This window comes from Uloborus diversus, chromosome 6 (genome assembly GCF_026930045.1).
Source record: "Uloborus diversus isolate 005 chromosome 6, Udiv.v.3.1, whole genome shotgun sequence".
NCBI lineage: Eukaryota > Metazoa > Arthropoda > Arachnida > Araneae > Uloboridae > Uloborus > Uloborus diversus.
The window spans coordinates 157,678,139-157,966,496 of record NC_072736.1 but is presented as its reverse complement, the minus strand read 5'-3'; the positions used below and the strand labels follow the sequence as shown (position 1 = coordinate 157,966,496).

The window sequence follows — 288,358 nt, the reverse complement described above, 5'->3', positions numbered from 1 at the left end:
CAATGAAATGAATTATCGTGGCTGCCTTTAGTGAAGTTGATAAGATGAATGTTTAACTTGGTATACAGTAGAGTCTCAAAAATTTGAGCCTCGAAAGTTCGAAGATCCGCTTAATCCGAGGTGCTTCATTCATATTTTAAATTTAATTTCTTAGTCGCTCAAAAAATATTTTCATTAAAATCTGAAAATAGAAATTTTGCTTCTCTGAAACAAATTAACTTTCAACAGGAAATAAGGAAAAGACATTGAGAAGTTTGTTTCAACAACTTCCAAAGAGACACGAAATATTCGACTAAAAGATATGCATTACGACTACAAGATATGTATTCAAAGCTGCCTTGGAGACTAACTAGATACGCAAAATTGACATTGATTTTCTACAAAGAACGTTTTACCATCCCTTTTGGAGTATCTAATTGCAATGAAAAAGTAGGTGCACAACTCGTGGCCACATGAGTTTCAAAAAGGAAATTTAAACCTTTCACAACTAACCGTTCTCGTGTTAAGCAAGATACATCTCGTACATACGCACTCTGATAGATACAGAAAACTCGTCAAAATGGTATCGGTTGCAGTCAAAATGTATGGTTTGGTTGCATAAAACTGCGCACATAAATACACACCGATATCGAGAAAAACAAAAATCATAATTCGTTTAGACGCAATTGAAACGTAAATTTATGTTGAAATTTAAGTAATAAATTTTGCCGCGAAGAAAATACTTTTTTTTTTCTTTGCACAAGAATTAAAAACAGTGTCCCTCCTATGTCGCCTGAATAGTGTCAATTTTCAATCTGGAAGAATTTTCCGGATAATCCGAGGTGACATGAACCCCAATTTACTCGGATTTTCGAGACTGCACTGTAGTTACAAAAATTGAGAAGGGAAATAAATCTTTTACCTGTCTTACACAAACATATTCAGGAAATAATCAGAACCTCCTATTGCTATAAAGGGGAAGAATGTAATTGATAAAATATCGTAAAAATTGGCTTACTGATGACGTAAGTGGTGTGTTTGACTTTCAAGTTTACTCGAGTCAAGTTTGCACTGTCGATGTCGTAACGACACGAGTGGACTGTACACAGAGTTAGACACACACACGCGCGCATTACGTGCAGATAATGCTCAAACCATTTGTTTACCGTCTATATTTGCTTACGTAAGATGTGTTTTATTATAAATTTATCGACGATAAGTTTTAAATGAATACTTTAATTACTTTATTCTATCCATCTCTAAGGCAGTGGGAAACAACTTTCCACAAATGTTATTGTTGATCATAGAGTAAAGAAATTACATAGAGAGGCCCTGCTATACTAAGAAATTGAAGCCCGAAGTTGCACCACTGTATCCCAAGATCCTTAGCTTCTTGCTAAATATCTTAAGATACATTTTGATTCAAAATGCATGCCCGAAAATGCATTTTGATTGCATGCCCGACCGAAGCTCGACTAATGTTCAAAAACTTGTGAGAATATTTGCTAGGGAACGTAACGCATGCGTAAACGTGCCCGATCTACCCTACCTAAGTTCAAATTTTACATACATCTTAAGCGGGGCACATTCGAAGTACATTTCAGTACACTTTCTTTCAACGAAGATTATTCGGAACTCACTTTAGTGCACATTGAGTCAACTGAAACCCTTTTCTGCACTTAAGTGATCCGAAAATGCTTGTAATATATACTGGAAATTTGTGGCATAATGTAACAAATTTAATTGCTTATAAATTTTCCTTTCTTTGAAATAATTACTTCCATCAAAAATCCCCACTATTGAGACAATAGAGTAAAGAAATTACACAGAGAGGCTCCGTTATACTAAGAAATTGAAGCCCAAAGTTGCACCACTGTATCCCAAGATCCTTAGCTTCTTGCTAAATATCTTAGATACATTTTGTTTCAAAACATTCCATTACTAAATCTCAATTGGTTGTTAATTTAAATTTAGATATTGTTGCATAGTTATGAAGCACGTTTTTGAAATTGCATTAAAACACGAATTAAAATGCAAACCAATCCGCCAGCTACTTTATTCGGTGTCTTTGCGGGATTGGTGGAGTCGGTCGGCTTTCCTCCAACTGCGCAAAGTTCGAGTCGAAATTGGACTGATTTTACCGTATCATAGTCGGAGTTGGTGTTGGAGGCCAGGAGTTAGTCATTATTTTTCTTCCAACTTCGCAACTCTGCCTGGGCTTTGAAGTCAGAGTCGGAAACGGACTGATTTTGAGTTGGCGCGGTCGATGATGGAGGCTTTAAAACTCCAGGAGTTTGAGTCATTATTTTACTTCCAACTCCACAACGAGATGCCAGGGCTTTGAAGTCAAAGTCGGAAACGGACCGATTTTGGGTTATCGTAGTCGGAGTTGGAGGCATTAAAACTCCAGGAGTTTAAGTCATTATTTTTCCTCCATCTTCGCAACCTTAGCAGGACTGTGATGTTTGAGTCGGACGCGGTCTGATTTTAAGGTATCGCAGTCGGAGTTGGAGGCATTAGAACTTCAGAAGTTCAACTTTGCAATTTTTCCTCCAACTCCGCAACACTACCAGAACTTCCAAAATTCAGAATCTGACTGATTTTGGGCTGTCGGAGTCGGGAGTGTCCTAGAGGTTTCAAACCTCCAGCAGTCGTCATTTACCCCCCATCTTCTAAGCTTCGGTTTCCATGACAAACTGTAACACCATCTTTGATTAGATTTGTTCCGGTATTATTCACACCTACCGACAGCAGACTACATCAAAGTTAAATACGTAAAAAGTACTCACCTTCCCCTCTCCTCCTAAAAAAAAGGTATGGCCCTAAGCCCTTCACACTGCAGTTAGTATTAATTGAAAGAAACTACTTTTACTTATTGCCGTGTAACCAGGTCTAATTTAAAGAAATGAAACTCCTACTCTCCTAAAGCTAGGATTTTTTTTAAACTGCTAGGATTTATTTAAAGAAACTTGGGTAACGGCACCAGTAACAAGCATGCTTAAGACATTTAGTCCAGTCAATAGGTAGAAAAAAAACGGGCTTGCCTTACAAAAAATGGGGTCAAAGATTTTATTTTTTAAATTTGTGCATAATAGTGCCAATAAAAAAAACAAAGTTATCCAACACGAAAGACCTCGGGAGAAGTTTTGGGGGCCGAAAACCCCCAAAAATTTGTGCCTTTTTGTAGTATTTTCAAAATATCTCAAAAATGGTTAAAATTACCAAAAAACTTAAAATACAAATGTTAAAGAGAATTAAATTTCCTTCAACTTTTGTCATTACAACATTTTTGTAGCATGAAAAGCAAGCGAGTTACAACTTCTTGAAAGTCACACTTTTTCTGAACCCCTCAGCAAAGTGCGTGAAAAGGCATCGGATAACGGAGGAAAAAAGGAGAAACGCCAGCAGTCTGACCTTGTAAATGATTTGTCTTTCGCAGCAGAGGGTAAATGCCTCTGTTCCCTTTAACTTAAACAAAACACCCCCATTCTATCCCCCCTCCTTTTTTTCTCTCTCCAAATGAGATGAATCGACTCAATAGCTACTCACGTTGGTCACTTCAGAGTTCGAGCGAGAGTATGTTTCTCAATCTGTGTGTTCTGTATTAAAATATTTTTTCTAGAAATGATTACGCGTGATCAAGGTGTTTATTATTATTATTATTTGCGAAATCAGTTTGAATGAATGCGAAATAAAGATTGTGAAGGAGAAGGGAATAGAAAATCTTCAAACATGCAGCGCAAAACGTCAAAATGAAGACCATCAGCGTTTATTGATGCACTTAAAAGAAGTGACAATTCACACTGCTTGTCACAAATGCTATATCAACGAGCAATCAATCTCTTCCTTTGAAGTAATGGTTGAACCTAACATGTTAACTAAATTCCTCAAGAAAGATTTCTAACAAATTATAACAATAAGAATCGTCTTATTCAACTTCTTGAGACATATTTCGAAGAATGTGGCATTGAAGTAAGGCAGACTCAAGAAGATGCCGACTTACTTACTGTTCTTTTCAAAGGCGAAGGAAATTGAAAAGTTGAAGGAAAAGTTGAAGGAATTGAAAAAGAAAATTGTTCTAGTGGGCGAGAGGATATAGATCTATTGGTACTGATGACAGCTTTAGGACAGCCTTTCAGCAACTTGTTCTTTTTAAAACCTGAAACAGGGAACGTTTATGATTTGTTTTTTTCCCCACTAAATCTTTTAAGTTTGACCCCAGCAATATTCTTTTCATCCATGCGTTTAGTGGGTGTGATATGAATTCGGCAATCGTTGGCCATGGCAAAATTAAGTTGTACAAAATAGTCAAAAAAAAAAAAAAAACTTCGTGAAATTAAGGAAGCTATTGAAGTATTTATGGACCCTATCAGTCATCATGATGCCGTAGCTGCAGCTGGAGAAAACACTTTGAAAATATTATACACAGGTGACGTAAAGTATTTGAACCTATCTTTGGATACTTCGCGATTTAATCTTTTTATAAAACTAGTATACAGGGCTAAAATAAATCTTGCAGGGCTACCTCCAACGTGGGGGGGGGGGTGATGCTGGACGTTATCACTCATATCGGTGCTATCACCAAATTCAAAGTTGGTTGGGCAACATAATTGATTCAGAGAAATAGGGTTGGGAACGCAGAACGCAAGGTCTGTTGCCTGTTGACGCGAAAGGAGATTCAGTTACTCAGAATCTTTTTAAGATTGTACCTTGTACCTGCAAGAAAAACTGTACTGGAGCCTGTTCTTGTCACAAGGCAGGTTTAAAATGCTCCAGCACGTGCAAACACTGCAGTGGCACAAATTGTGAAAATGTTGCAGAAATTTCATCTTTGGATGAGACTGCTGAAGAAGATAATTTGTTCCAGGAGCTTTTGGAATTACCGCAACAAGGAGATGAACAATTAAAGGACCACAACTTCTTTTCCCTACAGATTCTGAACTGGGAGAACCTGGGCCTTCAAAACGGCTTCGAAGAAGATAAACAGCATATTTTGTTGTCCTTTCTCTATTTGCTTTAAGGTCGAATGAATCTCCCTGTAATTTAGATGTATGTATTAAGCTTCTACAGTTCGATTTTCATTTTGAAAGGTAATTCTTTTGGGCTTTTCATGCCTCAAAAAGTCAGTTTCTGCAGAATTTTTTCAAAGTGTTCATTACGTATTACTATTGTACCTTCATTTATGCATTATTATGTCTATTGTTTGCTTATTATCACCCTAATACTATTTATTCATTCACATTTATATTCAAATATAGCATTTTCGCTTGTAATAGAATAGATGGTAAGAATTATATGCTTTACATGAATGAGAAGAATATGTAATTCAATTACAAACTGCAATATAAATCATATGTTATTGGAGTATGATGAAGACTACTTCTGTCAGACCAGAAACATTACTTCGTGAGCGGTGGGGGAGGGTTTATTATTATTATTGTATCAGAACAAAGGATGCATGATTGTGTTGATTGTTTGCTTATTAGCTGCCTAATATTCATTCCTTCACATTAATATTTAAAAATCGCATCTTTGTTTGCAATAATTAGACTAGAATGTACGAATTATATGCCTCAAATGAATGTATAAATTGTGTAATTCAGTTACAAACTGCAATATATCATCTGTTATTGGAGTCTGATGAAGACTACCTCTGTCAGATCAGAAATGTTAGTTCGTGAGCAGTGGGGAAGGTTTTTTTTATTATTGCATCGTCATATGTGCTTTAAATGAATGTATATATGCATTTCAGTTTCATAATACATCGTCTGTTTTTGGAGTCTAGTGGGAATAAACTCTCTGAAACTAAAGTTTCTATTCAAGTTCTAATAATTATGACGCCTTGCTTTCGGTGTGAAAGCTTTCTTTTCGGAGTGGAGGAAAACTGCTTCTTTTCAAAGAGCTATAGCAAGCTTGCTATTTGTGCTACAAAAAAGTTGTAAGCACAAAAGTTGTAGGAAATGTTATGTTTTTTAAACTTTGCATTTAATATTTTTTTCAAAGTTGAACCATTTTGGAGATATTTTGGAAAAAAAACAAAAAAAGTCATAAATTTTCGTGGTTTTTCGGCCCCCAAAAGTTCTCTCGGGGTCTTTCGTGTTGGATAACTTGGTTTTTTCATGTCGGCACCAATATGTACAAATTTTAAAAAAAAAATCTTTGACCCCATTTTTTGCAAGGCAAAGTGTATCTATTGACTGGACTAATTGCCCTCAGGTTAACTCAATTTTCTGAGCCTTTTAATGCATTTAGACTTTTCAAACTATTTTTCTCTTTAGCAACTACACCTCATCTAACGTTTGGCTGCTTCTGGATCCTCTGCATTAGTTAACTCTATTTATTTTTATTTGCTCAATTTCGAACAAAGGTCCGCCCCCCCCCCCCCCCAGTAACAGACACTGAAAAATCAGATGGATATCAGACACCGACCAGATGATATCCAGTAACTGATAGGACTAGGAAAGAATGGTTAACGGACGAAATTCCCTTTTTCTCTTCAAAATGTGCAAAAGTTCTTTATTTTTAGAACTAAAGCCTCATTAAATTCAAATGAACATGAAACACCAGCTGACCTAGTGGTAGCCGTTCATAACCTTCCACCACTGCCTTGTAAAACTCAACTGGCTCATAAAATTCACTCTGATAACTCTTAATGGGTGTACCGTCGTATCCATGGGCCACAGAAGCATCAGTTTCACCCGCCTAAAATTCGTATTATTTGAATCCAAACTTATGACTGTCTGTTACTGGGCCTTTGTCTGTTACTGGTGCCGTTATCATACTTTAACTTTTAGCCTTATAGCTAGCATTCCTTTAAAGGAATTTTAACTGTATCAATGGATTACTTTACCTCGAATCCCAAGGTAACGGCGTTCCCGTTGGGGACTCCTCGGCTCTGAGATAGAAGCTTAGGTTTATATCCTGGAGGTCGTGGGTTCGATTCCCACCGGTGCCCTGGGTGTTATTCAGTCTATCGGTGATGCAAGCCTTTCTTGTGTTGTCTTATCTGTAAATAGATAAAGAAGTTCAACCTGTTGAGCGGAAAAAAATGGAAGGGATAAAAGTTTTAAGAATATGTATATGTATTTCAAGCGCTGAAAGATCCAAAAAAGAAGTTGTTTTCTTCTACAAATCGTAAAGCAAAAAAAAAAAAAAAGAAAAGAAAACTAATGCATCATTAATAGATAAAAAGAATGCCTTTCAAAAGCATAAAAGGAACATCTTCGTTATTTATTTATTATTATTATTGCACTTTTAAACCATCCCAATCGAATTAAGTGTACACCCAAACCTGTTTTTATGCGGTGGATAGGGACCGCATTAAAAAAAAATCGCATTAAAATTTTTTTTTCGAAACTGTACTAGTAGCTACAAATAGTTGTTTTCGCAACAGTTAAAAAAAATATATGCAGCGGATAGGGACCGCATAAAAAAAGTCTCACGTAAAAAAACCCCCAAAATGTTATATTATTTAAACGGAATCAAAATAAACCAAGTGATGATAATTTTGCCGACTCCCGAAAAATTTCCCGAATAAGGAAATTTGTGGGAGGTCACAGTGACTTCCCATCGGGATGCCCCTGTTGTCACTTGAAGATACTACCCCGCACTCATATTAAAAATAATTTCCGCTCGTTTTATAAATAACTAGCGGTCCCCGCACGGCTTTGCCCGTAGTAGAAAATCAAAAGGTCTTTTGGTTTTCCTGTATATTTATAAATAATGGATAATGAATTTCTCGCCAATTTGCAATGTTAATTTGCTCGCCCATGGTCGCATATGGTAGTTTGCACGTCCACATTATGTTGATTTGCTAGTCCACGTTATGGTAATTGTTCGTCTGCGTTATGATAATTTTGGTCGGTAAAATGTTCTTAAAATTGGAATAGAAAAAAAAGAAAATCAAATTTTTGAAAAATCGCTTCGAAGTGCACACCCCCATGCTACAAACTAATTCTGTCCTAAATTTCATGAAAATGGACCGAACGGTCTAGGCGCTATGCGCGGCACAGAGATCCAGATAGAGAGACTTCCAGCTTTATTATTAGTAGAGATTATCATGTGCAGAACAAAAAAAAAAAAAAAAAAAAAAAAAAAAAAAAAAACGCACAAAAAAGACCGCAAAAAACAGGTTTGGGTGTATTTAATTAAAACGAATTGCAGTTGTAATGGCTTAGGCCTCCTTCACACGACGCATCTTATTTGAATCAACTCTTAAACGGGCGGGGCGGTTAATAGGAAGTATAACTAGAAAAAATGAAGAAATCGTCAGTCATCCTTCACACGACAGTCAACTGTGCCTGGTGCGCCTAAGGCCCCTATAGTGGAGGAGCCGACGCATATGCCATTTTGGAGCAAACTTGATCCAGTGCTTCAAAGAGATAGCATTGCTGCCGATGTTTACATTTCTTTAGCAAGTGTTAAATTGAGTCAAATGGGTGGTTGTTCGGCTGTTCATTGTGCAAACAGCCAAAAGATAGGATTTCAGCTCTTCAGATTTCCAGCAGATGCAGAAAGAAAAAAAAAAAGACCTGTGACCCCCACTTCCCCCAATCAACTCTAATTTGAATTCTTGAAACTTTGAATTCAAATTATGTTTTTCGCAATCACGAGTTGCGACAAGACCCCACTCATTGGAGTTTTTTTTTTTTTTTTTTCTAGAAACGGCTCCCCCCCCCCCCCCAAGCATATCCATCCTCTTGGTTGGTTACGTGTGTAAAGTTGAATGTGTGTGTGTAGGCTTAAGTGTGTCTACATAGGTGTGTATGTGTGTAAAGTTGCCCACCGTCAAAATTGACCGGAAAATTGTTCAAATCAAAAAGATATTTTATATACAAGTTTTTCATCAAAAGCTTTTTCCTACAAAGTTTGTTTGAAGCAAATTCGCCTCACAATGGTAATGTGTGTAAAGGCGCGCGTGTGTGAGTGTGAATATGTATGATGATGCGTGTGGATTCCGGGGGACAGTGCTCAGGACCAGAGGAGCCGTGCCGGTGGGCGGTGGTGCTGCAGAGGCCCCTGGTCCAAGCTGAAAAAGGAACCACAACATCAAGGACGGTCAAGTGAGAGCAATAAGCAATCGTGATTGCTCAAAAAAGAAACGGGTAATTAATAGCCGACGAAGTGACTGGCAGCCTGGAAATGGAGGTCGCTTGTGTCAGGTTAATATCGATTTATTTTTCATGATTTTACTATCATTACGCAAGGAGGGAGACAGGGAAGGTGCGATGGGGGCGATCCCCCTCCTTGAGCCGAGATGCAGGAACTCTCCCTCGCCATATTTTTGATACTGAAGTTCCAAAAACATATATTTTGACGATCTTCAATAATGTTGCGAAAAAAAATAACGCTTCAGTGATAGGAATTTTGTAGAGGAAATTTTTTGCAGTTCCAAGAACTTTGGATAGGAAATTTTTCGCAGTTCCAAGATTTTAGACAACCTTTGATGGGGCTCGGCTCTCCCCTGAAAAGTTTTTAAAATTGAAGTTCAAAATAAAAGAAAAGAAAAGCAATCAACCTTTGATGACGTTAAGACAAGGGATGGGGAGTACACTCCTCCGAAATTTTTCAAAAAGAAAAGTTCCAAACAGAAAAAAAAAAAAAAACTTAATTTGTGAGACGATCTTTTATGCTGTTAGGGGGCAGAGGCTTGGGAATTTATAAAAGGGTAAGTAATCAATCGCTCCCTGCGTGAATACTTTCTGGATCCGTCCTTGTCATTACGTTATTAATACTCTGTAATCTTTGCTAACATGTTGCAGCGTTCTACGGAATGTCTTTTATTCTGTATTTCCCTGTTGTGCGATAAGTATGCTTACTCCCGCTTGCTCCAACATGGCGGATGCGTCGGCCTCTCCTGTTATAGGGGTTCTCGGTGTGTCGGCACACAAGACCTGGGTTGCCAGACGTCCCGGATTTCAAGGGACAGTCCCGTCTTTCGAAAAATTGTCCCGCGTCCCGGGGAACTTCCATACGGGACGGCTAAAGTCCCGTATTCTAGCTAATAACAATATTGTACGAAACGAGTAAAAATAAAGTAAAAGAAAAAATGTGAAATAAAGAGCAATAAGAAAATCACGAGGCAGCAAACGCAAAAATTGTTTTCGTTTTGATTTGGTTTGTATGTTTTTGTTTTGTCGGCAGACCATGAAGCTTATTCATTCAGGTTTTCCCATTGGCTGGTGTGGCATTAAAAAACAAGTTTTGTTCCACGATTCCTTTCATTACTATTTCAGATAACGTAGTTATATTTAACAAGAAAATTTTTCGATTGCACCGTTTCTCTTTAGCAAACGCAAATCAAAAACTAATTAGTACCTGTTCCTATCAACGTTGATCTGTATGCTGAACATCGTTATATTGCTTGCTTTATTCTCAGAGATAAGATTTCCTCCAAAATTGTGCTCACCCATAAACATACAGAGGAATCTTCCGAAAGCTATTAAAACATGGTTGTTTATCACCCCTTAAAAATTCAGCATAACCAGTAATTGCACTCAATCTGAAAAAGATCCCCCCCTCATTTTTTTTATTTCTAGAAGCCTGTCCCGTATTTACTGTTCTTAAATCTGACAACCCTGCACAAGACACATCCGCTAACCAACTTTTGACGAGAATGGTAACGGCACGGGTGCCTGGTTCGCCGGCACACCAGGCACAGTGAACTGTCGTGTGAAGGATGACTGGCGATTCATTCCCTTTTTTACCTGGTTACAATTAATAATGTATACCCCGCCCGTTCGAAAGTTGATTCGACTAAGATGCGTCATGTGAAGGAGGCCTAAAGCTAAGTTGAAATGAGCTGATGTGTGTATCACATGACTTCCTTTTACGCCAATTTAATGGTAATAGTGCCTTGGAGTAAGCAAAGAAACACTTTAAATATTTTTACCCCAAGTTTGTTGCGAACTGAAGCAAAAAAAAAAAAAGATTTATACAGATTAATTTTCCTAATGTTTGACATTTTAATGTGACTCAATGGTTAACTCTCTAAATCTCGCCAATAGTGCCCAAAATGAAACCAGATTTAAAATTTAAAACAAGAAGTTCCGTATAGAACTAAACGAGCCTACTTTCCCGTATTTAAATACTACTTTCTAGTACCTAATCAATATTTTCAAAAATAGCTAAAATCTCAAATTGTTTCAAACATGTTTTTTTTAATATCTTAAGCTGATTTCTAGGAATAAAATATTCCTCGTTCATCTAAAAAAAAAACATAAAATAGCAGCACCTTTTAAACAAAGCAGTTAATACACTTTTTTCCATTAAAAAAAATCTTTAACAGCTTTCAAAACGAAAAAATAATAATTTAAATTAATAAGCTCATTAAAATAAGCACATCATATCAACAAAAAGAACACTAGTATGTTGTGGCCATCACGAAACTTTCTTCTATATATATATTTTTTTTTTCTGATCCCTCCCCATGCTTGATGAGGAAGCAATATTCCCAACAAAAACAAAATTACACATGCAAAAACTTGACGACCATCCCAATGTCTGAATTATTGCAAAAGCAAAGCAAAGAGCGAAAATTGAAAGTTATTTTAAAAGCCTTGCTTGAATTAATTACAAATATTTTATTTGTTAACAAACATAAGATGGCAACAGTTAAAAATTTTAAATCATTAAGATAATATTTCCGATCATTTCCATACAATTAAAATCACGAGAAATACGCAGACGACAATCTATTACGATTTATCTTTCTTATTGTTGCATTAATAAAGCTATTTTTATTCGCAAAAAAAAAAAAAAAAAAAAAATCAACACCTCTTGGAGCGATTGGCGTCAAAATTGAACCGAAGCCTGTTTACATATGGATTCACATATATTCCAAATTTCAACCAGAACGTAGCATTACTTCTTGAGATAGGTCACTCACAATGGAAAAAAAAGAACGGGTGATTTCGCTACCCCCTTTTTAGCTGTTGACACCAAAATAAAATCAGCTCTTATACCCACTAAGGGCTACTTGCCGATAAATTTTTCTTTGATTCCGTTCATTATTTCTTGAGATACAGCAGTCACAATTGACGACAAAAAACGTTCTATAGCTCAACCCCCGTTTGAGTTATTGACACCAAAATTGAATCAGCACCTGTTCCTGTTAATGGCAACATATGGACCAAATTTTGTTTGATTCCGCCAGTTACTTCCTGAAGAATAGCAAGCACGCGCAACTCAAAAAACGTCCCATTTCTCCACCCCCCCCCCCTTGGAGGAATTCGCGCCAAAAACCAATGGGCACAAGTTCACATAGCGGCACATATGTGTACCAAATTTCGTTCGATTCCATGCGGTAATTTTTGCTGTAGAGCGGCCACAAAAAACTGGTCACACACAGACGTGACACACATAAAAACATACACACAGACAGACAGACAATTTCCAAAAATAGTCGAAATGGACTCGGTACACCTCAAAACGTTCGAATCCGTCAAAATTCGAAAATTTGCACGAATCCAATACTTTCTTCTATATATTAGATATAGAAGAAACTAAAAAGATCGTTACTTTTTCCCCTGTTGCCAAAAATAATTTTTTAAATGAAATTATGCACTTACCAAAATAAATAAAAACAATAAAATGTCAACTTAAAGAAATAAATTTCATTGTCAAAAAAAAAAAAAAAATCGCCTGCGCATATCTTTATGTAGGAACATAAATGACTTCGAGTTTATATTTGCCGAAAACTGAACACCTAAATTAAAACTTTAACTTGAAAATAAATACAAGTCATATCAACGATAAGTATTTCACAGTTAAAACTATAGCTGCGGAGTCGGAGTCAATCTCATTTTGAGACAAAGGAGTCAGAGTCGAATATCCAAGAATCGGAGTCAGTCATTTGTCCTCCGTGTATAAATTTTCGCCAAATCTACGAAGTCAGAGTCGAAGTTGGGGAGTCGGAGTCCGATTAATTGTCGGGCACGGGAGTCGGAGTCAGGTGCCCCTAAATTTTCGGTGTCGGGGTCTGGCGTCAAGAGCTATTTCCAACAAAACTTGTTTGAAGTAAATCCGCCTTCATGTACGGAATCTACATTGACTTTCAGTTTCCCCGTAGGCGCTAATGTTAAGGTATTTGAACTGTTCAAAATTGAACGGAAAATTGTTCAAATCAAAAAGATATTTTATATACAAGTTTTTCATCAAAAGCTTTTTCCTACAAAGTTTGTTTGAAGCAAATTTGCCTCACAGTTCGGAATTGCCTTGAATTTCCCCGTAGGCGCTAATGTTAAGTTTTTTTAAACTGTTCAAAATTGAACAAAAAATAGTTCAAATCAAAAAGTGAAATATGGGAATGGGGTGTCCTTGCCGAGATCTTTCGAACGAAAAAACGTTTGTTCGAATCGTACTATACATTCAAAAGTTATAAGGGGGAGGGGGGGACAGACAGACATACCGACAGACATTTTCCCCCATCTCAATACCCTACTTTCCAATTTTTAATTTTTAGATATTTACTTAATTATTTTATTTATTTTTGACATTTTTTTTTTGTTTTTCTCGATATTTTTAAGATGCATTAAGCCTTCTTTCATGCTTTTTTCTGACTTTTACTGGGAAAGTAGGCTAAAAAAAACGATAAATTTGTCGCCAAGTGAAATTTACTCCAATTGAATGATAATAGTGCCTCGGAGAAAGCAAAAAAAAAAAAACACTTTAAATATTTTCACCCCAATTTTTTTGCGAACCGAAGGATAAAAAAAAACTTTTTATACAGATAATTTTTTTTAATTTAGGCAGTTTTAATGTGATTCAATGGTTAACTCACTAAATATGGACAAATTGATCCCAGATTTGAAAGAAACAAATGCCAAATTTGTCGCCAAGTTGGCGACCAAATGCTTGGCGATATATCGTCAAGTGCTTGCCAAATTATAGCACCACTTGAGTTTGCATTGAAATTAACAATGATTTCTCTACAAAAAGGTGTAAAAGAACCCGTTTGGAACATCCGAATGCAACCAAAAGGGAAGGTGCACAACTCGACCCCATTAGGAGTCTACGTACCAAATTTCAACTTTCTAGGACATACCGTTTTTAAGTTTGCTTGATGCATACGCACATACATACATACGCACATACGGACGTCACGAGAAAACTCGTTGTAATTAATTCGGGGATCGTCAAAATGGATATTTGTGGTGTTTATACGTTCTTAGGCATATATCCATGTGTAGTCGGGTTGAAAAAAAAAAACTCAATATTCATTCGGAGGCAAGCAAAATGGAAAGTAAGGCTGATTTTTGGGTGAAAATGCTTTTGCGAATACAATACTTTCTTTACTTCGTAAAAGGAAGTAAAAAATTCTACTTTTAGAAATATTCAGGTGTTCCTTTTGCGAATTGCATCGTTATTAGAAGTTTAAAATTCAGTATTTAGGAATATAAGAATCTTTTTCTTTTTTACAGGAAATGGTTCAAACCTTAAGAATATATATAAGTAATATATATTCATATATTATATGAATATATATTACTTATATATCTTATGAATGTATATAAGTGTATACACAAGTTACTCAGAACTTGGACGCACACAGGTACTGGATTCGTGTTGCCAAAACATAAATAAATAAATAAATGCATAAATAAATAAAATAAAATAAACGACGCGTGTGAGGTTTGTACGTTTTTACTTTTCCTCTCCAAAAATCAGAAAGGCTAAAAACATTTTTAGGCCTCAATATCTAAACGAAGTTCAATGCAATGATTGAAATTACCTAACAAAACAAAATTAATTATTAATGTAATGTCACTATATAATTAGTTTTAAATTCTTTCTACTTTACACTGCTTTAATTTTTATTCACTTCAAATTTTTAACGAAAAGATCCGAAATTAATCAAATGTTACTCAGATTTATTGAACTAAACAAAATGGTAGCAAAATGTATAGAGCAAAAGCGAATATAGTAAAATATCTAATTTCTCTTTTAAACAGCATTCACTTGGAAAAATGTAATATTCTGATGCTTATTCATTTAAACAACTCAAATTTTCTTCGAATGATTGGAACTTAATTATGTAGCTCATTTAAAAATTCTTAGTTATGTCATAAGCAAAAGTTAATTACACGAAATAATTCGTTCTTACGAACTTATTGAAGCTCGATCATCAAATTAAAAAGAGAAAGTTTGTAATTAAACGCCGGAACAGCAACAAAACCTGGAATAGAACCGACATAGAACTGTGTTTTCTAAAAGCAGCGAAAATTCCAATATCAGTTTAAGGGTGTGATTCTTTTTTTCCTCGACATTGTTAATCCCTAACAATTTCACATTTTTTTTCCCTTCTTATACAATCGTATTCATATAAAGTAACTTTTAATTATACAGGGGTTTCAAAAGGAATGACCCGGTTTCAAAAAATCATAACTATTCAGATTTTAATCCGTTTCATTAAATAAAAGTATCGTCAGAATGGGGAAATTCTCGAATTTCACGGAGTTGTCGACAGGTAGCGTTAACTCTCTTTCTTCGCTGGCCATTCCAGTGTTTGTGAAAATGGCGACTGCACGACAGAAATCGTATGCTGTGCAGTTTTGGTCGCCTTATCTGAGGAAAGATATTTGTGTATCGGAAAGGGTTTCAAGAAAGGTAACTAGACTAGTAAGGGGACTTTCAGATTTAGACTATGATACTAGACTTAATAGGCTTAATATGTATAGCCTGGAGCAAAGGAGGATCAGAGGGGACATGATTCAGTTGTTTCAATTTATCAAAATGAATGATGTTAATGGATTAAATTTTTGCACCGAAAGCAGAACGAGGGGTCATTGTTTCAAGCTATTTAAATCTCTGGCTAACCTGGAAATGAGGGAAAACTACTACTTTAGTAGGGTTGTGGACACTTGGAACAGCTTACCGGAAGAGGTGGTAATGAGCAAGGGGGTGGATAGCTTTAAGAGGTCCATTGATATTCATTGGGGACTAATAAATTGACTAGGACCAGCCTAGCTGAGCCAAGAGCCTGTTGCTGGTCGTCACACTTGTATTTATATTGTATTTGTATTGTACGAGCTTTGACCGGAAAATGCGTATAAATAAGTCGTGGTGACGTATCACGGCGTAGCTGAGGAGCTGCCATGTGGCACTGCCGCTGTACACAATCACCTCCACTTTTCACCTGCCATATGCATGGAGCTCTCTCTGATTGAGGAACAGAGCATAAACATCAAGTTTCTTGAAAAGTTAGGGAAGAATGGCCGTGAGATTTTTAAGTGTTTGAAATAAGTTTACGGATACAATTCTCTGCAGGAACAAACCGTGAACAAGTTGTTGAAAAGGCTACGGAAAGCCCGAGAAGACGTGAAAGGAAACCTTCGCCCAGGAGACCCCTTGACATCGAGTTCCGATGAAAATGTTGAACGAATTCGGGCTTGTGCTCTTAAAAACCGTAGATTAACAGTCAGAATGACAGCTGACGAGCTGTCAATCCCCAAAACAATCTATCGCTCAGGAAATTCTGACACAAAAACTTGAAATGAACAAATGCGCCCGCTTACTCGTCGCTCGTTATGCGTGAGTTTTTATTCCGAAGCTCAACCACCGTGCCAGACTACCCGCTTTATTCACCCGATTTGGCGCCTTGTGACTTCTTCCTGTTCCCGAAATGCAAAATGGTGCTTCGGGAGTGGTACTCGGGAGATGTGGAAGCCATCAAGACAGAAACGACACGGCTACTGAACAGCATCTCAACTGAAGACTTTCAGAAGTGTTATCAACAATGGAAACGGCGTTAGTAAAAGTCCATCCTGTCTCAGGGAGAGCACTCTGAAGTAGTCTCCCTGAGTATACAGTACAGTAAGAGTACTCTGAAGGAGACCATCTTGTAATACCTGAATAATTGTAAAATAAGGTCATTATTCAACTTTTATACGTATTTTCCGGACAAACCTCGTATTCTACTTTTCACGAAGTGCGAGTCAATAACAACTGTTCAGCGTGATTTTCGTCGAAAATACTCTGGTGTTGAACCTCCTGCACCGAAGAGCATTAGAAGATGGTGTAAACAATTCAAAGACACGGGTTCTTTGTGTAAACAGCGGAAGCAATTGATGCAGACATGCTTGCAAAAGTTAGAGACGAATTTGACTATTGTGTAGACATACGCCGTGCATCCAAAGGTTATATTGAGCACCCTTAATTTTTTATGTAAAAAAACTTCATAGTTATCCACGTAATATAAAATTCATTTGAAGTGTCTATTGGCAAAAGTTTTCATAATATACACATTTCAAATCGGGTCATTCTTTTTGAAACACCCTGTTACATTCTTTAAAAAAAAACATACGAGTTGAATACATGCTTAATTGCACATGAGCTTACACATCAGACTATATTTCTCTGAATTTGTTGAGAAAAGGTTATTAAATTTAAATACCTTGCTGTTTGTTGACATTTTCTAAGAATGGAAAAGCAAATTTTGTTTACAATGGAGAGTTTTGTCAGCTATTTATATATTCAGTATTGCTAAAAATAGCTTTTGCACAAAGGAGATTTTTATTGGAATGTTTGTATCATGAATTTCATTTCAATTTTAGCTCGATAACGATCAAAATGAAAAGATTTACTTTTACTTTTTTTTTTTTTTACTGTTAGGCAAAAATGCCTGTTAGCAACAACAGTAAATAAATCCTATCTCATCACCTCACAACAACGATAGTAAAATAGTATGTTTTTCGTTACTTACAATGTATTATGTATTACCAATCATTCTGCATGACTGGGGTAAAAACGCTTATCAGCACTAGAGGTGCGACATCGATGGCAAAACATCGATGTTAGAAATTAAAACATCGATGGTATTGATACATCGATCAAAAAACATCGATCTTTTTATCAATGTATAACATACATTTTTGAATATACTACACTAATTTAAGCAATTCAAAAGGATACGTAGGAGAGACCGGGGCAAGATGACTATGCTAACAGTTTTTGTGGTTTATTTATTTATTTTTAAGGATAGTAAAATTAATTTTACATGAGCTGTTAGAGTAGTCCTTTGTAGTATTAAATATAATACCATTTAATTTTTCAAATAAAAATAACGAAGGATATTTTTATTTTTTCACAACCCTGACAAATCGTCATCTTGCCCCAGTACTGGGGCAAGATGACTTTGGACTTGGGGCAAGATTACGACATTGAAAAAGGTTGAACATATTTCATGTTTTAAATATGTTACCTAGTTTTACAAATGATAATTGTGTTTTTACATCTTACTAAATATCAAATTAAGCGTAATACATTGTAGCGTATTGTTCAAGTGTTAAGTTGTGCAGCTAACAATAGACAGAAATAAAAATACCATTTTCTTGATTGAAACATTCCTCATGCCACCACTCTTGGCTTTTACAGCTCTGTATCCATTCTTCTACTTGGCATGAATACGGGCCCACAGTAATAGACTTGGGCCTACAGGAACTTGGTCTGAGTTTTTTTTACTCCCTTTTTAGCCTCACGAGCTTATTTTCCCTGTTTTTTTTTTTTTTTTTAAATAATTCTTTATTTTTTCTTCCGCTTTTCTCCTTGTTCTGACATTTCTTTGATGGGTGCGCTTGTAAAAATGTTTGAGCTTCAGTTTTGTTTTCTCGCATTGTGTTGCTTTAGGCAATGCATTGAAATCAAAAACACTAGCATGCTTCTTTGGTGTATCGGAATCAGCATTTGCAATAACTTCTGCTTCGTCTGAAGGGTTTATAGGTTGGTTTTCTACTCCCAAGATCTGAGGAATAGCACTATTATTCTCAGTTTCAGAGCCAACACAACGTCATAATCCGCTAAAAACAAGAAAATTATGAGACTCGATACCTCATTCTTTAAACCCTTTATCGGCATTTCCAGCGGTAGCTGCTTTGAAGTAAGCGGTGCTCAAAAGCTCACCAATAATTTTTTTTTCTGTGATAGTTTGTCCTTGATGAATGAACATAAAGTTGTCACATGCTTGGCTATAGTAGGTTTCTAATGGGAAGAAAAATGACGCATCAGGAGCTGGAGACGATGTGATGTGTGGGGTGGCAACCCAGCCATGATAGTGTTTTTTCACTGCAATATAAGATAGCCTGCAAAGCTATGTGAGATTTATGATTGTCAATAATCAGCAGAGCAGGAGATTCTTTGCTTGGTTTAATTCATTCAACTAGTCATTCTGGTCAACTAGTTTATAAATAGCCCCTGGTCACCTGCTTTCGAACGATACCTCTCTTGATTCAATGCGTCCTTTAGCCCCAGAGGAGAAGCGCAAGGTCGCGTGGACAAACACACAGCGTTTACAGGAATTTAATAAAGTGGACAACATAGTTAGTTTAATAAATTCCGAAAGACGGGCAATAGGCAAGTTCGTCATCTTGCCCCGTGTTGCTGCCCGTCATCTTGCCCCAGATTGCCTGTTTGAACGAATTCTTCTCCACTGCCATAAAAAAGGCGATAATTTAACATTTATTCATGGTAATAGGTAGTATTTAAACTAAGTTACTCATAAATACTCAAGAGACACGATATATCCTATATGTATATGCAGCAGAGCTTATTTATACATGCACAAAAGTTATTCCATGGCAACGGTAAACAATCAGAGCTTCAGAACTAACACAAATATGACGATTTCAGCGTCTCTATACTATTGCTGAACGAACAGCGGATAGGAGAGCCAGTAGCATTCAGTTGAGGCAGTTACCTAGTTTAAAACAGAAAAATTAAGACATTCGTCATCTTGCCCGGCTCGTCATCTTGCTCCGGTCTCCCCTACCCGTCGAATATATTGAAAATACTGAACCTCAAATCATGAATATAATTTACTACGAATAATTTCGCAACATCTTGGTATTATAGTACGACAAAAATTGATAATAAGACAAGCACCGATTAATACAAACTAGTTATAGCAGTAAGGAAATATTTTCAAGCTGAATAAAACTAAAAGTAAATTTACATCAAAAAAAGAATCTAAGAAAAAATGTATCATAGCACTTACCGTCAGTTGAATGATGAGGAAAAATTGTGCTAATTATTTTAAAAATACAAAATTAATTCTAACAATTATTTTTAAGAGCAAGAAAAAGTCAATAAGTAACCCCGAATATTGGTGTTGACACTTGGTAGAAAGAGAAGTTTGTTTACTTTGTCCCCCAGAAGCACATTTCTCTTTTCACAGACTATCCCACCAGCCAGAGAAACATCTCATTCCGATGGAACAGAAGTTGCCATCACTATCAAATACTTTAAAGAAACGTTTACCAGCTCTGAATTTTTAAAGTTATAATTTTCACCGTAGTAACGTATAGGATATCCCTTTAGTTTAAGAACTGAGCCCTTGAAATAGACTGCAAGTTCTGGCACCAGACAACCAGTGCCAGGTTCTTCCAATAGCTTTGACCTCTTCCTCACTCTCTAGTTAATCTTCTACTATCTTGTAGTGATCTTCCCAAAAATCATCCTCTACACAGAAAAATTTAATTTATGAAATGGGTGCAATACACACACACACACATATATATATATATATATATATATATATATATATATATATTGGCAACTCCATAAGTAAACTTAATTACCCAGCGAGAAAATTGGACCACATTTTATGATAATTTTCAATTAAAATGCAAAAACATCAACATAGATGTTTAAAACATCGATGTTTTAACAAAAACATAGATGTTTAAAACATCGACATCGATGTCGCACCCCTAATCAGCACTCAATTCGCGTTGGTCGAATCGACCGAATGTTTGATTTCACTTTCGTCCATCCTTTGCGGAACTCCGTAGTAGATGACGTCACATCGAAGCTTCTAGAAGGAATCTGATGGCACATGTGCTCAAAGACAGCAGTGACTAAGGCCCCTATAGTAAAGGAGTCGACGCACCAGCCATTTTGGAGCAATCTTGATCCAGTGTTTCGTAGTGATAGCATTGCTGCTGATGTTTACATTTCTTAACATGTGTTAAATTGAGTCAAATGGGTGGTTGTTCGGCTGTAAATTGCGCAAACAGCTCCAGAAAAGGATTTCAGCTCTTCAGATTTCCAGCAGATGCAGAAATAAAAAGGAAATGGATAATTAATAGCCCACGAAGTGACTAGCAGCCTGGAAAAAACGCCAACTGTTTCCAAAATTTCGCCAATGTTCACCTTCGCTCTCAGACTCTCTCGTTCCCTGTTTGGCGAATAATTGCCAATAAAGGTAGCTTTCCATGTTGTACTCTTGCTCTAATATGGCGGATGCGTCGGCCTGTCCGGTTATAGGGGTTCTAGCAGTGACGAGTGTCCGTTCACGTGACTAATGGCACTTGGGATATTTAAACCGCTCGCGGCTTATGTTCTTCGCTCTTTGATTATCTCTCATCGTCGTAGGCGGTTTGCTTCGTCTGCATTCGAACTAGCTGGTTCGTGCCACTCATCCCTCTTCAAAATCATGAGTTTGTATTAGCTTATTTTCTAATGGGTTTAAAGTTTTACATCGAAGCTTTAGTCGATAGTTATGCAGTTTAGATTTCATCATTTCTGTATTAGTCATCTCGTACATTAGTAGCACATAGCATGTGGTGTGCCATAGTTTGTAGCTAAATGTGAGATGGAATTAATTATTACGTTTTTAGCATATTTTATCATTTACAGAATGTTTTAGCTATATACCTTGTTGTTTAATAAACAACGTAGTTCAAGTTTGAAATAGTATATTAGTCTCCTTTCAGAACTCACTCTGCAAATATTAAAGGAAATATTAAAGAGATATTATTAGATTAGAAATTCTCCTCAACATTTACTTTGACTGAATGAACGATAAAGAAATTCAACATTTTATTTTACTGCAGTACTGCCATCGTTATTGATCCGCCGTTATTGATGAGAAATATATTTCCCCCGTTTCCCCATTGATTTTTAATTTTGTCAAAATGAAATTCATGTATTTTATTTTCTACTCATTTATGATGTAGCTAACATAAATAAAAGGTATTTAGCTTTTAGTCGCAATATTATAACAAAATGGAGGAAAAAAAAACTTCAGTCGTTCCTGTTCGTGTCCAAAAAAATTGCTAAAAAGGTAACAAATAAATTGTTTTATGTACACTCAATTTTTGAAAAAAAAACAGTTGCTTTAAAATATTATAAATAAAACAAGATGTTCCGTTCAGAGCTAAACGAGCCTACTTTCCATGTACCAACATCAACTTTCTAGTATCTAATTAAAATTATCTTAAATAGATTGAAACTTATGTCAAACATACTTTTATTAACATTTTAAAACGAGATATGGCATTTCGATTTTTACAAATGACTTTTTTTTACATTTATTGAAACCGAAAATTGAGAATGCATTCAGAATCTATGCAGTTCTTTAAACTCTTTGACGCCAAAAAATAATTTTTCGTCGTGTACTTAATCTTTAAAAAAATTGATCTGTTCAAAGAATATCCTTAAAAATTAAATTAAAAAGAAGAAAAAACTATTTCTATACACTTTTTTGTTTTTTCATTTAGAGTTTTCCCCAACAAAGTTTGTTTACAGCAAATCCACCTTTAAGTGCGGGATCTATACTTGGTCTAAGTTCAACTTTTTTCTTGTTAAGCCTAACTACTGTGTCTGATCAAGTAGCCAGTGGAGTTGCACAAGTACTGTTATGATAGTATGAGGTAGGTGCAGGTAATGAGGTCTACCTAACGGAGATTTGAAATTAAATAACAATTATGCGTCCGAATCAGCAAATTGTAAGATTATTTAAACATACAGATCAACTTCTACTATAGGAAACTAACACAAAATGACCACTGTTGCCGAAAACAACACACAAAATTGCTTTTGTCACAGACACACAGTGTTTCGATTAGCACAAGCTAGGTGGACAAAAGTCATGTTCAAAGTTCTAAACTTTGGTGTTGGGATAATGCAAACAATAAACCAAAACATGGTACTTAGTTATTTGTTTATGTCTATAACTCCCTTCCGTCAAATGAGTAATAAAATTCAAAGGTACGTATCCGTTTGTAATAGAATAAATCAGTTCTGTTCCAGACATCACTTCATCACAAAAAATTGAAATGTTCCTAATTTCATATGATTTTATTGTTCAAGATGGATGTTTTTTATACTAGTAAGTGCTTTTTTCCCCTAATTTAATTAACCTATCTGATAGTCAAACAATATTAATTTTTTTTTAAAGATGAACGAAGGATTTTTCTCCTGTTTCAAAACTTTCAAGTGATGGGAATGACTTGTACCCATTTTTACCCGGGCTAAATTTTATGTATATAGTAGCTACAGCTTTCCCATTAATAATGAGACGTATTATAGTCAGCACACTCGAGTATAACATTTTTTTTTTTTTTATCCAAGGCTTTGGGTGCTTCAATCATTCTTCAAAGGAATCTAAACTCGAAAGAAAGTATTTTAGAGAAAAAAATATGTTGTACTAGTGTGTGCTGACTATAATACGGCTTATTAATAACGGATAAGTGCAGCTATTATATACATAAAATTTGGCCCGGGTACAAACGGGTAAAATCATTACCATCACTTGAAAGTTTTTAAACGAGCAAAAACTCCATCGTTTATCTTCAAAAAATTTTTTATTTTTGTTTAATTATCAGACAGAGTAATTAAATTAGGAAAAAAAAAGCACTTACCAGTGTAAATAATATCCATCTTGAACAATTAAATCATGTGACTTTAGGAACACTTTAATTTTGTGTGATGAAATTATGAATTCTGAACTTGACTGTTGTCCAGCTAGCTTGTATTAAACGAAACACTGTGAGACAGTCAAATTGGCGCCTTCCTTGTAATATCACTTGCTGCATTTTAGACACGCTTTCATGTCATCATTCACCTTATCCACCTCACAAGTGTGACAGTACCAACTAGCATCGTTTTCTTAAGAATCATTTCATTCCTTAAGGGTTTACGTTTTTTTAATTTTCTTCTCTTATTTTTGTCAAACAGGTTTTTGGTGACTGGAGTTCCCTCATAATTTCTTCTAGCAAGTGGCGTTTTTTCATAATGTTCCCTGGTGTAGACATAAGCCTCTGAAATCTGTACTTTTTAATTAAGCGAGTGGCACATTGTCTTCTTCATCGAACGAAATAGAACCGTAAACCTTGTGGCAAAACCTTCCAGAAGGTCTGCTTGGAGTACTATTATAACACTGAACCAATAAGTAAACATTCGTAAACACTTGTAAACATCCATGCCATGTTGAGAAATATTTAAAATAAGATGCAGAGCTGAAAAACATTGTTTCAAAAACAAAGGAGAATAACATGCCCTACGGTCAAATTTGGTTGGTCCTTAATAACCGCTGACACCATGTATCAAGAAATACACAGAAGTAGTTTAATTGAGGAAGTGAGAAGCAAAGGGATTGCAAGTGGATATTTTCAAGTTTTGAGTAAAACGCGTTTAGAGAGAAAATCCTAGGTAGGCTTTCATTGATTTTTTTTTCTAAAATCATGCTGTATAGCACCACCTACCAGGGCTACTAGTACCATCTCTAGCCCCAAGACCAGAGGAGAGATTCACCTACCATGTTATCTCCAAATTTTTTATTTTGCCACTTGCATCCCTTTGCTTCTCACTACCTCAATAGGTTCATATAATTATTTTAAACATGAATAGAATCAATCGATAGAATTAGATCGATTGAAGCATTAAAAACAGAAAACCAGAGCAAAACTACATAAAAGTGTAATATTACAAAAAATTATTTACGATTCATTCTGACGATTTTTAATAATTCGTCTTGCATAATCGCTCCGCTCAAACGAATCACGTGACACTAGTCGAAACAAGCGAGTAACGCGTCGCTACCAGTATGAAGTGCCATCTATCAGGGGTGTCCACCTGGGGAGGGGTCATGGCGCAGACTGCACCAATGAAATTTTTAGGGAGTGTTTTGAGGGGTATTTTTCTCATTTTTGGGGGGCTCTTGCTTTTCAGGGGGAATTCTTCGATATTTTTTTTGGGGGGGGGGGGGCAACCCTGCATCAATGAGCGTTAGCTAGCTACCTACGAGTGCGTCCTTGAGCGGCTACGAACATTTTAAATTGTATTTTTGTTGCTTCGGCCGAGTTAGCCAACAGGCCTTAATGCCCGCACCTACTTACTTCAGTTTTGAATATTTAGTAATTCTCACGCAAAGTCTTTCATTAGCTGACCATAAAGGACACGACCAAACAGGCAGCTTGCTGAAAATGGGTGAAAAGGAGTCGAATTCGATACACTATAACTATTTTTGATAAACAAGACTTGGTCAGGTGCGCATGATTGTACAGGAAAACATTTTTCAAAATATACTGTTTTTGGTGTCTTAGTAATCCAAACTGTCAGTTTAAGAAATTGAATCACTAGTTTTTACATTTAAACGTAATCTATCAGTGTCAAAAATGATCAATATTTTCTTCTTTTTTTATACCCTACATATTTTTTCAGATAAGACATTGTACTCAAATTGCGGTTTACTTTGTGAAACAAAGTATTATGCATATTCAATAAAAACTTCATGAATTAATATTTCTAAGTTCATGATTTATCTCATGTGCATAATATCAAAAAAAAAAAAAAAAAAACTTTTTGAGATAAACACCTTTTGAGTTTTTTTTTTACGATAAAATACATAAAACAGCCGATATGTTTTCTCTCATAACTTTCTTAATCACAGGAATTTTTCAAAGTGACTTGTTTTAAATTTTCCAGAACAAAACTATCAAAACAATTTCGTTTTTTTTTTTTTTTCAAACAATCGAAAAATTTCGCGATTTATTGTCGCATGTCCCATTAAATCAGCATTCAAGTTGCAAACTTTTTTTTTTGCTACTTTTATAAAATGTTTTAATAAATCTAATTACACTTAAAACATCCGAATTTCAGTAAAAACATTATAAAACTTTAGTCTACTTATTATAAACTTTTTTATTAACTTGTGTCCACTTTTAACGAATCTCATTGAGTTATGTACAAAGAAATTCGATTTTGACATTTATTTTCTTAATTTTCCTTTTCAAGTTTCGTCATTTTTAAAAAACAAGCGGTTTTGTCATTTTCATACTCAACTCTACAAGAACACTTTTTTTAAGTTGGAAACTTCAGATCTTAAGGAATCATTTTTCACCTAGGCAATTTAACATTTTAATTTTTATTTTCGAACCTTAATTAGCATTACCCTGTAATTAATTTAGCAATATGAGTTAACTTTAACAGCTGAAAGCGCGGCTTTGCTTTGAAGAACATCAGATTAGTTTGATGCATTCTTTTAAATAAAAACGAAAAAACATCGTTGTTTATTAGACATGACATTTTTGTACCATTTTTACAACAAATTGATACTCCTCGAAATGACACGTGCATCTAAAACGAAGTCAATTAATTAAATTAACAAAATATAAAAAATTAAAAAAAACATGCAATGACAGAATTTTTGTTACTCATTCAAAATAATGAAGGTTTTAAAAAGTAAACTCTCTTGATAGCTTTATGTTACAATTTATGCATTTACTTCGCATTTTGAATTCGGGGAGAAACATTAAGTTTATTTTTCTTGATTTTTAACCCCTGACGCACAAAGGAAGGGGGTTATGAGTTTGACGTGTCTGTGTATAAGTGTATCTGTGTGTGTGTGTGTGTTTGTGGCACTCAAGTGCCTAAACGGATGGACCGATTTTGAAAAAAAAAGAAAAGGAGAGAGTTGATCGAGAATGTTCTTAGCTGGGTTGCGTCTTTGGATGACATTAATTAACAAAGATATTAATTTAAAACCTCTAAAAGGTTTTTCGCAATTTTTGCAGCGAAAACGTATTTAAAAAATTTTAAAATTTAATACTAAAATAAAGATAATTTTTTCCCGCGTCTGCCTGTGTTTGGAACTTCCATGTTACATAGAACTCGAATTATAACGTTTTTTTAAAGCAGATTTTAATAACGGCTGAGCCTTTATTCACGCGATTAATAACCGAATGCATTGTTGGCCGACAAGGAAATTAAACAGGATGATGTAAAATTTTTGTCTGTGCCAGTTTCTATTTGTTAGCAAATAAAATACTTGACATTGATTTTTAATAATAAGGCTTTTAAAAGGATTTTCAATTTTCCCTCTTGATTCGACAGCTGCGACTCAGTAAGGGATTTTTGAAATTTTTAATTTTAGTTACTTGTATACTTAATGAAATGTAGTCAATTATATTTCAATGGATACATTTTTTTAAATTCTCGTAGCTGTAAAAACTGTTGCAATATTTCAGTACAGCAAAGATGAAAATTGTTGTCATTTTCTTCCGAATGCTAAAATAAATGTTTTGAGCAAAATTGCTTATTGTTTTCACTTGATCATTGAATGACATACGTCTTTTGATTTTATTTTTCTTTGCTTATAGTACAGATATCCATGTGCCTTGGAATCAAATTATTTATAAATGACTTTCTCGACTTTACCTAATCCTTTTTACGCGAAAAACAGTATTCAGCACAAAACATCCAGCATCCAGCCACTGGCAAGTATTTGAATTTTGACGTATAGAATTCAAATTATGGTTGCGGTAAAAGCCATTCGTAGAAACAAAAAACCCAAGGAGTAGGATCCTATCGCAGTTCGTGATTGCGAAAAGCATGATTCGAATTTAAAATCTCAAACTTTAAACCAATTTTTTCCTCATTTGTCATCCTCATATATATAATAGCTAATGATCGAGTGACGCTGACGTCACCGACAATGAAACTCGTTCCACGGCATGATACTTAGATAATATTTTTTGGAAATGTTTGACATGAAGGGAAATACTTGATTTCGACAAGGCTGAACTGGATCCAGTAACTTAACTGTTTTAGTGGTAAGACTGATATTTTGGGAGAATGAAGAAACAAAAAATAGGTCAACAATGACCGCTATCTACTGGAGTTTAGTTTTAATCCACTGGAGTTAAAACTATCGAAGTATCACCAAACATGCAATGGGGTTATTTCCAAAATTTTAACAGTATTTTTTTCTGAAAGAGCATGCTTAAAAAAATAGGATCTGACCATTTTTTAAATAATTTGCCCAAGTTTAATATTCTTCAAAAACTACTTAAATCGGTGCGTTTTCATTGTTTACATTTCTGTCGTGTGGCATCACAAATGACGAAATGCCAATCACTGTTGCCATTCGTAGAACGTAATATTTAATTCGCTGCTTTACTCACGCATACTAGCAACGATAAAGTTGATAGCAAGCGTAGAGCGCAATATTTAATTTGCTTCTTTATTATCATAACGTGGAAACGCGGTAGAAAGATGCGTCAAAGTGCATCATTCGAAGCGTCATAAAGCCCACGCCTTGTTTAAAAAATCGGACAAGTTAAAAAAATTAATTAAAAATAACTGTTGGGAAAATAAAAGTATTTTCTCGGTCCATGTTATTTATTTATTTATTTTTTCCTCGCTCATTCTATCAACTTCAGTGACTAAAGGTAGTACTTTTGACCGAAGGAAACAACCCAATGCTTTAAGATAAATAAATACCTTTGTGCTGAACATTAAAGTAAGAAAAGCAACGTTAAAAAAAGCACAAATTTGCCAATAATCTCTTTTGTCGGATGTCTTTTCATCCATAAGCTCATTACTTTTTGCATTGAAAAAGGCGTTCCCTGTAACCCCGAAACACGTGTCTGCTGTTTTGGGAAATTTGTGCTTCTTTTAACGTTGTTTTTCTTACTTTAACCCAATGCTTTGTTCAAATGTAGAAGCAATATTGAATTCACCCGTCATACCTCGACGGGAGATTTTCTAGTTATTTTAATAACCATCATAACATTCAAAAATATCTTGCTTTAAATATTAAAAAAAAAATGTTTTCCAAGCTGTAGAAATTCATAAGGGCTCTTCCATGCTACGAAACAGGATGTCCGGAATAGATTTGTCAGCAGGCTTTGTTTCATAAATACAACTCGTTTTGGTGTCAATAGTAAAGGTTTGTCGCAGGTTTAACATCCTCATATAAATAATAGTCGATGATCGAGTAACCCGCGTGTTTCAACACTGACACTCGCGCCACGGCATTAAAATTTGATAACCTTATATAATTAAAAACTGAGTGTATGTACCTATGTACATAACTATCTATGTCGAAGTTTCTTCTCCCGAACGACAGTGAACTGACCATCGAACCAGGTATCGATGGATTCGTAATCTTCCCATCTTCATGTTTGGCTATTTAACATAATCCTCCGATAATATTTATAGATATCCATTAAAAACTATTAATTATGACGCTTAGATTTCGACATAAAATCCCTATTTTTCGAAGGCTTAACCCCATTCAAATTCTTATTCAGCGCTTCATCTCAACTTTCCGCTACAATGCATGCTTTTATAAAAATTAGTAGCGTGAAGAAAATCACTGAAAAGAAAGATCTGTTGTCATTTATTTATCAAAAATGAACAAGTAAAATTATTGCTTTTGTTTCAAAGGCTTTTTCTGTAATCGGAGGATTACTTTTTGGTTATTTTAGTTTTTACAATCTGCCGTAAAAATTGTACTTTTTTTTGTTGTTGTTCAAGCCTGAGTGTTGAACACGCGTCACTTGACATAACTTTTATTTTCGAGGTGGACCGTGCAAAGCCGGGCGACGCAGCTAGTATGTTTTGTTAATATTTAACATGCAGGGAAAGACTTTATTGTGACAAGGCTTAACTCGATCCGGTAACTTAACTGTTTTACTGGTAAGACTGTGTCATTTCAGGGGAATGAAGAAACGAAAACAATGAACGCTATCTACTGGATTTTAGGGTTAATCCACTGGTACTAGGGTTAAAATTTCATCTATGAAAATATCACCAAACAGGCAATGGCTTCGTTCAAATGTAGAATCAGTTTGTGGTGTCATTTTCTTGGAATAATTGAAAACTACAGGAATACTGAAACTGTCCTTTCTGACTGAGAAAAGTTATTTTAACCTTTTGAGTGCATTATGAAAAGTGCTTAGTATTTTTAAAAAAATTCTGTTATTTTACTCTTTTTAGTTTAAATGCATTTCAGAAGTAGAATAATGTTACCATCACGAAACGTTACCCTAAGTTTTCATATAAATACTCCATACTAAAAGAAAACGAATCCTACATACGTATCTAAAACTTTTAACAATTAGGCCTAAAAATATACCCCTGTTCCTCTCTAAGATATAGTTCTGTGCTAAATTATTAGAAACATTTATGTATGAAAAGGTTTCCCAAACTATTTTATGTTTCACAGCATACAAGTTACTCGCAGATAAAGATCTTAATATGTCTCTTTCTTAGCCTCGTCATCGTTATCGATTATGGGCAAAGATGAGGATAAAAATCCTTAGAAAGCAATGATATTGAATACATTTCATGCTTGCTTCAGAGAAGCCTTGATTCAAAATTTTCATTATGATTGCAATTAACATTACTGTTGCAAGGCAACAAAATTTGTAACAATGGGTTTTATATTTAAACATTTAATGGGGAAATTACATGAAATTTGCTGTTTTGCATCCTAAACGAAATAATAATTTTGTTTTAGAATTTTAATTTTTCAGCTTTAAGTTGTACCTCAGGAATAAGCAAATCATTTAGTGAAATCCCAAAATCTTTAAGTGATCTAGATGTTGAGATAAAAGCAAAATCAGGCCTCAGATTACTCCGTGACAGTCAGGTCAAGTATACTAAAAGTGCTTAATAATGTAAATTTTAAAAACTGATTTGAACTTGTCCTTGAGAAAGCTTTCTAAAATGTAAGTATCTTAGTAATTCTTTCAACAACTATTTTTACCATTTTTTAACATCTCATTCACCAGTAAAAATGCATCTGTCGCCAACTTTTAATAGAATTTCCAACGCTTTGCACATTTTTCTTGAAGATCTATAAGTAAAAATTTCAATTTGATGACAAAGAAAGTTTCCCATTGTGGTTTAAGTTTTCAAGGAATGATTCATAATTGTTTCTATGGTTGATCTTTCGGAAGTGAGCTTATTGTATTAATTCTTCCCGTTTTTTCAGCTTTATCTTTACTAAAGATAAAACCGAAAGTCTTGTATGTCTGGATAACTAGATCTCTAGATGTCTGTTACACGCATAGCGCCTAGACCGTTCGGCCGATTTTCATGAAATTTGGCACAAAATTAGTTCGTAGCATTGGGGGGAACACCTTGGAGCAATTTTTCGAAAACATGATTTTGTTCTTTCTCTATTCCAATTGTAAGAACATTTTTCCGAGCAAATTATCATAACACGGACGAGTCATTATCACAACGTGGTCGAATAAATTATCATAACGTGTACGAGCAGATTATTATAACGTGGGTGAGCAAATGAACATATCAAATTGGCGAGAAATTCATCATCCATTATTTGTAAATATGCAGGCGAACCAAATGACCTTTCAGTTTTAAACTACGGGCAAAGCCGTGTGGGTACCGCTAGTATAAAATATTTTTCTTTGTACTTTGAAGCATTTTTTTATTAATTATTTTTCAATGTTAAGTGATTTTTAATTTCAGCTTACCTTCCAGAACTTATAAACTCATATGCTTCTTATTGCACAGAAAACTAATAACTTTTAAATGATAATTTTATGTTGAAATATGTAAAATCTAACCAATATTCTAACAAAAAACGAATGCTAGCAAATTGTTTAATGCGACATAAACGTAACTATTTTAATACCCTTAATGTCTGTTAAAATGCATTTCGGAATAAAAATATTTCTTTTTCTGAACTTTAATCTTTTGAAAAGGAAAACTAAGAGGAAAATAGTTACTTTTATTTTGTAAGTCAGTAGTCGACATTCCATTTTAAATGATGAAAATGCTTTCTCCTCGTGAAATAAAAGCTAATTTTTTTCGTTCTTATTTCTGTTATGCTAAAAACATTCTCTTGCATAATTTTTCCCTTCGTATTATTCCAATAATGTTCGAAAAGAAATTAATAATTCGAGAGTGTGCGCTTTCTTTTGGGTTTTTCTTTTTTTTTTTTTTTTTTTTTTTTTTTTTTGAAGGTTCTTTTCCCCCTTTATAAGACGTTGTGCGGCATGAGTGAAATGGCAAAAAAAAACAAAAAAAAAAAAACAAAAAAAAAAACGTTCCATTTGTTGCGTTCGATGTGCATTGCTACACAATTCATCTGTAACGAAGATTTCGTGCCGTAATCGGCTAGCGGTTCAGTTCCGGCATAGAGATATGTTTTTTAGCCTACTCTCCTGTAAACGTAAATGGGAAAAAAAGAAAACGTGAAAGAAAGCTTAAAGCACCTTTAAAAAGTCGCTAAAAAGAAAAACAAACAAAAAAGTCAAAAATAAATAAATAATGTCAGGGGATTTTTTTTTTTTTTTTAAGCCATTTGGCTTCGAATTATCCGATACCTAAATTTTATTGAGACATTCGAACTGTTCTATGGATTTTTAATCGACGCAAAGTCGCAACTTTTTCCAAAAATAAAATCAAATAGTAAAATTAATTTATTATTGAAAGTTTTGAACTCTTTTTTTTTTTTGAAACGCATTATCATCAGTGTACATGGAATAAAAAAAATAATTTGAATTCTGAAATTTTAAATTCAAATTATGTTTTTCGCAATCACGAGTTGCGACAGGACCTTACTCATTGGAGTTATTGTTTCTAGAAACGGCTCCCCTGTCCCCCCAAGCCTGCCCCTCCTCATGGGCGGTTACGTGTGTATGTGTATGCGTAGGCCTGTGTGTGTGCGTAGACCTGTGTGTAGGCATGTTGGCGTGTGTGTAGTGTATGTGTGTAAATGCGCGTGTATGTGTGTGTGTATGTGTGTGTGTGTATGTGTGTGAATGTGTACGAGCGTGCGTATGTGTAGGGCATGGACGCCATTGACCAGGAGAAGCGGATTCTGGGGGACAGTCGCGCCTGCAGAAGACGTTGGGGTCGAAAAAAGAACCGAACGTCAAGAGCGGTCAAGTAAAAACAATTAGCAATCGTGATTGCTCAAAAAAAAAAATGAATAAATAAATGCATATTGAAAAATAAATCGGGAATTAGGATTTTAAGATGGGGATAGTGTGTGTCTGTCAGTCTGCAACCCCTCCCCTTTCTAATAATTTCTGAGTGAACAGTCTAATTTAAACATTTTTTTTTCTATGCAATAAATTAATTCCTTAGTGCCGAGGAATAACAGGAAACATCCAACGTTGATATCAAGCTTAAATAAACAGAGTACATATTTGCACTGTTTATTTGTGCTAGACAACGTTGGACGTTTTTTTTTTTTTTTGTACTAAAGATCTTGGGTAGGACACCTCACTCTCACATTACACTTTTTGGTTTAAAAAATGTTTATTTCAATTTTGAACAGTTCAAAAAAACTTAAATTTCACCGTAGATCCAGTGGTGAAATTTAAGCCAAATAATTATCCCAAACTTAAAGGGGAATTTGGTTGAAAAAAACTTGGTTAGAAAAAGCTCTTGATGAAGAATGTATAGAAAATATTTTTCGATTTGAAAATTTTTTCGGAAATACGGAAAGGAAATATTTTTCTTTTTTCGTTAGACATAAGGGATAGCTAAATCAGTCGGAGTTCACTTCGCTGGCTAAAAGTTGGGTAACGGTAGCGTGGTCGCATGACGACTTTTGTGATAAACAATAGAGTTTGTGAATTATTTTACATTTAAAATATACTATTCGATGTCTTTTTTGTTTATTTGGAAAAACATTTTAAATTGCAAAAAAAAAAAAAAAAAAAAACGCTTCACTCGTTGAAGGGCTGCGTTACGGTCGCGATAGCTTGGCGCGTTAAGCAATGAACTATACAATTAGAGGCTTATTTTAAACTAGTGGTACCCGCACAGTTTTGCCCGTAGTTGAAAAATTAAAAGGTATTTTGGTTCGCCTGTATGTTTACAAATAATGGATGACGAACTTCTCGCCAATTTGCTATGTTCATTTGCTCGCCAATGTTACGGTTCCACGTTATGATAATTTCGTAATTTACTCTTCCACGTTGTGATAATTTGTTCGGTAAAATTTTCTTAAAATTGGAATAGAAAAAGAAAACAATCGAATTTCCGAAAAATCGCTTCGAGGTGCACACCCCCATGCTACAAACTAACTCTGCTAACTTTCATGAAAATCGGCCGTACGGTCTAGGCGCTATGCGCGTCACAGAGATCCAGATATCCAGACAGACTTTCAGCTTTATTATTAGTAAAGAAAGATAAAGATTTTAAAGCAATTGTAAATCTAATGTTTTGGCGAACAGTTTTATCTTTCAAACAAGCTTTAAAAGTTTTTTTTTTTTTTTTTGAAAGAGTGTGTTCGCGTTTTAGTTAAATAAAAATGATTGTTTTACATCAGAAGGTGGGGGGGAGGGTACATTTGTATTTATTCAAGGTACTTCCTTTAAATTCTTGCACGGGCATCGTCGTGTGGGTACTGCTAATACTTAATTAAAGAGGATATTAATTAGATACTGAAAAGTCGATATTTGCATGGGGGAAAATGGGTTCGTTTAGTTCTGTACGGAACTTTTTGTTAATTTTCGTATTTCTTGAATTTTTAAATACTTCTAGGTGTTATTACTCTTAAATGTTTGCATACAATCAGCATATTTTTTACAGCGTAGAAAAATATTTCCCAATCAAGCTTTACTTAAATATTTCAACTTCGTATTTTTTCAGTTAAAAAATGGCAGTCGCGGGACTGGCCGACAGGAGCCATGCTTTTATCTTTACTAATAACCAGAAAGTCGCCCGTCGAGATATGACAGGTGAAAATTGCTTACGTTCTGTTGTTGTTTTTAATCTCCCTTTGGACTGACGGAGTCAGACCAAATCGATGAAGCCGTTGACCCTTATGCAATCTGACACTAGCAGTGGACTGTCGAATATGTCGTTCCAGTCCAATCCCAGGCAGCTCAAGATATGCTGTGGTGATGCCTGGTCTTGTTGGCATTTAGGGCAGATGGGGAACCTCTTGGCGCTTCCAGAGAAAGTGAGACTTTTCAGATGTCCACTGGCGAGGCGAGACAGAAGGGTGTTAGTCTGCCTGTCACAGGGAAGGGCAAGAGATTGTCCTGGCCTTTTGCCTTTGTACCAATTGTGAGATGGAGGTATTAACCATTTTTCTTTATTATTGGCTTTTTGCTTGGAGAACAGTTCTAGATAGGTGAGCACCGAGGTGAAAGATGTTGGATGGGCAAGACTCTCTTTGGCAAGAGTATCGGCCAGCTCGTTACCGTAGATATCGACATGGGAAGGGATCCATTGAAGGTGGACCTTATGCTGAAGGGCTATGAGCTTTACTTTACGTAGGATTGATAGGCTAGTTTTGTCTTCTATGATTGACCAGTTTCTTACCAGCTTATGTTCTTCTACATTTTAACGAAGCAATTGCCTGTTTGGTGATACAGTAAAACCTGTAAAGTTGACCACCTTTGTAAGTTGACCACCTGTCTAAGTTGACCCCTTTTGTCGGGAACGGAATTAGTCTTTATCTTATATAATGAAGGAAAACCTCTGTAACTTGACCAAATCTCTATCTTGAACACCTGTCTATCTTGACCACTAATATACACCAGTTTTGGTTTGGAGTATTGTAAAAAACCCTTTGTAAGTTGACCACTTGGCAAAAGCATTAGATTGTATTAAAAGTTTAATCAGTTATGCATCAAATAAGCATCCAGACATTTTTAAAAACCCAAGGAATATTTATGTTTCTATCGAAAAACATTGGGCTTAAGTTAAGTCCCAGAAAATATGCCAAACTTCATTAAGGATTTATTTTGTTGAAAAGTAGATTTCCATTGTTACAAATATACAAGAAAAAAATCAAATGAAGAATTTAAGTCACTTTTGACTTATTATGAATTTTTAGGAATTGTTAATGTCAAGTAAGTAGTTTTTCATAAGCAATGAGGCCTTTTTTTTATTCGATCGATTTACAGGCATTTTAAATTTGTATGATAGTTTACGCGTCATTCTGGTAACTAATATCTAAAAATATTTAAAAACATTTTACCTATTGTTTTGAAATAATGTTAAACAATGAAAGTGAGTTTAAAGTATTTCAATTAGTTAAAAAATGAATGCATGGGGCAAGAAATGACAAAAAAAAAATGTTTTCGTTACTACTCTCTATAAGTTTACCACCTGTCTAAGTTGACCACCAAAGTACTGCACCGCAAGTGGTAAACTTACACAGGTTTCACTGTATACTGATAGTTGAATTCGCAATTCTCACTCCAGTGGATTTACCCTAAACTCCAGTAGATAGTCCTAGTTGACGGCTTTTTCGTTTCTTGATTCCCCTGAAATGACACAGTCTTACCAGTAAAACAGTTACGCTACCGGATCGAGTTCAGCCTTTCCCTGCATGTTAAACCAAAGCTTCACTCGATGCGCGTCTTATCAGGCTCAGTCATTTCTCAAAAGATCAAAGGCGGCGACTTGCCCGTAAGAGAGCGCTGTAGTATAAACCGGAAAATCCTTTGTTTATATTATTTGAGGCCCCTAGTTTCAAAACCGGATACTTGTAGGAGCGGACAAACGCTCAACGTGTAAAAAGTCCGGTTTTGAAACTGAGGCAGACCTTCCCGCCCCATTTCAAGGGGGAAAGAAGCGGTTTTTGAACCTAATATTGAGCAGGCAAATAGGCCTTATGATTCTCTACAAGATTAACAAAAAAAAAAAAAATCGAATTTTTTGCAAGTATCCGGTTTTGAAACTAGGGGCCTCATTTAACGTATTGTTTCTGCTGCAAAGATTAACAAAAAAAAAAAAAAAAAAAAAAAAAAAAAAAAATCCAATTTTTTGCAAGTATCCGGTTTTGAAACTAGGGGCCTCATTTAACGTATTGTTTCTGCTGCAAAATGTGATGCTTTTTCAATCTTTTACGAAAAGCTTCATTGATATTCTTAACCGATAGCAGATCGGTTTTTCAGGGAAAATAAATTTCCTTTTCAGGTAAAGCTGGTCCCAACTCGTGATTCAACTATTTTTTATTGGCGTTCACTTCTGGCCAAAAATTGCATTTACATCATCGTCGGCGAAAATTGAAAAATAAAGCATACAGCGTCCTTATGTTTGCTTCTTTTTCTAATTTTACAAATGTACACACTTTATTTCTTATTTGGTTAAGTTATTCAGCTGATTACTTACATAATAATAAAGATTTTAAATTGATTTGGCGAAATATTTTAACGAGATTTCTCATACCATTTTAATAGTTCGTTTTTATTTAGCGCATTATGTTACTTTGTTCTGATTAAAAATACACAAAAAAGACAAAATAAGATATAACGAAGAAAAATGCTCATGTATTCATAAATTAAAATCATGGTTTTTTAGCGTAAAAGATTGCGCTTTTGAATAGCATGTTTGGACACAACAAGGCAATTTTTTCCTTTTAGAAAGACAGCGAGGAGGATTGCTTGTTTTAATGAGCAGTATAATTTCACCATCACTATTAGATTTATTGAAAAGTTCAATTTTATTATTTTGGTTGGAGATTTTTTCCACTCATTTGGAGCATTTTTGATTGATAAAACTCGGCACCTTTTTGACTCCGGCGCCGTCGTGCGCCGCACGACCTTGCACATAGGTACGGCGCGGCCCTGAGTACAACTTTCGTTGAAATGACTGAGCCTGATAAGACGCGTATATAGTGAAGCCTTGGTTAAACATTACCAAAAAACATTATCAAATTATCATGCCGTGGCGCGAATTTCATTGTTGAAACACGCGGGTTACTCGATCATCGGCTATTATTTATATGAGGATAAAGCTCAAAGTTTGTCTATAAAAACTGGATCTCCGTCGAGACATCTGTCCGGATCTCTGTCAGGATGTCTCTCTGTGACGCGCATAGCGCCTAAACCGTTCGGCCGATTTTCACTAAATTTGGCACAGAATTAGTTTGTAGCATGGGGATGTGCACCTAGAATCGATTTTTCAAAAATTCGATTTTGTTCTTTTTCTATTCCAATTTTAAGAACATTTTACCAAGCAAATTATCATAACGTGGGCGAGCTAATTACCAAATGATCATAATGTTGATCCGTAAGATAGGCGAGCAAATGAACATAGCAAATTGGCGAGAAAACCATCATCAATTATTTGTAAATATACGGACTAACCAAAAGACCTATTAATTTTGTACTACGGGCGAAGCCGTACGGCCACCTCTAGTTGAATAATATTATCTTATTATGTTGAACATATATTGAAGCAACAAAGTCAGTTAAGTCAGTCGGCCACTATTGGAAGAAAATAAATATTGTCATTAAAAATAATTTTTAGCCATGTTAGTTATCTTTGCAAATCTTCACAAAGGTTAAGTGGCTAGTTATGGGCACTCAAGCAGTGATACACAGGTTTGTTTGGCATATTCAATATCAAGTTTGTAATCAATATTTCAGAAACATCAGTGAATACTCAAAATAGCATATTTCAAAAAAAAAAAAAAAAAAAAACTCCCACTACATTTTTTCCAAACATAAGTTTTATCTATGTTTGAAAAATAGGTCCAAAAGGGGGGGGGGAATGCAATTTTCTTTGTATTTAAGTTTTTAAAGGGCTTCTTTAAGAGCGTCCTTAAGAGCTTTGTGACGTACCTAGCACGGGTGCCAACCGGGGCGGTAATTTGTGATGTCACCTCGACACGGCATAAAAGAAAAAAAAAAAGCTTCAAATATTTTATGTAAACGTAAACCTTATACCATTTTTAGACATAATTTTCATTTATGTAGTAGACAAAAGTCTTCATTTAAATACAAGTAGAAATTCTGAAAGCTTTTTATGTTTTTTTTTTTTTTTTTAAGTTTTCCCTTAATAGTCCAGTCAATGAACACATTGTAGCGTGCATGGAATATGCGATAATTTTTGACTTCAGAATATTGTTAGGGGTAGTTAGTAAGTAAACATACTAAAAGTCCCCGACCCTGGGGGGTGAGCTAAAAGTTGGAGGGGGGGGGAGAAAATTTTAGGTTTTTCGAGAAAATGTCAGAAACGTTGGAAGAATGCGTTTAAAATAAAAATTCAAGCTAAATAAACTTTCTGTGAAACAGTTTTTACACATATTTGTCGAATTTCCAATAATTTTGTGGGTATATGTTATAAAAAACCGATGATTTTCGGAAACATGCTCTCTTTTTGCCAAACATTTGCTCCTACACTGTAAAAAAAATCCGGAATCGTTTCTGAGTATATCGTGCAACTGCGGTTCATGAAATTTTAAAAAACGTTTCTGAGTATTTCGGAATTCTTTTTCTGTAATGTCCAGAAACGTGTCTGAGTATTTCGGAATCCTCTTTCAATGTTTCTGAGTATTTTGGAATACTCTTTCTATAATTTTCAGAAACGTTTCTGAGTATTTCGAAATCCTCTTTCCGTAATTTCCAGAAATGTTTCTGAGTATTCTGTGCAGCTGTGGTTCATGAAAGTTTCGAAAACGTTACCGAGTATTTCGGAACTCTCCAAACAATTTTCAAAAACATTTCCAAGAATTTCGGAATCCTTTTTCCGTGATTTTTTCTAAAATATAATTCTTTACTATAGTATTGCATACCATATCAGTTTCAGTTCTTTCATATCTAACAGCAATGAAACAAGCAATTTTAGAATCATTCGTGGATTTTTTTTTTCTGAATTTCTAATGACAAATAGCATGGTTAACAGCATAACATATAGCGCCTCCCAGGATTAGTATTCATGAAAATTGTCAATAACAAAGTTGTAGAGCTTTAAATTTTCTTCAATTTGCTATGCTGTTTTGTTATATTATATTCAACTAGTCAAAAGTTACAGAACTTCAAACACGCACTTTCATGGCAAAAAATGGATCACTTGCCATTCACAGCTTTTCTAGTTGAGGTGGTTGCTTGGTGAGTAAAAAGCTTCCCGCCAAACTAGATAAACAATTTAAAGGATCTATCCATATTTCTGAGGAGTTGAAGGTGGGAGGAGGATCTAACTGAAGTAGGTGTGATGAAAGAGGAGAACAGGGAGGATGATAGTTTGGCAGATACTTGGCGGGCAAACTAGATATCATGATTTTTTAAGGCTGAGTTTTTTTTTTTTTTTTTGGTTTAGGATGAAGGCTTTCTTTTTTATGCAGAAGAGCTAAAGGTTTTCTTGGCGGGGAAATTTTTACAACAGAGTTGTTTTTGCTGAGATATCACATATTTTTGCATTGATATTATTACTTTGTCTGTATTTTAGAACTGAGAATTTCAAGTCATAAATATTCAATTGAAACAACGTTGTTTTGTGTTTTTAAGGATCAATAATGGCAAGCTTAATTTTACGTCATGTTATTTTCTGACCAGTAAGATTCTATGTTCGTTTGGTGAGAATTCGGCCGTTTAAAATTTATTGCAATCATTGTATCCTTTCTGCTGCAAAGAAAACTGCTTGGATAATAAAATACTATATATTTAATTATATTGCTTCCAAGTATTTTACAAGTTCGCCATAAATTCTATTACAGTTTTTTATTTGGTGAATTATTCAACATTTTCATGAAGGTTTTTTTTTTTTTTTTTAATGTTTTACAACTTGCGGTTTATATCAATCTAGCTTTTATTTAATGACTTCTTTTCTTAAATCGCGGATTATTTTACGTTTTATGGGATAATTTTAATTGTTGGGTAATTTATCTTTCTTTTGATGGAACTCTTTGTTTTGTTTAATACCTAGTTTTGTTTAAAAGTTCACTAAAACGACAAAATACCGTATGTTATGACGAAGCAAAAAAAAAAGTTTTTAAATATTTTAAATTTGAATGAGTCAGAAGATGTATGCAACTGTACTCTACGTCAAATCGCGGATATCACAAATTTGCCACAGCAAGTGCGTATGCGCGTGGACTTAGCTCATTTCAAAAGTCTTGCTTAAATTAATTGCAAAAATTTTGTCTGTTAACAAATTACTGCTAAACACGGATATCCACACACATATATCATATATTTCAATTCATAATGAGTTATGTTTGTGAAAAATGCATTAATTTAGAAAATAAGCAAACCAATAAATAAGTGCTATTCTTCGATCTCAATTATAATTCAAAAACTCAAAACTCAAAAAGTTAGATGTATCTTATACATATGCTTAGAGTTACATATAATATGTCACGCAAAATATTTTCATGGTTTAACCCCACTTTCGCCGACATTTAAAATTTTTTCCCCATTAAATATATCAAAACTGAAAAACAGGAAGAAAAGAAATTTCGTATCGGCGAAATTGGGGTTTGGGGGGGGGGGGACTGTATTTTAATCTTATTCTTTAATGTTTCTCTACTTAAATATAAACAAACTACATAGAATCTTAAAACCGAAAGCCCAATGAGCTAAGTCTGCGCGCATGCGCAGTCGCTGTGGCAAATTTGTGATATCCGCGATTTAACGTCTAGGATGGACTGTTGGATCTGTTTTAATAGTCTTGATTAAATTTCATTTAGATAGAACACTTTAGAATAATCGTTAGATCTTAGATCTGTCCTAGCCTTGCAAATGCAGTCAGAGATTAACAAACCCTATAAGCTGAGAGTAAGTACGTATGAATTGAGGGGAAATTAGTGATTTTCAAACTTTAATTACTCCGGCCCATGATGTCCCTGGGGTTCGAATTTTTGTATATGTCCTCAATGCCCCCCAAAGAATATGTATACAAAAAATCATTGCCATAGCCCCCCGGGGGGGCTGGTGCAGAACCCCGGGAAGGTACAATTTGTGGGGTAAAAACGAGGGGGGAGGGAGTCAAATGACACAAAAGGCACATCAGTAGGGCACAAGGAATGTGTGTGCGAAATTTCAGCTTGATTCCTTTTTTCGTCTGGGCTGTAGCCCTGTCAAAGAAAGCGGAAAATTTTTTGAGCAGCGATTTTATAACTTTAATATCTCCTCCCCCTGATGGTCCAGAGGATTGTATTTAGGTTTACGGCGTCAGGGGCCACTAGAGATTGAGTGTACCAAAAGTAAACTCCGGGGGTCTTCATGAGGCTGAGATACAGAGGGGTGAAAATCCCAAAAACCCCCAACTTGTTCTGTCGTGTAAACTTATTCTTGGTCGCTTTTATTTTCTTTCGTCTTTGGCGATGGATTTGCTTCTGTTGGCTGCTGACGTTTGGTTTCCTTGGCGGGGCGGGACGCTCCCGCGTCCCGTGATAAGATGCTTGGAACTTCAAATATACGTAGCCACGGTGGCTCGGCCTGAATTTGCGGGCTCCGCGATCCAGTGGGCGTAGGTTCGAGTCAGCCATGAGGTGAATCTCGAGGGTATTTTTCAGAGAAAATCCTAAACGATGCCAAAAATGATTTGTAAAAAAGAAACAAATATGTAGTATCATTGTTTTATTGTATTCGCGAAAAAATTTTGACTCAAAAATCGGCCGTAATTTCCATTTTTCTCACCCTTGAATGAATGTTGAGTTTTTTTTCGACTCGACCACACGTGGATATATGCCTAGGAACCTACAGACACTCGAAATATCCATTTTGACAACCCCCGAGTTAATTACAACGAATTTTCTCGTGACGTCTGTATGTACGTATGTAAATGCGAATGTGCGTATGTGTGTATGTTTCTCGCATAACTCAAAAACGGTATGTCCTAGAATGTTGAAATTTGGTACGTAGACTCCTAATGAGACCTACTTGTGCACCTTCAATTTTGGTTGCATTCGGATGTTTCTAAGGGGGTCTTTTGTCCCTTTTTTGGTGTTTTCGATGTTAACTCAAGTGGTGTTATAATTTGTCGGACACTTGGCGACATATCGCCAGTCTTTAAGTCGCCAAGTTCTGTCGCCAACTTGGCGACAAATTTGGCGATTTTTTTAAATTTTAAATTTGATTTTAATTTGGTGACTGTTGGTGATATTTATAGAGTAAACAACTGAATCACATTAAAATTGCCAATGATGGGAAAATAACACTAAATTGGAGTAAAAGGAAGTCATGTGATGCGCACATCAGGTCGTTGTTATTAATTAACTAATAATATAAAGCCGAAGATTTTGTTTGTTTTAACGCGCTAATCTCATGAACTACTGGTTCGAATTGAAAAATTATTTTTGTGTTGAGTGGTTTATTTGTTGAGGAAGGCTATAGGCTATTTTTAAATAGGCGAATAGTTTTAAATTCCAAAGAAACTTGAATAGGTCTTTTGAAAAGGTGTGTATACCTTTCAGCTGAAGAAAATGATTATTTTACATCAGAAGGGGGGGGGGGAGGCGTGAATTTTTTTGTTTAACGGACTTCCTTTAACTTCTTAGCGCGGGCATTGCCGTGCGGGTACTGCTAGTATATTATACTCATGACGTTACGTATAAAGGCCGCACTCACTGATTGATTAAGATAGAACAACTGTATATCTAAGTGAATGACTAGTATTCATTTTATACTATACCGAGGATGATAAAATTAACTATAATGTGTCCTTAGAAAGTACTACATTTTCTAGCACTAAGAATAACAAACAAATCTTTGATTGCAAAGTATGCGCTTAGACTTTTGGCCATTTTTTTTTCTGCTATATAGTATTAGTTTTATTTATTGTAAGAATGCAGCTATGAAAAAAATAAATGTATAACGCATTCCATCCAAAGCCAAAATAACATGTATTTGGAATATTAAGTCAGAACCCGTTGGGATTGTCTAGCCAGAGATGAATTCATGAATACACATTGATCTCGTATTTCCAACAATGTTCTTGCGTATGAAGCCCATAGAAATCGAAATAAAAAGTTATTTTCAAATTATTTGAATTTTTATAGTAGAGAAGGTCTGTTTTAAGAAGTGCATTTTATCGCGAGACTGCATTAATATTTGCAAGATATACGTACTATATTGCTTACATTATTAACAAAAAAAAAAAAAACATAGTAGTTAAATAGCCTGCTTTACATACTTCTTTTCTAATGCTGGAAGTCATTTTATCTAAGTTGGTTGTGCAGAAAAATAGATTTGGCCTTCGCAATTATTTTATTAATAGCTTCAGTTAGCTGAAATAAAAATAGATAAAAGTTTATACAAAATTAAGTATTGGATACATTATTTCAGTTTATTTCTAAAGTTTGTTTAACGCGGTTTGTGTTTAAATTTAACACTGGTGAATATTAAACACAAATGATTTTTTTTTCAACTACGCTCACATGGCTTAATGCAGAATAAAATAATACAAAAAATGCACTAATAAACGGAAAATCGCAATTTTTGGACTTGCGTCCGTCTGGCTCTGAGGAACAGAATTTCTTAACTGGTTATAATCTAGTTGTAAAGAAGTTGCAATTCCTCATCACAAAATTTCAATTAGTACGCCATGAGTTTAAATATTTTTCTTATAACAATAATAAAATTTTCCTACATATTCATGTATGTATACAAATGAGGGTGCTCAAAACGCAGTGCAACAATTGACTTAGATGCAATAAATGACAATTTTTCAACTAGGGAAAAAATAAAGCGTGTCCCAAACCTGCAAGACTTTTATTTTCGCAATCGTTAGTCGTATATGCATACTTATATTTTTTTTCAAAAGAGTCAAAATAAGGTTCCGATTTAAGATGTTGAAAATATGAAGCAAAAATGAAAATTAGTGAAAAAATACGAAGTCTAACTATTTATATGGTCCCCAAGTCCTCCATGTAGCATTTAAGGGGAAAATCTCCTCTAAAAAATAAAAAATAACACAAAAAGTTAAAGATACTTGCGATCGAAACTCAAAGAGATATTTAAGTTAAAAGTTATAAAGGGCTGTTTATGCAAATTATCATATAATGCTGTAACCGCCGCTACGCGGCCCAAGTTTATAACTGAAAGCCAATTCAGTCAGTCAAAGTTCTGTTTTTTGAGAGTGTAATGTGTTTGCTTTGCAGCGCCAGAGTGTCGCTAATAAAGGTGTTTTTTGCACAATGTGTTTAAGTGCTTTTTGTGCCTTAGAGCTATCGAAGTTGGTAACTTTGGCCAACAGGGGCCTTGCAGAAGATGAGATTTGAACCTATCGCTCTTTCAGAAAAAAAATAAAAGCTGTCACCGTAAAAAAAATAATATATTTAAATTTTTAATTGCTATTGAAAATAAAGGCATGCTATGATACGCAAAGACACAAAAAAAAATAGTTAATAATCCTAGTTAGTCACTATCCCCCCCCCCCCAAAAAAATGGTTTAACTAAATGCATGCGTAAAGTGGTGGTACAAACGCTGTGTTTCATGTCTTGGTGAATATTGGTTGTACTAATGTCAATTTTTTTGTTCTAATTGTTTCTTCTATGTTTCACGCTTAAGGACTAAAAAAAAAAAGTTAAATTTTGTATTTTTTTCACTATTTTTTATTTTTGCTTCAAACTTTCAATACCTCAACTATATCTTATTTTGGCTATTTTTCCAATTGGAATTATGCATCCATGACTAACGGTTGCGAAAATAGAGAGGTCTTACAAGTAAAACGGGAACACGCTGTATGTTGCTTTTAAGCTTCATACAGGGTATGATAACGCATTTTGAAATGATTTAAATTTCAGTTATTAATTTAATGAAAATATTTTGTGTCTTTTTATTTCCAGTAAATATACTGCAACAATAAATTGTTGACGAACTGTTTTTTTTTAAATTAACGGGCACATTTTATATAATTAAATAAATATATATATGATAATTATAACAATAACTAACAATTAATTTACAAACTGATGATAAAAAAATTAATAATTTTAACTTTGTACACATTTCTTTAACACTTATAATATCCTGCACTAATATTAATATTACGGAGAGGATATGGGAACTGTTCACTTATGCTCCTAAATGTTGTGTTCACAAGTGCAAGATCAACTAGCTTGCAAAACGAATTCTGAATTTAATTTAAAAAAAAAAAAAAAAACATTCTTATAAATTTACTTGAATGTTCGCATAAGGGTTTGCAATAATTTAATAAGTTTAGCTTACTAGTTTTAAATGTGTTTTCCCGTGAAGAAACAGCGATAATTACTAATAATAAAGCTGAAAGTCTCTCTGGATGTCTGGAAGATGTCTGGATGTCTGTGACGCGTATAGCGCCTAGGCCGTTCGGCCGATTTTCATGAAATTCGGCACAAAGTTAGTTTGTAGCATGTGGGTGTGCACCTCGAAGCGATTTTTCAAAAATTCGATTTTGTTCTTTTTCTATTCCAATTTTAAGAACATTTTCCTGAGCATAAGATGAACGAGTAAATTACTAAGTTATCATAACGTGGAACCGAGCCAATTGGCGAGAAATTCACCATGAAATATTTGTAAATACACAGGCGAACCAAAAGACCTTTGAATTTCTCTACTACGGGCAAAGCCGTGCGGGTATCACTAGTATTACATATAAAGCATTGGTTTCCTAGGAGCGAATTGCCGACCTTCGGCGTCGCTTATCGCCGAGAGGAAAACTTGATTCTTCTGCGCATGCGCGCCCGAGCTAAATCTCGGCGTCGTGAGTGGCTGCGTCGGAATCACTTGACTTTGATTTCAGCGTCACGCCGAGTAGGGATGTCAAAGCTCGGTGATTTCGCTTCTAGGAAACCAGGGCTTAACAGCTGAAAAAACAAAGAAGTTGTCACCGCGAAAACATAAAATGACTTACTGCTATAAAAGTTTGGCCAAGAGCTAAGACCGATACTGCCATCAATTGAGATTTTTTTAAGATTTTTCTTTGAAGTTACCTTAGTATATCACACCATGATCACATGTGCCCTCTTTTCCCCCACCTTTCTGCTACTATATCCCTATATAAGGGAGAAGGGATGTTCAATATTGATGGGTAGGGTGGGTCAAAGCGGGTAGGTCGCCCAAAGAGGGAAGACATTCGTATGCCGTCGCATGGTATGAAGCTGCGATGTCTGTGCATGTTGTGTTTACCGAAACACCCCCGAGTTTCAATCAGTCACAGCGAAGCAGCAGTGAAGCGGCATGGCGGAACCAGACTTAAAATAAGAAAAATTATATATATCTAAAAAAACTGGAGGTATGTACACTGTATGACTAAAAGTATTGGGATACATTCAAGAATTCACATTTTTAAGGATTTCTCGAGAAATAAAAGACCAATTGCTTTGTAACTTTTGTCACATAACAGGTATGCTTCAACTGTTATTTTCCAGTAAAAATGATATCACCCTTGCGTTTCGGGGGTGAGTAACAAATTAAAGAAAACAAAAATGGTTTTTGGTCTTCTTTCATAGCAAATAGCTGAGAATAAGCTGTAAATTTGAGAAATTAGTTAGCTTACTTTGTACATCAATCATTTTTCATACTTTTGAGAATGTATCATTGATATTCATGAAAATATAAACATTTCTCTCAAAACTACAAATTTTGTTTGAAAAATTTTGGCGCATAACACGCACAGGTTTTCATCAAAGCTTATGAAACTTTCTGAAAACTTGACAAGCATAATACTACAATTTGAAATTAAACTATTAAATTTGTTTTTTAAATATGGACATTTAAAGTAATTAATTTATCACTACGCATGCGCGAATGATAGCAATTTATAACATCATCCAATACCCTACTAGATTCTACAACTCATAAAAAAATTCCACTTCAATATCTCAAAAATTTAAGAAGTTATCAGCAAACTAGAATGAGCTGAATTTGAATAACTCTTGGATAGGCTACGAATCGCGCGAGGGATCGTTCGCAAGTAAGCTGTTTTTATCACGAATTACACAGTTCGATTGAAAGCAAATGTTACAAACTAGCGAACGACCCCTCACGGTTCGTCGCCTATCCAAGAGTTATTGCAATTCGGCTCATTAGATCGCAGATAACTTTCTGAATTTTTAAGATATTGAACTGGAATTTCATTATGAGTTGAAGAATTTAGTTGGGTTTTAGATTATGAAAGCTATAAATTGCTATCTTTCGTGCATGCGCAGTGAAAAAGTAATTGCTTTAAATGTCCATATTTTATCCAATTTTAGGCATTTCAATTTCAAATTTTAGTATTATATTTCTCTTGCATGCTGTCAAATGTTCTGAAAGTTTCTTAAGCTTTGATGGAAAACTTTGTGTGTTATGAGTAAAAAAAAAAAAATAAATAAAATTCATAGTTTTGGGGAAAAATGCTTATATTTTCGTGATTATCAGTGATAACTTCTCCAAAGTATGAAAACTGATTGTACGTAGTAAGCGAACTAATTTCTGAAACTTACAGCTTATTCTCAGCTATTTACGATAAATGATGACCAAAAAACATTTTGTTTTCTTCAATTTGTTACTGACCCCTGAAACGCAAAGGTAATATCATTTTTACTGGAAAATGACAGCTGAAGCATACCTGATATATGACAAAAGTTACAAAGCAATTGGTCTTTTATTTCTCGAGAAATCCTTAAAAATGTAAATTTTTGAAAGTGTCCCAATACTTTTGTTCATATAGTGTAACTTGTGATCAGTCGAGGACGAGTTTATTTTTTTAAATATCTATAGTATTACCTTATTCTGACACCATACACCTACAAACTACGATGATCATTTCGTTTGCTTCTTTTTACTTCCTTTTACAAAAAAGGAAGTATTTAAATTTAAGGTTGTAAATATTGAAATAAAAAATGTGCCTTCGGGCAAAGCGAGTAGGGCAAAACTGGTATAAGATTCAATCAAATATTTATTTATAATTTCTTGACACATGTGCTGACTTAAGATTTTCTATTCAAAAAGGATAAGTATAACTTTCAAAAGTTATTTTTTTATGATGGCCATTAATTAGTCCATTAATTTAATCAGTTATTTCTTTATGTTTAAAAAAAAAATGTGCGGACTTTAAATTGGATAAGTATAACTTTTTTATGATGGCAGGTAGCTAGTCAATTAATATAATCATTTATAACTTCATATTCGATTGGAAAATGTACCAAATCACAATTAGTTAGGCTTACTCGTTTGGGCTCCTTGGTAGGGCAAAGCGGGTTTTTCAAGTGTTTGTAATGCTTGATAATTAATAAATATCGGGTTTGAAATAATACAAAAATCACTTTTTATTTTAAAGTTCAAGAACCCTGCTAGGAAATAAAACCGAAGTTGTTGCGATAAAAATCCAAAAACTACAATTTTTGAGCTTTTTTTGTTAACCTACCTGCTTTGGGCCACCCTCCCCTACTATGTTTTGATTCTAATGATTTTTTTTTAAATTTTAGGAATATATTTATCTTACTAAAATTGTTGCGTTATTTTTAAGAAAAAACTAACTTTAATGTCATGTCAAGTTTTTTACAACTTAAATGATTTTTGGGCACTCCTAAGAATCATTAGGGCCGTTTCCATGGACACTTTCGACCCCGGAAAAAACCTGCTTTTCACCGCATCGTACGGCTTGTTTTTATGTTTTTATTTATTTATTTTTTGTCAATTGGAAGGAATTTGGGCTTGGAAGCATGTAAGGAAAATACCATTGAGTTAAGGGCCACCCAAAAGAAGATACGCCTCTAGCTGCTCAGCAAGAAAATAGAGGTTTAGGGGTCTTCCCCTAGAGACCTCGGTCTTTGCTATATTTAACATATTATATAACATACTAGCTGCGTCGCCCGGCTTTGCACGGTCTACCTCAAAAATAAAAGTTATTTCAAGTGACGCGTGTTCAACACTCAGGCTTAACCAAAAAAAAATAATCAGTAAAATTTTGCGGCAGATTGGGGAAAAATAACCAAAAAGTAAACGTTTTAAATCCCCCGATTACAGGAAAAGCCTTTAAAACAAAAGCAAGAATTTTACTTGTGCATATTCGAAAAACAAAAATGGCAACGGATCTTTCGTCTCATTGATTTTCTTTACTCTATAAATTTTAATAAAAGCATTGTTGCGGAAAGTTGAGATGACGCACTGAATAATAATTTGAATGGAGGAAAGCCTTCGAAAAATAGGGATATTATGTCGAAGTCTAAGTGTAATAATTAATAGTTTTTAATGGATATCTCTGCTAATTATTATCGGAGGATTATGTTAAATAACGAAACATAAAGACGGGAAGATTACAAATCCATCAATACCTGGTTTGATGGTCAGTTTACTGTCGTTCGGGGAAGTAACTCGAACATAGATGACAACATACATAGATGACTACATAGGTACATACGCTCAGTTTTTAATTATATAAGATTACATAAACTAACGTGAAAGTAAGGTCTGTTGTGATCAAAATCCTCTCCACCCCCCTTGTTTGGTTGCCTCGCACGATTCCTGTGTTGTGCGCATATGTGCTCTAAAGAAAGAAGTACCCATCCTTATGCACGGGGGGGGGGGATACATTATCAACATACTTCCAACAAGATCAATCAATTCAATCTTAATATCAATGCTCCATAATTTATTTTTTCTTTCAATCGCAATTTTTAACAGTAGTCTCAAATTGTTTGAAAAGTTTATTTTATTGTTTATATAGATTAATTTTTACTTAAGAAAACAATATTTTCAGATTACAGGGTTAGCCTAACTACAAGTACTATGAGGTACCTATATGCATAAACAGATCTAACATAGATATATTTTCAGCAAAATCTATAGATTCAATCTTTTTATCAATACCCCATATTTTTTTTTCTTTCCATGTAATTGTTAGTTCTTAACAAGTATTAGTAATTTTTAGAAAAAATTATTTTCCTTTTAATTTATTTTACTGCCAAATCAATACTTTCTTTCACGGATTATACAGTTAGACTAAATACAAGTGTTTCCTTAGCTAATTAGTAGTAACAGAATGCTATGACGCAATTTATAATTGGGGAATTTGCAGAAGAATATAAAATATTCTTTCGAAAGAAAGGTAAAGTTGACAGAAAGAAGGAAGAATTTGCTTGGGAAGCACAAATAGAAAACACAGAAGTGTGTTAAATACAATTTTGAGTAAGATTTAATTGTATTAGTAAATAAAAACTATCATGCAGAATTTTCTTCCTACGCTAAAATTTACACGTAATGAAACTAGAAAAAAATTATTTTTTTACAACATATAATTTTCAATGAACATAAAAATTGAAATAAAATAACCTAATAAAATTAACATTTTTATCTATGAAATTTCGACTCGGAAAGATTACAAAATAAGTCATGCTTGTAAAAAAAAATAAAATAAAATAAAAAAAACTGCAGGTGATAAGTCTGATAAATAAAATCATACTATACACAAATTGTATCAACAGATCACATATAAAAGAATTAAAAATTCATTTCACATTATTTGCTAAGAAACTGAAAAAGTATAACTTTCGACAATTTATTAGAATTCAAAAGAAAGACGTGGGTGCATCGTCAGAGTAGAGTTAATCGTTAAGAGCATATGTGTACGAAATTCAATTCAGATGCTGCCGAGGCACAGTGCTTTTTACTATACAAAATATTTTCCACCTATTTTTAAAAAACGTGCGTCGCATTTCAACAATAATCTATACTAATAACATAAAGCAGTAGAGTTTGTTTGTTTGTTTGAACGCGCTAATCTCAGGAACTACTGGCTCGAATTGAAAACTTCTTTTTGTGTTGAATATTCCATTCATTGAGAAAAGCTGTAGGCTATATAACATCACGCTATGACTAATGGGAGTGGAGTAGCAACAAAAAATGTTATGAAAACGGGAAAACTTATATCTTAATATATAAAAATCAATGTCCTGAAATAACATATATATATATATATATATATATATATATATATATATATCAACGCACAGCCGAAACCGCTGAAGCTTCAGACTTGAAATTTGGCAGGCATGTCCGCATGATTACAAAAGTAACCACTAAGAAAGGATTTTACGAAATCTCAATTAGTTCGGGAAAAATTAATTAAAACCCCTTAATTTCTGCGAAATTAAAAACCTGTCATTGAAATTCAAATCCTTTATTTTCGAAGGCTTTCCTCCATTCAAATCATTATTCAGTACTTCATCTCAACTTTTGGTCGATGGCGAACTATAAATTTGATATTGTTTTTCTCACGTGATTCTTCGAGGCTTTTCTCAAGTCAAATCATAATGTTTCTGTCTTTTGCTTTTATTTTTTCAAAACTAGAAACGAAGTTTTTAAGAACATCATCACAGGCGGACTATCCTTTTGAATTTAGAAGAGTGCAGTTTCCTGTTAAAGTTTGCTTTGCAATAAAAATTAATAAGTCACAAGGACAGACATTAAAAGTAGCAGGGATCGATTCAAGAGAATACTTTTTTTCCCACGACCAATGTTATGTAGCTTGCTCCAAAGCCAGTTCAACAAGCAGTTTAATAATTTTAGCATCAGAAAAAAAACTAAAAATGTTGTATACAAAGAAGTTCTAGCTTAAACATAGGTATAACAATAGAATGTGGATGACCTGTGTTTGCAAAGATAATCAATACTTTAAAAGGATCGTTAATAACAGTTAAAGATCGGTTAAGGACAAGGGCATATATATAAGGAGTCCAGGGGCCCCGGGATCCTCGCAAAATTAGAAAAAGATATAGGTAATAAGTAATTATTATGGGGGATTTTCGAAACCAGGTGCACCAAGCATTGTTAACCCCTGCTAATTCCATTACCCGAGCAATGCCGGGTACGGGAATGCTAGTCATAATATAAAATGCTCGGAAAGCAGAATATGCGTAGCCACAGTGGCTCGATCTGAAAACGCGGGCTTCGTGATCCAGTGGGCGTAGGTTCGAGCATAATCGAGAATATTTTCCAGAGAAAATCTTAAAAGTTATTATTTATCTCTTTATAGTAAACTGGTGGTACCGGCACGGCTTTGCCCGTAATAGAAAAATTAAAAGAGTTTTTGGTTCGCCTGTATATTTACAAATAATGTATGGTGAATTTTCTCGCCAATTTTCTTGTACCCATGTTACAGTTCCACGTTATGATAATTTCGTATATCGCCAATTGGATTGTGCCCATGTAACGGTTCCACGTTATGATAATTTCGTAAATTACTCGTTGACCTTATGATAATTTTGTTCTTAAAATTGGAATATAAAAAGAACAAAATCAAATTTTCGAAAAATCGCTTCGAGGTGCACACTCCCATGCTACAAACTAACTTTGTGCCAAATTTCATGAAAATCGGCCGAACGGTCTAGGCGCTATGCGCGTCACAGACATCCTACAGACATCCAGACATCCAGACATCCTCCGGACAGAGAGACTTTCAGCTTTATTATTAGTAAAGATAAAGAAATTTAAAAGTAAGGTTTCAAAGAAATTCTGGAAGGAAGTCTGTGGCGGACCTGCGTCCAGGAGACCTCACAGCATCTACAGGCTTGAAATTTTGTGCAAAATTACTTCGAGCCCCAGGGGTGTGCAGTGCACCTGGGGTTTTATTTTTTTTTAAATTCGAATAAGTTTTTTTTTTTTTTTGTAATTAATTTTTTAAGTTCAAATTTCGCGTAAATTGCCTATTATTGCCTATTAAAGAGGTGAACAATTACTTGCACATATTAATATTATATATCATTGAAAAGGGTAAAATTTTTCGTGATCTATACAATTTATTTCAATGCTCTAACTTAAATACGGCGGGAGTTATTTGCGTTTTCAGATCGAACTTTTTTAAGCGTAGTTAAAATTTAGGCACTACTTTCTTCATTAAATTTATCAGTAAAAAGCGAAGGAATTGTCCCACAGTTATCTTTTTAACACCACTGGAAAGTGGTTTTTTTTACTCCAGATCTAACTCGATCTATGGTCGAAAAACTAAAATTCTTTGTCCAAAGGAAAAAAAGTTACAAGCCGTTGAAAATCAAGTTAGAATACTAAATTATCGATGTTTTATTTGGCGTTGCCATAGTTACATCTTTTCGATTTGCATGTTTCTTTTTTCTTATTCACAAACTTTAAGGGTTTCGATTTTATCGGAAAATCTTCGGCTCAACTCAATTCAAGCCCCGAGCTAGAGAGCAAAATATATTATTAGAGACCACGAATATGAAAGCGACTTTTCAAAAGTACAAAACTGCAGTTTTGCAATGCTCATGAGCTCCTTAGCCCTTACGACACTACAAGTTGGTACAATTTATTTTGAAACCCGGGGAAGGAGTGCTTTTTTATCCAAAAGGGAGCAATTAACTATATATATATATATATATATATATATATATATATAATACTAGCTTTTACCCGCGGCTCCGCTCACGTTGATGTAGTTTTTTTCAATCGATTCAAAGTAACGGTCAACACAGGCAGAAGTCAAATAATTACCAAAAAATGGTTTGTCTCCAGTTTCGCTGACATTTTAAATTGTCTGCCCCTTTAAATGTATCAAAAAGTATGATTAAACTGAGAATCAGGGGAAAGGGGGTAAATGAAATGTCGGCGAAACTGGGAAGACACTCAAAAAATCCCACAAAATAAATCTTGAAAACGTTTAGGAGTTGTAAGGAAGTTAGTTTGGGTAATTTTCAAAAAATCCAATTCGAGTAAGGTTAACTATTTTTAAGTAAAGTGAAACGGTTTCCGTATAATCCTGATCTCCGTCAAATAATTTCCAGCGCTACACCGGCTATCTAAATTATTGTATAATGTATAGCTTCTTACCGGAGATATCGCCCCAAAATACGGTCAAAAATCACTACAAATCCTGATTCTAATAATATCCTTTTAGAGTGAGAACATCAAACCTTTAAAATCCCCATTAGACCCAAGTATTTTATAAAATACTAGTGGAACCCGCACGGCTTTGCCTGTAGTAGAAAATAAAAAGGTCTTTTGATTCGCCTGTATATGTACAAATAATATATGGTGAATTTCTCGCCAATCTGCTTGCCCATGTTACGGTTCCACGTTATGATAACTTGGTAATTTACTCGTCCATCTTATGATAATTTTGCTCGGGAAAATGTTCCTAAAATTGGAATAGAAAAAGAACAAAATCGAATTTTCGAAAAATCGCTTCGAGGTGCACACTCCCATGCTACAGACTAACTTTGTGTCAAATTTCATGAAAATCAAACGAACGGTCTAGGCGCTATGCGCGTCACAGACATCCAGACAGAGATCCAGATATCCAGAGAGAGACTTTCAGCTTTATTATTTGTAAAGAAGATGAAGAAGAACAGAAAGTTGTGGGAGGTTTAGAAGAAGTTGATTCAGTTGCGTATCTACTTTTAACATTTTTTTTTAATGTTGGGAAAATTAAGGAATTGTGTTGTTGTAGAATGGAATGGGCTCAGGTTTCCAGGGTAACTGTGATATGAGAGAGGAAGGAGCTAATATTGAGAGAATGGAGCGCACCAGCAAGTTTTGGAAGTGGTTGACAGTTTAGGATCCTTTGTTTTACGAATGGTGTTTTGGTAGTAAAGCTATTCAACCTCTAACTATTCTCTATCGGAAAATTCTGCGACAATTACTAGGTATGCACACATATTTAAAAAAAATAATAATAATTTTCCTTAAAATTTAATATTTGTGACTCAAACTTAATATGTTTTCCTTTAAAATAAACAGTTTTCCTTATAACCACACGCCTTGTTTTTTTTTTTTTTTTTCTTTTTTTTTTTAAATTCTAGTTAGTTCTGCAAATGATTTTAAATGGAGAAAACCACTTTGGGCCAAAGTAACCCAAACGCAGGGGTAACATTGATCTAAATATAAAGCAATTAAAATTTTAATTATACTTTGAAACTAAATAATCATTATTAAAAAATAAATCAAGAGATATTTAGTTGTTTAAATAAAGTTTCTGCAGCTTAGAAGTATGGATAGTTACAAAATTATTGAGAAAAGATTGAGAAAAGTTCCAAAATGTGGGCCAAAGTAGTAAGTATTTATTCTCATCATAATAAATAATATAAGCATAAAAAAATCTTATTTGTAGGACTCGACCGATGCATCGGCGCCGATGGTTCAAAAATTTAGCCATCGGCATCGGCGGCCGATGCTAACTTGCAGGAAACATCGGCCCATCGGCCTTAAAAACATCGAAAAGCCGATGGAATTGGCCGATGTTTTCGAAAAAAAAAAAGAAAAGAAAAAGACCTTTGCTGTTTTACTTTTTAATGCAAAGTAAAGGGAGTTATTGTTTTCATATACAATTGTTTACTTAAACTTCAGTATGAATTTCTATTTTAGTCACCCCTGAAAGAGTTTTTAATACTGCATTCAGGTACCAAACAATTTAATTATTGCGTTGTTTCTTGCGGCTGGATGTACGTATGTATCTCTTATAAGTCATAACTCAAAATTGGTAAGCTGTAGAGCATGTGGGGAGTGCGTGCGTTCGAATTGTGCACTTCCCTTTTTGTTTTCGATCGGATGTTCTAAAAAGCCTATTTACTCATTTTTTTTTGTGGCTCTTAATTACTTATTTCAATACAAAACTAATATAGCGTCTCAGAATGACGATCATTTGGTGATATATTGCCGAATTAGAGACTATGGAAACAAATATGAGATGGCGAAACCGGTTTTTGTGTCATTTTGTTAGATTACCGTTGAACCGACGGTAATTTTTAGAACACTTGCGTGCCCCCCTCCCTGTATTTCTGAAATTAAACACTAATTGCACTTCCGAGGTGTTTAAAACTAACACCATTCACAAAATTAGATTTTTTTTTAAAAACTTAATCTATTGTTTAGGAAGAATTTAGAGCATTAATGTAAGAAATTGATTAAAGACGTTTTGAATGGTGACATAATTTGGAAACCAAAGGGACTTTTGAATTTTTTCTTCGGAAGTGCTGAAGTCGACTCAGAAACTCTTACGAGACGTTGATGGTAGCGGTTCTGTACTAAAAAAATGAGGCCGAAGTTGGGGCCGAAGTTTAATGTTGTGAGTTACTCCAAAGTCAGAGGGTGACCCCCTAACCCGCCCTCGTCGTCTCAAGCATTTTTTAAATATTTAGCGATTATTTATTTTGGTCAAGAAATATCATTTTGCATATTTCTTATACTTGTTTCACCTATATTTCGTAATGCGCCATCTTTTTTGCATCATTTATAGCAATCTATTTTTTCCTATTGTAAGTAACTATTTTCATCTATTTTTATAAAATCAATGAACAAGTTATTTTCGTTTTCATCATATTTTTAATATTATGTTATAGGAAAGTTTCAAGGATTTTCTATTAAGCAATTTTTTAAATTTCAGCAAATTATTGTTAAATTGAAAAATTTAATTTGAACTTGTTCGTAGTGCTTTATAAAAGATTTTAAACAATCAAATTGTTCAATATTTTGTGTGCAAATATCAGATCAAGTAGTATACGTATTCAGTTATTATCAACTTGGAGTAAATATCGAATTTGTTTATTGTAGCTGCGTTTTAAGAACCTCACTCTTTTCATGGCTATTTCTTTTTTCAGAAAAATTTGTGTCACTCTTATAGCTTTTATGAAAAATGCAAATTTTTCTATTCATAAATTTTAAATAAGTATAAAAATATTCTTATTATGATTAAATATTGTAATTTATCTGTTACCTTTTTTGCTTAATTTGATGACTAAAAAATGTCTACGTGCAATCTTTCCACTTTAATTGCATAATTTGTTGACGGTATCATATTTTTATTCTTAAATTTTTTTTTGAATGATTGAACAACATAATTTAAAGTTTTTTAACTATGTATAGTGTACATAATCCATACATTATTACAATATTGCTGAAATCTTAGTTATATGTTGAATTTAAAAAAGCAAATCAGTTGGTTTTTCAACAGTGTCTTTGTTTTTCTTCCATTTTTTTTCCTTTCTTTTTCTTTCTTTTTTTTTTTTTTTTGTCTGTTGTTCTTTCTCTATCATCATACAACAGTCAAAACAGAGAAGCATAACTACATCCTATATAGATTTTACATAGTACGATCCAAAATTTCGGGGACAAGCTGTATAAAACTGTACCCAGAATAGTTCACATTATCGAAGCAGATCCATCTTCAAAGGGTCACCTTGAGGGACTATGTACTTCTGCCAGTGTTCATATAACTTTTAGAAACACTCCTGGAAGCTTTTTTTCGCAACCTACTATGATGCTGCTTTATCTTCTCCTGACGGACGTAAGCGGCGTCCATGCAAATGTTTTTTTTGCTGGGAACAGGTAAGAGTCACACGGAGCTAAGTCCGACGAAACGTTATGTTATTTGTTTGTCATATCAGAGCATTGATCAATGAAACCGTACACCCTCAACTTGAAAGTCGCCTTCATCCCCACGATAAAGTTAAAGCAGCAGTGCAAGAGACCTTACAGGAGGTTGCGAAAAATGGCTGCCAGGAGTGCTTCTAAAAGCTATACAAACGTTGCCAGAAGTGCGTAGTCGTTCAAGGTGATTATTTTGTAGATAAATGTGCTTCGGTAATGTGAACTATTCAGGGTAAGGTTTTATACTGCTTGTCCTCGAAGTTTTAGATCATACTACGTACGTATGAGTTTTCAACTTACTATTTCATAACGTTTCTGAGTGACGCAAGTTTACGCGGATGAAGGCATCACAAGAGAACTTGCGATAATTAACTGAGGAGGTGTTCAAAATGGATATTTTAGTCATCTATATGTTCTTAAGTACATATGCGTGTACAGATGTCCCGAAAAAACTTGTGAAGTTTAAATTGGATGATCGTAAAATAGAAATTAGGTCGAAATTTAATTTTTTTCAAAATTATAAGTCCTTATTTGTAGAAAGGAAGTAAAGTGAAATGAATAAATGATCCTTTAAATCCCTGACAATCTTATCAATTCATTTCCGATAGATTTTTTTTTTTTTTTTTTGCCATCGGCCAACGGCATCGGCCATCGGCCATCGGCAATCGGCCATTTGGAGAAAAACAATCGGCAATCGGCCATCGGCCATCTTTGAACAATCGGCCAACAATCGGCATCGGCCCATCGGCCGAAAAATGCCATCGGTCGAGCCCTACTTATTTGAACAAAATATTCAGAGGTACTTTTGTTTTGCCTGTGTGGAAATGGTCGTGTTTTTTTGTCAATTTCAGATTAGAAATGCTTTTTGCATTTGATTTGCTTTCCTAATTATGATGGAATTTTTTAAATGCTTTTATTTTTATTCAAAGAAAAATTTAAGGTTTCATTCAGTAAATGTGTAAATTATATTTATTGTACATTCTCCTAGTGCAAGGGTTCTCAAACTGGATGCCGCGGCACCCTGGGGTGCCGTAGGAAGAGATGAGGGGTGCCGCGAAGTGTCCATGGTATATAGTTGGTGGGTGTGCAAAATAAGGTCATCCCCTCATTGATGTAGTATAGTAAAACTTTGCTAGATCGTGACTTCATCGTCATCAGAAGCATTAACTGATGATAAAGTGTTGTCAGCAAACAGTTTCTAATTGCCAGGCAACAGAAATAAGCAGAAATTAGGTAACAAAAGTTATTAAACAAGAGTAATGTCAAAACTACCTTATTTTACGGTAAGTTTCGTTCCTACATGGATCACTGTAGGTTACTAGTCTGAAAAAAGTTATTTATGCATCATGTATATTATGTATGTATTCATGTCCGAAAAAAGTAATTTATGTTTCTAATAAGGCTAAACCGTCTTTGTTAAAAGTGCTGAAAAACACAATTAAAACTTAAATTTTCACTTGTTCAATTTTTACATCTTTTTACAAAAACGGAAGTATTGTATTCGCGAAAAAATTTTCACTCAAAAAATCGGCCTTAATTTCCATTTAGCTCTCCCCCGAATGAATGTTGAGTTTTTTCTTCGACTCGGCCACAAGTGGATAAGTGCCTAAGAACGTATAGACACGCGAAATATCCATTTTGACGATTCCCGAGTTAATTACAACGAGTTTTCTCTTGACGTCAGTATGTGTGTATGTATGTCGCATAACTCAAGAACGTCCTAGAAAGTTGAAATTTGGTACGTCGACTCCAGTGGGTCTAGTTGTGCACCTCCCTTTTTGGTTGCAGTCGGTCGTTTCTAAAGGGATCTTTTTCACCCTTTTGGGGGGGGGGAGTCATTGTTAATTTCGATGTAAACTTAAGTGGTGTTATAATTTGGCGGGCTCTTTTGGTCGCCAAATTTTGTCACCAACTCGGCGACAAATTTGGCGATTTTTTTTTTTTTTTTAAATCTGGTTTCAATTTGGCCACTGTTGGTGATATTTAGAGAGTAAACTATTGAATCACATTAAAAATGCCATTAATGGGAAAATTACATTAAATTGGAGTAAAAGGAAGTCATGTGATGCACACATCAGCTCGTTTTCTTAGTTTTTATGAGTCATCTGGTGAACATACGAAAATCGGGGGGCCAATTCAATTATAAATGAGCGAGATACTACGTTAAGAGCCTTAGGGTGGTGTTATTTGTTTCACTTACGTAATATAATAGAGATGGACTGGGGTGCCGTGAGAAAGTTCTAATTCTTCAAAGTGTGCCGCGATTCGAAAAAGTTTGACAACCTCTGCCCTAGTGGTTTGAAACTAATTCTATTGCTATTTAAAGCTGCTTTGAAAAAAATAAATAAATAAATAAATACACTATTATAAACGGAATTGCAAAATTTTAATTCTCATTTGGTTTAGAGAACGTATATTACTTATATGAATTAACGAATTGCAAATATTAGTGTTGAAATTGAATTTATTCGAAATGGTGGAGACCAAAATGGAGGGAGAACTAAAACTTTTGGAAAGGAGAAAATTCTCAATTTACAGTATGAAATCCCAATTTTACCGAATGATAAAAGTCGAGCATGCACACGTACACATACATCACATCTACTGTAAAGAAATATTGAACATCATTGAAAACAATTTAAAAAAAAAAGAAAATAAGAATATTAAAGTTGCAATACTGTCTTCTAATTTGTCGAATCAATTAGTCATATATTCCCTCCAAAAAAATATTTTGGGAGGTCACAGTGACCTCCGATAACTTTCCATCGGGGCAATCCTGGGAGGGAGGGCACAGTTTCTTAAGTTCATCAGGGGCGCCAGACCCCGTAGGTACGCTACTGTATGTATGGATCTTTATTTCTAGCCAGTAGTACTAATGAACGGAGAAATTATTTTAATAATTGATCTTTTGACTAATATGTTCTCCAATTAATGTAATTACTGGAAAAATTTTAAACACATTTGATGATTTTAATTCCAATTTAATTAACGTAACCATAAACGAATAGATAAATATTTTCTCAAAAAATATTTTTTTTTAACTTAGACAGACATTTGAAAGTAATTAAAACTATTTTGTTTTCTCCATAATCAAGATCAGATATCAATAGGTTTTGATGATCAAAGCCAAGCAACTTTTCTCAGAAAAATAAGAATTTAATTACAAAAATTAAAATTCTTAATCAGATTTAATAATTGCAACAAACTTAAAATAAATATTTTATTTATTTATTTATTTAATTTTTACTTCCTAAATTACCAATTTAAAAAGTGCAGGATAAAAACATCTTTTGTGAAATTTTTAAGTAATTGCTACTGCAAATTCTTTAAATAGAATTTTGCTCACATATTTGTTATTTATTTTTTAAATCCTAAATATCAAATTGCGCTATTAGTATGTATAAGAACAGAGGTTAAATTCAATGACTTTTACATTTAGAATTTTTATAGAAAATGGCAAGTAGTTAAGTTTTCAATTTTAATATTAATTAATAACTCAATTGGTTTAATTTCATTATAGGAAATAAAACATTTATTTTAAATATCCTTTAGAGAATTGAGTTTAATTGGATATATTTTTCCTCGAATTAGACTGACTGCAATGAAGTGCAACTACTTTCTTTTAAATATTGTAATCTAACTTGTAGTATGAAACTGAAATAATATCGACGCAATATTTTTAAAAAAGAATAATCATAAAAAAATTAATTTGAATTCTGAAATTTTGAATTTAAATTATGTTTTTCGCAATCACGAGCTGCGACAGGACCCTACTCACTTGTTTCTAGAAACGGCTTCTGTCCCTCCAAGCCTGCTCCTCATCTTAAGTGGTTACGTGTGTATAGTTGTGTATGTGTATGTGTAAGCTTGTGTGTGTGCGTAGACCTGTGTGAATGCACGTTGGCGTGTATGTGTGTAAAGGCGCGTGTGTGTGTGGGACTGTGTATGGGTGTGTGAGTGTGTATGTGTATGAGCGTGTGTGTGTGTAGGACATAGACGCCACCGACCCGGAGAAGAAGATTCCGGGGGGCAGTGCTCGGGACCGGGGTAGAGGACGGTGGGGTTGAAAAAGGAACCAGAACGTCAAGGACGGTCAAGTGAAAACAATTAGCAATCGTGATTGCTCAAAAAAATCTCTATATCAACAAAAGATAAAATTGTTGCTTGGCCAAATTAGTCTAAACTTACTATTTTAAGTAATTACTCCGGAAACCTGTCTTTTGTATATGAATCAAAACATGTAATAATATTATAACATTACCAATAACTAAAATGCCAATTTTAGACACTTTTGAACACTTATTGAACATCTATATTGAACCTTCCCCCCCTTTTTCGAGCACTTTAAAGCACACTTTTCAAAACATTCTTTAGAATACTTTTCTAAACACTTATTTGGTTCATCAACTGTTAAAATACTTTTTATAACGCATTTGAGAACATTTTTTAAACATTAACACATCTCACCTTTTTAAAACACTTTGCAGCACATATTTTGGAACATTTATAGAACACTCATCTTTTCTCAACGATGTTACATATTTTACCAATTTTTCGCTGTTAATTTTACAGGAATTTTGCGTGGGATTAATTCGAAGTCGGACAGTTCCATTGCCCAGTCTTTTACCAGTGATGGCTGCCTTTTTTAAAAGGCTACACATATCAGCAGTAATTCTTTCTAACAAAATATCTATTAGTATATTATTGAGGGATTGTATGTGGGTAGACCGCTTACGCAGTGCCCTTTTTTCAAAACGAATTATAACTGGTGAGCCAACAGTCATCACAGATTGATGTGCTCCCTAGCAAATATTCTTACACGTTTTTGCGCATTAGTCGAGCTTCGATCTAGCATGCTGAAAGGATAAAATGTTTTTTAACCAAGTCCATTAAATTTTGTGCTGAACGTTTTGAAGCTTACTGTGAATAAGTAATACTTAGTCAAGGAGTAATCTGCGGCGTGGTTTTGCTTATATTTTAGAAACTAGATCACTTAGAGACTTCTGGATTTCACTGAATGATTTGCTTAATCTCAAGGTACAACTTAACGCTAAAAAATTAAAATTCTGAAATAAAATTAATTCGGTTAGGATGGAAAATAGCAAATTTCATGTGATTTCCCCATTAAATGTTTAAATATAAAACCCTCTGTTACAAATTTTGTTGCCTTTCAACAGTAATGTGCATAGTAATCATAATGAAAATTCTGAATCAAGGCTTCTCTGGAGCCAAGCATGAAATTTATTCAATATCATTGCTTTCTTAGAATTTTTATCCTCATCCAAGACTTCACTTGATTCGCAACTCCAGCGCTCGAATTCGCTACCTTGCGGTGATTTACAAAACTGCCGGAAAAACTAAAACATTGTCACATTGCGTTCCACGTAACTCTGTTGACTTAAACATAGGCAGTTTGTTCTGAGTATTTATTAACGCAATCGATGTGTCTTGGATTGCTTTCAGCAACAGAAAGTGTTCGAGCTCCTCAAAATAATGTTAATTTTCATTATTTCCCTCTAAAAAGTGATTTGATTGAGAAATGGTGAAAGCGCGTTAACACCAGAAAACTCTGGATTAACAAACTTGGATAACGTTATACCAGGTAAAAATTTTATTGTTTTGTGTGAATTTGTAAGAAAGAATATGGTTTTTTTTTAATCTTAAATTAATTTAACAGACCATATTTTACAGCAGCATTTAGTTGGAATAGACAGTATGCAAAATTTTTTCGTGAATATATTATCGTAGAACGAAATGAAAAATGTTTAACCGAGAAAGAATTTATTTTGTTGCTTTTATTCTCAGCTGAAAGGTTTTGCCAAATTTGTTTAGGGTTATAGTTTTAGTATTGTGCGAGCTAAGTATCCTTGGCGAGATTTCGCGTTTTTAGTTAAACCATTTTTAATTTTTATCATGAAGGGAATAAAATGGTTGTAAGATTACAGAATTCGATAAGTAAAAAGAAATAATGGTCAATCAAACTGAAAAGAAAACTACCACCATATATCCGTGAGAATTTTGTTGATGATTCGCATAACATGACACAATTAAATCGTAGCTCAGAAATTAGAAAAATCGAAACAGAAAAATTTAAATTAACCGATTCGGGAATTCGAGAGAAATAACTCAGCTACAAATGCAAAACAATAAGCGCTAGCCAAGCAAGGCAAAAAAGTATCATCTTCTTTCGATAATAATTTGTAATGTCATATTGAATTTTCTAGCATTAATTGTTATTCTTGTCAGGCCACAATTATTATTTAGTTTTATCAAGAATTGATAAATATCGAATTCAACATCGTGGAAATAGCTGCTTAGAACTACGAACTACGTAGTTTGCATTAATCTTTGACGTTTAGTAATGCTTCTTGAATTCTCATTTCTTTCTACGTGGGCCAGAATATCCACAAGACTTTGAAAATTAATTTTAAAAGAATAAAGCAAAAAAATCATGCATACGAACAAAATTTACTAGACTTATTACCATTTTCTTCGTTACCACATGCGTTTGTTTTAGTTTTTTCGTTCGCCATTAGTCAGTGACTGCAGTGCCCCCTATAATTCGTTGGAGTTGCGAATACGTGTTTCTATATGAAGATAAGACGCGTATCGAGTGAAGCCTTGCCTCATGTATGCCAATAATTGATAACAGGGCTTAGTAAAGAGACATATTCAAATGTTTATTCGCAACTCCAGAGCTCGAATACGCTACCTTGCGGTGACTTACAAAACTGCCGAAAAAACTAAAACATTGCGTTCCACGTGTTCATTTTGAGTAAAACAAACAGTTTGTTATGTGTATTTTTTTTTTTTTTTATTTGCGTAATTCATCATTTGGAATCGTCATCCGCAACAGCGTAACATCAAAATCATCTGATATAAACTGTGAGTACACATTTTATTTATCTTGTTCTGAGTCAACTTGAATAAATATCAGTTTTTGAATTCGATGAAAAAAAGCGGACTTAACAACATTGACTGGACACTAGGGCCGTGCTGAAAAATTACTCTTTTCCTAAACCTAATTCCACATAAATGATTTAAATAACCTTTGTTACTACAGCATCCAACTGAAATGGACAGTATGCAAATAAATTAGCTCGAACTTTTTTAGACTTAGTTGAAATTTTGGCACTACTTTCTGCATTAAATTTATCAATAAAAAGTGAAGGAATTGTCCAACAGTTTTCTTTTTGACACCATTTTAAAGAGCGGCTTTTTTTACTGCAGATCTAACTCGACTTACGGTCAAAAGTTTAACCCTCTATCTCCATTACAAAAAAAAGTTACAAGCGAATTAAATGAAGTCAAAAATCTGTTCTCTCTTCAAGTTTTTAACCATTTTATTTTGCGTTTCCACGGTAACGCATTTTGAATCCATTGTTTATTTCCATCTTTCTCATTTTCAATTCTTAAACTTATTTTATTTTGCGTTTCCATGGTTACGCTTTTTAAATCCATTTTTCTCATCTTATTTCAATTTCTTAAAAGTATTTTAATATCTGTCGTCATTGTTAGAAGGGGAAATTTTTCATGATGGTTTTTTTTTTTGTATTTCATTTAAGCCTGGTTAAGGCCCCTATATATACGGGCCGGCGCATCAGCTTAAGATCAGCCTTTTTGGATCGGAGCGCGTGTTTGAGAGGTTGTCTTCTCTGGCGAGTAATCGCGTTTGGTGATTGTTCACAGCGATCGATTATTAGCGGCACGTGAATTGTTTATTAAATAAAGTATTATTTTCGGCAAATTTGGCGAAACGAGAAACTTTGCTGTGGTAACCCTAGATCCGCAACAATGAAAAATCCGATCCAAAATGGCTAAACTTAAGCTGATGCGTCGACCTATTTATATAGCGGCTCTAAGCCTGGTAATTGAATATAAGTCACTTGACACAATGGTTATTTTCAAGGTAGACCGCGCAAAGCCGGGCAACTTAGCTAGTAATGTATAAAGTTGAAGCTGAAGGGACATGAAGACATCACTGTATGATTGTAAGCTATAAGATACGAATGTGTAACTTAATTAAAAATTAAATGGTAATTTTCAAAACTAAATAGGCGGAAAATACTAAAAATGTTTGAGACAGTTTGGAGCGAAAAAAGAGTCAGGGGCACGTTTAAGAAGGACACAGTAAGAGTCATCGTAAAGTTGCTCCGACAATCAACGCGTAAACTTGCCCCTTCGCCAAGTTTGGATTTATTTTTAACGTGCAAATATTTTTATAACATTTCAATTCATACAAATACAAATTTCAAAAAAGGATAAAATTCTGCTAATTTTTACACATTTGTTCTTTCTTAACTAAGTATTATTTATTCACTATAAGCTTCAAACGTTCAACATAAAATTTACTCAACTTGGTAGAAAACAGATTATTCTTTCTGCATGCTGGACCGAAGCTCGACTAATTCTCAAAAACTGGTGAGAATATTTGCTACAGAGTAGCATCAATCTGTTATGACTGTTGGCTCTCCAGTTATAATTCGTTTTGAAAAAAAGGCACAGCGTAAACGTGCTACCTAAGTTCAAATTTGACATACATCTTGAGCGGGGAACATTCGAAGTACATTTCAGTACACTTTCTTTTAACGAAGAACATTCGGAACTCACTTTAGTGCATATTAAGTCAACTGAAACCTTTTTCTGAACTTAAGTGATCCAAAAATGCGTGTAATATGTACTGGAAACTTGCGGTGCAATGTAACAAAATCTTAATTTCTTATAATTTTCCCTTTCTTAGAAATAATTACTTCCATCAAAAATCCCCACTATTGAGACCATAGAGTATAGAAATTACATAGAGAGGTCCTGCCACACTAAGAAATTGAAGCCGGAAGTTGCACCGCTGTATCCCAAGATCCTTAGCTTCTAGCTAAATATATTGGGATAAATATTGATTCAAAACATTCCATTACTAAATCTCAATTGGTTGTTAATTTAAACTTAGATATTCTTGCAAGTTTATGAAGCACGTTTTTGAAATATCATTAAAACATAAATTAAAATGCAAACCAATCCGCCAGCTACTTTATACGGTCCCTTTGCGAGATTGGTAAAAACCATTCTCGCGAAGCGACCATATTATCATAAACCCGCTCATAATTGCACCGCTGTATCCTATAGTCCCGGCTTCAATTTCATCTCCTTTTTACCATAGACTCTCTGTGTAAATTTCTTTAATCTATGATTGAGACACTTATTCAATTATCACTAAATCATAGATGGCGAGCGTTTTTGTACAAAAAATGTACCAACTTTTAGCTGAAGGCTTACTTTTATTACCAAAGACTACTTGCATTTAGTTTTTGGTAGAGGCAGATAAAAATTCAATGTTTCGGAAGGCTTAAATCACTGTCTTGTCTGCATTATCTTCTTTTATAGCGGAAAAAAAAATAAAATAAGTTGCAGTCCTTTAGTAGTACGTTCAACGAATATTTCGTAAATACCGGGTGATCAAAACATGAGCATACATTTGAAAAAAATAATAATACACGGAATAATACGTGGACATGCAAAAATTGACACACATGCTTGAAATGACATATGGTTATATTGTAACCACGAAGGAAAAAAAAACGGTCTAGGAACATTGGACGCCGAGCATTTTGAGCGTCGGGAACATTGGGCGCCGAGCATTTTGGGCAACGGGAACATTGGGTGCCGAGAATTTTGGACGCCGGGAACATTGGTTCAGAGCATATTGTGCCCAATGTTCCCGGGACCCAATTATGCCCGCGCCAAATGTTCCAAGCGCTCAATCTTCCCATTTCGAAAAAATATATACCTAGGGTTTTTAGGCAGGATAACGCTCTTCCCCACACTGCTAAACGTATGAAAGATCTCTTGCGTGCTTAGTCTTTTGATGATCGCGTTTTGAGGCGCCACTTATGTCATGCGTTCTCAACAACATTAAACATATCTTTTAATACGGTGGACAGGGAACGTAAAAAAAGAAAGTTTCAAGTGTAAAATAACTCAAAACCTTACACAATAACTAGAAAATATTGCTTTTTGAAAGTAAATCAAGACACAACCGCTATTTGGAATCTCGTCAAACTTTTTGTTATACCATTTAGAAAATAAACATGCAGAGATTTTAAAACATTTTATCTTCATATCATGTATTTTTTTCACGACACACTTCAAAACGTACAACCGTTAGTAATCTTTCTTGCGCTAAACTGGTTCCAAATCGCTTTCATCGTTCTAAGATATTACCTCGCATTTGCTTTATTGATAACTTCGTCAACTATGTTTCATTTAGTTTGAAATTTTCTAATATTGCAAAAAAAAAAAAAAAAAAAAAAAAAAAAATCGCACAAAAAAAATAAAATAAAATAAAATAAAATAAAAATAAAACCCGCACAATTACAGATTTGAGTGTACTATTAGTAAGACGTCAGACCTAAAGTAATTAGTGATAGGTAGGGGAGTATGTTGTACTTTATTCGCTTGGGACGCTGCTAATTTCTAAGAATCTATTTTTAGCAGCCATGTTTTTGTAATCTCTAAGAGTAACCTTCACCGCTAAATGGTGCCATAGCAAAAATCAGCATCAAATGAGTAAAATTGACAATTTTGTGAGGGAAAATAACTTTCATGACTCAAAAGTAAATATGTTCTTCATTTTTATTTCATTTTCTGTCTTTGTATTTGTAAATTTAATTAACTGAATTTTATTTTGTTATGACAGAGAAGTACTTTAAATAGTTTGCTTATGAGAAAATAATAATAGTGCATCTAGATTGACCATTATTTTGGTTTTTCTTAAACCACGTGGTGAATGTACTTTGGAACAGCCAAGCATTTTGTAGCTTAGGACACGTTCCAAGGTACAACATATGCATGGTTCTTAATAATTAAGATATGTTTAGTAACATGGAACAGTGTTCTAATCTTATGCAGTCTTTTAAACACATTTACTGTTAGACAATAATTCATAAATTATTATTCATTATTCATAAATTATTATTCATTATTCATAATTCATTATTCATAATTCATTATTCATAATTCATTATTCATGATTTAATTCACTACCATGATTTTTTTTTTCTGGTGCAAAATTGGTTCAAGTATCTGTTTCCTGAATCATGAGACTTTCTCATAGTACAACAAGATGTATCCCAAGGTACAATAGGATGTTGTACCGTGGGACAGCTTAGACTTTTTACTTTAAATGGCTCGCAATATATTATTTTCAAACTGTCGGATTTTTAAAAAATAAACTGCATAGAAGTATGTTGGGATATTTTAATATGACTTTTAGATTTGAAATTTGATTTAAATAATTGACGTTAAAAATGTAAATATGAAAAGTGTCCCAAGGTACATTACTCTCCCCCATGGTTCAACTTGCAACTTTTATTTCAATTTTCTAAAGCAAAAAAAAAAAAAAGTCCCAATGCATAAAAAGAGCAAATCGAAAAACACCTTGTTAATGGGATTACTTAGGCTTAGGAGAAAAAACGAAATTCAATCAGTGATCGTTCATCTGAAGCCAATCTCGAGGGACCTGTAGTTAGAAATAACATCTAGAAATGTGACAAACATGTGTTGAATACAATATTTAACACGATAAGGTTTGCTTTCAGCATTTGATTTTCTTGTCATCGTTTTTCGCCTTTTACTTTAAACTCTGTATTGTGTTTTGGCAATGCAAAACGTTTCTTTCAGGACAATTTGTTTCTGCAACAATGGTTTAAATTTATATTTCCTTTTGAAAATAAGTTACTTGCTTTATTTTACGATTTTTCTTTATATTATACTAGCATTGTGCAGGGTGATCTGAAAGACATGCGGAACTTTTTATTCATATTTTGCTTTTAAATAACTATTTACTTAAAAATACAAATTATTCAACTAGTTACCAATAATGTATTTTTCGAAGGGACCACTCCAATGGTGTGATATCGATGATATCGATATATCGACCCAAAAATATCGATGTTTTGAAACATCGTTTTTTTAAACTATATTAATCCATGATAATTTCTAAAAAATGTTTAAACGCTAGATTTAAACCCACAGTAATCAATTTATTAATCAAGAATTTTTTTGAGCTGTTAAAGAAAAAAACTTGGTAATTTATTCAGAACATTCCTAATTATCTAATGCAAAGGGATAAATAACTTATACATTCAAACACGAAAAAATGAGACATCAATACAAATTAGTTGGAATTATTTCCTAACATCGATTAAATTTCCACTAGAATAGTACAAAAAGTTACTTAATAATTAATGTGAATCAATTACAGAAATTACAAATTTTTAAAGTTGATAACATATACACACAAGATAAAGAGAACAAAAATGAAGAAGAGAAAAGACCCCATAATATACATAATAAATTACTCTGTTCAGGTATACTTCCTTCCAACGGAAATGCATTGATGAATTGTACAAATTAAACATTGTTGAAACTGATATGATATTTAACGATTATGTAGAGATTTGAAATCCATACTAAGTACAGTTAAATCCCGTTACAACAAACTTCAACGGACGGCAAGTTTTATTCGTAGTATCGGGAATTTCGTTGTAAAGAAATTCAAATAATGTTATGGCAATTAAATCAAGACTGAAAATATACTTCGTTGAAACGGAAATTTCGTTGCTTTGGTATTCTTTGAAACAGGATTTCACTGTATACATTAAAATTAAAAGTTTTTCAAGTAATGGGCTTGAGAGAGTGGAGGAAAATAATATATGCAGAATCTCTCTCTGTCTGGATTTCTGTCAGGATCTCTGTGATGCGCATAGCGCCTTGACCGTTCGGCCGATTTTCATGAAATTTGGCACAAAGTTAGTTTGTAGCATGGGGGTCTGCACCTCGAAGCGATTTTTCGAAAATTCGATTTCGTTCCCTTTCTATTCCAATTTTAAGAACATTTTACCGAGCAAAATTATAATAAGATGGACAACTAAATTACCAAATTATCATAACGTGGAAACGTATGAAGGCAAAGCTTGGGTATTTAGCAGTAAGTTACCGCCCTTAAGCCGGGGTTAAGGCAGAAATACCCAAGCTTTGTCTTCAGTTCACGAGTCGAACCTCGCCATGCTGCGGACACTCGCTGGTGAGATAAATTTACTTTATCAACCACTTTGTTGGCGCTCTCAGTTTCAATGAGATGACATCTGCCTCCAGCTCGGTTATTCACTACTAGTGGTACCTGCACGACTTTGCCCGTAGCAGAAAATTAAAAGGTCATTTGGTTCTCCTGTATTTTTACAAATAATTTACGGTGAATTTCTCGCCAATTGGCTTGCTCATGTTACGTTTCCACGTTATGATAATTTGGTAATTTAGTTGTCCATCTTATTATAATTTTGCTCGGTAAAATGTTCTTAAAATTGGAATAGAAAGGGAACGAAATCGAATTTTCGAAAAATCGCTTCGAGGTGCAGACCCCCATGCTACAAACTAACTTTGTGCCAAATTTCATGAAAATCGGCCGAACGGTCAAGGCGCTATGCGCATCACAGAGATCCTGACAGAAATCCAGACAGAGAGAGATTCTGCATATATTATTTTCCTCCACTCTCTCAAGCCCATTACTTGAAAAACTTTTAATTTTAATGTATACAGTGAAATCCTGTTTCAAAGAATACCAAAGCAACGAAATTTCCGTTTCAACGAAGTATATTTTCAGTCTTGATTTAATTGCCATAACATTATTTGAATTTCTTTACAACGAAATTCCCGATACTACGAATAAAACTTGCCGTCCGTTGAAGTTTGTTGTAACGGGATTTAACTGTACTTAGTATGGATTTCAAATCTCTACATAATCGTTAAATATCATATCAGTTTCAACAATGTTTAATTTGTACAATTCATCAATGCATTTCCGTTGGAAGGAAGTATACCTGAACAGAGTAATTTATTATGTATATTATGGGGTCTTTTCTCTTCTTCATTTTTGTTCTCTTTATCTTGTGTGTATATGTTATCAACTTTAAAAATTTGTAATTTCTGTAATTGATTCACATTAATTATTAAGTAACTTTTTGTACTATTCTAGTGGAAATTTAATCGATGTTAGGAAATAATTCCAACTAATTTGTATTGATGTCTCATTTTTTCGTGTTTGAATGTATAAGTTATTTATCCCTTTGCATTAGATAATTAGGAATGTTCTGAATAAATTACCAAGTTTTTTTCTTTAACAGCTCAAAAAAATTCTTGATTAATAAATTGATTACTGTGGGTTTAAATCTAGCGTTTAAACATTTTTTAGAAATTATCATGGATTAATATAGTTTAAAAAAACGATGTTTCAAAACATCGATATTTTTGGGTCGATATATCGATATCATCGATATCACACCATTGGAGTGGTCCCTTCGAAAAATACATTATTGGTAACTAGTTGAATAATTTGTATTTTTAAGTAAATAGTTATTTAAAAGCAAAATATGAATAAAAAGTTCCGCATGTCTTTCAGATCACCCTGCACAATGCTAGTATAATATAAAGAAAAATCGTAAAATAAAGCAAGTAACTTATTTTCAAAAGGAAATATAAATTTAAACCATTGTTGCAGAAACAAATTGTCCTGAAAGAAACGTTTTGCATTGCCAAAACACAATACAGAGTTTAAAGTAAAAGGCGAAAAACGATGACAAGAAAATCAAATGCTGAAAGCAAACCTTATCGTGTTAAATATTGTATTCAACACATGTTTGTCACATTTCTAGATGTTATTTCTAACTACAGGTCCCTCGAGATTGGCTTCAGATGAACGATCACTGATTGAATTTCGTTTTTTCTCCTAAGCCTAAGTAATCCCATTAACAAGGTGTTTTTCGATTTGCTCTTTTTATGGTGGCGTGCATTGGGACTTTTTTTTTTTTTTGCTTTAGAAAATTGAAATAAAAGTTGCAAGTTGAACCATGGGGGAGAGTAATGTACCTTGGGACACTTTTCATATTTACATTTTTAACGTCAATTATTTAAATCAAATTTCAAATCTAAAAGTCATATTAAAATATCCCAACATACTTCTATGCAGTTTATTTTTTAAAAATCCGACAGTTTGAAAATAATATATTGCGAGCCATTTAAAGTAAAAAGTCTAAGCTGTCCCACGGTACAACATCCTATTGTACCTTGGGATACATCTTGTTGTACTATGAGAAAGTCTCATGATTCAGGAAACAGATACTTGAACCAATTTTGCACCAGAAAAAAAAAATCATGGTAGTGAATTAAATCATGAATAATGAATTATGAATAATGAATTATGAATAATGAATTATGAATAATGAATAATAATTTATGAATAATGAATAATAATTTATGAATTATTGTCTAACAGTAAATGTGTTTAAAAGACTGCATAAGATTAGAACACTGTTCCATGTTACTAAACATATCTTAATTATTAAGAACCATGCATATGTTGTACCTTGGAACGTGTCCTAAGCTACAAAATGCTTGGCTGTTCCAAAGTACATTCACCACGTGGTTTAAGAAAAACCAAAATAATGGTCAATCTAGATGCACTATTATTATTTTCTCATAAGCAAACTATTTAAAGTACTTCTCTGTCATAACAAAATAAAATTCAGTTAATTAAATTTACAAATACAAAGACAGAAAATGAAATAAAAATGAAGAACATATTTACTTTTGAGTCATGAAAGTTATTTTCCCTCACAAAATTGTCAATTTTACTCATTTGATGCTGATTTTTGCTATGGCACCATTTAGCGGTGAAGGTTACTCTTAGAGATTACAAAAACATGGCTGCTAAAAATAGATTCTTAGAAATTAGCAGCGTCCCAAGCGAATAAAGTACAACATACTCCCCTACCTATCACTAATTACTTTAGGTCTGACGTCTTACTAATAGTACACTCAAATCTGTAATTGTGCGGGTTTTATTTTTATTTTATTTTATTTTATTTTATTTTTTTTGTGCGATTTTTTTTTTTTTTTTTTTTTTTTTTTGCAATATTAGAAAATTTCAAACTAAATGAAACATAGTTGACGAAGTTATCAATAAAGCAAATGCGAGGTAATATCTTAGAACGATGAAAGCGATTTGGAACCAGTTTAGCGCAAGAAAGATTACTAACGGTTGTACGTTTTGAAGTGTGTCGTGAAAAAAATACATGATATGAAGATAAAATGTTTTAAAATCTCTGCATGTTTATTTTCTAAATGGTATAACAAAAAGTTTGACGAGATTCCAAATAGCGGTTGTGTCTTGATTTACTTTCAAAAAGCAATATTTTCTAGTTATTGTGTAAGGTTTTGAGTTATTTTACACTTGAAACTTTCTTTTTTTACGTTCCCTGTCCACCGTATTAAAAGATATGTTTAATGTTGTTGAGAACGCATGACATAAGTGGCGCCTCAAAACGCGATCATCAAAAGACTATTCAAGCCTTCAATTCAAGAGTCGAATCGCGCCATGCTGCGGACACTCGCTGGTGAGATAAATTTACTTTATCAACCACTTTGTTGGCGCTCTCAGTTTCAATAAGATGACACCTGCCTCCAGCTCGGTTATTCACTATTCCAGACTGAAAGTTTCTAATAAGAACGAAACTGCAGCCTCTGGTTGTGATAACCGGGCTGCCTGGTATTTTGCATGTAGTTCTGCCTTATCCCTAGCTCAGGAGCGGTAACTCACTGTCAATAATGTATGTTCATATCGATCTTAGAGAAAAATACAATAAAAATCTTACGTTTATATTTTAGAAAATCTTAAGAAACACTCCATTTTCTTTTTAACAGTGCGCTGGAAGAAAGGTTTTTTTTTAAATATTCTGCAATATAATTCTACTTTTGTAAACAACTTAAAATAGAAAATTCTGTCCGGGGGGGATAGATTTAGCAATGGGGTCATTCTTCAAAAAGCGTAACTTTTCTGTCACTCGCATTTTACAGTAAAACACCCTTGAAGCTAACTAATGCGTAAATTAACTTTATTCTTCCTAATTTGGAGCCGTGAATGCTATTTCGGTGTGTCTCTGATCGAGCATAAGAGGCGCAACAAACTTGCTATTCCCCATTTTTATAACTCGAAATAACTTCGAGATATGAAGTAAAAATATACACTGTATTCCGAAATTAAATGCTTGTCCTTTTCCAATTTTCGGGTGTTTTCGGAAAACCAGAGGACAATTTTTCATTCGTTCATTATGTCTTAAATTGGCCGTTCCACGAAAAAGAAAACCGCTTGTCCCGAAGGTGACGGTTCAGATATTTTATTAAAAAGTAATTATTTTAAAGGGTGATGACTAAATTTGTGCTATCACATAAGTTTGTAATTTGTTAATCAGAAAAGATTTGTTGTTGAATATTTTGAAGAATGACTTATATAAGGTGACACGTCCGGGACAAAATGACCGTTTTCCGTGAAATGGCCGAACTGCATTCTTCAAACTAGATTAATTCTTTTTTAATAAAAAATGTAGTTAGACCACCACCATATGGAGCTACATTTGACACGTATTAACAGTTCTTATTTTTTACTTTAACGGTTTCAGATGTATAATAAGTCCGTAGTGTCAATAAAAGGTCGGAAGGCATCTCGCACTGAAACCGAAAGTGATACTTAAAAGTCAAAAGTGATTTAAATGCATATGAAAACAAGAAGTTCCGTCTAGAACTAGACGAGCCTACTTTCCCGTATACCCATACTAATTTCTAGTACCTGATCAATATTCTCAAAAATAGCTTAAAATCGCAAATTTTTTCAAACATATTTTTTTTTAATATTTTAAGCTGATTTCTAGGAATAAAATATTCCTTACTTTTCTTCAAAAAAACGAACAAATAAAATAGCAGCACCTTTTAAACAAAGCAGCTAATACACTTCTTTCCATTAAAAATTTTTTTTAACAGCTTTCAAAACGAAAAAATAATAAGTTCATTAAAATAAATACATCATATAAAAAAAATCGTTTCTTTTTCCCCTGTTGCCAAAAATAATTTTTTAAACGAATTAATGCACTTACCAAAAAAAAAAAAAAAAAAAAAAACAATAAAATGTCAACTTAAAGAAATAATTTTCATTGTCAAAAAAAAAAAAATCGTCTGCGCATATTTTTCGAGTTTATTCACCGAAAACTAAATACCTAAATTAAAACTTTAGCGTGAAAATAAAAACAAATCATATCAACAATAATTATTTCACAGTTAAAACCACAACAGCGGAGTCGGAGTCGGAGTCAATCTCATTTTGGGATAAAAGAGTCGGAGTCGAATATCCAAGAATCGGAGTCAGTCATTTGTCCTACGTGTATAAATGTTTGCCAAAGCTACGAAGTCAGAGTCGAAGTCGGGGAGTCGGAGTCCGATTAATTGTCGGGAACATGAGTCAGAGTCGGTGTCAGGTGCCCCTAAATTCTCGGAGTCGGAGTCGGGAGTAGGTCGTCAAGAGCTACTTCCAACAAAGTTTGTTTGAAGTAAATCCGCCTTTAAGTTCGGAATCTATATTGACTTTCAGTTTCCCCTTAGGCGCTAATGTTAAGAGATTTGAACTGTTCAAAATTGAACGAAAACTTGTTCAAATCAAAAAGATATTTTCGATACATGTTTTTTATCAAAATTTTTTCCCTACAAAGTTTGTTTGAAGCCACTTCGCTTCTAAGTTCAAGATTTATTTTTGATTTGAATTTCCCCGTAGGCGCTAATGTTAAGTTTTTTTGAACTGTTCAAAATTGAACGAAAAATTGTTTAAATCAAAAAATGAATTATGGGAATGAGATGTCCTCGCCGAGATCTTTCAAACAAAAAAAAATTTGTTCGAATCGGACTATTCATTCAAAAGTTATTAGGGGGGACAGACAGACAGACCGACAGACAGACAGACAGACCGACAGACAGACAGACCGACAGACAGACAGACAGACAGACAGACCGACAGACATTTTTCCCCATCTCAATACCCTACTTTCCATTTTTTAATTTTTCAATATTTATCTAACTATTTTACTTATTTTTGACTTGTTTTTCGGGATATTTTTAAGATGTATTAAGCCTTCTTTCATGCTTTTTTCTTCTTTCTCTGATTTTTACTGGGAAAGTAGGCTAAAAATGCCATGAATAGTATTATTCAATTAACGTAGATTTTAACTTGCTGTATTTTCCTCATTTATGTTTTATAGTATTCCTAAAACAGGAAAATATAGAAACATTTAATTTTAAAGTAAACTTTTAAATTAATTATTGGTCAGCTAATTACATTTACAATCACATTTCTCTTTCTTTCATTCCTCCCTTTTTTACCCTTTTTAATCCGTATCCATACGAGAAAAATTTAAAATGCCAAGCCCTGGCTGTCTTCTCAACCCCCTCCCCCCAAATCGTTACAGATGGTCCTCAGTTTGAGGAGAGTCCCCAAACATCTTGTGCTCTAACAACATTGAAGATAGTCTAGGATTGCGTTTTTGGATTTTCTGTTTCGAAAAATTGCCAGGACACTAAAGTTACAAGAAAACGGTCTAGAATTGCAAGTTTAAGTCTTCAATTTCTACTCATGCTCCCAAACACTGACATACCACCAAAGAACGACGAGAATGGAGTTCTTAAAATTACAGTTTAAGAAAAAATTACGAGGAAGAAACACTGATTCTTTCAGCCTAATAACATTATAAACGTCTAAAATCTTCGTTTTTAGGACTTTAATTTCGAAACATCGGGAGGGGATGCTTAATCGATCAGAAGCTCCCAAAGCCCTATTACTTTCCCTAACGGCAACAAGTACGGTCTATAATCGTGCTTTTCAGACATCAATTTCGGAAAATATTGGACAGATTCTCGGAACTTTTTCTCCCCGTTCTATCTACAAAGATCGTATAAAATTACGTGTTTAGGCTGATGTAAAATTGAAGCTAAGTTCATATGGGGAAAAAAAATTAAGTGCCCCTAGACCCCTCCCTTAAAAACTATTTTCCGGTTGCGTCACTATTTCTTAACTGTTAGTTGATAGTGTGAACCAGTTTATTTAGCATAAGATGTCTTCGGTATGTTTCAAACATATGTATAAATTTGCTTTCAATGATATTTAAAAAAATAAATAAAAAACTTATGTTTCAATAATACATATACACATTACATTTGTCTACAAAACCTAACTCTAGGTGTTAACCATATTTTCCTCGAACACCACTGCAGAAAGGCGTTTAAAAGACATTTGCACGACGGCGCCGATCAGGCTTGGCGCGGGCTTGGTTATACCTGTGTATTTTATACGAGTACTAGTGGTACCCTCACGGGTTTGCCCGTAATAGAAAAATTAAAAGGTCTTTTGGTTCGCCTGTATAACAAATAATGTATGATAAATTTTCTCGCCAATTGGCTAATACCCATGTTACGGTTCCACGTTATGATAATTTCGTATCTCGCCAATTGGCTTGTGTCCATGTTACGGGTTCCACGTTATGATAATTTCGTAAATTACTCGTCCATCTTATAATATTTTTGTTCTTAAAATTGTAATAGAAAAAGAACCACATCGATTTTTCAAAAAATCGCTTCGAGGTGCACCCCCCCCCCCCCCATGCTACAAATTAACTTTGTGCCAAATTTCATGAAAATCGGCCGAACGGTCTAGGCGCTATGCGCGTCACAGACATCCAGAGAGACATCCTACAGACATCCTCCGGACAGAGACTTTCAGCTTTATTATTAGTAAAGATTATGCCTTAAACTAGATGGTGCTATAGACTTAATGTTAATTAGTACTCTATTCAGCATTATGTGCTCTACTAACTTATGCGCGAGTTGTTTGCCTTGATACAATGTTAAACGTATATAAATCGTTAATGTCAGATATCTCAAAAACTGTGGTTGATACCGACAAACGGTTTGTGCATATTTTTAATCAGCATATCTCAATTGTCTTAAAACAAGTGTTGGATACCAAGATACCCACCGAAACTTTTTTTTAAATTTGTCAGTGTAATCACTATGAGTGATTAGGCTCATTTTTTCTACTTGTCTGACATTCTGCCGTGAGTTGGTAAACGGCAATAACTGCAGAATGAGATTTCGAGATATCTGAAGAAATGCGTTTTGGATTCAATATTTTACCCAAAGGAAATGTTCCAATAAAACGTTTTTTTTCAGCGGAAACCAAATAGGCAAGCTTGTACAGTAAAACTAACGTACAATAAATGACAAAAATGCAAAAAAAAAAAAAAAAAAAATATATATATATATATATAGTTACTACACATTACCTGCCATATTTAATATTTAAATTCTTACTTTGTTTATTTTTAGGGAAATTTTTTTAACTTAAATATAATATTCATTTAAATAGATTACTTTAATTAAAAACTAAACGTTAAATTTCAATTTGCAGCAATAGTGATTTTGTCAACGTTTGATAAGCCACGACGCGCTGAAAATATGCCGTAACATGCCTGCAGCGGAAAAGTGCCACCCTTATCCGGGCTTTTGTAAGCTTTCGTTTTTTATAAAACAGCACAGACGCTTTTCCGCTGAAATTTATCCTACGACTTTAATACAATATTTGCAAAATCATACTGTGATATGAATACTGTGATAAGACACATTAATATTTGAGTTTAAATTTTCTTTTTCCAATTATTTATTTATCATTCAGCACTATTACCCCCTTTACGAAGTAAAGGAAGTATTGTATTCACAAAAAAAATGACCCAAAAATTGGCCTTAATTTCCATTTTGCTCGCCCCCGCATGAATGTTGATTTTTTTTTCAACCCGACTACACGTGGATATACGTTTAAGAGCGTATAGACACCCAAAATATCCATTTTGATGATCCCCGAATGAATTACAACGAGTTTTCTCGGGACGTCTGTATATAGGTATGTATGTGTGTGTGTATATGCAAATGTATCTCGCATAACTCAAAGACGGTATGTCCTAGAAAGTTGAAATTTGGTACGTAGACTCCTAGTGGATTCTAGTTGTGAACCTCCCTTTTTGTCACACTCGGATGTTCCTAAGGAGGCCTTTTACTCCTTTTTCGGGGGAAATCATTGTTAATATCAATAAAAACTCAAGATGTGTTACAATTTGGCAAACACTTAGCGACCAGAAGCTTGGTGATATGTCGCCAAGTTTTTTTGCCAACTTGGCGACAAAAAAAAATTTTTTGCGTTTTTTTTTTTTTTTTTTCAACTTTTCTGGGTCAGAAAGGACTATTTAAGTATTCCTGTAGTTCTCGAAAATTACAAGAAAATGACACCACAAGCGAAGAAAAGTGCGGCTCAAGTCATGAAGAGAATTTCTTATCATTATCTAGCTTTCAATCATAACTTTTATAAAATTTATTCAATACCATAGCTTTCTTAGGATTTTTATCCTCATCTATGCCAATAATCGATAACGGGGCCAAGTAAAGAGACATATTAAGATTTTTATCGCGAACGCGAGTAACTTGTATGCTGTGAAACATAAATTAATTTGGGAAACCGGAAACCTTTTAAGATTTAAATGGTTTTAATTAATTTAGCACACTAATAAATCTTAGAGAGGAATAAAGATACATTTTTAGGACCAACTTGCTTAAAGTTTTAGACGCGTGTATAGATTTCGATTTCTTTTAGTAAGGAGCGTTTATATGAAAAAATAATGTGAAGTTTCGTGATAGGAACATTATTATATTTTTGAAATACATTTACACTAAAAAGAATAAAATAACAGAATTTTTTAAAAAATACTAAGCACTTTTCATAATGCATTCAAAAGGATAAAATAACTTTTCTGCCTCAGAAAGGACAGTTTCAGTATTCCTGTAGTTTTCAATTATTCCAAGAAAATGACACCACAAACGAAGAAAAGTGCGGCTCAAGTGATTTCACACCAAACTTTCCCGTTAAGAAAAATATGCATGTGTCAACACTCAAATTTATGATTGAAAGCTAAATAATAAGAAATTCTCAGCATGATTGAGTCGCACTTTTCTTTGTTTTTGGTGTCATTTTCTTGGAATAATTGAAAACTACAGGAATACTGAAACTGTCCTTTCTGAGCCAGAAAAGTTATTTTATCTTTTTGCGTGCATTATGAAAAGTGCTTAGTATTTTTTAAAAATTTCTGTTATTTTTTGCTTCAGTTCGCAGCAAATTTGGGTTAAAAATATTTTGAGTGTTTCTTTGCTTACTCCAAGGCACTACTATTATCATTAAATTTTCGTAAAAGGAAGTCACGTGATGCACACAACAGCTCGTTTTACCAAGACATTCACATTTGAAACCGTGTTGAGACTTTCTGAGGCAACTGTTTTAACATCCGAAAATACCACAATATTGTTACAAATTCTGTAAATAGTAATTATTGTAGTAACGTAACCTGTAAATAGTTTCCCGTAATGAATATACAGCCCCTATACATTCGGCTGAGGTATACGGTCCCCTTATTCTTTTTTTTTTCATTGATAAAATTTGTGAATGAAATAAGAAAGTGTAGAACGGTGTAGCATTTTCTGGAATATTTGAGAGCTCTCTTTTCGGTGTGTATAAAAGCCGTTACGCTGGATAAAAAGTTTCAATTTCGAGTTAGTTTTTGCTTGTGAATCCTTGCAGCGGAACGCTGGAGAGCATTTATTGCTCTGGTTTGTGAAGCCTTTTGAGTAGTTGTTTTTCGTATTCGGAAGTAAATACGTGTGTAACCGTTGAGTTTACGGTGTTGTGTGATATTTGCTTAATTGCTGATGATTAATTTAGCAGTTGTTGACGATCTTCCCTGTACATAGTGTAAATAAATTTCCTGTATTTTTAATCAAGAACTGTGTCGTCCTTTCAAGAAAGTTGGAAGTCGCACCGGATCCGTTACAATATTTTGATTCATTTTCCGTTTTCTGGAAACTGAGTACCGGAGATGAAGTGGACATCCATTTCTACTGAACCAGGACAAAGCGGATGATGTGAAGAACTCAATTTCGAACTTCAAACAATGTGAGAAAGCTGGCACCACAAATGTATCACGTGGGGCTGTTCATAGAGCAGTTTCACGCTTATCATACAAGTGTTATTCAAAAATGAATTTTTTTTCTGCTCAAATTAAAAGATGAAGTTATTCATGGCTAGATTCACTCTCTGATCAACTTTTTCTATTATTATTTCTTTCCTTTTTTAAATCATGAGAGGAAATTAAGAAACCAAACACAAAAGTAACGAACTGATGTCGTCGTGTCAGAGCAACAGTAAGATATCTAATCCAGGGGTGATTGTAAGTTCATCAAAAAATACCTGAAAGTTTCAAAGCGAGAACGGGGGGGGGGGGGGGGTGGAATCTTTGATCCCTATTACTTAAGTGCACCTTTGCCATAGTATTAAATAGTTCTGAGTCAAAATATTGTGTGTACATTTGATTAAATTTTTAATGGATTACAAAGTTACGAGTTGGTGTTATACAAATTATCTTGACATTTGTCCATCTTAAGGGATAGGTGTCCATCTTAAGGCGCTTGCAGGTATATTTGATGAGTATTATATAATTTTAAAAAAATGTGGAGGTAGAGAGATAGAAGCATAACAAAAAAAAAAAAAACATAATTCCGGTATTTTCGGATATAAAAATACCGGAAATACGTCCGAAAATACCGGAAATTCGGTAAAATACCGGAACACAATCACCCCTGATCTAATCCCAGAAATAACACTAAGATATGTTACTGTTGCTCGGAGTAGAGCCCCTTGAAAAGGACAGGCTGACTTATCCGACATTTTGGTTCCAAGACAAAATTGGATCCAACCTCGTTTCTAGTATTTATAAATACGTTATAATATTCGCTGGTTGCTATGTCGTAAAACAATTGATGATAAGTTGAGTAAAATGTCACTTATGGTGAATTTAGACAGATACCTTAGCTCACAAATTCAACAAAAATGAATCGGGAAATGTTTACTGTAATAAACCTCATTTTCGCACCTTATTTGTTTTTAATTTGTATTAATTAAATCGTCTTCATCTACAGAATAAAATAATCAATCATCAATCAGGCAACACATCTGAAGCTTGAGCACCAGTTTTCTGCAATGAGGCTTTTGTACAAATACTATTGTTTTCGCACGACAAATATGGAACCAAAATGTCGGATAAGTCAGCTCCTCTTATATAGGAGCCTTAGCTCGGAGGCGACGATGTGTGCATCACCTGACTTCCTTTTACTCCAATTTAATGATAAGCCAAGGGGGATATTGAACATTGTCTAATGAGCTGCAAGCTGCATCGTGAGGCCAGATGTTCCTTCAGGGAACATTTATATAGTTTGTCCTGTTGTTGGCCTCCTGTTCTTTCAGATCTCGTTAAATGTCCAGAGAGACTTGATGTTCTTCGGGGTTTTGTTTTGTGTCCTGGACTCTAGTTGTTTCTGTGTATTATATTTTCTTGTTTGTGTTTTCGGTGTTTTGTTTTGTGTTTTTCCTTTTCTGTTTGTTTGTGTCTTACGTTATTCTTGAATGTGTTTTTGTTTGTTTCAGCTTTTGTGATTTTACTTACTTTTGTTAGCCTCATGTTATACTTTGTGGTGCATGAGGAGTTCTGAATAGCTCTTAAATTTAAAAAAAAAATAATAATAATAGTGCCTTGGAGAAAGCAAAAAAAAAAAAAAAAAAAAACACTTTAAATATTTTCACCCCAAGTTTGTTGCGAACCGAAGAATAAAAAAAAACTTTTTATACAGATAATTTTTTCCAATATTGGCAGTTTTAATGTGATTCAATGGTTAACTCACTAAATACGCCAAATTGATCCCAGATTTAAAAAAAAACCGCCAAATTTGTCACCAAGTTGGCGACAAAACTTTGCGACCAAAAGCTTGGCGATATATTGCCAAGTGTTTGCCAAATTATAACACCACTTGAGTTTGTGTTGAAATTAAAAATGATTCTACCCCAAAAAGGTGTAAAAGACCCTCTTTGAACATCCGAATGCAACCAAAAGAGGAGGTGCACAATAAGACCCCACTAGGAGTCTACGTTCCGAATTTCAACTTTCTAGGACATACCGTTTTTGAGTTATACGACACACATACGCAAATACGTATATCATACATTCACACATACGCACATACATACGGATGTCACGAGAAAACTCGTTGTAATTAACTGGGGAATCGTAAAAATGGATACTTCGGGTGTCTAATAGGGTGCGTCATATTTTTGAAGATGTTATTTTTTCATGAGGCACCCTCTCATTTTGTTCCTTTGGATGAAAAAAAAATTCACGTATCTTAAAAATAAAAATTGAATAAATTATAGAGGTTGCTACCATTGCTGCAAAATTTGAAATCTATTATTTTTTTTTTGCACCAATTATTATAATATTTATTTATGTTATCTTTTTTTCATTAATTTTAATTAGTAAACAATTAGATTGTTACTGTCTTTGAAATTATTTCATATTTTCTTAAATCTTTTTAATTAACTGTAGCTACAATAAACTCTCAACCTCTTAACTAACTGTTGGTTAGCAACTCAAAGAAACACAAGTTGTCAGTTAGGAACTCAAAAAGAAAATTAAAAGAGTTCTTTTTCAATAATAAAAACAAAATTATTGGAATACATCATTAGATTACTTGCTTGACCTTGCTCTTGCTGATGATACTTTACGCAAGATTTCACTTCCAGGCGAGAAATTATTTCTAACCGGAAGAAAACTAGGAGGACAAGGCGAAATTGGTAAGAAATAAATCTCTATTTAAAAAGGCAACAGAACTTGCGCGAAAAGAAGAAATTTTGAAAGTAAGAAAATCATGAAGAATCTGAATCAACTGTAGTGAAAGTATATTTCTTTTAGCCTCTGTTGTAACTGAATGTACTTAGACTGATTCTGAATCTGAAGAACAAGATTTTGCAATAAAGTTTATCTAGATTTGGTCTTTTGTTGTTGAAAAGCATTTTCACTTACAAGAAGGAAACTATTTCTTCAAGTAATTTTATTTGACATCTACGTGTCATTTCTGAAGAGACAAACTCCAAATTGGTATCTTTCTTAAAGAAACCTAAAAGAACAACGCCTCCAATGAAACACTGAACAGCAGATGTTTTAGAACTAAAACCAAAGGGAAAAAAATAGATGGTTTCATTACTAACATTCAGATTTTTCACCATAAAGGTCTTTTCATCAATTTTTTTTGAAAAGATATTATCAAATAGTTTGGATGATGAGTAGCAATCAGAAAAAGGCTTGTATATTTCACATTACTAGAAACAAAGTGGAAAAAATTACAATATTGGTGAATGTAAAAGACTGAAATTGTAAACCAATGATATAAATGGCGTAGTGGAACTTTTGCATGATTTTTGTTTAACATTATTACACAGCATAGCAACCATGAAATGCTTTTTTTTTTTTTTTTTTTTTTTTGTATGCGTAGGAAATAAGTATTTGGGTTATTTTTCTACCTCAACCAACCCAATTTCATGTTGATGTCAGCCAAATATTGCAATAGAAAATTGGGAATACATTTTTACTCTATTTTTTCACAATGAACGTAATTTTAATCGCAGGTAGCAACCTCTAAATTTTATTCAAATTCTAGGAAACTTTTAAGTGGGTGTTTTTTCATCAAAAGGAAGCAATTAAAGGGGTGCCCCATAAGAAATTCAAATTTTTTTCAAAAAGTGCATTATAAGACGCACCCTAGTGTCGATACGTTCTTAGGCATATATCCACGTCTGGTCAGGGTGAAGAAAAAAAAAGCAATATTCATTCGGGGGGCGAGCAAAATGGAAGTTAAGGCTGATTTTAGAGTGAAATTTTTTTTCGCGAATACAATACTTCCTTTTTTGTAAAATTAAGTAATAACACAGTCTGACCCCCGACGACACGGAAAGGCAAACGTCCAGTTTAAAAGCGGAAATGGTTGTGTATTTTAGTTTTCAGTAACAGTATTATTGTTCGTTTGCCACGAGAAGTCACTTCCTCTTTTGTCACGTGGTATCCGATGATTCTATTTCACTGTTTACGGCCGAAGGTATATTCGGATCATTGCACATTGTTGTAAAAGCAGCAGTTTTTAAAATGTAAGAATAACTAAAATGGCAACAGACAAGTGAAGCAAGTGATGGTAAGGACACTAAGACTTTTTTGCACATTAAAATGCACGCCCAAGTTAAGGCTGTCCTGTTGTCTCATTTAGAAGCGCGTGGATATTGCTTACCGATTAGAACCCCTATAACTGGAGAGGCCGACGCATCCGCAATGTTGGAGCGATCGGGAGCAAGCGTACTTATCGCACAACAGGGAAATACAGAATAAAAGACACTCCGTAGAACACTGCAACATGTTAGCAAAGATTGCATAGCGTTTATAACGTAATGACAGTAAAACCATGAGAAATAAATTGATATTAACTATCTACATATACCAGGCTAAACTGTGCGCCATTTTGGATCAAAAGTCGGAGAAATATTACCACACTAGATGTGTTTTCGCTTCTTTTCAGCTTCATTTTATGTTAGCGTAATGCATTCGTTTTTATCCCGAATTGTTATTAGAACTACAGATTGTCATATTTTGAAAAAATAAACAAACCAACAAAAAATCAAGAAATCGAAAACATTTCAATTGGTGAAATATTACATATATTATTATTATTCGGTTATTTGTATGTTTAATTAACTTGCTAATTGATTATGAAACTAGTATTACTTTACATTATTAATGCTCTTAGTAGTATTAGTGTAACTATATATTTTTATGTGCTGATACTGCATACTTGAATTTCCAATAAAGTGAATTAGTCCTATTTTTGGCAGCATTGCGTTTTTGGATCTTAGCAATTAATTTATCAACTGATTTAAAAATGTAACAGCTGTATATAAAAAAAAGCATATTTCTTCAGACTAAATTACTCCATAGCAATAAAAGTAGTACCGAGAATTTACATAACAATGTTTACTGCTTTCGCACTGCCGAGTTTTACCTTCGGACTTCCAGCAAATCGTCAATAAAATTGATTTTTTGTCTTGAGTTATTAATTTTGAAATTTAAAGAAACAAAATCCTTTCTGTGAACTATTAGCACAGTACACTGTGGCACATTCACTTATTTTTATGATCTAAACATTCTTTCTTGAGTCTTTTAATAATTCAACCTATGGCAATGGCTCAAAAACAAACGGTCACTTTGATCCAAAATGGCGGATGCGTCGGCTCCCTAGTTATAGGGGCCTTAATATTAACTTCACACAAGCGAGCTCCATTTTCAGACTGCCAGTCACTTCGCCGGCAATTAATTGGCCCATTTCTTTTTTCCTTCTGCATCTGCTGGAAATCTGAAGAGCTGAAATCCTTTCTTGTGGAGCTATTTGCACAATTAACAGCCGAACAACCACCCATTTGACTCAGTTGAACATGTGCTAAAGAAATGTAAACATCAGCGGCAATGCTATCGTCGCGAAGCACTGGATCAAGTTTGCTCCAAAATGGTGGATGCGTCGGCTCCTCCACTATAGGGGCTTTATCACCGATCACCCCCACGTAAAATGGAACTCTGCGTTTCGAGGAGGCGGGGCGAAATGTCTTCTCGTGAAAAACGGGCAATAGTTTGTTCGTTACAAATACTTAGTTTTGCCTCTTAATTATTTAGACGCAGCTTTGTACAAAAGACATTTTGTTCACGGCACTATTTTTTACTTTCTTCTATATCTAATATATAGAAGAAAGTATTGGATTCGTGCAAATTTTCGAATTTTGAATTTTGACGGATTCGAACGTTTTGAGGTGTGCTGAGTCCATTTCGACTGTTTTTGGAAAATGTCTGTCTGTCTGTCTGTGTGTATGTGTATGTGTGTGTGTATGTGTGTATGTGTGTCACGTCTGTGTGTGACCAGTTTTTTTTGGCCGCTCTACAGCAAAAACTACCGCATGAAATCGAACGAAATTTGGAACACATATGTGCCCCTATGTAAACTTGTGCCCCTTGGTTTTTGGCGCGAATTCCTCCAAGGGGGGTGGAGCAATGGGACGTTTTTTGAGTTACGCGTGCTTGCTATTCCTCAGGAAGTAACTGGCGGAATCAAACAAAATTTGGTCCATATGTTGCCATTAACAGGAACAGGTGCTGATTCAATTTTGGCGTCAATAACTCAAACGGGGGTTGAGCTATAGAACGTTTTTTGTCGTCAATTGTGACTGCTGTATCTCAAGAAATAATGAACGGAATGAAAGAAAAATTTATCTGCAAGTAGCCCTTAGTGGGTATAAGAGCTGATTTTATTTCGGTGTCAAAAGCTGAAAAGGAGGTGGAGCAATCGAATGTTCTTTTTTTTCATTGTGAGTGCCATATCTCAAGAAGTAATGCTACGTTCTGGATGAAATTTGGAACAAATGTGAATCTATTTGTAAATAGGCGTTGTTTCAATTTTGGCGCCAATCGCTCCATGGGGGGCTGATTTTTTTTTTGTGTAAATAAAAATAGCTTTATAAATGCAACAATAAGAAAGATAAATTGTAATACTGTCGTCTGCTTATTTCACGTGATTTTAATTTTTGGGAAATAATCGGAAATGTTATCGCAATGATTTAAAATTAATAACTGTTGCCATTTTATGTTTGTTAACAAATAAAACATCTAATTAATTCAAGCAAGGCTTTTAAAATAACTTTCAAGTCGTTCTTTGCTTTGCTTTTGTGGGAATTCAGGAATTCGGACGGCCGTCAGGTTTTTTTTTTTTTTTTTTTTTTTTTTGCATTCTCTTCAAGCATAGGGATTGATCAGAATTCACAAGAAAGATATAGAAGAAAGTTTCGTGATGGCCACAACAAACTAGTTTAAATCTAAGCTATATTCGATCTAGATTCTCACTACAAAATCAATAGATTTATTTTTTTACGACATAATTTGGAGCTTAATATTTTGCTTTTACACTTCGGGACGAAATGAAAACATTTAATTTTATTTTTGTTGTGTATTCCACTCAAACTCTTTTTTTTTTTTAAATCTTCATTTTCAACTTGGAGAATGCAACAATGAAATAAGGCCTTAGTGACATTATAAAACGCGTGCATCAAAATCCCATCACCGTTTTTTCCTTCTCCCTTGTTAGATTTATTCAGATGGAATCGTCTTAACTAAACCGCTTGCCAGATTCCACGTCTTTCATGGTTACACTGCATATGTTTTGAACTATATGAACTATATGAACTATAACCACGTGTTTAATGATCTCGTTGATTTAAGTTCCGGAAATTTTTTTGGAAAGTTGTATTTTTATATTTTTGAAAAGTCTTAGAACTTTCTTGATATTTATTCGTTTAACATTTCTGATGCCATCCCTCAAAAATTTCTAACGGCTCCTAAAGTTACCATCCAAAGAATATTTACAGTTAAATATTTGAAAGACTGCCTATTAATGGTCGTAAAAGTTTCAAAACATAGTTTCATATTTTCATAGTATTACAAAACAGAAAGCATATTTAAAACTTCGTATCATTTTAAAATACATAAATTTTTCTTGAGTTTAATTTTAATAAAATATTTTTTGGCGTTTACACATTTTCATGAATTTCAAGGCAAAAAAGTATTAGTCTGAGAACTTTTCCTTTATAAACGACATAAAATGCACGATAGACTTAAATATCCAATTCCCATTATTTTTTCAAACCTAATGAAGTACTAATTTAAGTTTACCAAGTTTCCTATGAAAAGAAAAGAAAACATATTTTCAAGTAATGTAATAATTAGTTAAAATAGCTTAGAATAGTTACCCGTGTTTTAATACTGAAGAAAACACGTTTTCATACCGTTATCAAAAAATAACCAAGGAAAATTCTATTTAACGTTATTATTCTTATCGACATTTTTTAAATGAACTTTTTTTTAAAACTTACCTTACTATTAGGCTCTTTCTCAGAAGGTTATTTTCTCTGCTACACTTCAATAATTTGAATAGAACTGTTTGTCTTACCCTCTGAAAAATGTTAAATTATTAATTACAGTTTATGAAACACTGATAAATTTTTATCGTGTACATGTGAATAACGATAGAAATTAATTATCATTAGGAGAGTAAAAAGTAATTAACAAAAAACTTAAGAAATAAATTAAGTTCTGTCTCAAATATTTGAGTGTCTTAGTATACAACAATAGTATAAACCATAGAGAGGAAAAAAAAGATTCATTACTTTATCCCAGCGTTTCTTAATTTATTTGATCAGTGGAATCCTTTTTTAATCTCTCTTTTTTCGTGGAACCGCTTGTTTTTCCATACTTTGCAAGGGCGTAGTCAGTACTCTGTTTCGGAGAATTCCCAGGTTCTTAACTCAAAGAGAATATCATATTGAATATTTGTTATTAAAAATTGCTAATTAAAAATACATAATTATAGATCATTTTAATTATTAATGATTGCTAATTATTATTTCTTAATGTAAAATATGAGTACACTCCTGTTTGTGATTCTGGGAAATACTCAGAATTTTTAAAAGGGATAAATAACCTCAGAATTTATGCATGAGTTATATGATTAAAATATCTTTTTACTTAGGAAATGAAATACTTATGTGCTTTACTTACAAAAGTGTTAATAATTCCCTTAAACTTACTCAGAAAAAGTTTTTTAACCTTAAAATTAAAAATTTTAAAATATCTCTTATTTTTTAACATTTTTTTTTATTCATTTACAAATCAGAGTTTTTGATGTCACTGTGTGTTCCTTCAGACAGAACTAGAGTCGCTGTATATATAGGGACCTTTGACAGAACTAAACCATTTAGATCCTCGTGACCAGCACTTCTCCTTAAAATGGTCATCACTCGATAAATGTTTAAATTGTCCTTTCAACTGCTGCCATAGATACTTTTCACTCCAAAGTCCCCCATACCTGCCACTATTTGTGGCTTAACCAGTTGAATGGAACCCTAAAGACAGCTCTCATCTTTTGAAATGAGACCAGTAACCTAGCAATCCCTGGTCCAGCACCCCCAGAGGTATCGTTTCACTTGGAGGACTTAGTGATCACGAGCATATTTAACGTCCCCCAGTCAACATTAATGAAGACGGCGGGTCTTCGATCAGCGAGAATCGAACCCAGAGCCCTCCGGTCACAAGTTTGATGCCTTACCGATCAGGCCACCACGGCCTTGCCATAAATACTGGGGGTGGGGGCTAGTATCAAGGGCAAAATATTTGAAATTGATGTCGAAAATCATAATTTATGGCAATATTTGGTAATGTTGTAGGAGATGGATTTGGGGCGCTTTCCCAAAATTTGTTCAGCATTGAAATCACTTTTAAACTATTTTTGGCGATATTAAGGAGTCAATAGCTTCTTCTGAAACTTTTTCAAAATTGAAGATTTTAAAACCCAATTTTATGTGATCTTTGGAGACATTAGGTGAAAAATTGGCGCTTTGGGATTGATCTCGAAAAAATTTCGAAGTTAAAACCTTAAAGGCACCATTTCATGCTATTTTTGATAGTCAAAAACTTGCATTATTTTAGGCGAGAATGGGTAATAATGCTTAGAGTAGATGCGAAAGTGAGAAGTAAATGTATTTTTGAAAAGGCATTATTTTTGTCGATTTTTTAAGTGACAAATTTGAAAGGTGTGAAAAGAAAACATACAAATCTCATGGAACCCGTGAGAGAGCTCCGTGGAACCCTGGGGTTCCGCGGTACACAATTTAAGAAACGCTGCTTTATCCCAACAACACTTTTAAGATACCAAAATAGTTGGTCTCACCAACTGATTTCAAAGTATAAGACCATTTATTTTTCACAGAATTGAGTTCACTAATTTCTGCGGGATCTGAACATTGATGATGTTATTTCAAAAAGTTTTCCACATGCTTGGAAAAAAAAAAAAACAACAGATTACAGAAAAATATTCGAAAACGTTTGGATAAAATATTGCAATGAAAGTGAAATAATTTGCAAAACATACTTAAATAAAGTGAGGCTATCCCTAAATTTTGTTTTTTATTTAAATTTGTGTGTCCTTTTCCAGGTCTGTTAGAAAAGTGTGCGAACTATGGTCGAAGGAAAACAAATGGCAAATCTTGAGCGTTAGAAACCTAATCCCCCTAAAATTAGTCTATATGAGATTTTCCAAGGGATTTTGCTGATATTGTTGGAAGTATTACGAGAATACCTGTTAGGAAAATTTAGTTTAGTTCTACTGTCTTTGCAGCCATAGTGTCATCTCTTGTCCGAAATCTCGGGCCTCTCAATCGCCTCTTGGGTTTGAGGAACAAACAGAAGTCACAGGGAGGCATATCAGAAGAGTAAGGAACATGTTGGACCGCATGTTGGTGTTTTACCAAAATTGTCCAAATCAAGTATGAGAAAGGCGCTGTAAAATCACCATCGAAAGCTGCCTGCATCTGCCGAATGGTTTCCATTTGGCTGTTGCAAGTTTCTGGCAAAATGCGATGCAGTAACGCTACTACAGACGTTCTGTCGATTTACTTATTATTATCATTTATTATTATTATTAATTAATTACTTTATTTATTTTTTGAGGTTAAATATACCATCGAGAGCACTGCATACAACCTCAGTCACTCTACCACAGACGGAAACAAAATCACTCATTCTCACAAAACGTACAGGTCAGCTGATGCAAGCGTGCTTGATTTATATCCATAAGGTTTGCACACAAAAAGAATCGAATACTATTCTAACGGACATCGTAACGGCTCCAGTATTGAATGCTTCCACGAAAAGTAGGATGTCCAGAACTATTTAATGTTGATGAAGTAAATTTCAAAACAAGAGCAAGCACGACCAGGGATTTTAAGGGGCGTGAAAGACTGCAACAGGACAGACAGAATTGTTGAGTCACATTTCTGACAGGGTTAAATTTCTGGTTATGATTTAGTCTGGCTATGATAAGTTGATCTCGATTGGCAAAAAATTAATCAATTTTGTTTGTTAAGATAGAGCGGAGGAAATCATTAACTTTTCTTAAACAACGACTTTGCGTTGTCGATAAACATTAATTGGCGTTGTGTCATAAATCAGCGTATCCAAGGTCGGGCATCTCTTTACCAAAGCCAGAATATATAATCAGGCCTGAATAACCAAGGCCTTGAGGTAAGTGAGAAAATACAGGGTGTAACAGTACAGCGTTTAGAGACTTTCAGGGCAGATGGAGTACACCTTGATGATGAGAAACCACATAGCAATGCATGGTCGGAAACGCTTTTCTGACGCGGTAGTGACGACACAAATCACCAAAAAGACTAGAACAAGAAAAGAAGACATTTTTATTATCCTTAGTACAGCAAAAAACTAAGAAAAAAGAACATGAAGGAGCCAATGATCGTCATCAGAGTAGGTGTTCGAAATTACGACCCCGGGGCGTGATGCATGCCTCACATCACCGGCGCATTGAAGATCGAACGTAAAAGCGAGCGCGGCAACAAAAACCGCGTGTGCGCACGCATCGTCATCTGACGCTTTGGTTTACGTAACGACGTCTATCGTGTACACCAGATAAAAACTTACCAGCATTTTTGCTGGATTAGTTTTTCTTGTACTTTGTGTCGTCACTATCGTGTCAGGAAAGCGCTTCCGACCATGCATTGCTAAGTGATTTCCCATCGTCTAGGTGTACTCTATCTCCCTGTAAAGTCTGTAAACGCAGTACTGTTATACCCTCTATACAAACTGAAATACCATTCACTTACATTAGTATTTTTCTTTTCTTTTCTTTTTTGATAGAGGTACGTGTAACCTAAGTGGTGAAGGAAGTAAGAAATGACATATCAGGCTATATTGTTTTGTTGAGCTACATGGTCGCATCAATTTTACGATCTTGGTTTTATAAGATGTAACTAGAAGGAATATTAGAAAATATATAAGGCGCCGAATGCTCCTTCAAATTACATGATCAAAATGTTTTTACTATACGCATTTGTTTCTGAGGTATACCGTGGCTTTGAGGAATGTGATAAAAGACACAAGTCAGATTCACGTGGCAATAAGTTGTTCCGACACGAACAAACAACGAGAAGAAACCGGGCGAAATGATTAAAAAGGCGGTTGGAATACTCCATTGATTCACTGTCCTCACGTTTTGACCAGGTTTGGCAAGTTTTTGACAGTTGATGGAAGTTTTGTTCGGTTTTAACCACGGTGTTTGCTGTCATATCAAAACATACTTTCCGACATGATTTTTGACACCCCCCCCCCTCTTAGAATCAAAAACCTAAATGTTTGCCCAAAACCTATTCGACAGGTTTTTGACCTCAAAAACTCAACCTTTTTTTTTTTTTTTTTTTTGACTGTCTTTGTTGACGACAAATGTAGACTTCACAAAGTTTTTGGGGAATTTTATTTTAAAAACGGATAAAGTAAACCCAGTGGTTGGAAAAACTACATTTTTTTTGTAGCGAACTACAGCTACAACTACTTTAGTACAAATGTAGTTAACTACCACTACAACTACTTTTTTCAAAATGTAGCAACTACAAACTACTTTTGAAATGTAGTCGCTACTTCGCTACTTTTTAAAAAAATAAATAAATAAAAAGCATACACATACACAGTTTGAAGATTGAATGAAAATGGTTTAGATTAATATATTGGTTCATTGAACATGGAAATATTACTAAAAATTATTATTCTTTCTTCCCTTTACAGAGCCGATTCTTCAATTCAAACATTTTTTTAACGATTTTTGCGATTATTCTCTGCAAGAAAGGATTTAAAAGTGTAAGGAATTCAACCTTAAAATTTTTAATCCTTTAATGACAGTAAATATTTAATTCAAGAAGTGCAACTCGGCTATTTGAAAATTTAGATAGATGCAGTCAAAATTTGATTACAATTTTACATAGACATACATTCATAAAATTGATTTAGATGATCCAAAGCATCTTTTAAACGAAAGGAAAAAATCTTCTCATTGTAGGAGTTATTTTTATAGGAACTTATATTTTGTAGAATTAATTAATTGATTTTGAGCTTTAAGCTAGGGGTGGACACCATCTCTTTTCTTACGCCCCTGATAAAATGAAATAAAAGCATTTTTTAGTTTTACCGAATAACCTCAAAAACTTAACAACATTTAATAATTGACTTTTATTACTTTAATATATCAACACTCAATCAGTAAAAAAGAAAAAAAAAGAAATAGGAAAAATATCCCAAACGGTACTACTATTTTTTTTAAATCAAATATTAATAATTTTCCGAAATATGAAACAAAACTAAAAATGCTTACTTTACTTCAATGTGGAATTTTTAAATACCCATTAAAATTATAACTATGCTTCCTTGACGAGGGGCATAATTCTGCTTTGCATAGAAAAAACATTAGTTTCAATACCCAATAGGTTGTTGGGGAAAGATGTAGTATTTTGGTAACGGAAGGACATTAAATTGTCTTTCCTTAGTAATGGAAAAATTTCATGGTTGAAAAAAAAAGAAATTTTAAATTACTTACCAAAAGTTTAACTAAAAGATAAAAGTTAACCTAAATATTATATGCTGATAACGAGTTTATTGAAATTTTAGTGTGTAACAAAAAATAGATTTTTTGCTCTGTAAAAATATAAAGAGAAAACTTGATTTTGCCCTTTATTATCTGGAAGTCATCAAACTGTTTGGGGAAAACATATTAAGATCCAAGAAGTTCATTTATGTCTGAAGAGAATGGTATATGGCAAGTGACAGAATCTTAAGTCTTAAAATTCATGTGTCATGTCGCCTTTTTCCTGGAATTCACCCATTGTTATAAATCGACGTAAATATTTCGTTTCACGAATTTTCTGGTCCCCATTAAGGAGCATCGAATGATGGATTCGGGCTACAACGTGATTCGACTAATGCGAAATGAGTCTTGCGAGTTTTTCTCGAGCAAGGAATTTTTGCAGCTTACCCCACCCAGTACTAATCGAAACATCAGATTGTTAATGTACAAATCGTCACTTCGCATCTTTTTCATTCTTAATATGAAGTTGATGAAACACAATTTCATAAAAGCGGGCTGTTTATCTTCAGTTTGAAAATGGAAGGAAATACAAAGTTTCTGACAAATGAAGAAATGTACAGATTTTTGATGTGCTTGAACTAAAAGGTGCTCTCGAATAAAATTACTGTATCTACTGTGCAGTACTATTGTATTGCTGCATTTTATTATTGCTACATACTATACGTGCCATGCGTACTGTTTCATTTTATGCCATTCTCTCCTATTACTTTTGTGCATCCAAACAGTATTTTTATTCAATAACACAGCTTTTTTTAAATGCAGTAAAATTTCAGCTCTGTATATTTCAATTCGCTAATGTGAAGTTAAGAAATGGGCTAAAACAGTTTGAAGGGTGTTTTCAAGGGTCTAAAGTAATTGCTATGTTCATAAAAAAATCGTTTAGATGCCCTTTTCCACAACGCAAAATATTAATCTACGCGAGGAGTTTTGGTATGCATCCCTAAATTGAGATTCCACTGCATGTGCGGCATTGACACCGAAAGCTTTTTGCTTAACGGGCAAAGTTTACATGAAATACAAATTTTCCTTTTATCATACGTTTCAATAACACTATAATATTTATTTTTAGTCGACCAGGGCAGTTCAATATCATTCTCTTCTATAACATTTGCAGTAGCGTCCATATTAGGTGGATATTTTTGAAATCGCTACAAACTACCTTTTTTTGTGTCGAACTACTGGCTACTCTACTTTTTTCAAAATGTAGTGCGCTACACTACAAATTACTAAAAAATGTAGCTACTACAGTAGCGTCGCTACTTGTAGCGCGCTACTTCCAACCACTGAGTAAACCAAAATCTTCTGTTGAGTCAAGATATCGTTTGCGATTTTGCAATCTTTGTTTCTTTCTTTCTCTAATAAATCATTTTTTATTTACCAACAGTGATGACGGCAAAAATATCCTGTGTTTTAGGTTAAATTACAATCAGTTCATACGGAAATTATCAGCTGGCAAGAATTACAGTAAAAAGGAAAACACGCTACGCTGTTTTTTAGCCTACATTCCCAATAAAAAAGCATGAAAGAAGGCTTAATGCATCTTGAAAATATCGCGAAATACAAAAAAAAAAGTTAACAATTAAAAAAAAATAAATAAATAAATATCGAAAAATTAAAAATTGCAAAGTAGGGTATTGAGATGGGAGAAAATGTCTCTCGGACTGTCGGTCGGTCTGTCTGTCTGCACTCCCCCCCCCCTCCCCAAATAACTTTTAGTGAATAGTCCGATTCGAACTTTTTTTTTTTTTTTGTTCAAAAGATCTCGGAGAGGGCACTTCATTCCTATATTTCACTTTTTGATTTGAACTATTTTTCGTTCAATTTTGAACAGTTCAAAAAAACTTAACATTAGCGCCTACGGGGAAACTGAAAGTCAATGTAGATTCCGCTCAAGCAAATTTTGTTGGAAATAGCTCTTGACGACAACTCTCCACTCCGACTCCGAGAATTTTGGGGCACCTGACTCCTACTTCGACTCCTGTGTCCGAAAATTAGTCGGACTCTGACTCCCCAACTTCGACTCTAATTTCGTATAGTTTTGGCAAAAATTTATACACGGAGGAAAAATGACTGACTCCGATTCTTGGATATCCGACTCTGACTCCACAAACACTGGCAGAGTGGCGGACTCGAAGAGAAATGACCAATTGCAACTCTGAGAGTTTGAATTAAATAACTTCGGCTCCCGAATCTGACTCTTTTATCCCAAAATAAGATTGACTCCGACTCTGCAGCCATGTTTTTAACAGTGAAATAATTATTTTAATATGACTCGTTTTTATATTCACTTCAAAGTTTTAAATTATGCATTCAGTTTTCGTCGGATAAATTCCAAGTTCCTTATGTTTCTATATTAAGATAGATGCGCAGACGATTTTCTTTCCTTCTTTTCTTTTTTTTGACAACGAAAATTATTTCTTTAAGTTTACATTTTATTGTTTTTATTTATTTCGGAAAGTACATTAGTTCATTTAAAAATTTATTTTTTGGCAACAGGGGAAAAACAAACTTTTTTTTGTGTGATGTATTTAGTTTAATAATCTTATTAATTTTATTTTATTTTTTTCTTCTTGAAAGCGGTTGAAGAATTTTGTTTAACGGAAAAAAGTGTATTAGCAGCTTTGTTTAAAAGGTACTGCTATTTTATTTGTTCGTTTATTTATTTATTTTTTACGCATCTAATTCTTTAGATGAGCGAAGAACATTTTATTCCTAGAAATCGACTTAAAATATTAAAAAATTATGTTTGAAATAATTTGCGATTTTAGCTATTTTTAAGAATATTGATCAGGTACTAGAAAGAAGATATGAACATACGGGAAAGTAGGCTCGTTTACTTCTAGACGGAACTTCTTGTTAGTTATTAGTTTCATTGCTTTTATATTACTTTATTACTTACTTATTTTTCTTTACATTTTGACAATATGTCTCAAAGAAATAAATGCTTATAAGGTAAAGGAAAACAAGTTGAGCAGCTTTCTTAAATCTTGTACATACAAGCATTGGTATCATTTGTTGCTGCTGCTATTTAACGTAATTTAACTTAAGTAATTGTTAATACAAGTTTTTCCTTCATCAATTGGGCTAAGGACATTGTTGCAATGCCTAGAAGTAATCGAAACTGGATAGAATAACTTTAAGGGGGAAATTAACTCCTTTACGCACATTTAAAAATAAATAAATTTCAATGATCGTTTGCAAATTGTTGCGAATGTGGTTCATGCTAAATTTCATAAATGGTTCCGCAAATATCTTTACATTTTGAACAATCCCAAAATTTTTCTGCATGTTAAAACGTATTGGCTGGTTTTAAGAACCTGAGAATAGAAAAGGATCTTTTCATGTTTTAAGATTTTTATTTGTTTGCCCGTCTACATTTTATGACAGACGTGAAAAAAAAAATCCCTCATTTTTTCGAATTTCTTTCAAACATTTATTTTTCTTCATTTATTTCTAGCGATTTATGACACGACATTGCTGGTCTCAAAGGTTTAACCATTTTTTCTTTTGATATGCACAGTAGGGTGTTTCGAAAAAATCGTTTTTATTATTTTTTTTAAATTTTGGAATCGCGTTACCTTTCAAAAGTTGAAGTTTGGTATCCTCAATTGGGGGGGGGGGGGGAAATGTTGATATCTTCAGTTCGCGCATGAGGCTGAAAGTTAGAAAATATATGTTAAAATTTCAAATGTTCAGAAAATAATAAAATTCGACTTTTTGTATTTTTTCCATAACGCAACAGCCATAAATTGTCAGTATAAAGCGCAGTTTGAACTTAAAAACATTTTATAGCTTGTAAATAAGATCCTTAGTTCTCGCATACGCCTTACATTGAACTTCAAATTCCGGAGAATTTAGCCCAATTTAAGGCGTACGCGCAAACGAAAGATCTTATTTAAAAGCTATAAAATGTATTTTTAGGTTCAAATTACGCTATATACACACAATTTATGGCGAGTGCCTTATTAAGATATTTTTTAAAAAATCTATTTTTATTATTTTTTGAAAAATTCCATTTTTTGCATATTCTATTTCAAACTTTCAGCCTCATGCGCGAACAAAAAATGTCACCTTAAATTTTTTTTTATTATTTTTCCCCAATGGAGGATACCAAACTACAACTTTTGAGAGGTAACGCAATTTCGAAAGAAAAAAAATAAGAAAAATTAATGTGAATTTTGACATCTTGAATTCAAATTATGTTTTTCGCAATCACGAGTGTGTGTATGTAGGCGTGTGTGTTTGTGTGTGGGGGGTATGTGTGTTTGTGTGTAGAGGTATGTGTATGTGTGTGTAGTCATGTGTGTTTGTGTCTGTGTGCTGGCATAAGAGTGTGGGTAGTTGTGTGTATGTGTGTAGGCATATGTGTTTGTGTCTGTGTGCAGGCATGAATGTGTGGGTAGTAGTGTGTATGTGTTTGTGTGTGTAGGTGTATGTGTGTGTATGTGTTTGTGTGTGTGTTTGTGTGTGTGTTTGCGTGTGTGTGTGTGCGTGCGTGTGTGTGTAGTTGTGTATGTATGCGCGTGTGTGTAGGACATGGTTGCAACCTGGAGACGGCTTTCGCTATAGGAGCAGCATCGTGAGGACCCGGTCGACGGTGATGCTGCAGAGGGTGGCGGTGGGAAAATAAAATCTAAGGACATCAAAACAGTCAAGTGAGAACAATAAGAAATCGTGATTACTCAAAAAACATTTTTCGAACCATCCTAATGCATAGGAAACGTTTTTATACAGGGTGTATCAGTACAGACTTTCAGGGCAGATAGAGTTGCACCTGGATGATGGAGTATCAGATAGCAACGCATGGTCGAAAACGCTTTCCTTGCGCGGTAGTGACAACACAAATCACCAAAAAGACAAGTCACGAATAAAAGAAGAAAATATGTTAATTATCTTTAGTACAGCAAAAAAAGAAAAAAGAACACGAAGGAGCCAACGATCATCATCAAAGTAGGTGTTCGAACGACCCCGGGCCTCACATCTCCGGCGCATTTAAGACCGAAAGTCAAAGCGAGCTCGGCAACAAAAACCGCGTGTGCGCATGCACCGTCATCAAATGCTTCGGTTTACAAAACGACATCTATTTTGTACGTCAGAAAAAAACTTACCAGCATTTTTACTGTATTGAAAATAATAAACATGTTTTCTCCACTTATTCGTGTCGTGTCTTACTTGTGCATTGTTACGTCACTATCGCGTCAGAAAAGCGTTTCCGACCATGCATTGCTATGTGACTTCCCATCGCCGTCGTCTAGTCTGCCGTGAAATTCAGTAAACGTTGTACTGATGCACCCTGTATAATTAAGTATTTCAGATCTCTATCATGGCAGAAGAGTTGAAAGCCAGCGGCTTGTGGCGAGAAGTTGAATTGAACTTTTAATAAACATCCCCAGTTCGCTCCAAACTCGTTATTAACAATAAAATAATAGAGCAGCTCTACGATTCTGTCTACCTAGGGTGCGATCTTACTTATGACACGTAAAAAAACGCAGCTAAAATTTTACAAAGTTATGGCAATATCTATTTTGCTATTTGGGTCAGAGACCTAAACCCTAAAAACAATGACGTGGCTAAAATACAGAAAAGAAACAAAAGTGGGGGAAGGGTCTGGGGGATCTACCCCCGGAAAATTTTCAAATTTGTAGTCTTAAAAATGCATTTTAGCTTCATATTTTTCAAAACCTTGCAAGTTCACCTAGGGTGTCATCCCTAAGATGGGTGACACCCGGGGCGAACCGCCCTCCCCTCCCCCATCCGTAGTGACGCCACTGCCTAAAGAATCAAGACTTAAACGAAATCCAAGCATCATAAATGAAATACTTCCGATCAATAAACCCAAATTAAGGTGGATGGATCAATGAGGCCGGAACGAGCATGTTGCTTAATCCTTGGAGCTGATGATGATGATGATAAAAATATTTACCCTTGTGACACGCATGGAAATGCTAGTTACATCTAGAAAGGTCTCAAGTTAACGTAATCTTTAATTTCAAAAACATATTATATATATCGCTTAAGCGAAGTGCCTGTATACGCGTACTGTTAAGTTGCTAAACTTTATGTTACGTTTTCGCAAAAAGTATAAATGATAGAAACTTAAAATTTTCAGTGTTTTAAAGAGATATTTAAGATTCTACTAAAGTGTGAAATTGCAAGGCAATTCTGTTTATTTCATTATTTATTAAATTTTAACCAATGGTCACATTTTAATGAAAAAAGAAGGATCGTTTTTGATCATAAAAGCAGTTATTTAGGAAAACGTGTGAGATCTTAAGCAAAAATTTCACTTCAGTATAATTATGAAAATAAAAATAAAATGTTGTGGAAAATTTCAAAGAAATATGTGAAGTAGTTTTCTAGAAAAAGTAACGTGAGTTTTAAAAATTCAAATTTTGAGGACATCGTGTTTTAAAGTAAAACTAGGGTTCGCCCAGCGGTCGAAATTAGGCCATATTCATTACTGAGTATTTAAGAAAACTTATATGAATTTTCCTGTTTCTAACATTTTAATTTTTACTCTTATACATTCGTTTAATGTACATCTGGGAACATGTAATTTTTACATGCCTTCGCAATACCAAACAGTAATAACTTATTCCAATTTTGCTTTCTGTATGAGGCACAGCATAGTCTATTAAGGCTTTGGCGCCAAAAAAAAAAAAAAAAAAACCAATAGAACCAAAATTTTTTGTATGCTAATCTCAAGATAAATTAAGAAAGGGGATATTTCAATTTCTAAAAAATTGGCGTGGCCCTCAAATTTTTGGCCGGAATAATTTCATTTTGGATACTATGTTGCCCTGTGGTAACCCGGTATATATTTCTCTACGCTTTGTCTACGTATGCAAAGTTTAAACATTTCTCGCGCTTGCATTGGGGGTAAAAAAGTGACGTCAATGGATAAAGATCGCCAATTTCACAATGAGGTTGTTTCTTTCAGTCAAAAGTAGTATTTTTAGTCACTGAAATTGATACAATAAGCAAAAAAAAAAAACTTTCATTTTCCCAAAGTTTTATTTTAAATATTTTTTTTTAAATGTCCGATTTTGAAAATAAGGAGTGGTCTTTATGACGTCACAAATGATGTAATGTGGCGCATTTGTCTACCGCGTTTCCACGTTATGGTAATCAAGAAACGAATTAAATATTGCACTCTACGCTTGCTATCAACCATATCATTGCCAACACATGAGTAAAGAAGCGAATTAAATATTGTGCTCTGTGACTGGCAACAGCGAATGGCATTTCATCTATTGTGATGTCATCGGCAGAAGCGTAAACAAAGGAAGCGCACCGATTAAAGAAATTTTTTTAAAATATACAACTTAGTCAAATAATTTTAAAAAATGCTCAGATTCTATATTTTTAAGCATGCTCTTTCAGAAAAAAATACTTTTAAAATTTTGGAAACGACCCCATTATCGAAATCTTCCCGAATGATATAAAATGATACCGCAAAACTCAGTTTATACGCAAAACTTTAGTACAAAAAAACTTCTTATACAAAGTCGACTATCATTGATTTAGTTACCTTGACCTTTGCCATTAGAAGTGTAAAATTTTGAACAGTCAAATGAACCAACCCTACTTGCTACATTCAAAATTGTCCACACGAAAGCACAAGACATCGCAAAAATAGTAAAATTTAAAAAAGTTTGTCTTTGTGATTTGTTTATGGTTAAGGGCTTCACACTTTTTTTTCGACATATTTGAACCCCTCCCCCCTTTGTCACAAAGTTTCACACTTCACCATACCCCTTCTATCTTTGGCATATGTCACGCTATTTTTATAAACATTCTTATTTAAAAAAAATGCGCGATTTCACATTCTCCCTATTGTATGTCTCTCTTTTCATTTCTTTCCTCCCTCTTGTCACAAACTGCTACAATTTCATGAACCCCACCTTAAAGGATGACTTCATTCTTGGACAGCACCCTGCTTCGTGATAACCCTGTGAAAGAAAATATTTCCCTACTATTTGTTTACGTGTGCAAAGCAAAAATAATCATCGCCCCGGCATTGGTGCCAAAAATTTGACGCCAATGGATGAAAATCGCCAATATCCCAGAAAAATCGAAAGCTTCCTGAATGAAATGATACCGCAAAATTCAGTTAATACGTAAAACTTCTGTATAAACAATATTCTTTGTAAAAAGATTACTTAATCATGCCAACTTATTCAATATTATTGAGTAAGTAGGCATGACCTTTTCCGTTAGAAAGATGTCCAACTAGTAAATGAACAAACTCTACTCGCGGCAGCGTATAGATAACTAAATATTAAAGTCGCGAAAACGTAATCAAAATAGAAAGATTTTAAACGTCCGTAGCTACCTACGAAGCCTCAATAATAAAAAACGAATGCAAGAATTTCATTTCTTAACGCTCAAGCGAGAAATAGCAACACATAATATTATCCATCAATTTCTTCACGTCAAACTAGGTCGCGTTAAAAAGCAAATAAAAATGAATTTTAGCTTTCTTATAATTGCTTCTAGTTTTTTCTCTAGTCAATTTAGCGACTTTGCCTTTTCGAACCGTAAAACGGGGTTAAACGTTTAAAAAAATTTTTTTAACGGACTTTCCAACCATACCACGCTCGGATCACTAAATTGCATTTTTCATGTAAAAAGAGCAGTTTAAGAAATTGATTAAATCTTAATGCTTCACGCTTTCAACAATGAATTTCAACAATAAAAAATAGTCAAAATTAAAATTTTTGAGTCTCGCTAACTAAAAAACGCTTATAACTTCTTTTCTAGTGGATTTAGGTTATATGACCTTGGGCGCCCTGAAAATTTCTTCGTTTCGAGTATTTTTTAAAGACCTTTCCAACCATATCAAATCATGTTCATTCATGTAGAAAAAGCCATTTAGGGCGAAAATGCGTTTTTTAATAATATCTCTGTAAATTAGAGTCTGATTTCAAAATTTTTTATTGATGACACTAAAACTCGGCAATAGCTAATGAACAAAAAAAAAATGAATGAAGAAAATAGGTTCATAAACAGGGGAGAAAATCGCATCGAAACAAAACGGCTTGCCTGTTAATATTTAAAGACAAAACGGCTTGCCTAAGGCACTTTTTGATGCATTCATTCCCCATTAATTATTAAATTTATTTACTTTTAATATACATGTATTCCCTGTATCTCAGAAGCTCTTGATTTAAATATTTTGATCACATAAAAAAATTAAAAATTATTTTTTAAAAGGTTTTTAGGGTACCAACTCTTCTTAAGTATGTACAAGAACAATTATTTCTGTCTACTGCGATGTAGAATCCTTTAATTTAACTCTTTTAATTCCCATGATATCCATGTCTTGCATAAATCAAACCATAAAAAAGTACTGCAGCGATGACGTTTATGCATTTCGAAAATACTAAATGGGAAACCTTTCAAAACGCTTTTCAGCAAAAGTTCGAGCGGAATGTTAGCTACTCGGTAATTTCTTTGCTAGCAGTTTGAAAAATGCCCGTGAATCATTTCACTTCTAATCAACTCGGAAGATCTACCTCCACTCTAAACGCTTTGAATGATGAAGAAGTCAAACGAAAGTCTTTCGGGGTGAAGGCGGGGGGGAGTTTCTTGAACTTGCGAAGGAAATTCTCTTTCACTCGAAAAAGATACGTAGTTAAAATAAAAAGTGAAGAAAACCTTGAAACTAAAACGAAATAAAAGGAGTTTAAGCGAAGGAAATTCTGGAATGGGGGAAGTTGCTTTGCATTAAAAAAGAAAGTCAAACGAGTGAATATGATCTGACATTTTCCGAAAAGCTTAGTCGAGGAAAGTCTTCATAGTCGTTGCCATAAAAATGATTAATGTACTCGACACTTTTATGTAAATGATCAGTAGTTATAGCAAGAGAATTCGGGGAAAGTAATGTAGATTTGATCAAAATTACTGTGCGCTTGAATCCCGTCAGGGGAGGAAACTATCTTTGAATTTGTTTGATTTAGTAAAATACAATATTTTAAAAACTTTATAACACACTAGTGGCACCCGCACGGCTTCGCCCGTAATAGAAAAATTAAAGGTCTTTTGGTTCGCTTGTATATTTACAAATAATGTATGGTGAATGTTCTCGCCAATTGGTTTGTACCGACGTTACAGTTCCACGTTATGATAATTTTGTATCTTGCCAATTGGCTTCTGCCCATGTTACGGTTCCACGTTATGATAATTTCGTAATTTATGATAGTCTTTTTCTTAAAATTGGAATAGAAAAAGAACCACATCGAATTTTCGAAAAATCGCTTCGAGGTGCACACCCCCATGCTACAAACTAATTCTGTGCCAAATTTCATGAAAATCGGCCGAACGGTTTAGGCGCTATGCGCGTCACAGACATCCTCCGGACAGAGAGACTTTCTGCTTTATTATTAGTAAAGATTCAGTATTATTGCTTACTGTTGTTACCGCATTCTTTTGCCTATTGAATTGACAAAACAGAATGTAGGGAAGTGAAGTTGTTAAGAAAATTTTGCTTTTCCAAGACGAACAAAACTTAAATTTCGTTTGAAAATTACAGTGCGCAAAGAAAATACAATTTATCTCTACGTAGTATAAAATGAAGTCTCCAAAAAGCGTCTGTTTGCGTGAACGCGCAAAAATTGGGAACTACCCGGCCGATTTCGCTGAAATTTTCACACTATCTTTCTTTCAGCGCCGGAAGGGTTTGCACCAGATCAATTCGAAAAAAATTCAATGAATAGTTCTTTTTTTTATTCCAATTCTCAGGCCCAATTTTCACATAAATTCCTGAAAAATTACTTGCACATATATTAATATCACATATCGTTGGAAAGGGTAGAACTTTCCGCGTTCTAAATAATTTGTTTCAATGCTCTACCTTATTTACGGCGAATATTTTTGCGTTTTTAGCTCGATTTTTTTAGGCTTAGCTGAAATTCAGGCATTACTTTCTTCATTGAATCTATCAGTAAAAAGTGAAGGAATTGTCCCACAATTTTCTTTTTAACACCATTAAAAAAAGCGACATTTTTTACTCCAGATCTAACGTGACCTTTGATTGAAAAACTAAGCTTCTATCTCGAAAGGAAAAAAGTTACAAGCCTTTTTAAATCAAGTTCAAAAAATTGCATTTTCACTCAAATTGTTAACTATTTTCTTTCGCATTTTAATTTCTTAAACTTATTTTATTTCGTGTTTCCATGGTTACGCTTTTTAACTCCTTCTTTCTCGCTTTAATTTCTTAAAAGTATTTTAACATCTGTCGTCATTGTTCGGAAGGTTAATTTTGCATGATGTTTTTTTTTTTACTTTTATTTAAGCCTGATTGTTGAATATACGTCACATGACACAATTTTTATTTTCAAGGTAGACCGGGCAAAGCCAGGCAACGCAGGTAGTGAATAAATAAAAGAATAGTGAATCAATGAACGAATAAAAAAATTAATTTATGAGAAAAGATAAATGAATTACCAAAAAAGTGAATAAGAAAATTAGAGGAAGAATGTAAACGAATCGAACCATTTCATTTAGCCTCGATTGCACTTGATACATAGTATTAAAAATTTAAAATAAAAACATGCCCAAAATTAACCAAATAATTGATTACTGCACTGGAAATTTGTAGGAACTTAATGATTTAAATTTTTAATGAAAATATTACTAGGTGAGTAAGAAAGTTTTAAAATTACTTCTGTTATTTTTTTTTTATTTTTATTTTTTTTTAACTGGAATAAACTATATGTTTAAACCACAGTTAAAGTGTTGCTAGATAGGCTGTGCTGTAAACTTTCAAACCATACGAAATGTAAAGTAAGAAATAACAACATCAAAAAAGCACAAATTGCAGATTACTGCAAACACGTGTTTCGGCGCAACAAGGAACTCCTTTTTCAATGCAAAAAGTAATGAGCATATGTATTTTCATCTATAAGCTCATTACTTTTTGCATTGAAAAAGGCGTTCCCTGTAACGCCGAAACACGTGTCTGCAGTAATCTGCAATTTGTGCTTTTTTGACGTTGTTATTTCTTACTTTACTTTTCAGCACAAAGGTATTCATTTATCTCATACGAAATGTATTTTACTATTTCACTTTGCCCAAACATTTCATGTTATCCCACATCCCCTAGCAATCTTTATAAACTAAGTTTTGTTGTTATCAGTGATTCGAAAATAATTTTTAGCAAAAATAATGTAGAAGGTAGAAAGTGTAGCATTCGTGGAAGAAGGCTCATTTTAAACTTTTGAGGATCATAAGTTTGCGGTTGAGTATGGGAATTTTTTGTTTGCATAAAATAATTAAACAACGGCGTAAATAGTAACTCATCAAAAACAACCTTGTGCTACAAAATTTCCCTCCTAGAAATTTCTAACTCTTCTCCGCAAAAACGAAAACCCTTCGTCCTAAACTCCAAAACTCTCAGTTTAAAAAAGTTATGATATCTAGTTTGCCCGCTAAGTATATGCCGAACAACCATCCCCAAGTTTTCCTCTTTCATTGCACCTACTTTTGCTAGATCCTCCCCCCACTGCCAACTCATCACCAGTTTGGATAGATTCTTGAAATTTTTTTCCAATACTTTTTATGTGCTTCATGGCAAATTTTTTTTCGGTGTTTTTAAAAGGAATGTTTTTAAACAAATTTTGCCTATTGACTCTTACCTAATTGCAACAAAAATTTAATAATTAAATTCCTGAAAGTATATATTTCACAAAAGTGCAAGTGAGAAATAAATGCCACCTATCATGTTGGTATAGAGCCCGCGCCCGGTGAAAGATTAATAAATATACAACCCAAATTCAAAATAATATAATAAAATACTTCTCACTTTTTGGAAAAAAAGGTTTTTCTAACCAAATATAAGTGCAAATTAGATATTTAATTGAACGTGCCACCTTTCTTAGCCCCTAAGGGGTTACAGTACCTCAAAAATGATCAAACAATCAAAAAATATTTTATTGCTTACTAGTGGTACCCGCACGGCTTTGCCCGTAATAGAAAATTAAAAGGTCTTTTGGTTCGCCTGTATATTTACAAATAATGTATGGTGAATTTTCTCACCAATTGACTTGTGCCCATGTTACGGTTCCACGTAATGATAATTTCGTAATTTACTCGTCCATCTTATGAGAATTTTGTTCTTAAAATTAGAATAGAAAAAGAACCACATCGAATTTTCAAAAAATCGCTTCGAGGTGCACACCCCCATGCTACAAACTAACTTTGTGCCAAATTTCATGAAAATCGGCTGAACGGTCTAGGCGCTATGCGCGTCACAGAGATCCTGACAGAAGAGATCCGGACAGAGATCCTGACAGACAGAGGGACTTTCAGCTTTATTATTAGTAACTAGTGGTATCCGCACGGCTTCGCCCGTAATAGAAAAATTAAAAGGTCTTTTGGTTCGCCTGTATTTACAAATAATGTATTGTGAATTTTCTCGTCAATTGGCTTGTACTCTTGTTACGGTTACACGTTATGATAATTTCGTATCTCGCCAATTGGCTTGTGCCCATGTTACACGGTTACACGTTATGATAATTTCGTAATTTATGATAGTTTTTTTTTCTTAAAATTGGAATAAAAAAAGAACCACATCGAATTTTCGAAAAATCGCTTCGAGGTGCACACCCCCATGCTACATACTAACTTTGTGCCAAATTTCATGAAAATCGGCCGAACGGTTTAGGCGCTATGCGCGTCACAGACATCCTACAGACATCCTACAGATATCCTACAGACATCCAGACATCCTCCGGACAGAGAGACATTCAGCTTTATTATTAGTAAAGATTTCAAAACTACAAATTATTCCAAACACAGGGAAAAAGATTCATCGCTTTAGTTCAAATATTTAAAAAGTTATGAGTAGTTTTAGGTCATGCTCGCTATGTGTTCTTATGCAAAAGAAAAACTTTGAATTGCTTTTTCTCGGTGATCGTTTTTTTTTTTTTTTCATGTCATTAGAATCCCTAAGGGTTTTTTTCTATTAAAGATACAGCTTTAAAGTAATACTTTTTGCAGTTAAGATAATATATCTAACAAAACTGTGCATTGGATAAGCATTTTATAAATTACTCGAATGTTTAAAGCATGTTATACCTTTAAAAACAATTTTTTTTTAATTACGATTTTTTACATAATTAATCACAGAAAATGTTCCACTACTTATATAAACAAATGAATGCACAGACTTTTAGAGATGAATATTGTGAATGCTTAGCAAAAATCTTTTTTTTTAAATAAGTGCAAAAACAAAAAAGCCTTAGGGATTTTTAAAAAATGAAATTTTCCTAAATTTGTCAAATTTTTAAAAAATGTGGGCAATATTTTAAGATTTTGAAAATAAATTATTGGTTGCGAAATGAGTGTGTATGTTATGGTTTCAAAGAAAAACACAATATTCATAAATTTAAAAAAAAATGTTCAAAAGGCACTGTTTATAGTGATGAAGCTTTACATTGAGTCAGAAAATTAGAATATTCAAATTAAAAGGTGAAACAACACTTATAAAAGAAGCAATATCAATACTAGAATGCGTCATTTTTTGCTAGATTCAATGCTTTAATCCTTTCACAAACACATTCTACCTGTTTACATTAATCGTTTCTGACACTGTTTTTATGCCCTCTTCAATGCGGCAACGAGTTCGATTTTGTTGGCGGGTACTAGATCTTGAACTGCTTCTTTAAAGATTTGACGGTACCACAAATTCTTGATTATATTGAGATAGAGAGTTGCTTGACCCGTTTAGTACCGAAATTCCTCTTTGTGTTCAAATCTATGAGTCGATTTAGAAATATGGCACGGAGTAGAATCTTGCTGAAAGATAAAGTGCGTCACTAAATGTGTAACTGCTCTGCCTCAGATGAAGTATCATGCAGTATTATTGATAAACAGTGGAAGTCGCGCATTGTTTTATTTTAAGATAATATACACTCATGTTTGTGAAAATTGCAACAAAATGAAGGAAGCATCATAGTGGAATGAAATTTAATACAGAGTTGAGTGGTAATGGTACAAATAAATGATTACATTTTCAAACCAAACAAACAATAAAAAGAGATAGAAGTTAATATTTTGTGTAGCCACCACGCGCCGCAATAAGAGCTGCTACACGACTCGGCATGGAGTGAAACGAAGTTTGAATATCTACCTGCGGTAGAGTATTCTATATTGTTTGTATGCGTAGCCAAAGATTCAATCGGTGACATATCCGTGGAATATGTAGTCCAAGGAAGAAGCTGTACCTGCTGCGAATCAATTTAACAGTCCTGGCGACATGTGGACGGGCATTATCCTGCTAGAATACAGCCCCTGGCAATCCTTGCAGGAAAGGAATAGCTTGGGGCTGTAAAACTTCGTTTATGTATCGGGTACTGTTCAAATTGCCCACAATTCGTAGCAATTGTGATCGTCCATGATATGCTATGGCACTCCAGATCATAACTCTGGATGTTCGTCCAATGTGGCGTTCGATAATGCACTCCGGAATGTGCCGTTCACCGGCATAGCGCCTGACACGAATTCGGCCATCATGATACCACAAACTAAAGCGGGATTTGTCAGAAAAGACGACCTGCTGCCAATCAGCACGCCAGCTCCTATGCACATTGGCCCATTGTAGCCGCAGGCGGCGATGGTTTTACGTGAGAAGAATCCTGTACAAAGGAATCCTTGTGCGCAGCCCACGCTGCAGCAGGCGTCTCTGAATTGATGAAGCACACAATGAAACAACTGTAGCTGTTGACCACTGTGCTGCCAACTGTCTAGAAGATAATGTGCGGTCCGTCAGCGCCATACGCACCAGGTGTCTCTCATTGCGAGCTGACGTCACACGGTCCACTCCCGGATTTCCGAGCTGTCCGACCCTCTTCCGTCCACTTATTCCAAACATGCATGATTGTGCTGCTGTTACACCGCACACGAGCGGCTACTGCACGATAAGACAATCCAGCTTCACGAAGGCCGATGATTCTGCCCCGTTCAAACTTCGAAATTTGCTCAAATTTAACTATCTTTCGTCGAAGAGGCATAGTAAAGATTCAATTAACGTTTATTATAGCATATAACCACCGATAATCATACAACCTCGCTACAGCCGTCTATTTATATTTGGTTCGATCCGCCGTTCAGAGGGCGCTGCTCAGCATACGCATGCGCTACCGGTCTGCAATTCTAATCATTTGCATATCATGTCCTACTTTACATTTCCTGCAATTTTCAGCTCACTCGCGTAAGTCCTTCATGGTGTTGCAATTTTCAGAAACAGGAGTGTATAATTTCCCAATTCTAGTAGCCCTCATGCACCCACAAACTAAAAAGGATGTGTCAAATTGGACAGAACGTCTTACACAAGATTTCTCATGCGCTTTTCTTTTTAAACATCAAACCCGAACACCTTTTTTTGTTCACAGATATTTCAAAAAGAGATTCATCACTGAATATAATACTTTTCCAACCTTGTTGCCCCTGTTTGAGCTTCTCTTTGCTCCAGGAGAGTCGTGCTCGTTTCTGCTTCATGTTTATCTTTGGTCTTACTTCGTAGATCCGCAATTAAAACCACAGTTTATGCAACCGTCCAAGTGTATTTGGCGTGGACAAGATAACTATACATTCTTTCCAACACTTATGGATGTAAAAACCTTTTTTCAACGATTATTTTAGGAGATTTACTTTAATTTGGGTTCATTTCTGCCAGGTGTTACAATTTTTATACCTCGTTTACTTCGGTTACTTTTTAATTGGTCAGACCTTCTATATTTCTTTTAAATCTTACATACCATTGATAGTAAAACGTTCATTTGAGTTAAGTTGGATAGTTTTTTTTTTAACTTTAAGAAATGATGCAACATGCAACCTCGTTTTTTTTTCCTCTTTAATCACCTTGACGACCCCTTTTGAGCAATAAAAGGCTTTTAAAAGAGCTAAAAATTATCCGGGTGCCAAGCTCCATACTTGTGACAAACTATCGGTTATCAGGTATGCAAATATTTTCGCTACTTTTTAAAATTCACATTGAATGAATAGATTATTCTAATTTTTTTGTCCCATACGAAAAATCTACCTATTTTTCCAATGTGTTAATGATCCATAAGTTGTTAAAATAATATCTGATAAGTTGTTTAAATTGATTTATCCATTCATGAATAACGAGTTTTACTCTTTTTAATTTGCATGCGTTTATTTTTCCCTACTCAAGGACAAGTTTTATTCAGACACATCTGATATTCTACTATTTGAATTTGGGTTGTATATGTCAGCTACTGTAATCGATCCGATTGTTAAAATCTTTGTAACTTCAAACAGGTTGTCACTCGTTAACTATATTTGCATTTTATTAAACCTACTTTTATTTGAAGAAGTGTCGCACTTCTTCATCGACCTCTAAAAAGAAAAAAAAAAGCCAAAATTTCTTCCTCACATCTTTGAAAAAAATCTGAAATCAATCATGAAGATATAAAGTTGCCCCCGTCCAATTCAAATAGCTCCAATATAAGTTTGCAGATGCTCTCAAATTTTTTCTCCCAGAATTGAAATTTTGAAAAAAAAAACAAAAAAACAGAGTTTTAAATATAAGTAACGGTCTTCGCAAGTATAAGGATATAGGAAACCAATGGCTCCAATCAACATTTTTTAAAGTTTTTCATTGGCTCGAACACATTTTTTGCCTTTGAATCTTTTAAAAAATCTTATTTGCACTAGAGTGACGAGAAAAAAAATGTAATTTAGGTTAGTAGTTTTTTGTAGCTTATTCATAACTAAAATTATATTTTATTAATTTGTTAATCATAAAAACGATGTGCTAAAATGCCTTACACCATTCTATGTAAGGGAACGATGGGTAAGGATACGGGTTTGGTAGTACAGTAGAGAAACATTTATCCGGGAAATTCGGGACCACAGCTATCCCGGATATCTGAATTTCTCGGTTTTCAGGATCGCTAAAAAGAGCTTTTGCCCAATTGTTTATGAAACTTAAATTACTATAATAAATAGTAATACGTATTAAAATAGAAAGAAAACAGTTCAGAAATGCTTATCAATATCGAAACATTAAAAACTACTAGTGAAAGAATAATTTAAACACCAAAAACCTTAAGGTATTTAATAAGACCTGAGACCTTCACATTCATTTTGAAAAGGAAAAAAAAAACACACCAATTTTCGATGTTTTAAAATAAAAGAGAATGAAGGGAAGGGCAAGAAACAAGTTTTTGAACGTAAATGTGCGATTCTTCTACTATAGTGTATGAGAGAATTTGTTTTCATGGACGCGTTTTTTTTTTTTCTTTTTTACTTTTTTGTAAAGGTTTGGCGTAAGTGATTATTGATAACTATTGCTTCTGCATTAAGTTAATACCAATTGAAGTTTAATTTATGAGTTCCTGCAGCCTTATTACAGTCTTGCGTTTAACGATTTCTAGATTCCACCATCAACTATCCGGAAAATTCGAGAATCGTGGCGTTTCACGCGCTTTTGCGACGTCAATTCCACCCTAAAAGGTTTTAATTAAAAGCTATTCAATAAAATATTGCATTATAATGTGACAATATTCATTTCTTTAGTTTTCAGTTGGAATGAAACACAAAAATTTCAGACTTACGTGTGTACTTTTTAGTTTAAGAAAATATTCCGGAAATTTTTCCCTGCGTTAAAGACAACCCTTTGAAGTTCATTTTTGTAAAAGTTTTCCCGAGTTATCGATGAGTTATATGGTATTTATTAAGAAACCGCTCATTTTCTTTTAGGTATTTCAGAAAAAAATACTTAGTTTTTCAAAAATTGCCGAAAATGCGTATTTAAAAGAAAATGGCGGGAAAATCGACAAAAGGTTCCGGTTTTCTGGTTTCCCGGTTTTTTTTGGTTCCCGAATAAAAGGTTCTGCACCGTACTTTTATTCATACTTTAGTTTAAAGAGGATACATATGAGGCAGTGAGAAGCAAAGACATGTATGTGGCCAAGTTAAAAAATTTCCAGATAACCAGTACAAATAGAAGGGGAACCTCTCCTCTGACTAGGGGCAAAGAGTTAGTAGTAGTCAAGGTAAGTATTGCTGTACTGCCTGATTTAAAAAAAAAGTCAATAAAAGCCTACCTTAAGGCGTTATACACTCTATAACAAAAAAATCAACGCAGCAAGAAGCAATCATCCGATTGCTTTGAAATTTTGTAAGCATGAGTGTTTTGACCAGATATGCAAATGATTAAAATTTGGTGTCCAATGAATGAATAGTTTGATCTCCAGCGCATCGAAACTTCGCATCCAGCAGATGTGTGTAAAGAGCAGTTCTTCAACAGTTGTTAAAACTTTTGGTTTGATTGCGATTCAGATTACCTTTTAACAACTCAAAAATGCCTCGCCGCATGGTTCGTGCTCATTACGAGCAACAGTCAGAGTTTAAAAGAGGTCGTATCATTGGATTGAAAGAGGCCGGTTGGTCAAATCGAAAAATCGCTCGTCATTTGAGTCGAAGCGATGCGGCGATTCAAAGATGCTGGCAAAGATGAGTGGAAAATGGCAAATTCAGGGTCAGGGTGGTAGCGTTCGATCTAAGGGGCACAACAGATCGTGATGACAGAGTGATTGTCCGATCAGCTGCCACAGCACTTTCTTCATCTCTATGAACCATCAGACGTTCAACCCAAACACCAGTGTCCATCATTAAAATTTAGAGACGGTTTGGACAAAGAAATCTATACGCTCGCGCCGACCGTTACGGCACCTGCCACTGACGCCTACACACTGCCGAGCCAGATTACAGTGGTGCGTGGCTTGATCAGGTTGGAATGGTACCGACTGGAGATGTATAGTCTTTAGCGACGAATCCCGCTTCCAACTGTGTCATGACGATCATCGAAGACGTGTTTGGAGACACCCAGGGCAGAAGGAGGATCCTGGTTTCACTTTTAAACGCCACACTGGCCCTCAACAAGGCATTATAGTCTGGGGTGCCATTTCCTTTGATAACTGGACCCCTTTGGTCGTAATTAGAATACACTTACTGCACATTGGTACGTAAACGATATCCTAAGACCTGTTTGGATGTCGTTCCTTTTGCAGTACCCTCGGCTGGTTTTCAGCAGGACAATGCCAGATAACATAAGGCACGTGTTCCCATGAACTGTCTGCAAGCTTGTCAAACTCTTCCGTGGCCTGCCAGATAGCCAGATCTCTCTCCCATTGAGCATGTCTGGGATATGATGGGATAGCGATTGCATCTGGCAAGGAATATTGACAACCTCGTCCGACAATTGGAGCGAATTTGGCCGGAAATAACGCAGGACACCCTCCGGGAGCTTTATCGGTGTTTGCCACGCCGTGCTTCAGCTGATATCCAGGCTAGAGACGGGTCAATACCTTATTGAACTTGTTACTTCAACTCTGACATAAATTATTCAATTGTTATGAGAATTTAATCATTTATTATTCTGTGCATTGTCTTCCAATCTACCAATTTTCGTCTCAATCGATCACTCCTCTTTGGTTCGTCGATTTTTTTGTTATAGAGTGTATTTGGAAGCGTTTTACTCAAAACTTGAAAATGTCTATTTACATCCCTTTGCTTCTCACTGTCTCATTCATCTATCTCAATAAGTTTCGGTTCAAGTCACATATCGCAAGTAGAGAGGTGTTATTATTTGAAATATTTTTGCAAAGATCAGAGAACTTGTGTTACAAAATTTCTTTAAAGGGAGTACTCGTAGCTTACATTCTACAGGACATGCCCTGAGTTGGCTCTTAGCATGCCGTGAAGGAAATACTTTCAATGCTGGATGTAAACGAAAAACGTTTCGTTGTTGAGAAACTAAAATTTTTGAAAATTAATTTATATAAGCCCTTGTTTTTAATTCATTTTTGTTTACTTTTTTCATTATTGATGGGCTTTGAAAACGTGATTAGGAAAATTAATATTTTTTAATTTAAATCAAAGAGTAATGAAATTCACATAGAGATGCCCTGTCTATGGCAAAAAGGCGATGAAATTGAAGCCGGAATTATGGGATACAACGGTGCAATGATGAGCGGAGCTGTGATAACATGATCGCTTCGTGAGAATAGTTTTCACCAATCTCACAAAGATACCGATTAAAGTAGCTGGCGGATTTGGTTTGCATTTTAATTCATGCTTTAATGCAATTTCAAAAACGTGCTGCATAAACTTGCAACAATATCTAAGTTTAAATTAACAACCAATTGAGATTCAGGAATGGAATCCACTATAATATTAAAATCTGTTCGCGTCCGTCTGTCTGTCTGTTTGTCTGTCTGTCTGAAGATCGATCTTCTCGAGAACCGCTGCGAATCGTGAGTCAAACGAGATACCGATCAATTCGAAGTTTTCCAAAGAAAGCAATAGGACCAATCTCGTAATTTTGCGACTTTAATTAGCGGAGATATTAATTAAAACGTTAATTAACATAACGTTTCAGGAATTTTTATTTCTTTCCTGTTGCCATTTTGCATATGCGTGAGCAAGTAAAATTCTAATAATTGTTTTAAAAGAGATTTTTTTGGCTGCTGTCCAAATCTTAAAACTACGTTTCCATCTAGAATTTCATTTTACATTAGTTTAAAATTGGTTGCCTTTTTCGGACATAGCCTTTATTTTATCGTCTGTCTTTTTTATATTTTTTACGATCAACATTCTTAACTCTTTTCAGCATATGAAAGTTGTTTCTTTATCTATGTTTATTGATTGTAGTGTAAGTTTATCATTAACCGGCCTCATATTTTGGTACACTTAGGATATGCGACTAATTATGTTTATTTTGTTAGATTTTTTCCCTTCACATGGGTGAGTTTTCGAATTGTAATAACTCTCTTTTTCCTTCCTGTTTTTATTTTTAAAATACAGTTAAATCGTTAAAAGAACACGTTAAATTAAGATTGTTTGGATTGCTTTGTGAAACAGAGTTGAACAAAAAAGATTGTTTTTAAGGATTTTAACTAAAGCTAAATTGGAATCTGATGACTTGATATTAAATTAATGCTTATTGGTAGTTATTTAGTCTTGGTGCTTTAGTTTCACGTAATCAACCAAAAAGTATGTGTCATTCTATGTAAAAAGCTGATTGTAATTGTACATAAATAGTTCCGATATAGTCTATCAGATGTAATTCATTTTAACGTGAGCACAGATTATAGTTGATAATGCAAATATGTTCATCTTTTGTGCTAATTGAAAATACTCATAACTTGTATCATTGATAACTATGATTAACGTTAAAGAGATTTTTGACAAAAGTATGCTCTACTAATGTTTTGCAAACCTTGCATTACGCTTATTTATTTACTCCATAGCGCTTTAGAAACTGATGTCAGAGTAATACAAAAACATTAATTGGACATCTCTTTCATTTTTTAAGTAGCCCGTGCAACGCCGGGCACGCAGCCAGTGTTTTGAATTAAAATGTATCTCAAGATAATTAGCAAGAAGCTAAGAATCTTGGGATACAGCGGGGCAACTTCTGGCTTCAATTTTTTAGTATAGCGGGGCGTCTCTATGTAATTTCTTTACTCTATGATTTAAATGTAGTTTCTGTAGTAAGTATGAGCGCGTACAACATTTCCTTAATATTTTTTATTGATACATATTGCTCGTGTTTAGTTTTGCTGTAAGACAATTCAATTACTTTAAGAAATTAAATTTCATAGTTATATTGCTAACCAATAATCAGGTTCAGACAAATCCTAAACCCATTACCATCATGGGTGAGTTTAGTGATGTTTTTTTCTTTTTGAATGCTTCTTTTATACTTGTGTATCACGTATTAGGGGAGGATATTAGTGTTCCATGTAGTTGTTCAAAAACATATCCTAAAAACTGCACTAAAACGTGTGTCCAAAAATGTTTAGTGCAAGTGTTCAAGAAACCTTTCTAACGCTATCTTATAAGTGTTTAAAAAGTATGGTGAATTAAATATTTACTCCGAACAGTGTTTTTAGAAATGTTTTGAAAATTGTTCGTGAAAAGAAATTCAAAAAAAAAAAAGAAAAAAGAGTGTTCTATAACAGGAGACAAGTTTCCGTGTTCAAAAAGTGCTCTGAACAGCTTTCTGAAAGTGACCTAGAGAAGTGATGAAGTAAGTTTAAAAAATAATAATAAAATAAATAAATAAAATAATAATTTGAATTTTGACATCTGGAACTCCAATTATGTTTTTCGCAATCATGAGTGTGTGTGTGTGTGTGTGTGTGTAGGCTTGTGGGTTTGTGTGTGTGCAGGCATGAGTGTATGTATGTGTGCGTTTAGGAGTGTGTGTGTGTATGTGTCTGTAGGTGTGTGCGTGTCGATGTGTGAGTGTGTAGGTGTGTGTTATGCGTGTGTGTGTAGGATATGGACGCAGCCTGATGGAGACGGTTTTCGCAAGAGGAGCCGCATCGTGAGGCCAGTCGAAGGTGTTGCTCCAGAGGGAGGCGGGGGAAAATAAAATCATAGGAACAACGAAACCGTCAAATGAGAACAATAAGCAATGTGATTGCTCAAAAAAAAAAAAAGTATTTTTTAAAAAGGGTCAAGTGTCTGTGTTCAAAAAGTGTGATTATTTGCAGTGAACTGTTCAGTCGGTTTTAGCCTTGATCTTTTTTTATTCTTTCTCTCTGTTGTATTTTCATTTTAATTTCATTTCCTTAGACTAATTTTGAATACCTGTTAAGATCTATTTTAACCATTGAGAAGAGATAAAATGGAAGGAGAGAAGACTTTCTTACGCGAACCGAAGACCCTCAAGTCACGTGACAGCTTTTAAAGCAAAGCATTGGAAGAAATCAGGTTTCTTTCTCTAGTTTCACGCAGTACGCGTCAACCATTATTCGTGTTGAGTCACGTGACTTGGAGTCGTAGCCTCGGCTTTTGCTAAGCCAATGATTGGACTTGCTCTCTCTATTTATGTTCCTACTCTAAGATTTTAACCAAGAAATTTTAGCAAGACATTCATTAGCCCTATCTGTGGAGAGTAACTACGTAGACTGTTCAATAAGTAATAAGACTAATTTTACTACCGCCAAACCACTCATCGGAATGTTAATTTCTGTGGAATGAAAAATGTCTGTTGTCTGTATTAACGAAATTTATCGATAGTTGGCGCGTACAGACTCATGCTCCTGAGTATCACGTGATTGAATTGAAGCCTGTTGGCGGGCGCCTTCAAGACGCAACCAGTTGTCAAAATGGAAGCGTCGTTGGAACAAAGTTATGCGATTCAATTTTGTTTTCGTCTGCAAAAGTCATCATCCGAGATCTTTGATATGATACGTGAAGTTTTCAACGATGAATCAATGTTTAGAGTCAGTACTTTTTGCTGGCATAAAGCTTTTAAGGAAGGCAAGTAAAATCTGGAAGATATTGAACGTGAGGGACAACCTTCACAGAGACAATGATTAACACTGCTGCTACTATCATCAAGGGGAACCACAGCATTATTTTACACCAGTGATTTTTGGCTGTTTCTTTAACTTAACCTCTTTGCCATTACAAGGCTAACATTTGAAAGCAACAAAGCTTGTCTAAACCCTGCGGAGGCGGTTTTGAATAAGCTCTCATAAACTTAACGTTCACAAGTGTTTAAGAAGTGGACTGAACGTTGGAATAAACACATTTAGTCCCGCAGAAGTTATTCTTAAAAAATAAAAAACATGTAAATTATGACGAAGGTATTATAAGGGTGGTAGATTTTTGTGCAGTAAATTTCTTTGCTCTATCCCCCTGTACTCGTTCCTTTTTTATTTCAAAACGGACCTTACTTTAAAAACACGCCTTGTACATTTAAAAACTTTTATAGTTCTTAGAATCTTTCATTCGCTGCTGTGAGTTACACTTCACTTAATCTTTCTGAAAAGCGGTTAATTATTTTATATTTTTCTAAATTTATCAATGCTTAGGTCCGAGAGTAGGCCCTCTTCGCTTTTTTCCTATACTGTCAGTAATGGTTTAATGTTTGTTGTACGCAGTTCTTTTTCAGGCTTAAGGGTGATAAACATCAGTAGCACACCATTCATGTTTTAACACTGCCGAATTCTGTTCCGCCTTCTCGGAGATGCATTGAGACAAAACAGCTGCAAGTTCCCGATATTCCACAAAACAACTGCGAAAACATGGCCGGAAGTTAACCTGTGTTAGGACATGGATGATATTCAACCGATGTTTAGCACCCTTACGCCTGCAAAGTAATCGTTAACATTCAGTCACAACTAGCGTGGTGTGTTAAAAAAGGGGGAAGGGGGCGGACGAATGCCCACTTTCGAACCCCGCTGCACAATAAACATTTTTTTTTTTTTTAAATTTTAAAAGGTGATGAAAACTAAGGTATAATATTATCATTCATATATACACTCTAAAAACATCAATTTCAAAATTGACGAAAAGGTACTCAAATTTGAGAATATCGTTAGTCAAAATGGCTCCGACTACGTGGTATTCAAATTTGAAACATTCAAATACTCAAATCCAAATGTGTGCTCATTTTTTGAGGTATTTGTGTTCATTTTTGAATGTGTAATAAATTCAAACCTGAGTATTATGTACAGCCTGAGTAAAAACTTTAAGGCCAGTAAAAAAAATTGAGAATAATGGAAAATGAAGTTAAAGGGATTTTAATATTGTCGAACTAGTAATCATTATTGTTCATTTGAAAGAAATTACGCAATTTTTAAGTTTTTTAAAGTATGATTTTACCAGAAAAGTAGTAGTATATTCAAAGTTAGTATTTCAGCATGAGTAACAACTTTAAGGCCACCAATATTTCTTAAATACCATATGTAGATTTACTGGAATAAATATCACAGCAGTTAATGAGATTGTGGAAACCCTTCAACTTGTAGTGTTTTCATTAATTTCTTCGAAGTTTTGATGCTCTTTGAGAAGGTGTCGAAAGGTAAGAAGTTAACTGATCGTAAAAGAGGGCAGATTGAAGTTTTTTCTCTAACGGGAATGAGTAGCCGTACTATTGCGAAAAAAACAGGAAGATCAAAGACTGTTGTCAATAATTTATTGAGATTGAAAGACAATTATGGTTAAAAAAAATCCCGGTGGAAGACCTAGAGCTTTGTCCACGCGTGATGAAAGAAGTGTTTGCAAACTTACATCAACTGGGAACTACTCAAACAGGAAACTTATTCAGACGACAGGCTTAAATGTTTGTCAAAAAACGATATATAACACATTTAGAAGGTGTGAAAGTTTTGTTTACGTGGCAAAATTGGCTAAGCCACAGTTACTGAATAGGCACAAAATAGAGCGTTTGAACTTCAGCCAAAAAGCCATGACCTGGGATAACCAATGGACACAAATATTTTTTTCTGATAAAAATAAGTGGAACTTGGATGGACCTGACGGATGGAAGTACTATTGGCATGATTAACGAAAGGAAAAAGAAATATTCCCCAAGCGCCAGTTGGGTGGAGGCTCTGTCATGACTTGGGGGTGCTTTTCTTACAATGGTATGGGCTCAATTGCGTTTGTTTCGGGTAAAATGAATTCACAAGCATATCAAAATGTCCTCCCAAGTTATCTTTTACCAAATGCTGAATTTATTGCTGGAAAAAATTGGAAATATCAGCAAGACAATGCACCTACCCATTCGAGTAACAGTACACATAATTGGTTAAAAGTCAACAAAGTTGAAACTTTGAAATGGCCAGCTAAGTCTCCAGATCTCAACCCAATCAAGTACTTATTTGGCGACTTAGCAAGAAGATTTTATGCAAATGGGAGACATTTTACTTCATCAATAGAGCTGAAATCTACTATCGAAGATAAATGGTATAAAACAGATCCCGAACGTTGTCAAAAACTAGTTTCATTTATGCAAACAAGAATATTTGAAGTAATTCGAAGAAATAGCTCCTGCACAAAATTATAAATGCTTGTATTTCTTTCTTCCTATGCTTTTTTCTATGTTGGCCTTAAAGATTTTACTCAGCTCCTTCAGGCTCAAATATTGATCTGTAGTATTTTCTGATGATAAAATAATTACAAATGATTGATTTGTCGTTTTTTGCTTGCATTTAAGGTTAATAATTATCACTCAAATTATGTTTTGGTCCTCAGTTAAAGACATGCCCAATATCTCAAAAAAATTTACTAGCCTTAAAGTTTTTACTCAGACTGTACTTATTTTTAAGTATGAAATATTTCAGCAAACTATTTGAAATCATGGGCACCCATATTTGAAACAAAAGGATTCAAGAAAATTTGAAAGCATGAATGTACTCATTTTTGAAAACTTCATTTTTCACAGTGTAATGTCACAGTTTTTCTGTGTCCCTTTACTCTCTCTAACCAACACCAAAAAAATTTTAAGCCCTATGTTTCCTATATTTTTTTTTGTCGCCCATATTACTTTTTTCTTCACCAACTCTATTACTCATTTCTACAGAAACAAGTCTTTATATCACGGAAGTTTCATTAAATGCGGGAAAAAAAAAATCCCGCACAAAACGAGGCAAACAGTATCTAATAGAAATTCCAAGAACTAGAATATGATTCTTGATGAAACCTGAGGCCATAATAATATCAGTGTAAGTCGATCTTCGATCTGTTTTGAGATATTAAAGAAATACTGGAAAATTTCTCCGAAAAGAATCTTGCCAATCGTATTAATTTTCTTTCCCATGAAATAGGAAAACATATGACCGAAGACAATCTTATAACATGCTTTCAGGTAAGTATAAGAAAAGGCTGCTAAAATTAAATAAATAAAATTACTACGCTTTTTGTAGGGCTTAACTATTATTAAGTATAGGAATCAAGTATTTGCATATATACAGGGAGTGCAATTTCTGTATTTTATAAAAGCTTAAGTAACGAGCTGATGTGTGCATCACATGACTTCCTTTTACGCCAATTCAATGATAATAGCGCCTTGGAGTAAACAAGGAAACACTAAATAATTTTCACCCTTAGTGTCTTCCGAACCGAAGCAAAAAAACGTTTTACACAGATTTATTTCCCCATTATTGGCAATTTGAATGTGATTCAGTGGTTTATTCTTTAAATATCACCAACATTGGCCAAATTTAAACCAGATTTTAAAAAAAACAAACGCCAATTCTTTCGCTAAGTTGGCGACGAAATTTGGCGGCAAAAAACTTGGCGATATATCGCCAAGAGTTTCCCAACTTATAACATCACTTGAGTTAGCATTGAAATTAACAATGATTTTCCCCCAAAAAGGTGTAAAAGACCCCCTGAGGAACATCCGAATTTAACCAAAAGCAAAGGTGCACAACTAGACCCCACTAGGAGTCTACGTACCAAATTTTAACTTTCTAAGACATACCGTTTTTGAGTTATGCGAGATACATACGTACATACACACTTACGTACATACGGACGTCACGAGAAAATTCGTTTTAATTAACTCGAGGATCGTCAAAATGAATATTTCGGGTGTCTGTACGTTCCTAGGCTAGGCATATATCCACGTGTGGTCGGGTCGAAAAAGAAACTCAAAATTCATTCGAGGGTGAGCAAAATGGAAATCAAGACCAATTTTTGAGTGAAAATTTTTTCGCGAATACAATACATCTTTTTTTGTAAAGAAAGTAAAAAACTAACCTTATTTAACGGTGCAAGATGGGGTTTTTGGTTGATTTTTTGCAAGTGCCTAAATGATGGGTTTTTTGTCGATTTTTCACACGTTTGGGACCGCCTGTTAGTATTTTATAACCGTCCAAACAGTCCAGGAGTGCTATATTTGTATTCCGTAAGAGCTAAACTGAGAAATTAAGAGATTTTCAATTTGCCTAAAGGATTGGTTTCTTGGTTGTTTTTTTTAGTGCCTTAAAGATGGGTTTTTTGGTTGATTTTTCGCAGATTAAGGGCCATCTGGGAGATTTTCATAACCGTCCAAACAGTCGGAGTGTACGAGCTAAACTGTGAAACTGAAGACTGAGATATGTATGAGCTAAACTGAGAAACTAAAATACGGTTGGATCTCTGTTTAACGACGTTGTTTCTATTTGTTTGTTTCTATTTAACGACTTGCTCTATTTAAGGGACGACTTTTCCCGGTACCGCATGCTCCACAGTAGTTATAAAAGCATTCTGTTTAAGGACGCTTTCTATTTAAGGACGATTTTTTGTGGTCCCTTGAGAGTCATTAAATAGAGAGTCCACTGTATTTCAAATTTGAGAAATGGATTGGGTTTTTTTTGTTGATTTTATTCTCTTTCCGCAAGTCCCCAAAGGATAGACCTTGATAATGCATCGACGGTCATATTTGAACACTACCCTATGGTAGTTCGATGTACCCATAGACCAGCTAGAGTACATTTGAACTCATCTCTGAGCAGTTTAATCTATAACTAATTATTGAACCGTCAGATCATAGTAAAAAAGAACAATTTAAGTTCTTGATATTCTGAAATTATTGAAGACTCACACACGCAAATTGAAGGAAAAAGAAAGAGAAAGATTTCGTGCTTGATATACTTTTATTTACACAAAGTAGTTAAATTTCTTTATGAACTGATAAGAAAGAATATAACATTTTTCAATATGAAAGTAAACAACTTTTGAAACTCAAGTTACTACTGATAACAATTACGTAGAACATATTTCATTTCCAAGCTGAAAAAAAAATGAATAATAAGAGAATGATTTAAAATAAAACGAGCTGATGTGTGCATCACATGACTTCCTTTTACTCCAATTTAATGTCATTTCCCCATTATTCGCTATTTTAATGTGATTCAATATTTATTCTCTAAATATCACCAACAATGGCCAAATTGAAACCAAAAAAAAAAAAAACTCCGCCAAATGTGTCGCCAAGTTGGTGACAAAACTTGGCGACCAAAAGACTGGCGATATATCGCCAAGTGTCCGACAAATTATAACGCCACTTGAGTTTACATCGAAATTAACAATGATTTCCCCCCAAAAAGGTGCAAAAGACCCCCTTAGGAACATCCGAAAGCAACCAAAAGGGGAGGTGCACAACTAGACCCCACTACGAGTCTATGTACCAAATTTCAACTTTCTAGGACATACCATTTTTGAGTTATGCGAGGCACATACGCACATACGCACATACACACATACGCACATACATACAGACGTCACGAGAAAAGTCGTTGTAATTACCTCGGTGATGGTCAAAATGGATATTTCGCGTGTCTATACATTCTTAGGCACTTTTCCTCATGTGGTCGAATCGAAAAAAAAACTCAACATTCATTTGGGGGTGAGCAAAATGGAAATTAAGGGCGATTTTTGAGTGAAAATTTTTTCGCGAATACAATACTTCCTTTTTTGTAAAAGGAAGTAAAAAAATTTAATGCTTGCAATATTTCGGATGCAGTGTGAGAGTCTGCTTTTTGTTTTGTGAAAACTCCTACGTTTAAATAAAAACACCTCTGCAAAAAAAACGCCGTTTAAACAGGTCCGCCCCCATTCCAACCTGTAATTTTATTGGAACGAATGTTTATTCTTACGGACTTTTTGTGTTACTAATATTGAACAATTCAAAAGAAACAAATTTAATTTAAATTATGTTTGCCCTTTGAATTCATTAGTTATTTATTAGTATTGTCAATGAAAACTGTTTTCAAATTTTTGAAAAAGTATTTGCATTAACCTTTTGTATATATTGTTATTTAAAAAAGTCTAGTTGTTACTATTATTTTGTTTTGTTTTTTTCCATCTCTCCATCATGTTTGAAAGTAGGAAATTAGTCACTTTGTTCCCAGTAAATTGGTTTTCAATTGTATTTTTATTTTTACTATTTGTTCTTAATCGTTCCGTTTGAAGTAAAAAGACGAACTGTTCAAAGGAATTTGCGCTGTAAATTCATTCATTACTTTTTTGCATTATTCAGTTTATAAAGGATTTCTTTTCTAATTGCCCTTATTTTAATGTATATGTAAGAAACTAATTTTAATATTCAATTATGCAATTTGAAAACGAAAATAGATATTATCTAACTTCTTTTACTAATTTTTATTGATGCTTGAAACTTTTATACTGTAAATAAAGTTCAAAGTAGGGGAACATAGGGCAAAGTGAAATGGTGAAATTTTAGCTCCACCTATCTGGTATTATTTTAACTATAGAGTATCATATATACTCTATTCCAGTAAAGAAAAAAAAAATAACGCCGAAGATTAAAGCATTTGGTAATACAGGCATTTTTTAAAAAATGATACCCATATTGTAATATTTTATTGCAAGTCAAAATTTATTTTTGTTACGAAAAATAATAAAGTGCTTGTTGTTAACAATTTCAATATTAATTGAGACCATTAATATTCAATGCAGTAAAAATTTAGTTAATATTGAGCTTATTTGTATTTTAAATAAATTGTACAATTAGTCAAGTAGATACGGCGCAAAGTGAAATAGTTTGTTTCATTTATTTACTTAATCAATTAATATAAATCACTTACGTTTTCATTTATTAATCAATTCATTTATATTCCTACATTTAAAAATTCACCTATATATTTATTCATTTCATTCACTTATTTTCTTATTCATTCATTCTTTTACTCGATCATTTATTTTTCTTATATTAATTGATGTATTCATTTAATTTTATTCGTTTAATGTTTCATTATCTTTTCATTTATTCATTCAGCCTTTTATTTACTGATCCTTTTGATCAAAAATATGTTTTGTAGTCGAATATAAAATACTTCTTTGGAAAAATATTTTATTTTTTTCCCCATGGAAAAAAGTGATTTTTTTTTTTTTTTTGAAGACTCAAATTTACTGCGAAAAATAAAAAATACTGTTTCAACGCAAGTTTTATTGTAAAATACAATCTTCTTTCTTTATGTGCTGTAATTTTCAAAACAAATTTCTGATTTATTCATTTTGAAAAAGCTCAGCTATCTTAAGCATTTCACTTTGCCCCACATTCCCCTACTTATTCTGTATTGTCAGTGTAAAGATGGTCTTTAAAAAAATTCAATTGAATTTTTCATTCTTTTTAACAGCCCAGAAACGTAATTGTTTACATGTGATTTCATTTTAGATTTGATATCTCAATGGAAATATTTTCAGTATTTTTTTGCGTTATTGAATTTAAAAACTTGTATGTTATGGATTTCACAAACTTAAGGTGTACATTAAGGTGGTTCAAAAATACATGTAAAAAAAAGTTTTTTCTAGATAAACAGGACACCCGTCAATATTTTTAAACTTGTGGATAGTAATATAGTAAAAAAATATTAGCTTCCTATTTCAACTGAAAGAGGGTGCTCAACCCTCTCTCAAATAGGCTTTGAGGATACCATTATAGTTTTCACTGTAGACATTATTTATTCTGCTTTAGTGTGTTTAGGAATACAATTCCTTTATTTAAAAAAAAAATCATTTTAGTTAAAGTCCTTTAATAAAAAGACATGTTTTGAAGTACTTTCCAATTCTAATGCATTACTTATTTGTGACAGTACAAATCCAAATAGTTAAAATATTCTTTTTACACATTTCAATAACAAGGACTTTGCGATAAAAAAATAATGTGTATTGATTTTACCACCATTCACACAGGGGGCTTCCTTTTTAACGCACTTTTATTACATGAAATACACCGCCAGCTCAGTCATTTCCAGCCGAGGACTGCAGTTTCGTGCTTATTAGCACTCATCAGCCCGGCATAGGAAAGTGACTGAGCTGGAGATGGAAAACCTCTTAAGGAAGCCAAGAGTGCCAAACAAACTGGTAGCTAATATAGAATTAGCGCAGACCAGACGAGTGACACGAAACAATGGTTCGGTTCAACTCGAAGATTGAAGGCAAGGCATGGTATATTCAGTAAATTACCGGGCCCATTATTACCGCCATTTTGCCTTGCCTTCAATCTTCGAGTTGAACCGAACCATTGTTTAGTGTCACTCGTCTGATCTGTGCTAATTCTATATTAGCTACCAGTTTGTTTGGCACTCTTGGCTTCCTTAAGAGGTTTTCCATCTCCAGCTCAGTCACTTTCCTATGCCGGGCTGATGAGTGCTAATAGGCACGAAACTGCAGTCCTCGGCTGGAAATGAATGACTGAGCTGGCGGTGTATTTCATGTATTTCTGCTTTAGCCCTGGCTAATCGGCGGTAGTTTACTGAATACACTTTTATTAGCTTCACTTGTATGTTTGTAAGTAACTCTCCTTCGGACTAAGAGCTAGTGGCTTATTACTGTTAGTACATTCCACCACTTTATGAGCGTTCGTGGCCGAGCGGTTTGAGGCGCGGGTCTTCGCTGACGTCCACTTCCGGGAATCATTGGGTGTGCGTTGTAACCCCGCCTACACCGAAGTTAAATTTATAATCTTGTAACTCAATTTTCGCCCACTTTTTGTGATCGGATTCTTTTAAAATTTGGAATGCAACCTCAAACCCGATGACAATGCAATATTCTATAATCAACTTAATTTATTAACGATAAGTTATTAATTTATTCTAATTAACAAGCTTTTATTAGCTTAACTTGTATGTTTGTGGGTCCAACTTTCCTTTGGACAAATAGTCAGAGGCTTATTAGAATTACTTACAACGTACAAATCAGAGCTGCGGAGTGTAACAATGTTTGCACATGATTTTACCAGAAAGCATTCAAAATGTCTGATGCAAATAATGCAATAGAATACTAAGATACATTCCATTACAGTAAAATAATAGTTTAAAAAACTAAAAAAACACGCTTTTGTAGCAAAATGATCTAAAAAGTAAAAAATGAAATAATAGTTTAAAAAACTAAAAAAACACGCTTTATTTGCAAAATGAACTAAAAAGTTAAAAATAATCTTTGGATGACAAGTATATAAAGTAATTGACCAAACCCCTAATTTTACTGTAATAGGAAAAAAACGTAGGGGGGGGGGGGCTTCTTATCAGTTGTTTTAAATTTCTTCCACTTGTTATCCATGCAAAAATGTAGACAGCACCCCACGCTTTTTTTCTATTACAGTAAAATTAAGTATTTGGTCAATTACTTTATATACTTTTCATCCAAAGATTATTTTTAACTTTTTAGTTCATTTTGCTACTAAAGCGTGTTTTTCAGATTTTTATACTATTATTTTATTTAAACTGGGATCCAAGAAGTTTCAGAAGTGAAGCTTTTGAAAGAGCATAGAGTTACGTGGATATTTTCTGTTATCAAAATTGTATACATATATATTTTTTTTCTTCTTGCTCTGACTGCATCATTTATCATGAATGCCAAAAAAAGTGCGAATGTTAAAGCCATTTTGTGCCAACTCTAAGTGCTCTTAGACGTTTTCCTCCTCGTCATTTAAATATTCTACAGAGTTAAGATTTATGTACACTACAGATTGCTCCCATGATATATGATTTATTTTCATAATATTGCAGTAATAAAGTAAATTAGGTAGTAAAATGAAGTTTCGGCTGAAATAAGCTATTTTGGCTATTATGAGATATAAAAGAGAAAAGAAAGATAAATAAATAAAGACCACAGCCTACTTGAATTTTTTCTCCATTTTTGTTTAGAAAAACTTAATTGGTGTGTCTTGTATAGTATATTTATGTACCTAATAAGAAAAATTGTATAGATTGAAAACGTTGCATTGATTAAAAGAAAGAAAGGGGAGAAAAGAAAAACTTTTAGCAAACTTGAATTACGTTAAAAGAAGAAAAAATAGATTTGCAAATTTATTAATTAGTAATTTATCTCTTAAGTTTTACTGATTATTTTGTATTAATTGGATTTTACATTTTCCAATAATAAGTAAAATTTATGAAAACTTTTGGGGAAAACAATTCAGCTTTAAAAAAAAAAAAAAAAGGAAGGAAAGAAAAACACATGGTTAAAAAAAAAAAACACCAGGATTAAACCGTAGTTAAAACCATGGTTTAAACCAAACAAACCTGCAGACAATCTTTCCGTATTTATAGTGTTTTGATATTAACTTAATTTTTGATTTTCTCTTATCGTGTGCCACTTCCTAAAAGATATTCTAATATTTAAAACTTTGCAGAATTATTTCATTTAAGAAACTAATAGTACGTTTAATTATCATAACACTGCATGGAATAATTAATTCAAATACTTGCACGCCAAATAACCAATTCATAAAAAAACTCCTATGATTTTCAAAAAAAAAATTTTTTTCGCTCTGTCTACAAATCAGCACATTATCTCCCCCGGAACTACTTACAAATGAATCTCAGTAGCCAACATCACGAAATCTTTGCTTTACAGCGTCACCTGGTGTGGCGCAGGGGAACAAAACTACAGGTTGCGAAGGAATGAGCTTTAAATCAATGGTGGCTTCGGTTGTTGCCGGCAGTGCATGGAAGAGCTCTCCCTTTAAAGATAGAAAGTTGTCTACAACTATGAGATTAAAATTGAGGTAAAACGCTTTAATCCTTGCAATTAGCAAAGATCATATAAAAATACCAATTTTTAACTGCAATAACAGTCATAAAGATATTCGTCGTTTTGAACTTTAGAAATCATTGCTTAGAAACTTACGTTCTTTCGAAAACTTTCGGCGCACATGGTGGAAAGATTACGGTAGCAATGTTTTCAATGAAACTAAAACTTTTAATTGAGCAAATGGACATTTTTTCTACAAACTGATTTTGCGATTGGATGTCATATTTTCCTTATTAGGGACAAGTTCTATTAGCCACTGTTTTTCCCCTAAAATAATACTGAAAAAAAACCTGTTTAAATTAATGGATCTGTTTTCTCTTAAGGAAATTGATAAACTGTTCAACATGTGATGAACTAAGCAATAGTTATGTTCTTACAAATTAATTCAGGAAATTTTAAAACCAACTGGCGTATTACAGCTGTGGAGGATGACTTTTGTTAAGTAATTTTACAAGAGTAGTCAATTAAAGAGAAAGGTCTTAATTATGAAATGCTTTTGTAAAGATTTTTAGCAAGAGCTCTTAGTTGGCTTTTGTGAAGAGAGAAATACGTACGATCTTTTAAGTCTTTTGATTTTTTTAAATTTATTTTCACTCAGTCATGCCTCTAGTATTACGGTAGAACATTAGAAGCAATGATGCGAACAATACGAACAGAACTAATGAAACCAAACTAACCGAAATCAAATATTTATAAAACTGTTTTATTTCCAAAACAGACGCTCTCAGCATGGAGATAACTATAGACGAACTAGAGCAGAACACAGCTACGGATATCTTCAATGACACCAATGACACTTTGAACGGTTCCATCGGCTATCCCGAACTTCCGTATTACTTGACATTTAACGAGGACTCCATCCGAGAGGTGGTCCTTTACAGTCTGATGTTCGTTATGGCAGCAGGGGGGAACATTCCGGTACTGGTCACCCTAATTCGCAACAGACACCGGAAGTCCAGAGTGAACCTCATGATCATGCACTTGTCCATTGCCGACTTGATTGTGACATTTGTCATGATACCTCTTGAGATTGCTTGGAGGATTACAGTGGCTTGGATCGCTGGGAATGTTGTCTGCAAGATGATGTTGTACATGAGAGCGTTCGGACCGTACTTGTCCTCGATGGTCCTTGTATGCATCAGCTTGGACAGATACTTTGCCATTTTACATCCGCTGAAAGTCAACGATGCTCAAAGGAGAGGGAAGATCATGCTGACCCTTGCTTGGGTCATCAGCATTCTTTGCAGCATTCCACAGGTGAGTTGAGCATTTGGATGACACATTTTATTTGATATGAAAAACTTATTGATTCGGTTGTTTTAAAGTTTTTAAGAACTACCAGTTATTTATTTATTTATTTATTCTATTTATTTATTTATTTTTTGTAAATCCAATTGGCTAAGATAATATTGAAACTATCATGAATTAAATTTACTGCCTCCAAAACATCCATTCGGATAAAACACGCAAATTTCTTGTATACATTTATAATCATTATTTACAAAGGTGATTTTTAAAAATTACAATTTACTACAACTTTTTCATTGGAATATTATTGTATTTTACAGGAAAAAGTATTAGGGCACATTTTAGTACCTTCGTTTTGTCTTTTAGTATTGTTATATTTTTACTACTTTTATTCGTAAATGCTTTATTACTCTCGGTCACTTAACGACCTAACGATTAAGTGTCTTAAGGTATCCGACTGTGTTAAAATCGACATTTTCGATGAAATATACCAATTTCATTTTATGATTCCGTTTTGTAGTCTGATTCATTAGCTTTCCAAAACTGCTTAAGTTTTTACTCTACGTAAATTACAACTGGAGTTAAAGCTGCATTATTACAGAGTCGTACATGAAACTCCAGACCGGAAGTTGCATTTAAATGCGTTTTCTGAAGAATGATATTTTTGAAGAAAGTTGTTTACTGTAACAATGATACCTCAAAACGTTATTCAAGAATTGATGTGAAATTCTCTGAGATAGTTCTCTGTAATATGCTTGGTGTTTTCCCCTAAAAGCTAAGCTGAATTTCAGAATTAAGTAATATTTTTATGTGGATAAGTTTAACAAAAGCATTTGATTACAAAAAAATACCGGTATAGAAACTTTGCTCAGCTATATCTCAGAACTATTTTGAAAAAAAAAAAAAGAAATCTTTTAGAGCAAAACACACGTAAGTGTCATACAAATGTATTACTATAAGGATCTATGTGGCTATGCTTCTTAAAATTTGTGTAATTTTTTTAAAAATATATTTTGAAAGGTTGTTTTTAAATTTTTTCCATAGTTTTGAAACAAATGTAGTTTAAAAATAACATTTTAAAAAATGTCCAAGTTATTTTTCAAAAAAATGTCTTCGAACGCAGCTTAAAATACTACTCAGAGTAGTTTCGGACAATTGAAGTTCCCGATGCAAGAAGCGAACAGCTTCTTTGTCTTTACATTTAATATTGTTAGAATTTGATTTATGAAGTTACATCATTTTTAATGACACCTTAATAAAAAAAATAATGTATCCTTATGTATAATTTATTTTTATATTTGGAGCTGTTCTGCTCTTAATACATATATTTATAATTGTTCGAATACATTTTGAACTTTTAATAATACTCCAAATAATATTTGGTAAATAAAAAGAAAACAATGCAATTTCGCTGTGAAAATAATACAACAAATTAGGTAATGTTTTTCGAATGGGTAAACGTTAATGTACAGGTGTCCCTCGTATAACACGGTTAATTCGTTCCGTGTAGTATCAAAACCATTTTATACGAGACTTTTTTTTAAAAATATCAAGTTTACTTTTTTTAATACTAATTATGTATATGCATGAGAAAAATCAGGTTAAGATGTATCGTGTTATATCGAAACCGTGCTATACGAGACTTAGAAATAATGTAAATCAAGGGATGTGTATCGTGTTATATCGAAACCGAGTTTCATAGAAACAAAGTAAAAACTTATTAGAGTTATCAACCATTAACAGAATGTATTAAACAAAAATGAAATTCCATCTTTTATAAATATAACATTCGAGTCATATCAAAACCATGAAGTATTAAATTCAAGTTTTGTACCGTGTAATATCGAAACCGCGTTATATTAATTGCAAATTTGGTACCGTGTAATATCGAAACCGTGTTATAATAATCGCAAATTTGGTACCGTGTAATATCGAAACCATGTTGTAGAAGTACCGTGTTATATGAGAGACGTCTGCACATTATATATATATATATATATATATATATATATATATATATATATATATATGCGTCAGTGCTTAAAAAATTCGATAGTGTGGAGACTTCGACAATTTAATGTTTCTCTACCGTCTGACAACGATTGAGAGTACGTTAGAGTACTGCGTCATATATTTTGCGGTTGAAAATTGTTAGCTCTAAGTAGCCCTATCGCGAATGTAGTTGTTTTAACGAAAAGACGCGAGTATGTTCAAAGCTAAATGTATCTTACTATTAAAGATTGAAAGTAAATTGTTGCAATTTTTTCCGAAAATTTATGCAGGAGAATGCGAGACAAAGTGAGATAATCAAGATAACTTACCTTTTGAAAAATAAACTGGAAATTCGTTGAAACATACAGTACCTACATAAAGAAAAAACAATATATTTTCAATTAAAATTTGCAATGAAGTATTATTTTTTATTTTTGGCAGTAAATTTGTATCTCAATAAAAACGAGCTGATGTGTGACATGACTTCCTTTTACTCCAATTTAATGTCAATTTCCTATTATTGGTAATTTTAATGTGATTCAATAGTTTACTTTCTAATGATCATCAATAGTGGCCAAATTGAAACCAGATTTTTCTTTAAAAATCCGCAAATTTTGTCGCCAAGTTGGCGACAAAACTTGGCGCCCAAAAGACTGGCGATATATCGCCAAGTCTCCGCCAAATAGTAACACCACTTGAGTTTACATCGAAATTAGCAATGATTTCCCCGCAAAAAGGGGCAAAAGACCCCCTTAGAAACACCCGAATGCAAACAAAAAGAGGAATTGTACAACTAGACCCTACTAGGAGTCTACGTACCAAATTTCAACTTTCTAGGACATACTTTTCTTGAGTTATGCGACATACATACACACATCCGCACATAAGACGTTACGAGAAAACTCGTTGTAACTAACTCGGGAATCGTCAGAATGGATATTTCGCGTGTCTATACGTTCTTAGGCACGTATTCACGTGTGGTCGAGTTGAAAAAAAAAAAAACCTCAACATTCATTCGAGGTTGAGCGAAATGGAAATTAAGGTCGATATTTTAGTAAAAAAATTTTCGCGAATACAATACTTCCTTTTTGTAAAAGGAAGTTAAAAGAGAGGAAAATATCGCTTTCCGTAATTGCATGTGATAGAGTGAAAAACAAAAAAAATCTTCTATTTAAATATTTTATTTTTTACCAAATGAATGCAAATAGTTGAATATATGAAAAATTAAATAAATAATAGAAAAATTATTAAATGTATTAATTAGAATATGAGAAACTAATTGGCGAGTACAATAGTGAATGAATAAGAAAATAAATGAGTGAATGAAAAAATAAATGAATGCATTAATTAATACGAAATTTTTAAACACAAGAATTATTCAGTTAACGAAATAAACTATTTCACTTTTCCATACCCACTTTGCACCGTGTGCACTTGACAAATTGAATTAAACATTTCGAATCAAATCACGCCTAATATTAGGGTAGACCGGGAAACTGCCGCCACTTGGGGAAATGCCCCCCCCCCCCCTGATATTTGAGTCAAGGAAACCGGACAGCCGACCTGACAGCTCCTGACCTGTAGCAAACGATGCTACAACCAATGCTCCAAGTCGATGGTAGCTATTGCGCGAGTTGTTTGTTCTTACAGTGTCGAACGTTGCGTTGAATCAGTTTAGACTTATTTTTCCACTTTTAATAAGCTGAGGTATGTACCTTTAGATGCTACAGTGGCAGCATTTGCTATGAACAACCTTTAACTAGATATTTTAACTTACATTTAAATCAACAATATTGATCACTTCCCTTTTGTTTCGATGTCTTTAATCTACATTTCTTCCATCTTGTCGGATCGGGGTCATGACGCCACCTCTCCAGGGGTAATGCCGCCATGGTGGCGGCATTACCCCCGGATGCATATTTCCACTGTATAGGTCAAAGCAATTTTTTAAAGGAACTAAAATGCGCTTTTGTAAACTGTGCTTAGTAAAAAGAGTTAGTTGATAAGTTAGTCTTAACAGAAGTAACCGGTGAAGAAAACAATATTGTAAATGCGAGCAATACGTCTGAAGGTGAGTTACTGGATTTAGCACCTTGCTCATCAAAGCCCGTTCAGGAAGTGCCTCAAAAAACGTTTCATCGATCGCCAGAAAAGTTTTCACCAATTTCCAAAATTGGCAGCAGAAAGGGTACAGGAAAGTTCTAAAAGTAAAGGCCACTCGTCAATTCTAAAGGGAACCCTAATGAAGGCAGTTTTGGAAGAAAAGTAGCTAAAAGAAAAGAAAAGACATTGAAAAAGAAACAAGCCGAAAGAAAATCTGCAGCAACGTTTTGGGAATGTATATCACAACTGAATCCAAATGCAAAGAAAGAGAAAGCAGTGACAACACGGCAAAAGAAAATGAATAAATCTTTTAAGAAAAGGTGCAAGTGACTTTTTAGTTTGGAAAACTCTTCAGATGAGGAGGACATCGACGTCAAAAAATTTCGTGACGACGACGAAAATGATGACCTGTTTGATCCAAGAGATCCAAACTTTGTGCAACTTATTGCTATATTGCTTTGTGCGAACGAATTGTGATACAAATGCACTTTCTGTGGCAAGTGGGTGCGTTCAGAGTCTAGCGATGCTGAAACAGCTGTAAACTACATTTGTGATTTTTGTTAATTTTAAGAAAAGCAGATGAATTCAAAATACTCTTTTTTCACACGTATAAACTAAAAATATCATTTTTGTTTTGCTTATCAATTCCTATATTGTATTGCTAATTGCATATAGGATTTTCAATAAATTTTCCTTCTTAGTCTTTTAGTCATATTGGCTAGTGGCGGGATTACCCCATGTCTGTGGCGGGATTACCACAGCTCCCTGGGTAATACCGCCACAGTGCAGAGGTTGAGAAATTGATGTTTTATGACTATTTTATTTTTTATAGATTTATTAATAAAAAATTTTGTATACATTCTTAAGATGGCGTACAGTAATCCAAAATATTGATCTAGCTCATAAATACGATTTTTGATGGTGATAAAAATTGAAGTTCCTTAAGGTGGCGGCATTCCCCAGGTTTACCCTATACTCTTATTTGTGATTCTGAGAAATACGCAAAATTTTTAAAAGGAATTAACAACCTCAGAAGTTATATGTTTAAAATATCTTCTTAGTTGGGAAAAGAAATACTGATGTGCTTAACCTACAAGAGTGTTAATATTTCACTTAAATTTACGTAGAAAAAGTTTTTAAACCTTAAAATTAAAGATCTATTTCATTTACAGATTTATTAATAACAAATTTTGCATACATTCTTAAGATGGCGTACAGTAATCCAAAATATTGATCTAGCTCATAAATACGATTTTTGATGGTGATAAAAATTGAAGTTCCGTAAGGTGGCGGCATTCCCCCGGTCTACTCTAAATAAATAAGTACTACACTAGGCCCCAATAGATCTCAATTAAGACATAAAATTCAAATTACGAAAGCTTTATCATTTTATTTTTAAAAAAATTTATTTTTGATAAAGCATAAAATATTACAACGCGTGTTTTAAATTTTGAAAATAACTTGTAGGATAAACTGGGGCACGTTTACGCAGAGCCCTTTTTTCAAAACGAATTATAACTGGAGAGCCAACAGTCATAACAAATTGATGCTGCTCCGTAGCAAATATCATCACAAGTTTTTGAGCATCTGTCGAACTTCAGTCTAGAACGCAGAAAGAGTAATCTGTTTTCTACCAAGTCGAGTAAATGCGAGATGAACGTTTTGAAGCTTATTGTGAATAAAAAATACTTAGTTAAGAAAGAACAGATATATAAAAATTAGCAGAATTTCATCCTTTTTTGAGAATTGTATTTGTATGAACTGAAATGTTATTAAATTTTTTTGCACGTTAAAAATAAATCCAAACTTAGCGAAGGGCAAGTTTACGCGTTGACGTCTGACCAGGTTTACGCACGTTCTTACTATGTCTTACTTCTAAACGTGCCCTGGCGCTTTTTTCGCTCCGAACTGTCTCAAAACGTTTTAGTATTTTCAGGCTATTTAATTTTTAAATTACCATTCAATTTTTAATTGAGTTTCAAATTCGTATCTTATAGCTTACAATCATGTAGTGCTGTCTTCATGCCCGTTCAGCTTTTACTTTATACACTATTCAGTTTGTAATAAATTTGCTTTATTTTAACGATGGTAAGACATTCAGCTCAAAACACTAACAGAACCACGTTAGGTGTCAAAATAAATATGCGTAAACGTGTGCCGTGTCCGGGGTAAGTTTACGCAACCGACTTGGGCTCGAAAATAATTTTTTAACGGTTAAAAACACGAACTGAGCAACAACTGAATGTAACAATTTTGACACCATTAACTGCTTCATAAAACCGCAATGTCTAAAATTTCCTAAGTTAAAACATAAAATGTAGAAAATTCATTGAAAAAAATCCTCGTAAATGTGCCCCGGTCTACCCTACTATTATTTTCGTTAATTTTTAGAACTATTGATTTTTTGACTGGTATCAACTATATGCTTAATGAATTAGTTCAAACGTTGTTAGACAGGTGGCGCTGGAAAAGTTTGCAGTTTCACTTTGCCCGACATTTTCTTGCATTTCTCATGTTTTCTTTGATCCTTAGCTCTAGAAACATAGAATTATTATAACATTTTCACATTGCAAATATTACTTAGAATTCAAAATGAATTCTAAAGAAAAAATTAAATTTAAATTGTTTGCTAAGCATGCCTTTGGTTACAACTTTTCATGCTTCTGGAGTGTTGTTTATTACTTGTTCTAAACACACAAACATGAGTTTTTATTAAAGTATCAAGCTAATATTAAACAACAAAGTACAAAAACCTCAACTTTTAGGCCTATGTAACTTAATAATTTAAGTAATCAGCGTTAAAAACTCTTATGATACGTCACATAGTAAACCTTATTTTTTACTCGTTTGGTATTTTGGAATGCATACCATATAAACAAAATCACTGTGTTTCGGAAATAATCGCGCTTTGGATACATTTATAATGAATATGCTAGCGTCAAAGATTTAGGGCATACTTGTAAAAATTAGAGGAATTTGCCTTTTGTTACATTTGAGGGGGTGTGGTTTGAGTTATAGTTTGATAACAAATAAAACAGCGGAAAGTGGAATTTGAAAGACTGGAGTGTTCACACGCTTTATTTTCCTAATACTTATTTATCGTAAATATTCTTTAAAACATTTACAGTGCAAAGCGCAGCACGATAAAAAATATTTTCTATCTTATTAAAAAAAAACCTAAGAAAAGGTAAGAACAAGATGGAGGAAGTATTTTTGGCCATGGTATTATACAAAACAATATCGCGTTATTTCTATCAAAACTGCTTTTAGACACCAAAAATAATCGTACAAGTTAAAAAATGTACTTACTTTCATTTTAAAAAAACTTTCTCTTTTATGCGGAAAACAATGATTTACTAATAATTTATTTAGATATGTAACGGAAAAACCCATTTAACGGTAGCATATGAAGGACAAAACGTTTATCATAATGGGGAAGGTAACAGTAGAAGATAAATGCCATTTAGTAGGGGAATGTGGGGCAAAGTGAAATGGTTAAAATGACTGAGCTTTTTCAAAATGAACAAATGGGAAATTTCCTTTGAAAATTACAGTACATTTAGAAAGAATATTACATTTTATAATAAAACTTGCATTGAAATATAATTTTGTATTTTTGGCAGCAACATTGTTCCTTCAAAAAAAAGAAGTGGAAAATTATCATTTTTCCACCCCTCATGGGACGAAGTGAAAAATGAAGTATTTATCGAATGAAATATGTTCTATTTGATTGTAAAAAAAAATTTGAACGCATTAATGAGCAAATAAAAGGATAATTCAATAAATGGAAATATAATGAAACAATAAACTAATCACTAAATTAATTAATTAATTATTTCACGAGGAAATGAAAGAACTAATAAGAGAATTATTAAATGAAAGAGTGTAAATAAATTATTTAATTAATGAATACGTAAGTGATTTAGTAAGTGATTGAATGAGTAAATAATAAAAACTATTTCACTTTTCCCAGCTTGACTAATTGTGAAAAAATATTAAGAATACAATTAAGCTAAATATTAACTAAATAAATACTGCACCGAATTTTAGAAGGACCTCGTTATTTCTTAAAATGTTAACAAAAAGAACTTTGATGACAGCAAAATTATTTTTCAGTTACAACAAAATATTACAATTTGAGTATCAATTTTTGAAAATTACTTGCATTATCGTATGCTTTGATTTTCAGAGGTAATTTTTCCTTAACTGGAATAGACTACATATGTAACTACATAGTTAAAATATTACTAGGTAAGTGTCGCTCAAAGCGGAGTAAATATTTCGCCATTTCACTTAGCCTCACTATTTCTCTTTACCCCACATTCCCCCATACATTTACATCATAAAACTAAGGTGTTCCTAATAAACCTCAAGGTAAAGAAAATGTCTTGCAGAGCTCGGTAGAAAGCTGCAGCAGATTTTGCGTTACCCAGAGTGCACCACGAGGAGTTTGTTGCATTAATCCTCTTACTGAACAACATGCTGTACATGTTGTTTAGGGCTTGGAACGGGAGAATATAAAACTAATCCTACCTCGTAGTGTGTCTTTCCAGTTTGGGAGCTATTTGCGGGGATGTAGACGGACAACATTCTGTTTAGTTGTTTATACGGACAATTGGACTTATTGGACAACATGCTGTACATGTTGTTTAGGGCTTGGACCGGGAGAATATAATACAAATCCTACCTGGTAGTGTGTCTTTCCAGTTTGGGAGCTATTTGCGGGGATGTAGACGGACAACATTCTCTTTAGTTGTTTATATGGACAATTGGACTTATTGGACAACATGCTGTACATGTTGTTTAGGGCTTGGGACGGGAGAATATAATACTAATCCTACCTCGTAGTGTGTCTTTCCAGTTTGGGAGCTATTTGCGGGGATGTAGACGGACAACATTCTGTTTAGTTGTTTATATGGACAATTGGACTTATTGGACAACATTCTGTACATGTTGTTTAGGGCTTGGGACGAGAGAATATAATACTAATCCTACCTAGTAGTGTGTCTTTCCAGCTTGGGAGCTGTTTGCGGGGATGTAGGCGGACAACATTCTGTTTAGTTGTTTTTATGAACAATTGGACTTATTGGACAACATGCTGTACATGTTGTTTCGGGCTTGGGACGAGAGAATATAATACTAATCCTTCCTAGTAGTATATGTACCAATTTATTCAATTTTTTACACATTTATAAGTATCATTTTTGTCTCTTAAGGTTTCCTTTGGCTATTCGTCATCTCACCCATCCGCGTTTTTCATCTTACCTCATAGCTGGGGTAATTTGACAAAAAAGCTTTTTGTTTTTGATGACATACTTTGCATATTTAAAAAAGAGAATAAACGAAGTTTAATGTTTTTATTTATTTGACTTAAAAATGTTTTGAAGTCGTGAGTCTAAAATTCAAAAATTTTATTTACATTCCAAAGCGAGATTTATGGGGGCGGGGGGGGATTTTATGTTTAGAGACAGCTATATGAGCTGGATAAAAATTCTTTCCGGGGTAATCAAGTCGTTGTGGAAAAGAGGTTAATGAAGCGTAATCATTTATTTTGGAGAATATTCGGCTGATTAGCGAGAATTGCAAAAATATGCAAAATTGCGTCATTTTTCACTGTTGCATAACACAAAGTTTCTCGAAGATTTTTTTTTTTCTTTCATAATGAAAGTTTTTTTTAGATAATTTACATAATAAATTGTTTGACAAATTGTAGCTACTATTACACTGCGCTAAAATTACTAGTGAAAACTACTGACACGTAAATAAATCGCCTTTCTCCCCATTCGTTATACTTCTGCGAACAAACCGTGGCAGATTACGCAAAATTGATAAATTATGTTAACAAGTTACATGATGACCTGATTGAAAAGAAAATTCTTTTGAAAATATATTACTGCTGACGTTTATAGAAATGACACTTACTAGTATTATGGGTTTTAAGTAGCAATTTAGAAATTGTGAGAACATTTTATTTACTACTAGTGGCACCCGCGCGGCTTCGCCCGTAATAGAAAAATCAAAAGGTCTTTTGGTTCGCCTGTATATTTACAAATAATGTATAGTGAATTTTCTCGCCAGTTGGCTTGTACCGACGTTACGGTTTCACGTTATGATAATTTCGTATCTCGCCAATTGGCTTGTGCCCATGTTACGGTTCCACGTTACGATAATTTCGTAATTTATGATACTTTTTTTCTTAAAATTGGAATAAAAAAAGAACCACATCGAATTTTCGAAAAATCGCTTCGAGGTGCACACCCCCATGCTACAAACTAACTTTGTGCCAAATTTCATGAAAATCGGCCGAACGGTTTAAGCGCTATGCGCGTCACAGACATCCTACGGACATCCTACAGACATCCAGACATCCAAACATCCTCCGGACAGAGAGACTTTCTGCTTTATTATTAGTAAAGACTTTGCAATTTACGCGGAAACGTGTTACAGAAATCGTTCTGAAATATTTTTTTTTTCAGACAATTATTTTTTATATGTGAAAGCAACTCAGTACAAAAAAAAAACCGAGCTGATGTGTGCATCACATGACTTCCTTTTACTCCAATTTAATGTCATTTTCTCATTATTGGCAGTTTTAATATGATTCAATAGTTTACTCTCTAAATATCACCAACAATGGCCAAATTGAAACCAGATTTTTAAAAAAAATAAAAATAATCGCCAAATTTGTCGCCAAGTTGACGACAAAGCTTGGCGACCAAAAGACTGGCGATATATCGCCAAGTGTCCGCCAAATTATAACACCACGTAAGTTTACATCGAAATTAACAATGATTTCCCCCAAAAAGGGGCAAAAGATCCCCTTTAGAGCATACGAATGCAACCAAAAAGGAAGGTGCACAACTAAATTTCACTAGGAGTCTACGTACCAAAGTTTAACTTTCTAGGATATTCCGTTCTTGAGTTATGCGACATACATACACACATACATACGTACATACAGACGTCACGAGAAAACTCGTCGTAATTAACTCGGAGATCGTCAAAATGGATATTTCAGGTGTCTGTACGTTCCTAGGCACATATCCACGTAAGGTCGAATTGAAAAAAAAAACTCAACATTCATTTGGGGGTGAGCAAAATGGAAATTAAAGCCAATTTTTGGGTGAAAATTTTTTCGCGAATACAATACTTCCTTTTTTGTAAAAGGAAGTAAAAAAGGGACTTATTTCTACCGGTGACTTTCATAAAGAGGATTCAAACCCATTAAATGTTTACACTTGGAAACATTTAACAAATACTTTTTAACTTCAAAACTAGATTTCAAAAATAAGAAATCTTTCTTAAATTGTAAATACCGGTTGACTTAAACGCGAAAAAAACTTTTAAGAAAATATAACGTCATCTTAAAGAAAATCATTTGCTGTGTGAAAATACTAAAAAATCTTCAGAAATCAGAATTGCAAATTTGGAAGCTAGAGACCAAATATTCAGAGTTTAGAGTCTTCGATAAAAACTTCCAAAAAAATTGAAAAAGGAGAAGACGAGAAATCCAAAGAATAGACTAAAGAATGCATTTTTGCATTACTTGAATATTCTGAAGGATTTTCTCTTTCTCAAAATACTTGGGCAAACGAGGTAATCAAATGGCTTTGCATCTATTAGAAGTGTTAATATTTATGCCGTTTGAATACGCAAATGTGAGGCAAGTAAACAAAAAAGTACTTGCAGAAGATTTATTTTGTTGTTGTTCGATGATATTAACGGCAATTGCAATATATGGATCTCTGTAAGTCTGGATGCCTGTTACATGTCTGCGCCTAGACCGTTCGACTAATTTTCCTGAAATTTGGCACAGATTTAGTTGATTTCCTGAAATTTGGCATAGGGGTGAGCACTTCGAAGTGATTTTTCAAAAATTCGATTTTGTTCTTTTTTTATTCCGATTTTACGAACATTTTATCGAGCAACACTTTTAAAAATTCAGGAAGATTTTCTGGTAATTGTTACTGTAAAATGGCGGATTTAACGCATCGCTGATATTTACGGTAATTTATACCGGAGAAATAAGCGATCCCAGCGCCAATTGGTTGCTGTGGCCTACCGAAGAAACCGTAAAATTTTACAGTAACATTTGATTTTTACGGTAATAGTTACTGGCAACATGGATGCCAGTAACAATTACCGTAAGTTTTCCGGAAAATTTTTAACAGTGAAATTATCATAACACGGACGAGCAAATTACCATAACGTAGGCGAGCAAGTGAACATATTAAATTGGCCGGAAATTCATCATCCATTATTAGTAAATATATAGGCGTACCAAATGACTTTTTAATTTCTACTACGAGCAAAGCCGCGCGGGTACCGCTAGTAATTAAGTAAAATAGAAATAAACTGAATAGCAAAAAAAAAAAAATCGAGTAACTTGACGTCCGATTGCGACAAATTCAAAAAGCACAAATTTCCATTTTACTCACACTCACCATGAATTAAATTAGACTGGATTTTTCTCGACGTCTGTACGTGTGTACACACGCTCAAAAAACATATGTGTAACCGAAAATACCTTTAACCATCTAAGAGCTCATGTTGACTATAGTTGGTGCTAGAGCCGCTATATATACAGGCCGACGCATAAGCTTAAGTTTAGCCATTTTGGATCGGATTTTTCATTGTTGCGGAGCTAGGGTTACCACAGCAAAGTTTCGGGCTTTGCCAAATTGATCAAAAATAATATTTTATTTAATAAACAATTCACGTGGCGCTTAATAATTGCTCGCAGTGTTGAAATCATCAAAAACGATAACTCGCCAGAAAAGACAACCACTCAAACACGCGCTCCGATCCAAAATGGCTGATCTTACGCTGATGTGTCGGCTCGTACAGTAAAACCTGTGTAAGTTGACCACTCTCGGTGCACTATTTTAGTGGTCAACTTAAACAGGTGGTCAACTTACAGAGATTGATTTATATTATAAGGGCTAATTCCGTTCCTTAAAAAAGTGGTCAACTTAGACAGGTGGTCAACTTACAAGGGTGGTCAACTTCACAGGTTTTACTGTATATATAGTTGCCTTAGCCACAACTGAGCGCGTGTTTGAGTGGTTGTCTTTTCTGGCGAGTTATCGCGTTTGGTGATTTCTCACTGCGAGCAATTATTTAGCGGCACGTGAATTGTTTATTAAATAAAATATTATTTTTGATCAATTTGGCAAAGCCCGAAACTTTGATCTGGCAAACATTTCCTGGCAGCGTCGTATTGCTGCAATTAGGATATTGGTTTCACAATGCTACCAGACTAGGTTTGCCCTAGCTATAGCTTTGTCGAGACCTGCGTACGTATATATGCGTAGTTATGTTTGTGTCTTACGAACTCAAAACGGTTTCTAGTAGGTGGGCAAAATTATGGGTCTAGTCATCTCTTCTTGATAGAAAGTGGTTTCATTAAAAAACGAGTTTCTTTTTACTTCTTTTAATGCAGTAAAGAAAATATTGTAATCGTGAAATAATTTACACTCAAATTTCGACCTAAACGAATATTTTACTCATCCCCGAAGGAATGCTGAGCAGTTCTTTTCTTTCTTTCTTTTTCTTTAACCCTTCTGCGCGTGCATACGTACCTACGAAAGTATGGAAAGCAGAAACATCCATTTTGAAGATCGAGTTAATTACTACGAGTTTTCTTGTGAAGTCTGTATGCACCTATATGCGTGTACATGCATTTCGCATACCTAAAAATCGGTAAGCCATAAAAAGTTGTATTTTTGATGTCGATCCTCAGAGGGGTCCAAATGTGCACTTCCTCTTTTGGTTGCATTCGAATATCTCAAAAGAGTATTTTACTCGCTTTTGGGGCAAACGGTTGTTAATTTTAATGTTGAATTAAGATATGTTATAATTTGGTGACCACTTGGCGATATATCGCCAAGCATTTGGCTGCCAAGTTTTTGCCACACGACAACTTGGCGGCGAAAATGATTTTTCTAATATGGCTTCACTTTGGCGCTATTGCCGATATTTTGCGATATGTCCATAAAATCAGGTAAAAATTGCAGATATTTGGAAAATTAATCGAGGTAAAGCTCTTTTTTTTTGTTTTTTTTTTTGTTTTTTGCATCGGTTCATGACAAAGTAGGGGTGTACTTATTTAGTGTTTTCTCGCTCCCTCTGATGCACTATTATATTGTATTTTTGTTCTTTCTACACATCCCATACAGTTTTAACGCAATTTTAGATCACAGACGCTGATCAATACTTCACATTTTTTTACATTTGAAAGTGCAATTCTCGGTACTTTTTTGTTGCAGGTACGTCACTGGACTTGGCGACTTGTTTACTTTATCTATCTTAACAAATATGGAAAACTAACGTTTACTTCAATTTCTCTGATTTGACATTTTATTGAGACTTTTGGTGTTAGATAATGACTTCACGCATATATTTAGCGGTTGGCTTAGTGTTTCACTTTTTTTTTTTCAAATTTGTTTGGCAAATTATTTGAATCTAACATTTCATGCTACTTAATGGCTTGTTCGTTATTTAGCAGTTTATTTTACATTTTAACGGTTTTATGTGATCACTAGCTGCATTGCCTGGCCTTGCATGGTCTACCTCAAAAATATAGGCATATTCGGCTTTCCAAGCATTTTATATAATGATATAAATTTTTCCGTGTTTTTATTACCTTTTTTATTGCTGCTCTACTCCAATTAGTCAAAGCGCAATGTTATGTAGCCTATTATGGCCTTTCCTCAATAAAAGGACTATTCAACACACACTCTTCACCTTTATATTAATAGTTAATTAATTAATTAATAAGAAAATAAAAACAGTGATAAGTATTTTTTTTTTACAAATCTTTTTAGCATCGTTTAGGCTTTCTCTGAAATTCAGGTAAGACTAGTTCTATTTTAGGGAACCTCGAGATTTGCCTCATGACTGATTCGAACCAACACCCTCTGGATTGCAGAGCCCGCGCTGTCAGGTCAAGCCACCGTGGATATTTGGCGTTCCAAGCATTTTGTATTATGACAAATTTTCCCGTTTTCATAACATTTTTTATTCCTGATCCACTCCTATTAGTCATAGCGTGATGTTTTATAGCCTATAGGCTTCCTCAATCAATGGACTATTCAACACAAAAAGAATTTTTCAATTCGAACCAGTAGTTCCTGAGATTACAACAAACAAACAACTCTACAGCTTTATATTATTAATATAGATATGCTGGATTTGTTTCTCATTTTAATGTTGTTCAAATGATCATTTTTGCACCCCAGAGCTCTGTGTCAGTAAAACTGAGATGGGCACAGTAGGCCTTGGCCCTCATAGGCTGTCGCGCTCCTGGTTTTGGGTTTCAAAGGTCTATATTGTTTAAAGTCCAATAAAAAGGGGAAAAGCGCGTGATATCGCCAAAACAAGCAATTTCCATGTTACTTTCACCAAACATGGCAGTAAGGAATAAAATGAAAACTGATCGCCAAGTGGCGTACCTATTACGGAAAGTGAGCCAATTTTCAACTTTTATCATCTTATATAATACTAGCTGCGTGCCCGGCGTTGCACGGGCTACCTAAAAAATGTAAGAGCAGTCCAGTTGATGCTTTTGTAGTACACTGACACTAGTTTCTAACGCGTTAAGGAATAAATAAATGCGCGTAAAGCAAGGTTTGCAAAACACCAGTAAAACATATTTTTGCCAAAACACCTCATCAACGTTAATAATCGTTATCAATGATACAAGTTATGAGTACATTTTCAGTCAGCACAAAAGGGGAAAATATATGCATTATCAACTATAATCTTTACTCACGTTAAACTGAATTACATCCGATAGACTATATCGGAAATATTTATGCACAATAACAATCCGCTTTTTACATAAAATAGTCTACTACCCGGCGTTGCCCGGGTGTTTATTAATGCAGCATACCACTCAGATAAATATTTGGATGGATTCTATCCACATGGTCGTACAAGAATTACATCAATCCGTTTTCCAGGTACAAACCCTCAAAGAACTCAAATAACTTGTAAATCACTCATTTACTTTACGACGTGCACGGTCCTCCTCGAAAATGAAAGTTATGTCATGTGACGCGTATTTAACAATCAGGCTTGAACAAAAAAAAAAAAAAAAACAGCAAAATTTTGCTGCAGATTAGGGCAAAATAATCGAAAAGTAAACAACTTAAACACCCTGATTACAGGAAAAGCCTCAAAACAAAAACAAGAATTTTACCTGAGCATATTCGAGAAAAAAAATGGCAACAGATCTTTCATCTCAATGATTTTCTTCACGCTCACATACATTTTAATAAAAGTATTGTTGCGGAAAGTTGAGATGAAGCACTGAATAATAATTTAAATGGAGGAAAGCCTTCGAAAAATAGGGATTTGATTTTGAAATCTAAGAGTCATAATTAATAGTTTTTAATTGATATCTCCGCTAATTATTATCGGAGGATTATGTTAAATAGCCAAACATGAAGACGGGAAGATGACGAATCCATCGATACCTGGTTCGATGGTCAGTTCACTGTCGTTCGGGAGAAGAAGCTTGGACATAGATAGATAGATAGATAGATACTCAGATTTTATATGTATAAGATGCAAACATCACAAAAATTAACTTATCTAAAACTTCCATAAATAATTTTATTTCCAATCTTGATGTTCTAAACGTTTGGTGTTCAAACATTTAATTTATACTATTCAAAAGTATATTACTACTTTATAGTGGGCAATGTTGGAGATAAAGAAGGACACTGTTCCACGCTATCCCCTTCAACATGTCCCACTGTAACCCTTAAGTAATATTTTTTAACCAAGAGTCAAAGGTTGCACAAAATTTATTAATAACATCATTACACGCATGCAGTTAAGAAGTTTCAACTTTAAGTTAATGCTTTAATTATTGAAAATTGAGTAATAACTTATACCTCAAATGTAAAACAGTAAAACTTCATAATTTTTCAAACGATGAAAAAAATAATAAAATAGGCCGCAGCATCCTTACTAGATGAAAAATGGCAGTGGTTGATTTCCGTGGCGTTGTGATACAATTCAACTGAAATATGACACACTTTTCTTTCTTTCTTTTTTTTTAGTACTAGAATTGTGGGAGAAATTCCATTTACTCCACTGTACCTCGTGTCCCACTATCCCCCTTCTTCCCGACTTAAGTTATCTTGTTAACGCATTTTCGTGACATACAGAAGTCTTTGAAATGAAATGTTGTTTTAACAAAGTGATTATAAAAACAAACACTTCATGTGTACAATTTAATTATGAAAAAATATAATGAACATATTTAATATTTTTTGCCTACAAATACATAAACAAATTCATTAGGCTCTGAAAATTACATTTTTGTATCGAAAAAAATCTTTTTCAGAACAGCAATTGTTTTTGATTAGCGAAAAAAAAAGAAAAAGAAAAGAAAAAGAGAGCAGGAAAATTAACAGCTGCAATTGGAAGAAATTTAATGTTTCAACGACTTTTAATTTCACTTTGAGGCACAACATCCTGTTTCGATACAAAACTGAAATTAGATAACGATTTTTACGCAAAATAGCAATTCTCTTGTATTAGCTTCGTTTATTTACGCCAATGTTTTTTCCTTTAAGAAAATCTCTACGTTAGACATTTTGTTCCGTTCCCACGAAAACATGAAATAGATAAAAGTTCTTATTTCCTTTGCATGGTTTTTTTTTGCTGACAGCTGTAACTTTCCACAAATTAAGATAATTTGCAGCAAGCAACGTAGAATGTAGAATGAAATGCATAAATACTTGGGCAAAAAATCAGAGCCACTCGTCATCTGAGAACTGATATCACTCAGAGGAGCCAGAATGAAGTACGTAGCGTGAATCTTTTTTGTGAAGACGAATTTTTTCTATTTTTATGGATTATATACTAAGTCTTGGCATTATTCATTTGGTAATATGAAATCTAGTTAAATACGCGTAATTCATTGCATTTGAATTATATGCTCTCAGATGAGAATAACATGAGTTGTTCTCATGCTCGTGTTATTCACATCTGAAAGCTGATACGGCTTAGAGGAGTCAGAATGAAGTAGGTAAGTAACGTGATTCTTTTTGTGACGAGGTATCGTTTCTACTTTTATGGATTATATGCTGAGTCTTTGAGCATACATTTACATTTGATAATATCATATCCAGTAAACTTACTTTTTTTAATCTTGAATTTATTTCCAATGTGCATAATTCACAACATTTGGATTATATGTTTCTCCCAAATGAGAACAGCGGGAGTTGTTCTCATGCTCGTGTAGTTCTCATCTGAAAACTTATACCACTCAGAGGAGTTAGAAGGAAGTACGTAACGGGAATCTTTTTGTGATGACGCATTTTTCCTACTTTCAAGGATTGTATGCTGAGTCTTTGGGTTACACATTTGAAGATATTAAATCTAGTTAAATCCCCTTTTTCATCTTGAACTTGTTTCAAATGTGCACAATTCATAATTTTTGGATTGAGTTGCTCTCAGATAAGAACAACATGAGTTGTTCTCAACCTCGTATTATTCTCATCTGAGAACTGATACCACTAACAAGAGCCAGGATACTTAAGTACTTAATGTAAATCTTTTACTACTTTTATGGATTACTAGCATTCCCGTACCCGGCATTGCTCGGGTAATGGAATTAGCAGGGGTTAACAGTGCTTGGTGCACCTAGTTTCGAAAATCCCCTATAATAATTACTTATTACCTATAACTTTTTATAATTTGGGGAGGATCCCGGGGCCCCTGGACTCCTTACATATATGCCTTTGTCCTTAACCGATCTTTAACTGTTATTAACGATCCTTTTAAAGTATTGATTATCTTTGCAAACACAGGCCATCCACATTTTATTGATATACCTATGTTTAAGCAAGAACTTCTTTGTATACAACATTTTTAGTTTTTTTTTTCTGGTGCTAAAATTATTAAGCTGCTTGATGAACTGACTTTGGAGAAAGCTACATAACATTGGCCATGTGAAAAAAAGTCTTCTCTTAAATTGGTCCCTGCTACTTTTAATGTCTGTCCTTGTGATTTATTAATGGTTATTGCAAAGCAAACTTTAACAGGAAACTGTACTCTTCTAAATTCAAAAGGATAGTTCGCCTGTGATGATGTTCTTAAAAACTTCGTTTCTAGTTTTGAAGAAATGAAAGCAATAGACAGAAACATTATGATTTGACTTGAGAAAAGCCTCGAAGAACCACGTGAGAAACAAAAACAATATCAAATTTATAGTTCGCTATCGACCAAAAGTTGAGATGAAGTACTGAATAATGATTTGAATGGAGGAAAGCCTTCGAAAATAAGGGATTTGAATTCAATGACAGGTTTTAATTTCTTAGAAATTAAGAGGTTTTAATTAATTTCTCCCGAACTAATTGAGATTTCGAAAAATCCTTTCTTAGTGGTTACTTTCGTAATCATGCGGACATGCCTGCCAAATTTCAAGTCTGAAGCTTCAGCGGTTTCGGCTGTGCGTTGATATATATATATATGTATATATATATGTATATATATTATCTCAGGACATTGATTTTTATATATTAAGATAATTAAAAACTAAGCGTATGTACCTATGTATCTTATACATATAAAATCTGAGTATCTATCTATCTATCTATGTCCAAGCTTCTTCTCCCGAACGACAGTGAACTGACCATCGAACCAGGTATCGATGAATTCGTAATCCTCCCGTCTTCATGTTTAGCTATTTAACATAATCCTCCGATAATAATTAGCGGAGATATCAATTAAAAACTATTAATTATGACTCTTAGATTTCAAAATCAAATCCCTATTTTTCGAAGGCTTTCCTCCAATTAAATTATTATTCAGTGCTTCATCTCAACTTTCCGCAACAATGCTTTTATTAAAATGTATGTGAGCGTGAAGAAAATCATTGAGATGAAAGATCTGTTGCCATTTTTTTTCTCGAATATGCTCAGGTAAAATTCTTGTTTTTGTTTTGAGGCTTTTCCTGTAATCAGGGGATTTAAAATGTTTACTTTATGGGGGTTTTCCGCAATCTGCCACAAAATTTCACTGACTTTTTTTTTTTTTTGGTTCAAGCCTGAGTGTTGAACTCGCATCAACTGGACTGCTCTTACATTTTTTAGGTAGCCCGTGCAACGCCGGGCACGCAGCTAGTGTATCTATATATTCCGAGTTACTTCTCCCGAACGCCAGTGAACTGGCCGTCGAACCAGGTATTGAGAGATTCGTATTTCCCCCGTATTTATGTTTGGCTATATAACATAATCCTCCAATTATAATTAGCAAATATATTAATTATAAACTACTAATTGGGATACTTAGATTTCGACATAAAATCCCTAACTTCGAAGGCTTTCCTCAATTCAAATTATTATTCAGTGCTTCAACTCAACACCGTAACAATGCTTTTGTTAAAATTTGCAGCATGAAGAAAATCATTGAGAAGAAAGATCTATTGTCCTTTTTTTTCCTCAAATGTGAACAAATAAAATTCTGGCTTTTGTTTTGAGGCTTTTCCTGTAATTGGGGGATTTAAAATATTTCCTTTTTGGTTATTTTCTGCAATCTACCGAAAAATTTTACTTTTTTTTTTTCAATCCCGATTGTTGAGCACGTATCACTTGACATAAGTTTTATTTTCGAGGTAGGCCGTGCAAAGACGGACGACGCAGTTAGTACTTTTATAAAACCTATAGGATATTGTCTAAAAATGTATTTATTTCAGATGTATTTTTCCTAACGCATTAATTCTTTTGAGTTATTTAAAAACATCGGTTATTTAGTTGACGTAAAAGGAAGTACTGTGGGGCCCACACCGGAAATATATATATTTTAAGCAAATAAATGTATCAGATGAATTTTAGTCATTTTTCGTATCAAAACATTTTTTCCAACGAATCGCCAAATCTCAAATAAGGGGATGCCCACAAGGGAAGAAGGTGGGTTGCCGGAAAGAAGGGGTAACAAGAAGTATGACATTATACACTTTTTTATAAAAATATATTTATAATAAGTAGCGTGACATTTTACAAGGATGTGGTGAAGTGTGACGTTTTGTGCCAAGGAGGAGGGGGTCAAAATGGTGAAAAAAATGTGTGAAGTCATTTATAGACAGCCCCTAAGTGAATGTTCCAAGCCATTTTACGAGTGTTGGCAACATTTGAGGCAGTGAGAAGTAAGGAGCCTATATATACGAGCCGGCGCATCAGCTTAAGATTAGCCTTTTTGAATCGGAGCGCGTGTTTGAGTGGTTGTCTTTTCTGACGAGTTCTCGCGTTTGGTGATTTTTCACTGTGAGCAATTATTAGCGGCACGTGAATTGTTCATTTAATAAAATATTATTTTCGGCAAATTTGGCGAAATCCAAAACTTTGTTATGGTAACCCTGGCAGTGCAACAATGAAAAATCCGATCCAAAATGGCCAAACTTAAGCTGATGCGTCGGCCTATCTATATAGCGGCTCTAGTGAGAACACTGTTAAAAATTCAGGAAGATTTTCTGGTAATTGTTACTGTAAAATGGCGGACCTAACGCATCGCTGATTTTTACGGTAATTTATACCGGAAAAATAAGCGATCCCAAATCCAATTGGTTGCTGTGGCCTACCGAGGAAACCGTAAAACTTTACAGTAACATTTGATTTTTACGGTAATAGTTACTGGCAACATGGATGCCAGTAAAAATTACCGTAAATTTTCCGGAAATTTTTTAACAGTAAACAAAGGGATGTAAGCGGGCATTTTCAAGTTTTGAGTAAAACGCGTTTAAAGATAACTTCACAGGTAGGCTTCCGCTGATTTTTTTTTCTAAATCATGCTGTACAGCAGCACCTACCAGGGCTACTAGTACTATCTCTTGCCCCAAGACAGAGGAGAGGTTCACCTACTATTTGTACTGGTTATCTCCAACTTTTTAATTTTGTCACTTTTCTTCTCACTGCCTTATTTGTCGTTCAGAAAGTTATGTATTTGTAACTTCATTGCGTAGAGTTAAAATACATGTTTAATCGCAAACATCTCAGTTAATTATTTTTTTCCTTTGATGTATAGTTTTTTTTCTGCTGGACTTATTTTCAACTGTTGATAATGTGCGCATAATTTTATACACACATAAGTTATGTTGTATTTACATTGAATTATTTTGTCAAAAGGATAACCCTGCAATTTTTCCAGAAAGAATGATAGGAAAAGAAGTTAAATAATAAAAGGAAGGGCATCGAAACGACATTATAAGTCTTTTACCTCAGTTTAAAAGAGAGAAGGGAAAGAAAAATAAATCGGAAATATTTTTGAAAAAAAAAAAGTACAAAAGGAAGAGGTTTTTTCACTTCAAATTGACGGATGCAATTATCTCTAAAATCCTTTTTTGTTCAGATATCCTCAACATTCGGTTCTGAAGCTAAAAATAAATAAATGTAAAAAAACCTTGAAGCAAGGTTTGATTCTTTAGCAAAACTTGACTCCTTTCGAAGTGGGACTGATTTCACTTTTCTAAAGCTTAGAATAAAATACAATTGAAGAAAGCTTTTAATGTGTAACATGTGGACAAAGACGGCGAAGTCTAAGTTGAATTTCCTTTCAAAATTCGGAACAGAATTTCTTTTATTTTTTTTTATAAAAAAAAGTAAAGCATGCTTTTTTTTTTTCTCGCTTTTCAGATTTTTTCTTCTTTATATTTCACTTTTACAACATCAATATTTTCTCTTAGCTAGGCGAGGTCTAAATTGATATTCTTCTTCTTAGGTAGGCTTGCCGGACAGTCCCAGTTTTCAGACAAAATCCCGGTGTCCCGGCCATTTTACTTCATGTCCCGGAAAAAGATAAATTTGTTTACATATGACCAAAAAGGTCAAAAAATAATAAACTGTAAAGGATATTTTAGGATAATTACTCTATCATTTGGATCATTGACTTGTAAAATTAATACCGGATTAGCTTGTGAGAATTTTTACAAGATTAAAAAAAAAAAAACTGTCTAAAAAGTCCTATAAAATAAAAAGTATATCTAAATATTGTTACAAATTCTGTAAATAGTAATTATTGTAGTAACGTAACCTGTAAATAGTTTCCCGTAATGAATATACAACCCCTATACATTCGGCTAAAGTATACGATCCCCCTATTTCTTTTTTGTTCATTGATAAAATTTGATAACGGTCTACTATTTTCGAGAAGCGTTTGGAATCTTGTGGAATATTTGAGAGATTTCTTTCGACGTTTATAAAAGCGTCCCGCGTGATAAAAAGTGAGTTTCGATTGAGAATTCGAACTGAGAGTGTATTAGCTCTGTTTATTGCGAGGCATTTCGCTGTGTTGTTTTTCGTATTTGGAAGTAAATACGTGTGTAACCGTTGAGTTTACGGTGTGGTGTGATATTTGCTTAATTGCTGATGATTAATTTAGCAGTTGTTGACGATCTTTCCTGTACATAGTGTAAATAAATTCTTTGTGTTTTTAATCAAGAACTGTGTCGTCCTTTCAAGAAAGTTGGAAGTCGCGCCGGATCCGTTACAATATTGTTCACCTTTTTATTCCTCATTCAAAGTGTTTTTTCTGACTTTTCTTTTTTTCATCCAAAAAGTGAAATGCTCAAATTTTATCTTTTTATGTCGTTTTTTATTACCCCTGTATTAGGTTCATTATTCGTTACCATTTATGCATAGCATTGAGAATTAACGGCCCTATAAAATATTCCAAAAATCAGCCACAGGTGGGGCGACGCTGAGTGGGGGGGGGGGGAGGCGGTGTCCCGGTTGAACATTTCAGAAATCTGGCAAACCTATTCTTAGGTCTTTCACTTATTTGTTGTAGGGAGTAGTCAATAATACATGCTATTTTATCGCATTTAGTAATTGCAACACCGGTATACCGAATACCGGTATTTGGAGCTATTTTGCAATTTCGCATACCGGTATTTGCTAAGGCAGAATACCGGTATTTTCGGTACTAGCTAAAAATAATAAATAGTTTTTGATTGAAGAGTTTTCAATTTAACTAATTGGATATCTATAATTATTTTAAATGTACGTTCCTTTTTTCGCTGAGACAGTACCAAAATCAATCTATTAAAGTAAAAATTTAACTTCAAAAGCACGCATTTATAGAATATCAATGAATATGAAACTAGAGGAAAGATTACAAAATTATATTTTCATCACCAGATGGAGTGATAAATTGTACTTTCGTGAGTTTATGTGAACCACGCTTTTATTTTCTCCATTTCCTTGACTTGCCCTCTAGTGAAAATTAATTTTAGTTGTAATTACAAATGTGTTTGCGTGCGAAGAACAATTTATTCCAACCATTAATTGCAGCAATTCTTTATGACATTTTATGAAAAATATTTGTTTCAACTGTACTGAATTTTGAAAAAACACTTTTTCTCGTTAGTATAACGAAAAGTAATTTATAATCGCCGGTATTAGCGTGCTGTTCTGTTTCGCTTTTCAACATTATACCAAGCGAGATAATATTTGTTAGGTCTTAAACATTTGCAAAGAGGTAAGGCATAATGAGTTGGAACATAGTTTCAGATATTTACATAATTGTAAAGAATTTCGAAAAGAAAACGAAAAAAAAGAAGAGAGAACAAGCTAACAAGAGATGAATTACATCGTAAATTTCAAATTATTAACACTACCACCGACCTGCATAAATTCAGTAAGAATATTTTTAACTGCAGGAAATTTTTTCACTAAAATGAGTTCCAAGCTTAGAGTCAATTATGTTTCTTGTTATTATTGATTTTTTAGTATAGTATTTGTTTCTTCAATTTGTTCACAATAAGTAAATAATGCATTTTTTGTACAAAATAAGATATGGCAACGAAACATTATGTTTTTGTAAGTTTTTTGGGAAATTTTCTAATACCGGTATCACGTTAAAAAATATACTGAATACCCGTAATGCATTTTTGGTCCGGTCCAATCCCTAATCACATTGAATGCGGAATCACTGCAGATAAATATTTCTTTTTCCATAAAAGAATGGATTCTAAATGTTTTTTCAGAAATTTATTATTAAATATTTTCTTGCGCTGCAATGTTTAAGCATATCCAATTGCTTACATTTATATAATTCGTCAAAATACTTTTTTTTTTTTATCAATGAATGCCTCGTTTCTGACAAATTAAAAGTTTTCGCGATTAAGGGGGTCCGGCGCTAATTTTGAAAAAATATTTAATTAACAGTTCAGAGTTTTGAAATTTTTTACACTGATTCACCATCTATTTAATATGCAAAATAATGGCAAAAGTATTTAAAAAAGATTTTTTTATTATTTTTTTTTAAATTATTTTTTTTAATAAGTTTGTTTTAAATTGCTAAACCTCAAAATATTCTTTGTCAATTTTCATTTTTTTTTTCAAAGAATTATGCACAAATATCTAAGCTTTAATTTTTATTCGGCGATTTAAAAAAAATTAATTGAATGAAAAATAGAAAATATTTGAAAAGAAATTTCGAAAAATTCGAAGATACTTTTCTTTTTTATCATATTATCTGCAGAAAACGGTTTTTTTTCTTTTTCTTTCTTTTTTCAAATTTGCCGAACAAAAATTAAAGTAAACTGTTTGAAAAAGATATGCTCCAAATTTCATTACTTTATCTTCATCAGTTCTTGTCTTATAAGAGTTTGAATGCAAAAAATCGGGAAAAATTGCATCATTGAGAAAAACGCGTTTAAAGTTTTGAAGTTGTATAATATTAGTTGAGGAGTAATTTATCAAAAGGGAACCTATCCACATCTTACAAAATTTCATTTTATGACAGTTTCTAAATCTTTCAGATGACCTTTATCAAATCACTTACTCTCAAGAAGCCCAAACGTGCAAAATCCTATTTTATTTAAGGGTAAAATGTGGCTTTTTGATCAAAAGACAACAAATCCGTCCTCAGCACGTTTTATTTTAAACAAAAGGGTACAATTCTTGAAAGAATCTGTAGTACGAAGATTTTTAGATCCAAAGGAGCACATGTCCAAAACCCTCAAATTTTAATCCACTACTTTTAGGTTCATGTACTTCGATAAGAGAATATAAGAAGGTGAAACATTCGAGTTTTGGTTAAATTGGAATTTTCAATATTCGGGTTTTCGTTCAAAAGGGCACATATCCAAAATTAAACAAAAAAACACTTACAAAATAACCCAAAAACTTACGAAATAACTAAAAATTACTTCTTTGAACGAAATAGATCTCGAGAAGTCAATTACTCGAGTACTCGATTCAAAAGATCTCGAGAAGTCAATCGCTCGCGTACTCGATTCAGAAGATTACGGGAAGTCAAACACTCGAGTACTCGAGTCCAAAGATCTCGAGAAGTCAATCGCTCGAGTACTCGATTCGGAAAATTTCGAGAAGTCAATCGCTCGAGTTCTCGATTTCAAAAGATCTCGATTATCAGTCACTCAATTATCAGAAGTACTTGATTTCCGAGATCTCAAATATTATCAAAAGATCTTGATTGTGCCCATCACAAGTGTAATCACTTATTATACACCCAAACCTGTTTTTATGCGGTGGATAGGGATCGCATAAAAAAATCGTTCTAAATTTCACGAGTAGCTATAGAAAGGTGTTTTCACAACCAATAAAAAATATATATATATGCGGTAGTTAGGGACCGAATAAATAAAAGTCTCACGTAGAAAATAACCAAAAAAGGCAAACGAGATAACTAGGAATTCCTTCTTTAAACGAAATCAAAACAAACCAAGTGATGCTAATTTTGCCAAATAGTCAGACAAAATTTCCCGAATAAGGCAATTTTTGGGAGGCCTCAGTGACCTTCTACAGGGGTGTCCTGTCCCCGTCACTTGAAGACAAACCCCCCCCCCCCGCCACTCGTTTTATAAATAATTTCGTCAACTGAATCCCAATCTGATTGAAATTTTAATGCACTGCACAAAAAAAGTTCGTACAAAAAACATCGCACAAAAAAGACACCACCATAAAATGTTTGAGTGTACATTTTTTATTTCAGTTATAATATCTCTAGTGGCAAACCTTGGTTTTATTTATTATCACTTGTTCAAATGTATTGGCTCATTCTGTTCTAAGAAACACTAAAGGACTCAAAAATAATGGATATCTAAGATTCTCAATACAAATTGAATGAAATGGATTTCTATTGAAAGTATGAAAATCCCAGTTTGTGTAAAAGTTTTCTTTTTTTCCTTAATCGTCATGGAGCCTCTACTGACTAAATAAGCTATTTCCACCTGCGAGAAAATACTCTTATAATCCTAAAAGAGCAGCTTTTTATATTCATTCTCTAAAATATTTTATTTGAAAAGTACTTAAGAACAAGCTGATGTGTGCATCACATGACTTCCTTTTACTCCATTTTGATGTTATTTCCCCATTACTGGCAATTTTAATGTGATTCAATAGTTTATTCTCTGAATATCACCGACAGTGGCCAAATGGAAATCAGATTTCAAAATTAAAAAAAAAAATCGCCAAATTTGTCGCCAAGTTGGCGACAAAACTTGGCGACCAAAAGACTGGCGATATATCGACAAGTGTCCGCCGAATTATAACACCACTTGAGTATACATCGAAATTGACAATGATTTTCCCCCAAAAAGGTGTTCCCCTTAGGAACATCCGAATGCAACCAAAAGGGATCATGCACAACTAGACCCCACTAGGAGTCTACGTACCAAATTTCAACTTTCTAGGACATACCGTTCTTGAGCTATGCGACATACATACGCACATACATACATACAGACGTCACGAGAAAAATCGTTGTAATTAATTTGGGGAATATCAAAATGGATATTTCGCGTGTCTATACGTTCTTAGGCACTTATCCGCGTGTGGTTGGGTTGAAAAAAAAACTCAACATAAATTCGGGAGTGAGTAAAATGGAAATTAAGATCGAATTTTGAGTGAAAATTTTTTCGCGAATACCATACTTCCTTTTTTGTAAAAGAAAGTAAAAATGCTTGAGAAAGCGGTTCATCTAAGTACCTTTCTTCAGAAATATCCTAGTTTTCATTTTACTCCAGTTCAGTTACATAACGTTACATTACTTACATTTTTGAGAGAATACTTGTACCATGTTTTCGATCCATATTCCTCATATGTGACTCTATTGTACTATTTCTCTCTCTCTTCACTGATTAACTTGAAGAACTACTAAGTGTTATACAACGAACAATCGAGGATACTATATGCCTTTATGATTGCGGATACCAGTAAGGGGCCATTCATTAATTACGTAAGGGTCCCGAGGGGGAGGGGGGTTCGAAAAATCTCTACATACCTTTAATTTGGGGGGGGGGGAGTTCAAACCTATTCTTACGTAATATTTTCCAGGTCGATATTTTACATTTGAAATCGCGCGGTCAAGTGGTTTGACAGGGATCATATTTCATTTGCGTCTTGAAAGTAAAAAACGTATCAGGATGAACGGTTATTTTAGTTGTATTACAAAGAATGAATAGTGTAAAATATAATTAAAAAAAATAATAATTTGAATTTTGACCTCTTGAATTCAAATTATGTTTCTCGCAATCCCGAGTGTGTGTGTGTGTGTGTGTAGGCATGTGTGTTTATGTGTGTGGGAGTATGTGTGTTTGTGTGTGGGGGGTATGTGTATGTGTGTGTAGGCATGTGTGTTTGTGTCTGTGTACAGGCATGAGTGTGTGGGTAGTTGTGTGTAGGTGTGTGTATGTGTAGGTGTCTGTATGTATGCGTGTGTGTGTATGTATGTATGTGTTTGAGTGTGTGTATGTGTTTGTGTATGTAGGTGTATGTATTTGTGTGTGCGCGTGTGTGTGTAGTTGTGCATGTATGCGCGTGTGTGTAGCATACGGACGCAACCTGGAGACGGTTTTCGCTATAGGAGCAGCATCGTGAGGAGCCGGTCGACGGTGATGCTGCAGAGGGTGCTGGCGGGAAAATAAAATGATAGCACATCAAAACAGTCAAGTGAGAACAATAAGCAATCGTGATTGCTCAAAAAAACTGCACTATGTATGGCATGTTTTATTTTTAACTATAATCGCAACAATACAAAACTGACGAAAAAACATTCAGTCCTAGATTCCAACTTTTTAGTAAATACTTCTTTACCACAAAAAGGTTTAATTTGATAATAGTGAATTTAATTTCGATTCCAGTGATGTAAGATTCGTTTTTTTATTATTCTGAAAAACGAAATAGAATCTCACGTAAGAATGGGAGGGGGGGTGAAAAATCTTACATAACCTTAAATGGGGGGACGGGGGTTAAAAATTGCCAAAATCATCCTTACGTAATCAATGAATGTCCCCTAACAATAATGCCTAAAAAAAAAAACGTTATAACTTACCTAACTCGAGAAAGGAATCTCTTGTTGGGGTGACGTAAGTGCTTCTCACAACGTGAAATCGATGCTGGCCGAGACGGAAATTCGAGTATTTCAAGAGAAAGAGCAAAGATACATTGTTGCTGAAAACGAAGAACCTTTTTTGCTGTAAAGGACCATTCATTAATTACGTAAGGATGATTTTGGCGAATTTTGACCTCCCTCCCCCCATGTAAGGGTACATAAGAATTTTAAAAACCCTGTACCCCCCCCCCTTTTCTTACGTAAGATTCCATTTCGTTTTTCAAAATAATAAAATCTTACATCACTGGAATCGTTATTAAATTCGCTACTATTAAATTAAACCTTTTCTTACTAAAAAGTTGAAATCTAGACTGAAAGTTTTTTCGACCTTTTTTTTTTTTGTATATGGTGCGATACTAATTAAAAATAAATAATGCGATTCTTTTAAGATATTTTAGATATTTTACACTATTCATTCTTTGTACAACAAAGAAAAAAAAACAACTCATCCTAATATGATTTTTACCTTCCAGATGCAAATGAAATATGTGATCCCTGCTTAACCGCGTGCTTTCTGATATAAAACAGACTGGGAAAATATTACGTAAGATAAGGGTTGACTCCCCAACCCCCCCCCCCCAAAGTAAGAGTATGTGGAGATTTTTCCAACCCCCCTCCCCCTCGTTACCCTTACGTAATTAATGAATGGGCCCTAAGCGATCGGCTGGCGGATATTTGCTAGGTTTTGTGGACTTATTTTGTTTGGAGATAATCGCGATTTGTAAATGCATGCTTACTTCCTGGGGAGGAGAATATTTCTTAATGATCCTTTTGAATTTTTTTAGGCAATATATTGTTTTCGACATATTTTAAAGTGGAGAGGAATATTTAAAACTCTCACATTGCTAAAAAGTCATGTGCATGAGATGTTTTCTAATAAAGCTCTCAAAGAAATATTTTTATCAACGATAAAAAGTTTTTCTTTTAATTTCAGAATATCTTTTCAGATTTGATTCACTCTTATCTATTACGCATCAAGAATTACTGATAAAATGGAATACTTTAAAAGTTGTAATGTAATGCGTGAACAATAATCGAAAAATAATGCGTCTTTAACTGCAAACACATGCGCAATTGTACGAGGGTCAGTCAAAAAAATAGTTGCACTGCTCAAAAAAACAAATAAAGGATTGAAATTTTACAGTAACGGTATCTTAAATTTTCATTCAAAATCTACTTTTCAACGTAACCACCTCCGTTATTTAAGCATTCGTTGAGGCGTGGTACAAGATTTTCGAACGCCTTCTGCAAAGAAATTCCGTCCAATGCCAGATAACCATTGTTGAGTTGCAGCTTTCACTTCGTCATCCCAATGGTATCGTCACTTTGAAAATTCCTGTTTTAAGAAAGAGGGAAGAAGGGAAAGGGAGGATGATTCCACATTTCCCGCCTAAACTTGGTCTTCCCTCGCGCTCAACGTCGACAATATCTGTACGTTCATTCTCATACATGTTGCATCATTTCGCGATACCTTGACTTGACATTGCATTTTCACCATGCACTTCATGCAACTGCCCATAAATTTAAATGCAGTTGCACTTTTTATTTTTTTTTTTTGCCTACAAAATCGAATCACTGCACGCATTTCCAATTTGGACGCTACTTGCAGCTGTTGAAGCATGTTTGCGACTGATTATCAGAAAAACTGAACTTGCATCGGGGAAGCCGCTACGTCACACGATAAAGGTATATGTTTTTAATGTTGCCACACAGTGACATCAAAATAGTTTCAGACGGAACCTATTTACGAAGTAGTGACTGACCTATGTAGTATTAAATAATACTTGCATGTTAAAAATGTATAATTTTCGAAAAAAGAGAAAAAAAAGGATAGACACATCAGTTTTGTGTCAAACGAAATGAAAAGCAAAAGGAAAAAAAGAAGAAACGAAACGAAAAGACACTTGAGGTAAAGAAATTCTTATTTAGATATGATTTTAAAAATAATCATACTTAATTACCGTTTTCAAGCATTGAAAGTAAACTTATCTTCCAAAAAAATTCAGAAAAATTATAAGCTCAAATATTATCCAAAGCGAAAGAAATCCCTCCCCCCTACCCAACGAGCTGATGTGTGCATCACATGACTTCTTTTTACGCCAATTTAAAGATAATAGTGCCTCGGAGTGAGCAAAAAAACACTCTAAATACTTTCCTTCCAAGTCAGTTGCGAACCGAAGCAAAGAAAACGTTTTATACAGATAAATTTTCCCAATATTGGCAGTTTTAACGTGATTCATTGGTTAACTCTCTAAATATGGCCAAATTGAAACCAGCTTTAAAAAAAGCCCGCCAAAAATGACAAACTTGGCGACCAAAAGCTTGGCGATATATTGCCAAGTGTTTGCCAAATTATAGCACCGCTTGAGTTTACAGTGAAATTAACAATAATTTAACCCCAAAAAGGTGTAAAAGACCCCCTTTGGAACATCCGAACGCAACCAAAGAGAAGGTGCACAACTAGACCCCACTTGGAGTCTATGTGCAAAATTTCAACTTTCTAGGACCTACCGTTCTTGAGTTATACGAGATACATAAACACACATACACACATACATACGTACATACGGACGTCACGGGAAAACTCGTTGTAATTAACTCGGGGATCGTCAAAATGGATTCTTCAGGTGTCTATACGTTCTTAGGCATGTATCCACGTGTGGTCGGGTTGAAAAAAAAAAAATCAATATTCATTCGGGGGCGAGCAAAATGGAAATTAAGGCCGATTTTTGAGTGAAAATTTTTTCGCGAATACAGTACTTCCTTTTTTGTAAAAGGAAGTAAAAAAAAAAGAAAGAAAAACGGTATTTTTACGTGGGGAAAGAGCATAAACTGATGATTATTGCCGGAGACGCAAAAGCATTTTCTCTACATAGATCAAGTTTCATAATTATTATTTGTCACGCCTTCTAAAAATAAGTTTCCTCTGTTTTCAATTAATGCCCCTGCTTATTAAAGACAATCCGAGATCCAACCGGGTAAAATAGATTGCTTGGAAATTCCCAGATGTTTTAGTACCTGTTTCGACTCTTAACTACCGCCCGGTTTTAGGAAATAGTACGATATACATGCAGACATACATAAGTTTATTATAGGATGGTTTTGAAAACTAAATCAAACTTTACAAGCGATACAAAGAGAATAATATTGATACGAGTTCGGTACAACTTCAAACTTTCTTTAAATGACGACACAGGGGATTTATTTACAACTATGTACAAGAAATATCTTTAACAACTGCTAAATTAACCATAGCAATTAGGCAAATATCAATTAACTCAACAATTGAGTAAACTCAACAGTAACAAACGTATTTACATCAAAATACGCAAAAACACAGCGCAAAGGCTAAAACGAGACTCCACAGTTAGAAAGCAAACTGACTCTCCCTCTCATTCACAAGACGTCCGGCGTTTTATACCCAGCAAAGAAATATCAAGAAAATCCTACTAAGTTTTACCGATATTTCTCATATTTTCCTTTTATTCATTCGCGAATCTTGTCTATCAGAAATGAGGGACCGTATACTTCATTCGAATATAAGGGAGATGTATATTCATTATAAGAAACAATTTACAGGTTACGTTACTAAGATAATTTTAGATGAGAATTAATGGAACAAACGCCAAATTAAGCCCGATTGCAATAAATTAATCATAAAAATAATTACTATTTACAAAATTTGTAACAATATTCAATCGTTGATTGCTCCACAATTTTAAAAACTTCATTATAATTCGAACAAGAGACTCTCTAGTGTGGCATAAAACATAGCCATTTTTATTCTACTTCTGTTAAAAAGTCGTTCAACTACCTAAAGAGCTCTTTTTAAAGTGATTAAATTTACTTTTTTTTACTATCTTAAGGGAATGAGAGAGAACTTAAGAAATAGGATTGAGCAATAACATCAGACAATGATTTCTTCCCCAAAATAATCTCATTTAAGCTACGAAATAAAGAAAAAAAATACTGTCGTAATTAAAAGTGTTTTTATTAATCGCTAGTTTTATTTCTACTCAAACAAGTTTTAGTGGTTTAACATAATTATATTTCGTAACCGGTACTTAAATGTACATATTTCTTACAAATCTCTCATTTCAACTTGACTAAATCCATTTTTAATAGCTTTCTTGGGAACTTAAGGACTATATTTTTTCGATAATGGTTAGGAAAAATGAATCAGAAGATAAAATTATTTTTAAATAAGCTGCTTAAATTTCTTTACTGGAAATAATCTATGAATACATTTTTTATCGTAACTGCTTCACTGCGAAAAAAAAAAAAAGAAAGAAAGAAAGAAAAAGAAAAGAAGAAGTTAAGTAATGGAGTGTAGTATTTAAACAAAAAATTCTGTCCAAAACTAAACGAGCTTACTTTCTCGTATATCAACATCGACATTCTAATACCTAATATTCTCTTAATTAGCTGAGATTGCAAATGTCAAACATAGCCTTTTAAAATTTTAGGTTGATTTCTAGAAGCAAAATATGCCTCGCATATATCAGATGAAATAGATACGGGGAAAAAAAGAATAAGGAATTTTAAAAGAATTTAAAAAGTAGGAAAAGGCTTTTTAAACATGACAACTAATCTATATATATATAAAAATCTCGTGTCACGATGTTTGTTCGGGGTAAACTCCGAAACTACTCAACCGATTTTTATCAAATTTCATACCTATTTGTAATTTGGTCCAACTTAAAAGATAGGATAGTTTTTATAATTTTTTATTTCAAATTAAATATTAATTATACAATAATAGTGCGTATTAAATGTTTAGTTCTAAAAATTCCTAATAGATGGCGGTGTAAGTTAATTCATCGATACAACTCTAACATCGTTTGACTTACTGCTAAAAACACTATACTAAAAAAAAACTCAGGAACGTTGCTTATTATTTCCATGTAACATTTTTGGGTTTTACAGGTTTTTATTCACTAATTTCTACAAATTGCAGAAAAACAAATTTCTCACCGTTGTGAAAACCATTTTTCCCGCCAGTATAAAAATTAACTGAACGTATTTAATAAGCGTATCTACCTCAGTTCGATTACTGTCCGTCCAGATAGACTATGCTTCTATTTAGAGCGAAAAAAAAAAAAATCTGGATCACAAAGAATTGCGATCGAGTTACATTCGAGCTACTTACTTGAGAGTCTGTATTAGCTTTGGCAATGATTGCGTTAATGCTTTGAACGCATTCTTGGAAAAGCAGAAAGGTACCAAGCTATTGTTTTAAACCTACGTTAATCTTCTGTGAAGGTGCTAGATACATAACCGGCTTTAACCAAGAAGACTACTGAATTCTTCAAAAAGATTCGGAATAATTTCTGGAAGGATACTAAATTTGAGCGGAAAACATTTCTTTTCTTTCTTTCTTTTTTTTTTCTAAGACATAATAAGTTCTTAGAAAGATACGGTTGCAACAGAAAATTGCAGTGACAATTGCATTGTCAGACATTGCTGCTTCAGATTTTTTAGATGGTAGACGAACAGCACATTCAGCTTTTAAGTTCCCTATTAGATATTCATAACAAACCAAACGCAATGTGTAACATTAAAGAAAAAAATGCTGCATGGCTGTAGCGTTGCAAAATATTGCAATTATAATTTGGCATAAGTGTACTATGGCCCAAGAGCAAAAGCATCCATTCGAAGCACATCATAGGATTATGCAAGATCGGAAAGGCAGCGATAAGCTTTTAGGTGGTATTGTCTAAATACTGTCTGGGGACTTCCGGCAGACAATACCAGTTATTCCGATGAAATCAACGGATGTAAAAAACAACCGTTTTTATAGCGTAATGTCGAGATGATGCGATTGACCACGAACATGCGAGTACAAAAGCAAAATGACCTATTCGTACAAGTATTTTCTAAGAAATTGCTGGGTATTGGAAACGGTGAAATTGAACTGTATCAAAATACAAAAAACATCAAATAGCTCGACAATTTCAGCACTGCCGTTGAAACGAAAATTGAGAGTGTATTCCCGAATAAATTTATTTTTTTCTATTATGATTGCCTTTGTAATCGCACTATTTTTGCAGAAAAAAACGTTGATGCAGATGCAATTAACTTTTAAATGCAACAGTTGTTGCCCGGTAATTTGAAATCATTTAAATCAATTTATATAATTGTTTATTAGAACAAATCAGTAAAGTTTCCAACTGAATTTTAAATTCTCCAGATATACCAGGAATGACACTATATAATCTTCAGTTGAAAATTAATTCAACAATTAATCTTCTCCATACTTTAAACCAACCTAGGTTTTTACAAATATACACGCATAATTATCAAAAGGGTCACCGGAAATGTTCTTGAAACATCAATTTTGACGGGATAGTTTAAAGGAATCATTCTGCTACCATGCATTCCATTAATATCGTCAGAATCTCCAATACAGCTCAGAAGGCTTCATATTCCGCTTTGCTTAGCCTTTGCAATAACCATAAATAGATCTCAAGGCCCAACAATGTCGGTTTGAACTAGGAAAATAGGTGTTTCCTCATGACCAACTACATGTAACCTGCTCCTGTTTTAAAATACCATCAAATCTGTTCGTGTTAGCAAAAGACAGATTAACCAAAAATATTGTGAACAAATTAGTACAAAGATAATTTTCAATTTTAATAATTTAAAATAATCGAAACAATAGTTCGAAATCGATGTTATCTACCTTATTCATAAAATTCCACTTTTATAGCTTATCAATTTATGCAGTATATTTTGTGAGAAGTCATGGATTAAAAACTATAATTAAAGTTTAGATGAATAAAATGTAAAAACAAAAAATTGTATATGAATTAATGCTTAATTTCAACATTCTGATGCTTTACCTACCACTTTCAAGTTATTTTGCACCCTTGGTCGAACTAATTACACTGCTAAAAAATTCCGATACGTTTCTGAGTATTTCTGTGTAACGTTTCAGGATTTCAATGGTTTTTATCCACTTTCTGGAAAAATCAAGTGTCATTGTCAAAAAGTTCCCTAAATTGCTACAAGTTGCAAGAACACAGATTTCTCACTGTTTTCAAAAATATTTTTATCTTCCAGTTCAAAGATTAACGGAGCGTATTTATTAAGTGTATTGGCTTCATTATGATTACGGCCCGTCCATGCAGATTAACTTCCCGAAGAAATCAAAGAGGTGTGGACGACGTTGATTTGCAAGAATTGCAGACCAGTACAATGCTCGATACTTGCTTGCAATTCTGGCTTGACTTTGGCCATGTTTGCAATACTGTTTATGGAATTTCTAATTAAATCAGGAAGGTGCAAAGCTTTTTTATCATACCTACGTAAGGTTTCGCTGATTTTCCAGAACCACGACTGGCTATAAACAGGAAGTTTTCTGAATTTTCTTGCGGGAAAATTCCAGGAATGTTATTGAATTTTAGCAGAAAACGTTCCTGGTTTTTGTAAGGTATCTTAACTGGAAGAAATTGGGCATATCAGCTGCCCATTATTTTCCAAGAACTTTTCTGAATCGTTTTTAGTGAACTTACTAAATTTAATGAACGTAAGTATAGAAAGTAATGCTTTTACTATAGAAAATTTAGTTAGTACTTACTAAATTTAATTAATTCCTACTTCGGCCAAACACGACCGTTCTCAATCCCCTGTGATTTCAAATCGACTGAACTTTTCTCAGATTTGTTAAAAACATTAATTTGATTGTATAAAAATCATGAGTAAAAAATTATTTCCGTTATCAGCCACAGCAACGCGTGGCTGGGTCAGCTAGTATATATATATATATATATATATATATATTGCATTAAAAAACTCTTAAATCGCTTCAAAAAAGAAAATTAATAAATAAAAATAAAAGTTCATCAAAACAAATATATTTTATCAACAAAAAAAAATGTTAAGCTCATTCTTTCAAGTAAAAAAAAAAGGGGGCCTCGGATTTTATTTTCCCTCCTGTTGCCAGAAACTAAAATAAATAAATAGATAAACTATAGAAAATAAATAAGAAATGATAAAGTGTCTACTTAAATAAGTAATTTTCATCATTAAAAAAAAAGCACAACTCTTTCTGTTAAAACATAAAGGGCTCCGGTGTTTCGATGTATCTTTTTTTTTTCCATTTCTTGAATGCAAAAATTGAGAATATATATTCAGGATCTACAAATATACTCAATTTTTTGGTGCCAAAAAGCATTTTTGCGTTGTTAATGTTTAAAAAAAAATTGACTTTTTCAAAAATTAAAACAAATCCGCCTTAAAGTTTGGGATCTATATTGACCGTAAATTTCCCCGTATGAGCTCATGTTAAAAGTTTTTTAAGTCTTCAAAACTGAATGAAAAATTGTTCAAATCAAAATGATGTTTCCTAATTCATGTTCTTCATCAACTAGTTTCTAGTTTTTACAACAAGGTCCGTTTGAAGCAAATTCGCCTTTAAAAACAAGATTTGAATTTGCCATAAATTTCCTTGTAGATACTAATGCGAGGTTTTTTTTAAACTGTTCAAAATCAAACGAAAAATTGTTCAGATCAAAAAGTTAAATATGAGAACGGGGTCTCTTTGCCAAAATCTTTCAAGCAAAAAAAAAAAGTTCAAATCGGATTATTCGCTCAAGAGGTTTTAGGAGGGGGGGGGGCAGACAGACCTACTGATCAATTGACACATTTCCCCCATCTCAAAACCCTATATTCAAATTTTTAGTTCCTCCAAATTTATTTAATTATATTACATATTTTTTCCTTTTTTTTTTTTTTTTTGTTGTACTTTGCAATATTTCGTCCATGTTTTAATTCTTTTTTTTTTTTTTTTCAAACTTTCACGATATAAGAGAAACTTTCATCTTTTTCATTTTTTTACATTCTGAACCTTTACTTCACCCACAAATCTTCCCTCACGCGACGCTCTTGTTCCTTCTGCGCCTGACTAAGGCATATTCACAACAAAACCGTACATTTTAATGGAGAAAATAGATTATAAACAACAAATTGGAGCCGCCCCTTACTTGTATCGAGCCCTTTGGATTTTCTCCTAAAACCTCATTACAAGTTTGGAACAGAGTAAACAAAAACACTTCAAATCAAACGAATGAAGTGACGTAGCAAAAGTTCTTTCAAACTAATAACGCGCATTTCGAGTCGAAAAATTCCCTCAAAAAAAATTACATATCACGGAGAACGAATAACAGTAAACTACCCGCCTCTTCTCCATCCGCGAGCCCGAAACCGCAACTCTTTCCATGCCTGATTAATGTGCTTCCGGCCTAAGGCGGGGGGGGGGGGGTGTACTTATTTCCCGTTAAACCATTTAATAATGCCACACGACAAAATGCATGACTACATGTGTGGCATCTGGGTTTATAAAACAACCCAAGGGGAGAAGATTCCTGGAATCATTCGTCTCTGCCAAGCAAAAATCTATTTCTTTGAGTTTGATCAGTAAGCTCATGGGAAAGGATTTAAAAAATAATAAATACACTTTTGGTCTTTTGTGATATCCCAAGGCGGAAAAGCGATTTTATTTTTTCAGGAAACGTATAATAACACCTGTTTTGAAATCCCTAAAAGCATACTTAGAGTTATTTTTTATAATATAACAGCATTTACATAGAACTAGCGGTACCCGCACGGCTTTGCCCGTAGTAGAAAAATTAAAAATCATTTGGTTCGCCTGTACATTTACAAATAATGGATGGTGAATTTCTCGCCAATTTGCTGTGTTCATTTGCTGGCATATGTTACGATTCCACGTTATGATAACTTGGTAGTTTACTCTGCCATGTCATGATAATTTTCTCGGGAAAATGTTCTTAAAACTGGAATGGAAAAAGAACAAAAGCGAATTTTCGAAAAATCGCTTCGAGGTGCACACCCCATGCTACGAACTTGTTTTGTGCCAAAATTCATGAAAATTGGCCGAACGGTCTAGGCGCTATGCGCGTAACAGACATACAGAGATCCAGACATCCAGAGACACAGACATCCAGAGATACAGACATTCAGAGACACAGACGTTCAGCTTTATTATTAGTAAAGAAGAGTCACAATATAACTCTTTAAACAGATAAAAATCGTATTCAGTAAGTTACCGCCCTATAGCCAGGGCTAAGGCAGAAATACATGATATACACCGCCAGCTCAGTCAATTCCAGCCGAGTATATTCCAAGTCTCAGTCAGTCAAATCCTCGGCTGGAATTGACTGAGCTGGCGGTGTATATCATGTAGATAAAAATCGTTTTATAATATGAAAATGTAACTTCTGGTAATTGGCAAAAACACGTTGCAATATGAGCTTAAATATCAAGATAAGCTTCGCTTTAAAATTGAATTTTCAGACATCGATTTCAAAACATTTCTGGAGAATAGTCGCCTTTTTCTTCATGTGATCAAAAATATCCTTAATGATGTTTTGGTGATTTTAATTTAAAACGATTTCCGGAGAGAGATTCTTAGGGGCCTTTTCCAAACGTCTCAACATGTACATCTTAAACCGCGTTTTTTAAACTTTAGTATCAAAAAATTTGTGGAACAGGTCTGGAATTCTGGCTATTTTTTTTAACATCATCAAAGATGTAATGAAATGTGTTTCTAGGACTTCAGTCCCAAAAAGTTTTTGAAGAGAGGATTTGAACCTTCCTCATTTCCTTTACATCTCAAGTCTCCAAAGATTATCTAAAATTGCGCTTTCAAAACTAATTCGTAAGAAGGAAAACTTTGATTTTACCAAAGATAACCTAAAACTGACTTCAGTTTTGAAAAATAATTTGAAACAGATAAAATGCAACCCTTCTTTCCCTTAATTTGACTACAATTGCATTAAAATGCGAATTGCGATGTGAGTTTTGAAAGTTTCTCCTGAGGTGGAAGCTGAAACTTGTCCTCCGACCATCTCGAACACCACCAAAAATTGACTAAAACTGCGTTTTTAAGACTTCAATTTGGAAAAATTTCAGGGGAATGTGGCTCGATCCCCTCATTTCCGTCCTTCGTCTTATTCAAATACAGCATAAAACGTTTTAGGACTTATACTTTTGGGATCTATCTTTTCTTCAAAGCAAGTACATTTTATAAATTCACTCTTTTTTTTTTTCTAAAATAAACTTTAGTATAGGAAATTGAAACAAGATGGGTAAATGCGGCAGCATCCAGTAATTGCCTGACCTCGAACACTGGCACTGATACTGAGTGTAGAGGCAGCTAAAAACCACCATCTTGTTGTACCTTGGCTTGCTGGTTTCCCAACGTGAATTCTAGCTACACTCATGCCACTGAGCGCTTATTAAAATAATTTTTAAAAAAAACGGGAGTGATGGGGGTGGGGGAGAGGGGAACTAGTGTTAACTGAGTCAACTGAATTGAAATATTGTTAGATTGTTGGCCCGTTTTGCCTCTAAAAATTTGCAATGTGGCCCTTGAGAAAAAAGGTTGGAGACCCCTGCTCTAAAAGGAGTTTCACAGGTTTCGGAATGCGTCGCGACTCAGCAAGTAAACAAGGCGAAGGCGTATCTGGATATAAAGGGTGTTTTTTTTAGAGGTATAGAACTTTAAGTTTGCAACACTGTTTGATAAGTGTGCCAGTTTGATAGCTGTCACTTGTTTTGTGTTCAGTTCGGTTTGCCATTTCATCATGAATAGACAACAAGGCGGTGCAACATGCCACACAGCGCGTGTCACAATTGATTTATTGAAAGAAAAGTTCGGTGAACAAATAATTTCGCGTGATGGACCCGTGAATTGGCCTGCGAGATCATGCGATTTAACACCGCTAGACTACTTTTTGTGGGGCTGTGTGAAGTCTCTGGTCTGCACCGATAAGCCACAGACGATTGACGCCTTGGAAGAGAACATTCGCCACCTTATTACTGACATACGGCCGCTATTGCTGCAAAAAGTGAGCAAATTGGACTTTCCAGTTGGACTTTCTGCGAACCAGCCGAGGTGGCCATATGCCAGAAATCATATTTAAATGAAAATGGCAAAGAATCATATTTAGAATAAAGCAACATTCATGGAAATTAACAATATTTAACTGTGTTTTATTTGAACCTAAAGTTCTCTACCTCTAAAAAAAACACACCCTTTATTATAAAGCAAATGTTGAAGTAAATACAGAACTAATGTTCTTTAAAGCAATTAAGAATACGATTTGAAAACATGCACGATGACATTTATTAAAAAAGAATTGACGTAGTTGCAGCCAATTTACTGTAAACTGGTTTCAAAACAAAGTTTTTTTTGTTTTTTTTTTTAAATAAACATCTCTTTTTTAAAATAAAAAAAGTTGTGAAAACGGACCTTTTTGACCCTAAAACAAACATGTGTCAACCATGACATCTACCCAAAAGAAAAAGGTGCGTTCCTTGAAATATTTTTTTTCAGCTACAGCACTATATATTCGTATAGTAGTACCAATAGACCATGTATAGCGAAAAACTTAACAACAAATATATCGGTAGCTCAGCTGGAATATCGGATAACTTAATTAAAAAAAAATGATTCACCTAAATATTAGGGATCTTCAAAATTATTCCACAGTACCGATGAGAACTGAAATAAACAAACAAACGCAACACTTTTTTAAATGGGGGGAAAATTACAGTAATAATCCTTATTAAAATTGTCTGGATATTGAGTGTAAAATAAGCGACTTGGATTGAGAGAAAAGGAATTAGAGATTGATTGAGAGTTAAAAATTAAAAGATTAATGTAATTCAAAAAACAAAAGTGGGATTTTATCACAAAGGCATCAATACAATGTTCCAAACTGCTCACCGTTCGAAAAACCGGTCGTTCATTTTTTGTATGAACGAACGGATCCGTTCATTTTAAGGATTCGTTCTTTTTGATCCGTTCGTTCATGAACGACCCATCCTTAATATACACAAGCAGTTTAGAAGTAAAGAAGTTCTACAGCAATGATCTGCGGCACATAGGTAGTACGCGAATTTCTGAAGAGCCCAAGAAGCAATGTGACAATATTTAAAAGGAAACATTCCGCAAAAGTAACACTATAAGTAAAATTTATGTAAAATGCACACAAAGTCATTTTCATCAAAGTTTCATTTTCCAAGAAATAGGAAGAATAGCAATCTTAGTAACTATCATTATTCGCAGTGTTACAACATGTATGGGATGAATTGAAGCACCAAAATTGCACATTAAAAATAGCAGAAGAAGCAACAATCAGTCAACTATTTTTAGTATATCTTCCATATCAAAAATAAATTCTAGTCGAAACAAGTTAACTTGCTTTTATAGATCTGCTGGAGAAGAAATTACTCAAGTTTCAAACACAACTTCTAACAGAGTAAATTTGAAGCAATTATGATGACTTCACAATCGTTTGAAAACACCGGAACTCTCAGAATGCTGGTTCTTTTTTTTTTTTTTTTGCCTAATACATTTACCAATAGTTTAGTTTCAAAAATATTTACTACATGTTTCATTTTAGCCTACTTGACCCCCAATTTGTTTACAGAGTTTTTGTAGCAAAAAGCAAAAGTATAAGTTTTTTGACGATTTTTTACAATTCCTCTATTTTTTTTTACTCGTGTAATTTTAGCAACATACATTTTCTCATAACATTTTCGAGTGTTTAGAATACCACCGATTTCCATTTTTGTTTTATATAATTCATTAACAAATTCTTACATAGCACTTACAGCCACCGCAAGGCGGTAAAGAACTTGATTTTGCTCGAAAATAACTTTTATTACATTTTAGAGCAAGTTTTGAAATTCTAAGTGCGAAAAAATTTCTCCTTATAAGATATTATCTCTGTTTTAATTCAAAATAAATACATTTTTATTGGAGATACTGTAATTGTTTTATACAATTATTGATGTTGAATATTTAGATCACATTATGAAAATCTGTCTGTGGCGGGCCTGCCTCCAAGCACCTACCCTAGCACCTACCAAAGCACCTACACCCTTGACATTTTGTAGGGAACATTTTGAGTCACCAGGTTTTCATTTCTTAAACTATTGTTTCAAAGTTATAACATGAGCAATTGTTTTCCAATGGAGAGCAACTTGGAAAAAAAAACAGATCTCTGCAATGATTAATGCCTTTATTGGTTTGCACATTTTCAAAAAGATAACTTAAATGACAATTTGATAATTTTAATTTCAAACTCTATGTACTTCAAGTTTTGACAAGCAAAAATATAAGAGTTGACTCTTGAGCTGCTTATTCCGTAATTCAGTTGCACTACACACATGATTGCATTAAAACACACCAAAAAAGAAAATAAAAAAATAAAAAAAAACGGATATAACTCTACTAAATCAAAGGTAAAACGTTTCCAAAAATTTTCAGCATACATTACTTCCACAATATTTATTTATTGCCCAAATAAACCAACTTAAGATTAAAAATAGTAACAAATAAAAGTGTTAAATGTTACTCCAATTTTGTTTAAATTACACTTTACTTAAACTATCAAAATTTGACCTTGACACCTGCAAAATAAAATACCGAGGGTTTAAATAAGTGCAGTCTATCTTCTGCAAGATATTTTATGACTATTTTTATAAATCATTTTTCTAAAAATTTCTATTTAATCTTCAATGCGAAACCAAAAGCGTAAATATTCTACCAAACATCAGTAGCAAGAAAATTTCCATTATTTTTAAAACGTTCGAAATTCGAAAGAGTGAGAAATTTGACACGATTCGAGTTTGTAAAATACTAGCTAGTCAAAAAATGTCAAAACAATGTTCCTCTCTTGGGGTTAAAAATAAATTTCATGCGCAGTGATATATTTTGCAAGAAGTCTCAAATAAAATTTTCAATTTATAATGCATTATTTTCAAACGTCTTAAAGATGTATTAGATTGCGCTTTTAAGGAAAATACAGCTCACGTATGCAAATTCTAGATGGAAATTCTATTCGACACAAAATAAATCTATTCTCCAATCAATTCTTACTTTTTGCGCACTGTGGCAAGCAAACGGGCACAGTGAACATTCCAAATGCATTCGAAGATCTTGTTAGTGAAAAAGCTTCCGAAATTCACTTTTTCATGAAAAAGATAGCAGCTCATGTGTGAAAACAGATTTGCGATTTTTGTCCCTAAGAAATTTAGTCGCATTAAAAACAGTAGATCAAATTCGGTTTTTTTTTTTTTTTTTTTTTTGGAAAATAATTAAATGACAAGTTTTGTGCCAACAAGCAACTAAAATTAAAAAAATTTAAAAACCCCCGACTGGGTCGCAAATGTAGAATCAAGAGGGAAAATTGAAAATCCTTTCAAAAGTCTTATACTATTAATATCAACTACAAGTATTTTATTTGTTAACAACTAGAAACTGGCAACTGATGAAAATTTAAAATCATTGCTTTTAATTTCCTTGTCGGCCAATAATGAATTCGGTTAATAATCGCTGAAAAAAGGCTTAGCCGTATTTAAAATCTGCTTTTAAAAGCGTTATAATTCGAATCATATGTAACATGGACGTTCCAAACACATTTATCAGACGCAGAAAAAAACTTTATTGTGGTACCAAATTTTAAAATTTTTAATTATATTTTCACTAAAGAATTTGCGGAAAACCTTTCCCAGGTTTTTAATTAATATCTTCGTTAATCAATGTCATCCAAAAATGCAACCTAGCTAAGAACACTCTCGATCAACTCCCCTTTCGAACAAATTTTTTTTTTTTTTCAAAATCGGTCCATCCGTTTAGGCGCTAGAATGCCACAAACAGACAGAAACACATACACACACACGTCAAACTTATAACCCCCTTCCTTTGTGTGTCGGGGGTTAAAAAGGGTTAACTCAAATTTAACTGATCTTACTTTATCCCGTGCGCCCTTTCTAAAACAGAAATAAAACGCAAGGTGAAACAAAAAAAAAATAAAATAAATACAAATAAAAACATCTAGCATCGAACCAATGACATTAATTTAAGTTTCAACGTCTCGAATTCAAAGTAGGGTCTGGTGGGGTAAAGTGGTCATAAAATCGTAGGTTTTCAACTTGGGTAAATAATAAATACATAAATACTTTAAACACTTCAACTTTTTTTGTTGTTATTTTACATTGCATTATTAAAGAACACGGTACATTGAATTTCAGGAAAAAAAATATTAATTTAAGTAGTTTTAAAATACTTTCATTTCCTTATGTATTTATGACCACTTTACCCCATGGGGTGGGGGAAAGTGGTCATAGCATGGGGTAAAGTGGTCATAGTTTAAAATAGATGCAAAACCGTTACAAATAAACAAAATATACAAATATTAGTTTTTTTATAGTTACAAGTATATGCACGAGTATATGCGGGTATACCCGAGTATATATGCGCCATGTAAACATGAGTATACACATTCATATATAAGTAGATACATGTGTACATCAGATACATGCATTCACGGGCCTACTCAAGTATTGTACGTGTACAGACGTGTATATAAGCATGTATATGTGATTACCTACAGTACACGTCTACACGAGTATATACGTGTCACGTGTATGTATATACACATATAAACGAATATCATATGTGTGCATGCACTTGTATCTCCAGTATATACATGCATACCTGAGTATATACGTGTATAGTAGATGTATATATGCATATAAAAGAGTACATACATGCACACTATACGGGTATACACGAGTTATTTCGTGAATATATCCAGTGCGTATTTGTACATGTCTACTCACGTACATACATATGGAAGCAACGAGTATTTATACGTATGTTTACGTGTAAACACGATTATGTACCAGTATAAGCGTATATATGTACATTTAGTGTATATCTGTACATAAATGTGTACACGAGTATATCCCCTAATATACATTCATGCTTACAGAGTGAATCCAAGCTCTGGAGCAAAAATCAAAGGGGTGTGCGAGGGGAGGATAACAAGAAAAGAATCATAATGAACTTATGGTCGCTGACGCGCTACATGCACACTAAGCCAGAAACTGATGGATGCAAAACAGGTCACAAATTTGTTACACAAAGATGATTTTACCCAACATTTTAGTTTTTAAGAAACAATTAGAGCAGATGTTAAAAGTTACAACCTGTTGTAGCTCTAATACACGCATCACAACAAAGGCACAACGACTGATGAAAGTTTTTCAAAAGTCTCATTATTGCAACAGAGAGTGCTTTGTGATTGCGACGCATGTATTACAGCAGCCGGCCACAAGTTTCATCAATCACTTTAAAACTTTTTTAACACCTAAAATGTTGTGTAAAATTGTCTTTGTGTAATAAATTTGTGATTTTTTTTGCATCCCTCAGTTTCTGTCTTTGCGTGCATGTAGCGCGTCAGCGTTGTATTTGTGACCATATGTTTCTTATGATTCTTGCTTCTTCTCCACCCCTCTTACACCTTTTAAGAATTTGCCTAAGAGTTTAAACTCACCCTGTATACATGTATATCATATGCTTGTGTGTAAAGGTCTACTCGAGTTTCGAGCACGTACGCGTATATACGTGTCTACCTGAATATATAAGTGTTCGTATATATACGAGTACAAGCGGGTATATACATGTTATAGTTGAATGTATATTTTTATAGATAAAAAATACTTGAGATACCCATATATCACGCGTTTTTTGGGGCATTTATGTGAATACGTATATATACATGCTTACACGAGTATATGCGTATGCATACGCATATACTCGTATATTCAACCCTGTTTACTTTAAAAACAACACAGATTAAGTTACATCAATATTTCATTTATGTCTGACTCATGATTAAATATTAAGTGACTTTAGAAGGACAATATTCGTTTAAGCCTAATATTATGACCACTTTACCCCATCTTACTTAAATTGTTCTAAAAAATTATCCAAAAGAGATTCAGCTAACTGCTAATGAGTAAGAGTCGTTGAGACATGTAGGAAGCTTCCTGTATAGTCAAACTGTTCATAATTCTAACAAACAAAATTTCCCTGGGAAGTTCAAAGAGGTGTTTAGATTTTAAAAATTTTCATATTCACACAAAATATTTTACTTTACCAAATAAAATTTTGCCAATAGGGAAGTTTTCGATTTTTCAACTTTATTTTTATATGATAGAGTAACATGTATGAACATTATAGGTGAAAAAATTTTTGCGATACGATAAGTAGTTTTTTTTAAATTAATTTTTAAAGTTCAAGCTCTTGTGACGTCATCCCCTCTTCCGATAGGGGAGAAGCGAAGGTCACGCATTCGACTTCGAAGACGAAACGTAAAAGGCTTTCTCCTCGCATTTAACTCCTCGCGTTTCTGGAACTTTAAACCTCTCATCCTCTCGAAAATATTCGAATATCTCATTGGTGTTACTTGAGGAAGATTATTTAGATTGTGCTTTAACGAATCCGGCCTCCATAGTGTGTTCAAAAGGATTATTGAATTTCTAAAAAATAAAAATATCAGCGCGCTAAAAATGTCCCTAGCGAAAACAAGGGATCTTCGGCGGAAGGCTGGCCATTCGCGCCCTGTGACGTAGGTTCGTGACGTTTCAGAAGAGCGCACTTTTGCGCGTGGATTTTTAAAAATTCATTAAAAATCAACCACGGTGATTTAAAATTCGGCGATGGTGAATTTTTTAGTTTTGAGGGTCAATTAACAATATCCAATTGCCAAAATATGAACATTTAATAGGTTGCAACTTCCCTATTGTGAAATTTTGTATTCAAAATATAGTTCCTAACTGCCCTATCCTAAAATAAAATTTTCACATTCATTCGAACATTTATTTCCAAGTTATAGCCATTTATTTGATGTATGACCATTTTACCCCATTGACCACTTTCCCCCACCAGACCCTATGCTTTTCTCAATATCGACTTGCGATAGGACACTACACTGTTAAAACTACAGGTTGCGTTTGGCAACTTTCAGGGGTGAAACGCTTGTTCACCAGCGGCACCCGATAGAGAGCCGAAATTGTACCATTAGCAAGGGTGAAAAACTGGCTCCCTTCACCCAACGTGCACCGTAGGTGAAAGATGGTACCCTAGGTGAGAAAGATGGCACCTTTATTGCTTCCTATAGAGATTCCCCCCCCCCCCCCCCCGTGTTGTGTGCGTTTTTGAATACAATTGTGTTTTATTTATTTTGATTTATATATACGAAGGCATTTGATCACATTTCAACTTACTTTCGAACATAGTTTAGAAGTGTTCACGACTTTAATTTGTCTGTTCGTGCACTAACTTTCTTATATTCACACTTGGATTGCTCAGTAATTAATATGTTGTTGACAACTTTTACTGCATGATCCCTACTGAAAATGAACAGGGAAGGAATTTATCAATCATTTGCCGGAACAACCAGAAATATTAGGTAACATTATATTAGAATCATGGGGGAAATAAAAGCGTTTCATAAACGTTTAAAATTTTAATCGAGCGTAACATATCAATACTTATTATAAGATTCGATATTTGAGTATCCTTATGCGTACAAGATAAATACTAACTTAAAAGCCCTTCTTTCCAATGTCAAGTTTTCCGTCAGATTAAAAATAAAAACGAGTAGATAACTACATTCATTTCATGCAATAACGCCTAAGAAAGATACGTTAACCAAAACACGATAAGAAACTCATGAGTCAAACACTGAGTGAGAGAGATTTCTTTTCAGGCGTTCCCCCCCCCCCCCCCCCCCCCCGCCTTTGCTGCTCTATTCATTTCCACTACGTAGTTATTTCATTGAGAAGAAATAGACATCGGTATATAGGCTGCTCACGTCGATGCATTTTCATTCCGGGATTAGCTATTCAATTATCAGCTGATTTAAACGTTTTTATTTTTAATGTTGTTGTTGTTCAAGATAGTACTGATAGATAGTTTTAGGTAACAGTTTTGCAGGATATAAATAGCAAGATATTAAATATTTAATAAGGTAAACGGAACAACAAGCAGTTGTCAACATACTTTAAACACTTTAAATATGTTCGAAAGCTCTAAGACCTACAATATGATCAAATGCCTTTACTTACGCGAGATTTCGAAGGTTAATCCACAAAATTTTCAGTTTTGTATTTCATTCAATGTAAAAGTAAATTTCGTTGCAACTTCCTTTGTTCGCCATTCAAATTGAAGTTGTCGTTGGACGATAAGAGCGCATGCGCGATGAGTCGCTCTCCTATTGAATGGTCTTTTATCACTTTTGTTAACGTCGTTCACCCACTGAGGAACCAAAAGCACCTTGACGACACTTTCTAGCCTAAGTTGCACCCTGAGGCACCGTTTTTTCACCCTAGGGTGAAATTCTTTACCCCTGTGGCACTCCTGGTTTTAACAGTGTAGTCATGGAGTAAAATTAAAAATTTGGAGATAACCAGTACAAATGGTAGGTGAACCTCCTCTCAATCTTGGGGCAAGAGATTGTACTAGTAGCTCTGGTAGGTGCAGCTGTACAGCATGATATAGAAAAAAATTTCAATGAAAGCCTACCTAGGATCTAATCTTTAAACGCGTTTAACTCGAAACTTAAAGTAATCCACTTGCATCCCTTTGCTTCTCACTGCCACAATTGTGAAAAACATAATTTGAATTCAACACATAAAAACTCAAATGGATGTTAGATGTTGTGTACTGGATATCTGAGGAGGATCGTGTAAGATTGAGAGGGTGGGGTATAAATACAGGGTGCGATTGAAAAGTAACGGAATATTTGCTGGAACAACAATTGTATTGAACTTTTTGACAAATGCACTTGATATTCTTCAAAATACATCCCTTGGGCTTCGATACATCGGCGGTAGTGGTCCTTCCACTGTTCAAAGCGTTTTTTAAAACGCTGTCTTCTGGGATGGCATTTAGTTTGTTGGTTACACTTTTTAAATATCCGCTATAGAATGGAAACGCCTTTCCTTCAGGTTCCTTTTGATGAGCAGGAGCAAAAAGAAGTCCGTAGGAGACATGTCTGGGCTGTAGGAGGTGGAGGAAGCACTGCGATGCCATGCTTGGTCAAAACCTTGGGAACCAGTTTCGCGCACACCTTGCACAGGCTCAATTCTTCCGTCACAATTTTTTGAACACGGTAGTAAGTTACATTTAGTTCTTCAGTCATCTCCTGGATTCTTACCCGATGGTCGATGTTCAAGAATTCATCATCCCTGTTGACTTTTTCGTCAGTTTTTGACGTCGAAGGCCTCCCTGCGCGTTGTTCTTCTTCTTCTTCGGCGTCCTCCCGGCCGTCTTTAAACGCCTTGTGCCATTCATACATTTGTTCCCGGGAAAGAACATCATTTCCGAAGACTTCCTTAAGTAGGTCTTTTTTTATTTTGAAGTAAGTTACCGTCCTAAGCTAAGGAAAAGGCAGAAATACATAAAATACGCCGCCAGCTCAGTTATTCCATCCGAGGACCGCAGTTTCGTGCTTTTTAGCACTCATCAGCCCGGAATAGGAAGTAACTGAGCTGGAGGCGAAAAACTTCTTAAAGCACACAGACGAGTGGCCGCTGCAATGGTGCGGTTCAACTCAAAGATTGTAGGCAAAGCTTTGCCTACAATTTTTGCTAATTGTGCATTAGCTACCAGTTGGTTTGGCTCTCTTGGCTCCTTTAAGAAGTTTTTCGCCTCAGGCTTAGTTACTTCCTATTCCGGGCAGATGAGTGCTAGAAAGCACGAAACTGCAGTCCTCGGATGGAATAACAGAACTATCGGCGTATTTTATGTGTACAAGTCTTTTTTAGTTGTACTCAAAACTTGATTGCGTAACGCTGATTAATCGTTCGTTGCATTTTCACCACCACTCGAAAAACGTAACCGACTGCAAAAAGAGCCTTCGTGCGTAGGGCAATACATACTCAACAGAAGCGTAGGGTCGGGGGGGCACGGGGGGGCACGTGCCCCCCCCCAACTTGCTGAACAGATTTTTTTATTACTAAAATTGGTTGCCACTGTTGTCCCGAAATTAAAACGAAAATCATCTCAGGAGTTTCTACGCGGCTACTTATTACTTTCATTTTATGCTGACATTCCCCAGTAAAGTAGCAATAATGTATAAATTTCCTATAGCCGCAGCCTTGGAGCTCGGAGGAATAGTTACAATTACAAAATCTTTCAAATCGGCATATAAGAATCAAGTAAAGTAAAAATAACTTCACTCACTGCTCATCGTCTCTGCGCTGCTTGCAGAGGCAGATCAAGAAAAAATCGACTGAAACGATAAGTTTTACAAAAAATTACACTAGAAATGGCACGATATATGAAATGATGAAAAAATGCGTCCATTTTAGTCGTGAGGGGTTTTGAATTAATTATGTATTTGTTAAAAACGGACTATTTTGCAATCCCCATGTCTTCACTGGTTATCGAAAAAGAGGCTTATTCTAAGGCAGTGTAAGATTTTTGAAGTCGAAAAAATGTTAAAATAACCATTTTTTAACAACCATTTTCTTATGCATATGTGTTTGAAATTATAACAGTAAATAAAGGATTAGTTTTTATTTTAACTATGCAAACGGCATTATTTGAGGAGGGGAGAGGAGGAGGGTACAACTGCTCTTGAATTTCCTTTGCACTTTATTTGACGCTCAAGGTACCGCTGATTTCGTGCATTGCGTGTGATAAATTAATTCACAATGAAACTATATATATGTGTCAGATTTCTTTTTATTCAAAAAAGTTAAGTTAAGCTGACATAATTGGTCTTAGGAATTTCACAAAATTGTTTTGAGGTTTTAACCTGGGCCTGATTAACACACGGAACAGGAACGTTGCAGGAACGAGAACCTGGACAACAGAATTTTAGGGAAGCCATACAGTAAGTTTTTTAATTTCAACCCATTTTTGGAAATTACTACTTTGAAAATGTGATAATTTTCTTGTGAGAGGGAGACACCAAATTTACTAGGACTGGGCATCCCTTGACTTGATCCGGTATTGATTGTAACTGTTTTTTTTTTTTTTCAAATTATCTATATAGGATAACTATCCCCATCCAAACAGTATTTCATTGGGGGTTAAATATCGTAAAATGTAAATTTAAAATGCATTCTAAATACTAATCTAAAATTTTTGTGAACATAATGCGACTCATTAATAAAAATTTTATTCTTCCGAAGATGAACTCTAAAGTTTATTTTCGTAAAGAACTTCAGTATCTTAAGCTCCTTTTACGACATGTGCGGTCGCTAGTCGATGTGAAAAGTTTTGATAAATGACTGCAATAAAAATGTTCATTTACGGATGCCTGGTAACACAAGGCTCCCAACAGTATGACAAACTTCCAAAGCCGCCGCCTACCATTTACCGCCTGTTTTTAGTTATTGTAATCGGCACCTGTATCACAATGACAGTGTATCAGGTAAAGTGCCGTTATGGGAACCTGGGAACGTCTCCTCTTCTAAAGACCCTGCCTGGGCCTGGGAACCATCAACAGGGAGTTTTAGTGACTACATCACAGAATAAGAGATCATCAAGTGACAGAACAGCAGGGAATCGTCCCTGTGGGACTACTTAGAGTATCATGATTGACCTCCCAGAAAGAGTTCTCAGAAAAGAGTCTTTTTAAAGGATAATAGACGTTTCTCGCGGAAAGAAAAAGCCGGCCGAGTTGAACATTTTGTGCAGAAAGGCTCATTCTCTTCCGATTCTTGAAAAGGAAAATATCTCTTCTCTCCAAAGATTTAGCTATCATGCAGTATCGAATAAATTCTGAAATGAATACTTCGTCTTGCTCTTGAGTTTTAAAACTTAAATCTCTTCATCTGCAAGATGTTGAAACAGAAAACCGTTTTATCTTTTTTCAAAAAAGTTTCTGTGACAGAGAGTTCGTCTTCTATTAAAACAAACAATGATGGTGAATTCGTAGCTAGGAACGAAGAAAACTCTAAGCCTTCAACGAACCAATTACTAAGTAATGAAGATAACACTGAGGAATTTGCAGATGTTGCGAAAGCAACAGAATTTAATAATATGTTATGCGATGATGAATCTTGTGATGAAGAATTGATTACCATAGATGAAGAAAAATCAAAGCCTACTGATGATTTTGAAAGCCAACAACGAGATACCGAAATAAACAATGGTGATCCTGCTAATGGCATAAGATATGCAAATATTAACACTGGTCCTTTTCAGCCGAAAGATTTTAATAAAATTCAGAAATGTCAAGGAAAGTCTAGAAGTTTTAAAGACTCTTGGTACTCTGAGTTTCCTTGGCTTGAGTATAGCATTATGAAAGATGCAGCTTTCTGCTACTACTGCAGGTTATTTTGTTGTGAAAAATCAGGTAGGGGTGAAGATAATTTCACAAGAAAAGGGGTTTCGAACTGGAAGAAAGCTTTGGAAAAATTCCGAGAGCATGAAAAATCAGAGATGCATTTGAAATCATTGCAGTTTTGGAATGAGAAGAAAATTAGTGGTAACACCATATGTGACGATTTGTCTTATGCTCATACAAAGCAAGTGCAACAAAATAGAACGTATTTGAGGTTTGTTATTGAAACTATTTTGTTTTTGGGTAAGCAATGCTTAGCTTTGAGGGGTCATGATGAAACAATGTCTTCTCTGAACAAAGGGAACTTCCTTGAGTTGCTTCAGCTTCGTGCTAAAGATAAAGGAGTGGACATTATCCAAATGATGAGCTCAAAAATTCATTCATATAAGAGTGGCCAGATTCAGAACGAAATAATAAATATCATAAAAAACAAGATTGTAGTCGATATTGTTAATGAAGTAAATTCTGCGTCTGCTTTTTCAATAATTTGCGACGAAACAACCGACCGTAGCACAAAAGAGCAAGTCAGTATTTGCGTGAGGTATCCACAGAAAACAGCAGATTCCTTTTTAGTTAAAGAAAGGTTTTTGGGATTTGTTGACGTTGAAGAGACGACGGGAGAAAATTTGCATCGTACTATAAAAAATTATTTGCAGAAAACAGGGATAGATTTGAGCAAACTGCGTGGACAGGCATACGATGGCGCTTCAAATATGAGTGGAAAATTTAACGGAGTTGCTGCAAAATTCAAAGATGAAGAACCAAGAGCACTATACACTCACTGCCACGCTCATCTTCTTGATTTGGCAGTAATGCGATTCTGTGAAGAAATAAAGGAGCTGAGAAATGCTCTTAGCATTGTCAATTCATTATATAACTTAATAAATGCATCTGCAAAAAGGTTCGCAATATTTGAAAATATTTGCAAGAAAAGTAAAGGTTCAGTTTTTAGAAGACTTTGTAGTTTGTCCAAAACACGTTGGACAGTTCGTCATCGTGCTCTATCGGTGGTGATAGAAAATTTGCAAGAGATAATTCAGACACTACTTAAAATTTCCGATGATTCGTCAGATGTAAAAATAGCTAGTCAAGCAGATGGCTTGCTGACATTAGTAACGAACTTTGAATTTATATTCTGTTTAAAATTTTTGTTCCGTGTTTTAAGTGTGACTGATATTCTGTCAAAAGAAATACAAAGCATAACATTGGACATTTCATCTTTTTTTTCAAAAGTCGAAGCACTGCTACACTGTTTATCATCTGAGAGAAATGATGAGTATTTTAAGCGTATTTGGGGGGAGACTGAGGACGTATGCAACAAACTCTCTTCTGACGGTTTCGAAATTAGACAACCACACCTCCACCGGAAAAGAAAAGTGCCAAGAAGACTTGACGATGGAAATTTCCAATCGGCATTTTTTCCGACTTCTGCAGAAGAGGCATACAAAGTTAATATTTACTACCAAGGATTAGACACTATCCTCTTCAATTTAAGACAGAGATTTTCTGAAAATGATTATAGTAAAATCAAAGTTATTTCAGACATACTTCTCAATTTAAAAGATCCCTTAAATGAGTCCTCTGCAGATAGCATTAAAGAATTTTACAAAATGAAATTTGACGTCACCACACAGCTCCGATTTTATCACAACTATGCAAAATTAAACTTCAACAATCTGTCTCCCACTCTATCAGAATTTGGAAATTCATTCCTGAAACACAACTTATCAACTAGTATCCCTTCTATTTTGGAGCTGTTTGAAGTAGCACTGTCATGGCCTATCACTACAGCAAACGCAGAACGATCGTTTTCCACTCTTCGCCGTCTAAAAACATATTTGAGGACTACTATGGGGCAGGACAGATTAAGCGGATTAGCGTTAATGGCTGTTGAACAGGAGGTTACAGCACAATTGATGGAGCCCAACGAGCTTGACGATCCGGTAGAAAAATTTGCATCCTCAACCGATAGAAGGCTCAATTTCTACTGACATTACAAGGTATTGTAAAACATTAATTTTTGTATGAAAAAAATTAGTGAGAAAAAACCAACATAGTGTTTGTAACAAATATTGCTATAAAAGGCGTAGCACAAACGTAACTTGGAAAACAGAGTTAAATTCGCATAGGAGCTCACAGGGGCCGAGCCGCCGAGCTCCAGTATTGCCTTCCAATTTTTGTTAGATTTTATCATTTTAGGCAAACTTTAGGCTATTTATGTATAAAAGTTAAAACTAAGTTGAGGGAAATGTAGGGTTCTTTCGCTTCTTTTAGTAGAATTTCAGCTATGATTACAAAGAACTGCAATGCAATTGTATTCTTTGATAAGCTATTCTTAAAACCCTGACGTACGTGTATGCACCACTTTTTACTTTCTTCTATATCTAATATATAGAAGAAAGTATTGGATTCGTGCAAATTTTCGAATTTCGAATTTTGACGGATTCGAACGTTTTGAGGTGTGCTGAGTCCATTTCGACCATTTTTGGAAAATGTCTGTCTGTCTGTGTGTGTGTGTGTATGTATGTATGTGTGTGTATGTATGTGTGTGTGTATGTATGTGTGTCACGTCTGTGTGTGACCAGTTTTTTGTGGCCGCTCCACAACAAAAACTACCGCATGAAATCGAACGAAATTTAGTACACATATGTGCCCCTATGTGAACTTGTGCCCATTAGTTTTTGGCGCGAATTCCTCCAAGGGGGGTGGAGCAATGGGACGTTTTTCGAGTTACGCGTGCTTGCTATTTCTCAGGAAGTTACTGGCGGAATCAAACAAAATTTGATCCATATGTTGGTATTAACAGGAACAGGTGCTGATTCAATTTTGGTGTCAATAACTCAAACGGGGGTTGATCTGTAGAACGTTTTTTGTCGTCAATTGTGACTGCTGTATCTCAAGAAATAATGAACGGAATGAAAGAAAAATTTATCGGCAAGTAGCTCTTAGTGGGTATAAGAACTGATTTTATTTTTGTGTCAACAGCTAAAAGGGGGGTAGCGCAATCACCCGTTCTTTTTTTCCATTTTGAGTGCCCTATCTCAAGAAGTAATGCTACGTTCTGGTTGAAATTTGGAATATATGTGAATCCATATGTAAACAGGCTTTGGTTCTATTTTGACGCCGATCGCTCCAAGAGGTGTTGATTTTTTTTTTTTTTGCGAATAAAAATATTTTTATTAATGCAACAATAAGAAAGATAAATCGTAATAGATTGTCGTCTGCGTATTTCTCGTGATTTTAATTGTATGGAAATGATAGGAAATATTATCTCAATGATTTAAAATTTTGAACTGTTGCCATCTTATGTTTGTTAACAAATAAAATATTTGTAATTCATTCAAGCAAGGCTTTTAAAATAACTTTCAATTTTCGCTCTTTGCTTTGCTTTTGCAATAATTCAGACATTGGGATAGTCGTCAAGTTTTTGCATGTGTCATTTTGTTTTTGTTGGGAATATTGCTTCCTCGTCAAGCATGGGGCGGGATCAGAAAAAAAAAAAAGAAAGAAAAATATAGAAGAAAGTTTCGTGATGGCCACAACATACTAGTTTTACAATAAGAGCTGTAACTAAGATGGGTTTGCTTATTAACTGTTACTACGCATTAGCACGGGAAAAGAATTCAGCCCTATTCGATACAGGTTTAAAATGCTTCAAAAAATATATTGCGAAATAAATCAAAATTAGGTCATTCGTAAAAATGCAAAAAAAAAAAAAGATGCTGAGCTTAAAGTTACAAATACCTGTTACATATGGACTATATCCGCCAGAATCCGTGAAATACAGTACAAATTTATTCTCAAGAATTTAAGATTTTTTACTTATTTAAAAAAAAAAATTCCGCCTCAATTAAGAAATAGTCCTTTCTTGAGAATCTGCGACGTTTGTCGACTGCGTGCATTCATTCTTTATATGTCTTTTCTAATAGCAGAACAAGATATTTCTCAATCGGGGGTGTACAAGCTAAAAATAGCCAATTCTATTACTTAGAAATATAAATAGAAGCAGTCATAATTTGACATTAATTACACACACAATCATATATGGAATTGATTTAATGAGTATTTTGAACAGAAGGGAATAACTTTGGTTTTCATTCTTGTTTACTTTTGAGTTTCAAGGAAATGGCCCGGAACCGGACTCAACCTTTAAATAAGAAAGACATCGAATGATGCAGCGACAATAAAATTACTTACTTTCATAACCGTACTTTATACGTAATATTTTTCAAAATAATGCTAACACGCTATATTTCCTTTCTAGGGAGATTAAAACAAGCTTTCAGTAATCAATGAATTCCTGAAATGGCCACGGCCCACCCGGGGCTGTCGTACCACTTAAGAAGAAGCACAGTAATAATAAACATAAATTGTGAAATCATAATGTTGTTCTAACCTCTTTATAAGATTGTTTATTTAAATTGCTAAATTAAAAATTTTGTGTAGTTAATCAAGAAACACGTATTATTTTGATAAATAAATATTATTTTTAAAATCATACTCACTGCAAGAGCGAAAAACAATATTCCTTCGTTTTAATTAGTGCGAGAAAACTTTTTGAAACTCGTGATTTTTAGCATAAAACCCAACAGGTTTGAACAGAATCTTTGTTTCTTCTAAAATTGAGTCATCTCAACATACTATTTTTTCTTCCGAGGAATTGTTAATGTGTGTGTGTAGTGTACTGCTATAATCTAAGTTAGTGGGGGGGGGGGGGATCTGCCCTGACGTTAGAGGCCTGTGCCCCCCCCAAAATGTTTCGTCACGCTACGCCTCTGATCAGAGCCGTGTCCAAGGGGAGGGTTTTAGGGGTTAAACCCCTCCCATTGAAAAAAAAAAGTATGTCAAATGAAGACGACAGAACGATTGACTTAAATTAACTTTAATGTGAAAGCCTGCGTTTAGCGTTTCCCTCCCCCCCCCTTCTCTCTGAAGTTTTTCTGTAATTTTAACTCAATAATTCTGTATTTTTTCCCCTCTAATTCAACTCAGTTGGACCTAAATGCTTGCATTTCTTTCTCTTATAACTTAGAAATTTTGCATAACATTCAAATGTGCAATAATTTACAACTGTTAAAGCTTTGCCGACTGAAATAATAGTTTGGAAAAACTGGTGGTAGAACCGTTGCATTATCTACCAATACAAAGCATTAATATTGCTTATTGTAAGGAGGTAATGATGGATTTGGCATACGTTGCAGCTATGAAGATGTATTAGTGATGGTGTTTAGTAATGTAATTTGCACCTACAATAGGCTCGTTCTAAGTCTTATTTCAGAACATAAAATCTGATATGCATTCTCTTACATAAAAAGAATTCGTGGAGAGTTTTTAATACTTGTTGGCAATAAACCGCATAGTTAACAGATTTAATTAAAAAGAAACAAACAAGGTTTGATAAAAGTGAACCTGTAAAATGAAGGAATACTTTGGTCACTTGAGCAGCAAGAATTATTCTTCTAGGGGAAGGGGGGGGGGGGTTACTGCAGAACTTGCAGGTGCATAAACGCCATACTGGGATCGATAATTTGTAGTAAAACTAATAAAGGTTGTGAGGGATTGAATTCTCCCCACCCCCAAGTAAGATTAAAACCCCTCCCTTTATGAAAATCTGGACACGGGCCTGCCTCTGATACTCAACCGCTGAGCGCAGCGCACCAACGGTTGGGCAAGACAGAGCAAGATCACACAGACGCATATTTCCCGCCAACAATGCATTCTTTTTTGACGCCTGGAAGCCGCGCGGCAGCAAAAGTTCGGTTACTTTGCACTCGCAACCTGTATTTCAATGCATTCTTTTTTGACGCCTGGAAGCCGCGCGGCAGCAAAAGTTCGGTTACTTTGCAATCGCAACCTGTATTTCTCGGCGGGAAAATTTTTATTCAACGTTACCAATATTGCTTGATTTGTTGTTTGAAAGGGATTCAGATGAGATGAACGATGCCTTCTCTAGGATTAATTTAAATGGTCAGAGAAATGTTTTGTTTACATTATTTAAATTCCATAATTCCACTATGAAGATCTTTTCACAACCTTCTATGACTAACAGTGGCGGGTTTACAGGCTTGGGGGCCCGTCTGCAAAGAATTTTTGGGGGCCCCTTAGAGATGAATAGAATTACGAAAGATATTTTTATTTTGCTCTTTAGAGGGCCTTATGCCGTGGAGTGCTCCCCGTGATTGCAACGTGATAAACGACGTGACGGCGGCAAAAGTTCGATTACTTTACAATCGCACCCTGTAAAGTCGATTTGGGGGGGGGGGGGGGCGTGGATGCCACCACCCAGGACTAGATAACACTCGAGTGGGACAGTGCCAGAGACAGGTTGTAGATGATGTTCCTGAAAGTAATCGTTTTTCGGACGACAGGAATAGGCGAAAGACTACGGAAATCTCATTTGACTTTCGCGTAATTTACAGTCCCATAAATAAACTTTCTTTTTCCAAACTGAAGGACCCAATCCAACCACTTGATCAGTGGGGCATATATCACATTCCTTGTCAATGTAATATCGGTTACGTGGGACAGACAAGGCGTTTACTTAAATTTCGTTTGAAAGAACATGAAAACCACGTTATAAAACAGGAACTGAACAAATCTTCAATTGCTAAACATTGTTGGGACACAGGGCACAATTTTCTCTTTTCGGAAGCCAAGATCTTTGGCAAACCTACAACAGTAGGTGAATTAGATTTTCTGGAATCCTTTTACATTCATAAAAACTTAAATAATCTTTGCAATGAGTCTTTTGCTGTTCCGCATTTTTCTCCAATCTTATTCAGTCTTACATGTTAGAATACGTCATATTTTGCCTCAGCACTCTCGCTGATAGCTGATTGGTCAATGTTTTTCCAGTTACGCATTTAAACTCTCCCTTGACCTTTAGTCATCCTTTTGTTCATTTCGCACTGAGAAAGGAGGCTATTGCCTCCGAACATGTCTGCGTTTTTAAAAACTTTTTATCCTTTTTGTGCTTTTAAACGTTGTTCCATTTTCATCTAATTTAATCAGTGTAGTGAAAGAATGAGATAGAAATAACTCCCAACATTTTTGCCGCCGCAGTTCCTGGGGCGATATTGATCTACTCTTTTAATTGCTGCTATGAAATATCGTTTATCTTTTACTAATAATAAAGCTGAAAGTATGTCTCTGGATCTCTGGATCAATGTTATAAGCATAGCGCCTTGACCATTCGGCGGATTTTCATGAAATTTGGCACAAAATTAGTTCGCAGCATAGGAATGAGCACTTTTCCGAAAATTCGATTTTGTTCTTTTTCTATGATTTTATTTTTACCACCATTGGTGGATTTAATTCCTCTGCACCGAGCGAATTACTATAACATGGACGAGTAACTTACCATGACATGGACGAGCAAATGAACATAGCAAATTGGCGAGAAATTCATCATCCATTATTTGTAAATAGACAGGCGAACCAAATGACCTTTTAATTTTCTACTGCGGGCAAAGCCGCGCGGGTACTGCTTGTAGTATTATATGCTTACTGTTAATTACCAGGTTGCGGAATCGGGGGGAAAACTGACGGACTCCTGCTCCGATTCCACATCTGAGATTTCAGAATCTTCGACTTAGATCCCTTTAGCCCAAAATCTGTCCGACTACCTCGAACTCCGCAACTCTGGCAAAGTTCAGGATCCAGAGGAAAAATGGTTGTTTTCAACTTTTAGAACTTTAAAGTTTTCGTCTTCCTACTCCATCTCTTGTTTTCTCAAAATGAGTCCAACTCCGACTGCAAGACTACGACTCTGACACTGGAGACTTGTCAAGTAATGAAGTACCCTCATTTTTTTGGGTTGCATCAACAAACATAACCGGTATTAATTTACATCACTGAAAGCAAAATTTTACCTGAATATTTTAGACAGGAAAAAAATTCCAATTTTGATGATGATGCTGCTGCTTTTTAACTATTGGTCTGGTGCGTGCCAAGTAAACTCCTCTCTGTAAGTTTCACTTTCTTAGGAAGCGAATTTCACGTTCCCTCTGAAACCATGTAAGGATTTTTGTATTCTAAGAACATAAGTTAAATTTTAATGAGCAAAGAGTTCAACTAACATCGGTTTTGGCTTTCGGTTGTAGTGAAAGATCAAAATTCTTATCTTAAAATTTTCGTCAGTTAATTTAAAAAAAAAAATCATTAGTTATTATTATTTTTTTTCTTCCAAAGTATCATCAATGCCTATTTGTCTCGGATGCTCTTGGCCAAATTAAATTACTGGGGCAGTTTCGTATCGAAGAGAGCCCATGTGCCTCCATCTGGTGGGAAACTGAACGTCAAACTTATCTGTGGCATTGCCGCACGTGTCATATGAAGACTAACTGCCGCAGCGGGGAATATAACTCCGTCTGCTAAAGGCTTTGACCTCTTTCGCTGCCACTATAAACGAATACAGAGGAGGTTTTAAAAAATTGTACACATCATAAATTAAAGTACAGGGGTGTGTCCCTCGTATAACACGGTTAATTCGTTCCGTGTAGTATCGAAACCGCGTTATACGAGACTTTTTTTTAAATAACATTTTTACTTATTTTTTAATACTAATTATTTATGTGCATGAGAAAAATCAGGTCAATATGAACCGCGTTATATCGAAACCGTGTTATACGAGACTTAGAAATAATGTAAATCAAGGGATGTGTACCGTGTTCTATCGAAATCAAGCTTTATAAAAACAAAGTAAAAACTTATTACAGTTATCAACCGTTAACAGAATGTATTAAACAAAAATAAAATTCCACCTTTTCAAAATATAACATTCGAGTTTTATCAAACCGAGTTATATTATATTTACTCTTTATTTACGACAACATTTTTTGGAAACTCGATGAGTGTAAATTACTCATTTTTTGGGCACATTTTAGCCCTGGCAATCCTGATTAGTTCACACGCAACAGGGAGGCAACCTTACTTTAAAGGGGTTTTTTTACAGCTTTTACTCTTCATTTATGACAACACTTTTTGGTAACTCGATAAGGGTCAATTACTCACTTTTGGGCACCTTTTAGACCCTGGCAACCCTGATTAGTTCACACGCAACAGGTAGGCAACCTTACTTCAGCGTTTCATTTACAGCTTTTACTCTTCATTATGAGAAAAATTTCCACAAACTCGAAATGAGGGGTAAATTATCTCCCTCATTGAAAACCTTTTACACTGTGACAACCCTGCTAGGGACCGGAAAAAGGTAGGCAACCTTATAGTTTAGTGTTTTATTTCCATCTTTTACTCTTCATTTAAGATAACGATTTTCGGAAACTCGGTGAGAGTAAATTTCTCATTTTTAGACACCTTTCAACCCCCTGGCAATCCTGATTAAGTCACCTGAAAGAGGTAGAAATACTTACTTTCACGTTTTATTTACAACTTTTACTCTTCATCCATGGTAACATTTTTAGGAAACTCGATGAGGGTAGGTCAAACCTAGTGGGACCTTAGACTATAAGAAGCATAACTTCAAAAAATTTGAAGTGGTCACAGGAATCCTTATGTTTATTATCCATCTACTATGGAAAAACCTGTATTTTATGACCACTTTATCCCATCAGATTTTATACTTGACTCAAACTCTTATCTAAGGTGAAAATGAAATATCTTTAAGCTATTCTAGAAATAGATTACTTCAGAGAAATTCTAGTTTCTTGGTCGAAAACAGTATGTTTGAATGATAGTTAAGAAGATACTAAGATATAAACTTTTTCCGCCTTTTCTTTCTGAAGTATGTGCTAATAGAATTTATTTAAGGTTTTCGCGGAACTTTCTATTAGTAAGGAAGGAATGACTTTGTAGTAGTTTGAAATCTACCGAGTGTTTTCTTTGCGTTTATAACGGGAAAGATTAAAGGGTAGGAACAAGAAAAAAAACTGATTATCAGTTTTCCAGTTGTTTGTTTTAAATATAGAAAGCAATGAAATATATTCTTATTTATTTAAAAATCAATGATTGGGAATTATTAACTGTTTATAAAATCGCCCGTCAAGGTATGACGGGTGAAATTTCGATAAGAAGATAAACGGTTTTTATTTCATCCGGAAATGGAAAAGTAGAATGGCAAGCAACAAATTATGTTGTAAAAAGTAAACAAATTAATTATTTTTTGTAGTGAGATTATAGGTCGAATATAGTATAGTTTTAAAAATGTATTGCAATGAACAAATTGTCATTTTTACGAAAATTCTTCTAAATAATAAAGAGGCCAAATCGCACATCCATTTCCGCCTTTTAACCGGATGTTTTCCTTTCCATATCACCGGTGGCCAGACTGTAACTATGACAATATAATTTTAGTGTTTTGAAATTCAAAACAAACATTTAATCATTTATACTTTTTTTGCATAATATTTTTATAACTCTCTCTTCAACCTCCCCCTCTCCCCGGTCCCAAGTCACCTGAAATTGAGGGGGAAAACCTGATACTATACCTATACATTCATTTTCTCTCAAAAAAAAAACGTGCTCACCTTTTACCCTTTTTCCGAAAAAAAAAACCTCGTCCCAAAAGGGGTTAAAAATAACGAAAGAAATATCAGTGACCTCGAACTTATCAACTAAATAACATAATATTACTTTGAGTCATTTTGAAAAAATAATGAAGAACAACACAGACAATTAATTCCTTTTGTCAGATAACGAAAAATAACTCCACCAACATGACGGCATTTTATAATTTCGATTCTGTTAGAGTTGAATCCTCAACTCTCAGGAATTAAATTCTGGCTGCGCTAGTGAATTAGCACAAAGTTTTAAATAGTCTAATCTTCTCCGAACTAGGAAAGTGCAAACCTACAAGTGTACTAACGTAGTGAAAAATACTACTGTTAGACCATGAATTGTATGTAATTTGGCAATCGGCCAAGTAAAGACGATTCCATCTGAATGAATCTAGCAGGAGAGAAGGAAAAAGAGCGATGGGATATTGATACACGCGTTTTATAATGTCACTAGGGTCTTATTCATTTATTGCCTTCTCTGAAATAAAATGAGGGGAAATAAAAATAGTTACTATGGAAACAACAAAAAGAAAATAAGATGTTTCATTTCGTTCGGGAATGTACAAGCAAAATGGTATGCTCAAAACTTGTGAATAAATAAATCAATTCATTTTTGTAGTGGAAATATTGTGATCGAATATACTTTAGATTTAAAAAAAAAAAAAAAAATCCCGTGAGTATATTTACAAAACTGGGGCTAAAGAATAAAGAGGCCAATGTACACATCTGTAACCAACCAACACCCCAATAAACTAATAGATGCGTCCATTTCCGCCTATAAACCGGATATTAGTCTTTCCATATAATCGATGGTCAGGCAGTACTTGAAATAAAAATCAAAACATTAAAAATAATTATAATCACGTTAAAAATCTGATGTAGTTTTTTTCTTAAATGGGTTGTCTGCAACAGTGCAAGACTCTATAAACTCTCTATGACATTCGCCCTCTGCTGATTTAGACTAATTATTTAGCTTGGATTTGATCTCTACCTGACTCAACCAGGTCAACCTCTTTTACTTCTAATTGATTCGTTTTGATCTTTTCACCCAAATCTCCTCCCCCAAGCAATGTTCTCTTACATACCTTTACCAGTATAAATAGTGTGTAAACTATAGCTTGACTACAGAGAGACGGCGGATGACCTTGAAGAGAAGCATTTGTAATAGGTAGAATCAGCAAGAAAGCGCCGAGTAGTAAGAGGCACGTCACGTTCTTGCTGACCCTAATGTATACTAAAATAATGTTTGTAATAGGCTGCTTGTTATTTTTGCTTCAAGCTCATCCGCCATCTCTCTGTGGTTAAACTTGACGGCACAAGTGTTTCTTTCTGCAAAAGAAAAAAAAATTAATACTTTGACATTGAACTTTGACATCTTGAATTCAAATTATGTTTTTCGCAATCACGAGTGTGTGTGTGTGTGCATGTACGCGTGTTTGTGTGTGTGGGGGAGGGGGGTATGTTTGTTTGTGTGTGGGGGGTATGTGTATGTAGGCATGTGTGTTTGTGTGCGTGGGTAGTTGTGGTATGTGTGTTTGTGTGGGGGTATGTGTAGGTGTGTGTGTGTAAGCGCGTGTGTGTGTATGTGTAGGTGTAGGCAAGTAAGTGGCGCAACCTGGAGACGGTTTTCGCTAGAGGAGCAGCATCGTGAGGCGGCCGGCCGACGGTGGTGCTGCAGAGGGAGGCGAGGGGAAAATAAAATCTTAGGAACATCAAAACCGTCGAGTGAGAACAATAAGCAATGTGATTGCTCAAAAAAAGAGTAAATAAATATTTTCGTCAAAAAAGGGAGCCGACAAATTGTATAAATGCTCAAATCTAACAGAAGACTATGGGTTTTGTTTTGAAATTTGGTAAAGCAATCATTCTTTTAAATCAATTTTATGAAGATCTCTCGTTTTAATGTTGATAATAGTAATAAGATAAAGACGTGAATGTCTTTTCATCCATAAGCTCATTTCTTTTGCATTGATAAAGGCGTTCCTTGTAACGCCAAAACACGCGTGTGCAGTTAATCTGCAATTTGCGCTTTTTGACGTTGTTATTTCTTACTTTACTTTTCAGCACAAATCTATTATAATCTATTATAAAATATTTATCTTGTGTGAACATGTTTGGATATTAATCGGAGAATACCCCCAGATCATTAATTAATTATCTTTTAAAAATCTCTTATATAATTAAAAACTGAGCGTATCTATGTATGTCCAAGCTTCTTCTCCCGAACAACAGTGAACTGATCATCGAACCAGGTATGGATGGATTCGTAATCTTCCCGTCTTCATGTTTGGCTATCTTACTAATAGTATATATGCGAAAGTTTGTCTGTATGGATGTATGGATGTTTGTTACTCTTTCACGCAAAAACTAATGAACGGATTTTGATGAAACTTTACAATAATATAGCTTATGCATCAGAATAACACATAGGGTAGTTTTCGTCCCGTTATGGGGGGCAAAACCCCCTTAGGGGAGCAATAAAATACAATTTTCGTATAAATTCTCTAATATAGGGATGAAAAAATACTTGCACATATTTACATTATATGTCCATCGAAAGCTCTGATTTTTCTGCTGAAGATGGCACCTATTCGAAATTTCTAAGTAGAATAAAAAATGAGTTATGAGCTTTTTAGTTCCATGTTCGAAGGCTTTCCTCAACTCAATACAGTATTTAGTGTATCATCTCAACTCCCTGTCGATAGCGACAATTGTTGTATTGTTGACTATCTTTGCTTTTCGTGACTGTTCAAGGCTTTTCTCAAGTCAAATCTTGAAGTAAGATTTTTGCACAAGATTGGCAAATAATATATGATTTGGCTGATCATTTTCCATTTAAACGGAACTTTAATGTAATTAATGGTTTTTATTATTATTTATGCTGATTGAGCACTTACTCATTATCCAATCAACCAGCAGATCGCCAAAACTTTTGCAGAAAGATTTCCGTAGCTGATGCATTTGGCAGTTTTTTCAACGTCGCTGTTTTTGAAGCCGAAGACTACGTCATAATGTTTCTCAGCTTTCACCATGTAAACAAAATATCGCCAATCAAAGACTCTTTAAAAAACTTTTTTTACTGTGTTAAATAATCCAGCAACTAAATTAGGCAAATCCATAAACAGCACAAACACTTCCATTAATTTTCCTTTTTGCACAATTTCAAACAATTGCCAAATTTTACTACTTATTTTGGAAACATTTCGGATGAAACTCTTTAGCGCCATTTTATGGTGACCAAAAGTATCTCAGCACCTGGCGATAATATCTCTGTAACGAAATATCATATTACATCATATCGTATCGATCTGATATATCATTAATATCATATCGTTTTACAAAGTAAGGAAAGAAGGAGGGAGCATCATCGAAGGTATCCGAAAACGATTCCCGCAAATTCGGTAAAATCGCACCAAAAGCCCACAATGATTGAAATTTCCCAAAATAACTAAAGCAAGTATAAGGGGATTACGAGCGCGGCTATATTTTTTTTTTAAACTTCGTACTTCAATAGCAATACAGAGAAGGTTTTAGACTCCATGTTAAAAAAAAAAATATCAACAGATTAATCTTTTTAAACATGAGAAGATTAATTTCATGTTTTGGAAATTTGTATATGCTTAAATATAGTGCTTTCGTTTCTAAATCAATACTATTTTGTTCTTTATACTTATTGCTATTTTAGTTTTATGGGTAAGGAAGAAACTCGATTTTTAATCACGTCAAAAAGATGTTTTAAATTCTTTCACTTAAACCAGAAAACAAAAGCAAGTAACGATTTTTTCTCATAATTGTTACTGACGCAGGCAACGCCGGGTATTTTTGCTAGTTTAACATAATCCTCCGATAATAATTAGCGGAGATATCAGTTAAAAACTATTAATTATGAAGCTTGGATTTCGACATAAAATCCCTATTTTTCGAAGGCTTTCCTCCATTCAAATTATTATTCAGTGCTTCATCTCAACTTTCCGCAACAACGCTTTTACTAAAATGTATAGCGGTGAAGAAAATCATTGAGATAAAAGATCTGTTGCCATTTTTTTTCAAGAATATGAACAGGTAAAATTCTTGTTTTTGTTTTGAGGCTTTTCCTGCAATCAGGGGATTTAAAATGTTTACTTTTTGGGGGTTTTCCGCAATCTGCCGCAAAATATCACTGACTTTTTTTTTTTTTGGTTCAATGCCCGAGTGTTGAACTCGCGTCACTTGACAGAACTTTTATTTTCGAGGTGGACCGTGCAAAGCCGGGTGACGCAGCAAGTCTTATATAATTAAAAACTGAGTAAATGTATCTATGTATGTACCAATGTAGTCATCTATGTATGTAGTCATCTATGTCCGAGTTACTTCTCCCGAACGACAGTGAACTGACCATCGAACCAGGTATCGATGGATTCATAATCTTCCCGTCTTTATGTTTGGCTATTTAACATAATCCTCCGATAATAATAATTAGCGGATATATCAATTAAACACTATTAATTATGACACTTAGTTTTCGACATAAAATCCCTACTTTTCGAAGGCTTTCCTCCATTCAAACTCGTATTGAGTGCTTCATCTCAACTTTCCGTAACAATGCTTTTATTAAAATTTTGTAGCGTGAAGAAATCATTGAAAAGAAAGGTCTGTTGCCATTCGTTTTCTCAAATATGAACAAGTAAAATTCTTGCTTTTGTTTTAAAGGCTTTTCCAGTAATCGGATGATTTGAAATATTTATTTTTTGGCTATTTTTCCGCAATCTGACGCAAAATTTCAATGCTTTTTTTTTTTTTTAAGTCTGAGTGTTGAACATGCGTCACTTGACATAACTTTTATTTTTCAGGTAGACCGTGCAAAGCCGGGCGACGCAGCTTGTTTTTCTTTAAAGATTGTGGTTCTGTGACTTTTAAAAAGGTCGATTTTCCGCTACTATAGTGTTTGCTGGGCAGGATCAATAGTTTGTTTTTTGGCAGGATATAACTTCGCAAAACTTTCTTTAAAAATAATTTGGTTGTTTTGTTTTAGTAGTGAGAAATACCAGAATAGCTCTAAGACAAAAATTTTAAAATGAAAATTGCACACCGCATGCTGCATATCCTAAAAATGAATTTCCTTACTTGATAAAACTTTACTGCCTATTCTTTCAGAAAAACTGGGAAAAATTTCTCGTTGAAAATAATTTATTCATAGGCACGGCATGAAAAACTTTTTTCTGACTCCGATATTCTTATTATTTAGTATGAAAGGCATAAAAGCATTGCATATCTCTGAAACATTGTTGAAAGATAACTTTCTGAGTGAAATTCTTCTCTGCCGTTATTTCGTAAGATGAATATTATTATTATTATTTTATTTTTTTTTAACTTTTTCAGATTGTTCAATAATATAAGTAGAATATTAATCGCAATTCACGCCGCGATTTTGAAGTGCAATTGTAAAATATCTAAGACGAACACATAGAAAAAGGGGGGGGGGAGATATTTGAAAGACTATAGAAACAAGTCAAATTATATTCATACGATGCACATAGGAGTATTTGTATCAAAAAAACGGACAAAATTATTTGATGCGATTTTTTCTCATATAATGCTCTGAAACTTGCTACTCGATCAAAATAAGGGGTTTATTTAAAGGGAAAAAGATATTTCTTAGAAAATTATTATCTTTTTTTCCTCTTCTATACACTTACTGCAATTAAACGGTTGCTCATCTAGTATTTATTACAGCGTGCTTGCGTCTTGCGATCATCATATTTACTCCTCCTATGGAAAACGACTTTGTTCTTTAGAGCTGCCTAGGTCTACTACCACTTCTTTAGTAGGGGTTAGAATTTCCTAAGTGCCTGTTTAGTCTGCATCTGTTACAATCCACTCGTGAAAATTACCATGAAAAATGTACTCGGTGATGCGTTTATTTAATTTCATAATGACAAATGTTAAAAGAATTCAACGAAGCAGGATTTTAGATGGAGTTATATACCTCCTTTTTCCACTCAAAAGTTCGTTTTACTAAATTCCATCGCATTCAAATACAGTAACAATAAAACGGAGACTTAGCACGAAAAGCGTCGAAAGTTAAAGCGAGAGGTTCCAACAATGTCCAAGTTCCGACTAGCGTACAGTACACCACCGGAAATGCAACAGGTGAGATTTTTACTGCTGTCCTTTGATAGAACAGTTATCTGACTTGAATAAAGCAGGCTTAAAACAACTTTCGTCAAACTTTTGAATTTTGGTTTTTGTCCAGTTTTACTGACCAAATATTCCTATGTGCGATGGCTAAAACTTTAACACTAGCAACTATTTAATTACATCTAATACAAACGTGATATATGACACCAAGCTTTACAATACTTCAATATAGTCACCCGAATTGTGAAAAGCTTGATTTTAACGATGTGGAAGAAATAGAACACCTGTAGTAGTGCCTGTTCTGCTGCTAGTTTGAATGAAGTGGTCCACTGCTGCAATAATTACTGGAACAATTCTGAACCTAATCCTACGAAGTACAGCAAACTCTCGATTATTCACGAGCTTTCACACTTCTAAAAAAAAAAAATCTTTCGGCGATGATTAACTGAATTTATGTGAATGCATATATTTTAACTCTACAAGTGCAAAATCAATTTTTTGACGTTCCTATTTTTTTCTTAACCCCCCTTCCAATGACATTTGAGGAGTAATTTATCAAAAGAGAACATATCCACTTTTTAGAAAAATAAGTTTTTATGAGTTTCTAAATTTTTCAGATGATCTTGGTCAAATCACTTACTCTCAAAGAGTCCAAACGTGCAAAATCCTATTTTATTTAAGGGTAAAGTGTGGCTTTTTGATCAAAGGGTAACAAATCCGTCCTCTGCACGTTTTCTTTTGAACAAAAGGGGACATATCCTGAAAGAATCTGTAGTACGAAGACTTTTAGATCCAAAGGAACATATGTCAAAAATCCTCAAATTTTAATCCACTACTTATAGGTTCATGTACTTCGATAAGAAAATATGAGAAGTGAAATATTAGGGTTTTGGTGAAATTGGAATTCTCAACATTCAGGTTTTCGTTCAAAAGGGCACAAAACCAAAATTAAGATGGCGATATCTCGTTTTTTTTTTTTTTTTTTTTTTTTCACACAAGCATTTCTTACTCTGGGTCATGATTTACTGTGCTTTTGTGCTCAATTCTGTACCCAGAGAAGTTAATAAAACTATTTTGCTCTTACCCTAATTCGTTTTTCTCACCTCCTGAACATTTTTAGAAAATGGATTATGTTTCCTTTTGATAAATTAGTCCTAATTTAATCTTCCAGGGTTACCGAAATCTGACTAGGGGAAACCTGATTTTTAAATCCGCACTACTTACAACTTTAGATCTACACATTGTTTCTGATTTTTAGATCTACCTTACTTACAACTTTAGATCTACACATTGTTTCTGATTTTTAGAACTACCTTACTTACAGACTTAAGCAAGTGACTGGACATGGCTTGTATGTGAAAAAAATTCTTCTCCCCTCTCCTCCACTTTGCGTTTTTTGTGTGTAACCTAGTTTCAACTGTTGCAGGTAATCTGGTTTCACGATTTATTCGCGTGTACAGTGCGGTGCAACAGTTTAAGCACAATGTGAAATTGTGAATAAAAAGAAAAATATTCAACAAAATGCTTTCAAATTTCTACTGTATGATCCTTAATATGTGTCTAAAATTTTGAAAAATATAACCGTAACGAAAATCAGAAAAGACAAAAGACTTTTTTTTTTTGACTGTCGCAAAAGTTTATGCACAAATCAGATTTTATGCAAATAACTCTTGAAACGTGATGCGTGAAGGACCAGTGCGGTTCTTTTCAACAAATTATAAAGTGCAGCAATGGCTTAAACGTGTTATCAAGATGTCGGAGTCTCTGCAGTTCTCACCTGAAGAAGTTGTGAAACTCTTGAAGCTGAGAGCTAAAGGTAAATCCGTTATAGAAATTTCAGAGATTTTAAATCGGTCTAAATGTGGTATTTGTAACGTTTAGAAACGTGGAAGACTATTCAAACCTGCGTATCGCCAAGGAAGGCCGAGAAAAACTACTTTTCGTGAGAATAGTAGAATTAAAAGAATGGCTTTAACTGGAAATTTGTCTCTTAGTCAGATAAAAACTCGACTTGGATCACAAATAGGATGTAACACCATACGCAGACGAATAACCAAATCAGGATTTATCAAGAAACAAAAGCTAGTTCGTAAGCCTTTCCTGAAACAGTGTCACAAACAAGCAAGACTAGTGGGCAAAACACCAAATGCAGTATAGCGACGAATGGATTGGTGTTATATTCTCAGATGGAAAAAAAAGGAATTTATACGGTCGTCCAGATGGGTTCTCATACTATTGACGTGACTTCAAAGTGCATATCCAGTAGGCAACAAGGTGGTGACTCGCTCACTGTATGGAGTGTTTTTTTACTTCAACGGACAAACTTCTCTTAGCTTTCTGAATGTCAGACAAAATTCAGAAATGTATCAAAATACTTTAAGCGAGCATTTGTTACCGTTTGGGGAAGTCCAAGGTGGTCCTAATAAGACTTTTGAGCAAGACAACGTAAAATATACACTTCCCGTAGAACAAAAGAATGGCCTGTGTCTCAAAATATCTGTGCAATGAACTGGCCAGCATTCAGCCCAGATCTCAATCGCCTATAGAGCACATCTGGGGAGTTCTATCACGTGATGTATACCAGAATGGGAAGCAGTATTGCTTTGTACAAGATCTTAAATCAGCAGTCGAGGAAGCCTGGTACAGAATCACTCCCGAATTCTTCCATAATCTCGTACTAATAATGGTAAACCGCGTATTCGAGCTCATCATATGCAATAATATACCCATAGGCTACTAAAAGACTTTTATGCTTTCTTAAATGGAGATATTTCGTGTTTGTGCCTAATCTTTTGCGACAGCAAAATTTTGATTTTTTAATGATATATTATTTTAATTTCTCTGAATTTTTTTCAAATTTGAAACATGAATTTGTACGCTAGTTGTTTAAATACAGTAAAAATTTCAAACCCATTCGGTGTATACTTTTCTTTTTATAAAAATATTTCGGTTGTGCTTAAACTTCTGCGCCGCACTGTATATGTATTCCGTGTGCATTAATGAGGGATCGTTTCTTAGCTTTTATATGCAATTTTCCACAAACTTTTGTTTTCAATTGTTCAGTGTACGCCAGTGTTATTGATATTTTTAAGCTCTACATTGAATAACATCGTTTTTACTTAGTTTCGGATTATCCACGAATTTTCCTATTCGCCGTTACCGTGCCACCCTATTCCGCAGATAATCTGGAATTTATTGTATATCCTTCATGTCAGGAACTATTTCTGTCACAACGAGTTATATCTCTTTAACTTTAACTAAATTCCTGACGTGAAGGATCCATTTCGTGGCCTTATGTGAAGGCCAAGGCCACAAAATGGATCCAGAACTGCTCTGGACATTCTTGTGACATCGCAAGAAATTTGAAAGAATCTCTGGAACTTCGTGGCCTTCGCTTCAGAGCTCTTCTGAAGATTCTTTTCGACGATGTCTGCCCCTTTTGAGCTATCATCAGAACTGGGGCTACTACTGATGTCCTACGACTTTCAAATCATTGGAAACGGGATGTAGACAATACTGATGACCGCATTGAAGGACTAAACCTTGGTGGGGTGTATCACTTTTGTATTAGATGTAAAAAAATAGTTACCCCTTTTAAAGTTCCAACTTTCGTATACCTTAACCCTTAGTCACAGGGTATCAATGCGGCAGCCTAGATCAGGGAGCACTCTACTGAATTCGGTACTGTCGACGTTAATGACAGCAAACGTTATGCATCCAGCAGGTTTTCTAAAAAAATGACATAAACTTTGTCTTGTACATACCCCCCCCCCCCCCAATACAAAAATATATAAAAAAGATGCTTGCTCTAAATAACGTTACTGACATACAATATATCGACAGGCTAGTTCTGATACTCGGAGATTGTAGTTTCGTCACTGTTCTGTCTGGAACAGTCAGTCTAATTACCGACTTTTCATCAGACTGGGAATGTCGATAACCTAGCTAGAAGCTAGCCTAGCTAGATAAGGTTAGTTCGTTCAAGCTGAAAGTGGCAACAAACTGGTAGTGAAAATGAGTTTAGCTTACCAGCGAGCTAACGCAGCAATGGTATGGTTCAACTAGTGATTTGGAGGCAAATCTTGGCTAAAAGGTAAAAAGCTACTGCACTTAAGCCAGGGCTAGGACAGAACCACATGTAATATACCGCAATGCTGCGAAATCTTTCTGGTGTCCTGAATTTATTTTAGCTGCCAATATGTTGGCACTTTCAATCTCAATACGTTGACATCTGTCTCCAAACTGGGTTACTGACAATTCCAGACTGATAAGTCCATAACAAGGATGATGTTTCAGTCTTTTGATATCATAACCTTGTTGTCGTCAAGTTGCATGTACAGTATACTCCAGATTATCCGTGCTAATCACCGGGCGGCGTAGCACGGATAATCGAAAAACACGGATAATCCGAAAAATCATTTAAGGAATATGCAGGGTAACTATTTAAGGGAAATTAGAAAAAACTAAATAATATATATATATATACTCACACAAACCAGGAACTTTTCTTCGAAATTTATAGCTTAAAAAAATCGGTGATACATTTTTGTTTTCTTTGTTTGTTTAAGTTGTTGAGTATGTCCGTACGAATTTTTCTTACTGCAATTATTTCTCTGTAATCGTAACCTCTTTCACTCATGTAATCCAATAAATGTTCCACAGATTGTAGAGCAGTAGAATGTGAAATTGTATTTTCTTCATCTTCGTTTTCGGTATCATCACTTGCGTTTGATTCAGTAACAAGTTCAATGATATTTTCGTCAGTTAGACATTGAAATCCTGATTCACATTCGTCACTTTTTTCGACATTTTCAGCGTCAACTGATTCGAAACCTTCGATTTCTTTAACTTCTTCAATCAGTGATGTTATCGATATTATCTTCGGCAATCGAAGATGATTCTTCATCCAATGACTCTTGTGGCAAAAGTTTTCTCCAAGATCGTTGCAAGGGTAACTGATTTTACCTTTGACCATGCAGCTGCTATACCATGCACTGCATTCAATAATGAATACTGCTTCCAAAAGTTTGTAAGCGTTACAACGTCGTGGATCAAGTTTTTTAAAAGTTCAGCTCTGTACAGTCGTTTTATTGACGCAATTACACCTTGATCCATGGGTTGTATTAAAGATGTAACATTTGGAGGGAGAAATTTACCTCTGTGCAGGGATAGTAGAGTACGCTTCGTATTACCTTGATTTTAGCACCTGAAAGAAGCTTTAAAAAAGTGTGATTCCGAAATGATTCACGGATAATCCGCAAACCGGATAATCCGCACACGGATAATCGGGAGTATACTGTAGTTCAGTTTTAGTCCTGACTTGACGGCGGTAACTTGCTGCTTTTTAACGTCACCGAGTTGTTCTTGCTAAGCATTGCTGATCAAAACCGTTTCACTTTTACAGCCGAAAAATTATCCTCTCATGCAAACTAGTTGTATTGTCACTCGAAGGGGCTGAGTAAAAGGAAGAAGGAACAGGACTATCGCACTGATGTGTGATGAAAAGCAAAAGAGTTCATTTTATTTGCTCGTTTTACCCTCAATCAAATCACTTACGCATTCATTTATTAATTTATGTATTTGCAGCATAGACTAATAATAAGAGTAGACCGAGCTATGGCAACCCTTTTGCTGCTCATAAACCAAACCATGTGACTGGTGGATATCCTAGCAACAGCGGGCGTTAATCGTAGCAGACGATCAACGCCAGCGCGAAATAAAATAAATAGAATTGATGGAACACGGAAGAATGATCTTTTATGGAGTCCGATTTGTAAATTTGTTATTCTAAGTTGTAAATATTTTGTTAATATAGTGAGTTTTTCGTTTAGATAGCATTGTGCATTTTCTTTAGTCAATTTCAATAACTCTCTAAGCAATAAAAGATGCAAGCGACCAAGAAGAATCAGCAAACGGTAAGATTTTTACCTACAGTTTCAATTTAAGATACCGATTAGTACATTTTTGCGGTAACGCAAAACGTTGACGCCATTTCGTTCACGCCAACGCTGACAGCTCCAAATGAAATAAAAGTTACCGAAAACTGATCAAAAACTATTACTAATGTCAAAATAATGCATAACTAAAAGAAAAACAGTTCAATCTCTGCACCTGGAAGTTTTTTTTAATGAAAACACATTGTCTTAAAATACATTTCGAGTGCCAAACTATAGATAATGCTGCCATCTAGCAACCATGCTGCCAAAGTCTTCGCCAAGCCCTTCCACTAGTCACATGATACATCTATGAACCAATTTTCTTTATTAGCAAGAATGAGAAAGCTCGGTCTACTCTTATTATTAGTCTATGATTTGCAGTCCTTCTCTTCAGTGGTGTTTCCATAAGGTATACTCCATATATGCCGTATGCTCTCAAACATTTTTTTAGAATTATTGCGTATACTCTCAAAGTTCAAAAATTTTCATTTCAAATTCAGATTCCACCAATTTATTTTTTAATTTCCCTAAAGCAAAAATAATATACATGTTAATCATATTTTCCCACAAGTAACTTCATTTCTTTATCTTTCTTAACCCTTAATGAATCAACGCCTTTTGAACGCCTTAGGATCGCATACACGTATTGTACATAATGGATTACTGGGAGTATACCCTCAGGCAAACTGATAGGAACATCACTGCTTCTCTTATTAATTTATTCACTACCTTATATTTTCTTATTCATTCACTATTTTATTCACTCCTTTATTATTTTTTCATGCTAACAGTTTTGTTCAGTTATTTATTCGTTCATTGTTTTATTTTCTTTTCATTTATTTATTCGTTCATTGTTTCACTTTCTTTTCATTTATCCATTCATTATTTTATTTACTCATTCATTTGATCAAAACTATTTTTAATAATCCTACAGAAACTATTCCATTAGAAAATACATTATTTTTCACTTTACCTCATGATGAATAAGTGAACTTTTTTTTTTTTTTCTTCTTCTTTTTTTTTTTTTTTTTTTTTTTTTTTTTTTTTTTTGGAAGGTACAAATTTCCTGCCAAAAATAAACGATGTTTCTACGCAAGTTTTGTTTCAAAAAGAAAAAAAAAATTTTTTTCCTTTATGTACTACGATTTTCAAAATAAATTTTCAATTTGGTTTAAAAAAAAAATAGAAAAAAAAAATAGAACCGACTTCAAAATTGCTCTAAAAAGTGAAAAATAATTTTATTCTTTAAACACCATCGATAATACTTTTAAACATAATTTTTGAAGTTCGCGCAAAAACGAAAAGTAAAATCCAGTGTAACCATGCTCCGTTCATATTTTTTTCAGAAAATCATCCAAAGTTAGGAACGAAACATTTATATCGTTGCTCAAATATGCTGTCATCAATGCATAATATATGTGGTAGTGAAGAAACTAGGCCTGGCTGAATTTATAGTAGTAGTTGAGTTATGGCTGTGAATGATCTTATCGATCGTTTTTGCGCCAACTTCAAAAATTATGTTTAAAAGTATTAGCGATGGTGTTTAAAGAATAAAATTATTTTTCACTTTTTAGAGCAATTTTGAAGTCGGTTCTTTTTTTTTTTTTTTTTCAAAATTTTTTATTTCACTCTTTTTAGTGTAGTATTTCAGTAAAATAAATAAATTACCATCACGAAACTTCACCATATTTTTTCATAAAAATGCTCCCTACTAAAAAAAAAGGAAGAAAACTATAAGCACGCCTTAAACTTTAAGCAATTGGCACTAAAAATTTATCTTTGTTCCTCTCTGGAATTCATAATTTGTGTGTTAATTTAATTATAACCATTTAAATATTCCGTTTTCCCTAACTAATTTGCATTCCACAGCATACAAGTTGCTTGTGATGCAATCCTGTATAGTTGAGGTAAACCTAACCTGTTAGTATTGTGAAGTAAGCAGATCCTGATTACTGCATCCCCTCGCTTCAAGGTTAGTTTTACCCCCCATTGTGGAGCAATGACACTGAAGAAACTTGATGCTTGCTTCAGAGAAGCCTTTATTTAAAATTATCATTACAATTACTATTAATGTTACTGTTATATGGCAACAAACTTTTATAACAATGGGTTTCATATTTAATCATTTAATAGGGAAATTGCATGAAATTTACTGTTTTTTGCCCATAACTTTTTGTCTAAGGAACAAATATGGTCAAACAAAGTAATGGGACCTAAGTTGAGCGATCCCCTATCCATTAAAAAAGGAATCATCAAAATCGGTTCACTAGGTGAGACGCTGTGAGTGGACAAAAAAAAAAAAAAAAAAAAAAAACATACATACGGTATGAACTGATAACCGCCTTCTTTTTGAAGTCGGTTAAAAATATAAGTTATATGCACTTTTCACCTTGCACACATTATCTTAGTTTTATGTAAGAAAGCAGTTGCTTTTCGCTTTCAAAGAAAAAATATCGCTGCTCTGAAACTCATTCTAACAGGCTAATCCGAACAAAGTGGACGAAACGGTTGCTAATGTCTCCGTTGCAACATGTTTTATCGTGGAACCTACTTGCCTGGTGGAGAATCCGAGCAACTAAAGCCCATAGCCCGTTCAAACATAGGTAGAGAGGTCTCTAGGGAGACATGGACATGCGTTGCAAAATATTCCTTGTTTCCATTTTGAAACGATGGTGTTTTTACCTTTTTTGAAACGAAGCTCAATAAAAAATATACAGGGTGTTGGTCCCGTTTTTAAGGCGATAAAGATCTTTTAGATGAATAAAAATTTGTCAAACAAACAATTTTTCATTCATTATATTTCTAAAAACTAGACCTTTAGCTGAACCGTTTCAAAAAAGAAAGAATTGAATCGGTGGGAAACTGGCGAAGTTATGACACATTTTGTGGGAGCCACGCCCTTTTTTACTGAAAAATGCATTTAAAAATGCATATAAAAAGTGCACAAAAATGCATATAATGTTTTAATTTTTAATACTAATACCATTTCAAATGAATCATAAGACCTTATTTGTGGCGAATTTGTATTAAAAATTAAATAGTTTATTCAATAATGAAACTTGCAATAGTAAAACAGAAAATGTTGATTTTCTCAAAACCTAATTTTCGACATTACAAAGTTCAAACTGTTCCTTGAAGACGAATTATTATTTAAAATTGCTGAAAATTTTATGCCAAGTATTTAAGTGCTTTGTTAACATTTTGTTGTGAAAGATTTTCCTGTTTGATTAGTTTTGTGGAGTATATTTGCTATATGCTCTTGAAATACACTGTTCGACATTGAAAATGCAACACCAAGAAGGAGTGTTCAGAAATTTATGCAAATTTTAGAGTAGACGTACATCACTGAGTTATGTAAATGATGTGAAATGCGCAGCTCTCCGACCCACGTGAATAAGATATAAGGGAAGGAACTTGCAGAACGGGCAATATTTGTGTCGTTATTTCTGACTGCGATAAACAATAGAGTTGCGGAATTTTTTTTTTCATATGAAAGATATTATTTGATGTTTTTTTTTTTTTTTTTGTTTATTTGAATATTTTAAATATTGATATATTGAAATATTTTAAATTGCAGTAAAAACAGCTTCACTCGCGTAATACAGTTTTAAAGCAACTGTAAACCTAATTTGATGATTTAACGAAAATTTTTTAATTCCAATGAAACGTAAATAGTTTTTTTTTTTGAAAAGGTGTGTACGCATTTTATACAAAGACGAACTGATGTGTGCATCACATGACTTCCTTTTACTCCAATTTAATGTCATTTTCTCATTATTGGCAGTTTTAATATAATTCAATAGTTTACTCTCTAAATATCACCAACAGTGGCCACATTGAAACCAGATTTAAAAAAAAAAATTAAATCGCCAAATTTGTCGCCACAAAACTTGGCGACCAAAAGACTGGCTATATATCGCCAAGTGTTCGCCAAATTATAACACCACGTGAGTTTACATCGAAATTAACAATGATTTCCCCCCAAAAAGGGACAAAAGATCCCCTTTGAAGCATACGAATGCAACCAAAAAGGAAGGTGCACAACTAGACCCCACTAGGAGTCTATGTACCAAATTTCAACTTTCTAGCACATTCCGTTCTTGAGTTATGCGACATACATACACACATACGCACATACATACACACATACGCACATACATACGTACATACAGACGTCACGAGAAAACTCGTTGTAATTAACTCGGGGATCGTCAAAATGGATATTTCGGGTGTCTGCAGGGTGGTCTGCAGGACCACACATATCCACGTGTGGTCAGGTTGAAAAAAAAACTCAACATTCATTTGGGGGTGAGCAAAATAGAAATTAAGGCCGATTTTTGGGTGAAATTTTTTTCGCAAATACAATGCTTCCTTTTTTGTAAAAGGAAGTAAAAAATGATCATTTCACATAGAGGGTGAGGGGTGTCATTTTTTTTTTTTATTTAACGGACTTCCATTAAATTTTTAGCACGGGCATCGCTGTGCGGGTACTGCTAGTATAATGTAGAAGTAATGCAATAATTTACTTTTAATTTAATCTTTAATTTCACATTGTTCACTTGGTTCATTCCAGGGAAACGCAAAAGAAATGTAATTCATTTTCAGGAGAAATCAAATTTGGGGAAAAACTTAAAGTGCCTTTTTCGCGTTTGATCAAATTTACATCATTCCTCCGAAAACTAAAGCATAAATATTTATGAAGTAATTTTCATACAAAATAAAAACTAGTAGAATAACAAAATAAATATCCTGAAATACGTTTTAGAACTCGAGGACTAGAAACCATAGCTGGCATTAAAAAGCAGGTGGAGTTTTGTAGCCTAAAAGAAAAGCATTAGTTCAGATTATCCTAACGTTGGCATTGTGACTGCTGAAAAGAAATACTTTCACTATTGAGGTAGTGAGAAGCAAAGGGATGTAAGTCGACATTTCCAAGTTTTGATTAAAACGCATTAGAAGATAACCACGTAAGTAGGCGTTCATTGAATATTTTTTTTCTAAATCATGCTGTATAGCAGCAACTACCAGGACTACTAGTCTCATCTCTTGCACCAAGACAGGAGAGGTTCACCTACCATGTGTACTGGTTATCTCCAAGTTTTTAATTTTGCTACTTACATCCCTTTGCTTCTCACTGCCTCATTTGGCAATTTGAAAATTTCGATATCGCAATCACGTCTCCTAAATAACCAATTTTTCCGACAAAATTTGCCGAATATGGCCATTTAGGGAGGTCACGGCGACGTACCGTGACCTCCCATCAGGGTACCCTTGAGGCCAACCAAACTTCAGCATAGGAATGTGAAGACCGGAGATGTTGCAGAAAATACTCGAAGTAAATATGTTTGATTCAAGTACTTTATAACTAAAATTTATATTGAATAAGTTTAATATTCTAGTTTAATACAATTTGATTACAGTCGAGGATTAAACCGCAGTGTCGTAATTGACCCTGTTACCTTGATACAAATTTATCAATGTCTTTGTCCACTGCAAGTTCATGAACTGCCGTTATAGCAGTTTCTGGGGCAAAATATATAACAGCAAAATATAAAAATAACAAGTTTCCGTGGAGAATATAAAAAAAATATTTGTTTTGTTTGATAATTTGAAACTTAACACATAAACATCTAAGAGTAACTAGAAGTATCATAGCATGTTAGGGTTAAAAATCAATCGTATCATCTTGAAAAGTTATGAGTTTCGTCTCTTATCGCAAGAAAAAAAACTTCGCTCTTTTTTTCCAAGGGAGGATTTTTCCAAGTCAAGATATGAGAACAATAATATGAGTTGCTCCTGGAAAAGATCAAATAACACGTACTCGGAAAAAGCCATAAATGCGAGCAATCTCTTGAGTAATAGGAAACAAGTTATTTGGTTGATAACTTACCGGCAGTGGCAATATTTTAAGGGGACGGTGGACTTTAAGTTCCTTTTTTTTTTTTTTAGTTTTCACACTAGAGACTTAAGGTTTTGTGAACATATGTATTTAAGCATAAACATATAGAGTAGAATACAAAAAAAAAAAAAAAAAAAAAGAAAGAAAGAAAGAAAAACCAACTCTTACTTATTTTAAAATTTAAAAATTTTTTGAAAAAATTTAAATGCTCCATGTGACTTAAATTTTTACATTTTTGTTAAATTTTCTCATTTTATTACATTATAAATCATTGCAAAGAAAAATTGTTATTAATTAGTTATTTCCTTAAAAAATAAAATTTTTGAGAGTTTTTTAAAATACTTCGATAAAAATTCCTCGAAATTTCTCTTGCTAGTAATTTTTAGTCAATTTTTTAAAACCTTCCTGGAGTTAGATTCTATAATGCATACCATGTTTTATTATTTGGTAAAACATGAGTCTAAATACTGAATTTCGTGTACTTTCAGCGAAAATTGTGTCGCATGGAGCATTTTGTAGGTATGAAAATCGAGAAAATTTCGTTTCGAGTAAAATGCAATTGAAGTATAATTTTGCACTTATCTTAAAAATTAAAATTGCGAAACCTTTTTTTCAGTGTTTTTATTTGTCGTTGAAGCATGTTTCATTTCAAGAACAAGATTTATAATGATTTAATTAAAATAAATTATTACTTTTAAATTTAAAAAAAAAACCGCCTTCAAAAAATACCCAGGAACTAAAAAGCAAAAAATAACTGATTGCACTTACATTCTATTTCCTACCCAAACATATAAATGAAATTTATTTTACAATTCCAGTACAAAAATCAACTAAACACCGAATTATAAAATAGACACTGATTTAAATTACTATGCGATGAATTATTTTAAATACCTAATTAATCATATACGATCTCTTAATTTTTAATAACCTTTTGAAGTCGGGGCCTCCTATAAACAACTACATAACGTAACTGACAACCCACCGAATCCTGAATTAAACACTAATTTAACTATACGCGAAATTAGTCTTTAAAACTAAACCTACTCAGTTACGTAAGGTAGTAGTTTATAGGAGGCCCCGACTTCAAAAGGTTATTAAAAATTAAGAGATCGTATATGATTAATTAGGTATTTAAAATAATTCATCGTATAGTAATTTAAATCAGTGTTTATTTTATAATTCGGTGTTTAGTTTACTTGATATCGCTTTAAGTTTAAATTTGTAAAGTTCTAAATTTTAGAATTGTAATTTATGTGCAATTAGTGTCATGTAACTCGTGATAAAAGTCGCATGTTTCTTCACATGGCCCCACTATAGATGAAGATTAAAAATTCTACTAGAATGAATTTTATGTTTGCTTCAGAGAATTCTTAATTCAAAATTTTCACTATCATTACTCTTAATAATATATATTTTTAGTACTTTCTTCAACTATAGTAAAGAAAGTATAAACCTTTGTTTTATGGCCTTTGTTTATCAATGGGTTTCATATTTAATCGTTTGTGAGGGAAATTGCATGAAATTTATTGTTTTACCCTTAACTTTTCCCTAAAGAACAAATAGGGTAAATCAAAGATTTGGAACCTAAGTTAGACCACCCCCTAAACAAAACCACCACCAAACAAAAAAAAAAAAAGCATAAAAACCGGTTCACTAAGTGAGACGATATACAAAGTTAATAAGGTACAAATCGATTTAAATGTGAGTATGATATTTGAAGAGTTCCTTCAATTTCATCAAATCTGAGCTTGATTAACATTAGACCGCCGAGGAACTATGCTGTTTCAAACAAAAAAAAGACTTTTCCTTATCGGTACAGGCAGGGGCGTGCACAGACATTTTGGAGCGCATCACAAATGACTTTTCCGGGTCCCTCTCCATGTTGTTTACCCCTATATTTCACCGTTAGTTACAAAAATATTGGGCATCCTACAGGCTCGGTCCCGGGCCAACAGGTGTCCCTCCCCCCTCCCTGTGCACGCCCCTGGGTACAGGTGTCTTCGAGTATTTATGGAACATTGTACAAAGGAAAAACAAATCCGACGAGATTAGAACCTTCTCCTTTTTTTTTTTGAAGCTTGCTAATTAATAACCCTAATTTCAAATTGAACTGGCGGCATCGTGAAATAGTAAATCTAGAATATTGGTCAAACTTCAGAAATCATACACAGTTATAATGTATATTATTAAAGAATATAAATTAAATCTTGGGGGAGGGGTGTTCTGTATTTGATTCCCCCTCAATTGAACACTAAATATATTTAAAAATTGGAATATTAAATAAATAACTTTATATTTTAGTGCCTAAATAAAGTTATTTATTAGTAAATAAAATATTAAGGTAATTGATTCAACTATTAAAGTAGCAAAATATATTTAATTTACTGCTTTGCTACGCAGTAATAAATACATTAGTAACACCTATAATAAAAAATTACCATGCGGCGCAGCGTTGAGAAAATTAATCATTCATGTTCCGTGAGAATTAAATATCGTTCAAAAGAAAGCCAAAACCTTAGGTGTGAAAATACACCGATCACAGCATCACCACGTGACCATAACGTATGAAATTTAAAGTTTCTTGGATTTCTCCGCGACCCCTTATCAGATCCAGACCAAATTACAAGGGGACCATCTGGGAAGTATACCCTTCCAAATAAAATAAAAAAAATTCAAATCGGTCCAGTAGTGTTGGAATAATTCGAAAACACACATAAAAAGACGCAATACGAAATCATAACCTCCTTTTTTGGAGTCGGTTAATAATAGGAAAGATTATTAAAATTTAACTTTTCCTGCTTTGTTTGTATCTGAACAGCCGAGTTTGATAGGAGTATCTCATGAAAAATCGTTTTGTGTGCAAACTTTGAGCAAATGTAACTTTGGTTAAAAATGCTCAGTCGCTATGCGGCTTTTTGAGTTAGGAAGAGAAATGTTTGAAGTACAAAAAAAACACAAAAATCAAAACTTTTATTTTTTAGTCAATTTTCGCCGAATTCAAGATCCACCGTCCCCTTAACGCAAAAACTCGTTTTTACTTTATGTAGCGCAAGCTTTCAATTTTAAAGCGTTATGTTTTATGTTGTACTGTTTATTATTTTACGCCAGTCAGACAAAGTTAGGGCTTCCTTTAAAACTGAATTTCTTTGAAATTTGAGTTCGAATAAACACTGGTATTTTCTGAATTGATAATGACATTTTTTTTCATTTTTCTACTGTGAACACACACACTGCTCTTCTGGGGAACTCCTCTTGGGGTTAGGGGTACTCCCTAAAATAAAACAGGGTTTGAAACCAATTTGCGTCATTTTTGCAGTAAAAATAATTTATATATATTTCGGGTATCGGCGTCCCCATGCATTCTTTCTCGCCCTCCAACTACATTATTGCTTGGAGGTGCGAAACAATTTAAAAACGCGTTAAAAGTTCACAAATTCATTATGAACATATTTATTCACCTCTAATCAAAAAATAAGTATTATTAAAAGATTTTGCTTAGATTTAGAAAAAAATTGTAGAAAGCGAAGTGTTTTTTTTTTTTTTTTTTCTTATTTCATGGCAAAAGAAATCAACAAAATATCCACTTTTTACATCACAAAAAAAAAAAAAAAAAAAGAAATTGAATTTTGTCATTTTGAATTCAAATTATGTTTTTCGCAATCACGAGTGTGTGTCTTTATGTAGGCGTGTGTGTTTGTGTGTGTGGGAGGGTATGTGTATTTGTGTGTAGGGTTATGTGTATGTGTGTAGGCATGTGTGTTTGTGTCTGTGTGCAGGCATGAATGTGTGGGTAGTTGTGTGTGTGTATGTGTTTGTGTGTGGCTATGTGTAGTTGTCTGTATGTGTTTGTGTGTGTACATGTGTATGTGGGTGTGTGTAGGTGTATGTGTGTGTGTGTGCGTGTAGTTTATGTATGCGCGTGTGTGTAGGATATGGATGCAACCTGGAGACTGTTTTCGCTAGAGGAGCAGCATCGTGAGGAGCCGGTCGACGGTGATGCTGCAGAGGGTGGCGGGGGGAAAATAAAATGATAGCACATCAAAACAGTCAAATGAAAGCAATAAGCAATCGTGATTGCTCAAAAAAAATTGTCTCTACCATTTATAACTCATCAGGTTCATCTGAAAATCAAGATTTAAATTACCACTAAGCAATGCGTCTCTTTGATAATCTTTAAACTCTATTTAATTCATCATCAGCTGTCGTGTCTCAGCAGGACTATTTCTCTCTTATTATTTTTACAGCTTCACATTAATATGATTTTTTTAATAACACTCAAGAAACTGAAAAGAAGCCCCAAAATAGCAACCGTCTATTATGGCCATAACTCATGAATTAGTGTTAATTAGGATTCCTTACCATGACTTCTCAGCAGTAATGATCGCTTAATGAATCAACTTCACAGTGAAGGGAGTTTCTAATCGCTTGACACATCTTATTTGAAAAGCACGTTAGAACTGAATATTAAGTTTGTTTTGTTTTGTTTTTACTTTCTTTTACAAAAAAGGAAGCATTGTATTCGCGAAAAAAACTTCACTTAAAAATCGTCCTTAATTTCCATTTTGCTCGCCTCCGAATGAATATTGAGTTTTTTTTTTTTTTTTCAACCCGACAAAACGTGGATATATGCCTAAGAATATATAGACACCCGAAATATCCATTTTGACGATCCCTGAGTTAATTACAACGAGTTTTCTCGTGACGACCGTATGTACGTATGTATATGCGTATGTATGCCGCATAACTCAAGAACGGTAAGTCCTAGAAAGTTGAAATTTGGTACGTAGACTCCTAGTGGGGTCTATCTGTGCAACTCTTCTTTTGGTTGCATTCAAATGTTCCAAAGGGAGTCTTTTACACCTTTCTGGGGTGAAATCATTGTTAATTTAACTGCGAACTCAACTGATGTTATAATTTGGGAAACACTTGGTGATATATTGCCAAGTTTTGTCGTCAACTTGGCGAGAAATAAGGCGTTTTTTTTAATCTTGTTTCAATTTGGCCTTATTTAGAGAGTTAACCAATGAATCACATTGAAACTGCCAATGTTGGGAACATTTATCTGGATAAAACGCTTTTTTTTGCTTTGGTTCGCAACAAACTTGGAGTGAATGTATTTCAAGTGTTTCTTTGCTTACTCCGAGGCACTTTTATCATTCAATTGGAGTAAAAGGAAGTCATGTGATGCACACATCATCTCGTTTAAATTAAGAACTGAGCGTTATATCACAAATTTCTGAGGCACTTTGTATGCACGTTATTTCTTTATGTCGGACATTTTTTTTTCTTTTGTGCACAAAAAACCAGGGAAATGTCTTTTTAAAATAGGCGACATGGTAAAACTCGTAAAGTTAAGCCCTTTTTTTACCGTACTACGGCGAAGCCAAAAGGAAGGGTTATATTTCTAGCAGTCTATGTATGTATGTATGTATTTACGTATGTTCCACCGTAGCGTCTAAACTATTCATCCGATTTTGATGAATAAGGTGTCAATCGATTCGTTTTTATACGCAGAAACAGTTTTAAACACAACCATCATTATCGTATACTTTTCTCCTAGAAAGTTAACATTTATTATATTCGGAGCGTTATTTACTACACTTATTATATACAATCTCCGAAAATAAACATTAGGGAATAAAGTCAGAACGGCTGATCTGGCAACACTGGTGAAACAAAACTCCTGCGCAGTGGCTCATGTTGACCATCTCCCCCCCCCCTATTGTTCATTTCAGCGTCGTTTATGCTCCTTGTAAGACATGTTTTACAAAGCGGTTATTTAGTTCGTTGGTTCTAAACTGAGAACAAGGAAATGAATGTACAAAAGATTAGTCTAAATTTCCATGCGAAATATGGAGTGATGTAAATTTAACCTCCACCGTGGGCGAGAAGAAGCAAATATGCCTCCAGTGAATTACATCCCACGTTAGAGTTTTTGGAAACGAGATTGCTGATGCGCTCGCCATAAATGGTTGTGATCTTTAGAAGGATAATTATTGTGAGCTTACTCCATCGAAATCCACTCCCTAGCCAGACAGCAAAACTCCATCGGAAATCCACTCCCTAACCAGACAGCAAATTCTCTCGAAATGGCGCAGTCCGCCAGCCCACCACTTGACACTCTCAGAGACCATCCGCACCTACTAATTGCTCGGTTTATCGGTTTTAAATGCTCAGATAAATCTGAGCAAGTGGGTCTCTGAGGAACTTTATTTAAACATATAAAATATTACATTGTTATCAGTTACAATTTTGATTTGCTCTTAACAAAAAATTTTAGTAATTTATCAAAATCTATATATATAATTCTCTTACGTGCCGGCAAATGAAGGGGTGAATTTCTAAACCTCTGTTGGCAACACTTCGCCGATAAATCATGTAAACAAACTTCTACGTTGTTTTGAAATCTTGAATCACAGAATACTCAACGAACTTTTTTTTTTTTTGAGATGAGTTTGAGTCGGGCTGTGGCCCATTTCAACCTTAATCAGCAAAGAAAAGCTCAAAGAAGGCAGGAAACCGTTCTTGAATCCAATTTAAGACGAGCCATTTCCAGAGTTGTATTCTCTGATTCGCTGCCGATAATTTTTAGCGGCTGGGGAATTTTCAGTCAGCAGTTCCTTCAACAGATCAGGTGCGTCACACAATGCCGGTAACCGCACCTTTCCGTCATGGCAACATTTAGTATATTTATTTGCAGTATTACGCTCTTTCTGCCAATAAAGAGCACCACAAAATTCGCATTCTTCACACATTGCTCCACAATCATGTTCATCGGCAATGTTGTTTTGAACGCGTAGGCGCTTTGAGCGTCGTCTATTCTCTGCTTCAGTACGACAGTTCAGTTCAAAATGAATAACCGAGAAAGAATTTACTTTATTCCTTTTATTCTCAGCTGAAAGGTTTCGCCAAATTTGTTTAGGGTTATAGTAGTTTTAGTATTGTGCAAGCAAAGTAGCCTTGGCGAGTTTTCGCGTTTTTAGTTAAACCATTTTTTGTTCGTGACGTGGCAAGGATTCAGAATAACAACAAGAAGGACAAACGTTTGAGAAAATATGTTTGGTGCTCTCTGAGCCTGTTTTTAGTCATGGCCAGCTCTATGTGGCATTATCAAGAACAAGATCTTTTGAAGCAGTGTCAGTTGTGGCTCCCAAACGGGACATTTTTAATTGTGTATATGAGGAAGTTTTCTCAGATTAGAATATATAAGAGTGTAAATATGTAAATATATAAGAGTGTAAATAATGTAAATACATCCCTCGGGGGAGCCTGTAACCCCTAGAGGGCGCGTCCCCAGGTGGCGGATAGGGGAATGCCTTCATTGGTTTTCCAATGGGTGGTAGAAGGGAAATAAAATACCTTCCGCGGACCAACAGGTAGAAGTGCAATCTCTCCAAAGCAATGACAGACACTTTTGTATCTATAATGGTAAAGTTGTGCACATTGCCAAGGCAGTCATCTTACATACAGCAAAGTTAAACTGTCGAAAATCTGGCTAAAGCAGACAAATTAACATTATGAACGTAATTTTCATATTGGTTAAATGGATGGTGACCTAAATGCAATTACCAACTTTAATTTTTACGGAAAATTTTAGCTAGGCTAATGTATTGGCATACAGCGAGCGAGCGAAGCGAGCATGGATCGCGAAGCGATCCACAGGGAACTGCGTAAGCAGTTCCGGGGGTTGGCGAGCGATAGCGAGCAGGGGGCGATAGCCCCCTAGTATGTAATAAAGTAGACAAAACCAATGCATAAAAGCATTACAATGATACATTGAAACTTAAACGACACTAGAGATTTGTTGCTTTACAGAAGATACCGTAATAAAGTATAGAAAACAAAAACTAAATTTAAACGGTATTAACTATTGAAAATAGGAATAACTAGTATGTTGTGGCCATCACGAAACTTTCTTCTATATTTTTCTTTTCTTTTTTTTTTTTTTTTTTCTGATTCCTCCCCATGCTTGACGAGGAAGCAATATTCCCAACAAAAACAAAATGACACATGCAAAAACTTGACGACTATCCCAATGTCTGAATTATTGCAAAAGCAAAGCAAAGAGCGAAAATTGAAAGTTATTTTAAAAGCCTTGCTTGAATGAATTACAAATATTTTATTTGTTAACAAACATAAGATGGCAACAGTTCAAAATTTTAAATCATTGAGATAATATTTCCTATCATTTCCATACAATTAAAATCACTAGAAATACGCAGACGACAATCTATTACGATTTATCTTTCTTATTGTTGCATTAATAAAACTATTTTTATTCGCAAAAAAAAAAAAAATCAACACCTCTTGGAGCGATCGGCGTCAAAATAGAACCAAAGCCTGTTTACATATGGATTCACATATATTCCAAATTTCAACCAGAACGTAGTATTACTTCTTGAGATAGGGCACTCAAAATGGAAAAAAAGAACGGGTGATTGCGCTACCCCCCTTTTAGCTGTTGACACAAAAATAAAATCAGTTCTTATACCCACTAAGGGCTACTTGCCGATAAATTTTTCTTTCATTCCGTTCATTATTTCTTGAGATACAGCAGTCACAATTGACGACAAAAAACGTTCTACAGCTCAACCCCCGTTTGAGTTATTGACACCAAAATTGAATCAGCACCTGTTCCTGTTAATACCAACAAATGGACCAAATTTTGTTTGATTCCGCCAGTTACTTCCTGAGGAATAGCAAGCACGCGTAACTCAAAAAACGTCCCATTGCTCCGCCCCCCTTGGAGGAATTTGCGCCAAAAACTAATGGGCACAAGTTTACATAGGGGCACATATGTGTACTAAATTTCGTTCGATTTCATGCGGTAGTTTTTGTTGTAGAGCGGCCACAAAAAACTGGTCACACACAGACGTGACACACACACACATACATACATACACACACACACACAGACAGACAGACATTTTCCAAAAAATGGTCGAAATGGACTCAGCACACCTCAAAACGTTCGAATCCGTCAAAATTCGAAATTCGAAAATTTGCACGAATCCAATACTTTCTTCTATATATTAGATATAGAAGAAAGTAAAAATGTATTAGTCAGCGCCTTGAAACATGAAGCCTTCATTAGCCAATAGACTGAAAATTGATTTAAGGGCGTGAAAAGGCGATTAATATGTTTTTATTGAGTGAAAGACTATGATTACGTCTGATATGCAAATGCGATGTTAGTGGATAGAAGAAAATGTAATGTTCTGGAGAACCTAATTCCCCGCAAGAGCAATTAAAAAAATCAGAAAGGTTAAATCTGTGAAGATATTGTGGAAATGGTTCATGGCCAGATAGGATAATCGTCTCAAACCTATTTTTAATGCGGGAAGAAAAACGAACGGTGGGGAAGAATTCGAAGACTCTACGTCCAGCATCCGCTTCATTCCACCTAAATTGCCAGTCATCTAATGTTTGTTTCTTAATGTATAAAATTAGTGAAGATTTTGGAAGAGGAATAGATGAAGAAGGAAATTGCGGGTCGTCAGCTGCTATTCTTGCTAAGCGATCAGCCAGATCGTTGCCGACGTCCTCAGAATGTCCTTTTACCCAATGAATTGAGAGAGAAGAATTACCTAATAATGACTGTTGGATATCAGAAACTGTTTTATTCCGTTGAAGAGGATTTTTAATTGCTAAGAGAGAAGACTGATTATCCGAAAAAAATTGAATGGAATCAGCGTTCAGTGAATTCTAGAATTTCAATGCTTGAAGAATAGCATGCATATAATTCTGCTTGAAAAATACTATTTTTGGGATGAAGACGGATTTTCCAAGACGATGAAAGAGTTTCGCCCTCAAAATAATCATATGCTGATGCTGTACCAATGGAAGTGCGAGAACCATCTGTGTATAAGCGATGAAATGAAAAATTTACAGAATGGGATTTCGTTAAGATTGGATATTCTTTAATTTGTAAATGTGAATTGGAAAACCATTTAGGTACAGGAGTTTCAAAATCTGAAGGTGAATGAGTAGTTCCATCTAGAATAATCTCTGCTGATTCTATTCCCATTTTCCAAATCCATACTTTTTCCCTCACTGTTAGTTCTATTGGAGGAATAATACCAATCAAGGTTTGCAAAGCCGTGTGGGAGCAAGTTCTGTATGCTCCGGTTATAGTGAGAAGTGCCCTGCGTTGAAGAGTTAGTAATTGCTTTTCTAATTTAACTGGTAAACTTCTACCCCACAATCCTGCTGCATAAAGTATTGTACTTTCAAAAATTTGAGTGTAAATCAGTCTTCTTTCTGCCATTCGAATCCCCCAGTTTCTACTTGCTAGGCGTTGCAGACAGCTTTGTTTATAGAAAGTCGGCCCACCAATGGTATGCAGCCAAGAGTCCTGGTTTGTCCGCTTCTTGCAGTGGTCCTCGTCATCTCTAATCTGCCATGGCTCGATTCCGTAGTAGACATTTAAAGTGTTTAAGGTATTTAAATGGGTAGAAGATTTTCTCTCCTTGTTCCTGTTCCCTTTCTGCAAGTCCTGCTCATCTTCTTGCTTGTATTGGCGCCGTTTGGAGGCAGCTGTGCGATGAGCAGGATCTTATAAACGAGGATCTAGCGCGTCGGGATCTTTTGAACCTGGTGTAGGCTTTCCTACACCAGGGGGATAGGTAACAACAAACGATACCTCCACCGTACTCGCCAGATCTCAATCCTCCAGACTTCTTCCTATCCCCACGACTCAAACTAGCTTTGAAAAGAATGAGATTTGACGATATTCCTGATATTCAACACCCCCCTCGAAACGAGGTTTTTTAAACCCCATCCCAAAAGAAGACATTTTGCAAAGTTTTCAGGACATGTGTAGCACATCTCAGCGGTGCATAGTTATGGAAGAAGACTATTTCGAAGGATAGTTTGTTAATTTTTATTAATACTTCCTCGACCTTAATGTTACAGAACTAGTAACGTACTTTATTTTCAGAGGCTGTAGTAATACGTGTTATATTTAAATACATAAAAATAAATAAAATGAAGATATCCACAGCTAGAATTAAATTGCTATAGTTTTATAAGGGTTACGAAAGAGTTTCCAGAAGAATGTTTATAAGCAAAGTTAGATGTATGCTAACAAATTTCTCGCATAAGAGAGACTTATGGAACTCAAAACCCTGGTACGGTTGCAAACATTTAAGAAAGCGGTGGAGAAAAATTAGCGTGGATCAGATTTTCTTCTTGTCGGCGCAAAATTTAAATGAAAAATGAAGCATCTTCAAGCAGCCTGACTTATTTTTTCATCGGATGGCCTTCGTAAGTGGAATGAAATTTAAGCATCTCAGTTTTTAGGATTTCTCAGTATTGGTTAAAGGTATAGCACTTGGTGATAAAAACATTTTTTTTTAAATCTGTAATTCTGTTATTTCATGGAATATCTAGGTATTCTATAAAATAACTGTATTATATACTTTAACGGTAACATACATAACTAACAAGTATTATTGGACTGTTTTTGAATAAATATCTTTACAGATCTGAATTCATAACAGTGCAAAACACTTCAGCCAAAACCAGACCATTTGCGAAAAGTTATATTTCCTTTCTACGCTTCGGACAAAATATCGCAATGGATTCCATTCAAATAGTTTTCATTTTATCCGAATATGTACCATTTCGCGCTCAAAGAACGACAGGTCTCTTTTGTTGGTATTCCTCCACAATCTCCGTTTACTGAAAGGATGCATCGTACTAGTGATCTGAGATTGCTTCGGGGCTTAGAATCTCCATCCACCAGACTATGGATTTTATTCCACCTATAGAATTTAAAGTAAAGTTAAATGTATTTTCTTTCTGCAAATATTTTCCGATTCCAAACCAAGAACTGGATGCAGTCTGCTCTGAGGGAATAGTCATTTTGTCCCTTCTCTTTCACTTACTATTTTTACTTCCTCTTACAAAAAAGGAAGTATTGTATTCGCGAAAAAAATTTCACCCAAAAATCGACCTTAATTTCCATTTTACTCACCCTCGAATGAATGTTGAGTTTTTTTTTCGACTCGACCACACGTGGATAAGTGCCTAAGAACGTATAGACCCCCGAAATATCCATTTTGACGATTCCCGAGTTAATTACGACGAGTTTTCTCGTGACGTCTGTATGTACGTATGTGCGTATGTATGTCGCATAACTCAAGAACGGTGAGTCCTAGAACGTTGAAATTTGGTACGTAGACTCCTAGTGGGGTCTAGTTGTGCACCTCTTCTTTTGGTTGCAATCGGGTGTTTCTAAAGGGGGCTTTTGCCCCTTTTTTGGGGGGGGGGATTCATTGTTAATTTTGATGCAAAACCCAAGTGGTGTTATAATTTAGCGGACACTTGGCAATATATCGCCAGTCTTTTGGTCGCCAAGTTTTGTCGCCAGCTTGGCGAAAAATTTGGCGATAATATATATATATGCAAATGCACTATGACATGTACGTTAGCGACCTCTATAGAAACCTGCAAATTAATATATTATGCCAACTGCTCCAGCTCTTTGATAACGTAGCAGTTACTACCCATTCTATAGTTCATATCGTTCTACTTCTAATAACTGTACATTTTGTTTAAAAAATGTAATTACATATTGTAGCATTATGAACAGTTATGTGTTTTATGTACATACATACCGCATAACCCCTTTGTTTAATTAAATACTAACCATTTTGGGAGGTCTCCATCTTGGGGGCAGCATTTTAAGAAAAGCGGCATCGCCATTGGGTTGGGGAGAGGATGCATTAGGGTGATTCAAAAAACTTTTTTTTTAGCTAAAGTCCAGGACACCCCCTATTTTTTTTTTTTTTTTAAGACTTACTAATAATATTGTGCTGTAGAAGTTTTAGCTTTTTACTCAAATTTTAAGCGTGTGCTCATTGACCCATTGTGTTTTTGGTACTTTAATATCGAAAATATACCCGAAAAAATTTCCTTGTATCTCGGATCAAGAAGGAGCGATCGCCCCCATCCCCCCACCCTTGTATCGATCCTTGATTCCAGGCCATCTTATATTTATCAACTACATTTACTCTTGTAATAGAAAGAAATAAAGCTTTCACTCGACTCATTTCGTAGAAAGGTTCAGATTAAATGTATTATTTTATAACAATATTTGTGTTGAAACACTATGTCTAGTTCGGTATTGTTTTATTTATTTACACAGTTTTATTTATCTAGGTTGAAATGAAACATGCAGTCTCGATTTTTCAAAAATCTTTGAGAATGATTTTCCGATTGCAAATTAATGTTTACAAGACTTTGCGCGAAACGAGAGAGAAGTATTGGTTTTAAATAAATAATGAAGCAGTGATGGTGCTCCGACTGTAAATATCTTTTCAACCATTAAATTAGTGCTCTTACTTTCGGATGCTACGTGATTATTTTTGACAAGGAAAGAAATACTTCTCTCTGACGCAATAATGAAACTCATTCGAAAAACTTTTATAAAATAAAATAATAATAAAGCTGAAAATCTGTATGTCTGGATTTCTGTCTGTTACGCGCCTAGCGCCTAGATAGTTCTGCCGAGTTTCATGAAATTTTACGTAAAATTAGTTCGTAGCATAGGAACTGAGCATCTCGAAGCGATTTTTTTGAAAAATCGATTTTGTTCTTTTTCTATTCCAATTTTAAGCCCATTTTACCCCGCGAATTACCATAAAATGGACGAGTAAATTCCCATAACATGGACGAAGAAATTACCATAACATGGACGAGCAAATTACTGTTCAACCACGGATTGTATGGAATTGGCAATCGTCCAGTTAAGACGAGTCAGGAATAAAAATAAAAATCTGATGCGCGTGTTCCAATTATATAAATGAGACTCTGCTTAATTTAGAGGCTAACATACATCTGCAAACGCTGATATCCTTAAAAACTAATAGATACGCCCATTTCCGCCTTTAAACCGGATGTTTCCCTTTCCATGCAATCTGTGGGCAGACAGTAACATAGCAAATTGGCGAGAAATTCATAATCCATTATTTGTAAGCATACAGGCAAACCAAATGAGGCAGTGAGAAGCAAAGGGATGTAAGTGGCAAAATGAAAAAATTGGATATAACCAGTACAAATGGTAGGTGAACGCCTCGTCTGTCTTGGGGCAAGAGATAGTACTGGTAGGCCTGGTAGGTGCTGCTGTATAGTAGGATTTAGAAAAAAATTCAATGTTAGCCTACCAAGGGTGTTATCTTTAAAGTAGTTTTATTCAAATTTTGAAAATGTCCACTTACACCCCTTTGCTTCTCACTGCCTCAAATGACCTTTTAATTTTCTACTACGAGCAAAGCCATGCGGGTACCGATAGTATAAAATAAATAAAAAAATTTCAAAAGAAAATTAATGAAAAACTACAACAAATGCTGGAATCTATGAGAATGAAAAAATATAAAAGCCTTTTCTACTGTTGCCAAATTTTGCTGCACTTAGCTACTGAATAATTTGCATCTAACAGTTTAGGGGAAAAACAGCAGCGTTATAAAGCGAAAACGTAGAGTAAAAATCTTGAAATTTTTAACAAAACCGGAAGAATGTTTTCAAAAAAGTGTAAACCAGCATTTGATATTCCAAGAGAACTGTTATTTGAATCGTGACTATACAAGGTGGTGATTCAGAGCATACTGATTATTAGAATGCAGCACAGCTCAACTATGCATTTTTTTCACGCAAATATCGAAAACGTGCCTTTGATTTTTATTCAGACAACTCTAAAAATTTATTCGACGAGTACGGACAGCTGGGGTAAAGGGGAAATAATTTCTAAGTTTTATGTTTAGATAATTTGCCCTTTCTTTTGAGAGAATAGTGGTGTTTCTTTCAGTCATTACTACTTTTTATCACTGAAATGGATAGAATAAGCAAGTAATAATTTATATATTAATAGGCAAGCCGTTTCCTTTCGATACCGATTTCTCCTCTGTTTGTGAACCGATTTCCTTCATTCATTTTTTGTTCGGTAGCTATTGCCGAGTTTTAGTGTCATCAGTAAAAATTTTTCAAATCAAACGTTAATTAACAGAGATAGTAATAAAAAACGCCTTTTCTTCCTAAATGGCTCTTTCTACGCGAAGGGATGGTCAAACTTTTTCAAATTTGATATGGTTAGAGAGGTCTTTAAAAATTACTCCTAACGAAAAAATTGTCAGGGCACCCAAGGTCCAATAACCTAAATCCACTAGAAAAAAAGTTATAAGCGTTTTTTAGTTAGCGAAACGCAAAAATTTTAATTTTCTCTCTTTTCCATTGTTGAAATTCAATGTTGGAAGCGTGAAACATGAAGTTTTAATCAGTTTTTTAAACCGCTCTTTCTACACGAAAAATGCATTTTAGCGCTTCGAGCTTGGTATGGTTGGAAAGTTCGTGCAAAATGCTTTAAAACACGTTCTACCCGGTTTACCATTCGAAACCGCTACGATGACTAGAAAATGAGCTATAAGCAATTAAAAGTTAGTGAAAATTCATTTTTATTTGCTTTTTCACGCGACATTGTCAGCGTGAAGAAATTGCTAGATAATATTGTGGTGTTACCATTCCTCGCTTGAGCATAAAGAAATGAAATTCTTGCGTTTCTTTTTATTATTGAGGCTTTTTGGGCAACTACAGGCATTTAAAATATTTTCATTTTGATTATGTTTTCGCGATTTCAATATTTAAACAAATCATTTTACGGAGTGACCGAGGACTTTCAGTTTCAACAAAATTACCTTCTTAAAAAAACAGCTCACAATATAATACCTGCATTTGCTATCACCAGCAGGAGACATCAAGGTGAAACTTTTGATAAAATTGGCGTGTTATTACGACGTCCAGTGCTTTCGCATGGACGATTTTTGTTGCCGCGAGTCAAGTTCGTTTATTGGACTGTTGGAAATTTTATATTTAACGGCAAAGGTCATGCTTACTTGAATATTGTTTATACAGAAGTTTTACGTATTAAAGGAGTTTTTCGGTATCATTTCATTCAGGAAGACTTTTATAATTCTGAACTTGGCGAACCCAATCCATTGGGGTCAAATTTTTGACACCAATGCCAGAGCGAGATATATTTTTCTTTTTCATTCGTAAAAAAAGCGTAGAGAAATGCAAAGAGCTGACTACGAATGAAGTCCCTCTTGAAGGCGGGTTTCATTAAATTGTAACCGTTCGTGACAAGAGGGAGGAAATGAATGACAAGAGGGACACACAATGGGGAAAATGTGACATCAAGCCTTTTTCTGATAGGAACGTTTATGATAAACAAAGTGACAAGTGGCAAAGGGAAGATGGGATAAGTGTGAAACTTTGCGACAAAGGGAAGAGGGATCAAAAATTTTGAAAAGCGCATTACTCAGTTACTCCCTAAACGGTAAACAAATCAGAAAGATGATTTTTTAAAATAAATTGCACTATTATTGCGACGTCCAGTGTTTTTGATTGGACACTTTTTATTGTAGCAAGTAGGATTCGTTCATTTGACTGTTTGAAATTTTATATTTCTAATGGAAGAGGTCAAGGCAACTTTCTCAATAAGAAGAAATGTTGTTCACGCAGAAGTTTTACATATAATCTGAGTTTTGCGGCATCATTTCATTCGGGAAAATTTCGATAATGGGGTTGTTTCCTTTAGTCAAAAGTACTACTTTTAGTCAATGAAATTGATAGAATAAAAAAACATAGACGCAGAAAATATTTTTATTTTATCGACAGTTGTTTTTTAATTAATTTTTTTAAATGTCCGATTTTTTAAAAAATTCGTGGTCTTGATGACGTCACAAATGATGCATTTTGGCGCATCTTTCTACCACGGTTCCACGTTATGATAATCAACAAGCGAATTAAAATTGCGCTCCACACTTGTTTTCAACCATATCGTTGCCAATACACGTGAGTAAAGATGCGAATTAAATATTTTGGTCTGTGAATGGCAACACTGAATAGCATTTCATCATTTGTGATGGCATCGGGCAGAAACATAAACAATGAAAGCGCATCGATTCAAGTAATTTTTTTAAAAAATTAAACTTAAACAAATTAATTATAAAATGGTCATATCCCATGTTTTTAAGCATGCTCTTTCAGAAAAAAAAATACTTTTAAAATTTTGGAAACGACCCCATTGGGAAATTGTCGCTTTTCATCTATTGGCGTCAAATTTTTGGCACCAATTGCAGCCCGAGAATTATTTTTTCTTTGCATACGTAAACAAAGAGTAGAGAAATATATACTTGCATACGGTTACCACAAAACGGGGGCAGTCCCGCTTTAAGGTGAGGTTCGCGAAAGAGTAACAGTTTGTAACAAGGGAGAGGAAAGAAATGACAAGAGGGACATAAAAAGGGAAGAATGTGACAAGCCTTTTTTTAATAGCAACGTTTATGAAAAACAGCGTGATATTTGACAAAGAGAAGAGGAGGTATGGTGAAGTGTGAAACATTGTGACAAAGGGGGGAAAGGGTCTTAAATGTCGAAAAGTGATATCAGTTATGCATCGTCCTTAATGATGAACAAATCTCAAAGACAACATTTTTTTTTTTTAATTGTACTACTGTTGCGACGTCCAGCGTTTTCAAATGGACAATTATAAGTTGCCATGAGTAGAGTTCGTTCATTTGATACTTGGAAATTTATATTTCTAATGACGAAGAATCAATTACTCAATAACAGTAGACGTTTAATAATTAATATTGTTCACACAGAAGTTTTACGTATAAACTGAGTTTTGATGCTACGTTTCATACGGGAAGATTTCAAAAATTGGATAATTTGCGATTTTTATCCATTGGCGTCATTTTTTTTTCCCCCAATACATGCGCGAAAAATGTTTTTCCTTTGCATACGTAAACAAAAGTAGGGAAATATCTATTTGCATAGGGTTAGTACAAAGCAACATGGTATCCAAAATAAAATTATTCAAGCCAAGAGTTTGACGACCGCACCAATATCTTTAATGGAGTTCTTTTCTTCAGTAAAAAGTACTACTTTTAGTCACTGAAATTGATAGAATAAGCAAAAGAAAAATAACGTGGAGACAGAAAAAACTTTTATTTTCCCGACAGTTATTTTTTATTATTTTTTTTAATGTTTGATTTTGAAAATAAAGCGTGGTCTTAATGACGTTACAAGTGAAGTACTTTGGAGCGTTACGCCATTGCCGCGCTAAATGTTTACGCTTTGCTGTCCACCGCGTTTCCAGGTTATGATAATTTGCGATGTGCGTTAATGGCATCTGTGAATGGCATTTCATCGCCATTGATGCCATGTGCAGAAGCGTAAAAAATGAATTTCAATCTGCGCACCGATAAAAATAATTGTTAAAAAATATTATTTTTTTTTTCAAATTATTTTAAAAATGGTTAAAACCTATGTTTTTAAGCATGCTATTTCAAAAAAAAAAAACACTTTTAAAATTTCGGAAACGACCCCATTACCGAAATATTTCCTTTCATCCATTTGTTTTAAGATTAACAGTCAAAAAGCAAAATTGGAATAAATTATTACTGTTTGGTATTGTGTGTACATATAAAAATGAATGTTCCATGAATGTTAATAATGTATGTTTCCAGATATGCAGTAAACATGAGTAAGAGTAGAAATAAAAGTGTCGCAAAAAGTTAAATTCATGCAAGTTTTTCCAAATATTCATTTATGAATATGGTCGAATTTCGACCACTGGGCGAACACTAGTAATAATAATTACATAGAGCCAGAAAATACTTTAATTTTCTTAGTATTTAATTTTTACTCAAGTTTAAAAATGTCAGATTTCTATCGGAGCGCGTGGTTGTCTTTCCTGGCAAGATACCGCCTTTTGCTGACTTTTCACTGCGAGCTATTATTAGCGGGACGAGCACTGTTAGTTAAATAAAATTATCATTTGGCGAAGTTTGGCAGTTACCTGAAACTTTTTTTTCTGGTAACCCTAGCGACTTGTTCACTTGTAACGTCAGCAGCGAAAAGGAAAACCGCAACTGAACGCATTTTAAAAGTTTTTTTTTTTTAATTGAAAGTAAGTAAATTGAAAAAAAAAAAAAACCCTCATCCCTGTGTTCTCGACCGTGCTTTTTCAGAACAAATATTTTTGAAGAATGGGAAACAAAACAAGTGATATATACAATTTTGTGCATTCTGTTTGGAACTACACTCTCTGAGAGTAACTGGGTATGAAAAAATTTGATATCTTCTCTATCTTAAGCATAATTTATTGATTGAAATGTGTCTATTATTATAAGACACCCAATTTGCGTTTTTTTTTCTGAATAAATTCAACACATGATGTTTTTACGAATAAATTAACCCTTATTTGTGTTTCACATAGTGTTTATTATTACTATACACAAACGATATAAAAGTCCCCCCTCCCACATTCTTATTTTCACTGCGAATTGTATTTTATGCTTGTGTCTATATTTTTGGGACAGAATGTTGAATATTTTATTGCGAGAATGTCACAGTTTTCCAACATATCGCAATTTTGCAAGAAAAGTGACAGAACTGAAAATTTGGGGGAAATGTATTGGCTATTGATTTAAAACCAAAATTTAATGCTATTTCTTACCACAGAAACTACGACAAAGTTAGCTTTCATAACTAGTGCATGGTGGCGTAAAAACAAAAAAATTAATAACCGCTTATTTTTTTTTTTTTTTGCAAGTATTGCAATATTCAAGACTAAATATCTTAAAACTACTATTGCATAAAAACTTAATTTTCTCCATTGCTGTTTTTTTTTTTTTTTTTTTTTTTTTTTTTGTGGAGCTGTGTCACTTTTCTTCTTTGCTGCCAAGGTGCGAAAAAAATTTTTCAAACATATATTTTTTTTTCTCACTTCGTAACTCTAACAAGTTATTCTTTTAATTTACAGAGTGTAATATTCCATGTGGAAAGCCATCCAGACTACCCCCAATTTCTTCAATGTGTCAGCTTCAACTTCTTCCCAACACCATACCACAAAATGGCTTACAACATATTCTGCTTGTTCGCGCTCTATGGTGTACCACTGGCCATTATCATCATTTGCTATTCCAGGATACTATGGGAGATATCCAGAAGATCCAGAGACACAGAAGGTGGGTATATTTAACTCAGCACTAAAATCAACATCCAGGAACTTGAATGTCTGTTTGTACCTGGCGTAGACTGATCGCTTAAAACTTACACAAATTCAAGCGAGACTTCGATCAAATATTAGTAATCTCCTCCAAGAAATTGAAACGATGAATTCCAAAACAGATGAGGCAGTGAGAAGCAAAGGGATGTAAGTTGACATTTTCAAGTTTTGAGTAAAATGCGTTTGAAAATAATATCCTAGGTAGGATTTCATTGATTTTTTTTTCTAAATCATGCTATACAGCAGCACTACCAGGACTACTAGTACTATCATCTCTTGCCCCAAGCCCCAGAAGAGAGGTTCCCCTACTACACTGTAAAAAAAATTCGGAAACGTTTCTGAGTATATCGTGCAGCTGCGGTTCATGAAATTTTCAAAAACGTTTCTGAGTATTTCAGAATCCTCTTTCTGTAATGTCCGGAAACGTGTCTGAGTATTTCGGAATCCTCTTTCTGTAATGTCCAGAAACGTGTCTGAGTATTTCGGAATCCTCTTTCTATAATTTCCAGAAATGTTTCTGAGTATTTTGGAATCCTCTTTCTGTAATTTTCAGAAACGTTTCTGAGTATTTCGGAATCCTCTTTCCGTAATTTCCAGAAATGTTTCTGAGTATTCTGTGCAGCTGTGGTTCATGAAAGTTTCGAAAACGTTTCCGAGTATTTCTTAATTCTCCAAACAATTTTCAAAAACGTTTCTGAGAATTTTGGAATCCTTTTTCCGTGATTTTTTCTAAAAAATAATTCTTTTTTAATAGTATTGCATGCCATATCAGTTTCAATTCTTTCATATCTAAGAGCAATGAAACAAGCAATTTTAGAATCATTCGTGGATTTTTTTTCTGAATTTCTAATGACAAATAGCATGGTTAACAGCATAACATATGCACAGTTATAAATTTTTGAAAATTTATGAAATAATATAGTAGTTTCATTCATAATCACAAAATCGTCGGGGGAGGGAAGGGGAGTACTTTCTCTGAAGTGGGATTGTTTGTTAAACAATATTAAACTTCAGTTTTTCTCTCAATATTTTCAAGACAAAATTATCAACATATTGTATTTTTAATGCAGAACTTAAAAACATATCTTGTATCAAACTTGATAGCTTTTATTTTCGGATAAAATTTGACAAAACTTACCTACACTTTTCGTTCCGAAATTCGTTCACGTCAAGTCAATTTCTTTGACGAACAAAGTGTACCGAAAAGTACCAACAGAGAAATTGATGAATTTAAATATGACACCAAAGTCCCCCTGCTGGAACCATTCGGGTTTATTCCTCTGTTCTTGCCCTTTTCCAGTTTATCACAAATATAGATACTTAATCAAAATAGGTTACTGATTTAGAGTGTGCGCAAAATGTATTTTATATTTTATTTATTAAAACATTGAACTCTATCACATGCTTATTCCATTTCATATATACGAGAGTTCCTTCCCCCCCCCCCACACCATAAGAGTGATGGTGCACCCATAAAATGATATAAAGCGCCCCCCACCTTAAAAAAAGCAACCTCTTGAAAATGTCAATGGCACAGTCTGCGTGGTGAACGCCCCTTGTCTTCTCACCATATGTGCATTGCATATTAATAACATAGTATTTAAAAACTGATCACTTTTAAAACGATGACATGAAATAATATTACTTTTTATTTCAGCATGTAAATGCAGCTGTTCCATTTTTGCCACTGACTCATTCCTCCTGACTGTCCTACATTAAACTAGTATATCCACGAAGGAAATGTTATTTTCGGAACTAATGTCAAGGAATTTTTTAATTGTTAACCACATTTAACAAAATGAATAAGCAGATGAATTAATTTCATAACTATGTTCTTACTAATAGATAACATGGTCATTTTCTAATGGTATAAATATTTTTAAATGAATGAATAAATTATAATAAAAAAAGATAAATTATACCGGCACATTTTTTGTGAAGCATATTACAATACTAGAAAATATTTGCATTACCATATTTCTAATGAATTAAACAATTGATTTTTTTTCTTTTTGAACCAAAATGTATGTACATCCAAGTATTTCGAAATAACTTTTCTGTGATTGCTTCTCAAATATAAATCTTACTTCTTTTGCGTAATTAATCAGTTTCAGTTGGTTACAACAAATAGTACACCGCGCACATAGGTATGTAGGATAACTTTAAATTAATTCGATAAACCCAAAAACAGTTACAATTGGAGCCTCATCAAATGCAAATCAACAAAAATATAAATGTATATAACAACATGTTTTAAAATATTCATTAATACTTACAAGTGAACATAAGCGGAAGAAAATCTAAGTACCTCCATTACAACTGAATAAGTAATCCAAAGGGTTTCGTTTCATTAAGTATAAACACGGGTGTTAAAACTATTCACGCTTGAACACACAATATATATCTAATTATGGTCGCATTGGAAATTGTAAAGAAGCAAATGGTTATTAACTAACTTAATAGCTGCGTACATCGTCTAAAAAATCAAGGGCAGTCCAAAATGCAAAGGCGTAAAATTAGTTTCGACACAGTTTACTACTCTCTAGACATGAAATACCAAGCAATCCAATGCTACACAGTTGCTGACTGCAGCAACCATAGATAAGAAAAAAAGAAGTTCTCGTTATTTCCGACTCATTGGCGCCTGTGTTGGAAGGATGAAATAGGTTTCGAAGCGTTGCGTCATCACTTCCGCTTCTAGATATCTTGAAATAACAAAAAGCTTTCTGAATATTGAGGAGTTCGCTATTGGATGAAGGATTCCTACTATTTCGGAAACGTTTCCGATATATCCAGAAACGTTTCCGAAATTTGTTACAGTGTACTTGTACTGGTTATTTCCAAATTTTTAATTTTGCCACTTACATCCCTTTGCTTGTCACTAACTCAAATCATCTCCTGGATTTTAACAATGGACTCATCCATCCAAGTGGGGGTGTTTCCATTAGTTAAAAATACTAATTTTAGTGACCGATATTGATAGATTTTTTTTTTAAATAAAAATAACATTAGCCAGAAAATATCAGATTTCTACAAGATGTTTCATTGTGTGGTGTCACAAGCAGTGATGTTCCCATCAATTTTTCTGAGGGTGTACTCTCAGTAATCCATTACGGACAGTTTGTGTATGTGATCATATACATACACTGTAAAAAAAAACTGTAAATTTTGAAGAAGTTATCCGTATTTTTCACAGAAAAAAACTGTTCGTAATAAAATACAGGATTTCTCTGTTTTTTTGAATCTGTAACCGGTTATTAAGCGTTAATTGCTACCATCGACTCACCGCGTACTTTGTTTTTCTTCGAATCTTCGAAATTTCGCCCGCGTGTTTGGATTTTGGTTCTCGTGCTCGAATTTTTGATCTTATATTTATTTAAAGCGAGAGTAAGTCTTAAATCGTTTGCAACTTCCATTTCATTGCATCCTAATCAATATTTTATTATTATGTTTTTTTGTCATCTGTTACAGAGGCATATTCGGAAATTTACCTTTGTATACATGTATTTCGTAGTGGTATAGTAAATATTGAAATGTATTTATGAAAGTATAGTTTCATTTTTTAATCTTCATAAAATAATAAATCAGCTTGAATAAATAATAAAAATATGGAAGATTTCTGTAAAATAAACGGAAGAAAACTGGCGTCCTGGCTGACAGTTTTTTCCGTAAATTTTACAGATTTTTTTTACAGTGTAGTATGTCATATATGAAAATTTATGAAGCTTGAGGGTACACGCTATGTGTCTAAAAAATGAGAGTATATGGCGTATATGAAAACACCACTGGTCACAAGTGAAGACAGCCATCTTGGATCAGAGAGCGTGGTTATCTTTTCTAGCAAGATATAGGGTAACAGCACTAGTAACAGACAAGGGTCCAGTAAGTCAGCCGTAAGTTTGGATTTAAATAATAAGAATTTTAGGCGGGTAAAACTGATGTTGCTGCGACCCATGAATACGGTGCAACAACCATCTGGTGTAATCAGAGTGAATTTTATGAGTCAGTGGGTATTTACAAGGCAGTGGTCGAAGGCTATTAACAGCCACAAAGAGGTCAGATATTGTTTAATTTTCATTTAAATTTAACAAGGTTTTAGATCTAAAAACCAAGAACTTTTGCACATTATGAAGAGAAAAGGGGAATTATGTCCGTTACTCATCATTTCCTCATCCTATCTGTTGCTGGGTATCATCAGAATTGTCAGTGTTTGTTATGGGGGTCAGGCCTTTTTTTTTCGAAATTGAGCAAATAGAATTAGATAGAATTAACTAATTCAAAGGATCCAGAAGCAGCCAAACGTTAGATGAGATGTAGTTGCATGAGAGAAAAATAGTTTTTAAAAGTCTAAATACATTAAAAGGCTCCGAAAATTGAGTTAACCTGAGAGCGATGTCTTTAGCATGTCTGTTACTGGTGTCGTTACCCTTTGCCTTTTTGTGATTTTTCACTGCGATCAATTATTAGCGAAGCGAGAATTGTTGGTTAAATGAAAAATTAACTTGACGAAGTTTGGCAATGTCCTGAAACTTTATTCTGGTAACCGTAGCGATTTGTTCACTTGTGATGTCAGCAGCAAAAATGAAAACAGCGGCTGAGCGTCTTTTAAGATAAATACTTTTATATGATGAAAATTAACATTTTCACCGTTTTCTAAACACTTCGAATCGACTGCAGTCACACTTTAAAGGAACAAAAAGTTGGTTGTTTAGGAAGGTAGTAGGAAAAGGTTTTTTTTTTATCAACAACAATAATAATAATAACAATAATAATAGGGCCATTCCACCGTCATGTGCGGGACAAAAATACGCTTAAATTTCATTAACATTTCGTCATATCTCTTAATGTTTTAATGAAACAGGGGTAAGCAATTTTTTTAATCTTTACATTTGATACAAAGAGATACTCCTGACACAATTACATTTTTATTGAACGATTTTGTTACTTAAAATAAAATTTATTTACATGCGTCACGTGCGGGATATCCAAAGACAACCCCTGGTAACTGACATGAATAAGCTAATATTTTTGCTCTATTAATACAACAATGACGAAACAAATTGTAGATTTTTAAAACTAACGTAAAGGAAACATCTCATTAGTTTAGAAATAATTATTTAAACCATTGAGAAAAAAAATGTATATGCCCATTCCATTGAAAATGGTCATTTTTTCCCGTACGTGACGGTTCTTATATTTCATAAAAAAGACTTAATTTTTGAAGAAAGTTTTTGCTAAGAAGTCACACATTCGTTTGTGATTTCTTAAGCAACAAAATTTTGTGCATCATCCTTTTAAATTACTATTTTTTATGAAATGTATGGAGCGTTACGTGCGGGACAAAATGACCGTTTTCCGTGGAATGGCCCAATAATAATAATAAAGATAAAAAGTAACAATAAAAATAATAAATATGTTAATAATATTTATAGAAACAACATTAATAACTATTCGTATTAACTATTATTTAAAAATCTCGCTACGTGTAACGCATTTTTATGACAAAAAAAGTTGGTTGTCCAGGAAAGTAGTAGGAAAAGGTTTATTAGAAACAACAACAGCAATAATAATAATAATAATAATAATAATAAAGATAAAAAGTAACAATAAAAATAATAAATCTGTTAATGATATTTATAGTAACAACATTAATAATAATTTATATTAATTATCATTTAAAAATTTCGCTACGTGTAACATATTTTTATGACAAAAAAAGTTGATTCTCCAGGAAGGTCGTAGGAAAAGGTTTTTTAACGACAACAGCTGCAGCAACAACAATAATAATAAAGATAAAAAGTAACAATAAAAATAATAAATATGTTAATAATATTTACAGTTACAACATTAATAATAATTTGTATTAATTATTATTTAAGAATCTCTCTACGTGTAAACATAACGCAAAAAAAGTTGGTTATCCAGAAAGGTAGCAGGAAAAGTTTTTTTAACCACAACAGTTGCAACAACAACAGTAATAATAATAACAATAATAATAATAAAGATAAAAAAGTAACAATAAAAATAATAAATATGTTAATAATATTTATAGTAACAACATTAATAATTATTTGTATTAATTATTATTTAAAAATCTCTCTACATGTAACATATTTTTATGACAAAAAATAACTCTAAAACAAGTTATTATCCATACATATTAAGCCCTTTTCTCTGATACGCGTGCACGCAATTTTTATTCCGTGTTACTTTGGATTTCCTTTTGAACAAACTGTTCAATCCAATTAGCCTTTTGGGAGAAGGAATAGGAAAGAAAAGTCAATTCTTAACCAGCGCAACCTTTACCTGCGAAATCGTGACGTGTTCTTCAGACCTAAATGATCATTAAATGTGTCCACGGAGGATTGCATAAGTTATTCGACGAATGTTGTAATCAAATTTAGCTAGGAATATGTGATTATATGCTGAAAATATTAAATTTTTGCTGCCAAGATGGGAAATTACTTGTTAGCACGGAAATACATACCACATGCACTGCTTTAAGATGAGCTTATCCGCGAGTCAATCAACAATCAGGAACATGTACTTTTGTAACGAAAAGCAAGTACCAATGACTGTTTTTTGTCAAAAAATCGCAAATTTAGACTCAGTTGTTTTTGTTTTATTTATTTATTTATTTATTGTACTTTCTTCTTTGCACATAAACTTGTTCTATATTGATGTTAAGTTCTGTTGTGCAAAAATACAAAACATTTTTACTGTACTGTATAAATTTTCACAGTTGGTAGAAAGTATTCATCAATAAAGGTAATGTTTTGAGGAAGGACAATTTTTACCTTATTTGTCCCTCATTTTAGGCTTTTTGAGGTTTATCCGCGATTTTTATTATCCGCGGCACTTGTGCCACCCGCACGTGGTGGCACAAGTGCCATAATCGGGCGGATAATAGGGAGTTTACTGTACAAGTAAAACGAACGTAAATGAACTGTGACTTGAAAAAAAGATGGGTTAAACCAATGAAAAAACATCGAAAGTTCGGTTTCCCTTGTTCTTTTAATGTTTCTGGTTCCCTACATTTTTCTTTCCTTCTTCTAGTTCATCCTCCCAGTCGAGCACTGTCGTTTACACCCCTTTCCGTAAACCTTGTCATCCTTGTCCATTCTTAATATCTTAACCATTGAATGTGTTTCTTAATTTCCACTATTACATAAAAATCTATTTAGTCCACATTCTTTTAGATGACCTTCCTAAAGAGCCTCAGTATCGCCGCCGGTTATGCCTCCGCCGCTCTGACATCGCACACATCGAACGAGCCAGAGCAAGGACTCTCCGGATGACCATCATCATTGTCCTGACCTTCTTCTGGTGCTGGACTCCATACGTAGTCATGGTTCTGTGGTACCTCTTCGACCCGGTATCAGCCGACAAAGTCGACTCCCGCATCCAGTCCTCCCTTTTCATGTTTGCAGTCTCCAACTCCTGTGTCAATCCCTTGGTGTACGGAAGCTACGTCCTCAACTTCAAGCAGATGTTCAAAAGGTGTCTGTGCAGGCATCCGGGCTCTAACACTGGTTCTGTGAACCAAACTCAAGTCACCACTCCGGCTAGAAGAGCCGCTATTGGAGAACCAGTTCAGCGTGCCATTTCGGTGCATCTCAATCTAAATGGTGTGGGTACTTATCCTAGCTTGGTGGTCAAAAAAGAGGTGCAATTTTCATCCGATTTGGAACGATGCCAGTGTAGTAACAGCTATGATGTACTCCCCACTACATCTAAGTTTCCAAGTTGTACAAACCAGACAAAAGTAGAAGCAATGATACACAGTGCAGGTGAATGATTTTTTTACAAAAAGAGTGTCCGTTCTAAATTTTTTTTTCAACACACAGAATATCTGTTTGCTTACAACAGCGATGACTACCACGCGGTAACGTTTTCCATGAAACAGGTTACGCTTTGCTGTTTGGTGCTATGTAGATATCAACAGGGTAAAACAAGAAGAAAACTCGGCTGACTATCGCGACTTGTCGGAAGGACAGACCTTATTCACATCAACAATATTCCTTTTTCTTTTATTTTGCCGGTGAACAAACCATGCCGTCTAACTATTGGTTCATCAAGCTCAATAAGGAGTTCATTTGATTTAAGTTATTAAGATGGTGATTCTGCATAGAGTAAGGTACCAAATGGTTCTTACAGCTATCGACTGTAGTCATGTTCTTCCTGCGTCATAGGATATTGTGATGTAGATGTCTAAACAACTCCTACGTTGTATTTTCAATGCATTATCTCATTCAGGCTCAACAATAAACTTGTCATGATTAAATCTGACGTATATTACTGAAAACAGCTCAAGCCATAGTTGGCAAAAGTTGTTTTGTTGTTGTTGTTATTATTGGATACTTCTTGGTGGATCCCCCCCCCCCCCTGCTGCTGAAAAGCGATTTGAAACACTTCCAGCTCAAGAAAATCGAAAACTGTTGTAAAAAAAAACATTGAATTAGTTTCAATACTCAACGCCTCATATGTAACCAACATCAGGATCAGAATGTATAATCGGCAAAGCAAAATAATTCAATAATATAAGGTGTTTCCACTGGGGACGTCACTTTAAAGCTCGCGTATAATCCAGCTGTTACGCACTCTTTAAAATTCAGAAAACTTTTCCGGTAAATATTACTGTAAAATGGAGTGTTTACAGTACAGGAAAAAATTACAGTTAATTGTACCGAAAAAAAAAACGATTGCAGTGCTAATTGATGCACCACGTGCCCCTCACTCGATGTGTCCCAACTCGTGTGGTGGTCGGCAAAGCTGATTTTCGCATTTTGTGTTTTTTAACTCTCGTTTATTCAACCGTAAAATTTTATATTGAAATAGGATTTTACGCTAAAACTTACTAGCAACATGGATGCCAGTAACTTTCACCATAAACTTCAGGTTTTTTTTAACAGTGTACACTTATACTGCCCTGCAAAGGTAAGGCCTAGCGGTATCTGCAAGATTTTCATTTTTTTTCCCCCGCATTTTTGTCATCTATTTTACTTTAACTTTTTCGTACAAACTTGCTTATTTGGTGTCCGCTGAAAACAAAGCATGAAGAGTAGGGATTGCAATACCGATATACCGAATACCGGTATTTCGAGCAATTTTGCAGTTTCGCCTCGCCGGTATTTGTTGAGGAAAATACCAGTATTTTCGGTATTAGCTGAAAAAAATAAATAGTTTTAATTCAAGAATTTTCAATTTAACCTTTTAAATATCTACTTATATTTTAAATGTACATTTATTATCCCATGATACAAAACCGAAACCAATCGATAGATGTAAAAGTTTAGCTTCAAAAGCATGAACTAATAGAATATCATTAAACAAAAGTATTTTGTGCAGCATGTATGTATTTTTTCCATTTCCCTGATCGATCATTTTCCCTTTTGGTAAAGTTAATTTCGAGTGTAATTTTGAACCCCCCCCCCCTCCCCTCTTTGTCAGATGAGCAATTTATTCAAACCATCAATTGCAGGAATGCTTTATGATTTTTTTTCTTAAATATGTCTCAACTGTACTAAATGTTGACAAAAACTATTTCTTGTTAGCATTAAAAATGGCAATTTGTTGGCACCAGTATTGGTTTGTTGTGCCGTCTCGCTATTTGGCTTCATACTTGGCAAGATAATGTTTAGAAATTATATATTGCCTTGAAAATTTGCATAGAGGAAAAGCATAAATATGTTCCGCAAATTCAAAGATATTTTCAGATATTAAAAATTATAATAGCAAAGAATTTTGAAAAGAAAGCTAAAACGAAGAGAAACCAACTAGATCAAATCTAGTCAAGTTTATCGTAAATTTCAAACAAAAGGACTAATAAAAAGTAAACACAAACCCCTCCTGTTCAAGAGAAAATGATGTTAATACAGTTGGCTCTCTGTTTAACGACGCTTTATTTAACGACTTTCTCTATTTAACGACGGCTTTTCACGGTCCCAGACGGTCCACTATAGTGTTAAAAGCATTTTTTTTAAGGACGCTTTCTACTTAAGGACGATTTTTTGTGGTCCCTTGAAAGTCGTTAAACAGAGAGCCAACTGTATTGGAAAAGTATCGTCTCGCAGGAAAGAAATTTTAACTAGCTTTATATTAAAAAATAATAGAAATACACACAATACGAAAGAAACACACACGCACACACATACACAAAAGGGTTTATCCAGAAATGACATGCAACAGACCGATTTTTTTTTTTTGAAGATAAAATACTTTCAGGCAATTAAATTAGAGGAGGTGTATCAAGCATTGTTAACAGTACCACCTATCTGCATGAATTCAGAAAGAGTAGTTTCAACTGTAGGAAAGTAGAGCACTAAAAAGAGTTCCAGGCTTAGGGACCATTCAATAGATGCATTATGTTTTTTACTAGTATTGATTTTTTATTATGACATTTTTTCCTTCATTTTATATTTGTTTACAATACGTGTTCATAGCAATATAATTTTTGGAAAAAAATTATTAAATGTGGTAACGAAGCAACATGGTTTCAAGCATTTTTTGAGAAATTTCAAATACCGGTATTCCGGTATCACGTTTTAAAAATGCCGAATACCGGTATTGAAATTTTGATCCGGTATTGCAATCCCTAGTGAAGAGAACGTCAAATTCCAGCATATTTTAAGGTTTGTAAAGATTGAACGGAAAAGGCTGCTACAAATACATAAAAAACTCTTTTTTTTTGTAGATACGGCCGTTTACCTGCCCTCCCCAGTATATGACCCTAAAACAGTTCGGATTTCGTAATTTCACTGTATTTATATCCAATTGGGGCATTTTTGTATTCTTATATTTCAAATAAGGAAGAACCCAACACAAAAATTGTAGTAAGTTATCATAAATAAATATTTCATAACTGTGATACTTCCATTTTTTTTTTTTTTTTTGATAAATCAATTTTTCTTCTTTTTATCTAAGTAGTATGCATTTCTTAAGGAGTCTAAGGACCCTTAACCTTCAAAATATTCGACATTCGGGAAAAAATATATGCCTTATTTAATTCTGAACAATTTGATGCCTTATTTATTACCGTACGCAAAAAACTTTTCAAGTTATCAAAAAAAAAATGCGTACCCAGAAAAGTTGATAAAACTATTTTGCTCTTACCCTCATTCATTTTTTCTCACCTCCTGAACATTTTTGCAAAATGGATATGTTCCCTTTTGATAAAAATGAGTCCTCATATGACAAACATAATATGTAACCTCAGAACAACAGTAAGACAGTTACTCCCAGCAATAACACTAAGATATCCTAATGTTGCTCTGAGGTGACGATATATTGAAAATGTCCATGACAAATTCTAGTTCAAACTATTCTGGAGCTTTCCATTACACTGACTTAAATTTGAAACGAAACTAAAAAGGTTTTTTTTAAAGAACATTAATTTTTTTTAATAATTATTATTTCTTATTTTCTCTCGAAAAGAATGCTCTAACTTCTTTATTAGGGTTTGCAATATTTAGTTTGTATTGAAAATAACCATGAAAAATTTGAGTTCAAACTATTCTGGAGCTTTCCATTATACTGATTTAAATTTGAAACGAAAATAAGTTTTTTTTTTTTTTTTAAAGAACATTGATTTTTTTTTTTTTTTTTAATTTCTTATTTTCTCTCGAAAAGACTGCTCTAACTTCTTTATCAAGGTTTGCAACATTTAGTTTGCATTGAAAATGTCCATGAAAAACTTGAGTTCATGCTATTCTGGAGCTTTGTATTATACTGACTTAAATTTGAAACGAAAATAAAAAAAGATTTTTTAAAAAACATTGATTTTTTTTATAATTATTATTTCTTATTTTCTCTCGAAAAGAATGCTCTAACTTCTTTATTAGGGTTTGCAATATTTAGTTTGTATTGAAAATAACCATGAAAAATTTGAGTTCAAACTATTCTGGAGCTTTCCATTATACTGACTTAAATTTTAAACGAAAATAAGTTTTTTTTTTTTAAAGAACATTGATTTTTTTTTTAATTTCTTATTTTCTCTCGAAAAGACTGCTCTAACTTCTTACACTTCTTTATCAAGGTTTGCAATATTTAATTTGCACTGAAAATGTCCATGAAAAATTCAAGTTCAAACTATTCTGGAGCTTATCTTTATACTAAACTTAAATTTGAAACGAAACTGCGGAGCATTATCATTTCAAAAATTAGGAACAAAATTGCGAAACTAACTTCTTTGTGTCGCATATAAAGACTTATTTTCATAGTTTAACATATGGGAAAATTATAAGCACACAATATAAATAGAAAATAGAAACTCCGCATTTTAAGTTGCCTGAAAAAAAGTTAAAAGCTTAGACAGAAATTTTTACAGATAAATTAGCAAATGCAGATAATAAATGCAAGATTTGTGTGACGCAAGAAACTGTTTACGAAAAACGCCAAATTGGAAATAATTTTAAATACTAAGATGATTTCAACCTATTCAAACAGTTTCACACGCATGCTCGCTCATAAATATTGTGAAAGTAACTTTATTGAATTGGCAAACAGTTGGCTTTTAAGTCTATTGGGAAATTAGCAATCAGAAATATGAAATTAGTCATAGTGCGAAATTCTAGTGTGCTGAAATTTCTCGATGAATTTAAAGCGGTAAATGAGAAATTTTAACAAAATAGAACTTTCTACTAACTGATACATAAAATGCACAGAAGAAAAAATGCTTTCATGCATCAAACATTTTTGTATTTTATTACTATTTTTGTATGTATCTCGATAATGTAAATTCACCAAATACCAGAAAACTATTTTTAGTGCTAAAACAATTTATCGTTCTATGGAATAAATTATTTTTGCACAGTTATACAAATTACATGAAATGTTTCTTTACTGTAAATAATGTGCTAATTGAATTGATGTAGAGCTTTCCAATTCAGTTATAAAGTTAAATGAAGCAGTGAGAAGCAAAGGGATGTAAGTGGAAAAATTAAAAATTTGGAGATAACCAGTACAAATGGTAGGTGAACCTCTCCTATGTCTTGGGGCAAGAAATAGTAGGAGACTGTGAGGCAAAGTGAAATGGTTAAGATGGCTTAGCTTTTTCAGAAGAAACAAATTGGAATTTTATTTAGAAAACTACAGTACATAAAGAAAGAACAATCTTTTTTATAATAAAACTTGTATTGAAACGCTACTTTTTATTTTTGGCAGTAAATTTGTGCTTTAAAAAAAAAAGTGGAAACAAAAAAAGTGGAAAGTGAAAAGTTAAATATTTTGCAAATGAAATCTTTTCGATTCGAGTGCAAAAAATATTTTTGATCAAATAAATGACTATGTTAAGGAATGAATGAATAAATGAAAAGATAATGATGCAATAAACTAATTAATTAATAAGTGAGGAAAAAAAATGAGTGAATTAAAAAGGGATTGAATAAGAAAATAAGCGAATGAAGGAATAAATAAGTGAATTTTTAAATGAAGAAATGTAAATAAGTTAATTATTAAATAAATACGTAAGTAGTGTAGTAAATGATTGAATGAGTAAACGAAAATGAATTATTTCACTTTGCCCCGCATTCACTTGACTAATTACAAACGAGCTGATGTGTGCATCACATGACCTCCTTTTACTCCAATTTAATGTCATTTCCCATTATTCGCTATTTTAATGTGATTCAATATTTATTCTCTAAATATCACCAACAATGGCCAAATTGAAACCAGAAAAAAAAAAAAAAAACTCCGCCAAATTTGTCGCCAAGTTGGCGACAAAACTTGGCGACCAAAAGACTGGCGATATATCGCCAAGTGTCCGACAAATTATAACGCCACTTGAGTTTACATCGAAATTAACAATGATTTCCCCCCAAAAAGGTGCAAAAGACCCCCTTAGGAACATCCGAAAGCAACCAAAAGGGGAGGTGCACAACTAGACCCCACTACGAGTCTATGTACCAAATTTCAACTTTCTAGGACATACCATTTTTGAGTTATGCGAGATACATACGCACATACACACATACGCACATACATACAGACGTCACGAGAAAAGTCGTTGTAATTACCTCGGTGATGGTCAAAATGGATATTTCGCGTGTCTATACATTCTTAGGCACTTTTCCGCATGTGGTCGAATCGAAAAAAAAACTCAACATTCATTTGGGGGTGAGCAAAATGGAAATTAAGGGCGATTTTTGAGTGAAAATTTTTTCGCGAATACAATACTTCCTTTTTTGTAAAAGGAAGTAAAAAAAATTAAGATACAAGTAAAGCTTAATAGTAACAAAATAAATACTGCACCGAGTATTAGTAGGTCTGAATTAATAATTAAAATGCTAAAAACAAGAGCTTTATCATTTAATAACAAAAATAATTTTTGATTTACAACAAAATATTCCATTACACGCATCAATTTTTGAAAATTGCTTGTATTATCATATTCCTTGATTTTCAGAGGCTTTTTTTGAGCAATCACGATTGCTTATTGTTCAGTTTTGAGGGTTTTGAATTTCTATCATTTTATTTTCCCACCAGCACCCTCTGCCAGCACCACCGCCGCGTCGACCGGCCTCAAGATGCTGCTCCTCTTGCGAAAACCGTCTCTAGGTTGCGTCCATATCCTACACCCACACGCATACCCACACATACAGACACTCATGCCTGCGCAAAGGCACAAACACACACTCCTACACACACTCCATGACTGTACACAGACACAAACGCCTACATACACACACAAACACGAACGCCTAATACACACACGCGCGCGTACACACAGCACTGCGTACACAACACGCATACTCATGCATACATACACACTCACACTTACACACGCGTGCCTACACAAACACACACGCGCGTTCATACACACACACGCTCGTGATTACGAAAAACATAATTTGAATTCAAGATGCTAAAAATTCAAATTAATGTGTATATATTTTGACTGGAATAGACTACATACGTTACTACATAGAATATTACCAGAAAGGTGGCGCTAAAAGCAGAGTAAATATTTCGCCATTGCATTTTGACCCACATTACCTTACTATGCCCTGGTATGTACTGCTGTGCAGCATGATTTAGAAAAAAAAATCAATAAAAGCCTACCTAGGACGTTATCTTTAAAAGCGTTTAACTCAAAACTTGAAAATGTCCACTTGTGGATCCCTTTGCTTCTCACTGCCTCTCTAATCTATCGCCCAGACTATACAATTTATAATAAAGTCATATTGATGCAATTATTCTCATTATACGCTTCTGAAATTGCATTTATATGCATAAAAGAGAATTATCAATTTTAACCTCACATTTTGTAACTTAGGACAATTATAAATGCAGCTTATTATTAAGTATATTTACTCATTTAAATTAATCATTATATATATTTTACCGTTAAAGTGTGAAATCCGTTATTTTATGGAATACCTAGTTATTACATGGAATAACTGATCGTGTCCGTTAAAGTGTAAAACTCTCATGTATTTCATGGTTTAACTAGTTATTTCATAGAATAACGATCTGCAGTCCGGTAAAGTGTAAAATAATCTATATCATATGAGGCCCCTAGTTTCAAAACCGGATACTTGCAAAAAATTCGATTTTCTTTCTTTTTTTTTTTTTGTTAATCTTGTAGAGAATCATAAGGCCTATTTGCCTGCTCAATATTAGGTTCAAAAATCGCTTCTTTCCCCCTTGAAATGGAGCGGGAAGGTCTGCCTCCGTTTCAAAACCGGACTTTTACGTCTCCTGTAAAATTTGGTTTTCTACAAGTATCTGGTTTTGAAACTAGGGGCCTCATATATCTTGCACGACAAATACATTTAACTTACACCCCTAAAAAATGTTCGTGTAAAACCAAGTGTGTCAGCAAAAAATGTTTTTGTTTTAGAAATAATATTCTTTGTAATTCCAAGTATCATTTTAGTAATCCTTGCTGTGACAAATGATTTTATGGTGTATTTCCATAAATACCATTTATACGCTGCATAAATTAGATAAATTGCTTCTTTTTCATTTTAATTGTCTATCATTAGTTTATTTAAAGAATACCTAGTTATTTCATTTTAGATAAACTGTTCATTTTACACTTTAACTATCGCTCAATAGTTTATTTATAGAATACCTATTTATTTCATAGAATAACTAGTTAAAGTGTCAAATTAATAACATATTACACACTTTAACGGACACGATCAGTTATTTCATGGAATAACTAGGTATTCTATAAAATAACTGTATTTAACACTTTAACGGTAACACATACACAAGCATGCTGCATGAATCTCAATTTCCAAAAGGCATCCACTTTCAAAAAGAACCTACATTTCAACTGAAGAATATGTACAGAAGCGAAAACCTCTTTAAGCGACAAGTAACTTTTGTGCAATGTCTGTAATATACTATAAATATATATGAACTAAAATACCATTTTAAGACTTGATGCATGCAAATAACTGTCTGTCTGTAAGTAATTTATTCTGGCGTCTGTGAGCAATGACTTGTGGCGTGCATGTGACAACCCTCACTTGATACAAGTGAATATTTTTGTGAATAATGTGAGTTTCATTTGTCGTTTTCAAAGATGTTTGTTATGCGCTGTATCAAAAGTTCCGTTTTGCTTATATTTGTAAATAAATGTATTTTTATCAGTCTTCGCACTAAATTACTTTTTACTGTTGTTCTTGGGACTTTCAGTAGACTCCGCTTAATGTGATCACTGTAATCCGAATGATTTTGTTAACAATAACTAATACGTAACAGATGACATTTTCAAGGATCCTCGCATCTACCAATTGCTTTTTTTTTTTTTTATCGGTTTTAAATGCTCAGATAATTATGAGCAAATGGCCCCTTAGAAATTTTATTTCATATTTAAAAAAAAAGTACACATGTATGTGCATCCGAAATGTTACAATTTTGCTCCGTCAATAACAGAAAACAGTTTTTTACAATATGTGTTGTATCTTTACAAAAATACACAATTTAAATCAACATGACTTTAAAAAAGTTAATGCATATTAAAAGTAATACAATAAACACGTTACAAACGAATATGATAAACCGATAAAAGTGACTTATGTTCTTGAAAGATATAGGGTGGACCGGGGCACGTTGACGTGGATTTTTTTCAATGAATTTTCTAATTTTTTATGTTTCAACTTAGGAAATTTCAGACATGGCGATTTTATGAAGCAGTTAATGGAGTCAAAATTGGTGTATTCAGCTGTTGCTCAGTTTGTGTTTTTGGTCGTTAAAAAAAAATACTTGAGTCCAACTCGGTAGCGTAAACTTGCCTCGGACACGGGGCACCATCGTCTTCTTCCGTGGCCACTGTGCAATACGGACCTAACGCCATGAGATCATTTTGTGGAATTTAATGTGTTCGAACGCTTATAACACGTAATTTACAAGATATAAGCCATAAAATATGCTGCGCCTCTTTCAGTACATGTTATTGTATATATATGTATTGTTATTGCGAATCTCGAACTGGCGGAGCAGTTTCTGATTGCTGCAAAACCAGTCCTTGATTCAAAAACTGCCAATATTGAACACTGAAATGATCACAAAAAAAGTGATAATTTAAGCATTATATATCAACAGTAACAATTGAGACGGAGGGATTTTTATAATGATATGCGCTTGATCACATAAACTGCGATCGATTAAGCAGAGACTACTGTACAACTTTTTCACAATTTTTTTTCAAATGCGAAGCGGGATTTCCCGTTGGTTCTAGATGGGTAGTTAGTTTTTTACACTTAATACCTGAGGACGCTTTTTATCCTTGGAGTATGGTTGAAGGAACGTCAAGTACGGAAGAAAAAATAGTTAATAAAACAGCTGCTCAGTGGGCATTAGATAAATCAAGTTGTAATAAATATCGCATTCTGACACCAAGCAGCTTAAAACATTTTCTTTTTACTTATATTTTTCAACAAAACGGTTCAAACACTTGATAGTTCATTGAAATTTTTTAACTTTTCAATTTAAAAAGTTTGAACAGAGCAACGTCTGTCGGGTCCTCTAGTGCTTAAATAGGATATGATTTTGTTTTATCCTTTGCTTAAAGGATAAGGTTTGCATCATCATGTACGTTTTTAGTTTAAAATAATATGTTGAACAATTACTTTTCTGAAGTATATTAGTCATGGTGTATTTTTATTTTGTTCTAAACTGTAATTTTGGAGTAAAAGCAACAGAGTGGAAATCTGTTAACACACACAGAAAGAGGGATCTATGTGGTTTTGCCTGTTGAAGTTAAGATAGTATAATGCAGTGCAGTTAAATTTAGAGCAATACATTCTAAAAATGTGAAATTGATTTTAAAAAGTAAAATCAACTAATTTTAATTAATGGTTTTGTTAAAAAAATCACTTCATTCAAATCAATTGATTTTAATCAATGATTTTTTAAAAAGAATACCTTGATTAAAATGATGAGTTTAATCACGATTTAAATCAACGAACCCTGCTCGTTGGGTTTCTTGTTTTTACTAATTGCTTTCATCGCAACCCTAATTTGAATTCAAGACGTCCAAATTCAAAGGAATGCCAGACCTGAATGTTATGTGTTAGATGCTGAGTTCTGGATACTGTTTTTTTAAGTAAAAATGATTGTGTAAAGTCGTGAAGGTTGTTTATAAATAATTCGATTCCGACTCGGAATCGAATTATTTCAACTCGGAATCGTGTGCCTTTTAGGCCGATAAGCATAGAAAAATTAAATCAAGAACGGACGTTATTCAACGGTCAAGTGAAAACGATAAGCAATTCGTGATTGTTCAAAAATGGAAATTCAGAATGTCCATAAATTCTTCAGAATTCTTCAGAATTTATGCTTAAAATTTGAGCTTAAAACATTAACTACAAAAAACTAATTCGATTTTTCAAAAACAACACCTCAGGTGCAAACCACCGGGGCTCGAAGTATTTTTGTACAAAATTTCAAGGCTTTAGGTGCTATGGGGTCTCCTGGAAGCAGGCCCGCCACAGACTTCCTTCCAGAATTTCTGTGAAATCTTACTTTTCTTTACTAATAATAAAGCTGAAAGTCTCTCTGTCCGGAGGATGTCTGGATGTCTGTAGGATGTTTGGATCTCTGTGACGCGCATAGCGCCTAGACCGTTCCACCGATTTTCATGAAATTTGGCACAAAGTTAGTTAGTAACATGGGGGTGTGCACCTCGAAGCGATTTTTTGAAAATTCGATGTGGTTCTTTTTCTATTCCAATTTTAAGAACAAAAATATCATGAGATGTACGAGTAAATTACGAAATTATCATAACGTGGAATCGTAACATGGGCACAAGCCAATTGACGAGATACGAAATTATCATAACGTGGAACCGTAACATGGGTACAAGCCAATTGGCGAGAAAATTCACCATACATTATTTGTAAATATACAGGCGAACCGAAAGACCTTTTAATTTATCAATTACGGCAAAGTCTTGCGGGTACTCCTAGTATTTAATATAAAGAGATCATCTGGGCAACGATTAACATAAAAAAGGCAGAGTAAGCGGAGGGGACATTTTTCTTTCTGGATTATTTTAAACAAAAACCAAACTTTTTTTTTCCTCAACAAAGTTTGTGACTTCATGCATAAGAGTTTGATAAGTTTGAACGCAATATTTGCGCTCGTTGAATACGCAGTTAGCTCGCAGTTTCCTTCCAGGCATTGGAAAGCTGTAGCGGGGTCATAGCAGCTGTTTCTGGGTTCTGTTTCATGGGTCATTCAACATATGCTTACAACTTTGAGATCAATCCATTGCAGATAGCTACTGTGACTTCGCAAAGACTTGTCAGTGTAAAGAGGGAAATTGAGAATGGGTTTCACGTTCTCAGTGTAATTAATAATGCTTGTGATACATCTGTAGTGAAGATATTTCTGCATTGGAGTTTGAGGAAAAATATAGAATGATATTTTTAAAAGATAATCTCGCGCCTAATTTTCCGAATAATGGTTACCTTGTAGAAAAAAAGATATACGAGTATATACCGGAAAACTTGGGCGAAATCAGCAAAACACATTAAGGTAATCCATTTTATTCAACGTGTTCTGAACATACTTCTTATCAATAATTAAATTTACGTACATTAATAATTAATAGAATAAAATTAGCTGTACCTGCACGGCTGTGCCCGTCATATTGAGTGTAAAGAAAAAAGTTTTTTGAGCAAATGTAAATTTCTCTTCCCACTCCGAAATAAAACAAAGATTCAGTTCTGATAATTAAAATGCGCACAGTTTTATCTAAGCTCCAAGCATATTCCATGAAGTTATAAATAAAATCCTGATATAATGACAACAACTAGACCACTATCCGTCAAAACTTATCCTCCAAAGAAAAAAAGCATACAATTTAAATACGTTTAAAATCATTTGAAACCTCCGAAGCAAAGCGTTTAAAGTTATCAATAAGATAATAAATCGTAATTATCCAATCTGAAAGAAACTGCCAATAAATAAAGCAAAGAAATAGAATAATAGCACTTAGTCCATTATTTATCTTCTAAAAATAATCATACTCGCAAATAAAACAAATAAGCAAACAAAAATAAAATAATTTTATATATATATATATATATATATATATATATATATATATATATATATATATATATATATAATAAAATTAACATATTTAGGCATGAGAAAAAAGGCAGATGTTAATATTTAACTCGAGCAATTCAATTGAAGTTGATTGGCCACACAGCGAAGGAGCACGTGGCTTGCTATCTACCAATCGAAAAAAGAACTGGTTTTGACGAACGTCAGATATTGGGGGCGGGGGGGATAGTGTAACCTCAATAAGCAATCTTGATTGCTGAATCAGAATCCAGTAAAAATTTCCAAACCCAAAAAACAAAGTTTTTTTTTTTTTTTTAAGAATAAGTGCATGTCGAATTTTGATGTTGAAATTGTAAAATTTCCGAGATTGTCAAACTTGGTCACAATTATTTGAAATAACCCCATTCGTGATGACTTTCTTTTAATAATATTGAAAATTTGAAATGCCAAATTCATTTTGAGAAAACAACTAATTTGTCTCATTAATTTCAGAAAGTAAAATGGGAAAATAATTCAATGTTTCGTTTACTGCAGTGGCGAATTCCTAAATTGGTTACTATCTGGTATAGCTTACGGTGGACATCTCTCATAGGCTGCAAATTCTTAAATTCAGAAATTTCTTCGGCAGCCACTAGAAATGAACTAACAATGTACCCGAATTCCTTTTGCTTTTGCAAAAAATGTAGTATATAGACAGCAAATCTTTCAACACTAAGGCACTTCAGCATTGTTTTTAGCACCCCTGCTCGCTGACGCTCAGCGAACCCCAGATTGCATCGGAATCTTATTTGATCCGCAAAAATTTAAATCGTCTATTAGAAAGAATCAGATTAAAAGGGCGCTACGAGTTTGAAAAAACTTCTCATTCGAACGACATAAACCGTTTAAGGTGCGGAAAATCCCTTTAATACGCAACTAACAGGAAATTCTAGCTTAAAAAAATAATGATAAAAAAAAAAAACTTAATTGGAAATTAAAAATAAAAAAACACAGGTGAAAATCCCCGGACTCGAAGTAGTTTTGTGCAAAATTTTAAGGCTGTTAGGCGCTTTGGGGTCACCTAAACGCAGGCCCACAAACATCCCTTTACAATTTCTTTGACGTTACTTTCGTTTAATACATAGGGACAATATGGGTGGCAATTTGTTTCATCCTGTTGGCGGCGAATAGTTTTACTCAACCCATTTCTTTACACTCTAGGGTCCCCCGGTAAGGGATTATTTATTTTGTTTAATGGAGAACGAATGAAAACAGAACTCTAATAACAATCGGCCCTGTTAAAAAACAAAGAAAAGTACCAACTTTAGATAAAATCCCATATATATATATATAAAACAAGAGATACAATTTAAGACAAATTTAAAATAGAAATTCAAAGAAATTGAAAAATCAACGACTTTAGGACCAATCCCCCCCTTGATAAAGTGTTGGTCCTGGGTTCACCTTTTTCATTTTCCATTTTGATGTTCTCGCTTTTTTCATTTGCTTTTTCATTTGCATTTTGACTGTTTGTGTGAATATATATATATATATATATATATATATATATATATATATATATATATACTCTGCTCGACATTGAAAATGCAACACCAAGAAGAAGTGGTCAGAAAGTGATGAAATTTGGAAAAATGACAGAGACAGCAAGGAATAATAAATGATCTTAATTTTAAAATGATAGGCAGAATACAGAGCGAGAAAGGCGTCGACTCGGTAGGATGTAGGACCACCGCGGACAGCGATACACGTAGAAACAAGTCTAGGCATAGAGTCAATAAGGGTGCGGATGGTGTACAGAGGGATGGGTGTCCATTACCTTTCAACCATTTGCCACAGTTCGTCTTCTGAACGAGGCAGGGACAGAGTCTGCAAACGTCGTCAAATCACATCCCACACATGTTCGATTGGTGACAGGTCAAGAGAGTATGGTGGCCAGGGAAGCATCTGTGTGCCTTGGAGAGCATGTTGGCAGATGCGAGCACTATGTGGTCGGCGTTATCCTGCTGAAAAATTGCATTAGGTAGCCTTTGAAGATAAGGGATTGCCACCTTCCGCAGCACATTATCCAAGTATCGTTGGGCCGTCATAGTGCCCTGAATACGAACTAGAGGTGATATGGAATTGTACGCAATTGCGCCCCAAACCATTATGCGACGTTGTCGTGCGGTGGGACGATCCACAGTTACTGTCGGATTAGATCTGTCTCCACGTCGACGCCAAACACGTATGCGGCGACTATCATTGGATAAATAGAAGCGAGATTCATCTGAGAACACGACATTTCGCCATTCTGTCATCCACGTCGCTCTAGTCCGGCACCATACTAAACGTTGCTTTTTATGTTGTGTGGTCAATGGCAGTTTTCTTAGCGGGACGCCGTGATTGCAGACCACGTGCGACCAAAAGACGGGGAATGGTTCTGGTTGACACGGGAAAATTCAGGGTATCTTGCACCTGCTGCAGAATCGAGGAACAAGTGACTTGTGGGTCTGCTACAGCTTGTCGGTGGATGCGTCGATCCGCGCGTTCTGATGTCACTCTGGCTGCCCCTGCACCCCTCAATCTTGCCACATTTCATTGCACCAACCATCTTCGGCACAGTCGATGCACCGTGCTCGCATCCATGTGGGTATCAGCTGCGATTTGACGTACGGACCAACCTCCCCTTCTCAGTCCGATCACCATACCCCTCGTAAAATCGTCTATCTGCTGGAAGTGCCTTCGTTGACGGCGGCCTGGCATTCTTTCGTGTTACACGTATCCTCCAAGACAAAAACGAAATTTCTTTGATAATTCTCCAGTCAGAAATAACGACACGAATATTGCCCATTCTGCAAGTTCCTTTCCTTATATCTTACTTCACGTGCGTCGGAGAGCTGCGCATTTCACAACGTCTACTCTAAAATTTGCAGAAATTTCTGAACACTCCTTCTTGGTGTTGCATTTTCAATGTCGAGCAGTATATATATATATATATATATATATATATATATATATATATATATATATATATATATATATATATATATATATATATATATATATATATATATATATTATATACCCTTTTCTGTACGACGGTCGTTCAGAATATTCATTTCAAGAAAATTTCTAATTTTTGTTAAAATGACTAGTTACAAATGAAGTAAAAGTAACTCAAAATTTTTACATAAAACTAATATCTAACGTCCAAATATAACTAAAAGAAAAAAGTTATCTCTTCACTTAGCTTTTAGCGGGAAGCTTTTTACTCACCAAGGAACCACTTCACTTTGAAAAGCCTTTCGCCAAGCGGAATAAAAAATTTAAAGGATCTATCCATATTTCTGGAGAGTTGAAGGTGGGAGGAGGTTCTAACGGAAGTAGATGTGATGAAAGAGGAGAACAGGGAGAATGATAGTTTGGCAGATACTTGGCGGGCAAACTAGATATCATAACTTTTTAAGGCTGAATGTTTTGGGGGTTAGGATGAAGGCCTTTTTTGTGCGGAAAAGTTAAAGGTTTTCTTGGCGGGGAAATTTTTACAACAGGGTTGTTTTTTATGAGATTAACATTAGACCGCCGAGGAACTATGCTGTTTCAAACAAAAAAAGACTTTTCCTTATCGAAACAGGTAGGGGCGTGCACAGAAATTTTGGAGCCCATCACAAATGACTTTTCCGGTTCCCTCTTCATATAGTTTACCCCTATATTTCACCGTTAGTTACAAAAATATTGGGCCCCCCTCCAGGCTCGGGCCCGGGCCAACAGGTGTCCCTCCCCCCTCCCTGTTCACGCCCCTGGGTACAGGTGTCTTTGAGTATTTATGGAATATTGTACAAAGGAAAAACAAATCCGACGAGTTTAGAACCTCCTCCTGTTTTTGAAGCCTGCTAATTAATATAACCCTAATTTCAAATTGAATTGTCGGCATCGTGAAATAGTAAATCTAGAATATTGGTCAAACTTCAGAAATCATACACAGTTATAATGTATATTCAGTAAGTTACCGCCCTATAGCCAGGGCTAAGGCAGAAATACGTGAAATACATCGCCAGCTCAGTCATTTCCAGCCGAGGACTGCAGTTTCGTGCTTATTAGCCAGGCATAGGAAAGTGACAGAGCTGGAGATGGAAAACCTCTTAAGGAAGCCAAGTGCCAAACAAACTGGTAGCTAATACAGAATTAGCACTGACCAGACGAGTGACCGAAGCAATGGTTCGGTTCAACTCGAATTTTGAAGGCAAGGCAGTTATATTCAGTAAGTTACCGCCCTATAGCCAGGGCTAAGGCAGAAATACGTGAAATACATCGCCAGCTCAGTCATTTCAAGCCGAGGACTGCAGTTTCGTGCTTATTAGCCAGGCATAGGAAAGTGACAGAGCTGGAGATGGAAAACCTCTTAAGGAAGCCAAGTGCCAAACAAACTGGTAGCTAATACAGAATTAGCACTGACCAGACGAGTGACCGAAGCAATGGTTCGGTTCAACTCGAATTTTGAAGGCAAGGCAGTTATATTCAGTAAGTTACCGCCCTATAGCCAGGGCTAAGGCAGAAATACGTGAAATACATCGCCAGCTCAGTCATTTCCAGCCGAGGGCTGCAGTTTCGTGCTTATTAGCCAGGCATAGGAAAGTGACAGAGCTGGAGATGGAAAACCTCTTAAGGAAGCCAAGTGCCAAACAAACTGGTAGCTAATACAGAATTTGCACTGACCAGACGAGTGACCGAAGCAATGGTTCGGTTCAACTCGAATTTTGAAGGCAAGGCAGTTATATTCAGTAAGTTACCGCCCTATAGCCAGGGCTGAGGCAGAAATACGTGAAATACATCGCCAGCTCAGTCATTTCCAGCCGAGGACTGCAGTTTCGTGCTTATTAGCCAGGCATAGGAAAGTGACAGAGCTGGAGATGGAAAACCTCTTAAGGAAGCCAAGTGCCAAACAAACTGGTAGCTAATACAGAATTAGCACTGACCAGACGAGTGACCGAAGCAATGGTTCGGTTCAACTCGAATTTTGAAGGCAAGGCAGTTATATTCAGTAAGTTACCGCCCTATAGCCAGGGCTAAGGCAGAAATACGTGAAATACATCGCCAGCTCAGTCATTTCCAGCCGAGGGCTGCAGTTTCGTGCTTATTAGCCAGGCATAGGAAAGTGACAGAGCTGGAGATGGAAAACCTCTTAAGGAAGCCAAGTGCCAAACAAACTGGTAGCTAATACAGGATTTGCACTGACCAGACGAGTGACCGAAGCAATGGTTCGGTTCAACTCGAATTTTGAAGGCAAGGCAGTTATATTCAGTAAGTTACCGCCCTATAGCCAGGGCTAAGGCAGAAATACGTGAAATGCATCGCCAGCTCAGTCATTTCCAGCCGAGGACTGCAGTCACTTTCCTATGATGAGTGCTAATAAGCACGAAACTGCAGTCCTCGGCTGGAAATGACTGAGCAGGCGATGTATTTTACGTAATAATGTATATTATTAAAGAATATAAATTAAACCGTGGCGGAAGAGTATTCTGTATTAAATTCCCCCTCAACTGAACACTAAATATATTTAAAAACTGGAATATTAAATAAAGAACTTTATATTTTAGTGCCTAAATAAAGTTATTTATTAGAAAATAAAATATTAAGGTAATTGATTCAACTATTAAAGTAGCAAAATATACTTAATTTACTGCTTTGCCTACCCACAGTTATAAATACATTAGTAACACCTATAATAAAAAAAATTAACAGGCGGCGCAGCGTTGCGAAAATGAATCATGCATGTACCGCGAGAATTAAATATCATTCAAGAGATGCCAAAACTTTAGGTGTGAAAATACACCGATCACAGCAAAAACCACGTGACCGTGACGTATGAAATTAAAATTTTTTTGGATTTCTCCGGGACCATTTATCAGATCCAGACCAAATTACAATGGGACCATCTGGGAATTATATCCTTCCAAACATTTTTTTTTTTTTCCAAATCGGTCAAGTAGTGTTGAAATAATTCGAAAACATACATAAAAAGCCGTAATACGAAATCATAACCTCCTTTTTTGAAGTCGGTTAAAAATTAGTAAATAATCCAACTTTTTACAAAGTTATTATTTAGTCAAATATCATGCAGTATCAACAATATCTTTTAAACTTCTGGGAATAGATTTCATTGTTTTTTTTCTTTCTTTTTTTGTCCAATTTCTGAGTAAGTATTCTGCCGCACTTCGAGTCTTAGTGTTTCTAGTTCGTTTTTGCTTTAAATGATATATTTTCGTAATCTATCCACCATATACTTCCAAATATGTTCCATTAAGTTTAAATCTGGCGATTGAGGAGGTATTTCTAAGCTTAAGGACAATTTTTGAGGCACCAAACGCAAACGTGTAACGTGCTCTAAATGATTTTCTTCTCTCCATAAAGTCGAAAGAGAACTATTTCGAGTCAAGTATCAAGGAAATTGTCAAACATCAAACATCATTACTTAGTGTTGGTAGTTTAAAATTTCAAATTAACTAGTGCATAATAAGTCGTGAGATGCTGAATAAAAAATTTTTAATTCAGTTTCACTTTCTAATTATGGATACTTTTGAGCAGTTGCTTCATAAGTGTTTAAGATAAGGTAAGTTCAGTTTTTTATTTTTTTTTCACACTCCGATATTACGAATAACCCCGATTTAACGTATAAAAGTCTCGGTCCCGATGAAATTGTTAAATCACGGTCGAATGTATTAGCAAATCTTTGAAAGCAAACCTATTAACACAGTAAATGAGGCGTTGTAATCCAAGTTATCTCGCTCACTAATAATATTATTTGTCATAAGCTATATTTACTTCTCGAAAAGTCTTCACATCAGATTGTAATTACGTCATTCGATGTTAGTGACATAGTTTCTACCACTCAAAAATTATGTTGTCATAGATACCAAAAATCATTTCATCTTCTTGTGGCATGGTTAAATGAAATCTGGAAAGGACGAAAACTGATTAAGATTCCCCACCTCCTGAGAGATTAATAAGCTAAAAATACCTCTCTCGCTCCGTTCCTACTATCCCCTAAGACGTTCAGAAACATTACACGAAACCATAAATTAAATGAAACTAAAATTGGATGATGTTTCAGTTGCTGTGAACATCGAAGCAATCGGTATCAAAATATTTTCGTAGTCACTTTTCTAGTTATTTTTGATTGAAAGTACCAAGAACATATACAGTCAGACCTCGATATATAGTCACCCGCTTAGAAGGTCACCCCGCATATAAGGTCACTTTTCTTAAGTCCCGGCTTGCTGAATAGGAATTCTATGTTATGTATTATTGGATGGTCAGGTCATAATACATTAATCGCTTAAAAGGTCACCCTTTTGTCTGACTTCTTTAAATGATTTCATTGCCTAATCGATTCACTTCCAAGAATTTTACGCGATATACGATCCTTAACAAGAAGTTCCGTCTAGAACTATACGAGCCTACTTTCCCGTATACCCATACTACTTTCTAGTACTTGATCAGTATTCTCAAACATAGCTAAAATCGCAAATTGTTTCAAAGATATTTTTTAAATATTTTAAGCTAATATCTAGGAATAAAATATTCCTCACTCATCAAAAAAAGAAAGCGAACAAATAAAATAGCAGCACCTTTTAAACAAAGCAGCTAATACAATTTTTCCATTAAAAAAAATTCTTTAACAGCTTTCAAAACGAAAAAATAAGTATTAAAATTAATAAACTCATTAAAGTAAATACATCATATCAAAAAAAAAATAGTTTCGTTTTCCCCTGTTGCCAAAAACAATTTTTTAAATGAATTAATGCACTTACCAAAATAAATAAAAACAATAAAATGTCAACTTAAAGAGATACTTTTCATTGTCAAAAAAAAAAAAAAATCGTCTGCGCATATCTTTATGTAGAAACATAATTGACTTCGAGTTTATCCGCCGAAAACTGAATACCTAAATTAAAACTTTAGCGTGAAAATAAAAACAAGTCGTATCAACAATAATTATTTAACAGTTAAAACCATAGCTGCGTTGTCGGAGTCTATCTCATTTTGGGATAAAGGAGTCAGAGACGAATATCCAAGAATCGGAGTCAGTCATTTGTCCTCCGTGTATAAATCTTTGCCAAAGCTACGAAGTCAGAGTCGAAGTCGGGGAGTCGGAGTCCGATTAATTGTCGGGCACAGGAGTCGGATTCGGAGTCAGGTGCCCCTAAATTCTCGGAGTCGGAATCTGGAGTTTGGCGTCAAGATCTATTTCCAACAAAATTTCTTTGAAAAAAATCCGCCTTCAAGTACGGAATCTACATTGACTTTCAGTTTTCCCGTAGGCGCTAATGATAAGGGTTTGAACTGTTCAAAATTGAACGGAAAATTGTTCAAATCAAAAAGATATTTTATATACAAGTTTTTCATCAAAAGCTTTTTCCTACAAAGTTTGTTTGAAGCAAATTCGCCTCACAGTTTGGAATTGCCTTGAATTTCCCCGTAGGCGCTAATGTTAAGTTTTTTTGAACTGTTCAAAATTGAACAAAAAATAGTTCAAATCAAAAAGTGAAATATGGGAGTAAGGTTTCCTCGCTGAGATCTTTCGAACAAAAAAAAGTTTGTTCGAATCGGACTATTCATTCAAAAGTTATTAGGGAGGGACAGACAGACAGACCGACAGACAGAACGACAGATATTTTTTCCCATCTCAATACCCTACTTTCCAATTTTTAATTTTTCGATATTTATTTAATTATTGTATTTATTTTTTACTTTTTTTTGTTTTTTGCGATATTTTTAAGATGCATTAAGCCTTCTTTCATGCTTTTTTCTTCTTTTTCTGACTTTTACTGGGAAAGTAGGCTAGAAAGTGAAAAGTCATTTTTCTTATTAACGTAGTAAATTAACAGTGGAAAGTGAGTGTTACGACAATGATACTAAAATATGAAGCAGTAACGTGAGCACCCAGTATGTACATATCGCAATTTTTTAGAAGCCGAAAAAAATTTGCAGAAGATATTTAGAAACCATTGTGCTTAAACTAAGGAAAAAACGCGTCAGTCCTGTATTAATGTAATTTTAAGCTAGGTAGGTTGCACATTAGTTCTTTGCTTGGGCATATTTGAATGCAGTTTTATTCTACATGGAAGTTTTAAAAAAGCATTTCAAAATTTCTTATTAATTCCAAAAATTTCAGTTGGTTCAAATCAATTCAACTATTATAATTTAATTAACTGATGTTTTTGGACGTATTAAATTTTGAAAAGAATTAATGTATACATCCTTGTAAATACATCCTTATTTATCAATAAATATATATATGAATCGGTTATAAGGTCACCCCGCTTATAAGGTAAGTTTTGTGAAGTCCCGTGGAGTGACCTTATATCGAGGTCCGACTGTATCAGTTTTTTCTTATATCTGAAAATTAATTGACTGAAAGAAAAATTTCTTGTATTGGTAGTAGAGTTTTCTCAAAATATTTTTTTTGAGCAATCACGATTGCTTATTGTTCTCACTTGACTGTTTTGATGTCCTATCATTTTATTTTCCCACCGCCACCCTCCGCACCATCACCGTCGACCGGGTCCTCACGATGCTGCTCCTATAGCGAAAGCCGTCTCCAGGTTGCATCCATGTCCTACACACACGCGCATACATACACAACTACACACACGCACGCACACACACACACACACACACATACACATACACCTACACACACATACACAAACACATACACACAACTACCCATACATTCATGACTGCACACAGACTCAAACACATATGCCTACACACACATACACGTACCCCCCCCCACACACACACACTCATACACACAACTACCCACACACTTATGCCAGCATACAGACACAAACACACATGCCTACACACATACACATACCCCTACACACAAACACACATACCCCCCACACACAAACACACACGCCTACATACACACACTCGTGATTGCGAAAATTATAATTTGAATTTAAGATTTCAAAATTCAAATTAATTTTTTTTTTAAAGGACAAAATAAGATTGATGTAAAACACGCGCGTTTCGCTTTCTCAAAAAAGAAAAAGGTTCTTGAAGACTGTTTGATGACTTCCGATACATATTCCAATTAGTTTACAGTAGAGATGCATCGAATATTCGGTTGGTTATTCGATACACTTCCTATTCAGCAGACAAACCCAATATTCGTTTCTGCTGAAGGTTCTAGTACGCGGTAACCGAATAGTAAACAAATTTAATTATCCTACAATTGATAAAAAAGCAAATTTTTTAACCCAATGAATGAAATTTATAGTATAGTAGCATAGTACAACTAATATTATCACGTCTAAAGTAGTTTTAATGTAAGAGAAAAGACTTCGATGTTTAATTTAAATGTAGTTGCTATTCAATTTTTCTTAAATTTTATGACACACTAGTGGTACCCGCACGGTTTTGCCCGTAATAGAAAAATTAGAAGGTCTTTTGGTTCGCCTGTATATTTACAAATAATGTATGGTGAATTTTCTCGCCAATTGGCTTGTGCCCATGTTACGGTTCCACGTTATGATAATTTCGTAATTTATTCGTCCATCTTATGATAGTTTTGTTCTTAAAACTGGAATAGAAAAAGAACCACATCGAATTTTCAAAAATCGCTTCGAGGTGCACACTCCCATGCTACAAACTAACTTTGTGCCAAATTTCATGAAAATCGGCTGAACGGTCTAGGCGCTATGCGCGTCACAGAGATCCAGACATCCTACAGACATCCAGCCAGACACTCAGACAGAGAGACTTTCAGTTTTATTATTAGTAAAGATTACATTAACCTTACTATTAAACTCATTTAAATATAAAACAGTAACCACAAATATATATATATATATATATATATATATATATATATATATATATAATATTAGGTGTTCATAAAAAAATGTTGAGTAAATAATTAATCGCTATTTATCTTTAAAAATTGGCAGTTGGAAAACAATTATCATTTACAAGTTATTAACTAGTATGTTGTGGCCATCACGAAACTTTCTACTATATTTTTCTTTTTTTTTTTTTTTTCTTCTGATCCCTCCCCATGCTTGACGAGGAAGCAATATTCCCAACAAAAACAAAATTTCACATGAAAAAACTTGACGACCATTCCAATGCCTGAATTATTGCAAAAGCAAAGAGAAAAATGAAAGTTATTTTAAAACCCTTGCTTAAATTAATTACAAATATTTTATTTATTAACAAACATAAGATGGCAACAGTTAAAAATTTTAAATCATTGAGATAATATTTCCGATCATTTCCATACAATTAAAATCACGAGAAATACGCAGACGACAATCTATTACGATTTATCTTTCTTATTGTTGCATTAATAAAGCTATTTTTATTCGCAAAAAAAAAAAAAAAAAAAATCAACACCTCTTGGAGCGATTGGCGTCCAAATTGAACCAAAGCCTGTTTACATATGGATTCACATATATTCCAAATTTCAACCAAAACGCAGCATTACTTCTTGAGATAGGGCACTCACAATGGAAAAAAAGAACGGGTGATTGCGCTACCCCCTTTTTAGCTGTTGACACCAAAATAAAATCAGCTCTTATACCCACCGAGGGCTACTTGCCGATAAATTTTTCTTTCATTCCGTTCATTATTTCTTGAGATACAGCAGTCACAATTGACGACAAAAAACGTTCTATAGCTCAACCCCCGTTTGAGTTATTGACACCAAAATTGAATCTGCACCTGTTCCTGTTAATGGCAACATATTGACCAAATTTTGTTTGATTCCGCCAGTTACTTCCTGAGGAATAGCAAGCACGCGTAACTCAAAAAACGTCCTATTGCTCCACCCCCCTTGGAGGGATTCGCGCCAAAAACCAATGGGCACAAGTTCACATAGCGGCACATATGTGTACCAAATTTCGTTCGATTTCATGCGGTAGTTTTTGCTGTAGAGCGGCCACAAAAGACTGGTCACACACAGACGTGACACACACACACATACACACACACAGACAGACAGACATTTTCCAAAAACAGTCGAAATGGACTCAGCACACCTCAAAACGTTCGAATCCGTCAAAATTCGAAATTCGAAAATTTGCACGAATCCAGTACTTTCTTCTATATATTAGATATAGAAGAAAGTAAAAAGGTGGTTAATAGTATAGATAAAAGGAAGCACCGAGATATTAAATTCTCAGTATTTTAATTTCAGAAAATTAACACTATTTTGAAATACTAAACGTTCAAAAACGATTTAGTAAAATTAATCATTGTTATTAAAGTTTAATAACGGTGAAAGATTATTAGGCGTTCTACAAGATTCTTGATTCATAACATGGTATGTTGTTATGATTAACAGTTGTCAAACATATGTCAAGAAATGGACAAATTATTAATTTAAGCAGAATTACAGATAAGCATAAACGAAATTAGTCATTTGCTCCATTAATTTGCTTTTGCTTTTAGAATGTCTTATTTCAGTTTTTATTTCTTTTGAATTAATTATTAGACTTTTAGTGTGGATAAAATTAGGATATTAAATTTCAGTGCATTTGCATTTCACAAAGTACAGCAAATATATAAACATGTTTTATTTAAAATTAGTGATACCCGCACGGCTTTGCCCGTAGTAGAAAATTAAAAGGTCATTCGGTTCGCCTGTATATTCTGTATATTTACAAATAATGGATGATGAATTTCTCGCCAATTGGCTATGTTCATTTGCTCGCCCATTTTACGGTTCCATGTTATGATAATTTCGTAATTTAATCTCTCACGTTGTAATAATTTGCTCGGTAAAATGTTCTAAAAATTAGAATATAAAAGGAACAAAATTGAATTTTCGAGAAATCGCTTCGAGGTGTGCACCCCCATGCTACAAACTAACTTTGTACCAAATTTCATGAAAACCGGCCGAACGGTTTAGGCGCTGTGCGCGTCACAGAGATCCAGACATCCAGACCGAGTGACTTTGAGTTTTATTATTAGTAAAGACAGGTGCAGTACATCAGAATACAGTTACATGTTTAACCAGATTTTCGAGATTCGGCTCAATATTCGGTTAGAATTTTAACCAAATATTCGGTATTCGGTAAAATATGGTATTCGGTGCATCTCTAGTTGACATATAACAATACCCTTTCTTCGGTTCAAGTATTTCGTAAGAAACTGATATACAGATTAGAACTTTCGATGATACAAATTTTACTAACGCAGCAGAATTTAAATTTTAGGATAAAAAGATTTACTGATTTCCACTTAGGTGAAAAATAAAAGTAGGATTTAAAAAGTATAAAAAACGAACCATCAAGTCCCAAGATGTCGATTCCAGTTAAGTTGTTTGAGAAATATCTTCTGGTTATCTCAAACCCAATCAAAGGAAAAATTTTACACTATGTAAAGTACGAGGGCAAATCAAAAAGCCTTTGCTCCTATTTTTCATTCGCCAAAAACAGGTACATACAGGTATTTACAAATATACGTAGTGTACTACGTACCTTACATTATTTCTCCACATAGTCACCACACCGGTTCAGACATTTGTCCCATCGCAGCACTAAATTAGAGATCCCCCTGTGGTAAATTCTTCGGCTGCCTGCGGAACCACCGTCAGACCGCGTTCTTGACTTCTTCGTCACACGTGAATCTCTGTCCTGCCAGAAACTTCTTCAGTGGAGCGAAAACGTGAAAATCACTAGGGCAAGGTCTGGACTGTAGTAGGTGCCCCTGTGAATTGCTATGGACTTTAGTCCGTTGCTCCATGCAAAACGAAGAACACTTCGCTGCTCATAAGCTGTGGACGTCTGAAGAACAACCGTCATCTTAAATGACTGTTAGCAGCTCCGCTCTTCCTAGCAAAAAGCAGATACGGCTGGTACGGTTCAAGGAACTGTCACTGCTGAGACTGTATAGGTTTGCTTTGTATTCACAGCCATATTTTGGCTAAAAGAAATAGGCGCAATGACTTTTTGATTTGCCCTCGTACCATTTTAAAATGATACTGTTCGTTCATATTCAAGTGATCATGTTCCCTTTTACATCCTTGTGAGAATAAATGGGAAAAGTTTTGATTTTTTTCGTGCGTAGTGATGTAGCCACAAATATAATGCTTTTCATATTGCATAAGTCATTGCGTACGTAATGTAAGTAATTTTACAATAATGTTCTATACTTTTGTAAAAAAAAATTTCATCCTGTGAGTGCTTGTTATTGTCGGTTCTAGTAGCTGCTTGCTTTTGAGCAGTTAGTTTTAAGTACAATAAACTCCCGATTATCCGCAGCATAAGACGTGGATAAACAAATTCCGGGAATAATCCGCAAAATAGGAAAAAAAAATGATACTGCTGCATGAAATAGCAACCAATAACTCTAGCATGCATTTAAGCTATAACTAAAGATTATCCAAGTTATTAAAATCAAAAACTAAAACACCTGTGACCCCAACTTCCCCCAATCAACTCTAATTTGAATTCTGAATTTTTGAATTCAAATTATGTTTTTCGCAATCACGGTTTGCAACAAGATCCTACTCATTGGAGTTATTGTTTCTAGATACGGCTCCTCCCAAGCATATCTCTCCTCCTGGTTGGTTATGTGTGTAAAGTTGAGTGTGTGTGTGAACGTAAGTGTGTACGTGTGAGTGTGTGAGTGTGAATGTGTATAAGCATGCGTGTGTAGGACATGAACGCCACCGTCCTCCAGAAGTGGATTCTGGGGGATAGTGCTCAGGACCAGAGGAGCCGCGCCGGCGGGCGGTGGTGCTGCAGAGGTCCCTGGTCCAAGCTGAAAAAGGAACCACAACATCAAGGACGGTCAAGTGAGAACAATAAGCAATCGTGATTGCTCAAAAAAAAACGACTTAGTCGCAAATGTAGAATTAAGAGGGGAAATTTCAAAGCCTTTTGCTATTAAAATCAATTACAAGTATTTAATTTGTTAACAAATAGAAACTGTCAACAAATAAAAATTTTAAATCATTGCTTTTAATTTCCTAATCGGCCAACAATGAATTCGGTTACCAATCGCGTGAATAAAGGCTTAGCCCCGTATTTAAAATTTGCTTTAAAAAAGCGTCATAATACGAATTCTATATAATATGGAATTTTCAAACACATACTATCAGACGCAGAAAAAAAAACTCGTTATTCTAGTACTAAATTTTTAAAATTTTAAAAATGTTTTCACTGCAAAAATCGCAAAAAACCCTCCAGAGTTTTTTTTATTAATACAGTCGACTCCCGCTATAACGCGATTCAACTTACGCGAAATGGCTATAACGCGAATTTCCCATGAGTAACGAATTTTAGAGTTGACGCGAGCGAATTTCTCGTCCACAACGCGAATTTCTTTAGAAGGAAGTAGCGGCTTCATTATTGACAACTAAATATATATTTTGTGTATGTTATTACATCTCCATTAGCATCACACTGACCATCGAAAGTTCCCACATCAAACTAGTCTAGGCATCACGTTGTTAGTGAATAAAAAAATCGCTCAGCAGCTTTCTTTTTTACATTCTAAACATTAAAGTTGATGAAATATAATGTCACCTTAGTGAGCTGTTTCATCTAAAGTTTATAAAGATGAGGGGGGGAGGTGAAATAAAGTTTATGACAATAAAAAGAAGATTAAGATTCTCGATATGCTTATACAACTACCAAACGTTGACGGTAGCAACGCAATAAGTATGAGTGAATCTTCCATACGTACAGTTAAAAGTCAAAACAAAATGATATCCATATAAGTTCAGAACTTAGTTTCAATGTTAAAGCTTGCAGAGTCTGAGTAAAACAAATGAAAATGGAAGCTGCTCTTGCATTGTGGATTAAAGAGATTGGGAAGAGGAGCTTGTTGCCATAAATAGAAACGTCATAAAAGAAAAGGTGAATCAACCGTATTTTAAAATGTATTTAATAAAAAATAACAATCTGATTATGCAGCATAAATCTTCATCATCTTCATTTTTTAACCCATAAATATTATTACTGTATCTACTGTACAGTACTATTATAGTGCAGCATTTTATTATTACTACGTACTGTACGTACCGTGTTGCTTTATTTTATCAATCATTCATTTTGTGCATTTTAACTATTTTATGTTGAATAAAACAGCTTTTTTATTTTTTAAATACAGTACAAGTTGAGTTTTTTATGTAAGAAACTGTAATGTACAGTTGAGGAATGCTTTAAAGCAGTTTAAGGGGTGTTTACAAATGTCTAAAAAATTTGGTATGCTTCTAAAAAAATGTTTATGCATACATTTTTCCACCACGTGAAATTTCGACTTACGCGAGGAGTCTTGGAACGCATCCCTCGCGTAAGTCGGGATCCGACTGTATCTTGGCTAATTAGGGTCATCCGAAAACGCAGTCTAGCTAAGAACACTCGCTATCAACTCTCCTTTCAAACATTTTTTTCTTTCGAAATCGGTCCATCCGTTTAGACGTGGTGGGGCCCAGTGGCGTAGCGAGAAAAAATCCTTGGAGGGGGTTAATTTTCTCTGAAGTTTAAAGTAAAGCCATGCCCTCAAGTTTATACACTTATACTGTATATATATATTATACTGTATATATATATATATATATATATATATATATATATATATATATATATATATATATATATATATATATATATATATATATATATGTATGTATGTATGTATATATGTATGTATGTATGTATATATGTATGTATGTATATATGTATGTATGTATGTATGTATATATATATGTATGTATGTATGTATATATATATATGTATGTATGTATATATATATGTATGTATATATATATACATGTATGTATATATATATATATGTATGTATATATATATGTATGTATATATATATATATATGTATGTATATATATATATACATATATATATATATATATATATATATATATATATATATATACATATATACATATATATATATATATATACATATATATTGTTTGGGGCTCATGGGGGGGTTCTGACCCCCCTATCCCCCCCCCCCATGGCTACGCCACTGGTGGAGCCACAGACAGATACACACACAGACACGGCAAACTTATAACCCCCTTCCTTTGTGTGCCGGGGGTTTTAAAATGGAAAGGAAAAAAATATCGAAAATATAAAAGGGATCTCTTATTATTGCAAAAGGATTACACCTACACGAGAGGGAATCGTGCAGTGGCATATTCAACACCTGATTGGGTTCGATTCGATCGAATTCTATCTACCGAAAACGCAGCCATTAATTTCCTACGCTCTACCCAGAAGGAAATTTATTGCAACGCTACAGGTAGATAGAATTCGAACACAATAGAGTTGAGCATGCCCTTAACTCAAATAGATCTACCTAGGTTACACCTTAAGCGCATAGGGGATGATAGGGGATTTTTTTAGAACCAAACTGGAATGGTCCCTCTTTTACGCCCGAAAGTATTGTAGATCTGAAAATTAGTAAGTAGTGTAAATCTAAAGCAATAAGATGTGTAGATCTAAAAATGAGGTTTCAACTAGTTAAATTTCGGACACCTTGGAAATTTTGATATTATAGGAAGCGAGGAAGAAGAAAGAAACAGGAATCTATCAAAATAGATTTCCCACTAATTGAGTTAAAATTGGTGAACTTATCTGCATTCAGGTTATTACCGGGGGGGGGGGCATTGAATTATTTCAATGTTTTTTCCCCTGAAGGATCGCAGATAAGCCACCCGTAGACAGTCAAGAATTTAGTACATGAATTTTACACACAGAAAACGATAATCAATCAGTATTCTGCACGCAACATTCATCTTACACAAGGTGAGATTTGTCCAAAATTTAAATAAGCGTAGATGCAGTCAATAAAATTACTTAGTTTAAAATGAGTCTCGTCCAATCTCGATTCGTTGAGAAAATCATAGCAGCTAAAGCTTAACCTTAAACCAAGAGCCATAGACGAAGCATGTTTCACCCCCCCCCCCCCCTAGTCATACAAAAATAATAAATCTTTGTCAGATTAGTTTTAAACTTACAAAATACTTGTGTGGTGTTGGTGTACACGACTCAAAAAATCGGCATCATTTAAATTTCGTACTTTATAAGGAAAATGTTCGAACTTTAAACGCACAATAAGTTTAAACTGCAAAAACCAACTTGTAAACACAACAACACAATGTTTCACACATTTTGTAGTATTTAAAAAAAATGCGGTATTACATAAACCTTCGATTTTCTCGTATGCTGTTTTTTTTTTTTGTAGAATTGTTTCATTTTTTTCCCGGGATGCGATACGAGTTCCAACATTCGTTCGATTTCATGCAGCAGTTCTTTTAGCAAAGGTGGGCACAAAAATGTCGTTCCCACACACACTTTCTTAGACGGATAGAAGATTTACAAAAATAGTCATAATACTTTCAATGCACCCTCCAAACTCGTAAATCTGTCGTAAAAAAAGAGAAAATGCTCACGAATCCCACCACGAATGCAAGTAAAAATCGAATTTAGTTTCGCATATAGAAACTCTCAATCTTTTGGTTTTGTCAGAAATGATAAAGAATGAGTGATAATTCAAAATTTCGTACGACTATGAATTTCACCAAATTTTGATTTCTTTGTAGGCCCATACTGAATATTATTTACGTAGAGCAATAATAGTTGAAATATTTCAGAAAAAAAGATCTGCATGTAATTTTAAAAACATCCAACTGCATGAGATAATGCAATTGTAGCGAATTGACTTGAAAAATAATTACCTTTGTACCTGTCAAAAATTAAGTGATTAGAAACAGAGTAATGCTACCCACCTACAACCGTTCTGTACAGATACGTTATCTAGATGAAATTAAAAAATTTAAGACATATTGAGTGAACTGTTAGTACTCAGAATCGTTATAATAAGAACATTCGAACTTACGAATTTTTGGCGTTGTAGGAGGAAGTCAAACGCTTAATATTTTTCTTGCTTCTAAATAAGCACACAGGCACACAATTCATATGAATAAAACACCATACTCTTTGCACGACAAGGAACGTTCAAGTTGCACAAAACACACATTATTTACAAGTTTTTATAACATCACCACAAAACTAACACATTTTCACAACACAGAATTCTACATCACTTTTTCTTTTCGCTGTGTTGCCACTCAAACCGGCACGTGACACAAACATATATAAATAAATACTTTAAAATAAATTCATTTTGAGTGTCTTTTGGATTCGCAACTCCAACGAACTATAGGGGGCACTGCAGTCACTGTCTAATGGCCGACTTAAAAACTAAAACAAACGCATGTGGTAACGAAGAAAATGCTAAAAGTGTTGTGATTTTTGTTCGTATGTATGATATTTTTCGCTTTATTCTTTTTAAATTAATTTTCAAAGTATTGTGGATATTCTGGCCCACGTAGAAAGAAATGAGAATTCAAGAAGCATTACTAAACGTCAAAGATTAATGCAAACTACGTAGTTCGTAGTTCTAAGCAGCTATTTCCACGATGTTGAATTCGATATTTATCAATTCTTGATAAAACTAAATAATATTTGTGGCCTGACAAGAACAACAATTAATGCTAGAAAATTCAATATGACAATACAAATTATTATCGAAAGAAGATGATACTTCTTTGCCTTGCTTGGCTAGCGCTTATTGTTTTGCATTTGTTGCTGAGTTATTCTCTCGAATTCCCATATCGTTTAATTTAAATTTTTTCTGTTTCGATTTTTCTAATTTCTGAGTTACGATTTAATTATGTCAAGTTATGCAAATCATCTACAGAATTCTTACGGATATATGGTGGTAGTTTTCTTTTCAGTTGATTGACCATTATTTCTTTTTGCTTATCGAATTCTGTAATCTTACTACCATTTTATTCCACTCATGATAAAAATTAAAAATGGTTTAACTAAAAACGCGAAATCTCGCGAAGGCTACTTTGCTCGCACAATACTAAAACTATAACCCTAAACAAATTTGGCGAAACCTTTCAGCTGAGAATAAAAGGAATAAAGTAAATTCTTTCTCGGTGAAACATTTTTCATTTTGTTCTACGGTAATATATTCAAGAAAATATTTTGCATACCGTCCATTCCAACTAAATGCTGCTGTAAAAGATGGTAAGTTAAATTAATTTAAGATTAAAAAAAACTCATATTCTTACAAATTTATACAAAACAATAAAAATTTTTACCTTGTATAACGTTATCCAAGTTTGTTAATCCAGTTTTCGCTTTCACCATTTTCAATCAACTCATATTTTAGAAGGAAATAAGGAAAACTAACATTATTTTGAGAAGCTCGAGAATACTACTAAGGGACGAATTAATTTCTGTAGCTGAAAGCAAACTAAGACTCATCGATTGCGTTAATAAATACTCAGAACAAACTGCCTGTGTTTACGTCAACAGACACCACGTGGAACTCAACGTGCCAATGTTTTAGTTTAATCGGCAGTTTTGTAAATCACCGCAAGGTAGCGTATTCGAGCGCTGGAGTTACGAATAGCTCGCGACCTCTACTCATGCAGCAGTATCGGAATGTTCGCAACTCCAACAAACTATAGGGGGCACTGCAGCCACCGTCTAATGGCGGATGAAAAAGTTAAAACAAACGCACGCCGTAGCGTAGAAAATACTAATAAGCCTAGTAATTTTTTTTTGTATACATGACTTTTTTGTTTTATTCTTTTTAGATTAGTTTTTAAAGTCTTGTGGATACTCTGGTCCACGTAGAAAGAAATGAGAATTCAAGAAACATTACTAAACGTCATAAATTAATTCAAATAACGTAGTTCGTAGTTCTAAACAGCCATTTCCACGATGTTGAATTCAATATTTATCAATTCTTGATGGAACTACATTTTCAGTATGGCCATAAGACTGACAAGAATAACAATTAATGCTAGATAATTTAATTATATGACATTAAGAATTATTATCAAAAAAAGATGAGACTTCTTTGCCTTGCTTGGCTAGCACTAATTGTTTTGCATTTGCAGCTGAGTTACTTTTCTCAAATTGCCGAATCGGTTAATTTAAAATTTTTCTGTTTCGTATGTTTCTAATTTCTGAATTATGATTTAATTCTGTCATGCTATGCGAATCATCAACAAAATTCTTACGGATATATGGTGATAGTTTTCTTTTTAATTGATCTATGTACCATTTTTTCTTTAAACTTATCGAATTCTGTAATCTTTCTACCATTTTATTCCACTCATGATAAAAAATAAAAATGGCTTAACTGACATGCGAAATCTCGCCAAGGGTTCTTTGCTTGCACAATACTAAAACTATAACCCTAAACAAATTTTCATGGAACTCTTCAGCTGAGAATGAAAGCAATAAATTGAAGTTGGCACACTATTTTGGCGATGAAAATTCTCGGCTTTTGTTTTTGTTTCAAATTTCTTTCTCGGTTAAACATCTTTCATTTCGTTCTGCGATAATTTATTCAAGAAAATATTTTGCATACTGTCCATTCTAACTAAATGCTGCAGTAAAATAAGGTTAGTTGAATTAATTATTTTTAAACTGGGCACTGATGAAAGCCCAAATTCTTCTGCAAATGTTATTAAATCTTTATTTCTAGCTTAAGGGGGAAAAAAACATATTCTTACAAATTCACACAGAACAATATAAAAGTTTTACCTGGTTAAACGTTACCCTCTTTCAAAAAAAAAAAAAAAAAGCTTCTTACAGACGAGCATATTTGATTTTATTCATGCAAATGCGAAATTTGTTAATCCAGAGTTTTCTTGTGTTTACGATTTCGCCATTTCCGACAGTCAACTCACTTTCTAGAGGAAAATAATGAAAACTAACATTATTTTGAGAAGCTCGAGAATACTATTACGGGAGGAAACAATTTCCGTTGCTGAAAGCAATCTAAGATACATCGAATGCGTTAATAAATACTTATAACAAACTGCCTATGTTAACCAACAGACACACGTGAAACGCAATGTTTTACCTTTTTCTGTAATTTTATAAATCACCGCAAGTTAGCGTATTCGAGCGCTGTTAACCAGGAACGATTGTTCACCACTGAGCAAAATAAAGATGTGTAGTACAACAATTGTTTCTGTGGAAAATAATCAAATATTTTTCGTGCTGAAATACGATTACTAAAGAAGTAATTCACTCAAATTGTTGTTGTTGTTGTTGTTGTTGTTTTTTAATAAGTTGTTTAGTGTGCCAATATTCTATTTAAAAAAAAAAATCTTCAAAAAATCAAAAATTTCAGATATTATCGAAATTCTGTAAAAAGTAGTTGAGCTTATGTTATTTGTGATACGTAAGTCTTCGTGTTAATTTAATTTAATTTACTAATATGTTATCGCGTTCTTTTTTTTTTCATATTTAGAAACAAACTATGCTCAAAGTAAAAAATTACAACTTTTAATTGCATAAAACTTGCAGATTACCGCATACACGTGCTTCGGTGTTATAAGGGACGCCCTTTTCAAATGAAAAGACATCCGACAAAAGCTTTGGGATATCTTTGCATTCACAAGTTCACTTTTTTTTTTTTTTTTTTTGCATCGAAGAATGCGTCCCTTGTAACAAAAAAAAAGTATATGCAGAAATCAGAGATTTTTGTGCAATAAAACAGTTATTTTTAATATTAATTTTATTCTCTAAGTTATTTATTTATTTCTTGCAACTATATGTCCTTTTACTCCCTTTTACAAAGTAAAGGAAGTGTTGAAATCCCGATACCGCAGAAGGTTGAAACTTCGTACGTAGGGTCTATACGGGGTCTATTTGTGCACCTCCCTTTACATTCGAATGTTTCAAAAAAAATTTTGAAAAAAAAAAAAAATAGAACCGACTTCAAAATTGCTCTAAAAAGTGAAAAATAATTTTATTCTTTAAACACCATCGATAATACTTTTAAACATAATTTTTGAAGTTGGCGCAAAAACGATCGATAAAATCATTCACAGCCATAACTCAACAACAAGTATAAATTTAACCAGGTCCAGTTTCTTCACTACCACATGCATTACGCATTGATGACAGCATATTTGAGTAACGATATAAATGTTCCGTTCCTAAGTTTGGATGATTTTTTGATAAAAATATGAACGAAGCATGGTTACAATGGATTTTACTTTTTGTTTTTGCGCCAACTTCAAAAATTATGTTTAAAAGTATTATCGATGGTGTTTAAAGAATAAAATTATTTTTCACTTTTTAGAGCAATTTTGAAGTCGGTTCTATTTTTTTTTTTTTTTTCAAAATTTTTTTTTCATTCTTTTTAGTGTAAATGTAGATATTTCAGTAAAAGTAAGAAGTTACCTAGTAAGAAGTGCGGCTCTATATCACTGTATTGCTTTAGAAAAGCCTTTATTCAAAATTATCATTACAATTACTATTAATGTTACAGTTATATGGCACCAAACTTTTATAACAATGAGTTTCATATTGTCGCGTAGATGAAGATAGCGAAGACAATGTGAAAGCCAAATTAAGCGAATACTCGTTAGTCTCAACTCGAGATCTTTATTCAGAACCACGAATGAACGTTACATCTCCTTATATACAACTTGAAAAAGTGCTGGAACTTTCCAGACTTGAAAAGATACAGAAATTAATAGAACATTCGAGAAAATACGGGAAACAGTAGAAACGAAATTTTAGTAAAATTCACTTTGTCCTAGTCGGGATTTGAACCCGGGTCGCTCGTGCGGGAGACGAGAATTCTACCACTGAGCCACCGTTATCCACGGATGAAATGTGCGAACTTCGCTACAATATCATTTTAATCATTTAATAGGGAAATTTACTGTTTTTTGCCCATAACTTTTTTTCTAAAGAACAAATATGGTCAAACAAAGTAATGGGACCTAAGTTGAGATATCCATTAAAAAAAGAATCATCAAAATCGGTTCACTAGTTGGGACGCTATGAGTGGACAAACAAAAAAAAAACATACATACGGTATGAACTGATAACCGCCTCCTTTTTGAAGTCGGTTAGAAAGGGTCTTTCTTAAGTTTTTGGGGATCAAGTCGGTGTTAATTTCAATGCAGACTGAAATGATGTCATAATTCGGAGCCCACTTGGCGATATATCACCAAATTTTTGTCCATAAAAAAATTTGGGGAAAAACATTTTATTCAAAATTTTGTATCTGGCAGTATTGGCGATATTTTGTAAGATTCCGGTACAATCAGCGTTAAAATTGTCCAAATTAGGAAAATAAATCTCCATAAAATTCTTTTCTGGATGGTTTGGTAACAAAGGTGGTTGCAAGTATTTCAAATGTTTTTCTGCCAAATCTAGGGAACTATTATGATGCACAATCTGTCCTCTTTCTCGTTCGATTTAGTTTTTATTCCCAAAATATATATTTTATATTCTTCAAGAAACATCGCCCTCATTTATGTAGACGTTCTTCCGGTTTAACCACACTTTTATAGGCGAAAGAAAATGTCTAAAAGGCTTTCATTTAAGAAGTATTGTCTCTAATGTACCGTACATTAATACACGCACTTTTTTTTTTTTTTTTGAGTTTTGAAAAAAATGTCAATTACTTAATAGAGGTATAAAAAAAGATACATAACCGGGTATCTTAAACAATTAACACAACGCCTTGAGGGAAACGAAAAATAAATTTAAACGTTGTGTGATATCTTTGTATGCTATTATACAACTTTTCAATGTAAATATATCTTCGGTATTATATTCGCAAAATTATTTGAGAACTAAAGTTAAAATTTAAAGTTTGAAACCGTATTCCACAAATAAGCCTTCATTAACCACTGTATGAAATTTTTCCAACTAATTTAAGAGAAGTCTCATAAGGAACAGTAGGACCATTGGGTCTTGCCGTGGGTCCTTTGTTGAGAATTACCGCCCACTACTAAAGAAGAAAATTCTTCAACGCATTTCTCTGGCTTCCTCTTGCGCAAGAGCTTCTACTTATTTGCTTGAACGCATAGACTAATAATAAGAGTAGACCGAGCTTTCTCAGACTTGCTGATGAAAAAAATTGGTTCATGGATACATCACGTGACTAGTGGAAAGGCTTGGCGAAAACTTTGGCAGCATGGTTGCTAGATGTCAACATTATCTATAGTTTGGCACTCGACATGTATATTAAGACGTAATGTGTTTTCACTATAATTTTTTTTTCCAGGTGCAGAGATTGAACGGTTTTTCTTTTAGTTATGTATTATTTTGACATTCGTAATTAGTTTTTTATCACAGTTTTCAGTAACTTTTATTTCATTTGGAAATCTTACGTCAGCGTTGGCGTGAACGGAATGGCGTAAACGTTTTGCGTTAACGCAAAAATGTACTAATCAGTATCTTAAATTGAAATTGTATGTAATAATCTTACCGTTTGCCGATTCTTTTTGGGCGTTTGCATCTTTAATTGCTTAGAGAGTTATTGAAAAATTGACTAAAGAAAATGCACAGTACCATCTAAACGAAAAACTCACTATATTACAACTCAAAATATTTACAACTTAGAATAACAAATTTACAAATAGGATTTCATAAAAGCTCATTCCTCCGTATTCCATCAATTTTATTTATTTTATTTCTCGCTCGCGTTGAGATCGTCTGCTTCGATCAACGCCCGCTGTTGCTAGGATATCCACCAGTCACATGGTTTGGTTTATGAGCAGCAAAAGGGTTGCCATAGCTCGGTCTACTCTTATTATTAGTCTATGCTTGAATGAAACCGAAGAATCTTTCTCATTGGTTATATGGTTTCATTCATTATAAAACAATGCAGTTAAAAATGTCATGTTGCCTGCGTTTATTGTGTTGAAATGTCTTAATTAATTGCTTTTCTTCTCCATATGCAACCAATTAACGGTATACCAAGAAACTGCTGTTTTACCAGTATCCACTGAAATCCCACCCCTATCCCACTAAAGACACACTAGTACCAAGTATTTTAATTAATATTCTCCTCCGTATGCTACCAATTAACGTTACACCAAGAGGCTGCTGTTTTACCAGTATCCACTGAAATCACACACCAATCCCACTGAAGAAACACCAGTACCAAGTATTTTAATTAATGTCTTTTCTCCTCCGTATGCTACCAATTAACGTTACACCAAGAGGCTGCTGTTTTACCAGTATCCACTGAAATCACACACCAATCCCACTGAAGACACACCAGTACCAAGTATTTTAATTAATGTCTTTTCTCCTCCGTATGCTACCAATTAACGTTACACCAAGAGGCTGCTGTTTTACCGGTATCGCTTGGCTAAATTGCAATCACAAACCATTACTGATTCAAATGACCCTGGAGAACAATTTGTTACTCAATTTTCCGTTGAGATCAATTTATGAGCCTTTTTAGAGCTAAACAAGCATGTTTTTTGCCTCCTCATCCCACCTCTTTGTGTGTATCCTTAGATTAGTAAACAAGCATGCTGATTTCAGAACAGTAGTTAGTTTTCTTGGTACTTTTCCGTCAAAGGTACGTCTCTTGGCACATTTTTTACCTTTAGCGATTTAGATTAATTTATCGCTACCAAGATTTGGGGTCTTCGTGATCGGGAGTTCAATTCCCACCGATACCCTGAAGATGATTTTTTTTTCTTGTTGAACTGTAAGTCTTTAATGTTTTGTCAAAAAACAGAAAATAACTACTTATCAGTGCCCCTAACGTCACACAATTGATCCATTTCTTTCCATTTAAGTTAATATGAAATTGTTGACAATGCTTTTGAGTTTATCAGATGAGGTTTAATATGTTTTTACAGACAATAAAGAATTGTTCTTTTTTACTTCCTTTTACAAAAAAGGAAGTATTGTATTCGCGAAAAAAAATTCACTCAAAAATCGACCTTAATTTCCATTTTTCTAACCCACGAATGAATGTTGAGTTTCTTTTTCGGCCCGACCTCACATGGATATATGCCTAGGAACCTACAGACACCCGAAACATCCATTTTGACGACCCATGATTTAATTACAACGAATTTTCTCGAGACGTCCGTATGTACGTATGTATGTGCGTATGTGTGTATGCATCTCGCATAACTCAAAAACGGTATGTCCTAGAAAGTTGAAATTTGGCACGTGGAATCCTAGTGAGGTCTAGTTGTGCACTTTCTCTTTTGGTTGCATTCGAATGTTCCTAAGAGGGTCTTTTTCCCCTTTTTGGGAGGAAATCATTGTTAATTTCAATGTAAACTCAAGTGGTGTTATATTTTGTCGGACACTTGGCGATATATCGCCAGTCCTTTGGTCGCCAAGTTTTGTCGCCAACTTGGCGACAAATTTGGCGATTTTTTTAATTTTCTTATTTGGTTTCACTTTGGCCATACTGTTGGTGATATTTAGAGAGTAAACAATTGAATCACATTAAAATTGCCAATAATGTGGAAATGACATTAAATTGAAGTAAAAGGAAGTCATGTGATGTGTCATCAGCTCGTTTTTTAAAAATTTTTTTAGTTGAATAATCTTTTTTTTTTGGCATTTTTTTCAGTGTTGGCATTAGTGAGGAACTTGTGTTCCTAAAATGACGAATTCGCCCTTTTTTATTAAACTGCTGACTAACATAATTTAAACTTAAATGTTTACAAAAGATGATTTTTTTCTTATTTTTTATGAATCATTTGATGAATGAACAAAAATTGGAGCCAATAGAGTCAAAACTGAGCGAGACATTTGGCCCTGAACCAGAGATGGGCAGATTCGTATTCGTAAATCCGAATCCGAATTTGATTCACAGAACCTTAACGTGTCAATCCGAATACGAATACATTCGTATTCACAAGTGTGAATCCAAATACGAAATTCGGATTCATACCTATGAATCCGAATCCGAATCTATTCAGATTCGGATTTATGAATCCAAATCATTTCTGATTTACATCTGTGAATACGAATCCATTTGGATTCACACTTGGATTAACTGAAAAATTCAATTCAAAAGCCAAATATAAATAGATAAATGTCTGTCTGTACCTCGCTACAGGTCGAGTTTTCTATGTTAGTGAATTTCTGAAGGAAAATGACGATATAGTTATGGGTCCAAAAACTTTATAAGTGGAATTCTACCAAAGTCATGTAAATTGAAACTTGGTTTGGTTATATAATTTTACCACAGATAATTTATCTCAATTTCACAACTTTAAAATATAATGAATATACAGTGATTGATGTTACAAAGGACCAAATTTGATTGTAAAAATTTGTTGATGTTACAGATACTTGTACCGTTGAAAATGCAGATTCTCTCTGAAACGTTTCGTTTAAAAAAAAGAACAAATATATTACGATGGAAGAAAACGGTTTTTTATTCAATAATACAAACATACATTTCAGCACTCCATCTCCGGAAGGAAGCATCGATCACAAAGATAATTATTTACTAATAGTTCTACTAACCAAATTTCTCACGAAAAAACAGAAAATGCGTAAAAGAAAGCTAGGTTGTATTTTGTATTTCGCATTTATTTTCAACTATCGCAACCGTTGACTACTGCGAAAACGTTCTTGTTTGTACCAAAAAGTTCTATAATAGGGTAGAGGAACGACTCGTATACTGCTTCCATTGGCCGCCATGACCAAGCACGGAGACCGGTTTGATAGAGATTAGAGTGGCAAGAACGGTAGTTTCGTTATGAAACGTAATGAAATTTCAAGCGGCGATCAATGTTTTTTACTGCGTCAAATTGCTGATATTTTTCCTCAAATGCAACTTCAAATGGAAATAGCGATGGAATCTGCTGAGAATATTTGTCAAATAATTTGAGGTTGAACAGTATAAAAAGTTTTAATGAATGATGTATAAAAACATAATGCATTGACAGAATACAGTGATTTTCAACAGATAAATTGGGAAATTTTTAATCAGTACTCAAGAACAACAAAAAACTCTACATATTTTATTAAACAGATTATAAACTAGTGTTTAAATTGTTGGATTTTACTTCATAACAGGGTTGATAAAAATCAGGATTTTTAAAAATATATATATAAAAACTCGGATTTTTTTTATTTAAATCGGATTTTTCTGATTTAAATAGAATTTTTGAAATTTAAATTGATTTTAATATAGTATTTGATACTAACAAGTTAAAATGCTCAAGTTAGATGTTAAGTTAGATAATTCTTTTCCTATATATGGTTAAAAATTCATAAACTCTAAGTTTGAGTAATTCAGAAATCAGTAAAAAATAATTACACATCTGAGCTTGATAAATTTTGTTACAATATAAAGTCCCATATCCATATGGGTGTATTTCCCAGAAATATTTTAACAATCAAAATAAATAACACCTTTCTTTTTTCTAAGGAAAAAAAAAGAAATAATATGGAAGTACACAAACTGAGAAAGAATAAAAATAGCGTAGAACATTGAATTATTTTCCTTTTCTTTTTTTTTGGAAAAATAACACCTGAAATAAAATGCACGAAGAAAAAAAGGAAACCACATGCTTCTTGTATTTTAAATATTTTAATAAAACTCATCAAGGACTGAAAAGAAGACTGCTTTTAGAGTTCTTATCTTATAAAACGCATGCATATTTTTTTTTTTTTTCACTGTTTTGACTTACTGAAAATTGAGGAGGATTGTATGTTTATTTTTTAGTGAATAAGTAAATAGCTTAACTAAGGTGGTTCAAAAATACATGTAAAAAAAGTTTCTAATAGATAACAGGACACCCCTCAATATTTTTAGACTTGTGGATAGTAATATACCGGAAGAATTTTGACTTCTTATTTCAACTGAAAGAGAGTGCTCAACTCCCTCCCCCAAACATCGTAAGTATGGGGAGGGGCGTTAAAAATAACATTGAACTGAAATAGCAATGCTACATATTATAATATACAAAAGTAATATGCATATACATTGCAAAAAAAAGTGTTTACAAAAACACAGCTGGGGAAATAAAATGTTTCGAAATTTGTGACATTTTCCATGCTACGACTAATGTTAAATTGAGCACCCTCTTAAAATTTGAGTGGGAAACTAAAACTTTTACAGCATAATACTATTAGTAAGTCTGAAAAAAAAAGGGTGTGTCCTGGACTCTAGCTAAAAAAAGTTTTTTTGAACCACTCTAAGCTTAACTCTTAATAGGTACGTATCCAATTTAATTTATTATTTTTAATTTCATTGAAAGGTAATCTCATTTCATATATATATATATATACTTTGCAAGTTTTTTTCTTTTTGAATGTTAATTGCTACTATGATTTTTTTAATATTTTTCTTCGGTTTCAATTACATTTATTTAATAACAATATGATTTTTTTTTGTTTCTTTTCGTACGACTACTTATTATTCCGAGGACAATTCTTTGAATTCGGAATGCGAACCTTTTCCGAAATTGCGATTTTCGCTTAGATCATCACTAAGTGGTGATTTTTTCAAACCGGTGAGTGATAATGCTGATGCTATTTCCCTAGAGAGAGCCTCTCATAAATCTATTCGAGCTTTATGTTTAAAATGTGATGCGAATGTTCCCTCAAAAACTATAGAAGTTCAGGTAAACATTTTGAATACTTCGAATTTAATACGCCATTTACAGCGGTACCACTCCACTGATATTGTGGAAGAATTCAAAGCTAGTCTTATAGCAGCTAGGGAAGAATTCGTCATCACGAACCCCCTAGGGAAGTCCCTAACTTGGGAGAATGAACATTTTTTTTTTGATTTATTTTTAAAGGGACAAATCTACACACTTATACCTTGTCTTGAAGGGACGTAGTAAGGCATATCCTGAAAATAGAATACTTCGTTCAAATGGAAAGCGTATGGTTAATATGCTACTAGAGGTAAAAGTTCAAAACTGTCAAAAGTATGGGCACTTGACTGTACGAAAAATTAGCGAAAATTTTTAGTGTTCATGACCATAAAATCATAATTTTTAACTTTTTATGGACTTCTAAAACCTGGGTCCAGTAGTATTCGACTTGGGGCTCGAAATAGTAGGAAGTTCATTTTCGGGTCAATTACTTAGTTTGACGCCAATAAATATACATCCAAAAACTCGCTAAAACCCAAAACTCGAACTGTAACGAGGTACAAAGAAACATTTAATTATTTATATTGGTCTTTTAAATTGAATTTTTCAGTGAATCCAAGTGTGAATCCAAATGGATTCGTATTCATAGATGTGAATCAGAAATGATTTGGATTCATAGGTCTGAATCCGAATAGATTCGGATTCGGATTCATAGGTATGAATCCGAATTTCGTATTCGGATTCACATTAGCAAACATGAATCTATTCGAATTCACACTTGTGAATACGAATGTATTCGTATTCGGATTGACACGTTAAGGTGCTGTGAATCAAATTCGGATTCGGATTTACGAATACGAATCTGCCCATCACTGCCCTGAACCTGAGGTTGACCTTATAAGTCTTATAGAAGTTCACTTTTCCAGAAAGTAGTAGACTGTAGAAAAGAAATACAAATAAAAAGTAGTGTCCACCCCCCCGCCCCCATTCTTAAGCATTTTTTTTTCTCAAAAATAAAATGTGTTTTCCGTGACTAGATATAAATAATTTTTGTTTTAAGAAAACTTTAAAAGTATATCTTTATCAGTTCAAGTGATGAAGTCGTTCTTTAAATTATATAAAAAGTCTGAATTTTTCTTACGTTATATAGTAACTTAATTTAATTTCTCCTTTCCGTCTTGTAAATAATAAAAATGCAACATTTCCAAGATGCTTAGCGTAAAATGTGCCAAATTGCATACAATAAATTCAAAACATTTTTCTTTAAACAAAAGAAAATATTTACGCATGCTAGCGAATTAGACATAAATTTGGTAGGAAAAAAAACTTCTTTAGACGGCGAAAAAGAAATTTCAATTTCATCTTTTACATAACTCAATAAATAATTTTCATGGTTTCAGTTTCAATTTAATTCAGTTCTGTCATTGCATTTTATTTTCTCCGGCGGCAAAAACCCATGCGTTCATTTAAAAGAAGCAACAGTAGTGTCAGAAATGTTTACCAGATGCAGCAAGAAAATAATGCAGATACAAAATAAACATTCCATTCGTTCTTAAGCGCTAAGATTGTTTTTTTTTTTTTTTTTTTTTTTTTTGGCAGTATGGACAAACTTTCTCAAATAAAAGATATTCAATTTTCTATAATGTTCGGAAACAGAAAAAAAAACTGAAATACAATTTGAAAAATACACTGGTGGGTTTAGAAGCTGAGGTATGTGATGTGTTCTGTTTGATTTGATAAAAATCATAGTTTTACTTTTAAATAAAAGTTTTTCAGCAAACGCATAAACTACTAAGGGAAATAACAATAGTCTAGCGAGTCCTTTTTCAAAAAATAAACATTAGGTGAACGCACCAGTAGTTAATAACCTTTCATCAAAATTTTAACTAAATCATATCACACTTTATTAAACTTGACCCCTTCATCCTTTGTCGCAAAAATTTCATACTTCACCATAACCCTCTCCCCCCCCCCCCCAATTCTTTGTCACATGTCACTCCAATTTTCATAAACATATTTTTTTTAAAAATTGAGTGACCCCCCCCCCCCCGTCACAAAATCTCACAATTTCACGAACCTCGTTTCCTCTGAAAGCGTGACATCATTTGTCGACAACCACTTTTGTACAGAAATATATTCTAAAGATTGTAACGGAATCTATAAGAGCTGTCCATAAATGAAGTCACACCATTTTTCAACACTTTTGACCCCTCCCCTTTCGTCACTAATTATCACACTTCACCTTCTCCCTCCCCCTCCCCGTCTTTGTCATATGTCACGCTGTTTTTCATATGCATATTCTTCTTTACTAATAATAAAGCTGAAAGTCTCTCTGTCCGGAGGATGTCTGGATGTCTGGATGTCTGTAGGATGTCTGTAGGATGTCTGTGACGCGCATAGCGTCTAGACCGTTCGGCCGATTTTCATGAAATTTGGCACAAAGTTAGTTTGTAGCATGGGGGTGTGCACCTCGAAGCGATTTTTCGAAAATTCGATGTGGTTCTTTTTCTTTTACAATTTTAAGAACAAAAATATTATAAGATGGACGCGTAATTTAAGAAATTATCATAACGTGGAACCCGTAACATGGGCACGAGCAAATTGGCGAGATACGAAATTACCATAACGTGGAACCGTAAGATGGGTACAAGCCAACTGGCGAGAGAATTCACCATACATTATTTGTAAATATACAGGCGAACCAAAATACCTTTTGATTTTTCTATTACGGGCAAAGCCGTGCGGGTACCACTAGTTATTACTAACAATAAAGCTGAAAGTCTCTGTGTCCGCATATCTGTTTGGATGTCTGTGACGCGCATAGCGCCTAGACCGTTCGGTCAATTTTCATGAAATTTGGCACAAAGTTAGTTTGCAGCATGGAGGTGTGCACCCCGAAGCGATGTTTCGAAAATTCGATTTTGTTCTTTTTCTATTTCAATTTTAAGAACATTTTCCGGAGCAAAATTATCATAAGATGGACGAGTAAGTTACGAAATTATCATGACGTGGAACCGTAACATGGGAGAGCGAATGAACATAGCCAATTGGCGAGAAATTCATCATCCATTATTTGTAAATATACAGGCGAACGAAATGACCTTTTAATTTTCTACTACGGGCAAAGCCGTGCGGGTACCACTAGTTTTATATAAAATGCGTGATGTGCTACAAGTTTTAACATTTCAATTCTCCCCGCTATTTCTTTTTGCTCCACCTACTTCATAATGAGCTGGTAAATTTTTCATACTTTTTTCAAAA

At 34.1% G+C, this 288,358-nt stretch overlaps 1 protein-coding gene across 1 annotated transcript; it reads left to right on the top strand.

Moving 5' to 3' along the window:
• Positions 1–131,448: 131,448 nt before the first annotated feature.
• On the top strand, positions 131,449–241,953 carry LOC129225043 (adipokinetic hormone/corazonin-related peptide receptor variant I-like). Its single transcript, XM_054859588.1, has 3 exons — positions 131,449–131,976; positions 233,910–234,114; positions 241,340–241,953. Exons 1-3 carry the CDS (start codon positions 131,449–131,451, stop codon positions 241,951–241,953), a joined length of 1,347 nt encoding a protein of 448 aa, XP_054715563.1.
• The last annotated feature ends 46,405 nt before the right edge of the window (positions 241,954–288,358 follow it).

Coding starts and splice junctions, on each gene's coding strand:
- LOC129225043 (XM_054859588.1), top strand. CDS start 131,449: ATGGAGATAACTATAGACGAACTAGAGCAGAACACAGCTACGGATATC. Junction 131,977..233,909: donor TTCTTTGCAGCATTCCACAG/GTGAGTTGAGCA, acceptor TTTAATTTACAG/AGTGTAATATTCCATGTGGA. Junction 234,115..241,339: donor AAGATCCAGAGACACAGAAG/GTGGGTATATTT, acceptor AAATCTATTTAG/TCCACATTCTTTTAGATGAC.